This window comes from Acinonyx jubatus, chromosome E1, assembly GCF_027475565.1.
Source record: "Acinonyx jubatus isolate Ajub_Pintada_27869175 chromosome E1, VMU_Ajub_asm_v1.0, whole genome shotgun sequence".
Classification (NCBI taxonomy): Eukaryota; Metazoa; Chordata; class Mammalia; order Carnivora; family Felidae; genus Acinonyx; species Acinonyx jubatus.
The window spans coordinates 51793124-52063297 of NC_069397.1; the positions used below are offsets into that span (position 1 = coordinate 51793124).

The 270174-nt window shown below is 51.0% G+C and overlaps 1 protein-coding gene and 2 long non-coding RNA genes across 13 annotated transcripts in view; 1 reads left to right on the forward strand and 2 right to left on the reverse strand.

Annotated features, from left to right (window-relative positions):
• Positions 1–70793: 70793 nt before the first annotated feature.
• Positions 70794–226380, reverse strand: LOC113596093 (uncharacterized). The gene is made up of 3 exons (XR_003416803.2): positions 224694–226380; positions 89461–89529; positions 70794–71936 (listed from the first exon to the last, which is right to left on the reverse strand). It is a non-coding gene; the product is annotated as an uncharacterized LOC113596093 (long non-coding RNA).
• LOC128313453 (uncharacterized) lies at positions 155460–160822 on the forward strand. Of its 3 annotated transcripts, none has more exons than XR_008294192.1 (4): positions 155460–155634; positions 156168–156402; positions 157177–157246; positions 159176–160820. It is a non-coding gene; the product is annotated as an uncharacterized LOC128313453 (long non-coding RNA). The 3 variants fall into 3 exon arrangements; XR_008294193.1 differs by having other exon boundaries at positions 156175–156402; positions 159176–160819; XR_008294191.1 differs by lacking the exon at positions 155460–155634 and having other exon boundaries at positions 155818–156402; positions 159037–160822.
• A 38138-nt stretch (positions 226381–264518) lies between the features above and the next one.
• The window catches only part of SLC39A11 (solute carrier family 39 member 11), a 422497-nt gene continuing 416841 nt past the window's right edge, over positions 264519–270174 (reverse strand). For 8 of the 9 annotated variants that reach the window (XM_053212146.1, XM_027047966.2, XM_015076301.3 and 5 more), the window contains 2 exons: positions 267291–267449; positions 264519–266246 (listed from right to left, as the gene is read on the reverse strand). In XM_053212146.1, the coding sequence (XP_053068121.1) occupies positions 266168–266246; positions 267291–267449 (238 nt within the window). In that variant the 3' untranslated portion in view covers positions 264519–266167. Of the gene's footprint in view, positions 266247–267290; positions 267450–270174 lie in introns of those variants that run through there. The other variant, XR_008294188.1, reaches the window with a different exon arrangement.

Below are 270174 nucleotides of genomic sequence, written 5' to 3' on the forward strand. Positions count from 1 at the left end.
GGCAGCCTTACTTCCTGCTTCTCCCCAGGTGAGTTCTCTCTGGCTACTTTCTGCCTCACGCATTCCTGCTACATCCTCTGGGCAGCACAGTCTTTCTCCCTACTTCCTTCCCATTCCTCCAGCCCTAGCACAAACTCAGCTTTCCCCAAAGCCTTGTTGAACTTCTCCAATCCTGATGACTTTTCCCTTCATTAAGTTCTAGTACATGTATGGTCATTTCTGTATAGCAGAACGCTTAACTCATTGTTTAAATCCAGTCTTGCCATTTTTACCCTGGCGTCATTAGATGAAAAAAAAATGTATCTCCATGCTATTAAGCTCAGTACCCGCCCCCCCCACCATGCTGCCCCACCAAAAATACCTGGCTTATTCTGTCCTCCAGATTTTCACTAAATGTCACCTTCTTTTTTTTTTAATTAAAAAAAATTTATGTATTTATTTTGAGAGAGAGAGAGAGAGAGTATAAGCAAGGAAGGAGCAGAGAGAGAGGAAGAGAGAGAATCCCAAGCAGGCTCCACACTGTCAGTGCAGAGCCTGCCGCGGGACTCGATCTCACAACCGTGAGACCATGACCTGAGCCAAAATCAAGAGTTGGATGCTTAACCGATGGAGCCACCCAGGCAGGCGCCCTTTGAATGTCACATTCTTAGTGCAGCCTTCTCGGACCACCATATTTAAAATTGCAACTTTCCCAGCACTCCCAAGCCATCCATCCCCTTACCTGCTGGGAACATGGCAGCTAAGGAGATAAAATGACTTGTTGCTTTCATGGAGCTTATATAAGCTTGACATATTTACTCAGGCACAAAATATATTCATTTCATTCACTTATTTCTTTCGTAGTTCAATATCAAATCTGCTCTCTGTATGACTTCATATCCGTGTCTGTGTTCTTGACTTTAATCTCAAAGGCGAGAATCTCCCCTGGTCTTTCTTTAGTAAATCTTTAATTCCAAAATAGTTTCCAATGCACAGAAAAGTTAGGAGGTTGATACAGCAAGGTCCTATACACCCCAGATTCCCCTATTATTAACATCTTACATTACTGTGGTAGATTTGTCACAATTAATGAGCCCCTGTTGATGCGTTGTTATTAAATGAAGCCTATACATTTTTCAGATGTTCTTAGTCTTTCCTAATGTCTTTTTTCTGTTCCAGTTTCTCAGCCAGAACACATTACATTTAGTTATCATTGTCCCCTCCCATGTTTCTTGGCTGTGATGGTTTTCAAGCTTCCCTTGCTTTTCATGACCTTAGCAGTTTTGAGGAGTACTGGTCAGATATTTCAGACAATCTCCCTCTGGTTTTATTCATCTGAAGTTTTCTCATGGTAAGACAGGAGTTACAAGTTTGGGGAAAGAAGGACACGGAGGTAAAGTGCCATCGTTATCATATCATCTCAAGACTACATGCTCTCAACATGTTTTATTACTGTTGACACTGACCTTGACCTCCTGGGTGAGGTAGTATTCATCAGGCTTCTCCACTGGGAAGTCCCCTCTCTCTCCTCCTTTCCTGACTGTGTTCTTCAGAGGGAAATCACTAGGTCCCATGTCCTTGATGGTTGAGTGTCTACGTAAGTTCTTTGAAATTCTTCTGCACAGAGAATGGTCTTTCCCATTTATTTATTTATGAAATATTTATTTACATCAGTATGGACTCTCATGGATATTTGTTTTATACTTTGGTTTATAATCCAATACTACATTATTTATTTTCTTGCTCAAGTTGATTCAGATTTGGCCATTGAGAACTCTTTCACTTTGGCTCCTGTGTTCCTTTGACATATCCTCATCATCGTGTGTATGTGTGTTTTGGTTTTTGTTTTGTTTTATCTGTTTGGAGTTTAGGCATTCCCTTCCTTTCTGGCAAGACAGATGCTCCAGGCTCATCTTGGATATTTCCTGCCTCAGCCCGGAAATCAGCCATTTCTCTAAAGAGCCCTGGTTCTCGTTACTGGAGAACAGGACCAGAAACAAAGGGCATTCAGTGCGCTCATTGAGAGTGTGGTGATGTTAATTCTAAGTCCTTTCAATGGACAGAGCAAGGAAATACATGTGTATACTAATCCATGCTTACACACACACACACACGCGCGCATTTATAAATGTTTCTGTATGTAATCATCTGTATGTATATTAAGCTCATATTAGTACGAGTTCATACTAATATTTCCAACTCTAATCCATGACCACATGGATCATTCTAGCCTCCTCCCTTTCTTTATCTGAAAAGTCCATTCCAACAGTGAGAAGCTGGGCTCCCACCATTTGCTGTCTATTTACTTACTTGTTCAGTTCCAGGAAGTGTGTACAAGTATGAGAACTGCCAACCCATGCTCCCATGGGAACCAACTTAATGAACCACAGTACAATTACGTGCAGTTCCTTTTGCCTTTAGTCTTATAGATACATTTGCAAAGTCGCTTAGATTCACACCTTTCCCTCCCTAAACCTCCCATGAGATTGTTGCGTATATTTCCAATACAGTTAGATCCTACTATCACAGTTTCCTTCCATCCTAGGATCCCCCAACCTCCTAAATATATATATTTTTATTGCATACATTAAGGTTCGCTCTCCAGGCTGTAAAGTTCTATGGGTTTGACAAATGCATAGTGTCATGTATATGCCATTACTGTATCCAACACAATTGTTCCTTCCATTGCCCAGAAAATCCCCTGTGCTTTGCCTGTTCAACTTTCCTTCCCTCCTGAACCTCTGGCAATCACTGATTTTTTTTCCTCTGTTTTTGCCACCTGTATTTTTGCCTTTTCCAGAATATCATAAAAATGGAATCACACAGTATGTAGCTTTTCAGGCTGCTTCCTTACACTTCGCGAGGTGTAGTTTGTGTGGTTTGGTAATCCATTCCTGTTTCGCCACTGAATAGCATTCCATTGATCATTGGGGGTACCCACCAAAGTGTCTCAATCAATTTCATCTGCTGGAGGGCATCATAGTTGCTTCCAGTTTTTCGTGATTGTGAGTAAAGCTGTTATAAGCATTTGTGTGTAGGGCATAAGTTCTCAACTCAGGTAGGTAAATATCCAGGAACACGATTGCTGGATTGCATGGTAAGAGTATCTTTAGCTTTGTAAGACCTTCTTTGTTTATTTGGGGGTTTGGTTCATTTGTTTGGTTGGTTGTTTTAAGCAATGCTCAGTACTGAGACACCCATGACCAAACAGTTGATAAATAACATTTTATGTATTAAGGATCTAACAGATAGCTGCTTATAGACTCAGTTCCTATGAAAGCAGCTTAATTGCGGGTGAAGGAAAGGACGTCCCTGGCATAACCCCCTTCATCACCAGCATAAGGAGTCAGGAGGCCTTAACATTAAACCTGCCCATGGGGTCATGTGCCGTGCCTTCTTCTGCACCTTAGTTCCTTTCAACTGAGGCATGCCTTGTGGTTTCTGAGATCATACATGTGAAAGGAATATTAATCACTACTAACTACTAAACCATCAGTTAGTGTTAAACTGTGTGGCCCAACTGAAAACCATATTGTCTCCATTTGATTATTTACTGTATCCTCACTCCCTAGGCACCCGTTTTCCCAATTCCAAACAATCTTGTGGCCACACCCCAGAGTGAGGAGAAGCCCATTTTTCCGGGGCGGGGGTGGGGGGGAGGGAAGTAGTGTTAAAGAGCCTGAGCTCATTTAGAAAATATCAGATCTCTCCAGCAGGATCTGGCTCTCCTCCCATGCATGGGAGGACAAAGGATCCTGCCCCTCTTCTTTTCTTTTCCAGAGTGTGGTGGGACCGAGGGGACCTGGGATGTTTTGGATTCTCCTCTGCAGATTCAGCCCAGAGCAGTGGGTGTGGGATTTGGGCACACATTCCAATTCCCTAGATGTTAAAACTCAGACTTCTAGGACCCATCCCCACAGCGTCTTATTCAGTAGGTGTGGGCTGGGATGCAGAATTTGCATTTCTAACAAGCTTCCAGGTGATGAGATGCTGTTGGTCCTGGATAAGTCTTGGAGAAACACTCCCCTAGATGATTACCTTTCATGCATCCAATGCAGCCAAGACATCACTAGGACTTGCCTTCTCTACTCAGATGGAAGACAAAGCTGGATGGGAGAGCTGGGGAAGGTTGAGCTTAGGTTTGGGGGAGGAGGGCCAAGGAGGCTGACACTTTGACACTGGGCACACAAGTCACCTGCCACTCTGGAAATGGCTCCCCATTGTGGAAATACAGGTTTAGGGAGATGAAATGGACTATGGTGGCCAAAACCACTTCGTTGTAAAACGGAAGGAAGCGAACCCAGTGGGAGGAGGCAGCTCACACAGCAAACCAGGGCAGAGCCACAGTCACCTAACCTTTCTGGCTCTTCCTACAATAGCAGAGGGTGCTTCCTACAATAGTAGAGTGATGCTTCCTTGCTCAAGGCAGCACAGGTGCCTTCTATGCTCAGAGGTGAGGAGGGCAGAAGCAAGCCCATTACTGAAATGATGATGCTTGAATTGTCATCTCAACCATAAGTGAGCAAAACATAGCTCCTCTCTCCATCCATCCCCCCCCCAGACACACACACACACACACACACACACACGCACGCACACACATGGGTTCATGAGGGCCAGCACTCCAAGGAGACAGAGGGTGGGAAATGAACAAGTGGGTAAGATGTAGGATCATTGTTTATATAGCAACACTAGTCAGAGCAATAACTTGTGTTGGGCCACACAGGATAAAGAACTCCAAGCTTCCAAGGGCGCCTGGGAGGCTCAGTGGGTTAAGTGCCCGACTTCGGCTCAGGTCATGATCTCAGTTTGTGAGTTTGAGCCCCACATCAGGCTCTCCACCCTCAACACAGAGCCCTGTTCGGATCCTCTATCCCTCCCCCTCCTCTCTTCTTCTCCCTTGCTTGTGCGCACTCTCTCTCTCTCTCTCTCTCTCAAAAAATAAACATTAAAAAAAATAACAATAATAGATTTTTTTAAAAAAAGAAGAACTCCAAGCTTCTGGAAGATGAGAGCACTAAAATTCTCAGTTGAAAAACCAAACAGACAGAAGAACCAGAGTCGATGCCCTCAATTCCTCCCCCCAGAATAAAAGAACTCTGGCCATCCTGTCCTTGTGACCCTGGAAATTGCTCACCTGAGCAATTCACTGTATTTGTTGAAGATGAATAAATGCCCATCACTGTGTCTGGAACCCGGATCTCAGAGCACCTCTAGAAGGAGAAGTGAGGGATGGACAGAGGGAGGGGGCTGGGGGAGGAGAGGCTTTGCCTGCTTTTCCTTAGATTTTCAATACTATTAGATGATTTCCTTGAATTTCTAATAAGCAGGTTGAAGTTTACATTACAAGATCTCTAACAGAGTCAGAATCCAAATGGTGCGGGAGTCGGCAGACAACAATTGCCACAGCCGGATGGGTTTCAGGTTTGTTCTTTTCAGAGACAAAGCTCCCATTGAGTGGTGGAGAGGAGGAGAGCCCGTGGAGGGTTTTCGTTACCCTCGTCACCGTCCGCATGGCCAGGGGAGGACGCAGAAGGAAGAAAGCATCGCCCGGCTGGCCAATGTGCTGCTGAGGATTACAGTGTGTAGGGAGGCACACACCTGCTATGGAGCAGGGTGGGGATAGAAGACAAAGATGAGAAAAGAAAGAACCAAGCCCAGCTATGCAAGCTCACGCATTCAACAAAAACGAAGAGTGCAAACATCAGAGCAGAGAGTGGGCTCTTGGTAGCAAAGGACTATGCGCTGATTCGTTTGAGAGAGGTGAGGTCTCCCTGAGGTCTTCTGGGAGATTTGGTTCACACTCCCTTTTGTTTACGAAAACTTTGCAAAACGCTTCAGCCAGAAATGTTCATTTAATTCATTCTCTCAGAGGTAGTGTAGTCGTGTGGTTATGAAACCAGGATTTGGGGGTGAGGATGTCAAGAGTGCTTGGGATAATTAATAATAAATTATGCCTAAGCTCCCCTCCCCACACACCCCGTTTCTCCTAGGGTTTTTGTGAGCATTTAAATGCAAACATATGTAAATGTTAGCAGCCTTCCTATCACTTGCAAAGCACAGTTTGTAGCTACTTGTCATCAGTTCCCTTGTACCTTGAGGAAAGAGGCTCTGAGGAGCACAGAGACTTCCATTTGACTTTGACCACGCTCGGGATCATCCTCCACTGAAGGACCTTCCGCAGATTGCTTTCTTGCTCAAGTTTCAACATTTCCAGTTTCTTCTCCAGAACAGCTGGTCCCAATCTACGAAATAACCCCTTTGCACACTTGAAGACCATTATTAAGATTCCCTTTGGCCATAAACATATGAAGAAGTGTTTAACATATGAAAAAAATGTTTAACCTCACCGGTAATCAAAGAAATCCAAATCAAAACAACAAAATGCAATCTTTGCCTATCAATTTGGTAACTTTTTTTAATGATAGTACTCCATGCTGGTGAGAGTAGGCTAAGGTGGCAATTTCGTACATTGCTGGTGGGAACATAAATTGGTACAGTCTTTCTGGAAAGCAATTTGGCAATATGTTATCAAGACCCTGAAAATTGTCCTTACCCTTTAACCCAGTAATTTCACTTCTGGGAATCTATCTCAAGGAAATAATCAAAGAATCGGACAAAGATTTCTGCTCCGTGGGATTTGTGATAGCACACACTATTTTGATTTGTGAATAAGTAAAACCACCCAGAAGTTCAGTGATGCTGTGACACATATTAACAAGTTATCAGCAGTCATGTTAACAAGGAATATTCAAGGACATGCAGAGTGGCCACCATAAAATGTGAAACACAAGGACACACAACAGGATACAAAACTAAACACAGTAGGATTTTAATTATGTAATTACATATATTTATACTTTTATATGTGCATAGGGAAAGACTAAATGCAAACACAGCAAAATATTAACAGTTCTTATTAGAAGGTGATAGAATTATGGGTGCTTTTTAATTTTCTTTATAATTTTATAACTAAAACAATTATTTAAGAGCTCGCGTGGCCTCATGTATGTTTCTAAGTAGCTCGGCATGGTCCCAGTCCTGCCATAGCACATTGTCCAGAACCTAAACAATGGACGATCAAAGGTTGTGGAGTTTTCCTGGAAAGGGCCAGATAGCAAATGCATTTTAAGCTTTGCCGATCATACAGTCTCTGTTGCACCTACTCGACTCTGCTGTTGTATGGCAAAAGCATCCACAGACGATACGTCAACAAGTGGGCATGGCTGTGTTCTAATAAAACTTTATTTGCAAAATTAGGCAGCAGGTTCATTTTAGCCCATAACCTTGGTTCACTGACTCCTGGTCTGGATGATTTGAATTTCTCCCAGCCTAAAAAAAAAAACAACAACAACAACTATAGTTTCAGACTTCTAGAAGAATCAGATGAGGCAAAGTTCTTCCCCATTCTCCCGACGAGTCAGTCTGAAGCTTTTATTCAGAAGCAGTCAGCGAAGGGCTCTCGTTACGGGTCCTGTTTACTCACCACTGCAAGGTGCTTCCTCTTCCCACCATGGACACCACCTTCCAAGTGGGTTGTTCTGCACCACCCACTTGGGTCCTGATGGTGGGGTGGGGTGGGGTGTGAAGAAAGCCAGAAGTCCAAGTGATGACAGCTGAGACTGCAGACTTGGAACAGCTGATAGCTGGTTAGAGATTCCCACTCTCTGCCATCCATGTGGCTGTAGAGGCTCCCGGGGTCCTAGGTCTATCGTTCTGTTTTCTTCCGGCCACTGTGTTCCATAGGGAGGAGAGGAGAGAGTTGGAAGGCTGACTGTGCCCTAGCTGCATCCTCAGCCATTTTCAAAGGGGTGCAAAGAGATGTTTTGCAGGGTGCTCGGTTTTGTAGACAGACAAACTGAACCCTCAGTGAGAGCACATGATGCACTTGTATATACACTTATGTACGATATGAAGCTTTGAAATCCCCCTTCCTGGGATTGGAATCCGTCACACTCACCTTGGCATAGACACAGGTCATCACGATGTAGGTAGTCCTTCTCTCCTCTCCCACCTCTTTTTCCCTGCCCCAACTCCTGGTGTGTGTTTCCAGTGGCGACACCTTATCTAAACCATTTTAGACATGGGACGCTTGTCCAGGATGCAGGAACGGCATCTCAGAGCAGCCTGCCTATCAGACCTAGTGATGTGGTAGGAGGTTATGAAATGGAGGTGACCAATTCCAGGGGTCTTTATTTCCTTGTCACTTTGCCCTACAACCAAATCAAACAACAAGTTGAGAACCACCAAGGGAAGAAGGCCCAAGTGGAAAGAAAAAGCAGTAATCGGGAACTTTTCCAGAACCCCTCTTCTGGCTCTTGGTTTTGATTCCCTGACGTGGTTCAGTTTTATAGTCCTATTTTCTCTTAACCCTAAATCCCAACTCACAGGTTGTGAGTCCAGGATATAGGCACTGGCGTAGGCCAGCTTTCCATACAGACTCCACCATCCTGGCAGTTAAATAGTGATAAGAGAAGAGAACAAGGAGATTTTGCATTTAAAAAGAAAAAATTAGAGGGCGCCCGGGTGGCTCAGTCCGTTAAGCATCCGACTCTTGGTTTTGGCTTAGGTCATGATCTTGTGGTTCGTGGGTTCGAGCCCCGAGTCGGGCTCTGCACTGACGGTGTGGAACCTGCTTGGGATTCTCTGTCTCCCTCTCTCTCTGCCCCTCCCCTGCGCAAGCTCTCTCTCAAAATAAATAAATAAGGCTTAAAAAAAAATTAGAAGCCCCAATGGCTTCTTTTGCTCATAAAAACACCTCTCACACCATTACTAAGACAGAAAATATTTACCCCAAACCCTCTCCTCTACCTACACTCTCCACTCGGCTGCCTGCCTATGACATGTCTTCCTGTTCAAGACCGTAATGCACACCCTTCTCTGATTCCCCAGAGATAGAGGCATTTGCTTACTGTTTCGTTGGAGCAAGGGCGTGTTGAGGGTCCCTGTTGCTGTATACTGTGCCCTCTTCTTTTTTTTTTTTTTTTTTTAAATCCCATTCCATAAATAAATATTAGGAGTAGTGTGGTGTATTGAAAGCCCACAGGATTAGAAGTAATTCATGCAGCCTGCTTCTTAGGCATTTTCGCTATAGAAGACGGGCCTCAGTTTGAAATGCAGTTCCATTACTTCCCAGCTGTGTGAATTACTTAATCTCCCCAGCCTTATCTTTCCTCTATTTAAAGAAAAAAAGAACTGTGTGGGGGCGGGAGGCACAATGATATCTGTCGTGCAGAGCTGTCACGTTGGAACAAGAGACGGCATGAGAACACCCGGCACTGTGTAGGACGGAGCATTTTATTCCCTCTTCCCTTCTTTAAGCAGGGAATGGTGCTAATAACTCCGAGATGTGCAGGGAAGAATGGTACCTGGCCCTGCACTCCAAGCGCTGGGTCTTTAGGGGGCAAGATTTATATGCCCAGGTCGCTTGCAATGTTGGGTACCAGGCATGGCCGTGCAATGTGCTATTGGAACAGAGAAGAGGGAGCGATTCATTCTAGCCAGTAGTAGTGGTGAAGGCTTCAGGGAGCCTGTGACATTTGAGCTGAGCCTTGAAGGACCGGGATGGAGGTGCAGGAGAGGCTTCGGGGCCCGGGAACTGTCAGAGCACAGGCTAGAGACAGAAAGGGACAAAGCATGTCAGGAAATGATGACGCACTTGGGTGAACTGAACGGTCAGGTGCACAAGGGCCCAGAAAGAAGGCGAGGCTAGAATCACCGAGGAGGCCAGATCAGGAGGGATCCATGAGCCCTGCGCGGAGATTACATGTCATCGGTGGGGGCCATGAGATTTCGAAACCAGGAAGTGGCATCGTCCGAATGTCATGTTAACAGCATGAACCCGCATGTCTATCTGCCCGGGACAGTCCCGCTGTGTAATTATTAATAGAACTCCCTTTCACGCACAGAGTGTTTCTGTTTGGACAGTTAACGATGTGGCCACAGCAGTTTTTACCCGTGCTATCAATGGGAGAAGCCAGGGCAAAAAGAAGCTAGCCCCGGAGAGATCTGTGCAAAAGCCATTTCAAGTGTCTGGGTAGGAAATAAGAATCTCCAAAGGGAAAAAAAACCCAGTGGGCACGGAAAGAACATTAACAGATCAACGACCCGCTCCGAAGGTAAGTGCAACAAGACGGGTGCATTGGTAAAGGAGACAAGGAGGGAGCTTGTGAGCTGGCTGGTATTTCGGTGTTAGGTGAGTCGAACCAAGGGGGTGAACAACATACTCTGTGGAGAAGCATAGCAAGGAGCCGGAAATGGGAATCTGGAGCACAGGAGAGGTCAGAGCTGGAGATGTGGATTTGGCAGACTCTTGGGTGAAATCGTGGCTGGAGAGGGAGTGTGTAAGACCACCCAGGAAGAGGACAGACGAGATGACACTCCAGGGGCTCACTGACAGATGATAATGAGTCATGTGCAGAAGAAATGAGAAGCCAGGGAGAAACAGAATCGTGGATGCCCAGGGAGAAGAGAGTTTGGGCTGACTGTTTAGATCCGCAGAGCTAGACGCTCCCGACGGACTGAGTCGGCTGGAGGAGGGCCATTAGAAAGACCTTTGAAAGTTCCATTTCGCCAGAGCAGCGGGGGCAGGAGGCAAATTGCAGTGGGCAGGGAGGGAGTGGGAGGCCAGGAAGTGGTGTCAACAAAGCACAGACGATTCTTTGGAGAGACGTGTTAGTGAAAGGAAGGAAAGAGATGGGACTGTGGTTTAAGGGAATAATCAAGAGAAGGCCAGTATTGGCGGGGTTGGGAGGGCGCGTTACATGGAACCCCAGCACATCTGAACACCAGGGAAGGAAGGAGATGCTTGCGAGGAGAAGGCAGTTCCAAGAGGCCAGAGATGCTCGCTAGGAATGAGAGAGGGGCAGATGGCATCTGCCTCGGCGGAGAGGCTGGCCACGGACCAGAGACGGGACTCCCCAACATCGAGAAGGGCTGGAAGGAAGTGCGGCTGTCACACTGGGGCATGTGACATGAGTGGCAGCGGCGGTGGTGGTAACAGTCGAGACGGTCTTCATGTGTCACACGTCCCAACGGTTAACAGCCACCATCACTTTTTGTTTACGTGCAAGCTCCGCGCATTAATTTAAACCTCACCGCAACCCATTTTACAGGTGAGGACACTGAGGCTGAGGGAGGCGAAGGAAACTGCCCACGAGTGGCAGAGTGGAGGTGGCAGAGCCCTGACTGAAACCCAGGTCCTCCTGACAGCACAAACAGCCAGGCTCGCAGGCTGCCTGGAGTCCGTATAGACAAGTGGCTTCGTCCTGTCGGTAGAGCCGGAGGTGAAGTCATCTGCTGTGAATGATGGGGGTGGATTTAGAGGCCTGAGGAGGGAGTAGAAGAGTTGAAACAGCTGCTGGGAAGAATGTGGTCGGGCTGGGCCTGGGGAGAGAGAGGAGAGAGGGCACGGACAGCTTCCCAGAGGTGCTGATAGCTTCCAGGAGATTCCATCTCGTTCTTATCACCCTTCCTCCCAACCCCATTTCCTGCCGAGAACTTGCCCCACACTCTCCTCATATCTCCTCTCATCCCTCCCTCAAGGGACATAAGAGTCACGTGGCCCAAGTAGAGCGGGTCAAAGATTCTTCCCACCGCTGGAAGGCTTGCTGGTCATGAGCAGCGAAGGGAGCCTGAATCCTGAGACTCTCTGCCCTAGCGAAGAAACCTACAGCCGGAAAGACTTAAGGAAGCCGTGCATTCAGTGGGCAATAATGATGGCAGATGGAATGTCTGGGGGCCCCGGTCCACTTGCTTGGACCCAAGCCCGTAGAGAGAGAGAGAGAGAGAGAGAGAGAGAGAGAGAGAGAGCGGAGTCAAAGAGCTTCTGCCAGGTGAACCGCCACCACCCTATTCCAGCAACTGGCCCGTCCATCCTATGAGACCTCTTTCTACTGAAGATGTATTGATTTTAGTCAGCAAGCCCCGAAGAAGTCTCCTGCATTTGGGCCCAAAGCTTTTGCACTGGCTTGCCTGCTTTGAGACTAGTAGCAGACTTAGGCTGGCTCTTCCTCTTTGGGAGGACTCCACCGAATTATTCACTGAAGGTGTTGGCCCTAGGGACAGGACCAAAGACACAGGCTCATTGCTCGCTGGAGCGGCCCACCAGCTCGAACACGACTCTTAAAGCCATTGGTCGAATTAATAAAATCCATACGGGACCAGAGTCTCGAAGGAGCTGGGCTCCATTCAAATTTCCATAAAAGTGTCTAACAGGGACCAGGGAACTGTCATTGGATTCTAGAAGTGTGCTGGCTTCCTGCCTCCCAAACGTCATTTTCAGCACACTGGGACTCGGATAGAAAATCTGTGGGCTGGATGATTCCAGAAGCTTTTATTAGAATCTTCTCAGGGCCGTCTTTCCATAGGGCTAGAAACTTACTTGAGGGAGGGTAATCGTAGTTGATTCTTTAGGGAAAAAAAAAAAACCACAGGGAAAATGACCACGGCTTCTGTTCAGGAGAACATGGAGTCTTTTGAGGGGATACAACCAAGTGGGGCTCCCATTTACATTCCAGGGCCGCTAGCTGTGGGATCGGGGCAAGGGAGAGGGGCAATGGGACTCTTCCTAGAGAACTGGGCTAAATGTTTGTGTATTCAGAGTGCGTGGGCAAATGATGGACAAGCAGTGATACGTGTGCGTGTGTGTGTGTGTGTGTGTGTGCACGCACCCAGACACTCCAGGCTCAGGAAGAGGTATGTACCATCATTCTGCCCAAGGCAAAATAAAGCTCATGCCTCCCCTTAGCCCCGGTTTAAACTGGATTCCCCTCAAACCCCTCCCTCTCCCACCCGGTCCAACATTTCTCTAATTAATGCAGGAGAAAATTAATTACAGAGGGATTTTCAAGACCTCGGCATCTAATGGCCAGCCGGCTCCCCCCCCCCCCCCCCCCCCGCCTCCTTGGGCCAACTGCCGGCCCCATTGGTCCTGCTGCACCCCCCTCTTCCCCAGAACCGCGCACAATACCGCAGGCTAATTAGGCCGGGAAGGAGTTTCTTGGCAAAGGGGGCTGAGCGCTAGGTCAGTACCTTGAACAACCCAGAAGAAAAACAAAACAGCATTAAAAGAAAAAAAAGAAAGAAAGAAAAAACCCTGCTAATCCCAAGCGCATTTCCGCCAAATATTCTCCTTTTCAAGTGTTTTCTTCCTGGTAAACAAAATGCTGTCGCTGGCTCTGCAGATTTTAGGACACGGTTGCTTAGTAATATTGGGGAAAACACCAAGTCCTCACCTTAGCTCCATTTGTTTCCCTTCTGTCTTGCTCACTTCACTGAGAGGCCCTGACATTCCCACATCACGAGGGACCCCCTGGTTTGCAAAGAAGAGCTGCGGGTTTTTTTTCTTCTTTTTCTTTCTTTTCTTTTCTTTTTTCTTTATTTCTTTTTCTTTTCTTTCTTTGCTGGTTTCTTTCTTCCTTTTCTTTCTTTGCTTTCTTTTTTCTTTCTTCCTTTCTTTCTCTCTTCCTTTTCATTCTTTCTTTTCTTTCTTCCTTTTCTTTCTTTTCTTTTCTTTCTTTCCTTCTCTTTCTCTCTCCCTTTTTCTCAAAAAAATTTTTTTAATGTTTATTTATTTTTGAAGGACAGAGAGACAGAGTGTGAGTGGGGGAGGGGCAGAGAGAGAGAGAGAGAGACGCAGAATCCGAAGCAGGCTCCAGGCTCCGAGCTGTCAGCACAAAGCCAAACAAGGGGCTTGAACTCACAAACCACGAGATCATGACCTGAGCCGAAGTCAGACGCTCAACCGACTGAGCAACCCAGGCGCCCCATCTCTCTCCCTTTTTCTTTCTCTTTTCTTTCCTTTCCTTCTTTCTTTATTTCTTTAAAAGATTTCTTTCTTTCTTATGTAACTGCTCCCCAAAGCCAAGCTACAAACACAATTCAGGTCCTGTAGGCCAGTAGAACCTTCTGCAATCATGGGAATGTACTATGTCTGCACCATCCAATATGGTAGCCGTTAGCCACTTACGCCAGGGCTCCTGACAAAAGCCCTGTGGGCTGAGCTGGAAGAGCCAAGGAGGGGTCAGCCATAGAGTCTGGGGGCCCTGTGATGACAGTGAGGAACCAGAGGATGGTTTAGAACTCTTCTGTACCATTCTAGATGATCACACAAGTACACTCCAGGGTTGTGTCTGAGGCCCTGATAACGGACGCCAAGTCATTATCAGCACATATGTGAGGTCCCCAGTGACCTCTTCCACCAGAGAATAAGGACTATAGCTGGCATGGCCCACTCCTGTGCTTCTTGGCTTGCATTTCTGCTCCCAGAATGCTGTGCAGTTTCCCCCCTCCATGCTTTCCCCTCCATTCCTGAAACTCCCTGCTTCCCTGCTCCTCTGCCTTGGCTTCAGTGATTCCAATTTAATCTACGAGGTCCTAAAGCCTCAGCCTGAGAATCCCCTGAATTGGGGGAGCTGGCCCTTCTGCAACCTTGTCTCTGTGAACATGTGCTCCTAGGCATTGGTCTTGTAATGATCTTTTTATAAACCTATCATCCCCATTACAAAGTGAACCCTGAGGACACAGCCTGTTGTTGACTTTGTTTCGCTTTTCAGTGGTGTCCCCAATACCCAGGATGGCATCTAGCACATAGTAACTTCTCAATTAATATTCGCCATCCATGAAACAGCAATGATGCATCACGGCTTACCCCCTGCATCAGGGGTCAGCAAACTATATAGCCCATAGGCCAAATCCAGGCCACCATCCACTTTCGGATAGCCCTCAAGCTAAGAAGGTTGTTGTTTATTTATTTAGTTTTTTAATGTTGAAAGGGTTAGATTTTAAATGGTTATATAAGTACCTACATAATGTAATTGACCTTGCCTCTTGATCTGCAACGCCTAGAAGAGTCACTCCCTGGCCTTTTAAGAAAAAGTTTGCCAACCTCAGGTCTAGATCCCCAGGACAGCTGTTGATGGGGCTTCGTGTAGCTGGAAGTCAGAGAAAGGGAGGAGAGGGCGCTTGGGGACGGGTGCTGAGAGAGGCACCCCAAAGCTCACATCTGGGCTGAATGCATGTTGCTGGGCAAATAGGCATGAGCTAGTCCCTGGGGATGCAGCCGGTAGGGCAGGACAGGCCATGCTTTGTCTTTCTCAAACCACCTGCCTCGTCCCCCCTGCATACACCTCAGGGAGTGAGGGTTGGAGGGACACATGATGTGAATTTCTGACAAAGTTCTGCCATGCCCACACCCAACCATGGCAAATGGAAGAGGGGCTTTTCTGGAGTCCACATTGTGGTTTGGCTGTGTTAAGTAGCAGTTTCTATTTAAAGTCAAGCCCCCAAACATGTTTTTAATAGCAATGGAAAGGTCTTCCAGAGCAACACGCACAGAGGCTCAGAAGCAATCATCCAGCAGGCAGGAAGCAATCTGTTCTCCTCTGTCCTGCTAAGACACAAACTGAGGTTTCTAGGAGCCAAAGCAAAGATTGATATTGCTCGACACCACATCAAGGTGAGCAATAAGGAGCCTGAAAGTCACCCCATCTGTGTCCCATGTCCCCTCCTACCCTCCCCTACACCCTCGATGGCTTCCTGACATCCAGCTCGGAAACAATTTGCCAAATACCACGGGCATCTGGGATTACCTGGAGGCTCCCTCGTTTCCCTGTTTGGTTCCATCTTCCGACAGGGAGAGGCCGAGCGCACCCAACGTGCTAAATATTTCCCTGCTGGAGAGTCTATTTTGCCTCTGCTGCTGCTTGGCGGCAGAGAGACAGGAAGCTATTTAGATATATTATCTCCCTTTTCAGGAAGTTTAGAGGAACTTTTCTATTGCAGTTCACACAAACATCCAGCTAATGGTCATTCAGTCATGCCGGCTCATTAAGTCACCAGTGAAGAATGCTCGGCCTGATGCAATGTCACCCGAGCTTCTCCACTCGCTGCCCTAGATCCAAGGGAGAACTGGGTGGGTTGTAACTAAGACTGGGAGCCCAGCCTAACGGCCATCAGGGTCCAACAGAAAGTGATTCTCACTTCCCAGGGTTGCCTACGGCTTTATAGCGTAATTGATATGTGAGTGAGAAAGAAGGTGGTCTCCATGAATAGTTTCTAGCCGGATAAAGCTGTATTTTAAGGGCGATCAAAGAGAACTCTTGGAAGGAGATTGTAAGAACGCTGTTAGGAAAAATGTGATATGGATCCACGGGCTATAAAGTTCAGGTCATGTAGGCGAGTCAATAGCTAGGAAAGGAGACTGGTGCGGACCATCATGGCTAACTATGTTGATCTGTTATTATGCTCTGGACATAAGTGTTTTACATGCATTAACTCCTATGAGGTTTAAACAACCCAACGAGGTAGGCACTATGAGGAAATTGGCCCAGAAAGCCAAATATTTTGTGTAAGCTCACATAACTGGTGAGCGGCAGGGCTGGGATATGGATCTGGCCTGAGCTATCCAATAGGACTTTCTCTAAGGGCAGATATGTCCCATATCAGTGCTTTCCAAAACAGAAGCCCCTAGCTGCGTGTGGCTATTGAGCCCCTGAGGCTAGTGTGGCTAAGGAACCGAACTCTTAATGTTATTTAATTTTAATGTATTTAAATTCGGGCAGCCACATGTGGCCAGTGGCGAGCATACTGGACTCCCAGATCTAGGCAGTCTGGCTCCAGAATCCACACTCTTAAACATTAGACTATCCTGCTTTTTAAATCAATTGAGAGAATTTGGAACTACTTATTAGGAGAACAATTAAAATCTAGAGGTAGAGTTTAATTAATATCTTCAAGGATAAGAACATATAAGACATTAGATCCCGTGGAAATGCAAGAGAGAAGAGTTTGCTTAAGTTAAAAAGCAGGCATTCATAGGATCAGGTGTTTGGCAAAATACCTATAAACAGAAGAAGGTGAAACACCAGCGTGGTTTGTCAAGAGAGAAGGTAGTTTCCTCTTGTTTAATCAATAACTTGTATTGAGCTCCTCCCATGTGACCTTACTCAGCCCCTGCTCTCTAGAGCTACGTGGTCTAGGTAGAAACCAAGTCAAATCCCTCAAACAAATCAAGACTACATGATCCAGGGTGGATGGTACTACTAAGTCTGTTCATCTTGTTGGAATTCAGGTTAGACGTTTATCAGTGAAAGCAGGAATGATCAAGGAAGCCTTCATGGAGGAGATGGCATTTTAGCTGGAAGTTGAAGGATGGATTGGATTAGGAGAGTGGGATGTTGGGAAGGAAGAATGTAACAGCAGACTTGGAAGGAAAAACAAACTGTTCTTGACAGATCGTTTGGAGACTGACATTTAGGGATAAATCAAAAGTGACTCCAAATTTTCTAGCTTGTTCAAAAATAGTGGTTCTGGGGGCAGACGTGGGGAAAGTTAAGGGGTGGTAGGAGACGGTTTGGGGAAATTATGACTTTGCCTTCGGCCATGTGGATTCTGAGGCAACAGCTTGTGTCAAACCTCGGATTAATATCCCCTTTTTCAAGAGCCATTAAATGTCCAATTTAGATGTGAACGGGGTGGATCAAAAGGCCATCCAAGATCACCTCCATCCTGGTACTCGGTGATTTTTGCTTCCCCTCTGAGGTTCGGAAATTAGGCCATGGCAAAACGGGAGAGAAGCCACAGGACTCCAGAGATGTGCACGTCACCACCCCGCTAGGGACAAACGCATACCTTGTTTTCTCTGCTACGCCGAGTTGACAGACATCCGGTTACTTCATTTGGGAGTTATATTCATCTGGCCTTTGGAACATCCTGCCCAATGACTGATTTCTTTAAATAGCTTTTTTCCCCCCTGATTATATTTGCAATACCAACCCACTGCAAAATATTTGGAAACTTCAGAAACAGAAATAAGGAAATGCAGTCATACATACACACACACACACAGACCTACGTATGGATGTGCACGTGTGTGTATGTGTACGTGTATATATATATTTATACATACGGTTAACATATTTATACAGTTAGAGTTTTCATCCATCTCTAGCTACTATTTCAAAATATATTTTTAGCTGTATGAATACACACATACGTATGGATACATAAGAAGCTAACGATACCCAACTTTTATTGAGCTCTTAGTATGTTCTAGGTGTAAAACAGTCATCAATCTCTACACACGAGCACATCTAGAAGAGTCTATTCTTAAAACAAACCTATAGACTTTTCCTCTATTGCCCAGCAACTATGTCTGTAACGCCTCCTTTGGTCATTCGCTATTTTCCTTTCTACCACTGTAGATTCAGAATTCCCTGTCAGGGACTGAGAAGACCAAGGAGGGCCAGCAGTTGGGGGTCAGGAGTAAGGAGCTGGGACCAAAAGAGGCAGGTGCCCCGCCAATGTTCTAAACCACACATCTGGAATTCCTGACTCTGAAGAATGTCCAGACAAGAGAAAAAAAAAAACAAACAAAAAAAAACCACTGAACATGCATAGGGGAAACCACAAATAGACACACACTAGCAGCACGTGGAGCGACACGGAGACAAGAGAGTGGAGAAGACACAGTTGAGATTGGGTAGGACCAAGGTGAATTTATATGGTACCTTTAAACCACCCCTGGGGACTGAACCCAAGGCATTGGTGCTCCTGTTCTTGGAGACACCCACAAACACCAAGGGTATGGGTGGATCCTTATCTGGTCCTTTTTTTTTTTTTTTTTTTTTTTTTTTTGCAAGAAACAGCTTGCTCCCTGAGCAAAGCTTGTGGGAGAAGAGAGTTGTCTCAGTGTCTACACCTAGGGACAGGGTAACGAGGGGATGGCCTTTCCTCCAAAGGTAACACAACAGCCCCAGACAGCCTGTGATTCTCTCTCCAAAACCTTCCTAATGAGCTGTCTGGGGGTGGGTGGAGGGGTGGGGCATTTTCAACCATATTTCGGCCACTGCTTGTTTTTTAGAATTCTGTCTCCATTTTTCGATTTCACAAACGCCGTTTGCAATGACCTTTCCCTCTCCACCATCTTTGACAGTTTCTCATGCGTGAAACATATTTTTGTTCATTATTTTTTTTTCTTTTTTTTTTTTTGTCCACAACCTCCCCTCACAACCGTCCAGCCTGGGTCTCCCTCCCTGTACCCTTCACCCCCATGTCAGACATATAATGAATTACCATTGCTTCAGACAACAGGGTTGGAAACTCGTGGTCTCCAAGGCAACGGGGTATCCTGGGGTGGGGTGCTGGGGAGGGGGGCTTGCCCGGCCAGGAAAGGACTGGAAGCCAAGGGGGGTGGGGAGGCAGAAGCAGAGATGATATCATTCCTGAAGCCTGAAAGCAGCCAATCAGCTGGTGAGGATATGATGTCATCTCCCCCACCCCCACCCCTTTAGGCCTAGGTAGCCCCACTGAGAATTCTAGACAAGTATTGAGCCGAAGCTGTATTGCTGTGAGAGAAAGGGGGCGGGCGGTGGCAAAGGGGGGAGGAGAGAGGGATCTACCGGCTCTCTGGATGGCCCTAACAGACACCACAGTCTTCACTAGAGGCAGCCCCATAAAAATGTCATCAGCTTGGGCTCTCCCTGCATTACAACACAATGATTTCTTTGGGGAGAAGAAAAAACCCTGAGATTTATTTTGCAGCCACACCCCCGCCTCCCTTGGAAGAGAAAAACCAACCAACAACAAGTTGTGAATGAAGTGTCTGCAGATCGGCCCCCACCAGCCCGGCCTGAGAACTTGCTGAACGGAAAGACGCATGCACTCACACAGAACCAGCTGAACCCATCTGTGCCGCTCCCTGCGGCCACGGGGACGGAGGAAATGCTCTGGGTGCTCCAGGGTGGGAGGCTGCTTTGGGGTGAAGCCACCCAACCTGGCAGGGGGGGCCACTTAAGGTGCCGGGGGAGGGGCGTCTGTCCCCAAGACAATGACAGTATCTAGGGCTCTGTGCCAGGTTCCTAGGAGAAGAAAACAAGCATGGCTTTAGGGAGGGGAGCTGGCGAGTTATAGCGCCTACTGAAGTGTTACCCCCACGCAGAGGGGAGGGTGAGCGCGCAGGGCTCTCTTCTGCCAGATTTTTCTCTTGGGACTGGGAAGCAGTGTTGTTTCGCAAAAATGTTCCCAGGAGCCCAGGCCATAGGACGGTGTGTCCAAGGGCTCAGACCGGGCCAGGGCTGCCCTCCCACTGCCCTTGAACTGTGCAAAACGTGTAGGTTCCCCCCACTGGTCTTTCTGAAGTCTTTCCAGAGTTGTCCCACGTGGCCCCACTTAGACCTAAGTCTTTGAGGAAACAAAGAGGCAAAGAAAGATCCATGTCTCCTCCCCATTTTGCAGATGTGGCCATCAAGGCCAGAGAAGGAAGAGACCAGCCAAACGACTAACACAGTCACCAGTAGATCTGGGACTAGACCCGGAACTCTGTCTCCTGCCCACTTGTTCATTCTTCGAGACAATCCCATGACACAGTAGTAGCCCTGGAAGATGGAAAGCCTTCAATGTCGGCGTCACCTGTTTACCATTTTCTGCATAGGTAATTACGTCATTGGAACCGCATGATGATCTCCAGACCCGTTCCTATGAGGTGTGAGCAAGAATCACTCTGCAGACATCTACCGCACATCCAGCCCCCACCCCTTGATCGGCAGTCCCGACACACAGAGACCCACAAGGCACAGCCAGGCTCCCAAGAGGGCCACATCCAGGAAGGAAGACAAAACAGGGGTCACGAAAATATGTGCAAATTGTACACACGGGCGTTATGAATCAGGGCTGAAGACGCACGAGGGAAGGGGTGAACGTGCATATTTTAGCAAACGCTTACTGACTTCCTACTCTGTGGCAGGTGTTGAAATGGAAATGGCCAAGTCTGAGTCTACCCTCACGGTACTTATATCGCGAAAAGGACACTGAGGCTGTGTGCAAAACATCCCCCTCCGAAAGCCCCAGGAAGACAGAGACTCGATTGTATTCATGGCGTATAATCCCAGCACCTCGAGTAGTACCTGGTATACGGCAGGCACTCAACAAATTCTGGCCATATGGCCACAGAGGAGCAGTGCCTAGAATGAATGATGTTTCTATCTTTGGAGGACATTAGCAAGGAGGTGATACCTGAACAGGGCATTGGAAGGCAAAAAAATATTTCCAGGTGGAAGGCGGGGGAATATTCTAAGCAGAGGTAGCCACATTTGCAAAGATGTAGCGTGTAAAGTTGGGACAGGATGGGTCACGCTAAGATAACAAAAAGCCCCCAAGTCTCCGTGGCTAAAAATGGTATTGGGAGGGGGGGCCTTTGGGAAGCGATTAGGTCATGAGGGTGGGATTGGTGTCTTTATAAAAAAGACCCCAGAGGACCCCTCCATTTCTTTGCCCATGTGAGGACACAGCAAGGAGAGGGCCACCTCTGAACCAGGATGTGGGTCCTCACCAGACATTGAATCCACTGGTGCCTGGATCTTGGCCTTCCCGGCCCCCAAAACTATAAGAAATCAATGTTTGTTATTTAAGCACCCCTGTCTCTGGTGTTTTTGTTATAGCAGCTGGAGCTAAGATAATAATTCATTCCCGTACTAAATCATTGCGGTGTTCAAATTTGTGCCAGACTTAGCCAAGGGGAGCGCTCCTTCAAGCTGATTTCTGTGTCCCTGTGACACACCCCCTCCCCCATCCCTTTTTAAATTTATATCATTTTCTAAATTGGTGCCAAGAGGACCTTATTCACTTGGATACTCCAATGGGATCACCAGCTGAAGACTCCAGGAAGGCAGGAGAGTTTCGAGGCAGCAGGAAGAAGCCCCCGCTTGGCCTTTCCAACATCCTGGGGAGAGGAAGGAATCTGTTTTGTTGAGGAGCTGACGTGCCCCTCTTAACACAAACCTTAACAAGAACATAAGAAACACAGTCAAAGAAATGGCTATAGAAGTGCTCACTTGCCATTCCCTTTCTGAGATACTTCTTGGAGCCGTAGAGTAACAGATTTAGAGGCACAGGCAGAGGCAGGACTAGTTATTCCTCTGCACTAGTTACGGCTCTAAATGCCACATTCTTCAAATTTTTGTGGCGCTCTGTGCAGTTTTTAGCAGCCTGGATACAAGAGTCCCTCTGACTGCCCTCATTTTGGGCACCAGAGCTGTCTAATTCTTTGTGCTATTGCCTTTTCCCTCCCACATGATCTCTTAATAAGAAAGAAAGAGAAGAAAGAAGAAAGAAAGAAAGAAAGAAAGAAAGAAAGAAAGAAAGAAAGAAAGAAAGAAAGAAAGGTAAGGTTTTCCTACTCCCATTTTACAGATGGTGGCACTGAGGTCCCCAAACATCAGGAGACTTGCCTAGTCGCACGGCAGGGCATTTGGTCACTAGCAGCCTGGCCTCTCCTTGACTTGGGTCAGTTCATGTCAACAGAGAGCAACCCCAAACAAGCAGGAACTTCTGGGCTCTTTTTCACCCCCACCCACTTCACATGCACAAGAGTGTACCCGGCTGAGGACCTCACACTGAAACAGGCCCCCCAGCCGGCTCTCCTGTGCCACTCACACACAGCATGAATCGGGGCTACAGTTACGTCCAGAAGCAAACAGTGGGATGTGGCCCAGGACCCGCCCTGTTGGAGCACACTTAAGACGCTGATGAGACCAGGGCAGCTGTCCAGGAACCGCGCCCAAAGCAGGGTGAATGAGGGCTCCAGATGTCCCAGCAGAAGGGGGTCCATTCAGGGGCCACCATGCATCCCTCTCTCCGGGGTCAGAGTGAGGACAAGGCCTACAGATTAGGAGAGTAACACGGGTCAGCCGGTGCTGGCTGGAGGATGGTCCAGAGAGAAAAATGCAGTCACCTGGTCCCCCATCCTAGAACTGCAGGGAACAGCGACTGATCCTGACCTCAGAGTCCCTCCCTAAGTAAAACAGGGCACCAGAGGCCCACGGAGAGTCTGCAGGAGTGCTTCTGATGCTGGCCTCATGTAAACCTTATTTTTATATTCTTTTCCTCCTGTGCCCTTCTACTTGTCTTTTGCTTAAAAGGTGGAGCTTTGGAAATCAGGCAACCAGAATAACCTACTTTGACCTGAGGTTCCACGAGCCTGTTTCCTCTGTTAATGGGAAGAGGGATCCCTCCACCTCAGGGCTGTGTTGTGGTTAAATTAGACAATGTATTTTCCCACTGCTGCTCTGCTCAGTCTAGCCCAGAGAACACAGAAACCAGAGCTGTATTTGGAGACAGGGCCTCTAAAGATGTAATAAAGGTAAACTGAGGACATATGGGTGGGTCCCAATCTCATCTTGACCAGTGTCCTTGTAAAAAGGAGATCGGGACATGGACATGTGTGCGCTGAGTGGACGCGGCGAGAGGACGGCCATTTGCAACCCAAAGAGAGAAGCCTCAGGAGAAACCGACCGTGCTGATGCCTTGACCTTGGAGTTCCAGCTTCCAGAGTGGCGATTAAGCCGCTCGGGCTGTGGTGATTTGTTAGGGCAACCTGAGCAGATGAAGACAGACATGTGCCATAACTCTGCCTTTCCCCTTAGCTCCTGCCCTGCCTTTTCTCCCTTCTCCCTTCTCCCCTCTCTCTTCGTCTGTGCTCTGCCTGCCGTGCTCCCAGCTCCCCTGGGCCTTTCTGGACAGTCTCGTGGCTGACGTGTTACTGGTAGCATTCCTCAACGGACAAGGTGAGACGGCTCACCCGGTCCAGGCCTCCAGTTTCTGAGCCTTTGACTCAAAAGAAGATGGAGGAAAAACCCAAAAGACAGGACTTTGCGTTTTGCTCGGATTCTATTTTGCGCTTAAAAAAAAAAATCCAAGACTACCGCTGGCCACACTTGTGACGTGATACGTGCACCAACCACAACCCACGGAACACAGTGCGGGGCATTCGCAGCTGGGAGGTCAGGGCAACATTGGAATAAAATCGCTCTTTACTGGCGTCTGACTTCTGACAGAACGGGTTCTCTGCCCGCCCACCCACCCACCAGGCCCGCAGGTAAGGCTGCACACCAAGGACACCGGTGTGGTGAGTCACTCTCGGCTCAACCAAGGACCATGGCTGCTTAGGGAGGGTGGGCCTGAACCCCCACTAGGCTGGCGGCCACAGTCGGGTCGGGCTCCCCGGAACCCCCCGGGCTGACTGATCAGACGAGACCAAGAAGAATGCCCTTCCTTACTGTTCTGACAAGGCGGACCTCCTGTGCTCTGTCATGTGGCCCTGGCCGCAGCCTCCTCCTTGTCTTCTGGAAGAGGCATGGGGGAAGGGGAGGGCTGCAGGGCAGCATGAGAGGCAGGGGATCCTTCCTAACAGTTCAGCTCAGCTCTGTTCCATGGGGCAGGTGGCCTGTACTCAGGTTCCATCTGTGGCCTGTTCCCATGCAACCCCGGCCTTCCCCTCCATGGCAAATCAGGGCATTTCCAGAAATGATTGCAATCAGCCACACTACCCGCAGAGCTGCCCGAGGGCCCTGCCAGGGCAAAGGAAAAAAAACACGCCGTTCTTCTATTTTATGAATGAACAAACCTGTATGCTTTCTATATAAATGTCTGCATAAATCACTGGTGGGCATTCCCATCTTGGCACAAGGAAAAACCCATCCCAGCCTGCAAAGGTGGCTTCTTCTCCAAGAGAGAGGCCCAGGGGCGGCTCCCTTCCTTTCTTCTGGATCCTGGGGAGCTGTCTCTGGCTCTGTAGAGAAAGCTCTTGCTCAGACAGTGACTCAGCCCCAAAGGGGCGGAAGCTCACCTTTCCAGGGGCCTCCTGGGCCGAGCTCCAGGTGAGGCCCGGCCAGGCCTGCTGGGCTTTAGGGGATCCTTCGTAAGCTGTCCTCCTGGGAGCTCCCGCTTTCCCAGACCCGTGGCGGCACCCTGCCTACCACAGCTCGCCGGAGAGGAGCGCCTGCCCGAAACAGCCACCGTCAAGGTCTCTGTGCCGCTGGCATTTTGTGTAAGAGCTCCGTGTCCATTTAACTAACAAGTAATCATTAATATTACCCCTGGCCCATGTATCCAACTGTTAAACTGACACTAATGAGTCTCGGGCACCATGACCAATATGAAAACCAAGTCTACACTGTTAACTTAAGTGACCCAGGCTGATTTATACATCGTGCCTTGCATTTAACCAGAATGGAGGGTATTTTATATCAAAATGCACGGACACTTCTTCCACCCTGGCTTTATTCTTTCTTATTACATCCCAGCCCCAACTGGATCAGACCAGACCACACCAGACAGTCCCGGCCTTAATTGCTGGGATCATAGTTCTGCTTCCTTGGTGAAAAGGGATTCCCAACAGAGGGGAAATTTCTTGGAAAATCTAGGGTTGAAAATGATGTACTACATGTGACTTTGGAATCCGGTGGGATAAGCATGCTATAGAATTGACTAATTCAAATGGTTTGAGTCTTCACTATGGTTAAAAAAAAAAAAAAAGGTAGGGGTACCCAGTTTTAGGAGGGCTCCTCCAGCGGGGAGGATCCAATTCAGCAGGGGTCACTTATCATTCTCACCTCCTTGAGGCTGGCTTCCAGGAGGCAAGAGAAGGTCAGGATCCAGGAGGGCTGAGTTGCAGAAACCCTGCCAAGGAAGAGAAGCCTGCCCCACTGCTGCCTTTACCACTTCCCAAGCATGCTGGGCTTGGTGGTCTCCCTTAATTTAGAAGTAAGTGATGCATTCATCCCACAGAACACCACACTCACACCAGGCAGCCTGCCTTCCTCCTGGTCCCACCCTTGGCCCTAGGGACATGGCCCAAAACAGCCACTCAGCCTGCATCATCTGCCTGTGAATCACAGACTCTGTGCAAGGGGGGGGGGGGGGGGGGGTGGGGGGGGGTGGGGAGGGGAGGGTAGCATCAGGGAGAAACAGAGCTACAGGCGGCCTTCATTCTCAGGCAGCCCTGAGGTGGGCAAGCGTGGGCCGGACCAGGAGGCCAGGCGGTCATGGAGTCCTGAGGCTCCTCTGTGACAGGAGAGCATGGGTATTCGGGGTTAGGCAGCTACTGGGGCATTTCACCCAAAGCCCTTCAAAGCTGGTGCTCCCACGAGCCAGTATTGAGGGTTTGGGGGTATTTCCGGTTGGCAGATAGCACCTACTCCCCGAGGAAGAATGGAGAGACCAGTGGGGAAAGACAGGTAAGGAGCCCTGCTAAGAAATGAGTCAGTGCATCTGAGGACAAAAGATAGAGCTCACCCTCCAGTCTTGGTAGACCTACCTGTCCCTCCCCTGCCATGTGGCACCGGGGACTGGCTGGGGGCACGCTAATTTAGAATAGAGTCTGCAGGGTCTTACTTGCTTTTTTCTTCACTACTTGGTTTTGATTCCCAGATGTAGCTGTGTGCCTTGAGCAAGCTACCACCCTCTCTGAGCTTCATTTTCCAGTACAATACAATGGACAGCAGTGCACTGGATATAACAACCACACCACTCATATCAAAGGATTAAGCGAGGGGAGCCTGGGTGGCTCAGGGGTGAAGCGTCTGACTCTTGATTTTGGCTCAGGTCATGATCTCACAGTTGGTGAGTTCAAGCCCTGTGTCCCTCTCTGTGCTGGCAGTGTGGAGTCTGCTTGGGATTCTCTGTCTCTCTCTCTCTCTCTCTCTCTGCCTTTCCCTTGCTCACTCTCTTTCTCTCCAAAGTAAACTTTTTAAAAAAAGGATTAAGTGAGATATTTCATATAAAGCCCACTGCTGCGCAGTGCCCGGCAGGTGGCAAATGCTCAAACCCCATGGTTATTTTCGTCTTCCTGCTCCTGTCCCCTGGGGAAAGTCTAACCTCTTCACCTTTGGTTGGGAGGTGCTCTTTCCTAGCCTCTCACCCCTTCCTTACTCATGGGCTCCACATTCTCCTGTCCAGCCCGCACAGGCTCTCCTGGGAACCTGGGACACAGGTGGCAGGTCTGGACGTTGTCGGGGCCGCCAGGTGACACAGGCCAACACAGCCGTCTCCCCAGCGCTCAGGGAGCGTACTTCCACCTGACCCGCCGGGGGTGTGCCCGCCGGAGGCCACGCCCACACGCTGTCACTTTCAGGCCCCGCCCCCTTCCTCCGGCCGGGCCTCACCTGTCCCTTCCAGCTTTCAGGCACCCCCTCTGCGGGTGCCTCATCAGGCCCTAACTCGTCTGGCCGGCTTGCCTTGGTACTGCGGCTTATCCAAACATCATCGCTTTTCATAAATTCAATCCCTCCTTATCAGCCGCACCATCAGGAGGAAGGCAGGGGGCTGTGACTGAAGAACGGAGAAGAGAAGCTTTAATTAGCCTCCCTGCTCCGCAGGGTCACCCGCAGTTCACTCGCCCTGCCCTCACATGTTCCCAATCACGTAGTGGGAGCGCCAGCCTGGCACCCACTGGCGACGTCTGTCCCCTGCTCCCCACTCACAGGGCTGGGCAGGAGGCAAGTTGTGCACGGAAATCGGCTGGCCGGACCACCCCTCCTCACCCCCCCCCCCCCGCCCCTAGATCTGTCGGGTCACTGTCTGAACTGCTAGAACGAAACCCCAACCTTGGTCCCACTAGCAAACTCACTCTGCAGAGAGCGTCAAAACACCCTTGGGAAGCCAAAGCCACCTCCATGATAATGAGTGGAAAGAGCACTGGGCTCGGAGGAGACTCTGGATTCCGCCACAGATCAGCCGTGCAGTTGCAAAAGGTTCCTTGTCTTAAAAATAAGGGGGGGGGGGTGGTTCTGGATGGCTCAGTCGGTTAAGCGTCCCCGACTTTGGCTGAGGTCGTGATCTCACGGTTCGTGGGTCCGAGCCCCGCGTCGGGCTCTGTGCTGACAGCTCAGAGCCTGGAGCCTGCTTCGGATTCTGTGTCTCCCTCTCTCTCTGTCCCTCCCCTGCTCATGTTGTCTCTCTCTTTCTCAGGAATAAACATTAAAAAAAATATATCTTTTTTTAAAGTGGGGATGAGAATACTGATCCTTCCTACCTCCCAGTGCTGTCAACCCAGAGCAGAACCATATTCAAATACGCTTCCTCACTTGCCAAATTCTAAACAAATGACACATATTCCTAGCTGTCCAGCTCACTGGACGTGAGGCAGTCATTGTAGGGGCCCAGACACTGTTCTGTTCACGCTTGTATTTTAACTCAACTCTGCCATTTTCCTAAGGCCCAATTTCTTCCACGAAGACCTTGACTTGATTCAGGCACCTCACTGATGGGATTTAGAAGTTAGGGGCTAATTTCTCAGAGTATAAGGATATCGCACAAATGGCCATCCACTCTTCCTGAACATTGAACCACTCGAGGGCTGTCCTGGCAATGCAACAGAATCACTCCCAGACCCCCTGCCTTGTGCTTTCCACAGGCGTCGAATCTCCAAGATAATCCAACAGCCAAATCAGCTGGATAATTGCCATTTCTGAGATCCCTCCTTGGTGCCAAGCCCTGTTCTAGCTCCTAGGGAAGGTCCTTGACTTTGTTATGGCTGTTCAGAGGGGTTACAGCTAGTGAGCCCACAGACCTGTTCACCCAAATCGGAACACGCTTGAGAGCAGAAACGCGCTCTTAATAACTACACGGGGAACACCCATGTAAACTGGGACTGTCTCGAGCCAATGGGGAGGTGTGGTTTTGCATTTTCTAGATCTTTGGGGGGGATAAGGGAGGAGGCAGGTGCACTTTCTCAAACAGCATTTGAAAAGTGGATGCCCAAAGGGGCTGAATGAATGGATCCCTCGGTCGCTGTGCTGCCTGGGAGAAATGGCAACGCTCATCTTCCAACGGGGCTCACCAAGGGTCCCACTGGAGAGGGAGTCCCCCAGCGCTCAGCTTGGTGCATGGCACGTTAACACGCAGCCAGTGTCGGCCGGCCCGAGCTTGAGGGAGGAGACCGATCTCAGGGCCAGACACAGTCCTAGATTCCCCCAAGAGGTCCCAGCCCAAGCATTTATGATTATGATTATAACTGGCATGTGTGTGGTAACCAGGCCTTCCGAGCGCATTCTCATGCATTTTCTCTTTTGATCTGAGGCAGATAACGCAGAAGGGAGCATGCGTCTGAAAGGCCACCCTGTTGAACAGCACACTGGCTGAGCAAGAACAAAGCCCATAAATGAAGAAGGATGTTTGCACTATGCTTCCCGCTTGCCTGAAAACAGGAAGCTTCGGAGGCCTACTCTGGCGAGATCTCCACCTCTTCCATACCCCAAAGCTACATGGCCCAAGAGGTTTTCTTTTTATTACTTTTTTTTTTTTTTAATGGGGCAAATCTCTTCTGAGACACACTTTTTTCTTTTCTTTCTTTTTTTTTTTTTTTTTGGTGTCGTTTTGCTGCAGCGAGAGCGAGCCATGTCTGCCCTGAGGTTCAGTGTGGAGACTAGTCCTGGTGGCAGCTGGCCCCTTTACCTGTCACCCATTGGGCAGCCTCTGCAGAGCTCACGTCGCACAAGCACCTGTGGGGAAAAGCCGTCACTGGCTGGGGGACTGCCAGCAGTTAGCCCGTTTGAGACGGCTGGGCACACTCCTGGGGCTGGCAACTTGGAAGAAGTCTGGGGACGTATGCTTCCCTGCAGATGTCCAGGATTACAGAACGACAGAACGGACTTGTCCCAGGGATGTATTCACTGACACCAGAAAGACTGGAGAAGAGCTCTCTTGCTGATAAGAGGACCAGGGGCCAGCCAGCGAGGAAACCCAGGGGAGAGTATGGCTGAGCATCGACGGGAACAGGACTGGGGTGGTGTGTTTGGAGACAACAGGCAGGACACGGTCCAGACTGGCCTCGGGAGTTTTTATTCTGCCGTCTGGGCAGCCGCCCGCTTTTCCCGTCCCCCCATTCTTAAAATATAAACGCGGGCAAGAGAGTAACGCTCTGAATCAGAGCTCTCCAGAGAACTAGACCCAATAATAAGATACACATGTATGTACATACGCTTGTGTGTGTGTATCTTTACGTAGATGATGATATGGATGGGTAGACAGATGATAGATATACATACCGTTTTTTAATGTTTATTTATTTATTTTGAGAGAAAGAGAGACAGCGTGAGATGCTTTCATGAGCTGCTACTGTGAGTAGGTACCCAGTAATGCCCGCTGAACTGAATTCTATTGAGACAATTAACTTGGTGTCATGGAAAGGGCATGGCTCTTATAATCAGAAGAGCCAGATTCAAGTTCTAGCTTTACCATTAGTTGGTGGTGGACCTCAGGCAGGTGGTTTTCTTCTCCGGGCCTCGGTAGGATATGTAGAAGTTAAGTGGAATCTTCTCCAACCTCATCAATAATTGTTGTCCCACAAGTCCTTGAGGAAACATGCCTTAATGTTTTCAGGGGACAGTTGTACCCCAAGAACATGACAGAGAACATCAGAGCAAATCTAAGAAGTAGGTAGGTAGGCAGATAGATAGATAGATAAAATCTGTAATTAAGTATATCAAATAGAATATAAAATTATATAAGCTGATAGGGAATATGTGATTCATGTGTTCTAAGATCTGGATTTTTCTCTTTCATTGCTAAGAACCCCCGGCAAAACCATGTGCTTTGAATTTGGGTATAGCTTCAGTAAACAGTCTGGAGACGACGTATCCTTGTCTCCATACCTAAAGATAATGAAGTCAAAGAGCCACCCTGGAGAAAGACAATACTGCAGAAAATGGAACAGGAGATTTGTGGAAGGAATCCAAATGGCAAAAGGCAGGGAAAGATGCTCAGTCTCCTGGGAATCATAGAAATTAACACTTCAGGGGCGTCTGGGTAGTTCAGTAGGTTGAGTATCCAACTCTTGATTTTGGCTCAGGTCATGATCCCAGGGTTGTGGGATCGAGCCCCGTGTCAGGCTCTGGCTAAGTGTGCAGCCTGCTTGGGATTTTCTCTCTCTCCCTCTGCCCTTCTCCCCTTCGCGTTCTCTCTCTCTCTCTCTCTCTCTCTCTCTCTCAAATAAAAATTTTATTTTATTTTTTTTTTTTTTAATTTTATTTTTTTTCCCAACGTTTTTATTTATTTTTGGGGCAGAGAGAGACAGAGCATGAACGGGGGAGGGGCAGAGAGAGAGGGAGACACAGAATCGGAAACAGGCTCCAGGCTCCGAGCCATCAGCCCAGAGCCTGACGCGGGGCTCGAACTCACCGACCGCGAGATCGTGACCTGGCTGAAGTCGGACGCTTAACCGACTGCGCCACCCAGGCGCCCCAAATAAAAATTTTAAAAAAATGAAATCAACACTTTAAAAAGTACTGTGAGGAAAAGATCCTCTTGCACTGTCAGTGGGATCTTTTTGGAGGTCACCTGGGCAGATCTATCAAGTTTAAATTATACTCTTCAACCTAATTCTTTTTTTTTAAATGTTTATTTCTTTATTTTGAGGGGGGAGGGCAGAGAGAGAGAGGAAGGCACTAAATCCCAAGCAGGTTCCTCGCTGTCAGCACAGAGCCCCGCGAGGGGCTCAATCTCACAAACCTATGCAGTCGTGACCCATGAGCCTATATCAAGAGTCAGACGCTTAATGACTGAGCCACCCAGGCCCCCCCCTTCTTCAACCTAATTCTATGTATAGGTATCTGTCCCTAGGAAATACCCACCTTTGGGTGCATATGTGTTAGAATGCTTACTGCAATCTTTTGGGTAGCAGAGAAAAACCACAAAAAGCCCATACATCTACAAAATGGTTATATAACTTATTATATATTAGGTGATGGAATTTCACACAGCAGTTAAAAAACGAGGGGTCCATATGTTTTGATAGGGAGAATGGCAGAACAATGCATATATTATAAGCCAAATTTCTCTTTTACAAGCTCTATAGCTGTGTGTGTGTGTGTGTGTGTGTGTGTGTGTGTGTGTGTGTGTATACAAAAATATCGAGAAAGAAAGACTAGTACAAAGTGCACTGGGATGAAGGAAGGAGGTGATGGCAGAAAGGGACACTGAATTATTCAACCTACACCCTCTCGTATTGTTTTATTTGTTTACAACTGGAATGTCACCTGCATAATTTGAATAACAACGAAAGTAGCAAGGACAGTATTGATAAAAGGCAAAACAAAGGAGAGTCACTAGCCTTTTGCTAGTTCCTGTGATTACCTGTGAGTTGTCCACCCTCCCGGCTCCCCAGGTTCTCCTGGGTGAGGCTCCCAGAAGCTTAGCTTACTCGTAAGGAATGTGAAAGCAAAGGGTTGGTAAATGCCATTGCAATTTCTAAATTCTTCCATCAAACTTCCAGTTCCGGTGTCAGTCAGGGTCTTGGCAGGAAGTGCATGACACATTCAAATTAGGTAATCTGAGGTGAGTTAGTAAAAGGATTATTTTACAAGGTGTGGGCAGGTGTAGGGAAATCATGAGGGGTAGCACCATCCATAGGGGCTCAGCTGCTGCCCTTGAGAGAACAGTTACCAGTGAACACACACAGAGGGCGACAGAATGGGGCGGTGAACACCCCGGCTTCACTGTCCTCCCTCCTCTGCCACCTTCCTCCAAACTCGCCATTGTCCAGAGCCAATGTCTGGAAGCCAGAGGGGCAGGGAAACTTTTTTTTCCCTTAAGTTTATTTATTTTGAGAGAGACAGAGTGTGAGTGGGGGAAGGGCTGAGACAGAGAGGAGAGAGAGAGAATCCCAAGCAGTCTCCATGCTGTCAGAGCAGAGCCCGACGTAGGGCTGGAACTCACGAATGAGATCGTGACCTGAGCTGAAACCAAGAGTGGGACTCGTAACCAGCTGAGCCACCCAGGAGCCCCGGGGCAGGGAAACTTTTGATGCAGCTCATGGAGGTTCGTCTCCTGGGGCACAGAGCAGGTGGGGCAGGGTGGAGAGGGGCAAACAGGGGAAATCCACAGGCACAGCTGTCCCTTCGAATGCAGGAAGACAGGCATGACCACAATCAGATGTTTAGCTGCAGTATCACACATCTACTTGGGTATGCACGAATCTCTGCCACTAACTGGTTCTGTGGCCTTAGGCACCCTCCTACTCCAGTGCCCATGCTCAGAGCGAGCCCGACACAAAACTCAATCCCACGGCCCTGAGATCCCGACCAGAGCCAAAAATCAAGATAGACGCTCAACCGACAGACCCACCCAGGTGCAGATCTATAACACGAGGGTGTTGAGTGGATCAAATTATTTTCTAGATGCCTTCCAGCTCTAACTCCCATGACTGTGAGTCCAGACCTCTGCCTGGGCCTTGAGCCCTTTCCACTGGTTGGGAAACTCTGGTGACACCTATCACCTCACCGGCAGCAGGGAAAGAGCCAACTCTGAAGGACTGTGACGGGCCACGCGTGAGTCTGCGGGGCTTTTGTGCAGCTCCTGCCCCCTCTACTCGGCACAAAGAAGGTAAAAAATGGGCCGGTCCTTAGCGCCTCCTGTGCCCGTGCTCAAGGTCAGTAAGTGAAATCCACACCACTGACCCACAGGCAGTGTTCCTGATTCACCACTTTCAGACAAGGGGCAGGTGACTGGGTAAAGGTGAAAACAGGTAACAGACTTTCACTGAGTCCGGCGCCCCTTTCCTCCTCTGTGCCCTGCTCAGCCCCAACCTTCTGAGTCAGAAGAAAGACAGTTCCATTCCTGAGGAATGTTGCCAAGAACCCTCCTTCCTCAACCAAAGACTCACATCTAAGGAATGTAATGTGCGGTACACCTTTTATTTGGCCCCCTTACATCCTAAACAGGAGGATGGTCTAGTACCCAAGTGACCCCCTTGTGGTCTGGCCCAGCCCCTCTGAGGCCTTAGACTCTGAGCTCTCCTCCTCTCACAAAACTAGCCATTCCCTTGACATCCCAGGACTCCTTTTTTACCTCCAGAGCATTAGGGCTCTTCGCAGTGCCCTTGAACCAAGAGTGCACAAAAGCTGAGAAGTCATCTGACGTCAGAAGGGCACAGAACCCAGCTTTGTGCCTAGAAGGAGCTGTAGTGGTGATCCCAGATGTTTCTTCCATGACTTAAAGAAAAAAATCTCTCCCACCATCCTTCCTGCAGACTTTTGGCTTTAGTATATGGTGAGTTCACTTAAAGGCAAGAATGTTATTGTGCATTTCCTTCTACAATGTTATAGCTGTACTTCTGTTAGCTGGGCACCCATGACAAGGACAGATGGCATGGTGCCAGTCAGCTGAAGAAATTGATACTGAATAAGGAAACGTGTCTTACCAGCGAGAGACTCTCGGCTATGAAATAAGTCCCCAGTAACGCAGGGCATTGCAAGAGACTGAGTCACCCCATGCTAGGATCTGTGCCCAGATGAGATACTCAGTTACCCATCTTCTCAGGTATTAGAGCTACAAAATAAAAGATAGAAAGGTCTGAGTAATTCTTCCTTCCTCCGCGTTTCGTTGATTTTCATTTTGGGGGGGTTTAGTGTCCCGTGGCTTCTCAGCACTAAATACTGAGGATCACAGAGACGGGGGCTGTCTCCCCATCTGTGGACGTCCTAGGAGAAAGCGAAGCGAATGAACAGTATTGGTCATGAATAGACAGGCCAAGGGGCTTTCTAAACATCACCGTATTTTATCTTTACGATTATTATGCCCATTTAAAGATGTGGAAATGGAGACATTCCCTGGGAAACGAAGTAGGTTTCCCAGGCCCGCGGCTCACCTGCAAGGCTACTATTTAAACCTGAGTCACTCTCCTTTTGGAGCTCTTGCCCCCATCCACACCAGCACACTACTACCTAGATGTGGGTTCAGGGGACGTCAATCTGGATCTAACAGCATCTGAGACCCCCAAGTGGTGTCCCGAGGTACGTTTCTATTCCGTGGGCTGTGCCACTTTCCCCACCCTCCCCGGGACAAGGGGGTCTGGTCGTTGCAAAGGAAGGACTCGCCAATGGAAGGAATGGAGGGACCCACCCCCGACCGGTAACTGACTGCATCTTGGCCACCAATGAGGATGGAAAATGGCACCAACTGCTTAGTTCTCCAAGCTGGGCCGGCCTGACCCGCCCCCAAAAGGGAAAGGAGCTTTAGGTGAGGCAGGAAAGGAGCCGGGCTCTAAGCAGGACAAGCTCTCCCAAAGCAGGTGTGGAGGGATAATGTTTTGCAAGTCTTAACCAATGCTCACATGGCTTCCCTGCTACAGTGTCGCCTTGCGCCCCTTGGCCTTTCTTCAACTAGTCGGGGAGGCTCCATGGAATCCACTGCACTAGAGAATGGACAGCACAGTGAAAATCAAAGAGATGATAAATTCCAGTTGGAGTTTCAAAGAAGGCTTTGGAAATGTACAGCAAATACATCACACATGGGAGGACGCAGGATGAAGATGAGCAGAGAAGCCCTTGGATAAAGACTAAGAGAGAGTCCCTGTGTTTGGGGAGGGCAAAGGGAGCCCGACACCAAGGAAGGAGTAGGAACCAGGTAAGGGGTGCTTCCAAGGCTTCTGGAAGCGTGTGGCCCTTGAGGGTCTCTGGTTGGGAACAAAAGATGACTGAGCAGTGGCTGGTGTGGATTAATGGCTCTTGACTAGTTATTGGAGACGTCAAAGGAGGCCAGTGGGGACGATGACACAGACACAGCAGGCTGCCACCCCCCCCAGTGCTACTGTCCCCCACTAACCTTCCCCCTCCCCAGAAATTCAACGCAGCCCCAACGAAAAGTGTAGGAAGGACCCTGAAATGCCCTGGTAGAATGGAGTTGTAAGAAAATCAAGTTGTAGCTGTTGCATTCCTGAGGGGTTTGTCTTTAATCATATATTTTTAAGTTTATTTCTTTATTTTAAGAGAGACAGAGAGAGCGCTCGAGCAGGGGAGGAGCAGAGACAGAGGGAGAGAGAGAGGGAATCCCAAGCAGGCTCCATGCTGTCAGTGCAGAGCCCGATGTGGGCCTCGAACTCACGAACCATGAGATCAGGACTTGAGCCGAAATCAAGATGCGTAACAGACTGAGCCACTCAGGCACCCCATTTCTGAGTTTGTAAACAGAGGCTCACACCTGCCCTCCGGTCCAGGCATCTCTGCCCCCCAATCTCCTCAAAGAGTGCAGAGTTTACACCCTCTACTCCTTACCCCAAAGCCCCAAAAACCCACCCACAGGCGTCTCTACCACCCAGGAAGACCCTTGCACATCACTGCGTGCTGCACACACATAGGATACTGCACCCTGGAGCCTGTTCTCTTGGATTCTGGGGCTTCAAGCCTCCCCCTTACAAGGGCAGCCGGTCTGGTGACAAGTCCATCCCAGCCCGATCCATTGGCAGAGGAAAACGCTGGGGAGGCAGAGAGGCTGAACCAGAAAAGGACAATCTCCCCCGCCCGCCGTCTCTGGGAACACCGTATCTGAGGTTTGTTTGGCCACCCAAGGTGCCGGGGCTCTGCCAGACCAGATAACCATTCCGGTTTGACAGGCACCCACAGCCCCCTGGTATGTGCCTTTGGCCCACCTGACAGTTCTGTTTTCCTTTTCCTCTGGGATGCCTGGGCTGCTGCTCCCCTCCCCTCCCCACCCTTCCTCCTCCTGACTTACAAAGCAGGCTCAGGAGATGTCACCCCACCAGCGTCCTCCAACCCCCCAAGAGGCAGCAGGATGCCTCAACATCATGATTTTTTTTAAGCTTTTAAAACCTTGGTAAAAAATGGCTTGACATTGGCTCAGAGCACTGGTTCTCTGCCCACCCCCAAAACATGCATGTGTCTTTCCACAGTATCGTTGGAGCACCTGTTATGCACCAGCCTCTGTTCTAGCGAGTGGGGATCAGCCACAAGAACGACGTCCAAGATCCCCGCTCTTGGAGAATGTACGTTCTAGCCTGGTAGGGCAGGCACGGAGATGTGGCACTCAGATCCCCCTTCAAGAAAGGACTCGCTGCCTGACCGAGGAGCTTGACTGGCCCCCGGCCCCTAAGCACTGGTGTCACCAAGTTCCTCTTCGGCTTTCCAGCTGAGGTCATGCTCTTCTTGGGGAAGCCCCTGGCCAATGCCTGAGCAAGGTGGTGGGCCAAGAGCCAAGCCATTTCCACCCACAGGGGATTTCTCCAACAGGCCGTCTCTGCCCTAGAGCTCCTCGGGGGCTGGCAGAGACTTTTCAGGTCTTCACATTCCCACATGGGGGGCATTCTCCTGCCCAAGGCTGCTCTCCCCCCTGCTTCTTTTATAGAATCAAATATAACCTTAACCCCATCTCAGCATTTGCTTCCTGGGGAACCCACCCCGTGTACAAACCATGGGGACTGGCAGCTACTATGGAAAGAGATGAAGGCAAGATGGCAGCAGTTGACTTGGCCAAAGAGGTCGATATTAGCTAGACGCCAAGTATACCCACTTTCTCTGAGAAGGTGACGTTGGACCGGAGACAGGAAGGAGGAGGGGCAGTCAGCCATGCCCTGAGGACCGGGGAGAGGGTTCCAGGTGGCATGGGGACGGAGAGGTGCGTTAGAGGTAGAGAGGGGGGACTGTTGCCAAAGCACAGGAGACGAGTGATGGGAGATCACAGGACATGAGCCAGGGGGGTTCGCGGCACCTTGTATCCCACCAAGGGGCCAGGGTCTCTTCTATGTGGAGTGAGAGGGTGGCCACCCTGTGTGCAGCACGGTCCCGTGGACAAACCCAGATGTGAGGCAACAGTGAAACACGGCAGCAATTTGTAATTCTGACACCATTCAGGACAATATTAGCAAAAGTTCCTCTCCCTTCCTGTCAGTCCGGGCTGTGACCTAAATGAGACAGGCCTGGAAGAGTGGCCAATTCTGGCCACTCGGAAAACCCTGCTGGAATCCGGGAGACTGCAAGCCATGTTGCTATGTTAGTACCTGCTCGAATTTGTTTTCAAGAGTGAATCACTCACAAACCTCAGGACGTTATTCATGGCAAGTCACTTGTTCCCCTCCTCACGAGTGACGGTGACACACACACATGTCACTTCTCCCTGGAGGGGGGTGATCAAGGGGCAGGGTTTTCTGAAATAAGGAACAGCCTCTCTCCCCACCTGGACACCTGGGTTCTCAGCAACAATTCCAGGGAGGCTGCCCTAAATCAGTGGTTCTCAGGTAGAGGCGACTGTGTGCCCCGGGGGGATATTTGGCAGTGTCTGGGGACATTTTGGGTTTGTACAGTTTGGGAGGAATGTGAGTGGCATCTGATGGGCAGAGGCCAGGAATGCTGGCAAACATGCTTAGCGCACCCAGTATAATCGGCCCCGAATGTCAGCAGTGCGGAGGCTGGGGAAGCCCGCCTGGGGTCAAGGGTCTCCAGGTTTGGTTCCCAGACCGGCAATCTCAGCTTTTCCCAGGAACACGTTAGAGAAGCAAACCCCCGGGCCCCACCCCAGAGCTCCTGAATTTTCTTCCTCAGCCATTTCCTTATCTCAGGGATCCCAGTGGGCACCTCTGAACCACGGGCTGATTTCAGGCAGGTGCCTTCTGGTGACAGCTTGCAGCAGAGTTTGAGAAGCACAACCAGTGGGGCCTCCTGGCTGTGAGATTACACCTCACAGGTGTAATCCTACAACTGTGAGCACATCTGAATGTCTGTACTGTCTTCGTGTAGTGAAGATACCAAGAAAGATTTCCTTAAAAGAGACAATTCTCACGTTCAAGATGGCAGACTGTCCCATTGGCCATCTTCCAGGCTGGCTGATAGGGCCAAATGGGGTAGAGACCCAGCCAGAGAGAGCGGGGTGGGCAAGATGCCCCCCACCCTGGCTCCCCCCCGCCGACTCCTCTGCTCCTCCCATCCCCCCCCCCCCCCACCAAGGGAGGTCCTTCCCAGGCGAGCATTCCTATGATAATAATGTAGAATATGGCAGAATGCTGCATTTTAATTAATTTTAGTCCCTTTCAAGACCACAGTTATTATTATAAAAACACTGATAATACCAAACACATGTTGAAAGTACACAGCAGGCTGCAGCCCTGGAGACCTGGGGACGTGCTAAGTCATATGTCATCTGGGGCGGCGAGGAATCAGCAGGCCCCTCCCTTGTGCCCTCTGACACCCCACGCCCTTCTCCGCGGGCCTGCTCTCTCTTTGTCACCAGCAGGCCCCTTCCCAGCCCAGCCTCTACCCTTCCACCCGAAGCTCAGTGCTCCCCTCTCCCTCCCCTGCAGAAACTGCCAGAAACTGCTAGGGCGGTGAGGTGTCAGGCCTCCAGAAATCCCTGTTTAATTATTTTATTGGGAAAAGGGGCAGGGGAGGCAAAGAAAAGGCACAGTCTCTTATTTTGGAAGAATGCTTCATTATCTGCCTCTGCCGAGTGTGAAACACCTCCCTGGGCTGTAGGCAGTCCTGAATTATGACGTGAGACGCTCAGGCGCCTGGGCTCTCCCCTTCCCCGCAGCCCCCCTCCCTGCACCGCCCGCCCACCCTGCCGGTTGAAGGACTTTCAGGTGAGGACGGAGATGGGCCAAGAAGGGCAGTGCAGCGCATGCTGTCGCAACAGGGCTGGGATCCGGCCCCAAGGCAGCAGCCCCTTCGAGGGCTCCCGCCCTGAAAACACCCCCAAGAAGAGGACAAGAAGGAGTATGCCTGGTTCCACGATCATTCTTGCCAGAACCCCTGCGTCCTTGACCTCTGCTGGCTCCCGGTTTCTGGTGGTGGCGTGGGGGGGGGGGGGGGGGTTGCTCCCTGCCTGGTAAAATATCTCGAGTCCCCTGAAGAGGTTGGGAAGTTCCTTCGAGGCTAAAACAGAAGACAGGGGCACCTGGGGGGAGCGCTCTGTGCCTGGCAGGTGAGTTTGCAAATGTTCCCTAGACACAGCCTTCCTTAACATCACCTCCTCTGGCAGTGACAGAGCAGTATTGTTAGCCCCATTTTACAGAGGTTAAGTGGCTTTTCCGAGAGCACACAGCAATTATAAGGCAAGGTCATGGGGGCCAGGGGCAGGGAAGGCACGAGGCTCCTGCCCTCAGCAATAAACACACTGTGGCCCCATATCAGCATACTGATCTGCCCAGGGCTGGATAACCCCCACTTTCGGCTAGCAGCGCCCTTCGAAGACATTCTCTCCAAACCCCGAGGGCTCATGTGGCTCCCTGAACACAGGGGAGTCCTTGTGTTCCAGAAAGCGGCCTCCATCACTCAGGTTCACGGCACTGGATTCACAGGTGGCTCTTCCCCCCCCCCCCCCCCCCCCCGTCAGATGCTGCTTCTCCCCTGGAACAAGGGTTCCGCCACTGTTTGTGCATCTAACCCTCCCCGCTCCCCACCGCCACCCCTCTCCTGCAGAAATACTCTCCTCTGTCCAAGGCTAAAAAGGGCCAGACAGGCCTTGACTCCATCACCTATAGAAAAGCCAAAACCTGTCTCTTTCTCATTGGTGAAGAACCTGATCTGCCCAACTTTCCAAAAGACTTGAGTGAGGAGTTTCTTGAGGACAGCCCCCTAAAAAAAGGTTTAAAAAAAAAACAACACAGCCAGGCACTCTTGAATGTTATATGATTAGCACATTGAACCTTCATAACAACTTCACGAAGTAGGTGCTACTTTGTGCCCATTTTATGGATTAAGAAACGGAGGCACAAAGTATTCAAGTAACTGGCCAGAGGTCACACAGCTGCCAAGTGGGGGCAAAAGGATTAGACCATTAAAAAAGAATGTTCAGGGCTCCTGGGTGGCTCAGTTGGTTAAGCCTCCGACTCTCGATTTCAGCTCAGGTCATGATCTCACGACCTCATGAGTGTGAGCCCCGCATGGGGCTCTGTGCGGACAGCCAGGGGAGCCTGCTTGGGAGTCTCTCTCCCTCTCTCTCTGCCCCTCCCCCACGTGCACTCTCTCTGTCTCTTTCAAAATAAATAAACTAAAAAGAAAAAAAGAAAAGAAATTGTCAGGCAGAGGGCGTTCAGGGAGAGGGAGGGTTATAATTGCTCCTCCGGGAGCTGTTTTCCAGGAATATTTCCAGGAGGATAAAATCACCTTTTCATTCTGTTAAGTGTCCTGTAGTTGGGAGAGCAAGGCAGTATCTCAATAGATTGTGCTGCCCCCCAAGTTGTCAGTACATAACCGTCATATCTCCCCGGGGTTCTCTCTCCCACAAGTGTATTAATCAGGACGACTCACGCGAGCTGCCGTAACAAACACTCCCCAGGCCTCAGCGGTTTCACACTGGAAAGCTTTATTTTTCATTCTTGTCACAGACCAAATGGCTGCGTCTGATGGGGAGCCTCCCAGGTGGGATTTCAAACGATTCAGGGGTGCCCGGCTCTTCGATCTTGTTCTGCTACGCTCTTAGGACCAGTGAAAGGGAAGAGTGTCGTGGGGACATTTGGCAGGGCAGTACAGATGGAGTGCGTCAGAGCTACCCGTATTCCGTCATCCAGAAGCTCGTCAGCCATAGCCCAAACTAACTGTGCTGGGGGGAGGCCGGGAAATATCAACTTCCAGCGTGCCTCCGAAGAGAACGTGGGATGAGGAGCATCTAGGGGTCTCTACCGCACCGCTCACTCCACTTCGACATCTTCGGCAATTCCTCCGTTGCACGCCTCCAACGGTCACTCTGGTTCCCTTCAAAGTGACGCTCAGGATTAAACACACTTCCCTAGACGTGGCCTGGCCTGGTCCAGGAGACCCTGAAGCATCACCTCTCTGGATCTGGATACCATATGTCCATTAGAGCAGCCTACAAGGATTCTAGCATTTTCAGCAACAGTCACACGGTTGGATCGTATTAGACTTGTGGTCAACGAAAACCTCCACATCTCTTTCATGTGAACTATTGCCAACAGAGGACTCTCTAATCTACTTCTTGTGCTTCTGAATTTGAAACCACACAAGACTGAGCAGCAGGAGTTGAAAGCCTTCTATCTTGTTGGGTTTGGCTGAGCATTTGGGTCCACGGAGATTATCAGGGATGTGAATGCGTGCACGCATCATCCCAGCTCCCCTTCTAGCCTAGGGTCATCTTCAGACTTTCTTGATGTTTAGTTGGGTCACTCATAAAAATTCAGATGCCCACGGAGGCCTAAAGCACAATGCAACTATGTTTGAAATGAGGCTTTGATTGATACGTTGGGTAGAGTTGTTTAACTATCTGGGGATCTGCCGAACAAAACTGTTCACCAGCTCACATGTACTCTTTTAACCAGACGATAGAGTCAAAGGAAACCTCGTTCATTTAGAGCTCACTCTTTGAAAGTATCTAATCTACCCCAATATATCATTCCTGTTGAATTCAATATGCTATAAACCCTAACTAATTCACAGTCAGTTTGTCATTGTTGTTTATCTATGGTTTATTGTTAACAGAAACCCAGGGGAATTTAAGTGTCCTGAATCTCAGTGCTTCCCGTACCATCAAGAATACTTTGAGACAACCCAGGCACATGGTCTTGAAGCAGAAACCGACCCAACTGAAGTGGGGCCACGTGGCTGTTAGTTCCTCCCCCGAAATGCCCACATATTTTCCAGCTTGCAGCTTCCCATCCATCAACCCACCGTTCTGCCCTTCCAATTAGAAAGACAAGAATTCTGACTGCCAAATATCATGTTGGGAAAACTACCTGGACTCAGGTGTGACTCATGTCACGTGTGTGTGCGTCATGTGCTTAGGGAAGGCCTCCCAGGGGACGCCCATGACACCGGCTATCAAAGTCCACCCCCCTACAGCCCCCAAGGTCAAATTCAGGGAGGAAGACTGGTCTGGATTAGTGAAAACCCCCAGGTACAAAAAAGCTGCCAAGCACAGGGATGCTTGTATGATTTCCAACTGCACAGTACTTCACCTAAGAGGGCATAGCCAAGAAGAGGTTCTGCGAGATCTGATAAGAATCCTTCCTAATTAACACACTAATTGTTTCCAAGCAGATGTTTCTAAGGGCCTGAAAAGCTTGTTCCCTCAAGTAGACCAAAACCCTCCCTCTCTCCACCAAATATTGTTTCTGTCGTTAACTCCCTGGGCTACACTTTTTATCACAGAAAATCTAGAGGTAAACCTAAAACATAGTGAAATAATTCTGAATTCTTTTTTTTTTAAGTTTATTTCTCTACTTTTAGAGAGAGCAAGCAGAGAAGGGGCAGAGAGAGAAGGAGAGAGAGAATCCTAAGCAGGCTCTGCACCGTCAGCACAGAGCCCGACGCAGGGCTCGAACCCACGAACCGTGACATCATGACCTGAGCCGATACCAAGAGGTGGGTGTTTAACTGACTGAGCCACCCAGGTGCTCTGAAATTATTCTGAATTCTTAATGAATGAAATCCCTGATGATTACTATATGTATAATATATATATTATATATATACACATACATATACATATAAATCATATATATATAATATATGTATATGATTTATTTTTTAATCTGAGCTTTCAAGACCTTACTTGAGAATGGGAGAAAATCATTCAAATTAATTTTTTTTCGAACTCTAGAATCATGCATCTTTTGTTTATAGGTTTTTTGTTTCGTTTTGTTTTTAATTTAAGGAATCTCTGCACCCAATGTGGGGCTTGAACTCACAAGCTTAAGATCAAGGGTTGCATGCTTTTCCGACTAAGCCAGCCAAAGCATCCGCCTACATATATGACTTTTAGTGCTAACATATTGAACTGGATAGCTTTCTGTGTAGGAGTCAGGCACTGGGCTGTGTGCTTTCATTTATTATCTCTATTAATTGTCAGAGCAAGAGCAAATCAGCCCCATTTACAGATGGAGACAGTGAGGCTGAAATGGATCACACAGTGAATAACAGTTTCTACCAGGGCAGGAATCAAAACCAGCCCTCCAGCTTCAGCAAGACTTTACTTTTTTCTAGGAGATATAAGTGCAGGGACTTAAGCCAACAGGCTTTTTGTGGACCCATGAGAAAACATTTGAACCCTTCGAGAAAAGAAAAACGCATTGGCTCCAAAATATAAAGAAAAGAACTTTTACAAAATCCATTCTTACCAAATGTTTAGCTACATATCCTCAAAATAACCTTGTTAACTGGCCAATGGTAATTTAACTCAATTCTCAAGTAGTTATTAATGAATATAATAAAGTTTAAATCATGAGAATAGACCTTTATTCCGAAATCTCAAAAAAAATAATAAAACTCTTGTTCCTTCCCCCCTCCCCCACACATAAAATTATATTAAATGTGGGATGTGGGGACATTTTAAGACTTTTGATAAGATGAGGGGTGGGGCCTCCAAAAATAAGAAGCTTATTAGGGGTTGCTGAGATCTGAAAACGTCCACGGATTTGAGTCTCGCCTCGTAATCCCTCTGCCATACCACATTTTGTGTCCAAATTCGTATTTCTCAGTCCCTGAGATGAAACAAAGCCTGTTGTTCTCTGTACTTTTTGCATTAATTGACTCATCAACTTCCTCTATAGGTTGGCTTGTAGTGTCCACTCAAGTTGAATGTATAAAATGCTATTTCTTTATAAATAGTTGCCAATGCACTAAAATTGAGGGTTTGGGCTAAGTCAGAAGGCCCTGAGGAGAGAGTGGTGTTGGCTTAAGTGGTATTTCTGGACAACAGGCTAAGGACAGGACAACCTAGGAACAGGTTCAACAATAACTTGGCCCAGCTCAAAGGGACCATTGCGTCCCTGGGGGCCTGGACCAGGCTTTTTCCAGGAGGAGCTGGAAGGATCGATGGCACAGCAAGCTTGCCAAACTCCCCGCCCACCTACTTTCTACAGAGAAATCAGGTGCAGCGGCACCGGTCACAAGGGCCTTAATTTCCCGGAGGCGGCATCCAGGCCAGGCGTCCTGAGCATCGGCCTGGCTGTCAAGAGGCTTTCCACCTCTCATGAGGCTTTTGTCTCCCTCAGAAGCCAAAACAAACAGGCAAGACCAACTTCTTGGTTTAGAGAAAGTTCCAGAGAACCCAGTTAATGGTGATAGTCGGGGGTGGGGTGGGTGCAGGTGGGGATCAGGGCTGAGCTCTCCTGAGCCCTGCTAACCACCGCCGCTTAAATACCAAAAGCACCTGACAGGTTCAGTATATTGTTCTGGAAGCTACTTTTGAACATGGATCATCTGACATAACTCTCATGCCAAGTCTGGAACCTACGTGAGGCAGAATACTCCAACAGCAGTAAGGAGGTGTGGTGCACAACAGTTAAGGGACTACCCCAAAGTCATCCAGTGATGCAAGGGTAAAGCCCTCACTAGGCCAAGGCCTCTGGACCCAAGGATAGCCCTTTTCTGACTATTGCCAGTGTCTCTGTGGTCTGAGCCTCCCAAGAGTCACCTCCCAAACCCTCTACTTTGGGATACAACAACAACAACAAGAACAAGAACAACAACAACAACAAAAACCCCAGAGACCCAGACCTGCCGGCAGAGGACCTCGAAATACCCAAACTCTTGACTCCAAAATAGTGTTTGGGTGTCTAAGACCTGGGACCTTGAGCTACACTTCTAATCTTTGCCCTTTAAAGTAGCCCAAGAGCCTGACTCGAGCTAGCTGTGTTGGAAGGTGTGGCCATACCACGTGGCCATCTTTCCCTCCCACCAGGGCACTGTTGCTCTCCTGAGCTGGTGGGCTGAGTGGCTTTCTGGCCAAATGCAGCCCATTTCATACTTTAGAAACTGGGCGTTTGTCCTGCCACATGGCATCTAACCACACATCTAACCCTACGTCCAACCCTACATCCAACCCCACATCTAACCCCACGTATAACCCTACATCCAACCCCATGTCTAACCCTACATCTAACCCTACATCCAACCCCACGTCTAACCCCACATCCAACCCTACATCTAACCCTACATCCAACCCCACGTCAAACCCTACATCTAACCTTACATCCAACCCTATGTCTAACTCTACATCTAACTCTCTAACTCTATGTCTAACCCTACATCAGCCCCAGCAGCAGTGCTTGACTGCTGTGTCCTCTGCCCACCTTATGTTCCCAGCACAGCTAAGTCCCCAGATACCTGAGACCCACGCAGCCAAGCCCAAGGCTCTGCCTGCGAGTCTTAAGCACATTCGGGGTAGCTGGCTCATCTTTAAAAACCTTGTCATGTCCACCGTGATGACCTCTCCCTGCAAGCCAAGGACTGGTCGACCCCTAGGATATAGTCTGTGTCTTCAAGGAGTTCATGGCCTAGGGAGCTAAATGGACAAGGAGATAATTACCATTCAAATGGATTCATGTGATGGAGGAAGCACAGGGCAGACTATAAACCCAGGGAAAGAATTTTAAACATTCTTAAAACTCGGGGAAGGCTCCCTGGAGGAGGTGATGCTGGACTGGAATCATAACCCCTAGATCAGACAGATGCTGTTTCCAATCAGGGCTCTGCTGGCTCCGTCTGGGCCAGCCCAACCCACCAGACACTCCAGGTCATGTCAGTAGATGCAGTCTCCTGGGAATAGCACCAGGGTCTCCAGGGACCCCGCCCCCAAGTCAGTAGCTGGTCTTTTATCCAAGGTTGGCATCAGTTTCCCGAGACCCAGAGAGCTGAGGCGGCAGGGAGGGTTCTGATGGCAGCTGTCGTCATGAAAACAGCATGCTGGCTGGGGGAAGAACCCCAAAACTGAGCTCCTCAGGACTGTGTCTCCGCGTAGTGAGAGCTTGGGGACCAGCAGATAAACCACCAGAGTCTGGCTCTGCAGGCCCCTGGAGAGCAAGATGCCGATTTGGCTTGGCTACCTTCCCAGATGAGGAGACACAGCAAAAACCCCAAGGCCGGTGGTGTTATTCCAGACGCCAAACTTCTCTCCACAGTTACGGTGAGGCTCGGCCCTGCCCAGAGACTGTGTCTGCACACGAGAAAGAGGGCCACCTCCCAGGTGGCCACCAGGAGCGTGTGACAGGCAGCTCTGAGTTTGCTGTCGACCCTATCCTGTGACTGACTACGGGCCGGGGAGCGTGTTGACGCAGCCTGGCTCTTCCCAAAGGAGGGGCAGACCCAGCTCGGCCACTGGGCTCCGACAGGGTCCTGTGGAATGGGGTCTGACAGAGGAAAGTCTGTGACAACCACATGGGGGTGAGTGGGTGCAAAGCATAGGGTTTTTTGCGGAGAGGAGACAGGACAGAGAACAATTCACTCCTTGCCTGTTAACCTGTGCCAGGCACGGTGCCAGGGGCTTTGCATACATCGTTTTAGATCATCTGAATCATACCGAGAGGTGTGATTTGTCCTCGGCTAACAGACGAAGGAAGGGAGGCTCATAGAGGCTAAATGGCTTGCCCAAGGTCAACCAGCCCCGAGTGACAGCACTGAGGTCGGAACCTGCTTCATGTGACACCAGAGCCCCTGCTTTCCTCATGCACGATGTTACCCGAACAGAAGCCCCCCTTCCACCCTCACTCACACCTCTGTTGATCAGAAAAGCTTTTCAGCTCGTCCTGACATCAGGGAACAGGAGGACAGGGAGTGGGTGGCCAGAACAAGGCTCAACCATGTGGTCATCTGGGCTCAGCCTGGGGACTGCCATGTGCCACCCTCGGGGGGAAGATGATGATGGTGAGCCCGGGACGGGAAGGAAGCGGCACGTGCAGAGTGGGCTCCCCCAGCTCACCCGTCCTGTGTTCACCGGGCACTCTTTCGCACGGGCAGCTCACACCCTCCTTCACATGGCCCGGACAGGACCTCCCGGGGGTCCTGGCACCTCTGTGCATCCAACTGAAGCCTCTGGCCCCTGGATCCTTCTCCCACATCCTGCCAGCTCCCTGGAGCCAGGCAGCAACCTCTCCACCACCCTCGGAGATGGCTGGGAACACTGGTGCCTGGCTCGGGGAGGCTCCTAGAAGCCCCAGGCACGGATCACTGCACTCAGCCATCGGATTAAAGGGGCTCAGAGTGAGGGCAGTCTGCGTGGCTGGGCCTGCTGGGCTGTTCTGGAACCAGGCCAGGCGGCCCTGCCCTCCTCTGCCCAGCCCATGGGATGCCAGGCAGCCTTGAGAAGCTGTGGACAGGGAACAGGGGTTGAACGGGCCTCACTCTTTCCTTCCAGCTGTCCCAAAGGGCAGAGCCCTTGGGTTCCGGAGGTGGCCTTTCCTGGGGAAAGGAAAGCTTCTCGTGGCCAGAGTCCTCGGAGGGGTGTGGACCTGCTCCCACCCAGGTCTTGTTTAGAGAGAATCACTTGGAAAGAGACCTGAAACTGTATCCTACAGGAAATCACAGGCCAAGAGCCAGAAAGAAACCAGGTCAAGCTTCATGGAATCAGGCCACCAGGAAGGAAGGCAAAGAGCCCACTGTTTGTGGAGTGTCTTCTCCACGCTGGGCACACTCAGCACATGTGAAATATCACCCTTCGGAGGAGGTCAGGCTTTGCCCCATTTCACACACGGGCCGAGACAGTAAGTGACGACCGAAGCAGTTACCGACGTAGCGGGGGGTACGGCTAGGATTCGAACGTAGGTGTGCCTGACTCCAAAGTCAGAACTCTACCCATCATCCCCAAGACCACCGCTGGTCCCTGACACCCTCCTCCCGGGAGCACAGCAGCAGACAGCACGGACACCCTCAGAGCCTCACTGACTCTAAGAGGTCGTGTCGTGTCGAAGTCAAGGGCACAGAGCAGAGTTCAAACCCTGGCTCTGGGCTTCCAAGCTGTGTGACTTCGGGCCAATGTTGTAACTTCTCTGTGGCATAGCTTCCTCTTAACGAAGAATAGAGCTACGGACGGTCTATCGTCAGAGCTCGACGGTGAGGCTGATCATGAGGGATTTGGGGTGAAACGTTTAGGCCAGTGCTTGAACACTGTAAATGTTCAATCAGTGTTACAGTTATTAGCATTACAGTTAACGTCAACGTCAGCCTGGATGTCAAAGACCTAGCTCCTGTCACTAGACCTTCCGTTACCAAATCCCCCTCCGAAACCCCAAACAAGTTGCAGGTTTGCAGGCAGGTTGCTGATTGCTCAGGGCAGTCTGCAGAGGGAGCTGGGACCAGCGGGGGAGGAGGCTGGGTGACTAAAAATAAACACTCGTCAGCAGACCACACACTTCATCTGTCGCCCCTCCCACTGCGGACGGGAGGAGAGAATACAAGTTCCTCCAACCAAGCTGAGTTAAGGCAAACGCATTTCTTCCTCCGGGGAGAGGAGGCCACAGGATATCGGACACGAGTGCCGCAAACTGCCACCAGGAGCATCGCCTCGTCAGTCAGGTGCAGCCGCACCTGGCAAACCCGAGCGCTGGGACGGAGCCAGGGGCTGGGAAGGTTCGGGACCATCACAGGCTGGGAAGCCAGAGGTGGGCGCGTGAGCACACAGAGGGGTCCCACGTGCAAAGATACACAAACACTCCCGTCCCGCTGCTCCTAAACTCAACAGCCCTGGCCTCTGGGGGAGCCACAGCCCACCAGGACACAGGACGCAGAGCCGCATGGCCTGTGGGTCTCTAAAAGGAAAGTGGAGTCGGACACAGGTACCCCCCAGGAAGTCCCTGGAGACGGGGCCCCCCAGGACACCCCGGTGTTAGAAGTCCACTCTGTTTTGAAAGACAACAGCATCTTCCCCTCCCTCCCTGCTCCGTGTTTCCACAAGCCACCTGGTCCTGGACTTCGGCCCCCTGTCCCTCCAAGGAAGCCTCTGTCTGTGAACCCCTGGGGCCCCCGGTCACAGCCATTGTTCCCGACCCCGGAGTCCCCCACGCCGTGTCTTCTAGGCAGCACACTCAGCTCACGAGAATTAATTTGCTCCCAATTCTCAAGGCTCACCTCCTTCACGGTGTTTTCCCCCTTCACTGCTCCCCGCAGCACAGCAAATAATACCCCATTTTATATGGAAAACACTAAAATAGGATCACACCTTTTAAAAGATATTTCCACCTCGCAGCCTGAAATCAGACTTCACCTTTCTCCCGCCCTCCACAACCACCCCCCTCCCGGCCCCCCTCCACACACGCACACACACGCACACATGCGCTCGCGCACGCACACACACACACGCATGCACACACACATGCCCGTATCGCTACCAGACTTCCCTAAGCCCGTTTAATTGAAAAGGCATGATTTAGGCTAATTGAGAGCAGATGGGTTCGGCTGCAAAACGCAGAGAAGCATTTGTTGAACATGATTTACAGCAACGAGGCAAAACTTTCTCCTTTTTATATCGTCCTTCGAGCTCCACGGCCAAAACAGCTCAGCAGAAATGCGAGGAGAAAAAAAAGTAATTAGTGTTTAATTTTTTAACAATTTTTAACTCCCTTTTTAATTGCTTTACATAAACCTGTCCTAGAATTTTACAGCCTTCAAATCTCTGTCTAAGTCTGGTCCTTGTTTCTGGTTTTAATTACAGGGAGGCTTGTCTGGCACATTAAATTAGAAGAAAAACACACACACACAATTTCAGAAATATTTTGCTGTTGGACTCCCAACCGAACATCTAATATTTCAGCGTGCGAATGGGAAGGCTATGGTGGAAGCAAATGTGGGCCGAGAGCACCCGCAGCATTACTGCATCAATCCCAAACTGTCCCTTAAGTTATTAGCAGTGAAAGAGCAGTCGCAAGACAGTATCTGATAGCCCGTAGCGGCCCGGGGAACCTCAGCGCCGCTTCGAAAAGAACGGGCTTCCCAGAAGAGCTGGGCGCCTTGCAGACCTTTGCAGGCTTTGGTCAGACTTCAGGTTCTTACTTCCAAGCAAGGCCACCAGATCTCATGCTCATTTCTCTGCGGTCCATTTTCAGCAGGACAGAAGCCAGAGAGGAGCATGTGTGGAGCAGAGGAGCTGGGTCCCCGCAGCGCAGGGTTAATGGAAGGGTCCAGGGAGCAGATGCAGGCGCTGGCCAGGTGACTGCATCCGAGGGACACCTTTTGCAGAGACGGTTCAAGCAGAGTCGGGGACTCACCGAGCACTGCCACTTCTCCAACATGGTAGCCACCAGCCTCTGTGTGGCTATTTAAATTTAAATGCGTGACCATTAAATACAATTGACAGTCCCCTTCCTCAGTGGAGCTATAGCAACTCTTCAAGGGCTTAATAGGCTCCTAGCGAATACGTCGTGCAGTGTAAATATGGGGCATTTCCGTCTCTGCAGAAAGATCTGTTGGACAAGGGTGCTCCAGACTCTTCCTACTGAAAACGTGGTCTGGAGCGAGGCAGCTTGGGCGTCCCCCCGAGAGGTGGTGAGAAATGCAGGATCTTGGGCCTCATGGAGACTTGGAAACTGCATCGTAACAGGACCCCGGGGGATATGAGCACACATTCAGGGTCACATCCCTGAAGCAGCGTGGCTGGCTGGGGCCCGGAGCAGAGTAATGGCCCGTGGATTCCCTTCAAGGTGTGCACAGAGGTGGGGGAAAGTGTGCAGATGGGGGTAAGGGGCGGTGTGCCATAAAATGTCCTCGGGACACGAAGCCCGCAGGGCTGAGGCTCCCCCGGCTTGCGTTCATTAGCACTGCCGAGGCCGCAGACCCCCTTGGCAGATCCTGCCTGAGCCTGCCCTGGGCTCCTCCAGGACTCCCGCTGGGAGGCGGAGGGGCCGCCTGGCGCCGCTGGGCGGGCCACGCTGGGGATGGGGCCAGGCCAACGCCGGCTCCCCACACACGGTCATTACCTCCCGAAAACCCAGGGGTTATTACAATTAAAACACGTTGCAGGGGGGAGTGGGGGTTGGAGGAGGTCCCTTTAGGAAGGAACACTGGGATTAAAAGAAATTAGACAGTTGTCATGACAACGCTACCAGGCCGGGCCTACCCTGTGATTATTTCAATGGGAACGGGATCGGGGCAGAGGGGGCTGGGACAGGGGGTTCCGGGAGCCATACCCAGCTGCACGGACAGGACCTATGCTTTTCCCCCTTAGGATGCGGCACAGCAGCCCGGGAAGCTCTCCCCAGGCTGATTCCTGCTGGCCTTTGCGTCCTCTGTGACTCTTGCTTACCCGCTTACCCCAGACCACTGTCCTCCAGGATATTGACGCCTCCGTCCTCCGCCATACCTTTCTTTTTAAACGAGGAAACTCCCAAGAGGGCCCCTGCTCCTCGGGCCACGTCGGTGGAATGACCTGGCCTGGTTTCCTGTCAGCTCCACTCTGGGGATCAGGAGACCCCCGGAAAACCGAGCACCCCTTCCTCCAGGTAGCAGGCGACAGGAAGTACAGGTGTGCGCGGCAGGCGGAGTCCCGGAAGCCAGGACCGGACGCGTTCTGGAAAAGGGCCCACGATAATGAGCAAGATGGAAATCTGCGTGCGGCACCTCCGGGCACCCGCAGAGGATTAGGGTCCCTACAGAATGGGGATCCTCATTTGGCAGAGCTACGGGCACTGAAAAGAGAAAACAGTAATTAGCTCTCCCTCTCTCTGCTCACCAGGCCCAGCAGGTCTGGCCGACAGGCAAGGAGAACCTATTTGGAAGCCCCTGGGGCAGCAGAAGGGGATGGGTTGGGATGGGGCTGGGGGTGGAGGGGGAGAGGGATGCGGGCTGCTCCTGTGAGGGGGGCTCCCAGCAAATTCTTCCGTCTCCAATCGCGGCTCCTCTCGTGCCAAATAAGGAGGCTCACGGGCTGGGCTGCAGGACAAGGGCTTCACACTGGTCAAGAGGGAGGAGTTTTCATGCGTCCTTCCTTGTAGAAGGCCCCGGCAAGCGTCCTCGAGGCAAGTCCTCCATCCTTCTTAAGAATGCCAAGCTGGAGATCCTGGAGGTCTGGCTCCTCCTCCTCCTCCTGGCTTTGCCCTCCCTTTTCCAACCCCAGGAGCCACAGCCCATCATTCTGGATCTTCAGCAGGGCTTTCCCCACTTGTATTTGCAAGATCTGAGGTGTCCCCATAAAAAATGCACGCTTGTAGAATGAGGCCTAAGTGTAGGCCTTGCCCTAGCCACTGACTTGGCGCGTGACCTTGAGAAACTCACTCGACATGTCTGTCTCCGGTTCCTTCTCTGTGCAGACCCATCTAATGCACAGTGTCCTCATAAGGATGTGTGAGGTAATGGACTTCAAATGCCCGGCTCTATGGCAACCAGAGTTCCCAATTTGCCACAGTCTGGGGGCGTTCTCTGGATGTAGGACTTCCCGGCTTAAAATAGGAACATTCCCCAGCAAGCCGGGACAAGTTGGTCACCCTTCCAGGCACAGCATGTGCATCTTGGGGGGCCAGCTGTTACTGCACATAGGGGGCTTCAGTCCTTGGTAAAACTCTTTATACGTTATGTATGTTCACAAAAGGTGTATGTTTACAGACCATGTATATACATATATGTATATGAATTCTCCAAAGAGATCAATTGGGGGGTAATTATTCACCTTTCAACAAGAATCCTCACTTGGCAAAATGATCAAATGTGACATTCCTGTCTACAAGGTTGGGGCTTGGGCATGGGACTCTGTGTGAAAGGAAATTTCAGAGACACTGAGCTGATAGATGGGAAAGCAACCCGAAATCCATTTGCTTCTGAGATCCTTTCATTTCTGGGGAAAGCCCAGAACTTCTAGAAGATTCTGGCACCCAGCTGTGCCACACTCTTTCTCACGGGAAGCAAAGCACACCTGCACCTCATCCCCACCATGCATCTGCATCTGCGGCAGGGGGAGGGGGCGGTGGGGGGGGGGGGTGTCCCTGAAAGCCGCTTGCCTGAGGACGTGCTGTCAGGATGGGGGTAACAAAGGCTCCAGGGCGCGCTCCAGCCGGATGGGCTGGGCCTTCTGAGTTGCACACGGAGGCAAGCATTCTATTTGTTTTTCTGCCCTCCCTCAGTTCAGAGTTCACGGACTGCTCGGGTTTGCCCGATTCTGAAACAAGTTCAGGTGGCGAATTCACACACAAACCGGAAACACTAACATCAGAGCATCCTGCCCAAGATTTCTTTTTTTCTTTTTTTTTTTTTTTTCCTTTTTAACCATTTAGTATTTAGAACAACTGGTGAGAGGAGACAGGAGGTCAAGAGGGGAGATGACAACCCCACCAGCTTGAAAACCCAGAGGCATGGCTGAATGACACAGGCAGATTGGCCTTGTACGGGCTTTTCAGAAGCAATGGACTCCTGCCTGACCCTCTGAGTTGCAGTCCTGCGTACTGAGCTACCCCAGCCCCACATCTCCCAGCCCCCAGCCTCTGGGCAAACCTGAGCAGAGCAAGGGAGAACCCTGTGTCCCCACCCCCCCCCCCCCCACCTGCTCCTTTCAGGGCAACATAAGCCACGCGGCCACAGCCACAATCAGTATCATAAGCTTCACTCACTCCAAGTCTAAATCCTGAGGAGAAAGGGCCCAGCTGGAAACACATCCTGTCTCCCTGTAGGTGAGGTGACAGTGGGGCCAGGCATAGCAAGGGCGGAAAATATTGGAAGGTGTTGAAAAGGAGAGCTCTCTTTTTCTCCCCAGTTGGAGAGATCAAAGTCCTCACTTCATGAAAAGGAGGCCAATCGCCTCCGTGCCCCCAAGGAAGTGCAGGCTCCTTCCCCCAGGAGCGCCAGGCTCCCTGAGGCTAAGCAGCCCAGGGACCCAGCCTCCTGGCCCTGCAGAGGCTGAGGCTTGGATCCCAGAGAACAAATGGTGGCTGCTGAGGCTGTCCGCCTGCTCTGGGCATCACTGGGACAGGCTTAGCAGTGAGCCTGGGTCTTACGACTTCTTGGAGGGTTGTTTGGTGAGAGGTGCCCTCACTGCCTTCAACACTAAGGCTCAGTCCTGCTTGGAAGAGAAGGATCCTGACATCCCCCCGCCCCCTGCCAAGCCCCATCTTGATCCCTGCCTATTTCTGCCATTCCACTTATTATACTACTTGGAAGTCTGTCTGTCTCTCTCTCTCTCTCTCTCTCTCTCTCTCTCTCTCTCTCACCTTTGATCTCTTAAAAGCAAGATTGGGCTTTCTGCCTGTGCCTTTGTATCCCATACACACAGTAGGCACTCAGTGTGTGTTTACCTAAACAGACTCTTTACAGCTTTACTACGATGTGTGTCCGAGGGGCACAGGATACCCCAAGCCTATCTGACACCCAAGCCTAATCCCCAGGCACCCTGGCCAGAGATCCTAGCCTCTCCTTACCTCTCATCTCTCCTTTTCCACAAATTTTCCCCAAAGGAGGCTGGGAACTGGCCCAGTGTTCTGCCCCCAAACCATTTAACAATAATAAAAAAGAAACAAAAATGCAAACAAGCCCTAGAAGAGGAAAACTAGCAAAAAAAAAAAAAAGGCAGGGAGAAGAAGAACAAAACACGCATGTATACACACATAATACAAGTTAGCATATCCCAAAGCCCCCTGGGCAGAAACCAAACAGGAAATCTAGAATCATTACCAAATGCACTTCCCCTGTTTGCCCTGCCCTCGGCCCCTGGGGGTGGGCCAAGGGTCCTCAGGTCCCGCTCACCAAGCTAGAAGCCATGGGAGGGTGGGGCTTTGATGGACTGATTGGCATTTCCTCCCCTCCCCCTGCCCTCCTGACCTCTTGGTAGGGTTTCTCCTTGGATGGATGATGGGATGGGACTGGGACAGAAGCCGCTTAGCTGCTGTCACCTCCCAGGAGCAGCAGGGCTCAGAGCTTTTCCACGAAGGCCCCCCACAGTGTGGGAGGGGGAGGTGGCCAGCAGCTGGCCTCCCTCACCCCACTCCACAGAGACCTGTGTGATGGCCCGGGCTTTGGGATCAAGACCTCTTGCTCTTAAGAAAACAGATCAGAAATGTTGGCATCAAAATAAAATATGTCGAGAGGAAGCAAGTAACCCTCGGAGCGAAACGCAGGCCACAAGGTTGAAGTGAAAAGTCTGAGCAGAAACAGAGCTGCAGTGATCATGAGTTCAAGTTCATCCTCCACAGGCTATTCCTTTTGCTTGGAGCCCAGCCAAAGATTGCACCCTGGCTCTGCATCAGCTGCCTCATCAATCCATTAAAGTCAGCCAACTTCTAATGTGAAAAGCCAGATAGTAAATATTTTTGGTTTTGGGGCCATAGGGTCTCTGTCACAAATGCTTAATTCTGCCACTGTAGCATGATAACAGATACAATACATAAATGAAGGGGCATGGCTTCGTTCAAGGAGAACTTTATTTACAGGGGCGCCTGACCGGCTCAGTCGGTAGAGTGTGCCATTCTTGATATTGGGGTTGTGAGTTCAAGCCCCATACTGGGTATAGAGATGGCTTAAAAATAAAATCTAGAGGGGCGCCTGGGTGGCTCAGTCGGTTAAGCGTCCGACTTCGGCTCAGGTCATGATCTCATGCGCCGTGAGTTCGAGCCCAGTGTCAGGCTCTGTGCTGACAGCTCAGAGCCTGGAGCCTGCTTCGGATTCTGCGTCTCCCTCTCTCTGACCCTCCCCCGTTCATGCTCTGTCTCTCTCTGTCTCAAAAATACACATTAAAAAAATTTAAAAAAATAAAATCTAGAAATAAAGGGGGGAGATCTATTTATAAAAACAGGCAGCTGGCCAGATTTGACCCACAGGCTATAATTTTCCAACACCTTGGCACAGTTCAAGACAATGGAATGATATGATGGCTGAAGAATATGGGCTTTGAAGTCAGGCAGACCCTCGTTCAAATCTTTGTCCAAGACTTATTAACTGGGTCACCTTGGACCAGCCACCTAGTCAAGCTCATCCCCACCTTTAATGAATGGCATTACCTGCTCACCAGGTTACAGCAATGATGGAACCAAGTAGAGCACCTGACATTTAATAAATGCCAGCTTCTAAGAATTCTCATTATGATGGGAATGAAGTAGACTCCAGGGTGGGTAGTGGCTTTGAGTCTCTCGCTGTTGTTGAAAGAGACTCTGCATACCTGGGTGATGAGGGTCCTTGGTGTTTTCCTGTGCAAAACCTCATTTCCTAAAATTCAATATTCCATGGATTCACTTCATGACATTAAGTCAGTGGTTGCACATTAGAATCATGTGAGGAGCTTTTTAACCTCTTAAACCAGAATCTCTGAGGGTGAGACCCTCATGCATCAGTTTATTTTGAGGCTCCCCAGATGATTCCACTGCAAAGCCCAAGTTGAGACCCACCGGACTACACAGATGGGGAGAACAAGGGAGGACCCTCTCATTTCTTTCTTCTACTCAAGGTGGAGTCTATGCACTCATAGCATCAGCATCACCTGGGAGCTTACGAGAAGTGAAGACTCCCAGGCCCACCCCCCACACCCCACCCCCCGACCTGCTGGGTCAGCCTCTGCATTTCGACAGAACCTCCCAGGGATTCCTGTGTACATCCGAGTTGGAGGTACACCAATGTATTCCACAGATGCCTGACCCAACTTGGCTCATTATCAGAATTCCCTGCAATGCTTGAAAAATTCCTAGATCTCGTCACCATCTCACTGGATCGAAATCACCATGGGTGGCCCAGGCATTGGCGTTCTGTTCCAATATTTTATTTGAAAATGTTCAAACACGTAGAAATATCGTGCCCACATACGTGCCACCTAGATTCTATGATCGTCGAGACTTCGCTATGGTCGTTTCGTCACGGATCTATGCATGGATCTATCCATCAACCCATCTCGTTTTTTAAATGCACGTCAAAGTAAATTGCAGACATCCAGACCCTTCATCCCTAAACACTTCGGTATTCACATCATCAATTTTTAACAAGGTTTCCAATTGGTACAGCTATTCATCTAGCGATAGTCTTTTTTTTTTCTGTCCAGAGGGAACAGTGGAGATGAATGCTGGTGTTTGACCTCATTCCACATTCCTCTGTCAGCCCCACCTCCTCTTTCCCTCGGTAGGACATGAGCCAATGGCCACACGCTACTATCTTCCTGCGTCTCTTGTATTTAACAATGTCATTCACTGGATACCGCCATGTCCCCCCCACCTGCCCTGGTGTGTACCCTCCTGGCAGACCCTCCAGGGCACTAGGATCCCATCTGTGGAGACTAATGGTGAGCCTGCCACTGCCCCTGCCAATCCTGTACTCGAGGACACTGGAATGGCCTTAGGGACAACACGCAACGTTGCCGTTACTCACGGCTGCCGGGTTTCAGGATATCATGGACCGGACAGCTGCCATGTCACCTCCACTTCTGGTCTTCCTTCACCTTGTCTTTGTTTTTGACAGTGACCTGCCAAAAGTCAAACTCCAAGCTCTGTCAGTCTAGCCTGATGTGAACCACAAAAAAAAACTAATCAGAGAGATTTTTCTGGTTACTTTAAGCCAGAAAAGAGGCGAGCCCTGGGACACAAGGCAGGAACATCCATTCTGGTCAACACTGGCATGCTGTTCCACTCCTGCACCCAGCTTTTTAGGAATCTTCCAGAATCGCGGAGTTGGGTCTGCAGTCCAGCCTGCACACTTCCGCTCCTTCCCAAGGTGATCTGAGAACCACCAGAACCCTCAGGATAAATTAGTTAAGAGGTATTGCCCCTAAATACCCCATGATTTCCAAATACTCTTCAACAGTCTCTGAAAAGCCTGCTCCGAGAGTCTGGACACACGCCCCCCCACCTTCGAAGTTGCTCTTATAGACAGAGATAACTGGGTCACAAGTCAGGTCACGCTTCATTCAGCATTTCCACCTACAAACATAAAAGGGCGAATGGGTTCTCTGGCCCCCTGCCCCTTGCCCACTTCTTTTTCCAGACCACCCACTCTCTGTTTGCCTTGGTCCTCCAACCTTGAAACCTGACACCCTCCTCTGTAGGAACCACCCATGCTTAAACAAATAAATACCCCAAAGTGACCCACTCCCCTGTGGTATTCAAATAAATGTCCCAGGAAGGAGTGTGGGGGAAGGAGGAAGGGTACTCTGGGCCTTCCCTGCTGGGAGCAAACTTGGGCCAGTGTTTCTTTGCAAATATCCGGCCAGGACTTCTGTGCAACACTAAGGAGACCCACCAGAATGGAGAGGGACCCCATGGGTAAGAGGTTCTAAAAGTCGGGGCGCCTGGGTGGCTCAGTCAGTCAAGCATCTGACTCTTGTTTTCGGCTCAGGTCAGGATCTCATGGTTCAGTTAGTGAGATCAAGCCCGAGTAGAGCTCTGCGCTGACTCACACAGCCTGCTTGGGATTCTCTGTATCCCTCTCTCTCTGCTTCTCCTTATCTTGCTCTCTCTCTCTCGAAATAAATAAACATTAAAAAAAAAAACTTTCCTAAAACAAAAAAGAGGTCTATAAGTCATCTCTGGGGAGCTTCTGGCTGCTGGAGCTCAGGGAAGCAGAGGCAGGGGGCCATGCTCAGGCAAAGAACAAGACGTCCAAAGCCGGAATGGAGTTCTCTGTGAGCTCCTCGTTACTCAGCCATAAGCCTTGAAATCCCTCCAGCTGAGGACGGAGTGCTAGGTGCCGTTCAGAGAGCGGATGGGTGGGTGAGTGGCGAGGAACAGGCCCCAGTGTTCTCTATGACTCAGAAACACTTAAATATAGTCCAGAGACTAGCCTGCAGTGAGGAGAGGAGGGGTGCAGGGAAACAGGAGGGACCCGGCAAAGCAAAAACCTCCTTGCCTCTGACTCAATGCAGAAAACCACCAAGAGTCTTTGGTTTCACGGAATGTGGATGGCTGGGAATAAAGTCTCAGCTTTGTCACAGGTCAGCTGGCCAACGGACTCACTAATGAAGAGGATTTTCAAGCGCATCTGAGAAATTGGGGGTTGGGGGAAGACAATTGCCGCTTTAAGAGAACCGCAGATAGTTAGTTGCAGGCTTCCCCGCCCCCACGACCCCCTTGGAGGAAGGGAGGGGGAGAGATGTCCTCAGAAGTTGGCCGGAGGGGTTTATGGATGGCCGACGAACGTGTGGACAAGACGGTGCCAGAAAGCTGGCTGCACACCACTGGTGCGTAAGGAAGAAGGCGGGGAGAAGGAGACTACATCTCAAAAATAAACACAAACCCCAAAGTAAACGCTGTTAATGGAAGTGACTAATCAAGGGTGTGCTGAACTTGGTCGTTCTTGATAAGATACAGGTGGAAATGCACTCGGAAAAAACAACAGATATTTTCCCCCTTTGGTAAATAAAGTGATGGGGAGGGGGGTGGGGGGGCGGGGGCCCAGAGTTGGCACATGGTTCAACCCTGCAGCGGAGATTTAAAGCGCAGTTTCTCAAGTCCAACACTATTGACATTCGGGGCTGGGTAACGCTGTGCAGTGTGGGGTGTTGTCCAGTTCATTGTAAGATTTTTGGCAGCCTCCTCGGGCCTCTACCCACTAAATGCCAACAGCACCCTCCGTTCTAGCGATGACAACCAAAAATGTCTCCAGACAGCGTAAATGGACCCTGGGTTGGGGACAGAGGGCAACACCACCATTGGTCAAGAACCACTTGGTTAAACTCAGGAGCACGGCCGAGTTTGAAAGTCACATACGAGCTCGTGGTGGAGGCTCAGAGGGCCAGACAGCCGGCCATCTGGAAAGGAATGTAGCATCTCAGGCATGTGAACCTTTGCTGGCTGTTAATAGCTGTGTGCTACCAGGACCTCAGCAGAAAGCCACCTGTCAGCACCGAGATCGACACAACCGGGATCTTGTCGGTTCGGAGGTCCTAGCAGCGAACTAGCAAGCACACAGCTAGGCTACTTCCAAAGTTCCGCAAACGGTCACCAGTGGTCTCAAAGTCACCTTCGCTGGGAAGCTAGGATCCATTTCAAGGAAGAAGTCTCTGGAGAAGGGACATCCAGATGCCAACTGGAGTCCAGTGGGTAGAGCCACCAGTCTCACTGGCCTCCAAAGTGAGCCGCGTATGGGGCCAATGAGAGTCACTCCTCAGACACCAGGCTTCTCTTGCAAGGCAAAGACGAAGGAGAAGGTAGGGGATCGGGGAATGGTTTTTAAAGACATTGTTTTCAGAGACCCCTTGGCCACCCCCAACTCGGCCTACGGAATCTGCAAGGACCTAATCTGTATTTGACACAGCTGTCCCTTTGCAGGGTGGGGGTCCGGGGGAGGATCAACTGAGCCCTGAAGTCAAAATGTCAATCGCCTCACATCCCATCTTCGCCGGCGAGCACGTCCATGATGTGCCGGGATCGCCTTTAACTCAGGCCGCCCACGTTTCCAGAAGAAGATCACGTCATAATGCCATCCTGCAGCCAGGCAGGCGTGCTAAGTCCCACTCAACAGTGCACACCACAGAGGGCATGTTTACTGCAATGGGGCTTTCTGTTCCAGGGATGCATGGAATTCAAAGCATTGCTTGCCTGCCTCACCTGTCGAAGTAGAAATAATTTCGGACGCTTCTACTCTGCCTCCATAAACCCTGCCTGGAGATGGGCTGCTGGGCTGGAGGAGGGTGATGGGCACAGAGACGGAGGAAGGGGAGAATCCTATGGGGCCAGTCCGCCGGCTCCAAGTCCTGGCCTTTCTCTCGGCCTTCCCCCAACCCCCTACTCTGGAAGCACTGCAGAATCCTCTTCCGCTGGCCTGCTGCTTCCCTCCTCAGCAATCTGCTTTCCACAAAAAAAGTGTTCTAAATAGAGCGGAACTGAGAATGGGGCCACAGCCCGGACGAAGTCTTCCCCTCCCTGGAGAGCCCGGCGTCCCCCATGGAGGGCTGGTCTCCCCCCAGCGCCTCTTATTCAAAGCATTCTTGACCCCGGAGCGCCCAAGCCTGACGGCAGGCGCGAAGCCACCACCAATGGATTTTGCCTCTGCAGCACTTTGCCTGGGCTGGACCCCTCCTCCCTCTCGGGCATCTCGGATGCCTCCTCTGGTCTCCTGTCCCTGCATTTACCCTCGGAGGTACCCAGGGGATCCTATTCCAGGCAGGGATTCAGAGGCCTGCTCCCATCACTGCTCACCATTAGTTTGCTGAGTGAGCTTGGGGGGCTCCACTGACCCACCTGCACCTCAGCGTTCCCGAAACCAACATCTGAGAACGAGGACCACTGTGGTCTCTGTCTTACATTAGATTGTTGCGTGCTAATTTTTATTTAGGGTCTCCTGTTGCTCTCAAGGAGGACTGGGCACCAGACTGGGGGTCGGCAGACATTCCTCCTGCATTCTGGAAGAGTCTACCCAAAGCTCCTACCTACGCAGCACGACAACAGTGGCACATTTGGGGATCTGGGTAAAGCACGTGGTTCTGTGTATTTCACTCTTCAGCACGCAAACCAGGAAATCATTCCAGTGTCAACCAGGTTTCACTAGTGAGGCCCTCAGACCTTCTGGAATAAGAATCCTCAGGCCTCAGGAGACGGGGCTGTGAAGAAGGCCCGCATACTTCAAAGGGGGGTGTCCAGCTTTCCCCTTTATCATGCCACCAACTCCCAACCCCGGTACCAAGCCTAGGTCAGGGGACCCTGGGACAGCTCTATGATGTTGTCAGAGGTCCGGTGTGGGGGTGGGCAGTCAGGAAGAACAGAGGAGGCCGGTGGGAGCCCATCGGGAAGTTGTGCGGGTGCAGCAGACCCTGCCCTCCACCCCAGGCCACTTCCTGGAGCCTCCACTGAGTTCAATCTTAAGGAATCTGGAGTCAAACTGATGCCATGACCTGTCCGTGAGCCACGCCACTCTGTTCTCCATGGCCTCTCTGCATTCAGCACCTCTAAGAATATCGATTCGTCCAACCGGGCAAAGGCAAGGGATTTAGAAAGTGAAGCGAACTTTAATAGAAAGTGGGGACCACCCACACATATCGCCGACAGCGTGGGGTGTTCCTCCTTCACGCCAACCCAGGACAGCAGAGGGCAGAGGGTAGGTCTAGAATACGCAAATAGGGGCCCTTACTAATGCAGTGCATCTATAAACAAGAATAATCGTCGTTCAAAACTGGTTCGGGGGGATTTGGTTTTTGGTGTCCCCACCCCGCCCCCGCAGCTTCATGTATCTCAGAGCCAGAAAGAAAAAAAAAAAAAAAAAAAAAGGTTTTCCTCTCTCCTTTCATTCAGAACAGCAACAACAACAATAACGAAATTTAAGTGCTGAAACAAGGTATTGGAACCAGGTATTTCTTCCCCCTCTGGATGAACTGTTTTACGATAAGCTACCTGCCGGGGTCAGGAAACCTGAGCTCAATGGCTTTCCGCTCACATAAAAACTCACGAGGGGGATTCGAAGAGCTTTGTGTAGAGAGGTGGTCAGCCCACACACAACCCCTTTGTATCTGTTCTAGCTTTCCTGGAAACCATTTCTCTCCTCTGCTTCACCTCCGTCCCTCCTTCCTGATTCTCACTTAACTAATGCTACCAGCTCTCCTGGAGGAGAGCAGCGTCTGGCCAGCGCGGACCGTCCCCCGTGTCTATACCCTGAAGTGAGTGAAATCCGAAGGTGAGGGTGCAGTGGGAAGGAAGGGGGAAACTCGGGAGGACGAAGGAAGGGTAGGGTAGAGCTGCTCCCTCTGTCCTGATAGGGAGCGTATTTTCTTCACTATTAGGTGTGTGATGCTCAAAAAGCAGAGGAATGGTCAAAATCAAAATAAATAGCCAACGGAAATAGGCGGCCCCTCCCTGGGAATGGTAATTGCACAGGATGAAAGTTTATCCAAACACAGGAGGAAAATGGTTCGTGTTGGAGGGATGGGGGAAAGGAGTGATCCTTACTGGAAAGGAAATTTGTTTACCGCATTTTATTTGCCCCTTAGTTTTTAATGCTGCTCTGGCCCCGTGTCCTGTAAACAGACCAGCTTTTCCATTCTCCAGTGGTGCCAGGAGAGTCGTCAAAGACGGAACAGACCGAGCTGTGGCCAGAATCCTGGACGACTGAGGTCTCCCAGCTACAGGCAGCCACGCCCAGCCAGGGGTCTGAGACGGAAGAGGGGTATGATTTGAAGTCTAGGTGTGGAGACAGGGAGAAGGCGGTCTGGCTCGTGAAATCACCTCTTCTCTGCCCCGGTGCAAGAGGCAACAGAAAGGGGCTTGGGTACCCAACATGCACGTCCATTCGGGCATTTGGTAGGGGCCCCTTAGTCGGCAGAGGCCACGGACAGATGCTGGAGAGAACTTGGCCTCTGGGGAAGAAAGCGCGACTGGTAGTAGGGTGGGATGACGGGAACGTGGTGGTGAGTGTGCCCGGAAAGGAGAATCAGTGTTCCTAGAGTCAGGGTCCAGACATCACCCACATCAATACCCCCGGCCAGCAGCTCAGCTCTATCCCCAGTATCAAACCAAACAGGCCAAAGAGCCTGCTCACAGCCAGAGAGAAGCAGCGATGCCATGGCACATCAGGAAAACACAGACTCCATGGCAGAGTTCACACTTGACGTTTCTCTTCCCATCCAGGCACAGAGATCATCTGGGCGAAGAGTCATGGCAGGCGGACCACTGGCTCCGTGTATGTAGAGCCTACGCTGACTGAACTGGCGAGCAGATCCCCCGGGTCATCTGAGTGCTGAGTCTCTGGCACCGTTCTCAGTGCTCTGCCTGCAATAACTCACTTACACCTTGCTGCCACCCCACGAAGCAGTTTAAAGATTGGGAAATTGAGGCCCACGGAGGCAACCGACTAGAGGTCTTCCTACACTTCCGAGAGGTCTCATGACTAGGGTGGTTGGGATGGTTCGGTGCAGACGGTCTGAAGCCAGAGGCTGTGCCATTCAGCCTCTCTTTAAGGTTGCTGTGTCCTAAAATAGGAGTCAGAGTCCCTAAATTTCTGCAGGAAAAGGAGCCTTCTGCCCCCACCACTGCTGCCTCACATACCATGGAGGTGTGAATGGAAAAACTCACGGACACAACAAAGATCTGGGGTGTTTTGTTACAGCAGCCACCTGGGGCTGATACGGCTTGCGTTTTCAGTCCCTCCTTGAGGTGGCCGTAGAGAAACCGGAACATGGCATGGAGGGCAGGGTCCTCATGGGGTACGCTCTATGGCAAGTCACCGACCCCTTCAGCGTGGTCCCTTCACCTGTAACAATGAAGTCTCAAAACCTTCTCCCGCTGTGGCCGTGAGATTCAAACGAGCAGCTTTAAAATTGTAAAGCACGGTAGAACACTGAACATGTTATTTCCTGAACTGCCTGATTTTTCTCCGCTGAACGTCCTATCATCTCTCAAATATCTAACATGGGTGCTGGTGACTGCAGCCCACAGATGGCATCCACTGTGCCCCAAACTCTAATTTCACTTGTTTGTTCGAAGTGAGAAGAGGGGGTGGGCTTTGAGTTCTTCCCCTCTTCCCAAAGAAAGTGAACCTCCGACATAGATCTCTGCCCCTCTCTTTTCCTTCCTATGCTCTTGCCCTTGAAAGGGGGTAGGTAGTCAGAGAGCAAATGGGAACACAGCCTCTCTCCCTGGGGCCTGCTTGCTTTTGAGTGACAATTCTTCCATCTTTGCCTTCTGTCCCCAGGTGATAAGCCCTTGAACCCAGGCCCATCCCCTGTAGCAGGGGATCTAATCACCATTAGCCAACTTTTCTGCCCATGACTTGGTGGAAATGTTTGCATTAGGGTAAAGGACAGGCAGCATTATCCATCCATTCAGGAACCCTAACGAAGAGTTCATCTGGCAAATGAGATTAAGACTGTAAGATCCTGAAGGCAGGGAGCATCTCATGTGTATGTGTGTGTGTGTGTGTGTGTGTGTGTGTGTGTGTGTGTGTGTTTCCTTTAGTGTGTGTGTTTCTCCTATTAGACGCTGTGAAATTCTTCAGAAATTTTGACCTAAACTTTGAGTTTCTTTTTTTTTTCCTTTTTATATTATTTTTTTTAATGTTTATTCATTTTGGGAGACAGAGAGACAGAGCATGAGAGGGGGAGGGGCAGAGAGCGAGGGAGACAGAGAGCGAGGGAGGCAGAGAGCATCTGAAGCAGGCTCCAGGCTCTGAGCTGTTAGCACAGAGCCCGACACAGGGCTCGAACTCATCCACTGTGAGATCATGACCTGAGCCAAAGTCGGATGCTTAACCCATTGAGCCACCCAGGTGCCCCAGACCTTTGAGTTTCAATTTCTCTGTCCTACTTTAAAAATGAACCTACCTCTCAAATAATCAGCAAAAAACAGACACATTCTATTTCAAGAAAAGTTTCTACAGGGAAAACAACCCATCACGCAACAAGCACATTTCCTCCACTGTTCAGAAAAAGAAAACACTTTATTGATGAATAATGGGCAAACAAGAAACTGGCAGTTTGGTGGGCAACACAGTGACGGGTCATTAGTAGGAAAACTCAACTCGACATCCTTCTTGTACATCTGCCATGTTCAAGCCATCATGCAGCAACTGAAGAGCTCTGAACTCAAGGCCCCTTAATGACCTCAATTTTGATCTGAACCCTCACCTGTAAGAATTGGTCCAAGCGATTGATCCATGTGATTCTGTTTTCTGAGGATTAAATGTCAACCACAGTGCCTGCCATGTGATCATTAACATGAGGGGGCATCTCAGGGATAAATTTCAATGTATAAGGAGTGACCCAGGTCCTGCTCTTATAAGGGTCGGGACGGGGGAGAGAAGGAGATAGTTAAAAGGAAGAAGGAATAGTTAAATAAGTTCAGTGTAAGCGCAGTAAAAGACACATGAAAAGTGCCGGGGTCCAGGAAGGAGAGATCAGCATCTCTCGAGTACCCGTCCAATGCCAGCTGCTTTAAAAGGACATGTGCCTGGTTGACAGGGAAGAAGGAATTCAGGGAGGCTTCCCAGAGAAGGGAGCCTTTGAGTTGAGCCTTGAAGGATCAGTAGGACTTCAGGAGCCTGGGTACCCAACATCGACCTTTTTAAAAATAGACTCATCCAGGAAGAATTGTCAGAGGATTAAAAATCGTGCCGAGTTCAATCAAAAATCACCACTGGAATGTGAAAGGAACTTTCTTAATTAAGCCATTCCAGAACGTTCCCAACTCTTGGCTACAGGAGTAGTGGCAGTGAACCATTATATCCTGAACTGGCCCTTAAGGTGCATCCTCTGTGGACAGTTGCCAGAGTGGCCAGGGCCCTGAGGGTCTGACATGCAGCCCTGTGCCCTGGGGGACTGTACCCACCGTGGTAGGTATCAGCGAGCAGCACCCATGAGGCCCGAGAAGCCACAGACTGCAGTGATTTACAACAGACTGGCTCGCCCTGAGGACGCTTGAGGCAAAGGGTAAAGAATCTTTCATGTTGTTGAGCTTCATTGCAGCTCATACTTGGAAACTGGAGAGATCAGGTGTCTGTCCAGCCCCTCTGGTCTGGACGTTTCACTCCACGGATCGTGAGAAACCCTGGTCAGACCCCAATTAGCACTCACAGTGCTACCTTCGGTGGTTCGTCTTTCAGTGCATCTGGCTGAAATCACTGTTCAGCATGAACAGTCACATATGAATGCATAGCTTTTCCTATTGCCCATAATTATGCTCAGGGCCGAGGACGGAGGGGCCCCACGAGGACCACCTGGTGGGCTCACAACCCCTTCCCCCCTGAGCCTCCGTTCCGGGAACTGGGCAGTCCCTAGGCCGGTGGGAGCCCTGAATATAGACAGCTTCATGACCAGGACGATGCATCTTCCACACCCTGCTATCCCCATGCCTTTAAAACCCAGACCTGAGGTTACAGTAACAGGGAGGAAGGACGGAGGCAAAGGACGGAGAAAAGGACGGGGATGGAAAACAATAAAAAAAAAAAAAAACAAAAAAAAACAAAACCCACCCTTTGACAGAACTCGATAACCCAAAGTACATGGTGATCGGTGCCGGACGGCATACAAAAGCCAAAAGGCAGGTCCCAGGACGGGTCAACTTAAGACTTAATATTTGCTTTTCACTAAGCAAACTAATAAATCCCCTCCAGTTGTAGCCACACAGAGCGCCCAGTTTTTATTTATTGGTCAAAACTGCAGGCAGGTCTCCCCCCTGCTCCTTGTCACCCGGGCAAATAGTAGTTCCCCCTTCCCCGTGCCTGCCATCAGTCTGTATGTCTATTTATCTTCTGCCTCAACAAACTCAAGTTTAGTGCAACTGACAACCAGTGCAAACAGCTTTGAAGTATTCTTTGGTAATGGACTTCCCAGGACAGCCCTGGTTTTTGGCTTGTGCAGCCGAGGATCAAGGGAGAGGAGCTACTTGGCAGAGGAAAGGCAGGCATCAGCTGGGTCAGAGGAGGCTTCGAACTTGACACATGGGAGGGACCCGAGACGATCACCAACTTCCTTCTCCCATTTGGTGGAGGAGAAAACTGAGACCCACAGAAACGGATCTAACGCTGAAGGACGAGGGTACAGATGTAGGCTGGGCAAAGGTCTCACTCTGAAGCAGAGGTAGGGGGAACCAGCCCTGCTTTCCACCAGCCTGGCATGAAGGGTCTTGTCCAAGGTCAAGGGCCATTCCCAAGGTCAATGTGATGCCCTTTAAAGCGTATTCCCGAGCAGAGGGCCTTACTTCACGATTAGAAGCTCCTATCTCTCCATCACCACCAGGGTTTCCCTTTGTAGATGATCAAAAGTCCCTGTGGGTCAAGATTCAGTGCCACGGGAAAAATTTCACAGGGAAGCCTGAACAAAATCTTGGGGCTGGGGTGCTAATTTGAGGTTCTGTTCATAATGAGTTGCAGCAAGATGAATTGGTTCAGGATGTGGATGAAATGGCTTTACACTGTACCTTGGGCAACATCTGATTTACTCTTCTCATACTGAGCCAAAAAGCCCCAGCAAATCTTCAAGTCATGGACTCTATTAAATAGGACGGCCTGTGGATGTCAGAGACAGAAGAGGCTTTGGGGATCACATGGCCCGACCCCTCCATTTTACAGGGAAGGATTGAAGGTGAGGGGCCCTCTGAGATGAAAACTCAGGTTTCCTGGTCTCCCCACTCTGTGGTTTTCATCAGCAGAAGACACGTGAGATCCAGAAGTGAGAGACTGATGTGCGTCAGGGAGAGGGCAAGAAGCATCTGCCTCGAAATCTCATTAAGAACTTGACATTCAGGGTCTTTTGACAGTCTATGAATTGCTCTTCAAAAGCCTACTACTTCTCCACCAAGCTGAATACCACCCACCCCTCTCTCACCATTCTCTCCCACTCTGCCAAAATGGCTGCCTCCCCCAGGCCTGGACGGTCCCTCGTCTGATGTTGGAAAGGGGATTCCTGCATCAGTCAGAGGTAAATCTAGATAAAGGTGATGCTACAGACCACTTTGAGCTCTGGGGTTCTGTGTTTCTATGTGAATGAGAAGATAAGGAGAGAGAGAAAGAGGAGATTGTTGCCTTTGGCACAACAGCGAGACTTCTGGAACCAAAGACTGTACGTGGGACATAAACGAAGGAAATGTCTGAAATGAGTTCGTCTTTTTAAAAAGAAAAACAGTGCCCAAGGAGCTGGGCTAGTGTTCCTTCAAGGGCGGTGAAGGCGGAGAGAGTCTGAACAAGGGCAAAGACTCAGGTGCACGGGGGAATCTCAATTTTTACACAGGAGTAATGAGAGACTGGTTCCTAGACTTTTGCGTGCTCATTCTACCTCAGTAGGCGAAGACCTCCCTGTGGCCACAGCGTGCAAGAGGCGCGGGATTAGCCGAAGGCTCGTGTTCCAGTACCGCAGACACTCGTGCCCATCTTTCAACAGCAAAGATGGAGGCCTGATCCCTTGACAAGAAGCAACAACTTCAGAATGGCATGCCATCCCGAAAGCCTGGATCTGCCTAGCCTGAAAAGAACCTGTAATTTGCCTTCAGATTGTTCTTACTTGTCATGAACACCGAAAACTGGGCAGACACAACCTTCCCGTCCTCTACCGCCCACGACCACCACCAAGTTCCGCTCCTTTATCCCAGATAAAGTCAGTGTCTGGAACGGTAAGAGTGAGCTGGGAGGTCCCATTCAACATGATCGGAGTTGAACTCAAAGGTTATCTGGGAGACTCTGGGGAGAAAGTACACACTTGGGTCCAACTCACATACCCTTGAGATTTCAAAGAATCCTAGAGTTCAAAGGAATTTCAGGAAGTCCTCCAGCCAACTCCTTTGCTCTCCAGACAATGCCATCCCGATCATTAAAAAAAAAATTTTTAACGTTTATGTATTTTGAGAGAGAGAGAGAGAGACAGAGTGTGAGTAAAGGAGGGGCAGAGAGAGAGGGAGACAGAATCGGAAGCAGGCTCCAGGCTCTGAGCCATCAGCACAGAGCCTGATGCAAGGCTTGAACCCACGAGCGAGATCAGGACTGGAACCGAAGTCGGACGTTCAACCGACTGAGCCACCCAGGTGCCCCATCCATCCCAATGATTATTAGCTCTTAGCCTCCATCTTGCAAAGATGCATAATTTTCTTCTTGGCTTATTCTATGTGGTATGTGCGTGTATCTCACACGCATGTGCATGCACACGTCGTAGTCTGTTTTCTCCTGTTCCCGGTAGCTGCTTTTGTTTCCTAGTGATTTGCTTTGTTCTTAATATGAAAGGTTAGGTTCATCTTTTTAAGTAGGACTGTATTGGAGAGGAATCCCTGATACTTTGAATGACTGCCATATCCACTATCCACAGCACTTCTGAAGCACGTGGTCTCGACTGGTTCATGACACCCAGGTTTTTGTTCAGTATCATGGAACCCTACCACCCTGGAAACACCAGATTTGGTCGAGACTGGTGCTTGATCCAATGGCATCCATCTGTAGCCTACCCGGTGGTCAATGACGTGGTCAGACACAAGGGTTCCGAATGGCAGCTGGCCAGACTAATCGAGAGCATGGGCTCGCTACAGCAGGTAAAGCAGCAGCAAAGGCAGTGTCATCAAGTCACCCACTAGGGTGACGGTTATTCTGGTTTGCCCAGGGCTGTCCCAGGTTTATTGCTGAAAGTCGTGTGTCCCGGAAAACTGCTCAGCCCTGGGCAAACTGGAACAGCTCCGAATGCGAGAAGCAGGAGCAGTGATTCCTGCTGCTGAACAGGTCAAAATGACCATGGTGTCAGAGTTCCTGCTCTTCCTGGAAACTCTGTAGCGAATGGATATCTTGAATGACTTTGGGCTTCTAGACAGGTCTTGCCGGGCAGCTGCTGGGTAGACTGTTTCCTGTCTACCTTACTTCCATTCCAATGCAACTTGGAATAAACCCTCATTCACGGAAGTGATGTAAGTGGATCTCTGTTCCTTGAAACCTGAAGGAATCTAACCAGGACGAGGAGTCTGTGTGCATGTCAAGGAAGGAAGGCAAAGCCCACAGACAAGCCTCACATTTCAACAGCATGAAATTTCCTCAAGAGGGTCCCCTCCCTTATTTTGTGGTGAATCTGAGATGCCAAGAAGGTCCCCGTTGTTCCCCTTAGAAGACACCAAAGTCACTAAACGGTCACAGAAACCCATCACCTACAACATAGAGAAGGTGGATATGTACAGCTTTAATTCTTTCTACAAAAACGAGCCATCCATTTTTTGGGGAAGCAGGACGTGCAGACATCGTTGGCTCTGCTTTCAGCCATGCGCACGGTGGTGACAGAATATTTGACTCGTGTTTCACGGGGCCCAACCTGCCGTCAGGAGTGTCATCGGCATTCTGGGGGACGAGGATCCTCAATAAACACACCAGCTCTGGCAGCCAGATTGTCTGTAAGGAAGCACCATGTTCTGGCATGGGTCCCAACTGCCACCTGCGAGGTGGGGGGGGGGGGGAGAGGGTCTTCATAGCAGGCGGTGCATCTGCCTCAACAGAAGACAGGTGGGAAACGAGTATAACGGTATGTCAGTTATATGTCAAAAATACAGTTTAAAAAAGGTAGAAGGTAGCTGGGATGAACAAATCGTCTTTTTCACTCTTCCAGACATACACCTGCGTGTGATCCGAACGAAAGAAGCTGGACACAGAGGACGCCAGCCGTCCTGAGCCAGCTCCCCTGCAGGAGCCCCTCCGGTGTCCCTGACACTGGAGAGCCCTGAAGAACTTCAGCACTCACCTGCCTCGCTCTGGAATCCCAGGGGGCCAGATCCCAAATAAGGGAGAGGACGTACTATTCCAATGTTGCTCACAGAGCAACGCAAACACCGGCCGCTTTAGAAGGAACAGGAACGAAAATTAAAATCCCATTTGACCTAAGTGTAGTTAACTATTCACTCTGTATCCGGCTGGAAGATAATGGAGCAAACAAGAATGACTGCGTCCAAAGGCACAGCAGACGGGGGAGCTGGGGGGCAAGACAAATGGTGCGGTAGAAAGCCCTGTGGTTCCCGGGGATTGGGGCGCGGAGCGGGGGGCGGAGTCTTAAGATCAGGCGACGGTACAGGGAATGTCTCCCACAAGAAGGAAGGACGAGGTCTGTGACGATGGTGTCTCGCCAGCTATATGCAGGTCACGTCCGGCTCACGCAGGTCCAGACACAGACTACTCCTCAGTGCACGAGTCTTTACTTTCTCCTCCAATGTCCTCTCCAATCTAGAACGTTCTTCACTCTCCAGAAGAGGAAGTCTTAATCAGATCCAGAGCTCTTGCCTCTTAGGAGATGGTCCCATCTTAGCCGGGTCCTTCCCGGGGATCCTGGCGGCACATGCCAGCCCTGCCCGGCTTCCTGGCGGGACATGTGGGCAAGGAATAGCAGCCCTTAGCCGCCCCTCCTTTCCAGGCCTGTGGACCGAAACACAGCATCAGAGTTAGAGTCTGGCTTCTGCTCTTTCAGCAGTGAGCTTGACTTTCCTGTCTTTAGTCCACAATGTTCTAGCCGGTGAACAGAACCTCCAGTGCTAACCGCGCTATTTGAGCTAAGACAGAAAAAAAAGAAAGGCGTATTTATACCACTCAAGGAACTCCTACGCGGAATTATCACGGGGAACCCTCCACACAGACCTCACCGCGATACCCACAGCTGACTTAAAAAAACAAACCAAAACACACCGAATACAGCCAGCCCAGAGCAAGTAGAAAATTCTCTTTTCAGCATTTCACTATGAAGTCTGTGAGACATGGTGCAAGAAGCATGGGGGTGTTAGGTCACCCACTTTATAGCTGGGAAAACGGAGGCGCAGAGGGTGCCGGTGTTCTCAGTACAGGATGACAAGGGCCTGGTCCCTATCCCAATGTTCACCTTAGCTGAGACTTCTGTCTATTCTCACAAATCCCTTGACAACTAATGAGGAAATGATCCAGGGCAGACGGGGCTCCTTAGAGGAAAAGGAAAGACACAGCTTAACACATTCTCTTTCCTAATGCTGACTGCAGATGAACGAAGACGGGTTTGGGCTCTGCATACCTCTGTCACTTCCCGCCACCCCCTGTGGCTCCCTTTTCGGAGAAATATAGCTAGTGCCACCAAATGCCCCCGGGGGACTTCCCCATTTTAAAATTGACGAGGCCCAGCAAGGCAAGCCAGGGGCCTACTCACAGGCACAGATAGCCCAGGCCTCCCTCACGACAGCAGCAATCACCGTCAACTCACACGGAACAACTTGGACAACTGCAAATCCATGCAAATCCGTACAGGGAACCCAAGTCCCAGACCGGGCCAGCTGAAGCACACAGGCAAACCGGCCCTCGCAGGCCTCGGGAGAGAGGGGACACGGATCAAGCTCGAGGGACGCACGCTGGGGATTCCGGGGGCCAACAGGCCCCCTTCCGCCCCTCTGAGGACCTACGGACGTCACAGCTTAGCCCCGTGCACCTCACGAAGGCGTGTTCTCCTTCTTGCGGGCTTTGGCAACACCCCAGGCAGTGATGTGCGCAGCTGCCGTGATCCCCAGAGACAAGGTGCTAACTGTCAGAGATGGGAGGAGGTCCCCGCGGGCTGGGAGGCACTGAGCAGAGAACTCAGAGGACGTTGCTCTGCAGGGGAGCCGCAAAGGGCGAGTGTGCGTGTGAGAGCCACCTACCCGCAGAAAGCCAGCCAATGTGCCTACGCAGAGGCGCTCTGGCACTCCAGGAGGCTCTCTGATTGGCGGCCAAGAGGAAACCGTAAGTCTCACCCAGGTGTGGCCTGGGCTCTCCAGACACTCTTTCATTTGGACCCGAAAACACCCCCGAACGGCCCCAAGGTTGTGCTAACTTTTCTCTGGTCTCCTTCCCCCTCCCGGGCAGCGGCCCTCTGCACAGGCTCACGGAGGGCCAGGAGGAGCCTTTTCCCCAGGGAGACGCACACAGCTAGCAAATTAATTGGCAACAGCGGGTGAATCACACTGGGACTTCCTTCTTGTTGCCGGGCAACCTCATGCACTTGGCAGAGGGACATTAAACACAGAGGGGAATGTTGGGAGGCATTTGCAAAATAAAATAAAGAGTAAAACATACAACACCCCAGACTCATCCCAGCAGGCGGACCCAGCCAAGGCGGGCGGGGGCGGGGGTGGCAGTTGGGATGGGGGGGGGCGATGAGGGGATCACTGCAGGGAAGGAAAGTAAGGTTAGGGAAGAACCAGCCCCACAGAGAAGCACACCCCCGTCCTCCCTCCCCACATAACTCTGCTCTGGGTAGTAGCATTTGTATTTGGCCAAAGACACGCCTCCGTTAGCCTAGAGAAAGGCAACAAACAGGGGGCTCAGGGATTAGCAGGCAGCTAGAGATTTGAGAGATTACCCACAAACCAGACAGTTTTGCGAAGCTTGCTATGCGACAACTGTATCTCCTGTTTATGCTTCTTCAGCGTGCATCACGCCCAGGTGAAGTCGCACTGCCACGTCCAGGGCAGGATCCCCTTCCCCCAATCCTTTCTCCACGTGAATGTTTTCGTGCCCGTTGCCAAGGCCGCTGGGAGCTGATCAGACAAACTTCCGACACACCGTGTTGCCCTTCAGAACCAGTCTCTGGCCTTTTTGAAAACTCCCGGGACAGAAGTTAAATGTATGGAGAGTCTGTGTGGGGAACAGCTGATGGAGGAAAAACTGGGGCCAAGGAAGGAAGAATGGGAGGATGGGGGCAAGAGCAAGATAGCCCCTGTGGTTGGCGGAATATCAGCCCCCAAAGACACCCATGTCCCAATCTGGGCAACCTGTGAATGTTCCCCTCTGTGGCAGAAGAGATCTGACATACAGAGGTGATTCTGGAAGACCCGGGTAGGCCCCACGTGTCACCACAGGTGTCCTTATAAGAGGGAGGCAGGGGGAATGAGATATGAAAATGAAAGCAGGAGCCTGCAGTGATTCAGGAAGGACTCAGAACACAGAGGCCTTCAGAAGCTAGAAAAGGCTAGGAAATGGATTCTTCCCTAGCCCTTCCAGAACAAACCAGACCTGTGGGTACTTTGAGGTTAGCCCGGTGAAGTGGGCCTCCAGAATGTACGAGAATACATTTGTGTTGTTTCAAGCCACTGCGCTTGTGGTAACTTTACAGCAGCCGCAGGAAACTAATGTTGTCAATTGGGCCTACCATGCCTCTGTCTCCCAGTGGATCCAGAGAAGAGGGTATTGCGTTAGGGACACAGGTGACAACGGAATGCAGCTGGTCAGAAGGGATGGGGTCCCAAATTTGGCTCAGAATCGTCTACCAGACACCCTGCAGGCTCAGAAGGGAAAGGTCAGGTCTCTGAGAGCAACTGAGGCAAGAAGCAGTCTGGGATTTAAGCAGGCTCTCAAATTATACCGTTTGTGACTGTCACTCGGGCTGGTGGCTTAATCTCTGAAAGCCTCAGTTCCGTCAACTGAAAAATAGCTGTAGCCTTTCTCTAGATTTCTGTTATGTGGGAGAAAATGCTCTTCTATCTTAGTCACTGCCAATTTAGAGTTTTCTAGTAACCACGATGGAGGCGATATTGTCACAGATCTAGAAAAACAGGATTCAGAGTCAGTCAAGAGTAGTGACTCTACAAGTGTAACCTTGGACCGGCAGCTTCAGCAAGCACCCGGGTAACTTGTTACAAATGCAAATTCTCAGGCCCTGCCCCAGACTTACTGAATCAAAACCACAGGGGGCTGTTCTGTAGCTTGTAAGATGGTTAGCAGCACCCTTGGCCTCTACCCACTAGATGCCAACAGCACCCTCCTCTCTGTGTGGCCATCAAAACTGTCTTGGGCATGGTAAGAAAGGGAAGGGGGGGGGGTCATCAAAATCTCTCCCAGTTGAGAAAGGCTGCCTCTCAGGGGTGGTTCATTCTTGACCTTGGCTGCACATTAGAATCACCTGGGATGCTTTTCAGTATTCCAGTGGCTGGACCTTGGCCCCAACCTGGAGAAATCAGAATCTACTAGGGCAGGATCAGGCGGTAGTTAAAGCTCTCTGGGTGATCCCAGTGTGCGGCCAATGCCGAGAAGCACTGCACGTTGCAGAAGGCCAGTGGGCCCGGAGGAGACACCTCTCCGAGCTGGGGAAGGGGACACACCTGAATCCTGACTATGGGAAGCACACAAGAAGCTACAATAAGCACGGCTTGCTGTGGACCTGGGAACCGGCATCCTAGTCGCCAGATGGGGGTGACTAGATGGGGTGGAATAGAAATTCCTATTCCCTGTGTCACCTCATTTCCCATCAGAACTGGGTGGACACCTTTCAGTGTCTCCCATGAATAACCACACAAAGCCTCAGTTTCCTCCCCTAATAAACAGCACACAATGAACCAGCTCCCACGAGCTAGAAACATGAGCTCATTCAACAAAAAGAACTGTCTTAATAAAGACAGTGGGATGGCAGTGGGGCCTATTTAGAAACGGGGAGCATTAATTCTCCTTCCAATTGGGTAAACTCCCCAGCACTGAAACCACAATCCTCCCACAAGGATGCCCCCGGAGCAAGGAGAGATTTCCCATCTATTTAACGGAGCCCTGAAAATCAGCTTGGCCGGGGCTCCACACTGGGTTGGAGCAGAAAGGAAGGAAAGAATTCAATGAGAAACCAGCAATGAAGAAAGGGAGGGCCGAACAGGTTGATGCTCTGGCTCCTCGGAAAGAAAGATGAAGTCATGTGTAAATTGTCTGTCCTGCTGGGACTGTCTTTTTCCTCCATTATTTCACTCCCTGCCTACCCTGCTGAAATGCTGAGCCAAGCTCTTCCTTGTTTCCCTTGGCCCAAACCATTAAGTCCAGGATGTCACTAGGGGAAGTGGGGGGGGGGGGGAGAAAAAAGGAGGAAGAAGAGGAAGAGGAGGAGGTGAAGAGCAGAGGAGACAGAGAGAGGGGGGGGGGTGGGGCAAAAGAGGAGTGCAGGGCGAGAGAGCAGCTCACAGGGCTCTGACCTTAGGCATCCCTTCACAGAGGCACCAGGATGAGTGGGCCTTTCTGTCCCCCTGCCTACGTCAGCCCCCCAGTGGCTAGCCTAGATGGAAAGATGAAGAGGTCACAGAAAAAGCCCCCCTCCCCACCTAGCGAGGCTCTCAGAAGCTAAGGTTCAACGGGATGGAGGCTACCAGCACGTTCCCATTCTTTCTCAGAGGACCTGATTTCTGTCCTGACCACGTAATGCAGCTGATCGGAACAAAGTAGAAGAAATCCAGCCGCTCTCTACCAGTGGTGCCGAAGAGGCGAAGGACTCGGGTCCCTTTTCTGCTCCGAGGGCCTCTTAACAAGTTCCTGTGCTACCAATTAGCCCAAAGCATATAGGACTTTGCTGCTGACACCGGCCATTCCCAGGGCTTCCCCATTCCTTTCCCTACACTACTGGCCTTCTCCAGAGTCAAAATGTGTCTCCCGCTTGACGAAACTCCTGGTTCCCTCCAGCCTGTAAACCTCATGTGCAAATGTCCTGACTCTTGCAAATGTGTTAAAAAATAAACTTTAAAAAGCTTCCAGATGTTCTGTTTGTATGGGGGTGTTTCTCTGCTCCTGTCTCTGGAGGCCAGTGCACAACGCCCAGGGGCACCACCGCCTGGGGGTAGCAGGGGAAATGCCCCTCCCCCAGGGCCACACTCGACCAATTCATGCACCAACCCTCCCCCTGCAGAGATGCGACCCGTGCGCTTCCTCTTTGTTCTTCCACCCTTATGGGTGAGACATATACCCCTGAGGTTTGCTCCCTGTAGTGCAGAGACCTCCAAAAGATTCCAAAAGAGCGAGCCTGAGATCCCAAATAACATGCCTTCGGGCTCTGTCTCCTCAGAGCACCCTCAAAATCCTTACACCAACTGCCTCCGAGGCAGACTCAAGTACAAAATGACACAGAGCGTCCCTTACACATGTAAGATGTGAAATCCCCACCTGCAGGGACATCCGAGGAGCTGGACCAGCTGGAATAAGGGGACGGTGCTCACGGCTGGCCAAGGCCCCTTGGGGCTGGTAGCCTCTGATCTATACAAAGGTAATTGCCAACGGGCAGCCTTGTGCACACACAGCCCCACACGCACTCTTCCCAGCACACACACCTGAGGGCTCGGGATTCTTTGCACAAGGTGACGCCTGCTCCCTTTGATGTTCGCCGGATGTGTTCCCATTGGGTGAAAACCAGACCTCAATAAAACTGGGCATTATCGAGAGACTGGTGGTTTGTGATTGCACCAGCCTGTTATCTCGGCTGCCCTGGGTGGGGCTGCTTTGTGGTTCTCCGTGGAAAAGCATTAACTTCTAGGTGGATCAAAGACCCTTCTGAACCAGCCGACTTGGATCCCTTGTGTATCCGAGGGAGACTGTTCCTGAAGATGGACTTTAAAGATAATACGGACCCCAGTCCCACACTCCCTCTGCCCTCTCCTTATCATGCAGCACGTCCCTCAGGGGCCACCCAATGGCCAATCACAAGGCCCTTCTCTTCTCTTTCTTCAGATGGCCCATTAACAGTAGCTAATAGGGGACTGGGCCAGAGAGGGTCCGGCTTTGCTGCAATCATGAGGACCAAGGGGACAGAGGGACACCTATGTGGAGATCTTGCAGGAGCTCCTCTGTCCTCTGTGAATCATGCCAGGGATGGGGTTCCACAGGAGGGCGCGTGCTACCCTCTCTCCTCAGGAGGGATAAATGGATAGGTCCCCTCACTTGGTCCCAAAGTCTCTTATTGGACTCTACTGTCTACCCAAATGTTTGAGGGCCCATAGCCAGCCTGCAGTGAGGACACTGTGGGACCTGTGGCTTGTCTGGATCTAGAACACCAAGGACTGTCAACCACATGGGAGAGAAAAGAGCCCGTGCACTCAAGGACCCATGCTGGCGGGCTTCGAGGGCCCTGAATGTTCCTCAGCACCTCACAGGTCGGTCACCGGTCAGCTGGAGGCATCCGTCAGCAACCACGTTTTCCTTCTCGGTGCTCAGAGGACCCTTAGTGTCTGACCCTGAAGAGGCACATGAACGAGTGAATGAATGTATGAATGACCGAACAAGTGAATCACCAGAAACAGAGGCTAGTTACCCGACAAGTGCGGGAGGGACGTGAGGCATGGACAGTCACTCCTACCGACAGGAAAAGACGTCAGGCAGCACATGTCACTGAGGACACCTCAGCTTGTTGAAATGGAGTCAAGGCGAGGTTCGAGTCCCGGATCTTGGGCCAGTTACCTCAGTTCTCTCCGACCCAGGTGTTAAACGGGAATAAGAGAAGGATCCATGTTGTGAGGACGGAGTGAAAGACTAACGGCTCAACAAGTGAATCTGTCCCTGTAATTGTATCTATCTCGATCTCTACTAAAAAATTCAGAAGGAGGGACTGTAAGTCACTGCCTCGATTATCTTCCCGGTGTAGACCAGACCTAAGAGGTGTATAAAAACTCCAGACCCACCCTTGGTACTCTTTTTGTTAAACCAATAAAGCTGTCTGTAGCATTTAGATTAACCGTTACCTCAACGCCTTCCATGCTCCCTCCAGCACCCCTAAAGCGTGTGGCAACATGTGCCCCCGTACAGGGAGCAGGTGACAAGGGCCCCTCCTCCTGGAGCCGTCCCCCCACGCCCCCCCCGCCCCAAGAAGAGGATGGCCCAGCCACTGACAGGACAGGACAGGACAGGACAGGGCTGCGACCTGGATTCCAACCCAGTTGACGTAAATCAGGCCTCTAGGTTTGACGCTGTTTAACCTGGAAGCACATGGACAAAAGGAAGGATAGACAGACGGACGTCCTCTGCCCACCTCCAGCTCCTGGGTCCTGCTCTTGCTTCTCTCCTCCTCCTAACTTGGAGTCCCTGACTCCTCCTCAAACCCTTGGCCGCGTGTTCTACCCCCCCCACCCCTCCACCCCCCCATTAGAGACACTACAGCCCGAAGAGCCAGCTTAGGCCAACCCAACAGAAAGGGGCCTCTGGGGACTCTGAATGGTCTGCCTGGCCCAGCCCCAGCCCCGCCTGCACGGCATGTGGCACAGATGCCAAGGTGACAGGGTGGTGGGGGGTGGGGGAGCAGGGCCTCGGCACCCTCCCGTCACTGCGGGGCCAGGCTGTTAACCAAGGCTGCAGCTGGGCTCTCAGAGGCCGGGGGAGGTCAGGCAGCAAGTTCACAGGACAGGCCACCCACACGGCACATCAGGACCGCTGGACTGTCCCTGGGGCCAGCGCGGCTCTGGCCCTTGGCCCTGACTCGGAACACTCCACCATATGGCCTCCCTCAGGGAGGATGAGAGGGAGGAAAAGAATAAACGGGGGATGGGCAAGAAGGAGCCACACCTCCCCCTGGGCGCCAGGGACCCTTCCCCGGCTTGGGGGAGGGGAGGCTGGAACTGTCCCCAGCAGCAGGTCCCAGAAAAGCAAGGGAGTGTCACAAAATGAACTCTGACAGCAGCAACGATGCCCGCGATGAGATGGGGTCTTCCTCTCTGTGCTCTGCAGCCCCCAGATGGGTTCCCAGGGTTGGATCTGAACCTCAAACACCCTGGACCTTGGGCTACTTCACACTTTGCCTATTAAAGACTCAAACTGGATTTTCATGTTTACAGAGACAACTTTGACCAAAAGTGTAGGCAGTGGAACAAAACAGGAAGAGATCTCTCTCTCTCTCTCTCTCTCTCTCTCTCTCTCGTTCTCCCTCCCTTCTAAAACTCTAAAAGTATGGGGTGGGGGGAGGGGGACAGGAGGGGGAGGCAAACAAAATTTTGGCCGCTTTGGTACCTCTGGGCACCCTGGGGCCCGCCTGTGCTCTGTTGAAAGCTCTTCTCCCTTTCTTGGGTCCTGCAAACACCGGTCGGTGGGTCACCAGTTGGGCAGGGATGGGGGGAGAGGGGAACTGGGTGAGGCTCTGGGAAAAGGGAAGAAAGAGGTGAAGAACAGATTCTCTGGCAGAGCTGCGGAGGAAAGAGCCTGAATGCCTCATCTGGGCGGAAGGCAACCTTCCCAAGGTTCCTCGGCATGCTGGGACTTGCTGGAGACCAGAGCCCCGGCTGGCAGAATGAGGGTGGACAGCGGAACCAGAATTCAAAGGGGCAGCCGGAGGAGGGGGGCCCCACGGGGGAAGAGGGGGAGGTTTCAGTGAATCATATAAATTAGAGACAGAAAGGATGTCAGGCCACCTTCACTTCCTTCCTCTCCTAATGGGAATTATCTCATTAGCCCCGAGCTTCCCAGAGGCTGACTCTAAATGATTCCTGTAATGGGGATTTCAGTCCACAGCCTCCCTATCGGATTGGACTCCGAGGAGGGCTAAGAAGGGCTCTTAAAGGGACAGCAGCAAACCACGCCAGTCAATCTACTCGACACGGAGTGCCTTCTCCAAACACTTCAGGCAGCATCAGTATGACCCTTGTGCCCTGTATTCCCACTTACAGGAATTTACTATGAGGAAGCAGTCATGGACATAGGGATAGGCTCTATAACAACATCCCCTTCCCCCAGAAGAATGAGAGTCACGTTCTAATCCCTGGAACCCATAAATGTTACCTTCTATGGCAAAAGGGACTTGGCAGGTGGGATTACGTCAAGGGTCTTGAAATGGAGAGATGATCCTGGATTATCCAGATGGGCCCTAAATGCTTTCACAAAGGTCCTTATCAGAGGGAGGCAGATGGAGATCTGACTACAGAGAGGAGAATGGACATTGACCATAGAGGTAGAGATTGGTGTGATGTGGCCACAAGCCAAGGAATGTGCCAGCCTCTTGCAGCCAGAAGCTGCAAGAGACCAGGCAGGACTCTTCCTTGGAGCCTCCAGAAGGAAGAGACCCTGTCCACAACCTGCTTTGAGCCCCATGAGACTCATAAGATTTCAGACTTCTGGCCGCCGAAACATAAGACAATACATTCGTGTTTTAAACCACCAAGTTCCTTCCTGGTGATTTGTTACAGCAGCCCCCGGAAAGTAGAATGGACATGAATCAAGTTCTTACCAGGATGTTCTTCAGAGCCTTTTGGCACAAAAGAAAACACCGCTGGAAACATCAAAGAAGGGTTCCAAAATAGCTATGCCACAGTCCTATGGCATACTATATGACCATAAAAACACCGTGATGCTATTCCTTAAAAAGAGAGCATTGATATAATCGAGTATGGATCCTGAATATTTTCCTTGCCTTTTATAAAATTTTCTTTTTTTAAACCTTTTTAAAAGTTTATTTATTTATGTTGAGAGAGTGAGAGACAGAGAGAGCAGGGGAGGGGCAGAGAGAGAGGGAGAGAGAGAGAATCCCAAGCAAGCTCCGTGCCATCAGCACAGAGCCCGACGCGGGGTCGATCTCATGAACCACGAGATCACGACCTGAGCCGAAACCAAGAGTCGTATGCTTAACTGACTGAGCCACTCAGGCGCCCCCTTTTGTAACATTTTCTAATGGTAAGCATCTTATAACTACCTCTGGCATCACGTAAGTCACAATTTGGCAGAGAGAGTCAGAATCCAAGGTCGGTACCTTTCTGGGCTCTGAAGACCGTCTCCCGGCAGAATGGCTCTGCTCCACACACACCTCAGCCTGGCATCACGGCCCTCCAGCTACGGACCCACGGGCCTGCAGACCCTCCTGACAGGTAGCCTGGTCCCCTGCACTCCTCACCTCAAGCCTGTTCCCCTAACCCATCACAGAGCGTGTTTATGTCTGCCTCACGTGCCATGCGGGGGGTGCCGTAACAAATGATCACGATCTGGTGGCATGAAACGACAGACACTTCTCTTCTCACAGTTGAGGAGGACAGAAGTCCGAAATTAAGGTGTCGGCAAGGCTGGTTCCTTCCAGAGGCCAGGAGGCGGAACCCGTTCCAGGCTGGTCTCCCAGTTGCTGCTGGCTGTCGGCCGTCGGCGACCTGTGGATGCTTCACTCCAGTCTCTGTTTCCGTCTTGAGATCCCCTTCTTCTCTGCGTCTCTCTGTTCCCTCTCTCTCCTCTGAGGACTTGTCACTGGGTCCTTAACTAATCACATCTGCAGAGACCCTATTTACAAACACAGTCACAATGTGAGGTTGTGGGTGGCCGTGGCTTCTGCAGGACGCTCATGGATGCGCTGCAGACAGCCTTTTCTTTGGGTCTCGGCAACTCCGCAAGGCCTTCTTGGAGTCCTCCAGGTCCCAGACGTCAATCCCGCCTGGAAGGACCCAGAGGCAGACAGAGTCTCCTTAAATGAACGAACTTCCTGGCAGCTGGAGTTGCCGATGGCGGGCAGGGCAGCCTCGAGAGAGAGGTTCTGCACCACGCCAGTGTTCCCAGCAGAGAACACCCACCTGGAAAGACTCAGAGGAGATCCTGGTCTGCAGAGGAGATCGATTTGGGTGGCCAGGGAGAGTACGGCTTTACAAGAGCCGAGGAGTTGTACCCAATCCACTTAGCACAGTGCTGGGCAAGGAAAAGGCACTCGATAGATGTTTACTGCCTCACCAGACAGGCCCCCTTACATCTCAACACTCCTCCTTTCAATGAAAGTGTGGGACATTCTGGAGCAAATTAAACTAAGAATTAGATGATCTGTATATTCAACGACTATCTGTCGAGCACCTCCTTGATGAACCGCCCTATGAGATGCCGATCGGACACTCCCGTGTGCCTGTCTCTTCCCTCATGGCAAGCCAGTGACATACCAGGGCAAATCACGTGGCCAGAGACACCTCAATCTGAACCTCAGTGATTATGTGGACTGAGAAAGAGACTTGGGACAACCAGAGTCGGTATAGGGGCAGGTGGTGGGTTCCTGGGGAAAGCCTAAGAGATAAGGTCCTGGGATCTGTATTTGCTCCTCCTTGGCCCACTGAGGAAGGGAGAGAAGGCAGAGAAGCATTTTCTGCAGCAGCAGCCCAGACTAAAAACACCTACCGGTGTGATTTATCAGCTGTGGGAGGCCCAAAAAGCTCTTAAGCCGCAGGTGGGTGCCCGTAAAGCCACCCTCCCAGGGGAGCCCAGACCTCAGGCCCTGCTTGACTGCTAATCACCATAAGAACCACAGTGCCTCGGCCCCGATCTGGGTGGCCCTTAACCACTCCCAAAGCCTGTCACGTGCTCGGTGATCTCAGCTGGCCTCACACAAACCCTGTCAAGTAAGCAGGACAGGTGTTGTTATTATTCCCACTTTACAGATGGGGAAACCGCCTGAGCGCTTCGAGGACTTGCTCAGGGCCACCCAGGGAGTACATGTCCCGGTCACCAGCCCAGTGCTCCTTCTGCAGCCCAGGCTCGCAAATGGCATCCCCACCACCTATGTTCTGCCCACGAGTACTTTGGGGTTTTACACAGGAGACCACAAAGATCAGATGATGGCACCTCCTTCTCTCGGTGCTGGGCTTCTTTTCTGGACCCTGGGGAGCATGACTCCCTAAAACTCCCACCTCTTCCTGTTCAATCAACTTTCCTCCTCCTGCTTCACAGCAGGAGGTGGACTGGCAGAGGCAGGCATGACTCCTGTCCAGGCCGGGCCACCCTTGCGAGAGCGGCGAAGCACGCCTTTTGGGATCTGGGAGGAGAAGCAGCCCGTGTGTACCTCTCCGGGCACGGGGAAAGACCGAGGGCACGCAGAGCTGACCCGAGTGCCGGGCTCAGCTCTCGAGCTACAGCCTTGCCAACCTGCTCTGTAGAGGTCATCAGAGCCGGGCCCTCGAGTTCACCAAGCTGTCTCAAGCGGCCCCAGGAAGTGGCTGGGTGACTTCAGAGAAGAACAGAGCAAGAACAACACTACCCTCTTCTGGGGCCACAGGTCAGTAGGGCAGGAGTTAATGATCCTCTGGTCGGCCCCCTCCGTGGGAGGAGGCAGGGTTCCTTTCCCAGGGCCGCTGGAAGGACCAGCCCATACCGCCCCAAGGCATTCACGGCAGAGCTGATCGAGGTCCCAGAACCAGAACCCTTTGGGCAGCACCTGTAGGGCGGGGAGGGCAGGGCAGGGCAGGGCCAGCCCTATCCACAGCCCACTCCTTCTGGAATTCCCGGGTTCAGGCTGGCTCCGTGGACTTAACCTTCCAGCCAAGGTTGCCCCTTACCAAACCACTGCTTTGTCCCCTTCCTCATCCCGTGTGGGACTTTGTGTCCTCCTCAAGGCCCCTTGGGAGACCCTGTGCAACAAAGAGCTCCATGGGCTCTTCTGCCTTTGGGTTCAAGCTGGAGGGGAGCCGTAAGAAGGGAGTAGAAGGTGTGCAGGCTGTGAAAAAGCCCAGCCACCTCCAGCAATCTAGGCCAGCGTCCGGTTCCCATGACACTCTTACTGGCAGCGTTAATAACTAACCACGTCCCAGACAGGTGCTGGCGGCCTGGCCTTAGGAGTTCTTGCTCAGGGTTGACAGTGAGTCACTTCCCTTTTATAGTTTGCTAGCAGACTGAGTCACCCGGAGGCCGACCCTTTCACACAAGTTCTCACACCTGGGCCAAGTGGCATCCGTGCCTATACCTTCGACCACCTTTTCTCCGCATCAGCTGGGCCCTGTGAAGTGGACCCTCAAGGTCTAGGCCAAACAGTGTCCCCGTGCCCCAGCCTCTGCCCCTCCCCATCCCTCCCCACTCCCTCAGTAGGGACAGTAACCCCGGACCCAAGGAGTCTGGAGAGATGTCTGAGAGAGGGGTACTTGACAGGTGGTCACCCAGGCCTGACAGTGGGTCAGGTGTCTGTCACCTTTGACCTTTACCCTAAAGAGCGCTCGCCTACCTGCCCATCCTTCCATTTGCACACAAGCATGACCAGAAGTGGAAAGTTCTAGATGATGAGCCAAAGGACAAAACTGTGAGGCCATAAGTTAGCTCCATCACCCTCAGGAAGGACAGAGGCTGTGGGTGGTAAACTGAGTCCCATGACTGTCAACATACTCTCTATGCCCTGCGTCAGGTGGGAGGCAGGACTGGCCTGGCAGGGCCACCTTTCTGTGTTTTCTGGAGATACACCAAATCAACCTCACCTGGGGGAAGGTGGACCCCTCTTCAGGTGCCCCTTCCTTCCCCACCCTTGCATGGTATTTCCTATAATTTTTTTTAATTAAAAAGAGAAAGAGGGGAAAAAATGAAAATTATGAAAATGAAAAAAACAGGAGGCAAACAAACAAACAAACAAACAAACCAAACACCTCACTGAAATAGTCTGGGGATTTACTTTTTTTTTTTTAATCCTCAGAAAGTCCCTCCCGCTACCTGGTTTCTAAAACAGACGATAAACACAGATGACATCAGATTGGACAGCACTGGGCGCCTCACCGCCAGGGGCTCCCGGCAGGTGTGAGACTGACAGGTTGAGAAAAGATGACACTCTTTCTATCATTAGAAGATGAAAACCAAGGGGGGAAGATGAGAGGAGAGGCTGAGTGCCGGGTGTGGTGGGAAATCTGACACCCCGCCAGCCGCTGGCCTTTTGGGTGAACTCCGCTCGTCTAGATGGGGCGACAGGGTGCTCCCTTGGGGCGGGCGGGCGTGTGTCCCCCACCTCTCAGGTGTCGGAGTGCAACTCACTCCGGGGCTCAGAGAGCGAGGCTGCCGTGCTCTTTGCGGCCCGGAGCCCCCCGGACTTTCCAGACTGAATTCTGAAATCGGCTTTGGCAGCTGTGGCTCAACCCCGTGCGGCGTGAGGGGCTCTGTCTGCCACACACGTCTCGCACATACTGTCCGAGGACGTGGCCGGCCAAGCTGCGTCCACAGCACGGAGGGTGCAGATGCCAGGAGAGAGAGGCTCCACCCCGCCGTGGCTGGCTCAGGGACACCAAGTGAGTCATCAGGCCTGAGCAGTGACCATGATGTCCCAGGGTGAAAAGTGGGAGGCCCGGGGACGGAGCCCGCTGCACAGACGCGAGCCACAGTGACTCACATTTGGACCCCGAGGGGAAGTTCCATCCGCGAGTCCTCTGGACGGCTCCCGTCCCCCGGCTGAGGTCATCCCCACTGGCGCTCGGAACTGGGGCTTGTTTCGTTCTTTCTCCCAGAGCCCCGTTTTCACTCTCAATTACGGTTACGGCAGAAGCCCACGTCCTAGCCACCTCTCTGTCCCCACCACACACGCATGATGGTTGGACCCGAGGAAAGAGCAGTTCCTCCCTGGGTGTCAGGTTTTCAGGTCCCCACGGGAGCATTCTAAGAGACACGCTGTTTGAGGGGTGAGCTCTGGGGCACAACGAGCCTGCCCCAGCCGGGCGGTCACTCTGACCGCAGGACAGGAAAGACACACGGGGAGTGAGGACAGCCCCGTCACCGTCAGGCTCCCTCTGATGGCAGGAGGAAGAGGTGAGGAAGACACAGGTGCTGCAGGGCACCAGGCAGAGCCCCCTGAAGGGTGGCAGGGAGACCACAGGGATGGCCGGGATCAGCCTCTCGGGTGTCCCCTGAGGGCAGCCTGCTCCCTCTCCTGTCCTTCCACTACCGGACGGGAAAAACGGGGGCATCTGGCCTCTCTCCTCCCAGAATTCTTCCCCCACTCCTTCTGTTTCCTCTTTCCCTCTGAGCCGAGCCCGCAGCCTACCGGTCTGATGCCCGATGGCTTCAAAGGCAGGGAGGAGACGAGACTGACCCTCACAGGGAGCCACCACCCCAGGGCAAGAGGCTAGCCTAAACGGGGCAATCACAGCTCCTGAGAAATGGCCTCGGAGCTTCTCAGCTCATCCCCACCTTAAATGTCATCCCGTTGTCACACGTATGTGATTGGGCGGGACAGGGATAGGCACCCCGATAGCCCGACCGATCATGCCGTCACCCCTCAGCCGCTCTGCTCCTCTCCGTTTCCACACATGTGGCTCCCAGTTTCCTCAGTGGGAAAGGCTGATGCCCCCCAGGCTCTCGCTGGCCAGGGCCTCCTTCAAACCCCACCGGTGCCCCTGTCCTCAAAGACACCAGGTGGGCGGGGGCCTCGGTCTCAACGCCCCTCTTCCCTCTGTAGAAGCTCTTCCCAAAGTGTTCACGTGGCCAGCGCCTTCGAGCCTGTGCTCAGAGGTCCCCTCCTCAGTGAGGAGCCCTGCCTTATTCAACACTGCAACCCGCCCTCCCCTCCCCTGCCTGCACACTCGGCCTGCCTTTCCTGCCTACATCTCTGTTGTTTTGCAGAGCCCAGCACCTTCCCAGGTACTAGGTGATTAACATATTTACTATTTTGCTGTTTAGCATCCACCCTCCCCACACTCTCGGCCAGTTCTGTGGCAGCAGGATGGTGTCCTCTGCCTCGAGCGCCCTGGCACGGCCCGGGCACGAGCGAATGAAGGAAAGAATGAGGAACTCGCTGCCGTTCCCAAGGGCATGGAGGGCTGTGTATCTCAGGGAACGAACTGCTATTCAGGCTGAGGTCACCTGGGGAGGGAGGGGAGAGGGCGGGCTAAGGCAGAGGGAGCTGTTTTCACAAAGGCAGTGCCCACAGTTGGCCTGGAAATCCCCTCCGAGTCACTCATTAACACCCCGCCCCCCACTCACGCTCCCCTGCCAGTCACCCGAACTGTAGACGGCGGCCACACTGACTTCCCCGACTGACTCCTTCTCAGGCCCAGCCTCCCACCCTTCGTCCCCACTGCCATCTGAGCACCCAGTGTGTTGGGTCATGTATTAAGACATGCAGAAGACATGCAGGGAACGAGGGATGAGATGGAAGAAACACCCACACCCAACAGAAAATAAGCTCCCACTCCGTCTCCCCCTCCCCCAGCTGTGAAGGCACCAGTGGGGGAGGGAGGCAAAGGTGAGATGAGGTTCCAGTGCCCTGGGCCCCCATGGTTACGGGGTTTTGAGGAGGTGAGCACATAGATGGCAACATGGCGGGCGGGGCAGGGGGGTGCGCTGGGGGGTGGCGTGGAAACATTCCAGTCTTGGAGGTAGGATATGAAGCACATAAGTTTGGCTAAAAGGATCCAGATTTGAGTGGGGAGTCGTAGCAATAAGATTAAGTATCCAGTGAGGTCTGGTTGCTCAGATAACAAATAGAGAAGCATGACAGGGTTGCTTTTCTGTTTTGTTTTATCTTTTTTTTTTTTTTTTTCAATCAGAAAGTAGCCATGATGAATACTGGGTTTAAGAAAGCAGGTTAGAGAAAGCACAGGTAGGATTATGTGCGGAAAGAAAGACTGGAAATCTAAAGGTTGGCGCCCCCAGTGAGTATCCCGGTGTGTGCAACCAAAGTCAAGATCAGCAGGGTGGCCGGGAGAAGAGAGGGGAAGGATCAATTCCGAAAATCACTGGGGAGCAATGGTCAGGATTCAGGGTTCTAGGGGATGGGGGAGTTAACGCGGTTGGATATCTTCCTTCTACATGATCCATGAGGAATAAGATAAATAAGGAAGGGAACAGACAGGGCATCTATTATGATCTGGACTTTCATTTGTATTTTTGTACTGTCTCATTTAGTTCGTGACCTCCCCTGACGACAAGGTATTAGCATCGCCATCTTATAGGTGAGAGGCTTACCAATTCACCCCAGATCATATCCGGAGCTAAAGAGGGAAAAAACCCCACTGACATTAAGTGTGTGCCTTAATACAGCCCAGGCACTATGCCAAGCACTTAACTCTGTATCCTCTCATTTCATGACCCAACATAGCAGGGATTTCCTTGCATCGTCCCCATTTAACAGCGGCGAAAACTGAGGTCTAGGGAAGTGAAGGCCATCGGCCTATAGTCACAAAGGGAGGAAGTGATGGAAGGCAGCCCTGGGCGACTGACCATTCCTCTGTCTCCTCACCTGCAGGCTGGGTAGAACACGCTGACCTGCTAGGGTTGTGACAGGTGGGAACGAGTTCGCCCAGGTAGAAGCTGTGAGAACACAGCCTGCCTGGAATTAATTGCAATGACCGTTAGTATTTATTAACCTGTGTCCCTGGACCTTCTCCGACAGCTAACTGCAAGGCTCCTGCCTGCCAATCACCCCTGTGGGCTGGCGTGCAGGTACAGGTGCATTCGGGATGTCTGGGAAGAGGAACTTGGCTGTAGAAGGAACAAAACCCCCAAAGCAAGAAGGGATTACCTTCTTGCAGCTCACCTTTGTGTCTTGCCCTTCTTTCTTGGTTCGGAGCACCTACACAGGCCAGCCTCAAACCTCTGGTTTCACCTAGAAAAAGAAGGGAGAGTTACACCAGGAAATAAGACAATAAAACTCATCCTCAAGCTTAAAATGTAGAGGGAGTGGTCTCTGAATGCCAGACAGCCTGCCAAGGACATAGGAGTTTAATAGTTGTTTATTCTTTTTTTCCCACTTACTTTAGAGGGAGAGCGAATGGGAGGGAGGGAAGGACACACAGAGAGAGAGAGACAGACAGACAGAGAGAATCTTAAGCAGGCTCCACGCTCTGCACAGAGCCCAACCCAGGGCTCAACTGAACCCAGGGATGATGACTTGAGCCAAAATCCAGAGTCTGACCCTCAACTGACTGAGCCAGCCAGGTGCCCCTGATTATTCTTTAATATAAAATAAAATTACATTCATTCTGAATAAAGGCAAAAATCCATTTCCTATGTCCATCACAGACATGGCAAATGGAAGAATACTGTCAAAGAAATACAGGCTATCATCTTAATAAACAACACCTACAATAAAATGAAACAAATATTACATTGGATAGCAATTTTTTTTTCAAGTTAAATCTTACATTCACAGTGAATCTTTAGTAAAAAAAAAAAAATAATAATAATCTCTTGCCACAGGCCTGAGTTGTTCTGGTTTTCAGGGTCCTTTTATTCAAAGACTCCTATGACACTACTGAATTGTGTATGTTCTGACTTTATGGTATGTCTGAATTCATCAGATGGGATAAATCAGGAGGACCATCTAGCTCTGTGCCCGCCCCCTACCATTGTTATTAGCTTCACTTTCATTTATTCCTTTACGTGCTTCTAGAGAGCAAGGCTATTCCATGCCATCCATATAACTCCTGAGCATAGTTGCTGCTGCTGCTAAAATAGATATTTAATCTTTAAATCCAACCTCTGTTCAACCTGATTCAGACACCAGGAATAGTATTTCAAAAGGTGTTTAAGATAATAGCCCTATTCTAAGCTTCCCCATCATTAGGCTCAAAGAAATCACTCTAGACCCCCAGGTTGGCAAATGAAAACAGGGAGAAGAAAGAAAAGGGGGAAAAATAATACCATCAGATTTGAAACAGAAAACTTGTAACCTTCACTCACAAGGGGAAGGATTGTTTGGGTGGTGTTTTGTTCTTTCGCTGGATGCACACATACATCATCTTGGGGCTCGGATCACTCCCGCGGTTTCTAGAGTTATGGAAGACAGGGTCCATGCTGGTACTCTGTGGCCAACCCCATCCACCAATGCCCGCCGGCAGATCAGCATCCTCTGAGCCCCACAACTCCCTCCCCCAGTCCTGGGGACACGCATCTGCCGAGCCAGCTTCTTCCACCATGCCCAAGAACTTATCCCAAGAGCAACCTCAAATGCAATGTAGGGCTCTTGAGTACAGGGCAAGGAACTCAACAATTTTGGCTCCGCTGAGCCATGCAATACTTGAGACATAACTAGATGACTCACCCATGCTAGAAAGTTCATCAAAAAGAAGCAAAGCAAACCACAACGTATCCTCCAATTTCAACTTGGGCACCAGAATGGATTCCCACTCCTGTTACTACTTTATGTAAGGGCACCCCCACGCCCAACCTGTGTTCAGTTCATTAGGTGGAAAGCATCCGATAACCCCATTCGAGTCAAAGGGCAGATGAGTGGAAATGCTCACCCTTCCAGGGGACACCCTTCCAGTCGACATAGGACATTTAACACAAGGAGGTCTAAGCTCACCCTGCCCCCATGACATTTCGATTTAGCCAATGTAGTAGCAGACTTTGGGGAGTGGGGGCCTTAAACCCTACAGAGGGGGAGGAATGGTTCTCCCAAACTAGGCTCCCAGACCAGGCTACTCACTGAAATCACTCCCCTTGGCAGCTGGAAAATCCTACTGCAGCCTGGGTCCCACTCCCAGCAGCTCTGGTCGGTATAAAGTAAGGTCTGAGCATTGGGTTAAGGAAAATGTTAAGTTCCCCCAGGAAAGTTTAACATGCATCAAAATGTAAGGATCAACTGGAGAATCCGTTAAAATTCAAATCAACAAGTCTGAGGTGGCAGCCTGAGATTCTGCCTTTCTAATACGCTCCTGGGCCGGCCCAATGCTGGTGGTCCCACAGAACGTGCTCAGTAGTCAGGGCTCAGCAGGGATGCCCTCAAACACCTTACGTCCCCTTCCGCAGAAACCTCGGGCAAACTGACCCCACCCTGCCCCACTCTCCCCGCCGCCTCTCCAGCAGGCCCCAAGACCTACCCAGCTGACTTGTGGAGTGCCAGATGGGCCACATCCCAAGAGACAGCTGTCCCTCTCCCCCTCCCCGCTTAATCCAGTTCTCAGCAATCCAAACGCTAGCCTGAAACACACTCTAAGAAACACTGCGTTCAATGGAACAGTTTGTTTCTGCTCTGGGGGTTTTCCCCTTTGCTTTCTGTGTCAAGGTGCCTATCCAGGGCAGGCGGGAAGCCTGGGGGACCATGGATACAGCCTCTCCCTGCCCACGGCATACTGGCTCAGCACCTGCCACACGGAGCCCTTCTGTGGCCACACACCCACCTCCCAGCTGCCTATTCATCCTCGGTGCAGACTAGGGCAGGACAGGGAGTGGATGGTGTTCCCTCGAAGGTGGCCAATGGCAGCCGGCCACGCCCGGCACCAAACCTCTGAGCTTGCATCGGGTTACCTACAGCCTGCCTCAAAGGTCCCTCCCTTCCATCTGTACCCCCCACCCTGACCAGTTCCTTCCAGACATCTCCAGGGATACCTGAGCCAAACACCATCTAGTGGCTCTTGGCCCAACCACCTCGGCCCAAGATGGAAGGGGCGGATCCTCCCGGATACCTGCGACTGAGCCACTGAAGGCTCAGCAGGTGAGGCCACAAGAAGACAGGAGTCTGGAACATGTCCAGGCCACGCCAGCCCACGCTGGTCTCTCCTCTCCACCCACGCTGTCAGTCTTGCAGACAACAGAAGGCCACACGGTGCAGAAGACTAGGGGAGGGCAAGATCAAACACCAGCTTTTAACATTTTGTAAGCAACGGGACCCTCTTCGGCCAAAACAAGGGTTGCAGTTTAGGAGAATTCTTGGACCTTCTGAATGGGTCCAGTATCAGAGGGGAGTGACTTCTACAAAACAGGCCAGGGAGTTGTCAGATGGCCAACCCCCCGGGCCCCATTTCTAAGAAGGTACCTGAGGCCGATACTCACTGAGCACAGGATGCAGTGCCCAGGACCCCGATCCACGAAAATGTTCTAATTTCTTATAAAATTAGAAGCAATAAAATGAGTATAATTTTCATGCCTATATAACAGTGAATCCAGCCTGGATGATATTCACCCTTAAAATCACTGCAATCATAACATGTCATGTTTAGGGGTGCCTGGGTGGCTCAGTTGGTTGAGCGTCTGACTTCGGCTCAGGTCATGATCTTGCAATTTGTGGGTTCGAGCCCCGCATCTGGTTTTGCGCTGACAGCTGGAGCCTGGAGTCTGCTTTAGAATCTGTGTCTCCCTCTCTCTCCTGCCCCTCCACCGCTCGTGTGCTCGCTTTCTCTCTCTCTCTCAAAAATAAATAAGGGGCGCCTGGGTGGCTCGGTCGGTTAAGCATTCAACTTCGGCTCAGGTCATGACCTCACGGTTCGGAGGTTCGAGCCCTGCCTCAGGCTTGTGTGCTGACAAGCTCAGAGCCTGGAGCCTGCGTCGGATTCTGTCTCCCTCTCTCTCTGTCCCTCTCCTACTCATGCTTGCGATCTCTCTCTGTCTCTTAAAAATAAACATTAACAAATAAATAAATAATAAATAAATAAACTTAAACAATTGTTTTTAAGTAATAAAATGTCGTTTTGAACTTTTTGGGGGGAGGGGTGGGGAAGGGGCTCACGAAGGCAAAAGGGCCTAAGGTCACGAGCAGCTCATCCAGCTCGGAGTCTGACTTCCTTCCAAACTCCAACCTTGCCACCCTTTACGCAGATCCTTTGTTGAATGCCCTTTCTCGGAGACCCCCACCCCAGCCCGGAGGCCTTCCCCCAAGTGCCTCCCAACGACCCTCCGCTGACTCTGTCCCAAGTCCTTCTGTTCCATGCAGGTGTGCTGGGCTTGCTTTGGACCAGGCAGACAAGCTCCCACCCCCGCTCTGTGGAAGCAGCTCAGCCTGGCAGACACAGAGGCATCTCTGAAATCCAAACACGCACTCAGCCCCCTGCAGCATAAACACTGAGCACACCTCACACCCAGGCCTATAAAAGATAATTACACAATCTGATCTGGCAAATTAGGGCCACAGAACATCTAATTCGTACAATGAATTCAAGGGCTGTATCGGCAGGAAAAATTAACCTGGATCTTTATTGGGATTCGCCCCCAGGTCAGGATTAGGGTTTATTGGTCTTCTTTAATTTTCTTGCTGAGGATGGGTAGAAAGGCGACCTCTGCTGCCCACCCCCACGCCCCCGCCCTCACCTCCCCACCCCATCCAGGTTTGGCTTTTAGACAAGCAAGCTGACCAGTGATCTTTCCCACAAACGAAGTCACTCTAGCTAATATCAAACAAAGCACAACTACAAAGGACAGACAGACAGAATCAGAGATCGATCAATAGATCGATCGATCGATCGATCGGTAGGTAGGTAGGTAGACAGGCAGCCAGTTAATTTTTCACAAAAGGAAAGTTGGGACATCCCAAACCCAAATCAAGGGCTTTATTTTATTAGTTGGCACTAACTCAGTACAAGTAAACAAAAGAACTGACATGCCCAGCTGGCAATTTACCTCCTAATTATTCTGGCTCAACTGTGAAATGTGTACTTGGAGAACAATCATATATACACATTTCCCTAAATACACTGTTTCTCTCTCCCTCTCTCCCTCTGTCCATCTCCTTCCCACCTCCCTTCCAAGGAGCCGTCCAAGAGGGGAGGCCTCTTAAGAGTCGGTTCCTACCTCCCTAGCTCATACACAGCCAGATCACCAAAGACCTGTTACCGGAAGGTCAGGGCAAGCCAACACCACGTGAGGATTATCCTTCACCGAACCAAAAAAAGCACTGTGGCAGGACAGTGAGGTTTTCCCTCTCTTTCCCGGTGTACCTTTCTGGGGGTCTCCTCTGGGGCAATAAATTCCCTACCTGGACTCCTAAGTCAGCCCTACAGATGAAAGATGAAACACTGGTCAACAGACCGGGATTTAGTGCTCACGCTTTAGTGGCTACTGCAGAGGGAAGTCTGTCTGCGAAACGAGGAGGTGATGAGCACAGAGGCAGAGGACCACTCGATGCCAGCATAATCTACCCCAGAAATTATTTCGGTGTGCCTCTCTAGGAGGCTGCCCGACTCAGAGAAAAAGCGCGTGCTTCCGTAGGCTTTCATGTGGAGCCCACAGAACGTTTGCTCTTATGGGAATTTATTGTATATGGACAACCTCAGCTCAAAAATATACATATGGGTGAGTGAGTGACTGTGTCTTTGTGTGTGGCTATGTATATATGTGTATACACCCAGGACAATAAGTTTATGGGAAAACAAACCCGTTCTAAACAACAGCCTCTGACTTAAAGCAACAGACATGCGGTTTTCTTGTACCAAATCCATAAGGATTCTAGGTGACCCAGTTAAGAGCGGAGGAAAGGGGCGTCAGACCATGCAAATTTACTGTCAGCTGGATTACAATCTCTGTAAAGAGCTCCAGCCAAATCTCAGATTCCGACTCCAAAAAGGTTGAGACGAGGGTATACTTTTAAGAAGGAGACAAACATCCATTCCATGCCGACTGCTTTAAGGGGTCGTGGAAGGAGGAGGGAAGCAGCCAAGAAAAGCGTCTCTCTTTCCGAACAGTGACTCTGCTGACGCGGGCTTTATTTTGAAGCACTGACCATACTAAGCCCAGAAAGACGGGCAAGAGGATGTCGAGTATCCGTCAAATCCGTCGCAGACGGACGACACAGAGTCTTGGCAAATGATCAAACGTATGTCACACACTTCTGGGTTCTAGGGTCAGAGAGTCTAAGATTAAAATCCTAGCTTGACCACCAGCTAGCTGTATCACCGTGGACCCCTTCCTGGGTGTCCATTTTCTCACCTGAAAAGCAGAGACAGCAGTAGTGACCATTCTTTGTCACTAGTAAGCCTTCCACAATGGTTAGCCATGATCATTCTTGTTATTTCTATTTGAGGATGTAAAACAGGGCTGCGCTGGTCTGTATTTCACAAATGGGTTCTTGCTACTAAATTAAACCATTTGTTCAACTGCGTAGCATATTACCTGGTCAATGGAAAGTAACTGATAAATATAACTGCTATCTGTGTAAAAATAAATAGGTTACGGAATTGCACAGTTAGAAAAACAAACTTAGGGGCGCCTGGGTGGCTCAGTTGGTTAAGCATCCAACTTTCAGCTCAGGTCACGATCTCGCAGTTTGTGGGTTCGAGCCCTGCGTGCTGACAGCTCAGAGCCTGGAGCCTGCTTCGGATTCTGTGTCTCCTTCTCTCTCTGCCCCTGCCCTGCTCACACTCTGTGTCTCTCTCCAAAATAAATAAACATTTAAAAAAATTAAAAAAAAAAAAAAGAAAAACAAACTTGGAAGGAGAAAGCAAAAGGTTAACCATTGCCATTTCTGGAGGGTAAGTTTATGGACAATTTGTTTCATTTCTGCATGTCGAAAGTGAATAGGCATCGTTTGGTAAAGAAAAAAAAGTCTTGGTATTTAAAAAAAAAAATCCAAAAAAAAGGGGGGGGGGCATTCATCGTCTTCAAGTAGAAATAAAGCTATAAATGCAGTTTTTAAAAACCAGCCAAGGGACGCCTGGGTGGCTCAGTCGGTTGAGCGTCCGACTCTCGATTTCCGCTCAGGTCATGATCCCCGGGTGGTGGGATCGAGCCCCACGTCTGGCTCCACGCAGAGCGCGAAGCTCGCTTAAGATTCTTTCTCCCTCTCCCTCTGCCCCTCCCCCGCTCACACTCTCTAAACAAAACAAAAAACAACAGTCAAAACAGAAGTTGCAGGATTGCTTGTGAAATCAGAAAGATATTACAAGCTCGCCCCAAAGTTGGGGTTTGAGACCAGATCTGGCAAGGGTGCCCCCTGGGACCTCCCGTGTGATCCACAGACCAGGGGTCAGACACACCCAGGCGGCGAGGGGAACAGCCCGCAGACTTCACTGACAGGAGAGCGGCACTTTCCACTGAAGGATACAGTCAACATTGGCTTGAACGGTAAACTTGACCAAGAATCCGAACTCAGCTGACAGGCTGCAGGCCAGAGGGTTAACAGACCTGCTCCGTGGCATTTTCCAAATACCTGTGCCATTATAGACAGAGGGCTCTGATGACACTAGCCGTTTTGGTTCAGGACCCACGGCCCCGTGCACTTCCCGGAGCCTGTTACATAAGCCCAGGCTGGAAACAGAGGCCAAGCTCCATGGAGACGCGGAGGCCACGCCAGCAGTTAAGGGCCCGCTGCATGAGAGCGTGGAACAGGGAGGGTGGATTTGAGCCTGAGAACCAGGACCCTCATGGGCCTCACTCGGGGTGCCCAGGTTCAGGAGCGTCCCCCTAACCTCCTCTTCCTGCTGGGTCCAGCATACAGGGGGATCCCTCGGCTCAGGCCTCAGCCCAGCTGAACGGCCGTCCTTTCCTCCCGTTCTTGAAGACTTCCCAAATCCCTGCCCCTGTCCTTTTTCCCAAGCCCCAGCGTGCAAGCCGCAGGGCAGGCTGATCACCGATTCCCAAAGAACTTCAAATTCTCCACCTCCAAAGGGAACTCCTGATCCCCTCAACCAGGCTCCCCTCGGAACCTCTCCATTTTCTGTGAAATGAATTTCACTTCACTCCCTCTGTTATCCACATGGGCAATATTCCCCCAAATCACGTGAATCACCCTACCTCTGCTCAGTTCTTCTGCAGGTGGTGTTCATGATCCGTCTTCTCTTTTGTCCCCATGGCCTTGACCATAGCTTAGGCTCTCTCTAACCTCAGGTCCAGAACATCCCCATAATAAAAATGTCATTTGTTGAGCGTTTACTGTGTCCCAGCCTTTTACATGTGTTCCTTTACTTAATTCCCTCATCTTGTGCCGCGTCTCACCCTGTTCTCTCTCCCTCTATACACGAGCTCTATGTCTGGGCTGAAAAGCTCTGCAAAGTTCTTTGGTGCCTCGGGGCCCTTGCACGTACGGTGTCCTCAGCCTGAAACACTCTGTTTAACTTCCAAAGTCTCAGCTTAGACTGCCACTTTCTTGCAGAGGCCGTCCATGATGACTCTATTACACGGGCCACCCAAGCAGTAAAACCCACTGTGTTCTTCACGGCACTTAACCTAATCTGAAATGATCAGATGTATTTATTTCATTTTAGTCTGTGTGTCTGCCTACAATCTTACTTCCAGGCTATGAGATTCCTGCGTGCAGAGATGATATCTGTTTGGTTCTCCACTGTACGATCAGCATACATTGTAGGAGGCAGCCCTCTTTTGGCTAAATGAACGACTATTAGTACCCCTGCGTGAAAGGTAAGGCAATTGACATTCAGAAAGATTTACAACTCGCTCCCGGTCACGAGGCTACTAGGCAGTGGAGTCCACACTTGCACCAAAGCTCTTCTGGCTCCAAGGGGAAAGCTGACGGCCACCTTGCTATTCTGCCTTCCACGCTGCAGTAACCGCCCGTGTGGGCTTTCCACCTGCCTGATCCAGACCCTTCTGTATCGCTCTCCTCGTTTATCATTCTAAAATACCAACTACGTCTACCAAACTCTGCTCAACCGTTAATCAGCGGCTCCCTACTGCCTTCCACGCAGACTGCACGCGCCCGCCTGAAATCAGAGGCCATCTACGCTCTGTCCTTCCTCTTCTCTCCCCAGCCTCGTCTGCAGGATTTCTCTGCTTCTTATCTAATCTTCGTTCCCCACACCTGCAACGCCTCCCTCCCTCTGCCTCTCCCTAACACCTTCCCTTGAGGCCCAGCCCTGGTCCCACCTCCCACGAGAATTCCTTCAGGGCGGGCAACATGCCTCCTGCGTTGGGATCCCTGGAGCCCAGTATAAACCCTAAATGAGAGAAGCTTTGTTGCTGCTATGTGCCATACTCTGGCCTGCAGTCCTCCAAAGATGGGGGTGCCTGGGGAGCCTGGGGGGCTTAGTCAGTTGAGCGTATGACTTTGGCTCAGGTCATGATCTCATGGTTCGTGAGTTCCAGCCCCGCGTCGGGCTCCATGCTGACAGCTCGGAGCCTGGAGCCTGTTTCGGATTCTGCGTCTCCCTCTCTCTCGGCCCCTCCCCTGCTCGTGCTCTGTCTCTTTTTGTCTCTCAAACCTGAATAAACATTGGGGCGCCTGGGTGGCTCAGTCAGTTAAGCGGCCAACTTCAGTTCAGGTCACGATCTCGCGGTCCGTGAGTTCGAGCCCCGCGTCGGGCTCCGTGCTGACCGCTCGGAGCCTGGAGCCTGCTTCCGATTCTGCGTCTCCCTCTCTCTGCCCCTCCCCTGCTCATGCTCTGTCCCTCTCTGTCGCTCAAAAAATGAATAAAAATTTTGAAAAAAAGCTAAATAAGCATTGAAAAAAATTAAAGACAAAGATGGGGCACAACGGCAAAACTCTGTCACTTAGTGCCCTTGGAGGCTGGCTTCTCAAGCCTTTCCCACCCCACCTCCACCCGGGACTGCTAACATTAGGGCTACTCTGAACTCTCTCCTGGGTCCTCCCTGAGCAGTCTCTGACATGAACCTAAAGACAGAGCCTAACCCACTGGGCTTAAGGGGGAGTGGGGGGGGCGGGAAAGAAAGTTTACAAGCCCATCCAGTTTTCTCTTTTAAAACCACCTCTTTGCCCCCAGGGACACCTTCCGCATATGGTGTCAGAAAGGACCCCCCCAAGTACCCCTCGGGAGGGGAGCATCAAGGCGGAGCATCCCTGGCAGGGATCAGCACGGCCTTGGGGCCAAGTGTTTGCTGAGGGCTGCTGGGCAGAGGTGTGCAAGGCTCCCGGTCCCCCGCCCTCCCGCCAAGTCTTGGCCTCCACGTGCGTCGGTTTCACCGTGGTTAATGGAAAATAAAATGCTCAACTCAAAAACACTTTTCCGATGATATTTTAAGGGAATATGAGATCACAGAAAATCAGGGAGGTAAGTTGAAATGGTGTAACCCCAAGCCACATTTTTTTTTCAAAGAATGCCCTGAGGGTGGGGTATGTATCTGGGGAGACCTTACCCTAGAGGCTACCTGGGCAGCAGCGACCCTGATAGTCGCCACGAAAAGTCATGATGCTACCTGAACCCACACCCTCCCTGCAAATAGCCTCCTCCCCTCTGAGGCCCAAAGGGACCCCGAGGTCCCTTTAGCTTTACAAGAGCTGCCAACAGCCCCCACCCCGCTCTTGCCAGCCAGGTCAACACTCTGCCTCTGCCAGAGATACCAAATGTTTCCTAAACCCACCCCAAGTCCAGTTCCCTGAGCTATGAATAGTTATTAACATTAACTCGGGGCATTAATTAAAAACCGTTCAGCCAGGCAAATTCTCATACTTTTAAAAAGTCATTTGGGTAATCGCCTTTCCATGCCACAAACTTTCCAAACGACTGACAGGTTGACATTTCATAAGGTTGTTTGTGTTAATCAAGAAGAGGGAAAGAGCCGGTGTGGTTCCCCAGTTCATTTTTCAGGTGCCTTGATTTATTGATTGGCCAATCCCCACTTAATAGCTATACAGCAAGGCTCGGGGAGAAAGAGGCCCCCACGTCCCCGGGGCTGGGGTCGGGGCTGGAGAAGAGGGAAGTGCCCCAGGGCACTGCCACGGCTGTCTCCAACTTCCTCCCCTCTCCCAACACCCAGCAACCAGCTTCCCCTGGGACGCACCGCAGAACCTCCCAAACTTTACTCTGGGCTGCACACCCCCTGTCCACCAATGAAGGGCTACTTCCTGCACAAATATCCAATGGGGGGGGGGTGCTATTTCGGCAAACTTAGGAGTCCGAGGGCAGTGGGGACTAGGCTCTTAAACTCTCAAACTTCTTTCTTAAAGCGGGAGAACCCAGAGCCAGGCTGGAGTGTGTGAGTGTGAATCCCACCTTCACTATTTACCAGAAGTCTTGGACTTCTCTGTGCCTCAGTTTCCTCATCCGTCAACAATTTGTGCAGTAAGTATAATATCTACCTATACAGTTCTTTGGAAGGTTCCTTCCTTCCTTCCTCCCTCCCTCCCTCCCTCCCTCTCTCTCTCTCTTTCTTTCTTTCACATTGATTCATTTTTGAGAGACAAAGAGACACAGAGGGTGAGCAGGGGAGAGGCAGAGAGAGAGGGAGACACAGAATCGGAAGCAGGCTCCAAGCTCTGAGCCGTCAGTACAGAGCCCAACATGGGGCCTGAACCCAAGAACTGCGAGATCGTGACCTGAGCTGAAGTCGGACGCTTAGCCAACTGAGCCACCCACGTGCCCCAAGGTGGGGTTTTCTTAAGGAAAAACCACCACAAAGCCTTCCAGCAATCCTATGACAACAAAATACGACCCACACAGGCACAGACCTTATCTAAACTCACTGCACACCACAGACACCACGGACGCATGTCAATGTCAACGTAGCACCTACTGTGTGCCAGATGTTAGTACAGGCACCAGAAATACAAAGCACATGGGACACCCGGGTAGCTCAGTCGGTTAAGCCTCTGACTCTTGGTTTCAGCTCAGGTCGTGATGTCACAGTTTTGCGAGTTCAAGTCCTGCATCGGGCTCTGTGTTGGCAGCATGGCGCCTGCTAGGGATTCTCTGTCTCCCTCTTCCTCTCTGCCCCTCCCCCCGCCTCAAAATACGTAAATAAACTCAATACAAAAACTTTTTTGAAAGAAATACAAAGCACAGAAAGGAAGGTCCCAGGCTCCCCAGAGCAGAAAACCTGGTAGGAGAGAAGAGGTCCAAAACAACTGACACTTTTATTTTGTGATATATATTATGTGTGCATATTATATATTATAATACATATGTCATACATATGTACACATGCACGGATACCTACAAGAGCTGGGGGAGAAGGAGGCTCCCACCTCCGTGGGTTGGCAGGGTGGGGGGCACCTCGGCAGGAGAGGAGGAAACGGTCGCAGGGTCATTAGCCAGAAGGCTCACTTGGTTTCGGTGGAAAGGAGGATGGCAGGCATTTCTGCGCGGGAATCACGCTGGCACTTTCTCGCTGTACCATCTTGGGTTTTTAACACCTTTTCGAGCATCAGTAAAAAGCGCATGATGCACGGACACCCCCACGCAGCAGGCAGGCAGTAGGTGATCAATTAATTGCCAAGGAGAGAAAAGCGAGAAAGCTTGGCCGAGGCGGTGCCCGAATGAGGCCGTCGGGAGGTGCTTGGCTGGGCTCAAAGTCAGACAAGCGAGCAAGAGGCCCTCATGGGAGCCCGGTGGCAGCATGGCCCCGGCCGTGCTTTTATGCCATTTTACCAGCCCCATCGGCAAAATCTGGGCCATCATTCCTCCTCCTTCCTGTCTCCCGGGGATGTCTGGGGACACATGAGAACCAAGCTGGGGCAGAGAGTGGGGTAAGAGATATGTGATTTCAGAAGAAAGGCAAGCCGTGAGCTGGAAGATTATTTAACTCGTGGACAACGGTTGTGATTTTTTCAGGCTTATCAGGAAATCCTCACAGAAAAGAGGTTACCTAACGGAGACTGGGAAAGAATGTGCAGATATTTAAAAATATTAAACGGAATTACTAAAGCCCCATAATATGATGCCTCCTTTTCTGAGCTCGGCTGATTTTAAAGCCTTGAGTAGTAATCAGAAGCCGGATAGATCACAAGCTTGTTTAACTTGGCTCCCTGATCCCACGGCAACCAACCCCCATCTCAGGACCGGGCATCACCGACTTCTGTTTGGAGTATGATCTTCAGAAAGAGTGACTTAAACTGAGAGTCAGAGGTCATTCCAGGCTTCCAGTGAGACCCAGGACCTTCCGGGACACAGCTGAGTCTGCCAGTCGATAGGCAGGAAGGCTCGTGGGGAGGGGTTGGGAGAGACAGAGGGCAAACTGGGAGAGGTCCGACCTCCTGCCAAGACTCAGAAACCCCCAAACACGTAACCAACCGGCCTGCTGGGGAGCGGTGATTTGCACATGAGGGCGTGCGTATAGAGGAGCATGGAGTAAACACACCTTGCCACCAAGGGCTCAGAGTCTAATGCAGAAACTCCACAAAACCCAACTGTACTGGGCTCACAATGCACAGACACAGGCTGCAGAACCATGCCTCACAGCGAGACTCGCACAAGCAAAGTCTTATCAACTTACGGAGGTGAAGGGTCGAGTTTGTAACTGGGGAGAGACTGGGTATGCCCGTCGCCTTAGATGTTTCAGAAAGAACTGGATAGAACAGCGTCTGCACAGGCATCAGTACAAGCTTTGGCACAGGTGGTTTCCCGTATGACTTGGTGGACGTTCGCGTCCTTCTACGTAGCTGCTCTGGGCCCAGCCACACCCCCCCGCCGCCCGCCACCATTCTCTCATGGTTCCTGCGAATTTCTAGCTGGATCTGTGTTATAGGAACTTAGTGGAGCTGTCTTACTGTCCTCACAAGGACGCCCCTTGAAGGCATAAGCCATAAGCCAACTTACCTTTTTGTGCCGTTGGTTGTAAGTAAAATCCTTCAGAGTCCCACCCTAAGAAACCCCACTTCCCAAAACTTCCTCTATTTAGGATGGGGATGGAGAGATCATTCTGGTGTTTTGTGTGTAGGAGGACGTAGGGGAGTCCAATTCTTCCACCATCCGATTTCACGCTATTTCCAACGAATGACAGGCAAACTTTAACGATACATGGTCAAGAGATTGCTGGGAGGACCGGACGTGGTAACTTATGCCACTAAATGGCTTAGAAGCCTCATAAATTAGAGAAGATGATGTTTTCCACTCCTTCTTTGGTACAGCAAAAGCTACTGGTTAGCTTTGCAAACAGACAGCACTTGCAGTCAAGTGCAAGAGGCAGCAGGGAGCAAGGGGGCAAAAAGAAGACAAGAGCCAAGAAGCCCGCCCCTAGAGAAGGGTTCTCGACCTCAGCAGTAGACACATTTGGGGCTGGATCATTCTTTGTGGTGGGGTCTGTCCTGTGCCCTGCAGGGTACAGGATGTTGAGCAGCCTCCCTGATCTCACCCACCAAATGCCAGTAGCAACCCCCAGCTGGGAAGATAGAAAATGTCTCCAGATCACTGTCCAATGTGCCCCGGGGGAAGACGCAGATGTTCCCCCTGGGGGAAGACGCATAATGGCCCCTGGTTAAGAACCACTAGACTAGAGTCAGGTTGGCCACAGATTAGCAATGGGATCTGAAGGCTGTCAGGGGTCTCTGTTTCCCACAGGCCTTAAAGTTCTAGACCGCGAGATGAGGACCCTGACTGTACCGGTGTTTCCCACACTAGGGGTGATGCACCCCCTAGGGGTATCTGAGATAAATGTTGGCCATGCTCTAATATGGCATTAAATAATGCCATATTATATCACGCAGAAGTGCTTTTCCCTTTTCTGCTCTCTTTCCATACTGATCCAAGCAGGAAAAGCATCCCCATTTGGTGTTTTCAGTAATACCTCTGCAAGTCCAACTATAAGAAGAGAGAGCAATTCTTAGGCACAGAGACTTGGGAAGAGTCACAAAATCTCAATCTTTTATGATTCCACTGTATTTTCCACTTATGTCCTCTGATTCCATTTCTGACAATGATGTGGATTTTTCTCTTAATGTATGTTTACTTTAAAATATGAAACCACGTAGAAAACTATTAAGAAAACAATAGTATGGGGTGCCTGAGTGGCTCAGCTGGTTGAGCATCCAGACAGCTCTCGACTTTGGCTCAGGTCATGATCCCAGGGTAATGGGATCAAGCCCCATGTTGAGTTCCGTGGGGAGTGAGAGTGGAGCCTGGTTGGGATTGTCTCTCCCTCTGCCCCTCACCCACTCATGTGCTCCCTCCCTCTCTCTCAAAAAATTTTTTGAAAAATTTATAATAAAAAATAAAAAGAAAATAATAGTGTGTGTGGCGACACGGCAAAAATCACAAAAGTCTTAGGAAGTGTTTGGAAGGGTTAACTCTGCCCTTCTTCCCCCATCAATTTCTAACTCCCCACTGGACATTTTCTTGGGTGCCTAACATTAACCTCAAGACAAGAGGCAAGATTAGTAATTTGAAAATTCTTGAATCCGAGTTCCCTTTATAGCTCGGTTGTAAAGGTTGGTCATTTGTCATCTGTCATAGGTTGAATCGTGCCCCTCACTGAACAAATTCATATGTCCAAGCCCTAATCCTCAGTACTTCAGAATGTGATCTTATTTGGAAATCAGGTTGTGGCAGATGTAATCGGTTAAGATGAGGTCCTACTGAAGGTGGCCCCTGCCATGATGTGCCCGGTGTCTTAATAAAAAGGAGAAATCTGCATACAGACAACACAGTGGAAGTGGAGGCAGAGACAGGGTGATATCTCAACACACCAAGGGACACCAAAGATTGCCAGCAAACCCCCGGAAGCCAAGAGAGAGGCATGGAACACATCTCCTTCAAACCCCTCAGAAGGAACCAGCCCTTTGACCTTCTAGTTTCCAAAGCTGTGAGACCATACATTTCCATTGTGTAAGCCAGTTTATTTGTGGTACTTTTTGTAATATTAGCCCCAGCAAACTAACACATCATCTTAAATTGATTTGCTAGTTTGGTGACTGTATTTTGCACTCCTGAATCTCCCTGCAGGGCAGGAAATGCAGATATACCTGCTCAAGAACAGAGACAGAGAGAGCACGAGTGGGGGGGGGGGGGGTGTGTGCAGAGAGAGAGGGAGACACAGAATCTGAAGCAGGCTTCAGGCTCTGAGCTGTCAGCACAGAGCCCGATGCGGGGCTTGAACCCACGAACCGTGAGATCATGACCTGAGCCGAAGTCGGATGTTTTACCGACTGAGGCACCCAGGCGTCCCGTCACCATCAGTGTTTACATACATCTTAATATGCCTGCCAAATGTACATCTTCACAAACTATATAAGTTAGCTCTTTGCTTGTTGCATTCTCTTCTCTGCTTGTCTACACTATTTCAGCCGCTAGCTGTGAAATATGGGTGCCCAGCTTCAGCATCGAGGGAGGCCCCAGGGTGGAGGCAGCAGAACAGGGCCTAGAACGCAGGTAGCTGAGCACAGGTGTTATCACCTAGAACTCAGAGTCTGTAGGATGCGTGCTGTTCCCCCTAAAAAACGTTCATACCAACTGGGCCTTTCAACCGGAAGGTTCCAGCTACTTGCGGATGCTTAGAGCTGACTCCAAAGTGCCAATAAGGAGGCACCTGACAATTCGTGACCAAAACCAAACTCTTAATTTAAAAGGATGCCCTGGTGAGTAATTCAAAGCACACAAAGCCTTTTGAGCCCTTCTGCAGAAAGCACCACGTGATGTGGTCACGTCATGGGCGGCCTTGGAGGTGACCGGGGTCACCTCTCACTAGCCAACAGCGACAGGAACTAACGGCTCACCTTGTACTAACACCACGTCAGAACTCAGGACTTTTAGATACTTGCCACGTGGCCAGGAGACTGCAGCCCTGTCTTTTTGGATCAGAAAAATGCCCCTTTAAGCACCCACCTCTACAATATACAACAACAACAACAACAACAACAAATAAACAGAACCCATGATCGTGCTGCATTGTGTCTCCATCTAACATAAACATACCATAACCCCACACCTCTGATCACAACCATCCATTTGAGAGATCAAGAATCAGGCTAGAATGTTAAATAGCATTCCTTTTTTCTCCCGTTTCTGGGAGTGGCCTAGCACACACCAGAGCCAACGGAAGCATTAGGAGCCAGAATGCACAAATGTCCCACTGTACCCACGTACATCGTTCCCCCAGCACCCGTCCTGGAGGCATTAACCCAAATAGTGACTGGGCGTCCACGGTGTGTCAGACGCTGTGCTGGGAGCTGGGGCTCCGTCAGTCATACAGCGGACACAGTCCCAGGCGGGGACACCGGTCGTGAATAAGTACACACAGGCATTCAATTATCAATCAAGAAGCTTCTGGGAAGAAGCACAGAAGAACGATGTGGGGGCGGGAAGCGAGTTACAGTGACAGCAGAGGGCCCCTCTCAGGGAATGCCACGAATCGTGTGAGCTAACATAGGGGAGCTCCCGCCTTTGGCTGGACCCCAGGCATAACTGGGGTGGACCCCACTCCAAGGCCACACTGCAGAGTGGAAATTCTGAAACAGTTAAAGCAAAATATAACTAGGCTTGAGAGAACACAAGACCCATGAGGATACAAGCCAGGGGAACGCAAACTGCAGACATGACCTCAAGGTAAGGTAGGAAACTCAGAGCGTCCTTGAGACCAATGCCTCATTCTAGCACCTACCGCTGAACTGAGGCATACAGCAACAGGTCTTAAAGGGACCACGCAGAACCGTGAGATTTTACCCCTCCGGTCCACTGGGTTCTGGGAAGGCATTGATGAGGGCCTCGAGCATGACCACTCAACATTTTATCACCGTGAGTGAAGCTTAGTTAAAATAAAATTAAATAAGTAAGATAAAGGCTTCCGGATTCCTTGTCCCTCATTGGGATAACCCCCCAAGGCAAGCCTGGAAAATCCCTAGGCTGCTAGGTCACTGGGGCTCAAAGTTCTCCTCTTCCCAGCCCCACCCGCCAGTGGAAAAGTACTGGCATATGGGGTGGCTGGGTTTCTTCCAGGGGTCCCTGCTGGAGACACGTCCATGCCCCCCTGCCCATACCCTACAGGGAAATCCCACCGCACGGGGTTGAGCCCCAGCCTCCCCCTCCGGCCCGACTGGTTTCACAGCCTTGAACAACCCTGCCCAAACAACCAAGCAGTCAAGTGTGGCCAGCGGCCAGGAAAAATGCCTTGAAAAGCAGTGAGCTCTTCAGACGGCTCACAGCTTGGCTGGGACACCGCCCCGTGTGGAAAAGTGGAAAACGAACACGAAGGTCTGGTGGAGCGAGGAGGGGAAGGAGGCCTCGGCACCCTGCAGCCGGCCTCGGACCGGAGGGCCCAGCGCCGCGGGACACGCGGTGATCACGAATTGGGCGCTTCCCGCGTGAACAGAAAGTTCTGGAATGGGAAGGCAGAGGTGGGCGACGGTGGGGCACAAGGGGTGGGGGTGGGGGGCACCAGGACCTTCGTGCCTCTTTTCGTGAGATGACATACCTGACCGGCCAGGGCACACCTGGACGCTGGGGCAGGCCAAGCTCTCCAACAGTCGCCCACTGTTCCCTGAGCGGAGAGGCCTGGCAGCCGCACTCCTCCCAGACAGGGGGGTTTTTCTCCTCCTCAGTGGGGCCACGCCTTCCCCCAGGCACATATTCCCTCCGTCCAAGGGTTTCGTCCAAGCCCCAGGCTCTGACCACAAAAAGCGCCCTTTTCTTTGGCGGGCTCACCTCAGACGTGAGGTCCCGGAGAGCCAAACCGCCTGCTAAAAGGACACCCCCAGCACATTTCTTTCTAGTCAGAGGGTCCGTGGCTGGCGGCCACAAACAGCAGTCCTCCCCCGCCCCCCCAAGCCCGGGGCCCTCCCGAGTGGCTCCCTTGGTTCCTGCTTTATTTGTGGCAGAAAAAGCAGTTGCCTGAAAGGGCTCTTGGCTTCTTTAAGGTCCTCCAGGTTGACCCAAAGCAAGTTGGGCAAATCTCTGGTGCGACGAGCCAAGCTGTTGATCCCAGAGCTTCAGGTCTCGGTTCCGTGGGTGCCGCGGCACCCACCCCAGCGTTTCTGGCAACCGCCTTCCCCCTGTGAGCCTCCCACCCAGATACTCCAACGTGCTCCTGGCAGTGGTGGTCGAGGGGAGCGGGGGTGGTTCACCCTAACAGTGGGATCTGGAGGGACCCCCCCCCCTTCACAGGAGCCTAGTGGATTTCTTCTTTTAAAAAATCGTTTTCTTTTTTTTTTTTTTTTTTTGGTCACACAAAACCTGGTTGTGAAAGGAAAAGAAAATGCCAGCCCTGTTTGACAGACATCAGATTTATGACCATTTTTTAAAGCCTCAAGTACGTCACGAGAATTGGCCCACCCACTGTACTGCCCAATTGTAAACACGGCCGGGCGCCCACTGCCTCTCTCCCCCTATCGAATCTGTGGTCCTCCACCTCTGAACAGCCCTTGTTTCCCTCCCTCAGTCTCTGGAGGGTTAAAGAGATGCCTGGCTGTGTATGTATATACGGGGGGTGCACCATGGAGCTCTCTGGGCTAAACCCCCAAGACAAACACGGCCGACTCACACCTCCACTGGCTGCAGGCAGGCCTCAGATGCTAACAAGCACAGTTGGGGCTCATGGTCTGCCCTGCCCGTCGTCGACTTCTCCATCCATCTTACACGCCACAAGTCAGGAGACCATTTCTCCCCCCCTTCTCTCAACGTACGAAGTCAGTAAACTGTTGTCAGGCTTGGCGATAAATTTATGAATTTTGGCCTCCGGATGGGGCTGGAAATAAAAGTAAACACAGGGCACGAACCACTGTATTTCAGGTTTGTGCCCCGTGAGGCTGACTCTGCAAAACCATAGCCGAGGGAGACTCATTTGCCCTTTTCAATGAGACACCAGGAGACAGTTTTCCTCAAGGTAGGGATGCTATTCTGAGCAGGAAAGAGAGGCCAATGTCCTGTGGAAATTTTAGGGTAAGGACTGGAATGCAGTGATGTGGCCCCTTATTCAGAGCCGTGCGCAGTCCGGCCCCCCGCTCTGGCCCAGGGGGTCCGAGTGGTATTCTCTGAGAGTTCTGGCTAGGACCCAAGCCTGGTGGGGGGAGGTCTTCAGATCAGAAAGAATTTTAAAAATCTCTATCATGAGATCCACTTTCCTGGTATCATTTATCCAGAAAGAGGAGACGGGGAGGTGTTCAGAAAAGAGGCAAAGGGGTCAAGTGTAAACAGATAGGTCTGTCCGGTCCAAACACGGATCAATAGGTTTCATGTGATTCTGTGGGTCAAAAAACTAGCGGGGCTTGAGGGCCTTTGAAATCTGAAGTCTCACTGATCTGTCCATAGTGAGGAGCAGGGGAGAAAACAACACGGACCTCTGAAAAACGCAATGTGTTAGCAGCTGGCATTTCTTTTGCTTTTTCTTTAGAGGGAGATTGAGAGAGAGAGAGAGAGAGAGAGAGAGAGAGAAAGAGAGAGAGGGATGGAGCAGTAGACATAGCGTTTGACTGACGTGCATTTACCGCATGTCTTTCTGGAGCGTATTTGCTTAAGCAAAGTAATAAAACAAAAATTCATAAGGCAAAGGTTTTCTTGGTAACAATTCAGTGGAAATATTTGTGAAGTCGCGACCAACTGCACACACTGAAGATGTTCCCCCTGGAAATGGCTTGGCAAGGTGACGGGCTGGGCGTGTGGCTCAACAAGGGGGCAGCGGTCACTACAATCCACCTTTGTTCGGTCCCAGGGAAGAGGCTAATAATTCATCTCCAAACACCGAGTAACAAACCCACATCTGCATGAAAACTGGATCCAGTAAGCCAGTGAGCATTGCCGCTCTGGGGGAAGGTCATTAGCTAGACGCTTGGGATTTGCACAGTTTGGGTTGTACATATATGGATTTTATACCTCGTTTTGTTTTTGAAATGGGACTTTAAGACGAACCTTAAAGCTTTCCTCCTCTGGATAAGAAGCCACAGAATCGCTGAACTACATCCTCAGGAAGATGCGTGAAAGGCCAACAACGATTAATTCTCCACCTCTGTACTTGGATGTGAGGGGGGGCCCCGCGAGGCGTGCCGCTAGCTGGCTCGGCATACAGACCCGAAGTATGCTTCGACATTCTCTTGGAATCGGGTGGTGAGATGCAAAGACGGGAGATTTTTAGATCGCACACAAAAATCCGGATTCCGGGATGGTCTTGAAAAACGAGACGATCTGGCAACCCCATCCTTGAATTCCTACACGGGAGCAGGCATCGAGTTGAGAAGCAGCGGTCTCTTTAAGGCAGGGCGTGTGCTCTCCAGTGTGCGGTAATCTATGCTATGCCAAAGCACCAGCCTTATTCATTCACTTGGGTTACCTCTGTGGCCCCTGAACGCATTTAAATTTATAATTCTGGTCAAAAATCATCTCCACTAGATGCTTCTCATTTGGTCTCTTTCATGGCAATGTCAAAGAAGATGCTGACCCACCCGGCCCTCCTGCCTACGGAGAAACAACATGGCTTGGTAAAAAGGGGACCAAAGGGAAGAGAAGAGGTAACCATCAGTGACTGGCCCTCTTAAGTTCCCTGGTGCAAGGCAGTAGAACTTTCAGTGCTATGACACTTCAAAGTCTCTAACCATGAAATCATTTGAGCAGGTATGTCTCAGATCCGTGCACCATAGATGTTACTTAACAGCAGCACGAAGGGACCCAAAAAAGTATCCAACAGACACAGGTCACCTCTCTCTCTCTCTCTCTCCCTCTCTCTTTCTGCCACATCTGAGTTACTATCATATGTGGCTCACAATATTAATGTGTTCTCAAGAGGCTTACATCTTTTTAAGGGGCTACAATATAGTGAAAGTGTGTTTGTGTAAGGACCCAAGAACCAGTTTGAAGGAGCTCCCGTTGGCCAAATCTGGGATATTTTGAGCACCAAAATAATTAAGTAAAGTAGTGAATTATAAACCAATGAATACTTAGGTATTCATGAGTGCCTGCCAAGAGTGAACAGACTCATTTATTTATTATACAAATAAACAGGGAGGCGGATAGACTCTTGATAATAGTAGAATGCCAAGAACCGAATGACAAATGCTGAGGGAACAGTGGAGGCAGAAAATCATTTGCAGCCATCACAGTGATTGGATCAGGCAAAGAATTATCACTGGATGCCAATTCTAGGAGGAAATTTCGATGAGAATTTTTGCCTGACCTTAAAGTATTTCCCCAACAGACCATTTATTAGTTGCAAGAGAGAAAAAAAAAAACAACAACACAGTAATTACATATTGGAGACACCAGATGATACCTTCCTTACACGGGTGGGCAAAATTAACATCACCAATCCTGGACAGATGGACACTGGGTACCTGTAGATGTGTCATGCTGAGAAAGACACCACACTACCTATTGAGTAGTCCAAGAACACATAACCTCAGTTGAACCACAAGAAAACCGCGTGCACAAAATGAGGAATTTTCCATTAGCAAAATGGAGGACGGGGGCAGGGGGAACTGTACTCTTCAAAAATGTCCACGTCATAAAAAAACAAAGGCTATGGAAATATTCCAGATTAAAGGGGCCCAAGGAGGGGCGCCTGGGTGGCGCAGTCGGTTAAGCATCCGACTTCAGCCAGGTCACGATCTTGCGGTCCGTGAGTTCGAGCCCTGCGTCAGGCTCTGGGCTGATGGCTCGGAGCCTGGAGCCTGTTTCTGATTCTGTGTCTCCCTCTCTCTCTGCCCCTCCCCCATTCATGCTCTGTCTCTCTCTGTCCCAAAAATAAAATAAAACATTGAAAAACATAAAAATAAAAATAAAGAGGCCCAAGGAGACACGACAACCCATCGCAGTCGCTTTCTCTAGCCTGCATTCACTTCCGGAGGGAAATGGTATCATAAAGGACATTATTAGAACAACTGATAAAACCAGACCATGGACGAAGAGTCGACGGGGGTATCACGTTAGTATAAATTTATGAAGGCGGTCGCTCTTCAAACAAGGATATCCCTCTTAGGAAATGCACATCGATGTATTGAGAGGTAAAGGCCCATGATGAATGTAACTTACCTTCAAGCGGTTAAGGAAGGAAAAAATAGAGTAAATGATATAGCAAATAGGATAAAGTGTTAAAAACAGGTGAATCTGGGTAAAGGATGTAGGAGTATCTGGTACTATTGTTAGAATGCTTGAATTATTTCCACATTAAAAGTTTAAAAACGTGTGGGCACAGGCACGCGTGCATGTTTACAAAAGCAAGAGACCTCACGAACACACTTTGAGCACGAATCGGTGGGACGAGACCCTCGGAGCAGAGGATTGGACACCACGGACTGGTGGGGCTTTCCACACACAGGTAACAGCAGGTGCCAAGATCAAGCAACTGGGGCCCAAGTGTCTGCTGAGGGGGTGGGGGGAAAATTTCCCCAAATGGACTATGTATGTTCAAGGGGAGTGGACTCTGAGGCTGGAGAGACTGAAAGCCAGTGGTGGACCCAGATGGCAGGTTAGGGAGCTTACTGTCAAGATAAAGTCTAGGGCAGGAACAGGAAGTAGCATATGCAAAAAGGTGTACAACCCACTAGTGAGTGGGACAGACTGGAGAGATGGGCACGTGGCCAGGAAAACCAGCTGGGGACCACTGCCCAAGTCGAGGCTGGCAGTCACCTGATGGCCACAAAATTAACGCCAGTGTCCCACAAGATGAAGGCATGCTAAGCATTGTTAGAAGACTGACAACATAATGCCTTACACAAACATGTTGAGTTTTTCAAATATTTAGTGGATAAAATATTAAGTCATTACTCAGTCAAGAGGAGCCTGTGAAAATACATAATATTAATGTGGGTCTTCACATTCAAAAGGATGAGAGGCTCTGGGGATAAGGTGTCAAGTTCCTGTCCAGGGCAGGGCTGTGGAGAACCAGGCGGGGGGGGGGGGGGGGGGGGCGAGGCAGGGAGGGGGGAATAAGAGGAAGAGAGGATCGTAAGTGCTGTACAAGTTTAGGGAACAATACTTTTAGTTTAATTATCATACATTTATTAAGACAGCAGAGTGTAACGAACTCCCAGGAAGTCCAGAGAGGAACAAGACAGACATAATGACCTTGTTTTTAAAGAGCCAACCTTGCAGGTATAGATTAAATTACAGTGGCCAGCTGAATGCCAGCCAAGAGGTAAATAGGTAACAAAACTTCATACTGATGTCCAGACAAATTATTGTAGCCCAACAGGAAAGAAACCTAGGGCAGAGCCCAGCGTGGGGGCAAAGGTAATGAACTTGAGGAGATGGGTGTAAAAAGGGATACACAGAGCTGACATCCGAAGAAATTCCAAGACCAAAGATGCAAATTTCAGAGCTGTTTTTTTTTTTTTTTTAATGAGGGGTGTGGCCAAAACCCTGGCAGCAGATTGGACTGTAGAATAGAAATGCAGGGCTGAAGCTCATCCCCAGTGGGCAGAGGTGGGATGGGGAGTCTGTGGGTGGTCAGTGTTGAACAGGCCAGTGTGAACACAGAAGGACTAAGAAAAGGCAACTAGATCTGAAGCGGTTTGGAGGGAACCACACAGAAGAGTGGGAAAAGCCAGAGTGAGATTTCCAACAGGGAAGGATGGGTGAGCTGTTAAAATCAGAGAGGATTCACAGAAATCTTTACCTCTCTGTAGAAGGAAGGAAAAACAAAAATAAAGAAAGTAAGTGGCCAGGTCCAAGAACATTTTTAAGTTCAGAAAGGCCCTCGGACATGTTCGCGGAGCTGGTGAGAGAGAGAATGAATGGGCTGAACAGGGTCAAAGTGAAGGATGAGGCAGGAACACGCCTGAGAGGCAGTGCTTCTGGGCTCTCTGGTTCGTATTTGTGATTTGGGGAAGGAAGGGGTTAAGTGGGACAAGGGAAAAGCAGCAGAGAAGCCACTGGGAGAGAAAAACAGGAAGAGCCTGCATATAATGGAGAGGACAGGAGGAGACCAGGCCATGTGCCTTGATAGGGGTATATTTACCCCAGCGGGAGCCCCCTCCCCTTGTCTTCCTCCCCATCTACCTGCATATCATTTACCTGGTTTAGTTAGAAACCATGGAAACAGGAAGCATGAAGAAGTACTGAAATGCTAGGAGGCCACGGTGCCTCGTGGGGCCATACTTCTGTTTTCTGGGGAACTGGATCCTTTGGCAACAAAGAGTGAGATGTCACACGGGCTGCTGCCCACTGTCCCACAGCCGGATTTGACCTTTATGGGACAAACAAGCTGGCGGCAGCTGTGGACCAGGCGCAACCGAAGCCCAGGTTCCCAATGTCACCCCAGCTCTGGGGACCCTGTGCTAGAAGCATCCTTTCCCTCCTTGCCGGCTCACTTCCAGCTTCCCAGCCCTGCTCCCCTGCGTGGTCCTTCTTCACATCCTACAAGTAACAGGTGATCTACGTCATCAAAGGATGCAGGAGAAACCTGGTCTAGACTCTGCTGCTGCTCTGGGGTCTGAGTAGTCATTTGCTCTGTATCCTTTTCTCCATCCATACTCAGTGCTGTGAAACCCCCAAGTCACGTAGAAAGGTGCTACGGATCGAATACTGTATCCCCCCAAGAGCCCTATGTTGAAACCCTAAGCTTCAGTGTCATGGTGTTGGGAGATAGGGCCTCTGGGAGGTAGTTAGATCACGAGGGTGGGGGGCCCATGAGAGCACTCGTGCCCTTGCAAGAGGAGACGGGAGAGAGAGCTTGCTTTCTTCACCCCCCCAGCCCCCGTGATGAGAGAAGGTGGCCTTGAGGAGAGTCTTCACCCACAACCTGACCATGCTAGCACTCGGATCTTGGACTTCCGGCCTCCAGAACCCCACGAAATCAATGTCGTTTAAGCCACCCGGTCTACGGAGACTTTGTTACAGCAGCCGAAGCTGACTAATACAAAAGGTATTAGCGTCCATCCACAAGATTTAAAGCAACCTATAAGGTCGGAAGCCTTATGCCAGCCACACGAGGGTGTCTGGGCCACAAAAAGTTCACTCAGCCCAAAACCGGTAACTTGACCAACGTCCACAAAGTCACTCCCACCCTCCGGCTCTGTCTGACTCACTGTACATTTTCTAGATTTATTCGGTCCTGTGCACGGGACCCTGTGCACCTCCGACTGGATTGTCTCCCCAGGAGACTCAGAGACCCTGGGTAATCCACAGGCAGGCTCACACGTGTCTCGAACACTCAGGATTTTTCTTTTTTTTTTTTAACCCTTGGGAAATCGTACGAAATGGCTGCCATTGCCTGTAGCTTCTGCCTTTCAAGCTGGCCCTGGTTCTCCCTGACACCTCGCCTTGGCTCCCCTCCCGGCCAGGTCGAGGAGTGTCTGGGATGAGCGCAGAGGAAATACCCCAGTGGCCACAGGCACCGAGGGCCTGCGTGCGCCATGGTGGTCCTTGTTGAAGCGGTCACGGCCCGCGGCCAGACACCCTCGGTCCTTACGGCTCCGCTCGGGCCCTGCCAACCACAGACGTCTTCAAACAGAGGCTGTGAAAAGAAGCATTGCTTCGGATCGGCCCCTACCACCATCCTGGGAAACAGGGTCTACAAGGAAAATATTTTCTTAAAGTAACTCCCTGGTTTGGGGGGTTTACCTGCCATAGGGGAATTATTATTACTATTAGTTTTTTTTTGTAAGAAAAGCATTTAGCGGCCCCTGTGAGAGCAGCTGACGGAGAGGAGGGGAAAAGAAATCTCTCTCTCTCTCTCTCTCTCTCTCTCTCTCTCTAGACCCGCCTGAATTTGAGGTTTGGCTCAAACACCAGGACAGGGCTGGCCAAGAGAAAGGTGTGGCTCTCGCTGAAGGACATGTCCAGGAGGCCAGCAACAGTAAAGTTGAATCCCGGCTCTAACCTCGCCTAACTCCCAGCCCGGACTGCCGGTGACTCACTTCATCTCTCTCGCCCTGGTGGCAGCATCCAGTAAAACGTGGGACTCCTGACCTCACTGGGGAGCAGGGAGATTAGCTCATGTTTATAAAGTGCTTTGAAGATGAAAAAGCCCGTGCCTAAAGGGGGCTATTATTATTATAACTGCCTGTGAAAAAAGAGAGAAAAGAATGGGAATCCATGTGTAATGATCAGCTCTTAGCACCCATGGAGTCAGAGGGGCAGGGAGCAGATCCTTGTGGGCAATTACTCTGGGCAGCTGTACTTATGTCCACGGCACTGAGGCAGTAGTCCCCAAAGTCTGGGATGGGGACCATCACGGGGGGCCCAGCAGATGGCACAATGTAGCATCGAAGCAACCCCCTTCCCTTTCTCTTTGAATCCTGGTTGCGTTTAAGGAGAGAGGCTCAGCTCCATGCAGGCAGGTCTGTGACATGGCTTCACGTGCTGATTTCTCTTTGTGGTAAAGAGAAAGATAATCTCGAGGCCAGAGGCTTGGCAGACAAGCGCCATCTCCCTTGAATTTACAAACATGGTTGAGATTTCATTGTGCTCATTATTTTTAGATTTACTTTGTATGGGAAGTGGTAATGGGTTCAGTAAATTCTATTTTAAGGTCATGTTTCTTTCTTTAAATCAGAGTTTGTCAACCTTAGCCATGGGCACTGGGGGGCTGGTTATAATTCTTTGCCGGTGGCGGGGGGGGGGGCTGTCCTGCGCATTGTGGGATATTTAGCAGCATCTTTGACCTTGTCTACCCATCAGATGTCAGTAACACTGCTGTACCCAAGTGGCAACAACCAAAAATATCTCCAGACATTGTCTAATGTCTCCAGGGGTGGGGTGAGGGGAGGCACCCACCCCCCCATTTGAGAATCACTGTTTTTCATTCAATTCACTTTAAACAAAAACAACAACAACAACAACAGATTTAAATAGTAAAGACTGAACTAAAATGGCCCCAGTAAAAGAAAACCTGTAACATACAAACAGCTGACTGACGGACAAGAGATTCAACCATTTCTGGAAGTCGCAAACAAGAATGTTTAGAAATCATTTTCATTCCGGGCCGTTCCCAGGGGTCATGCCCCACTTATCAGATCTCCAGAACTCAGTGGACACCTGCTTGTCATGACTGGCCTGCCTAGAAGCTAGAAAAAGGATGGGACCAGGGCAGTCATTGGGAAACATGGGTGGAGCCCATTCAGAAATGTTTCAAGGTCCCAGAAGGGCCTTCCAAGGAGAAACTGTGGCCCAGGACGAAAGGCTCTGGGCCCCGGGACAGATTCAGTCTGTAGCAAAACAGGCCTAGTATAAGGCTTCCTAACGCTATTCACTTTCTTCAACACGGTGCCATGCATGGCAATACACAGGAAAAAGAAAGCATCACAATCCAAGGCAAAGAAAGGGCTTACAAGGGGGCTGCTTCCAATCGCTACAAATCGGTGGCAGCAAAGCTATATAAATGAAATAATTAAACCCCACACTGGCAGCTGCCCAGCAGGCATGAGGAAAGCCTATTCCGTCACCACCTATGGCCCCAGCACCCACCGGGTGCAGGCCGTGAACAGTTGCTACACGGGCTCCTCGGCGTGGCCATCTCTGGGCTTTCCACGGGATGTTTTCCTTCCATGCCTCTCTCTCCTATGTGGCATTGCATTCCTCATGCCTCACCTGCTTGTCCCCAGATCACCAGGAAGTTAAATGGCCAAACTTCCTGGTTCATGCAAAGTTAAGACTGTCAATTACACAGACACCGGGAAAAAAAAACAGTCTAATTGTGAAAATTGTGCCTCCAATACTTCTCTGTGTCAGGGACCAACATCAGACATCTACAGCAAACACAAAGACAACTCACAAGAGGAGGTTCTTTGAACCATCAGCAGAAAGGATCCGAGGGAAACACGGGACAGCACATCCTCACAGCAAGCGAGCCCTGTCTGCCTGGGAGTCTTCACCTTCAGTCCCTGTAGCACGATGCTCCCGTGCATTCCTGAGGACAGCCTGGGGAAGCAGCTTTTCCTGCCCCCGTTGTGCAGATAAGAAACCTGAAGGCCATGCACCCAGGGGATCTACTTTGTGATTTGGAGAATCAAAGCAATGTAGGCTAGTGACAGATATTAATGCGGCAACCTACAATGGTTATAATGTCAGTGGGCTGCCCTATCAATCATTAAATCGATATTCACTTAGCCTGCCACATGGAAGCCCAGTGCTAGCCCTGCAAGGACCAGCCAGACACAAAGCCACGATCTGATCCCTGAGAATCCTGCATGTTAGCAACCACGGAGAGAGATACTACAGGGTGATATGTGACTCTTTGCCAAAGGAATGACACAGTTATTAAATGTTGTGAAGTCAAGAGGAACATCTCTGAGGGATGAGGAAGAGCTTCTTTATGGAAGGGCTGGGTCTGGGAATGTAAGAAAAACTCAGGCCTGGGGCCCCTGGGTGGCTCAGTCGGTTAAGTATCCGACTTCAGCCCAGGTCATGGTCTGGCAGTTTGTGAGCTCGAGTCCCGCATCAGGCTCTGCGATGACAGTGCGGAGGCTACTTGGGATTCTCTCTCTCTCTCTCTCTCTCTCTCTCTCTCTCTCTCACTCTCTCTCTCTCTGCCCCTCCCCCACTTGTCCTTTTTCTCTCTCAAAATAAATAAACTTATAAAAAATTATAAAAGAAAAAAAAGAAAAAGAAAAAGAAAAAGCACAGGCCTACATATAGGACCCAGGCGGGGCATTCCTAGCTGATGAATGGGTGTGGGCAAAGACCAAGCACAGGGGAAGAATAGATCATTCTGTGCCCTCATCCGTGTTCTCTGCAACCAAGAAACAAAGCTGCTCAGCTTTATACCAACTGTCTGTTAAGCAGGATACACTCCCTCCAAACACAAAAACGGAAGGAAAAAAACCAGTACCTGGACTCACTTCCCTTCAGTTTTAGAATGTAATGGATTTAAAGGATTTTTTTTAAAGCAATAACATTCCTACTTAAGGTAGCTATTACGATAGCTTAAGAGGAAATGGCACGTCTTCCTATAAAAAGCATCTGTTATGACCCTATTACGCTCCAGTGCTTTGCTAGGATGTGGGAAGAGAAAGTAGAGATCCCACTGCTTCTAGGAAGCTCTCAGTCCAGATTGGAAGGTGTTGAGGGAAGGCGGGAAATAGATTTATTTTTTGATTATTTATTTATTTATTTTTTAAAGTAAGCTCCGTGCCCACGGTGGGGTTTAAACTCGCCACCCTGAGATCAAGAGTCACATGCTCTATTGCCGGAGTCAGCCGGGCGTCCTGAGAAAGAGATTTTTAAAACCTGTGCTATGGATAAGTTACCAACCTCAAGTCTGAGGTTAAGAACACCCCTCTCTCTCACCCTCAACATTTATTAGCCGTTCCTCATTTTCCAGGTGTCTGCACAGACACGGTCCCTTTTGATAATGTATACAAATCCCTGAGAATGAACCAGGGGTTTATTACCGTCCCTAAACAAAGTCCAAAGGAGCCACATTTGCCCCTGAGAGAATCCACAGCTCTGGTGGCAGGATGCATGGCAGGATGAGGCAGGTTTTATAATGTGATTAAAACCTCCTGCCCACAGCTTTATGTTCCCTTGCTCATCCTAATATAAAAAACACCACCACTCCTGGAATCTCACACAGGTAAACCCAGTGACACGGGAAGGATGCTTATTGAAGAGCTGTGTCTTGTGCCAAAGAGTTGGGGACAACTTAGGCGTCTGTCACCAAGACAGTAGATACAAAGAGTAGTGCGTGCACTTTGCACTTTGCTCCTGCCTAGATTAGAAGTCCGAGAACTCTGTCAAAGGCCAGATACTACTTAATCCGGCAGCAACAGTGAGGAAGCAGCTACAGACAATACGTACATGAGTGGGTGTGGCTGAGTCCCAATAAAACCCTATTTACAAAAACAAGTGGCTGTGGGTTTTGGCCTGAGGGCCATCATCTACTGACCACTGGCCTAGAACATTCTTTCCCCAGATACCTGCCTGATCTCTGTTCAAAGGTTATCTCCTGAAGAAACCTTTCCTGGCCACACGCAACAATACCTGCCGTCACTCTATCCCTTTATCCCTAATTTTTTTCATAACACTTATTACTTCTGGTTCTATTTGTTTATCCGTTAAGTCTGTTTTCCCTCCAGTGATGCCAAGACTCGTTTTTCTGTTTTGTTTGTGATTAGCACCTGGCACTTAGTGACTATCTGTTGGGTGAAGGAAAAAGTGACTGCCCCATCCATCAGCCCACGTCAGGCAACAATGCATGTGTCTCATACTTTAGGACCAGGGAACACTTAAAGGTCAGCCAGGTTAGCAGACCACCTCCCTGCCCCGAGGGAGACTACATGAGAAATCACCCTGCGCAGATCTTTTTTTTTTTTTTCTTTCCCTCTTTTGAGAATCTCAGAGAAATCAGACAGTCAAACACTCCTTGGTAGCAACCCCAGGTCACTGCTCTGTGCCACCAATGAGAAGATCCCATAAGCCAACAGCATTTTCTCTTAGAACCTGCCAATCCCTTCGGAACATTCCACGCAGGGCTCTAAGACAGAGAAGAGGGGGAGAAAAGCAACTCCCGATGGATGGCTCACCCTTGCATCCACCAGAAGCCAGCTTCACTGCTCTCCAGGAGACTGAGCAAATACATTTTTTTCAGCAGAGAATAAAACCCACCTCTCTTCATCTACCTACTGTGGGTCCTTGCTTCCTAAACTCCAAACTGGTTTCTCAGTGCTGACACAGTGAAACCTGCCTTCCTAAACCTTCTCAAGGAGCCAAACCTCTACCATGGTACAGCCCGGAAGCCTCTGCAGAACAGATCAGAATCCCCGGTCTCCCTCCCCACCTTATGACTCACAGCCCAGCTAAGCTCCATTGACAGATTACGGATCTACTGTTCTGTTTCTCCCAAGGGCAGAGGGAGACCAGACAGGACAGCCCGCTGCAGAAAGCAATCCCACCTAATCCGTGAAGGAACCCAACTGAAGCCTTCCCCTAAAAACGCAACCCGATGGGACTCCAATCTGTGGCTGTTCCCTGCTGCCGGGCTTCTCACCTTTCCTACCATCCTGTCCTCTGGACATGACCTGGAGGAGCCCCGGGCAGCCCCCAGGTCCCTCACCACTTGGTCTCAATGGAAGAGTCTGCGGTCACACTTTCTGTCCAACCGGTTCTGTTCCTTATTTTTGTTTCAGGGAGGATTATCGCCATGGTGATGTCCAGGTGACAGAGACAGGAGGGGAAGAAACCCACCTGTATTCAACCCTAAGTGCTTTGAGCGTGTCAGAAAGCAGCAGCCTTGGGAAATGAAAAACCTGACCAGTGTTTCGTACCTGTCTCAAGACACAATACGCTAGAAAGTTGCTGAGCTGCGGCCGCCAGGCAGCTCTCCACGAAGGAGGCAGGGTCAGTCCGGCACCCCTAAAGGCTCTGCAAATCGCCCTGTACGAGGAGGTTCACAGGGTAGAAGTTTTCGCGTTTAGGAGGAGTGTAGCAGGAAGGAAAGAGAAAGTCGTCTGCGATTGGCGGGGGTTAAAAAAAAGGAAAGTGGTTTTCAAATGTGATGCAGATACCGCTCCGGGATCCAAGGATCACCACGGCCCTCGGGCCTCCTATCCCCACAGCACTGGTCATTTCTGTGTTTGCTGTGCCCACGGCATGGCCACTCTCTATCTGTACCTCTACTGGGAGTGGGTGGGGCAAACAAAACCAAACCCAGTTCCTGGGTATTAGCTTAGCACCCGCAAAGGTCCTCTCCGCTTCTGAGGAACTGGAAGGTCACCGGAGCTACACCCACTCACAAAGAACACAAAGAAATGAGGAACTCACTGGAAATTTTCCCCATCTATGCTAGGATGAACCTCCACAGGTACCCACAGGGGCTGTCACACAGACAGGCTCATGAAATAATGAGTTTATAAATATGAGTCTGTAACTGCTGCTTATTATTTTGGGGGAACTTTGTTTTGTTTTCTATTTATTTTTGAGAGAGAGAGAGAGAGAGAGAGAGAGAGAGACAGCACAAACAGGGGAGGGGCAGAGAGAGAGGGAGACACAGAATCGGAAGCAGGCTCCAGGCTCCGAGCTGTCAGTGCAGAGCCCGATGCGGGGCTTGAACCCAAGAATCGTGAGATCGTGACCTGAGCCGAAGTCGGATGCTCCATCGACTGAGCCACCCAAGCGCCCCCTTGGTTTTGTTTTAAATAAGTATTGTGTGCTAGCGTGGGCTGCAAACATTACAGATGGGTGGGCTTCCCCCACAAAATCACGTCCCCAGTTCATATGCCACGCCATTGACCGTCACTGGAGCCCCATCTCAGCTCCTTGGTTTTTTTCAGTTAATTGTTAAGAAGGCATATACTAGATTTGTCCCCTTTGTGGTTCTGTTATCTGTCTTTTATAGGTTTTCCTATTCTTGCTACCCAAGAAGGCAGGGACAGTCCGAGGGCTTTTCAATAGGAGAGCGAAACAGGTGAGGAGAACGAAGATTTTACAAAAATATCAAAGAACGCCTTAATTAATCAACGAAGGGTAAGAGTGCAAAGGGAAAGCCTCCGTGGTATCTGTGGGTTTGGTTGGCTCGGCGTGTTTATCAGGTTTGTAAGAAAAAGTGCAGCGGCACGAGGCTACTGTGAGCTCCCCCCTGCCTCTATCGACTATCCTTGCGGTAAGAAGGTCTGACGGGCCAATTTATATGGGAAAAGTCGTCAGAGGCTGGGAGACAGTAAGCAGGCTGACTGCACACGGCTGGCCTTGCCCTTCTGAAATCAATTAAAGGTGGCCAGCCCCTCTAACCACACGATTCGAGTGTGCATGCCAAATGGGGAGACATCGCGGTCGAAGAGGCAATGTTTCGTGCAAATCGTGGGTTTGGAGCAGGGTTTTGTGGAGGGAGCGTCTTTGGGAAAAATGCTAGGATGGCTACGGGCGGGCGGGCAGGCAGGCGGTCCATCAGAGCCACCTCCTCCCCCACGATCGTGCAGACGAGACTTCTCACCACCCTCGACGGACACACAGTCAGAAGCTAATAATGCGGTCCCAGAACGGACAAGACGCGTCCTTTAAAACACGCATGCACATGCATATATACTCCAGGAGGTTCAGAGCCCCATCTCTTTCGCCTGGGACTTTTCATGCTGAGGATCTGGGCGTAACCCATGGGAACAAGTTCCTCCGAGGCCACACGTGGCTGAAACTCTCCTCCCGGTCTCCCAGACGCTGGCTCCCCTGGGAATATGCGAGCAGAGAGCCGCTGTGGGGTGATTCATAAACTGAGCTCCCAGCCGGGACACCCATGAACCTGCAGCTTCCATTACTCAGCCTTCCCTGAGCCCTTCCCACGGCCAGAGTCAGGGCCACTGGCTGCTGCTCCAGACCGGCCCTCGTGCAGGGACTGACACCTGCCTAGGGCAGCCTCTGCTCCTTCCTGCCTTCTCTCCTCCATCAGACCGGGGACCCTGGGAACCTGGGTAAAACTTCTCGACACGAGAGACTCTGTTTTGGGACTAACACTTCATTCTGGTTTGTATTTTTGAAACAGAAACTACACTTAGCTATTGAACTGGGCAAAGGTACAGGACGGAACGAAGGGCTGCGGCATGCACGTTCTTGGTAAAAGTCGGACACTGTGCAAAACACATTCTTCTAGTGACCGTCACGATGCACTCAGAAAACCAATGAACCGTGAAATGTCACTATATCTTCCAATCATAATTTTTGGAAAACAACTTGTGTGAGTTTCCTGATACTTGGGTAATTTGCCAATGAAGCCCTCCTGGCCCCCATGTCCTCCTCAAGGGGTTGCTACCTGAATCTGTGCTCCCCAAAGTGCAATTCTAAGATCCCAAACAAATGCTTCAGGTTTATTTCAGTTCTGCCTCTTCTCTTGGTCGATAGGACCCAAGCACACACAGCGGGTCCTAGGAGGAGAAGGGGAACGGTGTCACTGTGGGCTCAGAGAAAAAGGCAGGAAAGTAACGTTCCGTTCCCTCGGTTGAAAAATCTGAAGCTCAGGTCCAAGGTCACTATTTTGTTTTTATTTTTTTAAGTTTTTTTTTTCCAAATGTTTGTTTATTTCGAGAGAGAAAGAGAGTGAGAGGGGAAGGGGCACAGAGAGAAGGAGAGAAAGAATCCCAAGCAGGCTCCATGCTGTCAGTGCAGAGGCCGATGAGGGACTCAAACTCACAAACCTCAAGATCATGACCTGAGCCGAGTTGGACGCTTAGCCAACTGAGCCATCCAGATGCTCCAAGGGTCACCATTTTAAAATCAGCAATGAGGGGCTCCTAGGTGGCTGAGTTGGTTAAGCAGGTGACTTTGGCTCAGCTCATGATCTCATGGTTCATGAGTTCGAGCCTCGCATCGGGTTCTGTGCTGACCGCTCATTGCCTGGAGCCTGCTTTGGATTCTAGGTCTCCCTCACTCTCTGCCCCTCCCCCACTCACACTCTGCCTCTCTCAAAAATAAATAAATATTAAAACAATAAATTAATCAAAATCACCAATAACACTCTATCTACTCAGCTTACTCTTCTCAGCCAGTCTCTAAGCTTTGTTTCTTCTGTGATTTGTGATTTTCAACATTCGAGGGTCCCAGCTGCCATAAATTCTTCCTAGGGCAAGGTGGAATGAGTGGACCCCGCTTGCAAAAGGAGGAGGGGTGGGGGGGACGAATATGTTGTACCTCCCCCCTGCTCTCTGTCCCATCCCACTCCCACTGCAGCTCTGCCCCCACTAGAACTCATTCAGCAACCAGGGGCTTCCCCTCCTTAAGGGGACTTCAGAACATACAACTTTGCTAATACTCGCAGCCTACTATCCCGAAACTCCGAGCTTATTTCAGAGAACGTGTCATAAATACCACCGTAGGAGTTCCAAAACTCTGACCCTCTTCTCTCTTCTCTTACCTTAACACAGCAAAGCTTTATCTCCTTTTCCTGATTGTTAGTGAGCTTTACTCCAATGTGCACGAAGCCCTATAATTGTTGTTCTGAGTGCCCACACGTACCCTGCCTGTTTAAATAATCAGGGATCTAGAACCAGGATTGGCAAACTTTGTGCAAAGGGCCAGACAGTAAATACTTCCAACTTTGTGGGCTGTGTGCTCTCCATGACAACTACTCAACTCTGCCTTGGTAATGGCACAGCGTGCAAACGAATGGGCATGGCGGAGATCCAATAAAATTTTATTTACAGACACTGAAACTTGTATGTCGTATCATTTTCACGTGGCAGAAAACATTACTTTTTAAAAAAACTTTTAATGTGAAAATGATTCTTAGCTCATGAGGTGCACAAAAACAGGTAGCAGGTGGGTTTGGGCCCGTGGAAAAGGAAACCCTCTGCGAATTCTTCCTTTTGAAAAAAAAAAAATAACAGTAACAATAGTAATAGCTAACATTTATTGAACACTGATTACACAGAAGGACTCGACAAAGAAAACTGCTTTCTGTTCTCACTGGTCTTAACACCCGAGGTAGGTAAATATCATTCCTGTTTAGTAGATGGGGAAACTGAGGCTGAGGAAAAGACAATGTGCCAAGCTCACGTAGTAAGGGTATTCATCTAAGAAATCTGACTCAAGGGGCGCCTGGGTGGTTCAGTCGGCTAAGCCTCTGACTCCTGATTTCGGCTCAGGTCATGATCTCACAGTTTCATGGGTTCAAGCCCCACGTTGGGCTCTGCGCTGGCAATGCAGATCCTGCTTTGGGATTCTCCTTCTCTCTCTCTCTCTGCCTATCCCCTCTTGCACTCTGTCTTCATTAAAATAAATAATAAATTTAAAAAAAAAACTTAAAAAGAAATCTGACTCCAGATAGAGACAAGGAGGCACGGGTTTGGCATCCTTAAACAACAGAATATATTAAGAAGGACGTGAGGAGAGGAGGTCCGGGAAGCCATCTGCCTGGAGCTTTGTAGGATGAGTTCAGAAAAGCCTCCCATCAGAGCCGCCATGGAGTGGGGAGGGACACCCATCTCCTTCCTGTACCAATTCCTTCTCAAACATTCTCCCAAGTGAAACAGGGCTTGAAGGGACCTCTAAGAATCATCTAGCACTGGGGTGAGGGAGGAGGGGGGGTACATTTTAAAAGCTAAGTGCCACCTTGGGCCATAGAGAAGTGCAGTGAAGGGACAGACTGCAGGGACATGAGCCTATCTCTGGTCATCACTCTCAGCGCTGGTGCAGGAATTGGCTCACTGGGATCCCCAAAGTAGCATCTGCCCTGCAAGCAACTCCCCACAAGAAGCCTCGGCCATTTCCAGACACTCTGGTCTCCCAAGTATTCCTTGTTTCTGCCTTCCTCCCGGCCCCAGCCTTCCTGCTGCCAGCCTCCACCTTCTCAGCGAGATGCAAAATTAGCGGAGCCCCCGTCTGCTGCTCCCCCCAGAGAGAATTCCATTCAAAAGGGGCCGGAGCCGGGAAGAGAGCTGGGTGGCTGCTCACAGTTCCTTTCAGAGCCGCTGCCCGATTTGTTCTCCATCCCGGGCACACCAAGGCACATGTGGGTGCAAGAGAACTCCTTGGCTGCCCATGAGGCCACCACACCCGGTGGAAAGCCATGGATCCTGGATAGAAACTGACCAAAGCGAGAGAGAGCCGGCTGCTGGAGCAGAGCTCTGCCCTGCAGACACGCACGCGGGTTTCCTAATCCTTAGGAGGCCCGACCCGCCGGGGCGCTCCAACAGGCCTATGCGGAGGGAGGAAAGCTTCTCATTATGTAAAGCACTTGGCTCCTTCCTCTTTCTCTGCATCCTGCTAGCAATTTTGTATCCGGTTTGGGAATTCCAGGAACATCTGCGATTGTCTTTTGCCCAACCACACATGTGCGAGCCGAAGGGCTCAATCATGTTCCTACCTGCCGGTGCCCTGTCATTAGCCGTGAACTTCAGCGAAACATACCAAACCCTGGCCAGCAACCACACCTGCGGGATCCTACCTCCCTGCCTCATCCCGCTCAGACCCAAGGCACAAAGACCAAGTCCCCTTTCCTGCAGTGAGAAACTCAGAGGTCCCAGAGGGCTTGTTTGAACAGCCAAAAAGTCCTCTAACCAACCAGACGGCACATTTGTAACACAGCATTCCCTGTTGGCCTCTGCTGGCATGTTGGCGTTTGTGTGGCAGGGTCAGGGCAGGCCAGGTGGAAACGGGTGAGGTGCGACTGAGTTCAAGAATCTCAGAAGAGGCATTGGCTTGGGTGAGTTCTATTTCAGGCAACACCGATGGCTGCTGTTCACATCAGAAAGTGAGTCTTTGGGATATTAGCACCCCCCCCCCCACATGCAAGATACCGTCATCTCGGGGGTCAGCTACCCCTTCTTGCTCTTTGGGCCTCAATCTGTAAAATGGGGTAGAAACAGTGCTGACCGTTGTTTAATAAGTAAGCGGTACATGTAATGCGTTTAGAAGACCATGTGACCCATAGTGCACACGCAACCAGCAATTATGAGTATTTATTATTCTTACCAGTCTTTGTCCCCACCATGGAGCTGCTCTCCACCACCCTGCACACCTGGGGCTTCCTCCTGTGTCCCCAGTGGCTTATCAGCCTCCATCCACCTTACTGTCACTGCGTCCTCCAGGATTCCGTCCTCAGGCCTCCTTTCCTTCATCTACCAGCCCTCCCACAATAGGCCTGTCCCAAGTAACATCTTTCCTGGGTGCAGATGTACACTCCCAGTCTCCCCAGTCTCCCGGGGCCCCACTCCACCCTGTGCTCCACCCCTGCATAATTTCAGTGTTCGCGTGCTTATCTGCCACCATCGGTCATTGGCTGGGCCAAAAGGAATGAAAATGGATGCATGAGTTTATCCCTGGTATAATCTGATGCAAAGAAGGAACCCAGCAAATGTGGAGACAAAGCACTACCTTGGGCCTCTCATCCTACCTCTGAATTCCCATCTCCAAGTGGCCAGGTAGACATCTTCCCACGAACATCATGGAAGTTCCAGAAACCCATGGTAATCCCTCCTGTGTTCTCTGTCTCAGCTTCCTCATTACATCCAGATCTTAGCACATCGGTGATACCCAGTAAATGCAAATTAAACCACCCACCCATTAGTTTAGGGTCAGGCTGACATTTTAGACATCATCTTGGATGTATCCCTCTCCCCCACAAGCCTTCAGTCCCCACATTGTCAATTTCACCTCCTCCCCCAATGTCACCTGCTTCCTCGCCCACTTTTCCACCATTGCTGATGCTCTGTTACTGCTCCACAGTCCAGTGACCAGCTCCTTGCTCACCAGCCATTTCTCCCCCTATCCTAATGTCAGGGGTGGTGGGGGGGGGGCACAGATTAAATCCTGCCCAGCTCAAAAGCCCTCCAAGTTCTGCAAACTCCCAGGCCCTGGCTGTCGAGATCCTCCCACTTTTTGACCCCACCCACCATTTATTTTTAATGTTTACTTATTTATTTTGAGACAGAAAGAGAGAGAGGGGGGCGCCTGGGTGGCGCAGTCGGTTAAGCGTCCGACTTCAGCTCAGGTCACGATCTCGCAGTCCATGAGTTCGAGCCCCGCGTCAGGCTCTGGGCTGATGGCTCAGAGCCTGGAGCCTGTTTCCGATTCTGTGTCTCCCTCTCTCTCTGCCCCTCCCCCGTTCATGCTCTGTCTCTCTCTGTCCCAAAAATAAATAAAAAACGTTGAAAAAAAAATTTTTAAAAAAAAGAAAGAGAGAGAGAGAACACGAGTGCATGAATGGGGGAGGGAGAGAAAGAATCCCAAGCAGGCTCTGCATTCACAGCACTGGGCCACTCAGGGCTCGAACTCATGAACAACGAGAGCATGACCAGAGCCTAAATCAAGAGTCAGAGGACCAACCAACAGAGCCACCCAGGCGCCCTGACCTCACCCACCATTTTAACCCCATCTCCTCCACTCCGCTCCTCCAGCCCCAGCCAACTCCTGGGAACGCATGCCCTGACCCACCTCGGGCCCTCTGCTCAAAGCAAGCTTCCACCTGACATGGCCATCTTTCCCGCCCACCTCAGCTCTGCTACAAAAGTCAGTGGTCCTCTGCAGCCTCTATTCCTCTCTGACAACTTTCTAGACCTCTCCCAGACACTTCTGCCTGCCTGGGTCTTCCAACAAAGTGCTCTGAATCACTAACCTGGTGTGCACATGTTCCGCCATGTGTTACACCAGTGTGCCACCCCCCGTGGGGACAGGGACCAGATCTCACACCTCTGGGCCGAGCAGAAACACTGTGCACGTAGCAGCCACTCGTATACTGTGAGCATATACGTGCTACGAGGATACATAAGTACACTTTTCTTTTTCTCACGCGGCAACCCCTGGAAGAGGCTCTGAGCACTTTACTGGTGACTACCCGGCAGGCAGCAGGGTTCACGTTGGCTCACATCAAGTAGGTCTCACCCCTGTGAAGGATGGGCTGTGGGAGCCTAGGGAAGGGTGGAAAACCCACGCATGCCTTTCCCGACCCGCCGGTCCCCTCCAGCGGCCACAATCAACCATTCCCCATACCTTTGACGTTCGTGCAAGATTTTGTTGGCATAAAGGCATAAGTGGCTACATTTTTTAAAAAAACTACTAATATACTCCGGCCAGTTCACCTTCAACAAGAGAAGGGTGAGGCCTACAGAGGGGAGATGATGTACCCAAGGACACACAGCTACCGGTGAGGGGAGATTACACCCTCACCCATATACCCCCAGATTGGTCAACACACCTGCACCTGACAAGTAAGTCCACAATTGAGAGGGTCCCCGCAGCGCACCCCGCAGCCACCCCAATTGCATCCATGGGTTCCATCATCTACCTCGTTTCTTGAAGTAGGTGATTCAAGGCTTCTCCTAAGACAGAGGGGTCTCAAATTCGGGAGCAGGGGTAACACAGAAATGAGTCAAGCTGGCTGAGCATAAGAATGAATGAGGAGGGGGGCGCCTGGGTGGCTGAGTCGGTTAAGCGTCTGACTTCGGCTCAGGTCATGATCTCACGGTCCGTGAGTTCGAGCCCCGCATTGGGCTCTGTGCAGACAGCTCAGAGCCTGGAGCCTGCTTCGGATTCTGTGTCTCCCTCTCTCTCTCTGCCCCTCCCCTGCTCACGCTCTCTCTCTGTCCCCAAAAAAAAAATTAAAAAAAAATTTTTTAATAAAAATTTTAAAAATTAAAAAACGAATGAATTAGGAGGGTGGGAGAGCTGTGACGGCCCCAAGGAGGTGGCACTTTGCAGCTCTCAGGGTTTGCAGCCAACGGGGAATACTGGCTCTTCCTCAAGTAAAGCTGGAGATCCAAAATTTCCTATGAAATACCCACAACTTCAGTATTGGCAACACACTCAAACCTTTGTAGCAACAATGTGTAAGTAAAACAAAGCACAACAAAACAATCACACCCATACCCAGGTCCCTGGGGCCATAGATTGGTACGTTCTGACCCTTAAGAATGCCTTTCCGGTTGAAAGACCAGTTAACAAGAAGAAGGAAAGCAAGGGCTGAGACCTGAGGTCATAATGAACTTTGAGTCTAAAAGTATACAATTTAGTACAAAATGTAACATCTAAAAGTGAGGCGCTTTCAAACAACCTACAAAAATCCCATTCTTGGGGCGCCTGGGCGGCTCAGTCGGTTAAGCATCTGACTCTTGATTTCAGCTCAAGTCAGGATCTCACAGTTTGTGAGTTCGAGCCCTGCGTGGGACTCTGCTGTCAGCACAGAGCCTGGTTGGGATTCTCCGCCTCCCTCTCTCTCTGCCTCTCCCCTGCTTGCTTGCTCTCTCTCTCTCTCTCTCTCAAAAAAAAAAAAAAAATTACACACACACACACACACACACACACGTGTCCATAATAGCTAGGCAGAAGCTCAGGATTTAGGGCGTCTTGGGGAAAACAGACAGTAGAAACAAACCAGCTATGTTTTTCTAAAAAAGCTTTTAAAATGCTCTCCTTAAGTAACTGCGGTTCTGATTCTGGAGTAACAATGGTGACAGTAAATTAGGGAGAGGAGCCCCAGCGGTTGGCAGCTCAAGGTGGCTCTCAGATGGAACATCCTTAAATTCAGACAGACATCAGTAGGAGAAATGACACTGGTTATCAGAGTCAGGGCATCCCCATTTTCCTCTGCATCCTGTCCATAAAACAAGGTGATTTACGGAGACACAGGGAGGGACCTTCGCTTCCCTTGTGCAGAATTTATTTCTCTTTAATGGGCTGCCATGCCTCCCCTTCCTTCTAATCTCTTCCTCTCTGGGTTTGCTCACCCTCTCCTGCTTCTGCTCTCTCCTCTCCGAGGGACAGCCGGTGAGTCCGGGCGGCAAAATGCTACGGGCTGAACCAAACGGTAAAAGAACAAAAGGGATGGGCTGAGTGGGCAGTAGAGGAAAGTGGCCACAGCCTGAAGAGGGCTGGCCTGGCAGATGTGGGTTTTCCTAGGCTCCCATCTGGCTTTTATTGGGGGAAAGAATGTATTAATGTGAATAATCCCACCTTTAGCGAAAAAAAAACTGGAATGTTGCAGACAATGGTGGGTGGGGGGCACAGGGGATGGGAGAATCCTCTCCTTAAGGGAGACACAAATGATTTACATCCTTGGACACAGCTTGGGGACTAATGGGGACCGGGATCTGTAATTAGACCACCACTACAATTACTCCAAATTCCTCCCCTTTCTTGCTCCCACCCAGTTCTGGTCTTTTCCAAGAAGTGACTGCTCTGAACCCGGGAGGCCAGGGGTTACAAAGTGAAGGAAGGTCTTAGAAGTTACAGGCCTGCTGGTGAAGGCTCCTGCCTGAGACTACGAGGTCTCCTGGGTGTGGGGGGGAGAACAGAACATCCCTCAGTGCAGGTAATTAGACATCTGCTGTCATTCTTCACAAAGCTCCTTCGCTGACATTAGTTCATTTGATCCTTGCAATACCCCTGCTAGGGCAGTGGGACTCCGCTTTATGAAGGAGAAACTGAGGCCCAGAGAGGTTAGATGACTTGCCAGAGATCACACAGCTAGCTAGTGACAGATCTCTCAGCCCCAAGTCTGGAACTATTCCCCCCGTAAGTACAGCCACCACAGTTGTTTGGAGTCTGGCAAAAAACAGAACAAAACCAAAAACAAAAAACAGAAAACAAAAACAAAACTCCTAACCAAGGACAAGTGCAAATATGCACAATTAAAATGGAACAGTTTGCATTGACTGATTTTAGAAACTGATTTTTAGAAAGGCCATCTCAGATGACACAGGGACAGAAACTGCCGAGCATGTATCTTGAAAGCCACAGATTTTTCTTTTCAACAACGGGAGGTTTAGTATCCAAGACTTACGTTCTCTCCCTTCCCTTCAGGCCCTACATGCCTTTTCATCCTCCCAACAGCGATACAAGAAGGGGAGATGTGGGCAGGAGATCGTCAGGCGTGACGGACTCCAGATTTCCCGTGACGAGGTCGGAAACCCTTTGCAGAAACTCCCCAGCGGCCAAGTCACCCAGATGGCTCCTCTGGGAGGAGTTTTCTCTGGGTGGGGCCAATGCAGAGTCAAGGTGGTGCCAGGGTCTTCAGGCTCCAGACACCCCCGGATGCTCAGAAAGTAGCTCAGTACCTGGACCCAGGACATACCCACCCTGGTGCCAGACACCAGAGGTCACCTGACTGAATGGCCTGGAACTGAAACGTCTGTTTCCGCAGAATCTATGCCTCTGTCAGCGGTGAGAATCTCGTGGAATCAGATGAAATCCAGACCAGGCGGCCTGGCACAAAGGCTCCACCCACCCTGAGTACATGTCACGGTCAACCCACACTCAGGCTTGGTAGACCAGGAGGCCGACCTCTTTTCTTTTGGATTTTCCTCTTTCCCCATTGGGACCTCCTAACAAATGTTGCTGGTTGGCTCTGACCCTACTAAGAGCAGTGGCAAGTGCTGAGTGCTCGCCTTGGCTCATCTACGCAAGCACCTTCCCGGCGACCTCCGGGAAGGCTGGCTCATTATCCTAACGGTAGAGACACAAGTAATGGATCCTGAACTGGATTTTTACAGGCTTTGCTCTCACGCGGAAGAAGGCCTGGGGCAGAATGAAAGAGACCCTTACTGAGAAAGCATACGCCCTCCCTTAAAAAATTCGGAAGTTGTGACATTTAGTTCAGGTGGCCACTCAGCTCCCATTCCCTCCCTCTCTCCATCAGGGCCACCCACCCCTCCCGCAAGCACCCAGCCTGGACGAAGGTCTTATTCTCAGCTGGCTGCCCATGAAGTCCTAGAGGGTGCTAACTGATAAGCAAGGTAGTGATTTAGTCATTTATATCCCTAAGTGTAGCCAGCCCCTCCCAGGGGCTTTTGTAGATTAAAAGGTTATTTTTGAGAGAGAGGTCTTTGAAAATTCAGAGGAAAGCTGACATAGCGTCTCTCAACTTTGGTACTACTGACAGTTTAGGCTGGATAATTCTTTTATGTTTATTTATTATTTGAGATCGATTGAGAGAGAGAGATAGAGATAGAGAGAGAGAGAGAGAGAGAGAGAGAGAGAGAGAGAATCCCAAGCAGGCTCTGTGCTATCGGCATAGAGTCTGATGCAGGGCTCAATCCCGAGAACCATGAGATCGTGACGCGAGCCGAAATCAAGAGTCAGACACTTCACTGAGCTCCTAGGATGGATAATTCTTTATTGAGGGGACAGGCTTGTGATGTCTGGGGTAGCCCTCTCCCTGCTAAGCGGTGGCAATCAGAAGATATCTCCAAACATTGCGTATGATGCCCTGAGGTGCAAGATCGGCCCTGGTTTGAGAACACTGAGGTAATGGCGTGGGCGGGGAGACTGGGGAACACGGCCCCATCAAATCATACCACCCGGGCAGCTGCCTAATGAGGCTTACCTGGAAAACTCTGACCACGAGGCATTTTGGAAACGTCATGGGGATATCAGCAGAGAGAATGAAATGGCCTTCTGGGCCAGAGGAAAAAGCCAAGGCAAAATCAAGGTAGCCGGAGGTCTCCATCTTTGTGGACGGGACAATGGATGAGGCAATGGAAATGGGAGCCGAACGCAGACATTTCCAAGAAGCCAAGGGCCCCTTCTGAAATCCGCTTCTCATAAGGGAGACAACTTGTCCACCATCATCCCTCCCCCGTCCCCAACATGGCCCTTCATCCCTTCTGAGGCCAAGTCTTCTGGAGGTTTCTGATTAGTATAGGAGGAGAGACCCCGAAAGGCCTGCACTGGTTTTTATTTACCTGGGCAGGTGTCGGTTTGGCCCCCGAAATGATCCTGGAAGCTAGAGTCAAGCTAGGCTCCTGATTAAAGATGCTGAGAAAACAGTAGGAGAAAGGCAGGCTCCTGATTAATTGAGAAAACGCAGCCATGCCATGCGTGAATTAGCCGGCCCAGTGGAATGCAAGGCCCTTTTTTGTGTGCTCATTCGTTTGAAACAAAAGCGAATAGAGGGGGCTACAAAGGGGTCAGGGGGAGGGGAGAGCGACAACCAATGGATTCCTGTGAACAGACCCTCTTTGCGGGAGACGGGAGACCGAGGTGCTACAGAGAAAGGCAGTAATGAGCCCTTGTGGATAAAATCTGTCCACCTATGTCCTTAAATTCATTTTTTATTCCTGTTTACAGAGAACAGTTTATTCCCCAAATTTAACCACTTCAACTTCCTCTCCAGACCTGCGCTGTCCAGTACAGGAGCCACTCGTCGATGAGCACTGGAAACGTGACAAGTCCAGACTGAAACTGATGTCGTGTAAAATACACACCAAATTTCCCAGACTTTGTATCAAAAAATAAAGTAGAATATCTCACTACTAGATTTCTATCAATTGCATGCTGAGATGATATGATTGGGGATACAGCAGGTTATATAAAATATACTATTAAAACTGACTGCATCTGTGTCCTTGTCCTCTTTTAATTTTTTTATAACAAAGCAATGCTCTTTTTATTTTATTTCATTTATTTACTTATTTTTAGAGAGAGCGAAAGAGCAGGGGAGGGGCAGAGAGAGAGAGGGAGAGAGAGAATCCCAAGCAGGCTCCACACTGTCAGCACAGAGCCCAATACGGGGCTCGAACTCACAAACCGTGAGATCATGACCTGAGCCGAAATCAAGAGTAGGACGCTTAACCAACTGAGCCACCCAGGCACCTCTGTCCTTGTCCTCTTTTAAATGTGGTTACTAGAAGGTTTAAGATTACACATGTGGCTTGAGTTTTACTTCTATAGGACAACGCTGCTCTATGCTAATGGTTCTCAGTTTCTGCTCTCTCCTTCCTCCCCCTACCTTGCCTCCTCCCTTCCTTGCAAAGCTGCCTCAGATTATCTGGATCCTTTTAAAGAGTGTATCAATCTTAATTCACTTGCCAAAGACATCCAACATGTCTTCTGCACATAAAGCACTAAGTTGGCATCAGTGGGGGACCCCAAAATGAATCAGACTCTTGGACAGGAGGCCTTTAAGGACCTGTAGGACCTGGCTTACCCCTTTAAGAAGTGAAGTTGAGAGAGCCAGCTCTGGGGAACCCACCAACACAGAAACTGCAAACGCCCTCCCCTTTTGGCTTGGCCGCCATGTTGGATCAGTTCCATGTGGGCAGCTGGTGAAGCTTAGTTTTTTACCTTCAACACGCAAGTGGCTTTTCTGGTTCTTTTTTCTCCCTGGTGACACTAACCCTGCGACCAGTGGTCCCTCTCTCTGCCACAGATTTCTTTTTTCCTTCCTCATCTGGCATAGGGATTGTACATCTTGGAGAAAAGAACCTGTGTTTAAGGACACTGCGTTTAGCTTCTTGTCCCCTAAGCCAACCCCTTCCCTGGCTGAGGGCTTCAGTTTGTCAAGTCAGGGAAGGCCCAGAAAAAGCAACGGGAGATGGTTGAGAAAGGGCATTCATCATCTCAACCTACAGCATGGACTTTGAAGGCTAATTTTCATCCAGAGAGCCCAAGTGAAATACATCAGTGATCAGTACCATCACTAAAACAGGGCTTCTCAACTGGGAGCAATTGTGGCCCCTCCAGGGGGCACGTGGCAACGTCTGGAGTCATTTTTGATGGTCATAACCAGAGAGGGGGGCACTGCTGGCACCTAGCAGGTATAGGCCAAAGGATGCTGCTCAACATGGTACAACACAAATTATTTGGCCCCAAATGTCAACGGTGTCAGGGCTGGGAAACTCTGACCTAGAACATGGAGGAGACGAGCATCCCCCACCACCAACGCCAAGCCAGAGCTTGCTCTGATCTCTGGCATCAACGAGCATCCACCTCTCTCAACACCACCTTCCAGCAAACACACCTGGGAGGGGATCCAGGAAAACCTGAAGGGTCAGGGCAAGAAGAACAACTGGAAGAAGAAAAACAGTACAAACATGATTAAATAAATTAGCCCCGCTAATTACCAAGGTTCTAACTTAGCACCTGGAGCAGCAGCTGGGGTTGAGCAAACATCACCCCCAATCCAGGCAGACTCCGGGCACCCTGACTTGCTCCTCGCTGCCTTCCTCTGGCAAAAGACTTGACTGAGGAAAGACTAAGCAATCACGTCTTCAAGCAGAGTGGCCGCCCTCTGGAGGTGGGTTCAATGCCACAGTCGCTTCTGGAACACCTGCAATGCCCCCAGCCAGGACATTCCCGGAAGAGACGGTTGCTCAATGCAGTGAAAACTCATCCTAGGCTGAGGTCCTAGCTTCCCAAGCTGCTGACTTCTGCAGATCACCCAGTCTCCTGCCTTCATGAGCGCTGTTGGCCTGGTGCTGGTGAAATGTCCAGACAGAACACTACTGCCCCTCCCCCGCCTCCGCTCTAACTACTTCTCTGCTCTATTCCTCTGAGAGTATGTTTCTCCATCTTGGAAGAACTGTTATTTGTTCTCTAAGGTACTCCCACGAAGACCCACCGCCCTGTGTCTTACTGGCGCGATCACTCCCCCTGGGTAGCAAGGTCTAACCAGATGCCCACTGAGCTTGGTAGACTCATAGCCCACCCAGCGGCTCCACACCACAGCAGACACTGCAGTGTCACGTGTCTCCAGTGCCCGTAGTTGCTTCTCCCATCACCACTGCAACTCAGCGGCATCACAACCCCACCCGGCTTGGAGGTAAGAAGCACCAGGGCTCTGGTCTGGGGCTCTGTTTAATTTTGATTTAAGACCTCCTGTCAAAACAGATGCTGGCAAGGATGTGGAGAAATGGGAACCCTCCTGCGCTGTTGGCGGGAATGCAATCTGGTGCATTCGTTCTGGAAAACAGTGTGGAGGTTCCTCGAAACATTAAAAATAGAATTACCCTACGACTCAGCAAGAGCACCACCGGGAATGTATCCAAAGGTTACACGAGTGCTGCTGCCTAGGGGCACATGTACCCCAATGTTTACAGCAGTGCTTTCAACAACAGCCAAATTATGGAAAGAGCCTCAATGTCCACCAACTGATGAATGGATAAAGATGAGGTTTATATATACAATGGAATACTACTTGGCAATGAGAAAGAATGAAATCCTGCCATATGCAGCAACGTGGATGGAGCTGGAAGGTATTATGATGAGTGAAATAAATCAGTCAGAGAAAGACAGATATCATACGTTTTCACTCACATATGGAACTTGAGAAACTTAATGGAAGACCATGGGGGAAAGGAAGGGGAAAAAATGGTTACAAACAGAGAAGGAGGGAGGCAAACCATAAGAGACTCTTAAATACAGAGAACAAACTGAGGGTTGATGGTGGGGGGTGGGGAGGGAAAATGGGTGATAGGCATCAAGGAGGGCACTTGTTGGGATGAGCACTGGCTGTTGTACATAAGCAATGAATCATCGGAATCTACCCCCAAAACCAAGAGCACACTGTAGACACTGTATGTTAGCCAATGTGACAATAAATTATATTTAAATAAAATAAAATAAAATAAAATAAAATAAAACCTCCTGTTGAAGTGGTTTTCCCAGATTGCACACTTTCCTGAGTTGAATGGTGGCCCCCAAAAGACAAGTCCACATCCTAACCCTCGGAATCTATGTATATGTCCTTATTTGGAAAAAGGGTCTTTGCAGATGGAATTAGGTTAAGGATCTCAAGACCAAGGCCTCCTGGATTACCCAGGTAGGCACTAACTCCAATGACAGGTGTCCTTACAAGAGACAAGAAGAGACAAAGATAGACACATCAAGGAGAACATGTGAAGATATGGCGGCAAAGACTAGAGCAGGGCTGTCCCAAGCCAAGAAAGCCCGTAGCCACCTCCAGCTGGAAGAGGCCATGGAAGATGTTTCCCTAGGACCTTCAGAAGGAGTATGGCCTTGCTGACACCTTGATTTTGGACTTCTGGCCTCAGAACCATGAAAGAACAAGTTCCTGCTATTTTGCCCAGTTAGTGGCAATTGGGGCCAGTGGCCCTAGGACACAAATATGCTCACATCCAACCCCACCTCTCGTCAGCCATGTTGCCCATGCATATGGCTTATTTAGCACAAGATGTGGCACTCTGGGCTTGAGCTGTGTGTTCATTCATTCACACTTTTATTTAAAAAAAATTTTTTTAAAATATCTATCTTTGAGAGAGCACACATTCATGCACACGCAAGAGCAGGAGAGGGGCAGAGAGGGGCGTGGGGGGACAGAGGATCCGAAGCAGGCTCCATGCTGACAGCAGACAGCCGGATGCGGGGCTCCAGCTCACGAACTGTGACATCATGACCTGAGCCGAAGTTGGACGCTTAGCCGACTGAGCCACCCAGGCACCCCTCCACACTTTTATTATGACTCTATCTAAATATCACCTCCTCAGGGGTTTCCGGAACAACTCCATCAAAATGGTCCTTCCTGAATCCTCCACATATCCCTCTCTCACCTCTTGTCCTGCTTTCTTTTTCTTCACACCCCTTACTGCTCGGCGGGATTATATGTTTGTGTCCTTGGATATCACCTATTTCCCCAATCTGAATGTATGCTTCCTAAGGGCAGAGTCGCATTCTATTTATTTCCTGCTAAGACTGCAGCAAAGAGAATGCCTAGCACCTAGAAGGTTCTTAAAATATTTTGATGAGATGAATAAAGTCACAGTCCTTATCTTCAAAAGCAGAGAAAGTCTAGAATGTTCTACTGTATTTTAATTCCAGAGCATTTTTTTTTGCAAATAAAAAAGTCTTCTTACACTCTCCCTTCAGGCCGCCATGGACTTTTATACATATCACGCTTGCTCCACGAGCCAGGAGTACATCATGATTTGTCTTTGGAAAAAATGGGATTTTTCTCCGAAGGGAGATTCCCGTGCTCCTGTCGGCTACAGCATATTGCCTAAAATGCCCCTAAATTTTTAATGAGTGACCAGTTTTTTTGCTCCTCCCACTGCTAGCACTTTCTTCAAGCCACACAGGTTGAGATGCATGGTGAGTGATGATGTGGGTAACAGATGATGCTTCCGCACACAGAGGTCATGCTGACTGGCAGGCCAGTGCTCCCCTGGGCAGCCAGTGGTTCCAAGTCCATGGTCGCCACCAAGCCTTGCAGTGTTCCTGGCACACCTGAGGCCGTTCATGACCCCGAGGTCACACAGAAAAGATCCAACTGGACCGCTTCTTTAGGAACACAAAGATCCAAGGACGCTCTGTGAAAACGAGTGACACCATTTGGTCAACAGGTAGTTGTAGTTCTAGCTCAGCCCAGATAAGCGCGAGGGGACCTTTAATAACCGGCAAGCTCTGGTCTCTCTGTAAGGTGTAAGTGAGGCCCTCCATTATTCACGCTTTTTCCAGACGTTAGTTCTGTAACATGGTAGAGCTTTTTCCGGGCAGGATAATAAGTAAAGAGAAGTCTTTAGGCTTTTGATGCAGGAAGGCATTCATAGGAAGAAAAAAAAAAATTGGGAGTAACAGGGATATGTGAACATTTTAAAGAGACTCTGTCCTTCCAAACAAAGCCAAAAATATTATTCGTACCTCAGTCTACATTCATTTGGGACGCTTGGGTGGCTCTTTGCCCTAAGCTTTCCATCAAATATCACCCATCCCCATTTTGTTACTCTGGCCCAAGGACCATGTTGGGAAAGAAGTCTACCCTCACGAGGCAGGGAAAAGAACAAAATGACCTCAAGGTGACGGAATAAGAAAGCTCATGAAGATGGTTTCAAATTTATACTGAAACTAAGCTTAAAAAAAAAAAAAATACCACCTGTAGAGTTTGGGTGAAATATCAAAGAAGAATACCCACAATTATCTAAAAAGGCTATGAACATATTTCTCCCTTTGTGTAAAAACCTAGGTGGATGCGACTGGATTTTCTGCACATACGTCACAGCAACATGTACATCTACAGGCTGAACACAGAAGCAAATATGTCCATCCGGCCAGACAACAGAGAGCCCAGCAAACACAGGGAAAAAATGCCACTCTTCCCAATTTTTGGCTTTGGTAAATAACAGTATTATAAGGTCAAAAATGCAACGCATGCATTATTCTGATTTTTCAATGAGTAAGCAACTTTTAAAATTTTCTCAGCTTTCATTTCGAATACAGTAAATTTCAAAAACTACAAGCCAACATAGAAAAGCTCTTGGGGGTGGGGGGCGCCCTTGGGTGGCTCAGTCGGTTAAGCGTCTGACTTCGGCCCAGGTCAGGATCTCACGGTCCGTGAGTTCGAGCCCCGCGTCGGGCTCTGTGCTGCCCGCTCGGAGCCTGGAGCCCGCTTCGGATTCTGCGTCTCCCTCTCTCTCTGCCCCTCTCCCACTCCCGCTCTGTCTCTCTCGCAGAAATAAACATTAAAAAATTTCTTAAGAAAAGAAAAAGGAAAGCTCTTTGGGCTCTCAAAAATCTAAGTATGTAAGAGAGTCCCGAGACTAAAATGGCAGGAGCTTTGCTGTAGAAGGGTATTTAATGATTTTGCTGAGTAAGGAGGGAAAAAACAGATTATCAAAGCCTATGGCAAACCCCAGCAATTTTATTTCCTTCTCTGGGTTCTTCCTCTATTTCTAATCTTCTGTGAACACACAGTGCATATTACATGGATATATAAAGATACACAAACACAGCATTTCACCAGCTCCTATGTGTAATACCGTCTCCGTAATGCAAAGCACAATATTTGGGACATACCTTTGGCTTACATCCGGAATAACGATTCCTAAAATGAAATTTATTTTCTTCTGGGGAGCGGGAGAGCTATTAAATGCTCAAAAACCAGCAACAGCAATACATGATCATTTCAATTAAAACCTTTTTTTTTTTTTTTTTTTTTAAAGCCAGGGGAAAAAGTAGCAAAGTCATAAAATTAAACCCAGGCTGGGTATCGAGGTTTTCTACTTCGAAAAGAAGGTGGAGAATGGCAGCCTGAATCTGTTTACCCTCTGCGAACGGGGAAAACAATCCTAAATAGCAATGCTCCCGTGGCATTAGAAGATGCTAAGAGAAGAATGACTTTAAAAGAAACCTGCCTGGTCTTTGGTTACCTGGCTCTTTCTGGGTGGCCTTCTGAGTAACCAACTCGGGAGATTTCTGTTTCTGTGGCTGTGGAAAGAACCTAATGAGCACTCCCAGGGGAGCAGTGAGGACCAGAATGCTGAAGACCAAGGTGGTTGGTTCCGAAGAATTTCTGGAATGGGCATCCTGGAATTCAGAAGCTCCCGGGGACCTCTCCAACTGCCTACTGTCCTGCACGGAGAACCTGCAGAGGGCTAGTTTTGAAAACCCTTCCTGTTGACATGTAAGCAAGCGGCCAGAGCATCCAGTCCCGTCCGGTCCCACCCTCCCCCCCCACCCCCCACTTCCCACCCAGGCTCAGCAGCCCAGCCCCTGAGGCTATTTCCTGGTCAGACCCAAGGCACACAGACCCCTTCTGAGGTTTTCCATGCCACCTCTCCGGGCGGCTCGGGCAGGTCCACATTGCTCCCTCGGGCTGCATAATTAGCGGGCTTCAGGCCGCCCTTGCCCGGTATGCTGTGGTTCCCGACTCCCAAACACAGCCCCCCGAGCCCCCTCCTCACCGGCGCCACCCCTGCCGCCACGCCACACACATCCCCGCCCTTCCTCCCCCCACGCCTCCCCGGCCCCACCTCGCCAACCTTGGGTCCCCCACACGGCAGCCCCAGGGCCGCCGCCACCCTCACACTGACACGTTCCCTAATCCTCTGGCAAACGCAGACCAAGTCTACAAAGCCCTGCTGTCACCACTCAGAGCCAAGCTTAGTCTCAACCCATTTAGAGACTTCCAAAGCTATGGTGGGAATAAGGAAAACGCAGGAACTCAAACTAATACTTATCTCTCATATGGATTCTGTCCTCTCCGTCTCCTTCCCTCTTTCTCCCCCTGCCCCCTCCCAACCCCAAAATCATAATCCCCCTACTGGAAGGCAAGGTCTTAAGAGGTCACTTAGTCTATCCTCCTGCCTTTGGGCAGGGCTATCCTCAAAATAAATGTGAGAAATAGTCATCTGTCTCTAAAAGGCTGATGCCACACCACCCTCTTATATATGTACCTGGACTTCGAATACAGAGCCAAGCTCATACCCTCGTGCTTGGCAAGGAACACGAAACGCACAACAAAACAGTGTAACTGTCCGGGCACCAGGGTGGCTCAGTCGGTTAAATCGACCTACTCTTGGTTTCGGCTCAGATCATGATCTTGTGGTTTTGCGAGTTCAAGCCCTGCGTCGGGCTCCGTGCCGTGTGGAGCCTGCCTGGGATTCTCTCTCTCTCTCTCTCTCTCTCTCTCTCTCTCTCTCTGCTCCCCTCCCCACTCATGCTGTCCCTGTCTCTCTCAAAAACACATAAACCTAAAAAACTAAAACATGTAAGTGTCTCCATGGCAACTGGGGACACTCCTCTAGGCTGCAGGGACACCCCACTCTCACCGGAGCCATGAGGATACCCTCCTTCCAGGGAGCCTGGAAAAGGCAAGAGGGAACACACCAGTGGATGAGTATTCCATCCTCAAGAATAGGGACCAGGGAAGCACACCCTTTGTGTTCTAAAGTTTACTTTCAGCTTCAGTAAGCGAAGGGCTTTTTTTTTTAATATAATAAAAAAAGTTATATGACTTTAATTAAATGCACTTATTAAAAGGGTGAAATATTTGGAGAGGCTGTTTTTGTGCTGGAGGCACATTTTCCAGCGTGCTGTAGAGCGTCTGCATCCGTCTGCTCTAGGCAATTTTTAATGCACAAATAAATCCGCACCTGACGTGCTGACAGATTATTATGCACTGTTGCAGCCAACAAAAGTAAACACAGGGGCAAGTTTTAACCTCTTGCAGTCACGGAGCTTCCCCCGCTGGGCCCGGCTCAGGTGTCCAGAACCGCGCAGGCAAAGGTTTTGCTTCCAGCGAGGCATCTTCCCGTCCTGGAGCCCGTCCTGTCCCTGGAAACAGGCCGCTCTCCCCGTCAGGCTGTCTGGAAGGTGGCACGAGCAAAGGCACAAGAGATGACCCAGGGAGGGGACGGAGAGGAAGGCTGGGAACACGCGGTGCTCCCCCCTGGCACCCCGCCTTCTTCCTTCCAGCCTGTTTACGCTGCAGCGGCCCTCAATCCACAGGCTTCAGCACAGTAGGCTCCTCAGCGGTCCGCCAGCGCGCTCCTGGGTCCCTCCAGCCCCGGCAGACCAGGCTCTGCAGATGGAGGGCCCCCCACGTGTTTCTCCCAGCTCGGCCCCGGGCGCACGCGTCAGGACAGTCGCGAGAGAGCTACAGGGCACCTGGGTAGTGTCCACACTCTGGACCTTACACGATGGGAGTACAGATTAGCATACGGTGAAGAGACCTGCTCGTCTCCTGGTGCTCCGGTTCGACGGGATGCGCAAAGTACAGCTCCCGGAAATGCCCGCTTTGCAACAACCAAAGAGGTCTGGGTTACACCTGCCTGGTTGGCTCCACGGGGCTCTGGGGGCTCATGTGTCCTGCCTCCCACCTTTGAGCTGCTTTGCTCCGACCAGATTTTTTAGGACTTGGGTTTCCTCATCTGTTTGATGTATCTTCAGCTGAAGGGGTGGGCAGAGGGAGGGAGGTCCTTAGGAGGGAGGGGACCCTTCTCCCACAGTCTGTCAGGCCTGTCTGTCAGTCCCACCCTATTATCTGGTGGCTGAGATCACAGTGTCCCTCTGCGTCTGTAAATAATTGCTTTGTCATGATAATTTGTTGGGTGTTGACTACAAACCATACCCAGTGCTAAGTGCTTTCGTACATTATCTCATTTTATTTCCAGGTTCTCTAGGGCATGGATCCCTTAGCTCCTTCATTGTTGCCACTAATTTGAACAGCTTCCTCTCTGTTCTTTCTCTCAACAATCTTACTATCCTCATGCTTAGTAAGACTAGGTTATTTCTCCCAGGGAATCCATGACAAAGAGCATAAGTACAAAGAAGCAACCGCATCAACCGACAACCCATCCAGAGCACACATATTTTCAGTGTAGAGACCAGGGCGCCTGGGTGGCTCAGTCAACTGAGCATCCAACTCTTGATTTCAGCTCAGGCCATGATCTCACGGTTGGTGAGTTCAAGTCCCGCATCGGGCTCTGTGCTGACAGTACAGAGACTGCTTGGGAGTCTCGTTCTCTGCCCTCCCCCTCCCCTGCTCTCTCTCCCTCAAAATAAAACATAAAACTTAAACAATGTTTTTTAAACATAGAGAGCAGTTATGACCACGGAAAAGATAAGTTTAGGGATACATAAATTTATTTTTAAAACAATAGGAAGGCTTGGGCACCATGAAATGTGATCAGATAAACACAGAAAATTCCTGCAGTGGGTACAAGTGCCCTTCCCATGGCATCAGCGGGCAGGTGTCACACTGGGGACATCTGTCAATCTCCCGGGACTGGGGGCTGTCCCGCTTGGTGAAGCAGAGCTCCCTGTGGCCAGGAAGCTCCGGATGCAGGTTCCTTTTCCACTCCCCCCCCCCCCCCCCAGCTCCCTTGCCTCCAGGGCAAAGAGCAACAAGGCTTAGTTAGGTTCACGCCCATGCCTGACCTTGAGCGTTAAGGAGTGCTACAAAGCCCTGGAAGTCCTGAGAGACCCAGTCCGGCGAGGTGGGGCACAGCTGACACAGGACCACTCACCTGCTCTGGAAGGCAGCCATTCTAGCACAGTCTCCTGTGCCCAGCGTCAGTGGCATAGCCTCTGACAGACGTGCCCAACGGTACAAGTGACACTGTCATCATCAGACCAGCATTTGAGACCTGTTGTTGGATGCAGAGCCTCGAGCTTGGTTTCCTTCCCTTCATAGAGATGCTGAGCTAGTGCAATGTGCTTGTAATAAATCCTTTTTTTTTTTTTTTTAGCTTAAATGAGCCAGAGGTCATTTCTGTTGCTTGCAAACAAGAACCTGATGGAAACAGCATTCTGTGCAAAAATCCTAGCATTGGTACTTGGACGTTACAGCGCGGTGTCTCTTAGGTTGGGTTTTCTTTTTTTGCGTTTTTAGCCTTTTTTAGCTTTAATTTTTTACTGCAATAAAATATGCAAAGGAAAGTGCCGCCTGGGTGGCTCAGCCAGTTAAGCATCTGACTCTCAATATCGGCTCATATCTTTTGGCAAAATGTGAACGTATGTTTGCTGGGTTATAGAGAGATGTTCATAAGTGTGTGTGTATACACATACACACACACACACATATATATGCACATATATACACACATATGTATACACACACACAACACACACACACACACATATGTTCAACTTTGCTAAATGCTGCCAAGCAGTTTTCTAAAGTGATCATATCCATTAGAATGATTAAAAAAAATTTTATTAAAAAAATGTTTTTAATGTTCATTCATTTTTTGAGAGAGAGAGAGGCAGAGAGAGAGGGGCAGAGCATGAGCAGGGGAGGGGCAGAGAGAGGGGGAGACACAGAATCGGAAGCAGGCTCCAGGCTCTGAGCCATCAGCACAGAGCCTGACACGGGGCTCGAACCCACGAGCCGTGAGATCGTGACCTGAGCCGAAGTCGGACACTCAGCAGACTGAGCCACCCAGGTGCCCCTCCATTAGAATGACTTGTAATTGACCTTCCAGAACACTTGTTGCCCCCAAAATGTAAGACACTGGAGAAGGACGAGATGGGCAGGGAGAAGGATGTCAGTAAAAATTCACACAGTGACATTTTGCCCTTCTTAAATGATTCCACTGCAGATGAAGGAGTAAGTCTTGGTATTCAGCACAGCGCCACCCGGCTTGACCTCGGTTAAATGACTGCTGACAGGTCATCGTGAAAGTCAAGGGCACAGCTGGAAGGAGACTTCTGAACTCCTGGCCTTTTGACCCAGCAGCACAGACTCGCATTCCTGCCAGCCACTTCCAGCCCCAGGAAACCGGCAGCCGTGCGGCATCTCGACTTTCCCCAGCATCCGAGCGGGGGTGGCGTGCATTTGGACTGGGATCACGGGCCTGAATGCCTACGGGGCCAGCAGGAATTTAAATCAGGCCACGAGGGCCAGGCATGGTGGGGATCAGGTCAGGAGTGGTGGGGATTGGAATAAATTGAGAGCGAATGTCCGGTCTTAAAGGGACATTTATTACTCAGCCCGCTGATTTTTGCCATATGGGAAAGAGGAGCCCGCTGCCGCCAGATTCTCCGACTTTTCCAGGGAAGCTGGAAAACTGGATTGTTTTTTATGAGATGCTGCAATTTGCAATGCTGGTAGCGAACCTTTAAAAAAAAAACAAACAAAACCCAAACGCTGTCAGCCCAGCAAGACGCATTGATAGATCAGATGTGCTACAAGAGCCACCTCTGGGTAGGACCACCTCTGACTTACACGGACTCAGCATATACCGTTCACAAGAAGAGGCCGCACAGAGCAGACCTGAAGGAAACAATGGACCACGACAGCCCCAGCAAGGCACAGGCAAGAACCCATCCATCCCTTCTCTCTTCCGTGGATGGGCTCCCTCCTTCCCGACGACCCTTTTTGTCACCCTGGTGAAGTCAGCATTGAACCTAAAACCCTGAACGTCACGAACACCTCGGACAAGGTGCCTCGCACCTGAAGGGGGGGAGCAGGTCTTTTTGTTCTTCCCTCTACATCTGGCGATGAGGTGTCGTGTCATTACCGTAGGTCGCCGTCTCTGGCCCCGAGCCTCACTGCACTTGGGCAGGATCCATTGGGATGCAGTACGTGTGGTGACGTGAAGCACAACCTGGAAACCGATTTACCCGCGCAAGACGTCATCGGCGAGAAGACACTCCTGTTTTTAGCAAATCAGATCTACCTCATCGCTCGTGCAACCTCCACACGTGTTTCCCGAGCTGCCTACAATGGCGTTTGTGAAGCAGGCCGCTTACCTCTTCTATTCTACCCCTTCCCCAACCGAGGCGCCCTGACATCATCTCCCTGCATTTGCCCTCATTAAACACATCGCTCTCACACACACACACACACACACACACACACACACACACACAGACGCACGCACGCGCACATCCGTTCGCCGATTCCAGGACTGAGCAGGTGGAAACAATCTAGCCACCAACGTGCATGGGAATCCGTTTGCCCTTACCTTCCCCTGGCCTCAACACCCACTTTCTAAGTTCTTAAGCTAAGCAGACGCACAGTGGGTGCTCCATAAACATCTGTCAAATGTCCTGTAGGTCCCGAGACAAAATTGCCAAGTCCCACGTGTGCCAACAGCTGCTCTGGAGTTCCTACCACGGATGTGTAATGTCACCACACCCCACAGGCAGGTTGAGACAGGTGTCCCCAGAGGAGGAAACAGGCACAAAGAGGTGCTGAAGCCACCTGGGCAGAGGGCTGATGGAGAGGCGAAAGGCAAGGCCTGCTCCAGGTCGTAAGCCTCCCAAACCTGACTTCCCGAGGGGCCAAGATGATTATTCAATAAATTAATAACCTAAGTGCTCAACAAACACCAGCTACATACCAGTCACTTTATATCATGAACGCAGGTAATTCTTCCAACAGCCCTACAAGGCTCAACTGCAGAGTCTCGGGATACAGAGCTCACCCAAGGAAATAAGTCAGGTTCAGCTCAGCGCTTTTTAAAGTGGGGGGACTTGGGGACACATGGCGCGGGACACTCTGGGTTGTCACAATTCATGGGGCACTGCTGCCATCCGGTAGGTAGGTGGCAGGGACGCCGAATACCTGCATCGCACAGGACCTCCCCACCTGAACGCCCACAGCACTTCCCGGCCGAGAAACACTGTTTTTTGGTTTTGTTTTTTCGGAAGAGGCAAAGCCAGTATCTGAACTGGGGCAAGTTGGCCTCTAGAGCCTCTGTTGTTCTTACTACTCCATTCTTCGGCCTCAAAGACGTTTTTCACACCACATGGACTGCTGCCCGGCGGAATGATTGGCGGCCTCGTGGGCAACATCTTGGGTAACTTCAGCATGCAGAGAACAGAGCTTGATCTAGAATGAAAAGTGCATCCCTCCAACAGAGAAAAGACGTTTAAGAAGCATTCCCTACAGGGGCTATGGCTCTGAACGTAGTGAGGAAGCTGTTGAGGAAGCGCTTTGTTTTACGATTATTTTGGTTAAGACAGAGGCATGGCTTCAACGGCTGCAATGTCACAGAAGAGAGAGATCAAGAGAATAAATCAGACTGTGAGTGGCACCAAATGACCAGGAGAGACCATACACGTTCCAAGATCGGAAGCCACCGGAGACCATTTGTGGCTCAAGTGTTCAGAGAAGGCGTCATGAAGAAAGCAGGACTTGACTGGACTTCCGAAGACGGAAGTGATTCCAGTCAGCAAGAGAGGAGGAAAGGGGAAGTGGGCAACCAAGTCAAGCGTGCAGAAGCGAGACTCAGCTAGCCAAGGTGAGGGGCGCTGGGGAGGCCACCCTGGATGAATCACAGGCTCCATCTGTTCAGAGCAGAAAGGGGTGAACCTTTGGGGTTGAGGAAGGGTTTCATCTATACCCAAGGAATTCCAACTGATCTGTAGGACATTGGAACCCACCATAGACGACAGTGGTCATTTCAGGAGCGAACAGACCCAACAAGAGCTAGTGGGGTGAGGGGTCAGTTAGAAGTGCTCTCAATAAACCCACCATGAGTAAGAGCTTCCGTGAGGTAGTAACAACAGAAATCAGCCACCGAGCCCTGCCAGTTCCTTCTTCATACGCTGCTCTGTGGTCAGTTGGATAGGAAACTGTGTCGGGAGCCTGACAGAAGAGAAAGGGTTGAATCCCACTTCTTAATACAGACTCTGATAACCAGAGGGACGATGGCACCTGTCGCTAATAAAAAACATTTAGCAAGGGTTTTTAGCCACCCCAATTATTTAGGTAGAAAGGTCAAGGGAATAGTAAAATCTAATCAGAGAGTCGGCCCTCTGGTTCAGAGACAACCTTGTCATTCTTAGATACAAAATGAGACCTTTCCCATCAGCCGGCTTGCGGGAGACCAGCGGCAGCAGCTTCCGTGCTAACCATGAGGTCGGTGGCTCGCGGTGAACCTTGCCTCCTAACACTGTACCCTTGTTTGGTTTCCCACCCTTGAATGGAGGCTGGCCCTGTGATCTGCTTTAACCAACATAATGTGGCAGGAGTAATGCTGTGCTGGTTCCAGGCCTAGGTCTTAAGGAGATCTGAGAGCCACGCCACCCTACTCAAGGGGCCATGTGGAGACACCATGTGGAGAAAGAGAAGTCCCGAAATGATGAGGAAACAGAGAAGGGCCCAGTGTCCCCGGGACCCAGCTCAGCCCAGCCCCATCCAATCTCCAGCCGAATGACGCTTCCTGAGTAACCACTGACTAGACTAGTAGAAGAACTGCCCAGTCAAGCCCAGCTCCAAATCCAGAATCATGACCAAATAGTTACTATTTGAAGCCACTAAGTTTTGGGGTGGTTTGTTACGCAGCAGTAGATAGCTGATACACCTCCGTAAGGCCATCAGCTATGCCAGAGTGCTGGTCCATGCAAAGCTCTGAGCACAGAGATACGTGCTTATCCTGAGTATGAACACAAACAGCAATACAGAATCCCTGCCATCCACTGGTACCCAAGCTTAGCACACAGCTGGCACCTGGATAAACATTTGTAAAATGGACACACAGCCCTCAATCTAATATTAATCGATGCTAGAGAAGCCGGCCCAAAGCTTACTTATTCCTGCAAACCTTCTTAGGAACTTGCAACCTTCAACATCAGGAAAGGTTCTCACCAATCTGATTGTAGTCCCCGGGGCTCCTGAAGCCTGTTTCCTCTTCCCCAGCTGGATGGATAACAGCTGGTCACTGTCCCAATGTCCCCCAACACGGTACCGTCCTCAGCTTAACCGAGTTCTCCTCATTAAGAAAAAAGGCTACTGCATTTTGACTTCTGCAAACTGATTTTTTCAACTGTTTCTGGAGAGGCATTGCTTCTGTTTAACGTGATCTTTACGGGGTTCTCGTTAAAATGCAGATTCCGCTTCGGTAGGTCTGGGCTGGGGCTTGAGAGTGCAGTTTTAGCAAGTCCCAAATGCTTCTGCTGCTGGTGATCCAAGGGCCACACTTTGCACCGCCTTCTCATTGGATAGATGAGCAGAATGAAGTACAGGGAGAAAGTTCTACTGCTGACTTCAGGCCCCCAGACCAGACTGCACCTTCCCTGGGGAAGTGTTAGCTTTAAAGCAGCGTGAGCAATCGGGGCAGGCCTTCCTCGGCTACGGAAGACTGGTTCTGGAGCAGCTGTACCTCAGCCACCTAAGGAAAAGCCCACTGCACTGGAATCAGTCCCGGGGCTTACAAAATGCAGATTCCCAGGCCTCCCTGCTAGAGACCGACTCAGTGGCTCTGCCATGGGGCTCCAGAAACTCCATGGGGGATTCTGATGCACAGCTGGGTTTGGGATGGCTCATCTAGACTACTTGTGGGGCAGGGACCCCAAGAAAGTAAGACACAAAATGATGCACAAGCCGATGCTTACTAAGGGGTTTCTGCATTCCAGGTGCCGTTCTCATTTAAGTCACCATTCAATGGTCTAAGCGTCACCAGAACTCTATCTAGTTAGGTATTGTCATCCCTCCCATTTCACAGAGGACAAAACCAAGGCACGGAGCAGCTGTGTGACATGGCAAAAGCCACTCCCTTAGTAAAGGAGCTGAGCCGGGATTAGAACCCAGGTCCTTAAGCAGAGTCTACGTCGTAACCACTAGGCTCTCTTCCTCCCTCTACAGCGAAGGCACGTAAGCTCCTTGGGATGAACTGCCTTATCAACTAGAGCCGTGCTTCTCCAAGGAGAAGCCACACACCATCAGTTCCAAGGGACATCAACACATGCTCCTCGGGAGAGAAATGGTGGGAGATGATCTAAATCAAATTTGGTAAATCCTGAGTTCAAGCAAACTAAACAGACTTCTTCTTGCAGACATACATAAATTAATTTCCAAGGGTGGAAGGTGCATTTTACAACTCTCTCCAATGGCACTGACTGCAGAATCCTTCTGTCCAAGAGCATCTCGAGGTAGGAGGAGGAGGTCAGGAACCCCCCTTTGGGGAATTGCAGGTCCAGAACTGTGCTTTTCAAACTGTAACACACACGTGAACCACCTGTGGATCGTGGTAAAAGCAGGTTCTAATTCACTAGGTCTGGGTGGGGCCTGACAGCCTGGCTTTCTAGCAAGTTCCGGCTGCTACGGCTTGCTGCTGGATCCCACTCAGCCTAGCAAAGACCTGGAGCACAGCGTGGGCTGGCTCTGCTCTGCACTATCTCCCCAGACAAGCCTTATCCCAGCTCCTCATCCCCGAGAGAAAACCCCTTACGCAGACTTCCAGAGGCCCAGGCCACGGCTTAGCTCCCCAAATGTGAAACTGTTCCACACACTGCCAAGTTTGCTCATGGACCCCGGTTTGGCGGGGGCGGGGGGGGGGGGGGCTGTGAATCCAGACCTTCTAGAGAAGCATCTACCCCAGGGTCTGCACCCCAGCCCTCCTCTCTGTCTTTCCACACCTCCCACACCCCTGCCCGGGACTCAGAAAGCCCTCATTCTGAAGGTGAAGTCCCCTTAGTGGACAGCCTCCCTAAGGCTGCTACGTGCCCAGGGTTGCTACGGAGTGAGAGCCACTGCAAGGAAGGGAGAGCGGGGAAAAGGAGGAAAGCAGAGAGCGAGGAGGCCCTGTGAGGTCTTGTGACCGACTGGGCCTCCTGGTGCCACCGGGCAGGGCTGAAACACTTGGCCTGTCTCCGAAGCAAACACCCAATCCAAACAGGCCCTGGTGTGCCTCCGAACAGACTGTGTAAATAAGGGGGGAAGGGGGGGAGGGAAAAAAAAAACCCAACTGGCCACAGATCTCGCTTTCAAACACGTTGAAACAAAATAATCCCTCTCACTCACTCCCCTCCTGCTCCCTCTTTTTTTAAAATTTCCACTGGTGCCGAGGCCTCAGTGGAGCCTGGCTGGCGGCGTGTTAGAGCCTGCAGCCTACCTGTCCTGCATAGGAATGAAGCCTAGAGGAGTTACATGATATGCCCGCGCTGCAGGCCCGGGGACCACAGCTACCGCATTCAGAGTCCAGGAAACAGAGAAAAAGCTGTTCTCAGAGCTCCACTGAGAAGGGACTTGGGGGGGGGGGGGGAAGGGCAAGTCAGCAGGGGGAGCGAGCTGCATGAGAGACGGTCCAATTAACCTGGCTTTGACCAGGGGTGGCCCTGCCTCCAAAGCGCACACCCCAAAAATCAGGGTCCTGACCCCACAAAACAGAGCTGGAAATACACAGCCCGTGAGAAGGAGCTCATCCCGGACAGCCTCTCTCCAAGGGCGTCTCTGAATGCCAAGTGTGTACCCAGACAAGGGGGCAATTCGCTTGTGGTTTGTTGCTGGTTTTGTATTTGGTTTTGAACTTTCTAATGGCAGGGCGGGGTCGGAGGGGGCCGGTTGGGGGGGGGAGGGGGGCATGAGTCATCTTGCAGATGAGAACCCATCTCCCCCTTCTCTGCAAGTTGAAACAATTGAGTTGTCTCTCTCGGTCCTTGCCAACGTCTCTTACTCAATCTTGGATCAAAAGGGCGGTGGGGAGGGAGGCTGGGACAGGAATCCAGACAGTTCTCTGCCTCTGACATCAGGCCCAGCTGCTGGAAGTGCGCTGAGGATATCTGACCCAGAAGGGAAGCCGGCCCAGTTTGGCGAGGTGGGTGAAGAAAAGAGCAGAGGGTGACCCTATCTGGGGAGCCCGGGGAGGCGCACGTTGTAGGGAGAAGGGGCCAGCTTCGTGGTGACCCTTCCCGGGTCACATCCACTCACCACTTCCCTCCTCACTCATATTCTTAGAAGCAGGACTGGGACTTTATCCTGTGCACAGGCTGGTCCCCTGTAGGCATTTCACAGCGATTATTTACAATCGCAACTACTCAGAAGAGACGAGACTCAGCCGGGTGAGCCCAATAGCCTGCGGCTCAGCAGGAAGAGAAGTCTAGGTCCCACGTCCAAGAATATCAGCAAATCCTCATGAAGCATCCGTTGTTGTAACGCAATTTAAAAGCGCTGGTTTGAAGGGCCTGTCTGACACTATCCAGGTCTGTGGGCAGAGCCGATGATGCCACACCCATTGTGGGATTTCGGCTTCCTTTTCAAAATTAAAGAAAAAAAAAAATCCCTTGCACATTAATCTCCATTTAGCGTGGCATGTCTATTTGGTCTGCAGGCACAGACTCAGCACCATATACAAGAGGAGAGCCCAGAAAAATCAGACAGATCGATCCCAGGTTTTTTTTTTAATTTTTTTAATGTTTATTTATTTTTGAGAGACAGAGAGAGATAGCATGAGTAGGAGAGAGCAGAGAGAGAGAGGGGGAGACCCAGAATATGAAGCAGGCTCCAGGCTCCGAGCTGTCAGCACAGAGCCCGACACGGGGCTCGAACTCACGAGCCATGAGATCGTGACCTAAGCCGAAGTTGGACGCTCAACAGACTGAGCCACCCAGGCGCCCCTCGATCCCAGGTTTTAAGGAATGTACGCCTTTGCTGGGAGACATAACTAACCTACTAGGGTTCAATAGCTTTTGTCTCTTCTGAGACATAACTGTAAACGTAACACGAGTATGAGCCGCCCCCTCTTGAGTGTCATTCTGTACCAGGCAGTATGCTAAGGACCTTCGAGGCGGGGGTTCTGATCCCCACAATCATCCTGTGAGGTAGAAACCATTGCACGGGGGAGCACATGGGGGCTCTGAGGACAAGCCAACAGGCTGGGTCACAGAGCTGACAAATGACAGTGTGCCGGCTGAGGGCCCTTCCTTCCCATGACTCTGTCACGGCACCAACTCACTTTCTGCCTGGAAGTCAAGGGGCTCCCAGACAGAGCTCCGCAAGGCCAGGCAACCAGGTCTATGTACTTCCAAACCGTCCTCAGCCTTGGGTTAGCACCGGAGACGGTAAGTAGATCCTTAGACAACGTTTGTTGAATAAATGGATCACGACTTGCAAGAAGGAAAAGGCCAGTCGGTCCCTTTATTCAGATATGTACTGAACATCTACTGTGGGTCTCTCGCTCTGCTAGACATGGGGGCCCAGCTGAGCTGAGGGAGCCCAGGTTTCAGGGGGCTCAGTCTGGTGACAAGGGTGAGTCTGGAGCCTCAGGGAACAAGCTGCACCTGCACAAATCCCCGAGGGCACTGCTGGAAAGCTGACTTGAGACACAGCCCCTGCCATGGGGGTGCTTGTCCCCTAAGGAGGGAGCACAGATCTACAAGACAGAGAAAGGCAAGTGGAATCAGAAAGTTCTAGTTTGCCAAGAGAAAGGAAGGCTCCGGAGGTCCCCAGAGGTAAGCTGGTTCATAAGCACTTCTTCATGTAAGAATCCCTCTTCCCTCCAGGGGCTCCTGGGTGGCTCAGTTGGTTAAGGGTCCGACTTCAGCTCAGGTCCTGATCTCACGGTTCGTGAGTTGGAGCCCACATTGCGCTCTGGGCTGACAGCCTGGGGCCTGCTTTGGATTATGTGTCTTCCTCTCTCTCCGTCCTTCCCCCATGCACACTGCCTCTGTCTCTCAAAAACTGAGTAAATGTTTTAAAAAAAATTTTTTTAAAAGAATCCCTCCTTCCCCCATTACATTCTGCTCTGTGTCTATGCAGAGGAGACACACAATATACAGTGAGAACGCAAGATCTACCCACACACTTACCAAAATGGCTAAACTTCTCAAAAGTGACTGCCCCTAAATGCGTGACAAGGAGGGCACCTGTTATGACGATCACTGGGTGTTGCATGCTAAGCGATGAATCACTAAATTCTACTCCTGAAACCAATATGGCACTATAGGTTAACCAGAATCTAAACAGAAGTTTGAAAAGAAAAAAAAAAATCCAAAATAAAAAAAATAAATAAAAAGTGACAGCCCCAAATGCTAATGACGAGAAGAGCCACTGGAAGGTTTGTTTGTACATGGTCACCGGAAGTGCATAAGGGTATAGGCACGCTGGGAAAGGGTCTGATGGTTTCTTATGGCACTAAATGGATAGCTACTCCCTGAGCCCACGATTCCACTCCTAATAATCATTTAACCCGAGAGAGATGAAAATGTGTGTCCACAAAGTTCTGTTCAAGAATGTCCAGTCAACTTAGTTCAACACAGCCCCAAACTGGAAACAAGACAGGTGCCCATCACTGGGAGAATGGAAGAATGAACCGTCATTCAATGGGGCAGCCCTCAAGGGCACAAAAGCCCTGGACGTCCAAGAATGGGATGGATCTCTAAAACATTACCCTGAGTCAAAGAGGAGTCACACGATGGAATAGGTAAGGAATGACTTCATTTATGTGGCGTTCCTCCTAGAATGGGCACAGTCATCTAGGGACAAACAAAAAACAAAAAACAGAAGAGTAGTTGCCACTGGGGGCCTCGGGGTGGGGAGGGGCTGGCAAAGTCACATGGGGGAACCTGCTGGGTGCTGGGAGCATCCCTACCTAGGGACACTTGAGATTTGCGTAAAGGTTGCCTGAAAGGAAGCAAAAGATCTCTAAGCAGATATTGAAGTCCAGCTGATGTTTGTGCTGTGGTATTTGGGGGGGATTAGCAACTTACTCTGAATGGATCGAAGAACATGGGGCAGAGAGATGCGTGGAAATCAGGCTGGCCGTGAGATACGGAGTCTGGCAAAAGTCGAGCACAGCATGGAGGTGGAGGGTCTATGGGCGCTTGCTGTAAAATGCTTTCTTCCAACTTTTACGTATATTTATACACTTCCATAATAAAATATTGGTGGGGGGGGGAGAGAAACGAAAGGGCACCCCAAAACAGCCTCATGTGAAAGGCACCTCGTTGTGGTGAGTTTTCAGAGCTGCTGAGGCTTTCAGAGGCTGCAGAGAGGAGCGAACGGGAAAGACTCGGAGGGCTCAGAACTGACCCAGAGCCTCCCAAGGCAGAGATTCCCTCTGTGGTCTGGGTTAAGACCGGTCGCGGCGGCCTGGGTCTGCGTTCGATCACTGTGCCCAAGGCGCAATTTCCTGTTCCTTGGGATGAAGCACATCTTGGACTTGGACTACCTCTCTCTACACGGCGTTTGGGTGAGTTAAGTGTCAATGAATCAGAAACAAATGGATTAAGTTTCTCCGCACACATGCGGGCCTGAAGAGAAACAAAATACAAATAAAGGAAAGGGAGAAGGGGACATTATGAGAAGGGGAAGGGGTCTCTGTTTCAAACTGTGCACAAAACGGGTGTTCCGAGAAATACTTGATTGACTTGCTGATCTCAGTCCCCTACATGAAGGGCTTCTGGGGCCCAGCTCTTTAATATGCAAATGACTTTGAAAAATATTTCTCCTCCTGGAAAGCAGAGGGGAAAGGAAATGCTTTGAAGCCCTCCTGGTTATTTAATTATTTTTTTCAAAGGTAAAGCAGTATATTTTTATCCAATATTAAATAAACATTATTGAAATGGTATGTTCAAAGCTTTGAAGCCTGTGATGTTGGTTTGGGAGGTTTTTTGCTTTGTGTTTTGGGTGGGGAGGCGGTGGAGGGGGGGTGCGGGAAGGATGGTGCTTCTTCTTGCCAAATGTTCTAGAATCGCAGAACATTAGACCCAGGAAGCCCAAGTGGCCAGGATGGTATTGTGGAGCGGAGGGAGGCTCAGACAGACTGTGGTGACCTTGCTTGAGAAGTAAGCAGTTACCAGGCTGGGATCAGGATGCAGGTGGCCTGGCTCCCAGGGCCACGTGCAGAGTGCTCCAGTCTCCGCAGGGGATCTCCGGGTCAGCTCTGAGATGACGATCCGGGGGGGGGGGGGGGGGGGGGGCACCCTTCCTGGACATGCGAGTTTACAGAAATGTCTTTTCTCAGTCACCACCAGTAAAGATGACAATGGCCATCTCCCCAGGGACACTGGGAGACTCCTCGAGTGTGTTTGCAGGTAAGGTAGGGTGAGGACATGTGAAGTCAATGCACCTTTATGAGAGAATCTGGGCTCAGAAAAAAAAAGTCACACCTCTGAAGGATTTTTCTCAACTGGCCTAATTTAGACACAACATATACAAACACAACCCACAAAGATTATTTGGGCATGGAGCATGGGACAGTGGAATAGGAAGGGAACAGCATAATCATGATCCTCAAATACTTAATGTTTGAGTAACAGCCCACAAATCCTTATTAAGTGAATTAACAAATAAATATAACACGCACACTCATCCATCACAGAAGTAACGATTAGCGTAGAAGATTTCAGAAAAGATATATCGGGGTAAGATACACCCAATGCGAGCAGCTGCCAGGCACAGAGTCCCCTAGGTGACCATGGCACCCATTATGAGTAACACCGTGCCGACTTGATTAGCTTTCGCCATGGCCTTAAGAGAAAAGAGTCATTAACCCCATTTTATAGATTTAAAAAAAATTTTTTTTTTTTAAGAGCAAAGCTCTTGATCGTGACATATCTTGCCTGCCTGGCTGTGCCCAGAAGAACGAACTAAAACTTTACCCTAAAGGATCCATGAAGTCTAATGAAGAAAGTCATAGGCAATAATACCAAAAAACAAAACAAACAAACAAAAAAGACAAAATTTTATCGGGTGCTACTTTCTTTCCCCAGAGGGAATAAACTTCCCTGACTTTTTTTTTAACATAAAATAATTCTCATTGCAAACTAGAAAATTAAGATCATCTATAATCACAGCAACCCTCAGAGGTAATCTGTTCTTTGGTTATAAATCCTTCCAAAGTGTTAAGCATGCTCAGATGCTTTTTCTTAACAGACATTTTTTTGGGGGAAGAATTTTAGATTTATAGAAAAGCTGCAAAGACAGTACAGAGTTCCCATACGTCCCTCACCCAGGAAAGATAAAAAATGTCATGGATATTTTACATAACTACGGTATATTTGTCAAAACTAAGAAATTAACATGGACACGCTACCGTGAACTACAGATTTTTTTGGATCACTCCAGTTTTCAGCCAACATCTCTTGTTCCTGTTGCGGGATCCAGTCTGGGGTACCACACTAGAGGGCTCCTAGCGTTTGTAAACACACTGCTTTCACTGAACAGTGCACATCATGAACATATTTCTAAGTCAACGAACAGACGCCAACAGCGTTATGTTCAATAGCTTCCTAGCACATGTCCCACTCAATGGATGGGCGATCCCCTCCCCTTGAAGGGCACACCCATTGCTTTTGGGTTTTCACTGTTCCCTAAATGCACGAATTCACCCAGGCTGTGCGTGTCTAACAACGTCCTCAGAACCCATTTCTAAAAGTGTGCTGAGAGTGTGTCAAGAGTATGTCCTTCAAGACTTTTCTTGTATATTGCCACCCTCACCTCCAGAGAGCCTGAGTCCATTTGCCTTATGACCAATAGATGAGTCCCTTTAAATTCATATGGACAATAAAAGACCCTTCACCCTAGAGAAAAAAAACCCATCAGACTGGAAAGAGTTAAGAGACATTCAGGACAGGCATTTCCACACACACACACACACACACACACACACACACACACACATCCCTTGCAAACCAGACTCATTTCAAAGAGCCACCTAGAAATTAAACCTTCATTCCCTTCAGCACATACTACTCCCACCGTCCTCTCTCCGGGTCTGACAGAGAGAGGTATCTTCGGATCTTCGGCATTTCAATCATGGAATTACTTTCGAGGTGCAGGGGCGACCCCCACCGAGTTTAATTTCCTTCTCATCTCTCTGTAGTGTCTACTGGAGGTCCCTGAAGGAAAACTTGAGCAGGGTTGTGCACTAATGCATGCAAGAGGAAGGACAAAAGGACGTGATGGTCAGCAGAGTTGTATGCTTTGTATTTATTTATTTTTTTATTTTTTTATGGTGAAAGAAATAGGGGAAGGAGTAGAGACACAAAGCGGCTTCGTATCTAGAAATGGCTCGCAGAGAACCCAAACCAGGAACCTACCCAGCATGCTAACTGGAACCATCACCTTGCTTTTCCAAACAAGCCCGTATTTTATTTTGAGACTCCTGTTCGTCAATGCAAAACACTCTGTCCCCATGCTTAGCCCTGTAAAGCATTATATATCTGAGAAGCCAGGAAAAGAGGGTGGCAGGAGAGGTTTTGGAAACGGAGCCAGACCCCATGCTGGGGAATTCTTAAGTGCCATCCTGGCCTGCAAAAAGAGAAAGAAAAGAAAGAAAGAAAGAAAAAGAAAAAACAAGCTACTGGTCAGAGGGAATGCTCCTCCATGCCAAGCTCAGCTTGAATTCATACACAACACAACCTCTTAAAGGGGAGAAACACTGCTTTAAACCCAGAGTCTCTCCTCTCGATGCAACTGATGAAAAACGACAGGAAGTTCAGAATATTCTGGGAGGAAAGGGGCTGCAACCTGAGATACTTTCTTCGCTCCCAATGTTTGCAATCTTGTCACTCTGGTCAAGGCCACACCTTCAGGTCAGGAGGGATCAAGTCTTTGCGGCAAAGGATGCCAGGTTCCATTTCCCCCAAGAAGAACAATGCCCAGGGTCTGAGGCTCGTCATCTCCCTGGGGCCTGTGCGGTCTGGTTGCGTAGCTGGTAAAACCCACTTCACTTTTGAACTCTTCCCAGAAACGATAAGAGGATCTTCCCAGGGAAGAGAAAAATGGAATTGGTTACAGGGGTAGGGTCTGCCCGGAATGCACTGCTACCCCCGTTTCCCACACAGTCCACTGGCTGTTGGGAAGGAGGGGACTAGAACATACAGAATCTGGCTGTGAGGAAGAATACAAAACCTGCCTTTCACACAAAGGGGACATTTCCCCTCGTTAGCTGAGCAGGTACTAGAGTAACTTAACAGGAGCAAGTAACCGCACAGAGAAGAAACTAAAGCCTTAAAAACCAAGGCACCTTTCCTCCAGCGTGTGTCTTCCAGGGTGAGGCGAGCACACATCACTAACGGAGCTGTGTTAGGCCGAGCGGGAGATCTTTGACATTTGGGTCATTCAACCTATCAACCTTAAATTATTATTTTTTATGGTTTTTATTTAAAAAATGTTTGTCTAATGTTTGCTTATTTTTGAGAGAGAGAGAGAGAGAGAGAGAGAGAGAGAGAGACAAAGAGAGGCAGAGTGTGAGGGACAGGGACAGAGTGAGAAGGAGACACAGAATCCAAAGCAGGCTCCAGGCTCCGAGCTGTCGGCACAGAGCCTGACGCGGGGCTCGAACCCACGAACCTCCAGATCGTAACCTGAGCTGAAGTCGGATGCTTACACGGAGCGGTCCAGGTGCCCTCAAGCTTAAATTAAAACCCAAGCGATGAGAAGATCAGACAGACCTCACGATTCTAACTGTGTGAGCGTATACACGTGTATGCCTTATCTTGGAGCGGGCTTTGTCAAGTGACCACACTTTAACCCAAGCCCCGAGCTGTAAGCAATACTCCCTCGGTGCTGCGTGTGTTTGTTTGCTTTTAATTGTGAAGAGTTACGCACGCCCTGTAAGCACAAACTGTAAGAGGGCACATACATGGACAGACCCTTGTACTATAAATAAAACACGCTGTTCGCATCAAATAAAACTTGCAGCAAATCAGGCCTGACATTTAGGAATAACCTAGTGTCACTGAGCTACACACACAACTCCAGCAAGCGAGACAGACCTCCTGCAGCGGTGACTCCGAGTCAGCTGGGGGTGGGGGTGGGGGCGGGGCAGAAGGTGGAAGGGAGGAGGGAACAGGGGAAGGTGGGGCGGGGGCAGAGAACCCCCTGTAAGTCCCTCCAGAGGCTGGATTACAGAGGCTTTAGCCAGGACTCCCAACTCGGGCATCCTGGACGAGAATGCCACCCCGGTGCTATGTCACAGGATAAACAAAACCACATGAGTCCTTGTCTCCTCCTTCAAAGATGCCTAGTTGCCTTCCTAGCACCTGTAATCCCTCCAAGGATGTATGCACTCGCATTTAAAGCAAAGGTCTGCAGGGCGGGGCACCTGGGTGGCTCAGCGGGCTAAGCGTCCGCTCAGGTCATGATTTCCCGGTTCGTGAGTTCGGCTCTACGCTGGCAGTGTGGAGCCTGCTTGGGATTCTCCCTATCTCCCTCCCTCCCTCCCGCTCTCTCCCCCTCCCCAGCTCACACTCTATCAAATAAGAACAAAAAATTCAAAGCAAACATCTATAGGAACTTGATGGCTCTTCATACCTCAGAACGTGCTTTGGTTCTCTCATCCAGAGTACGGTTTACTTTCGTAGCCAGGATCAATCAGAGAAGTGTGTGGGGTTATATGTATGAACACAGGTGTCCAGAAAACTCATCCCCCTCTCCCTTCACCTGCTGCCAGCCTCCCCCTAACCCTCTCCCTGGACCTGAGGCAGGTATCACATCTCCTGGGCAGCCAGGACCCACCAAGTGACTTGAGTGCCCAGTGCACCCTGAAGCCAGGCAGAGAGGAAATGGGCGGGCATCTCATCCCAAGGCTGACTCCCAGTCTGTCCCTGCCTCTCTGCCCTTCCAGGCATCAAGGGCACTGATGGAACTCTGGGGCTCTTCTCATCTGCCCTCCTTACTGGGCTACTCAGAGGTGGGCAGTGAGAGGAGGCAGAAGGGAAAGCCACGGCACCCCTGGACCGGCCTCCCAGGCCTCCGGGCTGCAGCGAAGAGACGGTGTGATGTGCAGGGCCAAGTCCCCTGTGCCCATCTCTCAAGAGGGAGGTGAACTTGGCCACCTGTGTTCAGAGGGCCTGACTCCACGTGTGCGCAGCCCAGGCCGGGGCCGGGGTCTACCAGGTGGTGGAAAGGTTGACTGCAGGAGCCCTGGGATCACTCCTTATGCCAGCAGATTCTGATAGATTCTGACCCTTTGCCTTCCCTCATCCAGCCCGATTCCAGAGAAACCCCAGAGCGCTCCTGTTCTTCCAGGCGGGGTCTCTTTAAGCAGCCTCTGCCAACGCTGTGGGGGATTTGTGGTGACTCAGCCCTGGCCCCAGAGAAGCTGGATGCACCATGGCTCAGCCAGGATATGGCCGCAAGCCCACGAGCTGCTGCAAGGAGACAAAGCCGCTCTCTGGAGCCTTCTGAAGCACCCTCCCTTGGGTTTGACAGGCATATCGCAGTCCCAGCCATACTCCCCGAGTGGACATTCAGAGGCTGGCTGCAGTCTCTTGATGGCTTGAAGGCAAGACAATTGCCTGCCTCAGCCCCAGAAGAGAAGGCAGGCAGCCGGCGGGGGGGGGGGGGGGGCGGCGCAGGCAGAGTGGGTCTCTGCTTCTGTTCCCTCCCTTGTTTAAGGCAGCTCATCTGAGTGTAGACGGAGTTCTGTTTGTTTTCTCCTCAGGAGGCAGGCAGGGCCAGCGAACGAACCAGCAACGTAAGAGGACAGAGCCCAGTTCAAACCTAGTGGCCCCAGAAAGTTCAGGAGCCCCACTTAAATCGTGATTGGCCTCGTTCCACCCGTCTCCAAGCAACGCAACACAAAACCCACTGGAACGTTATCAGCGAACCAGTGAACTGGAAGGCACTGGGGGTCACTAGGGCTCACACCCCCACAGTACAGTGCCGGTCGGGGGGAGCGGGGGTTCGGACACGGGGAGAAGACGACAAAACCTCTGCCTAGACTTTTAAGCCCCAGGAAGCTCCTTTTATAGCCAAAGAAGAAAATGAGGTCCAGTCTCTTGAAGGCAAGATGAGATCACCCAGCAAGGGGCTGAACCAGGCCCGCCCTCCCATTTCATGGATCCCTGGTGCAGATGGTTCAGGGGCCTTCCAGGTAAGCACTCAGAGCCCAGGTCAGCCTCCGGAAGCTTCCGGCTGAGTCCACCCGAATTCATCTGCTCACATACAACGCAGCTCTCTGCTTAGTATCTTCCTTAAAATGCCGCGACAAACGCCCAGAAATTGTTCCTCAGTACCCAGCCCCCACCCCCCCGTCAAGGCAAAAAATGTCCTTCATCTGTTTTTACCTGTCTCCCTAGGACCACTTTCTAATCATGCCGGAAACAATTTCATCTCCAGGGCTGGGTACCAAGCATTGTCTTCCCAGTTACTCGAAATCTGCAGGTAAATGTGAATCCAAACCAGATTTAAGGGAATATCACAGGAAGGGCACATAGCATCAAAAATGAAAATCTGGGGCACCTGGGTGCTCAGGCGATTGAGCGTCCGACTTTTGGCTCAGGTCACGATCTCATGGTTTGTGGGTTCAAGCTCTGCATCAGGCTCTCTGCTGTCAGCGTGGAGCCCACTTTGGATCCTCTGTCCCCCTTTCTCTCTGCCCCTCCCCTGCTCACGCTCTCTCTGGAAAATAAAGAAGTATTTAAAAATGAAAATTCACTGAACACCAAAAAAGGGTGTTACTGTATGTCAGTTATATGTCAATAAACATGACTTTAGAAAAAAAATCTACAGGTTCGTCCTTCCTGAAGAAATAAACACACACACACACATATGCACACAAAGTTAGGGAGAAAATAAGGGAATCGGCATCTTTTTGCTTGACCGAGGTGTTAATAAAAAACAAAAAGTTCCCAAGAAAGTTCTGAGGAGACCGCTCAGAGGCTATTCTGAGAAGCTCCGACTTGTTTGTGCCCAGCTCTCCTGGAAAACCCACGGAGCGCCCGCCAGACAAGAGTGGGAACCAGGTACCGTGAAAGGCTCAGCCACAGTCTCCCTTTGTGTCACGAGACACACACAGGCCGAGGGCGAAGGATTCACAGACGGGAGGCCAGAGAGGTTTCACAAAGCACCGATCCCTCACAATAGCCAAAAAACAGAACCACCGACGTGCCCACCAACATTCCTGCAGCCTGCTTCACACACTCACCTAGTAGGCGTTCAACAAACCTCACAAAGATTATACTGCCCCCATGTCAGGCTGCAAATGAAACGGAGCCCCTCGTCCCCAGCCGAGTAAGGGACCGGGCACTCAGGGCACGTAGTGATTCTACCACACTTTCTACAGCCCCTCTGTGTCACACGTGATTAATGAATGCCGTGTCACCAACGTCCCAGGGGTCAGGCTACTGGAATGGAAAACATGAATGAGTCAGGAATGGCCTCAGAATGGGAGAGATTCCAAACATGGCGAAGCAAACGAAAAAAAAAAAATGGTGACACCATTTGCTGACTTGAATAGAAGCAAGGTTTCCTCCTTGTCGAAAACCAAAAGTTGAGAGCTTTTCAGAAACCTGAAAACCAGCAAATGCATCTAATTAAATGATACCCTAAAGCCCTGTGCATTTTCTAGAGGTTGCCAGAACTCTAGATTGGCAAAGGTTGATGGGGGGAGGGGAGGGCGGGGAGATGTACTGATTCGTTTATCCTACATTTTATGAACAATAACCAATTACTGTACACGTCCTAAACCTCACGCACTGCACTCAATGTGAAGCGATTTATGGTCAGTAATGCACGCAATCACCGTGTAATCATCACAGCCCTAAAGGAAAAGGCATTGTCATCCCGATTTTACAGGTGGAAAAACTGAGGTCATGCAGCTAAGAGATGACAGAGGAGATTCAAACGCCCAGCGGACTCCAAAGCCCACGCCCCTAACGCCGCTGACTCTCCGATGAAAAGTTAGATCTTCTCCACGCCATGTGCTGAGCTCGCTGTCCAGAAAGGAAACGGTTCCAGGACTTATCAGATTTCTGACCCCAAGGAGGAAAGAATGGTAGCCTTGGACAGATCACAAGCATGGAGGGCTGCTCAGGAGAGGAGCCTCTTCGTGAAGTCCTCCCCCAGGCCCTGGCAGCCTCCAGACTTGCCTCTGCCCAGCCTGGCAGATGGGGAAGGCCTGGTGGCTTTACTGAAAGTCAAAACGTCCTCCCCAAGAAGACACTGGAAAGTCTCCGGTGGAAAAGTCAAGGGATGGAGAGATCAGAGGCTCACGCCTGCCAGGCACAAGACCCAGAGGTTCCCCAGCAACTGTCCCACTGTCCCTTGGAGGAGTCCCCACCCTGAGCAGAAGACAAAAGTCAGTCTCCGGCACCTTGAGAACCATAGGGAAGAAGCCAGACACAAAAGGCCACAACTTGTGTAACTCTGTTTACGTGAAATATCCAGAAATACCCAGAACAGGCAAATCCATAGAGACACAAAGTGGATTAGTGGTAGCCAGGGGCTCACGGCGGGAGGGAGGAGTGGATAATGACTACCTGAAGGGTACGGGGTACGGGGTTTCCTTTTGGGGTGGGGGCGGGGTCAAAGAGTTCTGGAACTAGATGGTGGTGAGGGTTGCATAACACCGTGGATGCACTTAATGTCACTGAGCTGCACACTTTAAAATGATTACAATGCAGGTGCGCCTTGGTGGCTCAGTCAGTTAAGCATCTGATTTCGGCTCAGATCACGATCTCACGGTTCATGAGTTCAAGTCCCGCATCGGGCGAGCAGGAGCCCTGCTTCGGGTAAGCCCCACTTCTCTCTCTTTCTCTCTCTCTCTGCCCCTCGCTCAGTTGTACCCTCTCTCTCTCAAAAAAATAATAAAAATAAAATGAAACGATTACAATGGTACATTTCACGTTATGTGTATTTTACCATAACTTGGGGAAAGAAGTGAATCTCCAAGGAATCCTTGAACATATTCAATGGAGCATGAGACAAATCACGGAGCCAGGGCTTAGCCTCTACGAGACTTAGAACTGGATGTTCCCCTAAGACCCTCAGATTCATAAACCCCATGTTTAGAGAGAGGGCGAAGTGGACGGAGAGGGAAGGAAGAAGGCATGCCAGGAGCAGAGTGCCGGCTGGCCTGGAGGCAAACTGGGTAACCGGAAGGCAGGGCTCCCTCCCCAGGCAGCGTCCCCCAGGCTGGGGCAGCTCCAGACCCCAGCCCCCCACCCCCAGCCTGGTTACTTTCTTGGGGCTAGGAGCCTGGTGTCCTTGGTCTGCATCACAGAGTCAACAGCAATTTATCTGCACTGGGCAAACAGGGCAGCGGTAAGTGGCGGAACTCTGACAATATTTAATGACTCAGGGGGTGGGGAGGCCTTGCAGGATGGAGGGCAGGGAGGAAAGGAACCAGAGAGCAGGCAGAACACTCCAGGGGAAATTCCGTGGGGGGGAGATAAAAGGGGGCTGTAAAGCAATTTTGACAGGTTAACAGACAGGTAATATTCCAGCGGTGTTTACTTAACCAGGCTAGCGCTCCATGAGGCAGCGATTAAGCCGACGCACGAGAGCCTCAGCAGCTAAGGGTTTCACAGAAACAAAGATCTAGTCAGAGAAAACCAAATAACGGCCAGTCGGATGCTGGCAGCCCCGCCTGCCTCTCCCCCAGCTCGGAAGCCGCGGGAGAGGCTTCCTGGAGATCAATCTGGAGAGATAGCATCCAGCGGGATGTGCTGCGGGGGCTGCCCACCTGGGACAGGGGGCGTGGCTTCTGGCAGCTCCTTGGAAGGGGCGGGGCCCAGACCTTTCCTCCCTCCCCCTTCAGGCCAGACCAGTTCTGCCCGTTTCCTAGTCCTAGAAAGACAGCTCGCTGGTCCCACCCACCGTCCCAGGGCTGCTGGCCCAGGACAGTTAGCCAGCAATGAGACTCATGCCAACTCCAAAACCCCAAGTACCCACCTGGAGTCAAACTCCTGTTCTTCTGTCTCCTAGCTGTGATCCACGGGGTTTAAGTTCCCTGACCTCTCTGGGCCTCAGTTTCCTCATCTGCAGAACGGGACAGTAATTCCCACAAGACTTTATGATGAACGCGTTACTGACAATTCATCCTGTGTTAATGTAGTTAATATACATATTAATAATATTTAATATACACTTAAATCACTATGAGGAATACATAAACAACATGAGGGGTACATGAAGCACCCTGCCTGGATTCATCGTAGGCACTCAACACATATTCGTTTCCTGTTGTAAGTGTCTCTATGAGTCACCTGCCCGAGATTCCGAGTAAAACAGAACCACCTACAGACTGAAAGGTGCTTAATTTTTTAAGTGTGTTAACGTTGCTCTCTATCCACCCCTGCTCTCATAGGATGGGGAGAAAGCTCTTCATGGGGACCAGAAGAGGTGTCACCTTGGCTTAGGTACCAGAGTGAGACACCCAAGGCGCTCTCCGTCCTCTGAGAGCTTGGCAGCCACAGTGAGCAACTTGATATGGTTTCACGTGCCTGTGTTCCCGGGAGGACGTGAAAGTCTTCAAAGCAATTGAACAAGCACATCAGGGGTGCCAAGATTCTGACTTCATTTCCTACAGGGTTCCCTGGCCTGTGTTACAGGACACTATTTTGAGGTTGGATTATACATTTTTAGGTTATTTGGAAAATCATTGTGGCTTTCAATAATAAAATTCTGAGTGACATCTGTCAGCCCCGATTACCGTGAGCCTGCTAAGCGGCGTGTTCTTTCTGTTTCGTGTTTAAAAGCGCAATGAAGTAAGTGTTACCTAGAAAGGTTTGCACGAGTCTTCAGGGTTGTGTATTCAACACTCTCTTGAAACGGGTCCCAAAGGCATGTACCAGAGGCCGTGCTATGCCCAAGAGCTGAGCTGGCAAACTCTGCCAGAAACAGGGTGTAGGAATCAGAAACCAACGAGCCACAGGGGCATCTGGTCAACCTCCTTCATTTCATCAGTGGGGAAGCAGACGCCCCAGGAGGTAGTGGTGGGTCTCCCCGAGGTACATCCAGCACTTTCCAAGTTATCAACAGTTTGTTTCTTCTCATTCTATGACTTAGAGCAGCACACGAATGAGATCTGTCTCCTACCGTACCGGCCAAGATATCACCTCACAAAAGGGTTCCTTCACATGAATCTCTGCCCCTAATCTTCATTTTCAGGGTGCAATTATTATCCCTACTCAGAAGAGTGCATCTTTATGACTACCTCTTGGCTCTTCATCATGTGAGTCTTACCTAGCATGGGACCGGTAATCTGGGAAACACTTGTGGCTACCACCGTTTCAGTCCCAAGGGGAAGGTGTCATTTGCAAAATGAACTTGGAATGTCTGGGTTGAGACAGTCTCCTTCTCAGACAGCAAGGACCCCTGCACCAAATATCTACCAAAACCCATCTGCCCCACACCCCCTGCCCCACCCCCCTGCAGTCACCACCGAGCCCTGAGGATCCACACCTGTTGATATTCCCCTTTGATAGAGAAAACTATGGAGACACAGAAAAACTGTTTGCATCCAAGACCTTGAAGGATTATCTGTGAGCACGAGGAACACACTGGACACTCATCCAAAAGGGACAAAGAGCTACTAGAGTCCAACTCAGCTTTTTTTCATTTTTTTTTTCTTTGTCTCTTGGAGGGACAGGGAAAGGACAGGCTGCGAAGTATGAATTAGCCTCCGAGCATTATAATCATCTGGTAATCATCCTTTTTTCCTCAAAACAGTTTGATCCTTAATGTCTGGAGTTTTGTTCACCCCTCTCTCCATTGGGACACTCATTCAGTGCCTAGCACAGGGAATCGGTCCGTGAATGTTCGATGAACAGGTGAACGCGTTTGGCAAATAAGCCTTTCAAGGCAAACCATGAGACAGATAATGCATGTGACCTGAGCACGCATTTTGTTGTACAGATCCAGAGACTGGAGATGGGCTGGGAGTTCCATTTCAACTGACGGACGACCCTGTTTAAAAGGTTTCTGGGCTTTGAACCACCCTTCCCCATGAAGACCTCTGTGACACGGAGAGGGTAGGATTATTCTTCACGTGTGACCAAGCAGAAAACCAGGGAATGCAATGAAAAGCCTCCCTAGAGTCTCAAAATGAATTAACAGAAGAGCTGGGTCTAACTTTCGGCTTGTTCACCCTCTTATTTCCAATTCCCTTAGCGTGGTGTTTTAGAGTCTCTCCAAAAAAAAAAAACCCCTGTATCTACCTACCTACCTACACATCACATTAAAAGCCTTCAGGCAACACTGACTTAGGGGGATAATGAAATGATCCCACATTTCATCAGCCTTGCCAATAGCCTATGCCTAAAACCACATCACTGTTTGTGGCTCTGAAGCCCAGGAAAACAATCCTAATCATATTTCTGGAAATCTAGGAAAGATGGCTTGCCAAAAGAGAACTATTAGACCATACCTCAAAGCCTTCTGTGCAGCAAACACTGGAAAGGAGGAGCTCTAGGCGGTATTTCCCCCAAAGAGCTCACCTTCACCCATGCGTACTTCTGTTTCCCCATGAAGAACACTGATGCTACACCTGGGAGTCCCCCCCCCACCCCCACCCCCGGCCACAAGATAATGGGTGTGTGGTCAGGAACACAGTAGGTACTCCATATACGTGAAATTAAGAAGACTCAGTCCATGATGCACTCGCGTTAAAAACTATGCTCCAGGGGTGCCTGGGTGGCTCAATCGGTTAAGCGTCTGACTTTGGCTCAGGTCATGGTCTCACGGTTCATGAGTTCAAGCCCCGCGTCGGGCTCTGTGCTGACAGCTCGGAGCCTGGAACCTGCTTCAGATTCGATGTCTCCTTCTCTCTCTCTCTCTGCCCCTCCCCCAGTAACACTCTGTCTCCCTCTCTCTGAAAAATAAATAAAAATAAAAAAAATATATAAAAACAATGCTCTAAATGGGGTGTGTCCATCGTGGAATATTATTCGGCCCTGAAAAGGAAGGAACCTCTGAGACAAGCTACAGTATGGATGAACCTTGAGGACATTATGCTGAGTGAAATGAGCCAGTCACAAAAGGGCAAGTTGTGTATAATTCCACTTCAACGAAGCCCCTGGAACAGTCCAATCACAGAAAAACAGAGTAGAATCGTGGCTGTCAGGGGACTCTGTGGGGGGATGGTGATGATGTCTGCACAACGATGTGAATGTGCTTAACGGCACTGAATGTTACACATAAGAAGGGTTAAAATGGTTAATTTTATATTATGTATGAGTGTGACCACAATTATAGGTAAATAAATAATGAAAAAAGAAACTCCTGTGCTCAAAGAGAAACTTATGTTTTCAACCACCATGTTCCCAACAGGGCAAGAGGTAGGAGATTCCTTCAACAGACATCATCAAAGTCTTGGTGCCTATGCCTTGGTCTCTGACGTCCCAAACACAAGACAAGGAGACAACACCACGGGCGTTAAAGCCTTCCCCAGCATTCTGAGGCTACTTCCTTCATTTCATCAACCAATCGCCAGCCAGTTCACCGGGAAGCGGGCTGCTGTTCTGGAAACAAACAGACTCCCGAAAATCAACATGATTTCCGGCATTATAAGTTGTCCAAAGTCCAAAACTCTGCCACTCTTTAAAGGAGGCAGAGGAAAAGAAACTAGAAACCAAGAAGCGCTAAGTGACCAAGGTTAGGTAGAGAAGGATTCCCGTGCACCAGGAGTAAGACTTTCAGCAGGACAGACACAGCTACCAGAGCAGAATGAGGTGGAACCTGGCTTTCTCTTCTCCTGCGGGGCAGGCGGGAGCTCCTTCTGGAGGAATACATATCGTCAGCCCCTCTGTGCGAAGTCTGCTCCAAGAAAAAGAAAATGTGTTTAACCAGAGACCCAGGATAGAAAGGGAGCTGACTCTTAAAACGTGGGCCATGAATGCACTCGAAGGTTGGTTTTGCCCTTAAAGGAAATAAAATTTATGGTTTGTCAGATAAGTAGAAAGAAAAACCCTCAGGATGGAAATCTGGCCGGATAAAAGTCTACACATGAGCAAAACAGTTTTCTTAAAATGCAGTGCCTCAATGTCTCAGCCTAAAAGAAAGGTTCTAGGACCCACCAAACTTCATTCCAACTCAGAATCGAGCTCCATTTCACTTTCATTTCAGACACCTCTCTACCAGAAGCCCTTCTTTCTTTCTTTGCTGGATGGGCTCATCGGTCGACCGCCTAGCTGTGAGCACGCAACCCTTCCTTTCTGCAACAAAACACCACGATGAACCATGAAATATCTGGGGTAAGTGGGGAAGAACTGGCACGACAGTACCTTCCAGGCTGCTGGAAACAGTCTAGATCTTGATTATGGATGGTAGTTATACAGATGTATACATATGTAAAAATTCATCAAGCTCTACATTCAGTCTTTATTTTCGATGCATTATTTAGTAAAAAGTAATACATATACACACATAGACACACACACAAATTTTAAGTCTCCACAGGCTTATTTCATGCCCAACAAGAGCCAGGTCGTTTGTCAAAAAAGGTCCCAATCAACAATTAATTCCTTTTTCCAAGCTCCTACCTCTCCTCCCCTGAGCCCCACACTCGTGTTACCCAAGCTGGCTCTACCAGGTCATCCGGAGGAAGGAGAGTCCCCAAACTCCCCGCAAATCATGCTGAAATCTGTCACTCAAGAACTTTAACGAACGTGTCCTCTTCCTGAATTATAGGACGCCATGAACGCCTTATGAACATTCTCTTCTCAACATGGCACCCTTTCAAACAGCAAAATCCGTTGGTATTGTTCATTCAGGCAATTCGCTCATTCGACATATTTAGTGGACGACAGTGATATGACAACTATTTCTTACACAGAATGATTTTTCAGACCCCCTCACTATCCTGGAGACCCTCCTCCAAATACACTCGAATTACTGGACCCCAAAATAACCAGCTACCCCTAGGGCTCTGTATGGACCAGAATCACTTGACTATTCCTTTCCTTACCTCAGACATTGTGACTGTCTTGATGCAGCTTCCTATTTTAATCATACAATCCACTTCCAAAGTATCACCCCTTTTCCTCCCTTATACAATTGTGTAGGACCCAACACTGCTGAGTTTCATCCCGTTGATTTCAGCCCATAGTCCCTGCCTCTTTTGGCCACGTGGAACCTCAACGTCTTGGTGTGCCAGCCAGCCTCCCAGCTGGGGCCATCTCTGAATTCCATAGCTCCAGTCTATCCTGATTGCGGGATGCAATCAACATGCATGATGCAACATGCATGATGCAAGCAACATGCCAGCAGCCTCTGGGATGCCCACAGGGTTCGAAACAAGTCCACCCGTCTGCACACCTGGGGATGCAAATACACTGAAGGTTCCTAGTTTCTACCATTCACCCTGCAATTCTTTATCTCATCCAGAAGCACACCAAAAAGAACCATCGTATTTCCCGCAATCAGGATGCTTGCTGCCTGCAACAGGTCTGGGACTGGCCAGCCCTCCACAACTATCAGAAGTCGGAGCAAGGTTCCAGACTCCGTTTCTCCACGTCCATCACCCCCGCTCATCTCCCGGCTACGCAATCAGGAAACTGCTCTCTTGGTTTCGTGTACGATCCTCTTCTGTCATCCCTCACGTCCCCACTGGCCTTGCTGCTGTTTCCTCGGGGAAACGTAATGCTTTAATGTTATGTAGTCCCTGGGATGGTGGGTGGGTCACGCTCCACCCTTGGGTCAGTAAAAATGTGTGTCGGATTCAGCCTCAGAGCCCAACGCTGAGTCGATGCTATTAATCAGCCGAGCCGAAAGTGATGTGCACTGGCAACACGAACTAAGGCTGGCTCTGGGGCGCAGCCACAGAGGTCTCCCTAAGACCTCCCCGGCCCACGCGCAGCTCCCTTCATCTTGCCTGAGCCCACAAACCCTCAGTCTCCTGTCTGGCACTCTACCAACCAGCTTTGCCCACTCTCCCGACGTCGTCTTGCCTCTAAACAGCCCTGGTAGCCGATCTACCTAAACTGCGAAGTATCCTCACGTTCCCGTTGTCCCCCACCCTATACCCACCCCCACGGAGTGCACCGAGGCTCACCTGCCTGTGCCTGCGGAGCGCACCCACGCTCCCGTGCTCACCTCCACGGAGGGCGCCCTGGTTCCCCTGCCCATCCCCGCGGAACGCACACATGCTCACGTGACCACCCCCCACACGCACACAGCTCACACGCAGGCTCACGCGCCCACCCCCACGCTCACGTGACCATCCCCCCCAGCGCCCACCCATGCTCACGTGACCATCCCCCCCAGCGCCCACCCATGCTCACGTGACCAAATCCCCCCCCCCCCCCCCCCGCACAGCGCACACCCAGGCTCACGCGCCCGCCTCCACGTACCCGGGCTCACGCAAAGGAACCACGGTGTTGCGCTGCACAGGGGGCCTGGACCCGGTGCCCGCAGAGCCCATCTCACCTTCCCCTCCTCCATCTCAATACCCAGGCTGCCCCCTCGCACACCCAATACCATCATTCATTCAATGCTTCTTCAGCTCAGAGCCACTGACCGGGCTCTTTTGCCTCCTGGCCCAGCAGGGTTTTCACGTGCTCTCCTCGGCTGGCACTTTCACCGACAATGGACCTTTCGGGCAAGGCCCGGCTCCTTCCTGTCACCCCCACATGCTGTCCCTGCACCCTTGGGGTATCGGTCTTGTCATCCATGCCATCCTTGGGAACCTGTTCCAGTGCACACCAGACACCCCGTCGGCTGGTGCCCCCTCCCTGGGTGCCATCGGCCTCCTCTGTGCCACCCTCTACCCGTGAAGCATGCTGTCTCTGCCTGCACTCGCCCACGTGCTCCTGCCGCACCCGACGGTAACTGCAGCCATGGCCGTAGTAAGGGCAAGTGCGGTAGGCACTAGGCACCTCTGTTCCAAGAGCCGTGCGACCCTTACCCCGTTGAATCCTCGTGAATGTGTGTGCTGACTTTCCCTGTGTGTACAAGTGAAGAAATGGAGAGCAAGTTCTAGACCTTGCTTCCAGGTGCACAGCTAACGTCTACTACATGGTAAACACAAAGAGAGCGTGTATGTGTTTTAACTTCTCAAACTGCTAGAACATTTCATCCACTCAGGAAGCATTTATTCAGCTTCTTTAGTATATATCCCTTAAGGTTTTTTGTTTTGTTTTACTTATTTTGAGAGAGAGAGTGCACATACACACGTGGGTGCACGTGAGGGGCAAAGAGAGAGAGAATCCCAAGCAGGCTCCACGCTGTCAGCACAGAGCCCCCCTCGGGGCTAGAACTCACGAATCGGGAGGTCATGACCGGAGCTGGAAGCAAGAGTTCAACACTTAACCCACTGAGCCACCCGGTCACCCCATCCTCTCTTTTGAGGGAAGGATAAATGCAGGCTTTACACTCTGCCATCCTGAGTTATTATCCCAGCTCTACGTCAATCTGGGGGACACTGGTGATGTGTGGGCCCTCCTAGCAGTTGTCTCTTTATGTGTATAAACTGATGACAATATGACCCACCTCCCAGGGTCCTCCGAGTGCTGAGATAACACTCTTAGCCCAGGGCTCGGTACACCTTTGGTGCTCAAACAATGCTAACTGTGGGTACTACACCTGCTCACAAGGGTCACTCCTCAGCACAGCCGGTCTGACAGGCCTTCTAGTGGCCTCAGAAACCCACAAATGTCACCCATAGGAAGATACGTGGGAGAATGACCAGTCTGTCTTTGAGGTTCACACTGTGTCACCTTGGAGCATCAAACAGGGATCCCTCCTTAAATTCCATATAAGGAAAATATGCCTCCTGGGTATATGCCTCCTGGGTAAACAGAGCCCCAGGAGCCCCAGCACCCCCTGTCCGTCCCTTTCCAGAGCTGCTGTTCAGACTTGGTCTCTGAATGAGACGCGCATGCCTCGTTTCCTGCACAAAATAGAAAGCGTAGCCCTCATGTTTCATTCAAAGGCATTCGTCTGTGGTTTTTATTTATAGTTCTGCACATATTTATGCACAAACAGATATGCCAGCCAGGAAGCATGGACCCAGGTGTATGTAAACACACACACACACACACAATCAGGAGCAGCAAGATTTATTTGTGCACAGGCACAGTTAAAGGTAAGTCCATTCCCTGATTCTGTAAGACAAGATGCTACCAACTTTCCCATTTTTGCTTCCAGAAACACCCCTAAAAGAAACATCTAGTCAACCTAACCCTCAAAGCCACAGCCAGTAGTGCGCACACAGTACAAACTCCACGATTTTTCTCACTTTGCTCTTACTTAACCTGAGAATTTGGAAAATGGAGGGAGAGCCAAACAGGAGAATACCTGGCCTCCAAAACTGATCCCCCCCAAGCAGCCCGTCCCCACCAGGACAAAACTCCCTCCCCTTGTCTCTACTCTGCTATTTGGGAACCACTGCATCTGCTCCATCCACTCGGTGTTCAGATCATCTCACAGGGGTGGGGACCGGGGACGGGGAAAACATTCCTAATGAGATTTCTCACTGGTTGCTGTGGACCCAGAGGCTACAGGAGAGATACGCCAAGCGAGCACCCAAGTTCGGTTACCCTTTGCGCTTGAAAACACAACCCCCTTCTGGCCCAAATCCTGCAGCTCATGTGACGCTTAAAGTAACTCCCTCTCAACACATTTGTTTCTTTTTTCATTTTCATTATCTTGCAGGAGGTCGGCTCCCTGGCCAACCGTTCTTTCTCATCACCGTCTCCCTCCCTCCTTTCCAACCACGTAGGCACTTTATGAACAAACAAACAGACAAACTCCCTTGCTGGCGCTATCTGGAGCACAAGATGTTAAGAACAAAGCCTGAAATAATGTTGCAGGTTGCAGCCCGGTAAAGTCACCCAAGTGGTGGGAAGATTTTTGTTGAGTGCACGGAAGTCAACTGAAAGAAACGGAGAATGTTCTCGGGCTGCAAGCGTTTGTGCCTTTTAATTAATTAATTTAATAGAGAGGGGAGGGTCAGGAAGGAAGTGCCCTTTGTAACTTCTCAGGCGGTGCTGGGGTTTGGGACAAGAGGGCACTGGAAACACACAATGGGCACACTGTGAAATGCGACATTTCACGGGGGAATAGGTTGCAGAATTCCCAGGAATTTTGAGAATCGATAAAGGTGACTTCCAAGAAAACTCCAGGCTACAAAGAAATACCCAGGCCAAATCGCTAGACCTTATGAGAATTTCCGTTCTTTTCTGTGTCTATAATCTCCCGAGAGTGTTGCGACGTTAAAACTTGAAAATTATTTAGGGGCGCCTGCGGGGCTCAGGCGGTTGAGCACCTGACTTCAGCTCAGGTCATGATCTCGTGGTCCGTGAGTTCAAGCTCCACATCGGGCTCGTTGCCGTCAGCCTTTCAGCGCAGAAGCCCACTTCAGATCCTCCGTCCCCCTCTCTCAATCCCTCCCCAACTTGTGCTCTCCTAAAAATAAGTATTTTTTTTAAAGCTTTGGAAATTATTTAAAGGAAGAGAATGTCTTCTCCTTCTTCTAAGCTCCCCTTGGATCCACCCACTATGGCCTCTCCCTTGACCTCAGCATCCTCCCAATAAAGCCCCCCTCCAGGGGCACCTGGGTGGCTCCAGTCGGTCAAACATCCAACTTTGGCTCAGGTCATGATCTCACAGTTCCAGGGGTTCTAGCCCCACATCGGGCTCTGCACTGACAGCTCAGAGCCTGCTTGGGATTCTCTTCCTCCCCAACCTCTCTGCTCCCTTCCCCTGCATGTGCTCTCTCTTGAAAATAAATAAATAAACATTTTAAAAAAGTTTTTTTTAAAAGCCCCCCTGCAAAAAATAAAAGAAAATAAATTAAATAAAAGCCCCCCTGCAAACTCCGAGATACATAGGAACGCTTTCTGAGGGGTCACTGCCTAAAGTCAGCTTGCATAAGAACACAGAACGTGTGAAAAGCGATTTAAAAACAAATTTCCTTCTACTGTCCAAACACATTGGTCACCCACAGTAATACCAAGTCTCCAGAACTCAAATTCCAGCTATCCAATTCAACCCACACTTAGTTATGATCACTCTTGAAAGGGAACGGATCACATCTGTCCGAAGCAACACATGATATGACTATGTTCGAAAGAACATCCAGTGTTTCATGAAGATAGTATTTATGTCAAGATTTTCTTTCACAACTGCCATCACAGAGCCTCTCATTATCTCATGAAGAAATACACCAAGAATACAAAATGAAGGAAGATAAACTCTGACGGGTGGAGAAAAGGGAGGTAATGATGTCATTTTAGTACCAGAAAGATAGTAAGAGCTAGCCTTTCCTTGGAGCCTTCCTGCCTGGCACTGAGCTATGCATTTCACATGTACCATCTCACGTTCTCCTCCCCCAAACCTCTACCTCCAGCGTATGCCCAACCTCTGGTGTTACTGTTTCTTTTTTAAAAAAGTCTTTTTTAATGATTATTCATTTTTTGAGAGAGACAGACAGAGCATTAGCAGGGGAGGGGCAGAGAGAGAGACAGAGACACAGAACCCGAAGCAGGCTCCGGGCTCCGAGCTGTCAGCACAGAGCCCGACGCGGGGCTTGAACCCACAGACCGTGAGATCAGGACCCGAGCCGAAGTTGGACGCTCAACCGACTGAGCCTCCCAGGCGCCCCCAGTGTTACTGTTTCTTAGACATTGCCTTCCAAGCCTCTGTGCATCTGTACGTACTATTCCTTAAACACTCCCTTCCAAGCCTCTGTGCGTCCGCACATGCTGTTCCCTCTGCCTGAAATGCCCTTCCTCTCACTTCCTCCATGCGACACTCTTTGAATACCTCTTCAACTTTCAAGGCTCACCGAATGAATGTCCCTGACGAAGTCTTCCCGCGGACCACAGATGGAGTCATATATCGCTCAGTGGATCCCTAGAAGCCCAGACTTCTCTCTCCAGCCACTTAGCACAAACTTTGTGCCATTATGCTTACTGGTTCAAGCTTCTCCGTCTCCACCATCTGAGGACTGTCCTCGAGGGCACGTATCTGCACGCACCTCCGTATCTCCGGCAAGCAGCACCGCGCCAGGCCACCAATACACGCCGAACAAATATTTGTTGAATTAATTAACAAATGAATCGATTTCTTTCCATGAAGATCTCTAGATAAGAGGCTTCATTTTTTGGAACACAAAACACATACCACAACTCATCGCAGGCACAGACGTCGACAAGTGTCATTCCCACACCTCAACCCGAGGGCAGTCTACGGGGATGGTGTGCCGCCTACAATTTGCTCAAGCAAATTTCCCCACCGTCTGTCTCGCCCAAGCAAACAACCGCCCTGCTTTTCACTCCTGCTCACTTACAATCTTCAGAAAGCGGCCTCTAACTGCACGAAGGAACGCGGGAAGGGGTAGGGGTGCCGGCCTGACTGTATTCGAAGGCTCAAGTCCTAAGCCCCCACAGGGGGATCCTGGCTTCTCGACCCCTCAATACAAGGAGGAGATCCCTCACTCAGAATAACCCCGGCAGATGAAGCCGACCCCGGACCCGAGTCGACAGGCGGGAGAAGGGCTACCAATGTACAAACCCCAGACGGCACATGCTTCCCGCTTGCGACATCGACATCCAGAGCTGATCTGACTCAGGGATGTGCACATGGCTGTCACCACGAGGTCAGCGGGTCGCGTCTTAGACACTTTCCTGCTTGCAGATCCCATGGGGAAGCAGAAACCCCAGAGGGGTCCAACCACAGCACGTAGCTGTCCGGCTGGTTTCTGAAAAACTGCCAGACAACAAAGATCAAATCTCAGGAGACAACCACATGCTCCTCTGTCATCTTTGCCCAGGGGGCTATGTGACACTTCCCCCTTCCTCCTCATCCTCCAGAAGGGCGGTGGGCTGCAGTGTCAGTCCAATGGGGCGTTTCTAGCTGCAGCAGCCTCATTTGAGGGTAAAGGTTTTTGGTTTTGGTTTTGGTTTAATGTTTGTTTATTTTTGAAGGGGAGAGGGGCAGAGAGCGAGAGAGGGAGACACAGACTCTGAAGCAGCTCCAGGCTCTGAGCCGTCAGCACAGAGCCCAACGTGGGGCTCGAACCCACGCACCGTGAGATCGGGACCTGAGCCAAAGTCAGATGCTTAACCCACCGAGCCACCCAGGCGCCTCCAGAGGGTCAGGTTAAGCAAGTCAGTCATTTACTTGCTTTGAGCCCTCCCTGTGCGTCATAGCCCGGCCTCTAGACCTCAGTGTCACCTGGAGCTAAGCAGGAAGGGCACTCTCTATCTGGAGAGGCAGACAGATGACAGTCGGGTGCTCAGCTCTGCCCCTAAAGCTGTGTGGCCTCAGGCAAGTTGCTTAACTTCTCTGAATACGCTTCTTCATTCATAAAATGTAAATAATACCTACCGTCCAGAATTGTGAAATTTGGGCATAGCGTGTAGTCAATAAGCAGAAGCTGTTACTTACGGTACCGACATGGAGTATTTGACGATAAGCCCAGGAGGGCAGCCTTTCATAGCTTTGGTGAAGTACTGGTCTCAGCATAGGCCTGTCACCCTACCCTAGCTGCACAAACGATGACACACACCTCCTAACGCAGAGGGGTCTCTGGGACAGGCACACGAGAGGCTCCCGCCAGCGATAATCAAGCTAACACAGCAGAAGCCTCAGCCGCACCACCTGAGACAGACGAGAAATGCCACCATTCACCCAGGACCATTTTCCCCACACTTTCCCAAAACCGCCGCTGGGGGGTTATTTTTAGAGCTACAAGAAAAGGCCGCGTCTCTACCCCGGCCCTCAATCCTCGGGCCAACCACCAGCTTCCTAAAGTGGAAATAAGTGCCGTCACCTGTGGGAGCATCAGGGGAACGTGGGACCCATACAAGTGGGTTTTCAGGGTGGAACATGGGAAGGGGAGTCAAGGGGCCATCGCCTTCTGCCCGGGGCCACTTCGGTCTTTCACAGACGATGACAGCCTCTCATCACAGCTGGAGATGTACTCCGTTTACAACTGTGTGTGTGTGTGTGTGTGTGTGTGTGTGTTTTCTAAAACCCTACTGTGCTCTCTCTCACGCCTTGTCACACACGGTGGAAAGATTCCTCAGATAGCAAATCCTAGGGAGAGAATCTTGCATCAAGCTGGCCAGCTCTGAGAAGGAAACGCACTGGCCGACACCTGGCTATCAGAAGGCCCCTCACTACAGACACCTGGCCGGCCAGACAGTAAGCAATGTCACCCTGGCTGAGTCGGGTCCCCGCGTTTGCTGTGTGTCTTCTTTCCTCTCGCTGATCCACCAGGTGACAATCCCTCACCACCATCGTCATCCTCGCCAATGGGTGGGCCTGAAGGCGCTCGTGCTCCCTGCATGATTGATTTTGCTTTAATGGCAACTCACACCGGAGCGTCACCTCAGGCACTGCCCTGTTAAGTCTCCCCCGCCCCGCCCCCACCCCAGAGTCGAATGAAAGGACTTTTTCTTCTTTAAAGGATGTGAAGAAGCACAGCAGCCAGGAGACAGAAGGCACTTGGGCGGGGGAGCCCCAGAAGGCACCCCAGCCTTTCATCCTGCTCTAGAAGGCTTTCTCTTCCTGTCCTCCTCCCCACGCGCCCCTGCCCCTGCCTTCCTTCCGGAGAGATGCTTCATCTCATGGCATCGCCCCTACCTGATGCCCTGGGTCACGTCTTCCAAGTTGCTCTGTTCTTTCCACCTGCAGGGGTGAGGAGTCTCCGTACGCACAAGCGCATGTTCACACACACACACACACACCCTTGGAAGGCGTGTTCTTCCTCAGTGGAGACTTTTCACGTCTTATTGACCACAGTTGTGCATATTCATTATTGAACATGCTGCTCCTTTATTCAAAGCTCCACGGTTGTATCTGGTGTAGTTTCGGAAACAGGAAGTGGATCCCATGACTTCTAGAAGAAGAAAGCCACAAGGCTCCAAACCGGAGGTCCTTGGCATGGGGTGGGATGAGCTGCCATCTGACTGGATGCCTCCCACACAGGAGCACACGGGGTGGGGGGCAGAAGGGGAAAGTGATGTGGGGGAGGTGGGGTGAGAGTGTCCCCAAAAGTGTCCCAGTCGAGCTCGGAGGCTCCAGTCTCGCCATCTGGGTGACTCTGGGCACGGTAACAACGACCTGTCTGGGTGTCTGTTGCCCACCACAGGGACCATAATACCACGTACGTCGTCGGGGTCTTGTGAGGATTAACTAGAAGAATCTAAGCAAAATCCTTACACGATGTGTGGCCTGTGGGAGCATTTAATAACTAGCAGCTTTAAAGAAATTACCCTCCTTTACCCCAGCTTTCTTCACATCAACCCTATGGACTGGCCAAAGCTTCTCGATTTTCTGTATAAGAAAACCAAAGCTGAGAGAGTTGTGTGACTCCCCCAAGAACACAAGGCCAAAGGCAGGCAAAGCCAGGGTGTGAGCTCTGGTCAGTGTGGCTGCGGGACGCTGTTCCTGCCCCAGGGCCACCGCAGGCACAGGGGACCTGAAGGGCACCTGGGCCATCAAGGCTCTGATGACCGGAGTGCTGTCTCCTTTGTCCCCATCCCCTGCGGTTTCTTCCCAGAGTCCTGAGAGAGCCCGGGACCCCTTGTGCCTCCAGGGGGCAGCCAGGCAGGGCAGAAGGAGAGTAACAGCAGCAGGGGAAAGAGAGAGAGAGAGAAGACAAATAAAAAACCTTTTTCTGTCTCCTGGGGCTAGGTGTCCCGCTGCCCTGGGAACAGGGGACCCTGGGGAAAAAGCAATGCCAGCTCCAGCCTTCTTTCTGCCCCTGCCCTTTGCTGCTCTCGGGCGGAGCACAAGCGTGCAGAGTCCTGGGTTTGGACAGGCCAGTCGGCTCAGGCAGGCTTGCTGCTGTGTCTGCCCCCAGGGAGGGAAGGCAGAGCCGGAAGCAGCAACCTGACACGCACATGCACACACACACACACACACACACACGCATGCACACGCACGTGTGCACATAAGCACACACATGCATGCACACACACCCGGGCCTTCTGCATCTGTCTGGGGATCCTCCAGAGGAACGAGGGCCTGACTCGGTGAGCCCTGAGCTTGCCTCTCAGCCTGCAGAGCCCGCCCCCCCCCCCACCGCCTGCATACAGATGCCCAGAGGTTCTGTGAGGCAAAGCTCAAAGCTCAGGAGCCCAAGCACCCTGCTCTGGGTGTCCTCAGACCTGCTGAGTTAAATGGGGCAGCTCGCTTTGCAAATCGAAACAGGGCAACTCTGGCCTTGAGGAAAGCCACATCTACAGAGTTCTGCCCTCCCTGGAAGCTACCGTTCAATCACTCTCTTCCGAACGTCTGAATCACGGCTCCACGGAGACCTTTTCACACAAAAACCGAGCCGAGCACCGTCTGTGTGCAAAACTTCAAACACAGACCTGCTTCAGTGAGCGTTCAAAAGCCAGCTTGCCAAGGAGAACCGTGCTCCGTGTATTAAATTAAAAATTGGGCAAGCAAACCGATGAATCAACGGATCCAGTCGGGGCAGTGGGGGGCTGGATTACAGAAGACAGATCCGTGCAGTGACAATATATCTTGGAATAAGATACTGAAATAGAAGTCACTTCCGGGTGAAAAAGTACGAATGCTTTCTATTTCTCTCTCTGCGTTTTGCACGATTTTATACATGTGTACTTCAGAATGTTTGGAGTCAGATAAAAAGCCCATTTTTAAAGAGCTTCTTTTCTTCTTCTTAATTTTCTTTGCATTCCATGCTAGCGGCTTGCTTGAACTTTGTGTTCAAACACCGTTCTCTCCCAAGCACCAGACCTAAGAAGGATTTTTTTTTTTTTTGGAGTGAAGTTAGAGCCACAGAAAAGCTTGAAAAGAGGAAACAGGCCAGCCCGGCCATGGCTCCGTTCAATTCCTCCCCAAAATCAGAGCAGAGATTAAATTAAATTGTAGTTCTTCGGCAGGCCCGGGGCTTGGGGCCCCGGACCTGGTAAATAGCTATTAGTAAGACCGCGGAAACGTGGTGCAGGCAAGTAAACAAATCAAAACAGGAAAAAAAAAAAAAAGTTTTAGGAAGAATAAAGTCAGTGGCGAGGGTCCTGGGCATTGCCAGGACAAGGGCAGGGGAAACAACGCCAAAGCCCCAAGCTTCTTCCATGCGGGGTGTTGGGGAGCCGCTGGGACCCGGCAGGGGCTTTGTGCTTGCTGAGGCAGCAGCGGCCCGCGGCCACCGGCGAAGGCGCTCAGTGGAGCCACAGCGCCATCAAGCGGCCACTCTGGGGACGGCCGCGCAGGGACCGGGAAAGAGGTCCAGGGCTCCCAGCCCTGACTGGCTCCGGTGGAGGGTCTGGAGCAGGGCCTGGGCCTGCCAAGCTGTCACTCCAGGCCTGCAGGCAGGAGCCTGCAGACGGACACCAGCTGTCCGGGCGCACTACGCAACCCGGGGCTGGCCAGGAACCGGCTGCCCTAGAGGATGCTCTGGGGCTGTTTTTGCAATCCCAGACCCACCCTCTCCTCCAGCCACTTGCTCCAAGCTTAAAAAGGGTTGTTTCCCAAGAAGAGCGGGGGGCCAGAGCAAAGGGGAGCTCTGATGGGCAGAGGAGTACCGGTCACACCCTTCGGGGCTGCAGACAGGCACACAGCAGCCACGCATCAGGTGTGTGGTCCCAGGGCTGTGAGACAGGCCACTTGGCGTGTTCCCAGAGAATCCGGGTTTGGGTCCTGGCCCTGCCAGGACCACAAACTAGGACACGTCTCCCCTGGGACGTGGTGCGTGATTCCATCCGTGTGCCTCCGGGACTGAATCTGGTCCTCTGAAACAAATTACGGGGCAACGCAAGAGAAAAACACATGCTCTCCATGCACAGACCACGGGAGGAACCCAACACAAGAAAAGTTACAAATCCTCAGAACACCAACCAGGAAAATAGTATCTAACAGGAAATCGCTGCAAAGGCATTGACTGGTTGGCTATGTGTGAATGACTGCGAATTCCTTTATACACATTATCTCATTTAATCTTCAAACCACCTTAGGAGATGAGCACTTTTATGGTTTTTGTTGTACAGAAAAGGAAAGGGAAGGACCCAGATAACTTGCCCGAGGTCTGCAGCTGGTAAGTCACAAGGCCACACCTGGATCTCCGAGCCCCGAACCCACTCCCTTGCTTATTGGTTCCTGAACCCACTCTTTGCATCCAGCCCCTGTCTCCCAGGGGTCGACTTGGGTTTTATGGGACCTGAAGCTTATATGTTTTTCTGGAGGGAGGGGCATCTTCTTTCAGAAAAATAATGAGGTTAAAGGCACATGTGAGGTTAGACATACATAGTTTGATGCAGAGCAGAGGGCCCATGCAGGTGAGGGGCTGTTGCTTCATTACCTCCAGGGAAGATCCGCCTCTGCTCTCCCCCACCCTCCCCTGCCGCTGGCTTCCCTGCAACACTCTACATTCACCCCTCCCGGCCACTGCTCTGGCCTCTGCAATTGACAGCCATGCCCTGCTTGTCCCCGAAACTGCTCTGAGTCAAGGTCACCAATGACACCCCAGCTGCCAAGTACAATGAGTGCTCTGTAGCCCTTCCCCCTGGAAGAATTACACCACTTACATTTCCGCTCCAGAAAACTCTCTTCTGGCATCCCTGTGTTCCTCTCAACGCTGGCCACTGTTTCTCCGTGTTCCTCGCTGATGGAGTTCCCGTCACCTGCTCCTTAAACGTCCAGCTGAGCGTGGCAGAGGAAAGCGCATACCCTCTGAGACAGCCAGACCCGGGGTTTAACCCCTCCTCACCCCTACCCCCCGCAACCCTGTTCCTGGTAAGAGCTATGTGGCCGACAGCAAATCAGTCACTCTCTCTGAGCCCGTCTTCTCTTCTATACAATTGGGATGAAACACCGTTAAGTTATTTAAAAACTTGAATACATGAGGAGTGCTCAGTAGGATGTCCAGCACGTAGTAGGGCTCCGCAATCCCGATGGCCAGTGTCAGCCCCAAGTGCCAGTTCGTCACTCTGTCCGGGGCACTAGATGACTAGTTCCAGCACCTAGTGCAGATCAGCTCACCCGTGGCCCCTCTGAGGACCTCATCTTGTCTACAAGTGCTCTTGGCATCATCACCCTCAAGCCTGTGCCCTCCCTCTGCTTATTTCTGCATGGCACAGGTGATGATGCATGGAGACAAGAAATCTAGGACTCGTCCTGAATCCACCTTCCACCACACCAACAGTCTCCCTGGAATCCATCAACCACACCAAGAATCTCCCTCCCTCAGCCCGTGCCCTCCTCTCCGGCTTGTGCCCAGGTTCTCCAGATCTTGCTCCCGATCTCTGAAGAGCCTCCTACAGGATGCACACCCCTGTTGCCCCGTCCCCCTCATCAGAAGAGTGAGCTTCCTCAAACGCATTTCAAATTACGCTGTTTCTCTACATAAGAGGCAAGGTCTTTCCTTTGCCATCAGTGTGAGGTTCGACCGCATTACAAAGCCCAGGATTATCAGACTCCTGTCACCCCTGTGCCTGCCGCATCTCCCCATAGGGCCCCCCGCACAATTACGTTCCATTCAGACATCCCAGACTGTGCATTTCCCAAGCGTGGCACCTGGTGCCTGTCCCCTCTGTGCCTGGGCACGCGCTATTCCAGCACTTGGAACGCTCACCCCTTTCTCTGCCGACTACCGTCAGAACCTAGTTCAAATGTCACCTCCTCTTGGAATCCCTCCAGGATGACTCCTCAATGATACACCAATTCCCTCTGTATCCTGGGCATGCCCTATGCATGCCCATCACAGCACTATGCAAACCCTACGACATTAGTGTTGATTTACGGTTTCCCAGGCTATATGGCAAGCTTTCCGAGAACAGTGACATCTTGAAAGGCAAGAGAGTCCAGTGCAGAGGGCGAGTTCTGGAACCAGACACCCTGGGACAAGTCCCGGCTCTATCTAGCCTTTCCCAGACAGCTGGCAGAAGTTCCATCACTTCTCGGAGCCTTCCTCCTCTGTATCATGGGATGTGGGCGGGGTCTCCCTCAGAGCAGGTGGCGGTGGGTGGAGGGGAGGGACTGGCTTAGAGAGTACTTGACATAGGCCAACATGGGCCAAAAGCAGCAGACCGTGAGTCCCACAAGTCATCCAGAATGTTCTAGCAGCCACTTGCAAGAGCTCCAAAGAAACAGCCATCGCTAATTTTAATAATGTTTATTGAACCCAATACATCTCAAGTCTTCTCATTTCAACACGAACCAAATTTGTAAAAATTATTCATGAGCGATGGTGCTACTTTTCCATAGCAAGTGTCTGAAATCCAGCGCCCACTTTTGGCACTGACCACAGCGCCTCTCAATTCATGCACGCGAAGCGGCACCGGGTGACTCCCCAGGGGAGGGACGCTGGGCAGCTTGTACCTCGTCTCCCCCTGACTTCGACTGACTTTGCATTTTATCCTTTCGCTGAAATCAGTCAGAGCTGTGAGTATAGCTGTATGTGGAGTCCTGTGAGTTCCAGTGAGCCACTGAAACCAGGGGTGGTCTAGGGGGTCCCCGACTCGGCCCCCCTGCAATGTTCCGGTTCCCGTGATCACCGGGCAGCCACCCAGCTCATCATGTGGCCTCCCAGGGCCCTTGAGCTTGGGGCGTAATCTGTGCAAGGGAGTCTCTGCCATTTTGAGCCAATAGACAAGAATTCTTGTGTCTTCCTCTGTCATTGTGGATTTCGGTTAGTTTTTATTGTGTATCCACAGTCTGGGCAGGCTACCAGTGTGTGCAAAGTAAAAACGAGCACAATTAAATGGTCTCGGGAAAGACATTTTCAACATGCGTTCACTCAGTATCTCTTATGTGCCAAGCACCCAGTCATTTCCCTCATCAAAACAAGCACGGGGCGCCTGGGTGGCTCAGTTGGTTAAGCGTCTGACTTCAGCTCAGGTCATGACCTCAAGGTTCATGGGTTCAAGCCCCGCATCAGACTCTGTGCTGACAGCTCAGAGCCTAGAGCCTGCTTCAGATTCTGTGTCTCCCTCTCTCTCTGCCCCTCCCCTGCTCAGGCTCTGTCTCTCTCTTTCTCTCTCTCTGCCCTTCCCCTGCTTGTGCTCTCTCTCTCTCTCAAAAATAAATAAACATTTTAAAAAACTGGAAAAAAAAAAAAAGAAATTAAAATTGAAACATTTCTGTGGGCTCCGAAAAGTATCGTGGGCCCTGAGCCCTGGGCCTCCTGCCCAGGCAGGTAAGGCTATTCCTGGGTGGAGGACGCTGAGGTGGTCACCTGTAAGGCAGGTTTTTACAGATGGGAAATGAATGTGTCTCAACCTGTGTCCTCTTGCTTCCCTGCAAAGCAGGAAGCCACAATCCTACAAAAGTCCTGTAAGTCATACGGAGGCCACGACCCGATTCTTCAGGCCAAAACTCTCAGGTGAGGGAGGGTCCACCCGTCCCTGAAGCTTGTAGGTGGATGCCTTGCCTTCGGGTTTTTCACGAGGGTAGTGTTTGCATTCTGGTCTGCAAGGCCAGATGGTGGCTCCCACCTCTTGTGCACTCCCCACTGCTAATGCAGACCTGAGCAGTGGCCCGCACCCATCCGATGTAATAATCCGTTTAGGTATCTGCCTCCCCCACCGGCACGAGCTGAGCGTGAGACACAATTCCATCTTTATTCATTTCTGCTTCCCATGGCCCAGCACATCACCCTGGAGGGGAATGACATACTTAACCGTGTATTAATTATATGTGCTCTCTACTCTAATTACCTTTCTATACGAGGATATGATAAGCGAATGGAAAGGATTTTAGCACTACTATGCCATAAGCCAGAATTTCTATTACTTCTCTCCAAGACGCAGGTGTTATTCTTTCCATTTCACGGATGACTCACATAATTTGCCCAAGGTCTCGCAGTTAGTACATCCTGCCCAAAACACGTTTATTACCTGGCAAATACTAATTACTCTTATTTTAAAACAAACAAAGGGGCAGGACAGCACTCCACGTCCAGGCCGGCTGTGCAGCGCTCCAAGAGCACAGGCGTCGAGGATACCAAAGGCTGTGACTTCCGACGTGCTGGACCCTCTCTCATTCATCCTCTCTCCTGGTCTCTCTCAGCCAGCTGCCACAATGTGGCCTGTCTTATTGAGAGATCCACGTGACAAGGAGGCAAGGCCTTCAACCAACAGCCCATAAGGAACTCGATCTGGCCGACAACCCTCGAGTGAACGTGGAGTAGACCCTGCCCCGCTCGAACCTTCAGATGGCAGCAGCCCCAGTCACCACCCTGACTGCAGCCTCCAGAGACACCCTGACACCCTGGAGTCACACCCACATCCCTGCCCCCACAGAAACCTCAGATGACACACGTTTCTGGAGAAAAAAAATAAAATAAAGGGGAGGGGGGCGCCTGGGGGGGGCTCAGTCAGTTAAGTGACCAACTCTGGATTTCTGCTCAGGTCACGATCTCACGATTCGTGGGATTGAGCCCCGAGCTGGGCGCTGCGTGCACAGAGCAAAGCCTGCTTGGGATTCTCTCTCTCTGCCCCGCCTCCACTCATGCTCTCTCCCTCCCTCTCTCAGAAAATAAACATGAACAAAACTTTAAGAATACATGTTGTTTCAAGCTGCTAAGCTTGGGGTGGTTTGTTACACAGCGTTAGATCACGAATACAGCAAGGAAGTGCCGGGAACGGTGCCTGGCACGTAGGAGGTACTTGCATATTTGCTGAATGAGTGAAGAGAAAGAAAACTAGATTCTAAGGTGATGACTTACCACCTCGACTCTCTTTTCAATGAAGGCAGGGTATAAATGAACAACCGTAGAAATATCGACCTCTCTGCCAGGTCGGCACAACCCCCCAGCATGAGGGCCAGCCTGCGCCTTGCCAGCGTCCTGGTCACAGTTTCACACCGCGGCGTGGTGACAGCAGCCTCTGACCAGTGTCCTCCCCTGCCCACAACCCCCCCCCCCCAGACGGGGTGCAGGTTTACCTTCCCCAAAGCCCCCTGTCCGAAGCCTTTCAGGCACTACCCAACACCTGTAACATCACAGTCAAAACCGTGACTCAGGGCGGAAGGCCCTCCCGAGCTGCCCTCACCCCCACGTCCCCCGCCCGGCAGCATGTAAAGCATTAAGAATCTACTTTGTGCACCAAAGTAGTTCTGTTCTAGTGTACAGAAACGGGTAAATTATAAGTCTACTGTAGACGCACAGAGCTCACTCACCACGGAAGTCTGACTCTTCTCCTCAGCCTGGCAAGCTCTCGCCGGCCCCTGCGACCACCCCCTTGCCGACCCTGCCACTGACCCCGCCCTTCGGTCTAGAAAGTTCAGCAGGGCACCCCCTAGGCCGTGTCTGACACTCCCCCCCACCCCCGCAGCTAGTGCTCATGTCTCTGCTCTCTGCAGTCCAGCTCCTTCTTGCTCAGAAGGTCCTAGATGAATGTAATTTAGGGGCACTTAACCAGGACACCCTCTAAATTGCTCTCCATCTCCTGATTTGATTAAAGTCTTTCCCACTGTAGTAAGAACAATTTCCTTGGTGAGGCCTGAGCAGCAAGGCCACGTCACTTAGGTCAGCACTGGTCCTTCCGCTGCTAGCCAAACCCTCGGCAGGACTCTCCCTCACATTGCTCGTCCCGAACACCTTCCTGGTCATCTCGCTCCCAGACCTCCAGTGTTACCCCTAGATAAGCGGTCTTGGGGGGGCGGCTATAGGACTGTCCCCAACATCCACATCCCTAACCCCAGTGCACGTGCAAATGTCCCCTTTGAAATAAACCACGGGGCTGGACTTGAGTTCCCCTCCCAACAATCCCACAGAAACTCCACGGCTGCTGGCTCCTCCCCTGTCCCCCCCACTGAGAGAGGTGAGGCTCCTCTCCGGGGAATTCCTGGTGTATCTTATGTTACATGCCTGGAACTATGCTGGCTTTAGCCCGACCATCCCATAAACTCCTGGGGGAGGGTGGTGTCGGAATCCCGTTGGAAAAGAGAATCTCCTTCCGACTCCTAAAGCCTCTGCCCCACTCAGTTCTTCCCTCACCTCCTCAGATCCACCCCATTAGCATTTCCTCCTTTTACACTCACCTCCTCACACACACACACACACACACACACACACACACACACGCACACACATGCACATTTAGGCGCACTGGCCCCATACTGTGCTCTGTCCCACAGCTTTGAGCTGATCATGAAGGACATTAACATCATGCCCGTTTGTGTTTAATAGAAGTGAAAGCCACAGGAAAACACGAAATGGATCATGGGAGGAACCCTATGTAAGTGACTCGTGGGATGGTCACAGGAAACTCGAAAAAAAATTCAAGAAAAAAATGTTTTATTATGAAGTCAAACTAATTAAAGCAGCAGATAAAGAGAACAGACAGTCCCCGGACGAGTGAGACTGTGACGCTTGGCAGGTCACACGGATGCATCGAAAGGCGGCATCACGTGGAAGCAGTGGCCTTCAGGCACACGAGTCGCACACGTGCAATCACACACGCGTGCACATACCCCACACATGTACACGTCCACACGCTTGTAAGCACGCACACACTCGTGCATCATACACACTCACACCTGCACGCACACACCCCCACACATTTGTACAAACCCCACATGCACGCACGTACCCACGTGCACATGCACGCATTCATACTCGATGCCCACGCCCACACGTTCACACGTGTGCATGCACACCCATACACCTGAACTCATTTACCATATACACGGACACATGCGTGTGCACACTCCCACGCACAGGCGTGCACATCCCACATACACGTGCACTCACAAAACCACACCCATGTACACACGCCCTCATTCTCTATGGACACACGCACATGTACACACACAAACAGCTCCCGTGTGCACATGCCCCCTCAGTCATGCACACTCATCCCAGGTTCGAAGGGCGGACCGAGGCAGTGCATGGCCACCTCCACCCAGGGAGAATGAGGCGGACTCTGGAGGCTGAGGGCACCCTCCCTGCCAACCGCTAACCCCGTGTTCACCAGGCAACAGCCTGAACAATAAGGGGGCCTCTTAGATGCCCTGAAACCGGGATGCAGGTTGCCATGGCAGAAGCTCTGAGAATTCCAACACCTGGAAAAGGATGGCTCCTACCTTCACAGATGCACCAGCACCTGATGTGCACATCCGCCCTGTTTCCCTCCAGAGTCGGGCTGTCCCCAGGCACCTGGTCATCCAATCCCGATGGAGCCAGGACCTCGGAGACTGATTCCCAGACCCTGGACGATCGCAAGGCCTCTGACGCCCTCTGAATTTCCCTCTCCCCCTGGTGTCAGCCTTGCCTCACAGCCCAGACCACCACTTAACGCTGGGGCACTGGGAGGTCAGGAGGAAGGACAAGGGAAGCAGGGATGGGTGGCCCCATACATATCCGAGGTCAGCCCTCCCCCCTCCAAGATGTGCTACTGTGGATACCACGGAAACCATTCAGGCTGGAATGTGATATGTGAGTGATGGTCTAGATCTAGTCCTACTGAGGTTTGGCCATGACCCTGCAGAGGGCCCTGAGCAGTGTGGCCCATGGGCTTCCTCATCAGGAACACAGACTGATGCGTGATGCCAGAGCCCTGCTCACAGCACGTTTTCAGGGGTAGTAACAACAAAGACCTATGTGCCCAGCGGTATACAGACTTGAAGTCCAGTCCCGGCCTCTGCCTTTGCAGATGGAAAGCTGGAGGCAGGGACCAGGGCAGGCCCCCCTGCAGAGGCACACTCAGTGTGAGCAGCACCGGGATTTCCCCGCGGGAGTGGAGCCCACACCCTGCTGCCTCCCACAAATGAGACGTCCGCAGTCCTCAATCACCACAGGGGTATCGGCTCGACTGCCACCAACAGACTCGCACGTGAAACCCAGTTCTCTTACCCAAAGGCCCCGCGAGGTCCAAATGCAAGTGGTAATTAGACATACACGTTATTACGGGCTTTTTATAAACATAGCACTAAAAGAAATGATCAAGAAGTATTCACCCAAAACCAGAACTTAGGGATTATCCCTCTAAGCTTGGAAAGAATTATTCCACAATCAAGACAAGGAGAAATGTGTTTTAACAGGCATCCATGAGCCCATCCTGATATAAATAAACAATCAAACAGATACGTTAATGGGGTGGAGAGGGACAAAATTCCCTTACAGAAGAATTCCCAGCAACACACACAGGTACTGCCCCATCCGGGAGATAGGCTGGCTTCCCCTCCTGCTGGGTGTGGGCTGAACTCGGGGACTCTCTTCTAATGAACGGAGTATGGAAGGGGAAAAACAGCAAGTCTGAAATGGAGACACCTGGCTGAGCCACCTTCTGAGTAATGACGGTCACATCATGGCCAGGGAGAAGTCACGTGGATATCACATACCCATGATGTGATGCAATGAGGATACTTCGCCCCTCTGTGGTATTCTTCCCCACATGCCAGTCTATTATGAGAAAACATCAGGCAAACCAAAATTGAAGAGCCTTCTGCAAAACACACGACCGGTCCTCTCCAGAACGGTCAAGGTCATTAAAAACTGCACCGACTCAGAGAGAGCTAAATGCATTGCGGGAATCCAAACTGGATCCCCGAACAGAAGAAGGTTATTGGCGAAAAGACTAGTGAAATACACATCAGGTCTGTACTTTAGGTAACAGCATTGCACCCACGTTAACTTTGTAGTTTTGACAACTATACCAGGGTTACGGAAGACGTTAGAGCAACTCTCTGTGCTACTGATGCGACTTTTTGGTAAATTCAGAATTATTCCAGAATAAGAAGAAATTGTACTGGATACAACAGGTGGATAACTGGTCAGAACCATTACCATCCTGCCCACCACCCGTCCAGGAATTACACAACAGGATGATGTCTGAAAGCTGTATACACAAGGTTTACTGGCCACAGACCCACGGTCCAACATGAAAGACAGTTGAACAGCTAGTACATGCCGGCTGCCTCATTATCTCTAATTCCCAAACCACCTCGAGCATCAGCCTCCCTATAAATGGGAAACAGACAGTGGGGGAAGTTAAGTAACCCGACAAAGTCACCTGGCATTCAGGTGTGCCTCTGATTCAGGGCTGGCCCTGAAGCACATGTGGGTGCTTCACGAGCACCCCCTACTGTCTTCCCACGAGCACCCCCCTGTGCCTTTCAAGACCAGAGCCATGGAAGAGACGGGCCCAACTGGAAGGAGTGGAAGGGGCCCTCTGTCAGACGTTCACATTCCCAGGCCCTGGAGAGTTCTACTAAGAGCTGATACAGCAAAGAACCACTAGGTGGCGACAGACCCTACCAATGTCAAGGAGAGGCGTCCAGGCACGGAGTGGCCATCCCTAGCTCAGACACTGTTCTTTGCCTCAGACTTCCGAACAGCAAAGCTTTTTATAGGCTAGGCAGTGTTTCCTTGGCCATTTGCATGCGCGCACGCGCACACACACACACACACACGCGCGCACACGCACACACACCTGAGACGGATCTTTATATTCGGTCTTCAGAGTCAGGGTTCGCAGAACTCATCTTGACTCACCACTGTGGAAAACAGGGGTTCTAGCCCCCATTTTGAAACCTCAGGAGCTCCAGATTGAAAACCCGACTGCCTGGGTTTGAATCCCAGCTCTGTCACTTGCTATAGGAGTGACCTCAGGCACCTGGCCCAGTCAAGGACCTCACTTCCTCATCCGGCTCCTGGAGATGGCGAGGAGGGCCGAGCTCTCTAGATGCCCTGTGTGATTAAATACGTTCACAGGGGAAATGTCACTTCAATCAGTGCTTCATAAATGTTTGCCATTTTTTTTTTTTGGTGGTCGTTCCCCCCTCTTGAGGGGGTATATTTACCCCACACCTCAACCCCCCACCTGTCACATGGACAGGATATGGTCTTACTGGGGGAGCTCTAGAAGGAGCCCTAATGAATACCTGCCCTATGTATCCAGTTCCAAGAACTGAAGGTTCAGTTGGTGGGAGAGTGTCTCAACCTCTAGCCAGTTTCGAAGAACCCACCACAGCGGACCACCCCCTTATGCGGGAAGAACATGAGGCAACCCGTACCTTGAGGGAGACACCAGGAATTTGCATGGCAACAAGGCAAGGTTTTATCCTGGTGGTACTGAGACGTTTTTGTTTTTGTTTTAAGGTCAAGGTGAATGTTTAGGAACAACTGCTTTAAAATTTTTTTCTAGGCTAGGGGGCACCTGGGCGACTCAGTCGGTTAAGCATCCGACTCTGGATTTCAGCTTAGGTCATGATCTCATGGTTTGTGTGTTTGAGCCCTCCGTTGGGCTCTGTGCTGACAGCATGGAGACTGCTTGGGATTCTCTCTTCCTCGCTCTCCGCTCCTCCCCTGCTTGCGCACACCCTCACGTTCTCTCTCTCTCTCAAAATAAATAAACTTAAAAAAAGAAAAAAATATTTTTTTCTAGGCTAAAATACCACAGCCTGTATCCAAACCTTGGAACTGGAGTCTGTCATTCTTGTTATTCATGTGTGTAACAGACACGCAAATGTTTTCTAGAGACAGTCGAGCTAGAGCAGAGACAAGGTCTCCCATTCTTGAGAGAGCCCCTTAATTTTAAGGTGAAATGTCCGCCCTGTCTCGGCAGGGGGTTTCGGCTATAACACCTGCATCAAAGAGAGACCCTCCCTGGTCTGGCAGAGCAAAGCTTCCAAGGTTGTGCCAGTGAATAGACACCATAAAACTCCGTTGCCAGCAAGCATACACCTACTCTCTCTAGACCAGTGGGGTCCCTCGACTGGCAGTAGGAGCATCATGGGAGCTTATTAGAAATGCAGACTCCCGTCCCCCCCCCCCCCCCCAAGAACTACTGCATCAGAAACTCTGGGGGTGGAAGCAGGGATCCGTGTTCTAACAGCACTCCATGCAGCTCAAATGCACTTAGCCTGGAGAACCACCACTCTGGATATTCAAAAGAGTATCCATTTTTCATCACACCGGCTGTCACTGCCCTGTTCTGGCCTTCCTCTGAGTCACAGACTTGCTCTTTGCTGTTTACACCGCAGGCCTCCTTGAAAGGAAATGACACGGAATGAACCCAGAAGTTCCTTGAGGTTCAGAATTCCTGTAAGAATACGATGCCTCAGCCACATGGCATTTTGCAGGGAGTCCAGAGGCCCTGAGCATCTCTACCAATCAAAGCATATGGGCAATGAAATCTACTGAGAAATGATAGAACTGATCTAGAAAGCTCTAGACTACTCTAGATCGTACCCATGACGCATTTAGGGATTACAGCAGACCACTTGATCCTAGCTTTGTTCGTGGCTTCATCTTATTTTTTCCACCTTTATTTTCCCTACTTTTATTTTCTTTATGTATAAAAATAAGGTTGTAAATAAACTGCCTTAAATTCACTTGGCCTTGTCAGGCCAGGCATAAGTATGTTTGACGTCTTGCAAAGTTGCGACACAACTTCCTTAAAGCGATGTCCACCTGGGGAGAGAAAAGGCAGCTTGGATTTTCAGCTTTTCAGCCCCAGCCTGAAGTTGGTACGATTTGGAAAAGCGCCTGCAACAACCTAACGTATACACTAGAGGGCACCATAGCCCAAGAGTCTGGCCGGCCCCGACCAGGCCCTGGGCAGGCTCCAGGGACAAGAAACACGATAAGAGAAAGGCCCACTGCAGACCCCATAACCATCTGAGCTACATGATGCTGCAAGAGGCAGGCCCCTCTCGGCCCGGCACCTGTGCATCCCCCTCCTGTTCGTGTTCACGCACGGGCCCGGTCAGTGAGTGGGCACCCGGGGACACCCAGAGCTGCAAACCGCGGGCCGCTCAGTCTGCATTTGTAGAAGTTCCCACACTCGCCGAGTGCTCTGAGGATAAAAGGAGGTGGTGCCACGGAGCACCTGTGATCACATCACTTTGCAGGACATTTTCTCCCACGCACCGACAGGCACAGGCACAGGCACATTCCACCTCAGTTAGACCAGCAGCAGCAGCTGGGGGGGCTGGTTCCATCACCCCGCTTGCAGATGAGGAGCACGAATCCCCAGAGTGCAAAGTCACCTCCATGGCCAGAGATCTGGGCCAGCTGTGGGCCGAGCTTGGGGAAGTGTCACCCGGACGGGGTGCTTTTCACGGTAGCCCAGCACCTCCCAAAAGGCAAACGGGAGCCCGTTCTCAGGAGTGCTGGCCTCGGTGACCCGGAGCTGGGATAAACTTGGGGTGAATGTTGCTGGTGGAGCCCAGGGACAGGTCCCCAGGAGGCTTGGCTCATTGCCAGCAAACGGGGAGGGGGGGCGAGGGGGGGAGTTAAGCCACCATTCGGAGGTCTGGAGTCCCTTTATCTGCCCTGAGACTTCCTCCCCCAGTTCTTACAACATTGGCAATTTATGCTCCTGCTTAGGCTACATACACTGCTGTATCTCACTCTATAAAAAGTAAGATGGGGGCGGGGGGCACCTGAGTGGCTCAGTCAGTTGAGCGTCTGACTTCGGCTCAGGTCATGATCTCACGGTTCATGAAGTCGAGCCCCACGTCAGGCTCTGTGCTGACAGCTTGGAGCCTGGAACCTGCTTCAGATTCTGCGTCTCCCTCGCTCTCTGCCCTTCCCCCACTCATGCTCTGTCTCTCTCTGTCTCTCAAAAATAAATATTATAAATAAATAAATACAAATAAAACTTCTCCCTCGTGTCTGCCCAATGTTGGGCTATCAGTTAGGACTATGAAAAGGTTACTAATCCCAAGACTAGCTCTACTCAAAACACATTTTCGGGGCGCCTGGGTGGCTCAGTCAGTTAAGCGTCTGACTTTGGCTCAGGTCATGATCTCACGGTTTGTGAGTTCGAGCCCCATGTCGGGCTCTGTGCTGACAGCTCGGAGCCTGGAGCCTGCTTCGGATTCTGCGTCTCCCTCTCTGTCCCCCTCCCCTCCTCATGCTCTGTCTCTCTCAGAAATAATAAATGAATAAACTTCAAAGGAATTATTTTTAAAAAGTAAGATAGGAATGGGTGTGGGTGTTGGCTCAAGTGTCTGTTCCCCACCCCCAGAGGCACCGGGAGCCCTGAAAGTCAGGGTCCCTCCCGGCACCGTGGTCCAGCCACCACGGCCAGTGTCCTATTCTCATTCTCAGCAGGTTCCGCCCCACAGAAATTTGGAAGATACACGAAAGGAACCAAGCCCCTGCCCCAAATTTCACAGAGGTGTGCAAGCCCAGAGGACAAGCAGACACTTTGCAGGCGGGGTTCCTGCCCCCAAGGCCAACGGCGTAGCATGACCTCCTGGTCACCCAGCCTGACTCCCCGGGCACCGGGGACATCAAAGCCCGAACTGGCCTGCAAAACTAACACAGCAGGAAGCAGCCACCAATTTTTACTCCACGTTGGTTACACACCCTGGTTCCAATTTTCTGTCCTTACTCCACTTCTGTCTTGTACTGATAAAGATCGTACGTCAAGAACAATCCCCCCAACATGGTTTCTGGGCAGAGAAGGACAACGTCGACCTTTCCCGCACCCACAAGAAAGAGGAGTCTGTTGAACCTACGTAGGTCCCAAAGACACGTCACCCCTCGATCAGGAGAGCCGCCTTCATTCCAGCCCCAGGTGCCTGTGAACTCCCGCCTGGACCCCATCAGCGGCCTGCATCGCACGCTGCCTTGAAATTCTGGGCTACGCACGAGCTGAGCCGGTGGGTACACACCATCATTCCTGGGAGGTAGCAGCACCTGCTTCTCCCTGTGTCCCCCATGATGCATGAACCCAAATGCGGGGAGAAAACGATCTGGAGATGAGCTTTGCTCTGGGTCCATAACCATAGTCTTTGTCCAAGAACAACATCCACCTAACGCGTAAACCATGGCTCAGCAGGGCCTGTGCGTGGAGATACGGGAGTCCTTTTCCAGCTACTCCCCTCACTTCCACCTTGTCGAGGTACACGGAGGACGGCGGGGGGCAGGCTGGGTGCTGAGCTCCTGCGGGGCGCTGAGGCCGCTCTCCGGGGACCTTCATCTCAGAGTAAGAGGGGTTGGTCACGGAAACCTAGGCCTGGAGGCACAGTGGTAGAACCTATGGTATTTTTAAGGGCCATGAAAATGTTTTCCTTTGAAATCAGAGGAACAAAAGAACACACACGTTTAGGCTGAAGAAAATGTCTTAATGTATACTAATATGTTCACAGTGATAAAAGTTACTTTTTTTTTTTTAAAGGAAGAGGGGGCCCGTGAAGGCAGAAGTGCCTGGCAAAGTCTGCATGAGGCCGGGAGCAGCCTGGAAGGGAGGATCCGCGTCTCTTAGCAGGACGATCTGCGTCTCGTAGCGGGACGGCTCACGCACACTTCCAAGTAGACCCCAGAAAGCTCCACAGGAGCCCCTCCTCCTCTGCCCTGAGGGTAGAGTTTCTGCGCTCACCACACCAGGGCACGGTTCCACCTTGCTCACATAGTTTCCTGCTGCCAAGAGACTTCCAGAATCGGGTCCACCTTGCAAAGGGCCTCATCCAGTCCTGGGGCCGGGACTCCTAAGAAGCAGAGAGGACTGGATGGGGGCAGAAAACCAAGCGGATGGAACTCTGAGCCTTCTCCTGAGACAAATCCTATCACAAAGTCCCGGGTGTGCCCCTGCCATCCGATTGGTATAACATTCACCTAACAAAACTCACCATTTTAACGTGTACGTTTCAGAGGCAACCGAGCATGTCCACAGTGTGGGGCAGCCATCCCCACTCTCTGTCCCAGAACATCGTCAACCCGCCAAAAGGAAACCCAAATGTCCATTAAGCAGTCACAACCCTCTCCCAGGACCCGGCAATCATTAACCTGCTTTCTGTCTCTTTCATGTAAGTGGAATCAGACAACGCGCGTTCCTTTTGTTTTTCTGTTTCTTTCACTGAGCACAATGTTTTCAAGGTTCCTCTATACTGTAGGAAGGGTCAGCACTTAATTCTTTCTATGGCTGAGGATCATTCTGTTGTACGCTACCTTGTATTTCTTCTCTCCCCTTGGTAGGCATGAGGGCACTCAGAGCGGAACGGATAAGCATAAACCTCTATGATTGACATCATCAAACTTCAGTTAAAAGCGCTCAGCTCGGTCAGAGATAGAGGGACACTGAACTTTCAGCACGCACAAAATCAGACGTGCATACAGACAGACATTTTCTTTGGCTGCCGCCCTGACATCCTTCCCTCTGGTCCATCATCCAGGGCCCAGAAGTCAAGTGCTGATCAAGCACTTAGATTAGGGGATTCTAGAAGCAAGGTGGGGGGGGGTCTCCACAGTCCTGGCCATAGCCCATCTCCCCTGGCCCTCTGGACAACGCTGGCTGCTGGGCTTCCCTCCACCCTCCCTCCTCCATGAGGAAGGGGAGAACCAGCCTTGTGTCCTGGGAAAAGCAGACTCGGGAGGGGGTGGGTGGGAGGGAACAGAGGTAAGCTTGAGGAACACAGGCAGGAATGAGGCTCCAAGCTTTGAAAAATGAGAAAGCTTTTTACCTGAAGTGAAGGAGGATGAGGAGAGGAAGAGTGTAGGGCCCCCGAGAAAGACAGAGAGTGAGACCCCCCCCCCCAGCCACAGTGACGGCCACTTCCCACAGCCTTGGCTTCTGACACAGCCCCACCTGCAGTCAGTGAGAGAACAGGGGCACAGCTTTGCTCCTTTCCCCAGCCTCGTTCGAGTTTTAAGGAACTGGATAAGGGTTATGATTGTCAAGTCAGAGACCCAAGTCACTTCAGATGCTCTTATTATTTAAAAAAAAAAAAAAAAAAAAAAAGTACAAAAATGTTTATGACAGCCTCGGGGTGAAAAATGGAAATCCAAAGGCCCAGCACTGGGGACTTGTTAAGAAAACAATGGCCCATTGACTCAGGGGCCCTCATGCCAGGAAGGATCATGAACCAGGTAGGCCGGGACACAGGAAAATCTCCCCTGTTATAGAAATGACAGCAGGGGCGCCTGGGTGGCTCAGTCGGTTGAGCGTCTGACTTCGGCTCAGGTCGTGATCTCGCGGTCCGTGAGTTCGAGCCCCGCGTCGGGCTCTGGACTGACGGCTCAGAGCCTGGAGCCTGCTTCCGATTCTGTGTCTCCCTCTTTCTCTGCCCCTCCCCAGCTTATGCTCTGTCTGTCTCTCTCTCTCTCTCTGAAAAATAAATGAAAATATTAAAAAATAAATAAATAAATGACAGAAGAATAGAATCCATACTATGGATGTCTGGTCAAGCACGTCAAGGGATCGTCCAACATACTTCATCTTTAGGCCACCATCAAGGGTTCATTTTCTGACAGTGTTCTAAAATGTCCACGGCCGTCAGAATAAACAGGAACAGTGTCTGCATCGCTCACGGTCACATTGACCTCCGGAACACTTCCCATCACCTTCCCTCTTCCCACAGGACTTGCGAGAGCTCTCCTGGAATAAAAGCTCAGCGCCCCCCTCCCCAAACGTGTTCGTGTACATCTTCATGCATGCACACACACGCACACACATGCACGCACACATGCATTCTGCACTGCCCCTTAGTGATTCTCAAGTCAGGGCCACTGGTGACACTTGAGACCGGGCCATCGGCACTGGGAGCACAAAGCAGCTTTTCTTGTTCAAGGGGTGTTTGCTCAACGCTCAGAGCCCCTGAGCCCGGGCAGGGCTATAAAAAGAGGAAGACTTTTCAACGCCTGGAAGGAATCGCAGAGCAAGGCGCTCCCTTCTCCCCGTCCCTCCTGTGCCCAGTGGTCCTTCCAGGATGGGAAGGCAGGGAGAGAGAGGGGCTCAGCCAACGTGGAAACATGGACACGGAGAGGGGACACAGAGCAAGCCTGAGACTCAACTTTCTCCTTTAAAGGTTAAGAATTCTGCACCCCACCTGGAGCCTGGAAATCCACGCAAGGGTTAGAAACATCTCTTCAGCTGCAGCCGAGCGCCAGGCAGGTCCAAGAGCAAAACTGAAGACTCTCCTAATGCCTCCCAGATGTGTGTCTTGAGAGCAGAAAGACCCGAGACCCCAGAGACCAGGAATACGCCAGCAGCGTGCATCCTGCCACCGAAATACCCAGTTTGACCAAAAGAAGCACAATATAAGAAGTTTCGTAGCCCCATTTACGTGAGCCTAAACTAAAGCTGGTGGCCTTCTGCTGAAGAGTTAGTTAGTTACACATGAAGCAAACTGTGGCGTTGGTTTGGCAGAATACCACACAGGCAATGAAAGCAAACACAGAGACGAGGAACGCAAGAACATGGAAAGACGAGAACCAAAGGAGGGGTTGAGAAGGAGAATCAAACCGCCGGCTCGGAGATCAGGACTCCGCGAAACCCAGATGCAGACCGGGAGTGGGCTGGACGGACGGGAAAATACAAGCGAGCGGCAGGGAGGCGGGACGCTGCGGACAGCTTAAGGACACAGTGGTTGGGAAGAAAACGTATGGTTTGGATGAATAGTGGTGTAAAATAGGAGGAAAGTCACCAGCGCACAACTCACAGGGACGGCAGCCGAGGACAGCTCTGACTGCGGGTCTGGGGGCGCGGCAGGCTTCCTCAAGACCCCACCCCATCTAGAGCATGGGACCAGGCCGCTCCCACCCGCTTTCTCCTCCTGGCTCTGCAACTTAGCAGCGGTCACAGCCGTCTGATGGCACATCTGCGGATGTGGGATCCTGGGAGCGGAGCATCCCCACCTTCTCTGGCCACGGCCCCGGCACAGCCCTGCAGGGGCCACGCGCCTCCTCTCCACCTGCAGCCAGCCCACACCGTGGTCCTCTCTTCCAGAGCTCCCCTCCCCGCTTCCCACAGCCCAGCCATCGGGTTTCTATGTCCTTTTCTTCCCGACCATCCCAGGCGGCACTGTGGTCGCCCCCATCTGGGAATAGGTGCTTTTGTTCTCTCGGCCTCAGTTTGTCCACTTCACGCCTCCTCTCCCCCTCCCGGCTGGAAGCCTCCAGAGGTCTGGGGCTAGATCTCCTCCCCTGCCTGTGCTAGGCACCCAAGACCAGTTCGCTGAATGAATAAACGGCTCCTCTCTCTGTCTCCTTGGATCGGGGCTGGGGAGATGGGGAGGGAAAAAGCCTAAAAATACATGAAATGGGGCCTTTTAACCCTAGCAGACAACAGTCTAGAGAATCAGCAAGGGAAGAGAAAAATCAGTTGCAGCAAAGGGGAGCCCTGGAGAGAGGAGGGACTTTGCCAACATCCTCCCAGACCCCCTCTGGGGAGCGGGAACAAGGCCACGGGAGGGTCAAGTCCTTCCTGGCTGAGAGGAGGGCTGGCCCAGGTTCCAATCTTCCACTTACTTTAATTGCCAGGAAACAGCTTCTCTGTCTGTCATTATGACTTAATTAAGCTGAAACCGCCCGGAAGGAGGAAGCCAGGTCCTTTAAAGCTGGCTGGCAAGGTGGGGCGTGTGCAATCAGGAGCCCAGGCAGGAAGGAAGCACTGAAGACAAGACACTCCTCAAATCCCCAGGTACAGCCCCCACCCTCCTACCATAACATAAACGTGTTGCACGTTTCCGGTTAACCCATTTGCTGCCACACACACACACACACACACACACACGCACCTCAATGAAAACTCAGTGGCAGCCACTTTCTCAGAATCATCCTAAGCGAAGGAAGCCAGATGTTGTCTAATCGCATGGATACAAAATGCCCACATAGGGCAAAGTGACAGAGCATATCAGCGGTTGCCTAGGGCTGCCCAGGGGAGTGGGGACTGGCAGCCCGAGGAAATCTGCAGGGGGTAGGTGGGGGAGAGGTAGTTGACGGATATTTCAAAACTGAATTGTGGGACAAAACCCCTGCATTGCGGTGATGGTCACTCAAGCTTCCAAATTTACTGAAATTCACTCAGTTGAACGTTTACAATAGATGAGTTTTGTATGATGTTAAGTTATTTCTTGATAAAGCCGGTTTTGGGGCACCTGGGTGGCTCTGTCAGTTAAGCGTCCGAATTCAGCTCAGGTCATGGTCTCGAGGTTCGTGGATTCGAGCCCCACACCAGGCTCTCTGCTGTCAGCACAGAGCCCACTTTGGATCCTGGTCTCTCTCTCGCTCTCGCTCACCCACTAGCGCATGCACACGTGATCACAAGCGTGTGCTCTCTCTCAAAACTAAACAAACATTTAAAAATACAAAGCTGTTAAAAAAAAAAAAAGAGTTGGTGTGCAGGTAGGCAGCTCAAGGTAAAAGAATGAGGCATCATGCTCAGAGCCAAACCCCACACCCCACCCCCAGGGCCAGCAAGCCTTACCACGAATGTTGCTCTCCTGCCCCCCAGGGGCCAAAAGCCCCAGCCGACAGTGCTGGGCTGCAGCCCGTGGGCTCCCGGCTCAGACCAGCCGAGCCCCTCACCAGCAGTTTGATCCTGCACATGCTTTCCTGTCTTCTCATCTGTGATGATGCTAACAATATTCACCAGCATGCGTCATGCCACCAGAAGGTGACACGTCTTACACACTCAACACCACATTAGTGCTTTTCCTTTCCATTTAACAAGACTTAAAGAGATCTCTACAGTGTGCCTGGCCCTGTACTGGATGCTCTGAGGGACACAAAAGTGATAGAAAAAAGTGCCTTGTATTTTCAGGCTTACAACCTGTGGACACATTTAAAAAGCAACTCACAGTGGCTGAGGATAAAACCTCATCATCAGGGTCAAAAACTCGCAGTGGCGAAAAATCCAAAGGTGGAGCCATTGCCTGGGAGGAAGGGGTCCCCAGGAGGGCCTCTCAGGGGAGCTAGGGGCTGAGCCAGCTTCGAACAGAGGCAGGAGGGTCAGGAAGAACACGGCTTTCCAGACCCCAAGCCTGATTTAAAATCCCTGCTCGGCCCCTCACCAGCTGGGATGCTGGGCAGGATATTGCACATCTCGACCACATCAGCAGAACCAGCTGCAAAATGGAATCACTTCCAACGTCTGTGTCAGGAGGAGTGATGTGGCACGTGGAGAGAATGTCACAGAACCCAACACACAGTACGTGCTCAGTTATCATCAGGTGCCTTTAAAGAGAGGTAGCCATGCAAGGGCGAGGAGGAGGAGGGAGGGCGAGGGGGGCGAGGAGGGGGGCGAGGAGGGGGATGAGGGGGGCAAGGAGCGGGGCGAGGAGGCTGAGGAGGAGGATGAGGAGGAAGAAGAGGGCGAGGAGGAGGGAGGGTGAACAGGGGGAGGGAGGACAAGGAGGAGGAAGGCAAGGAGGAGGAGGATAAAGAGGGAGGGAGGGTGGGCAAGGAGGAGAGTGAAGGAAAGGAGGGTGGTGGAGGAGGTAGGTGGAGGAGGGAGGATGAGAGAAGGGAGGGTGAGCAGGGAGAGGGAGGAGGAGGGCGAGGAGGAGGGCGAGGAGGAGCGGAAGGAGGAGGAAGACAAGGGGGGTGAGGGGGATGAGGAGGGGGACGAGGAGGAGGGGGGACGAGGAGGAGGAGGGGATGAGGTGGAGGAGGGGGGACATGGTGGAGGAGGGGGGACTGGTAGAGGAGGGGGGACTGGTAGAGGAGGGGGGACGAGGTGGAGGAGGGGGGACGAGGTGGAGGAGGGGGGACGAGGTGGAGGAGGGGGGACGAGGTGGAGGAGGGGGGACGAGGTGGAGGAGGGGGGGACGAGGTGGAGGGGGGATGAGGTGGAGGAGGGGGGATGCGGTGGGGGGACAAGGTGGAGGGGGGATGAGGTAGAGTTGGAGGAGGATGAGGGGGGAGGAGGATGAGGGGGGAGGGGGGATGAGGGGGATGAGGAGGACGGGGATGAGGGAACAGGAGGGAGGAAGAGGAGGGGGAGGAGGGGGGAGGAAGGGGGGACGAAGAGGGGGGCACAATGAGGGGGGATGAGGGGGGATGAAGGGGGGAACAAGGGGGGATGGGGGAACAAGGGGGTGATGGGGGGATGAGGAGGGGGACGAGTGGGGACAAAGGGGGGATGATGGGGGTCGGGGGAATGAGGGGGGGATGAGGGGGGACGAGGAGGGGGATGAGAGGGGATGAAGGGGGGACGAAGGGGGCATAAGGGGGGGGACGGGGGAACGAGCGGGTGACAAGGGGGGGATGAGGGGGGACAAGGGAGGGGGATGAGGGGGGGATGGGGGGGACAAGGAGGGGACGAGGAGGGGGGACGAGGAGGGGGGACGGGGGGATGAGGGGGGACAAGGTGGGACGAGGGGGGGATGAGGGGGGATGAAGGGGAGATGAAGGGGGGATGGGACGGGAACAAGGGGGGGGACAAGGGGGGGACGAGGGGGGACGAGGGGGGACAGGGGGGACGAGGGAGGGGGCAAGGAGGGGGATGAGGAGGAGGATGAGGAGGGGGAGGGGATGAGGAGGGGGACAAGGCGGGGACGAAGTGAGGGGGAGGAGGAGGGGGAGGGAGGGGGCAGGGGGAGCACACCCCAAATCAATAAAGATGAAGACTCACAGGGGAGGCCCGGAAGGGAGCAGCCTCACAGAACGCTGCATCCTTGATCCCCCCCTTCCTCCCTCAGAAAACCCACCGGACCCGCTGCTCAAGGCCAGGAACCCAGCCCAGGGCCGCCTCTGCTCCCCTTCCTCCCACCCTAGCTCCTGCAATGAAGGAAGCCCCGCTAAGCCAGGCGGACCCCAAACACTTAATAGGGAAGATGCATTTCCTTCAAGGAACAAACAGGTCCCACTTGGCACTCATGGGCCGAAGGGGGCCGCCTCTTGAGGCTGACGCGTCATCTGAAGTGGGGGAAAAAAAGGGGGGGGATTCGCATCGACAGTGTGCAAGGCCCAGGGGCTGGGACTGTGGGGGGCTGAGCCAGGAAAACAGCAGGACAGGGCACCCCGCAGGCAGGGGGCAGAGCCAACCCCTCTTCCTCCCACCACCGCCCCCCTCAGTGAGCCGGGGATGATGCCGGCTTCTCCAGACCCTCCCTCAAACAAAATACAGGGATCAGATGATCCAAAACCTCCTGCAAGACAACCCGCATACGGGTAGTGGGAACCACAGCATTTGTCTCTGCGCGGGGGCGCCGGCTTTTCCAGCTGGCTGAGCTAAGGACACAAGAGGGGGACCCTGAGCAGTGTCATTTGACTTCCGTGAGCCTCAGGCTCTGCCACTGGAGAAGGAGGCTACACAAAGCCCTTCCAAGGCTACAGGGCGGGTGGACATGACCACGGAGCTGGCACACAGCCGTCCTCCGGCTCCCTGGGAACACAGCCTGGTGCTCGATCGCAAACCCCGGAGCCTGAGAGCTTGGCTTTGGGGCCAGCTCGCACCGCGTGATGGCTGTGTGATCTTTGAGGTTACTTGCCCTCTCTGTGCCTGACTTTCCTCATCTGTAAAATACGGATAATAATGACGGCTTCCTCACAGGGCCGTTGTGATGGATACAGGAGTGTGTGTGTGCACGCGTGTGTCTGAGCAAACTTACACGTATGCTGTATGTGTGTGTCCTAGAATGACGGATGCTCAGAACACAGAATGTGCTGGAGTGTCAGCAACTATTATCGGCTAATAGTATTAGCTTTTCTTGTTAACCCTCAACCACCGAACTTCAACAATGCAGAACCCCTCTCTCAGAACGGGGCTGTATCGGCCCCAGTGTGATCCGGACCGCCCATACCCTGCGAGGAGCGTGTCAGAGCTGAGTGTCCACACCCACCACCGGGATTTTCCATCGCGGTTCCCTCTGGCAGGTGGCTGGCGCCTCAAGTTCACCCAGCTCGGGGCTCCTTATGGGCAGTGAGGGCTGCTGTTCTGGGAACAAGATCCCTCAGCAGAGAGCAGGGGGTCGGGGTTGAAGAGGGGGGGCAGGGACTGCTGAGCCTGCTGAAGTCACGGATCACGTGAGCAAGGGCAAAGTCACCAAGAGCTGCAGGGTCATACCAGACAGGGGAGTGCTTCTGCCAATGAGAGAAGGGACCGTCTACAAGCCCCTCTGCTTTAAAAGATAAGAAGTTGTTAGCTAGAAACAGAAGTGAGTCACTGGGTTTGGGGAGACACGTCTACAGGAGGGGGCAGGGTGTCTGCAGGAAAGATACAGCTGGGGGAAGTGCACAGGCGTGGTCACGGAGGGTCCGAGGCAGAAAACACTGCAGCAGGGAGGTCTCTGTGCTTCCTCTTGCAGCCCCCAGACCCCTAAGGTCTTAGCCCCACAGTGAGGCCAGGTGAGGGGCGCCCGGGGAGATTCCCACAGGGCCTGTCCCCGGGTTCGGAGGGCTTCTCTGCCCGGAGTCAGATCATGCAATCGGGCTGAGTGGGAAGCAAGACGGGAGCCCACCGGGGGCCCCCACAGGAAGGCAGACCCCTCTAGCCATCCTCCCTCCCAATGGGGGACCTTCTTTAGGTCACCCTCAAGGAGCAGAGCCGGTAAGGAGACGGTTCCCCCAAACCCACCCCAGAATGCAAGGCCTTGGGGGCCAGCCACCCCACAAATCCCACCCAGCTTGCGGTCCTTTTAGGGGGCCAGGTTCCCGAGACATATGGTCCCTGCCTGGGAATGCTCCTCATCCGCCTCCTCCCTGCCTCCCCGTCCCTCACTTGCCCTGACCTCCCTAAACAAGGTGCTATTCTCCCTGCTCCCTGGGGTCAGATTTTCTTTTTGCTTGGGACCAATATGACTCGCCTCCCCAGGCACCACCGTACCCTGGAGACAAACCCTGTATTGTTTTCACTAATAAATGACAACACTCCCTCACCCCCTGCTGCTTATCCCACTAGCCCGCCCAGCTCCCCCTTTCCCGCCAAAGTCTTCCTTGTGCTAAGTGTCACCCTCCACCAACGCAAGAATGGGAGGCTCGAGTCCAGGGCAGGGAGAGCCCTGCCCTGTGCTCAAGGTGCCATCCACGTGTTACCAGGTGAAGCTTCAGTCCAAAGAGAGGCTTGCGCCTGTGGGCAACTCCCAAACCCAGCCTCCTCCCTTCTGATCGGGCCTGGAACCAAAGGGAACACACAAAGGTGGCAGTTAAGAGTGCCGATGATAAGGATGTTCCGTCCGTTTTCCAAAACACACGCCTCATCAAGAAAGCTCCCTCGCCCACTGAAAAAGTCAGTGACAGGAGGAATTAAGCCAAGCAGACTTTTTTCCTAGTCAGATCAGTAAGGCCGACCTGCCACGCTGGGGGAGGGCGGGTTGGTGCCCAAGGAAGGTCGGATACCAGTAAAAAGGGCTTCTTCTGGGCTGCCTGAATGTGGGCTGTGCCAGTGTGTGTGAACAACAAGCCAAAGGACGAGGCACACGTCACCCTGCCCAGACACAGACTCACACAAGCATCGTCCCAGGCCCACCGGACAATCCCCAGAGCCTCCAGCTTTCCTCGGGTGTGAAAGAAGCCATAAAGGGACAGCAGCCACCCTACCTCCTCGACCGCCTGCTCCGAGCCTCCGGACCTCATGCTCGGTGCTGCCCGTTCACCAACCACCCATCGGGGCGGACGCAATGGAGGTGAGTCCCCCCAGGAGACCAGCAGCCTGACTTCTGATCCCAAGCTGACTCTCCTGTCCCTCCCTGCCCTCTGCCAGGCTGTATACGGGCCAATGGGTTCTCACATCCTCACCGTCGCCAAGGCAAGGGTCCCCTTCTCCTTGGGACAGGGTGGAGAGGTGGCATGACACCCTTCCGGGGCAGAAGTGACTTGAGCCACAGGGAAAGGTGCACAAGAACCGAGGGACAAGGGAGCCCGTGCACATGCCCAGCCACACTCCCAGCCCCCCATGGACGCACATCATAAAACATGGGATCGCGTGATGTCTAGAGCTGGACGGAACTTGGGAACACATCCTCGGTATTTTACCTATAAAATGCGCAGAGGCACAGAGAGGCAGGGTGAGCGATCCAAGATCTCTCGCTCGCCTGGGAGAGAAGCAAGCAAACATGGAGACCCCGGCCGGACCTAAGGCAAATCTCACCCTCCCTCAGATGGCCAATCGATAGATCCCGTGGCGCCACCGCCTCCATCTACGGCAATAAGTGGTTCAGAAACACCGGCCTGTACGAAACGAGGGCTCACACCGTGGCAAAGGTACAGAAACAACCTGGGCACCCCCACAAAGGCAGATATCCTGCCAGGAGTGACCCTGATCTGCCCATCCGGCCCTGGTCCCCTCTGGTGCACGCTGCCATTGTGCAAATGTCCCTGGGGATTATTCTGGATCCCGTGGTTGGCGGGGACTTCAAGCCAGTAGTACTCATTTTCCTGGTCCTGTCCTGGGAGTCCAGGAACGCCCCCAGGATGCAGAGACCCACTCTCTGATGTCCGGGATGGCGATGCTGCTGCTTCCCCAGCAGGGCTGACGTTGGCCGCTGTTCCGCGTCCTCGCCCCCGAGGTCACCACCCTTCCTACCCTCAATCCCCAAGACAAGAACTTGGGCTCCCCTCTTTTGCTCCATGCCGTCCCCCCCAAACCCTGCCACCGGCCAACCTTCCCTCCTGCCGTCATCGGTCCCGGTGGGTCCGCACAGCCATGCAAAGGAGCGCGGTTTGTTTCTCGCCCAACGCCCTCTTGGCTCCATCCTGAATTCTGCAAACCCCTCTTCCCCACCCCCATGGGTGCCTAGCGCCTGCTTCTGAGACCGCCTCCCCCTCGCAGGAAGTCCATGTGCAGTGATTCAGGGTGACTCTCACCCTCCTGGTTCACGAGGCAGGCAGGCCCAGGGTGCAGCCAGCCCTCCGCGGCCAAGACAGGCTCCGCCAGACAAGGGTAAGGCCCAGGAGCCTCCTGCCCTGGGATGCGAGACCCCGACTGCCCTGGCAGCTGTGATATGTGAACAGGGACTCTGCCCTTGGCCATAAAGCCCTGCAGAGAAGAAGGCCTCTCTCATTGCCCCTGCACCCCCACCCTGCCTCCTCTAGGCACTCACTCCTGGCATCGCAGGAGGATCATGCACGGAGACAGAACACAGGTGACTTGGGAATTTCAGGAGCCATCCCTCCTGTCCCCACCCCCCAACTCCCGCACACAGGTCGGCCCCCGGGGTCCCCCACCCTGAGAAAAGAAAATGGGAAGACCAAGTTACAGATTTGGGGCCGGGGGCTGGGTCAGAGTTCCTCTCTAAGACATCAGTGGGGAAGGCGCTTTCCTCCAGCTCCAGCAAGGCGCCTCGACCCAGCCTGTGTGCACAAGCAGCCAGGCATCTCCCTCCCAGCTGCAACTGGGCCCCGCAGGCTCCAGCATCTCTGCCGTCTCCCCACCACAGCGGGCACGCGTGGGAGCTGAGCACTGCAAGGGCACAGGCCTACATGGGTGCGAGATAGGCCAGGACCCAGAGCCGTGAGTAGATTTCCAACCCTGGGGGAAGGCAGCAGGAACGGCAGGAGGCAGAGGACAAAACCAAAGCCAGGCGGGAAGGCTAGGGCCTGGCAGCACCCTCATTCTGCTGTGACCCTGGCACCCTCAGCTCTTCCCCGCTGGCCCTCTCGCTGTGCTGGACCCTCGTGAGTGGCCTCCAGCTCAGCAGCAGGCAGAAGCTCCAGGCTCAGCCATAGCAGGGCCGGAACCTCAGGCGCCCCACTGCCTGGTGACGCCAGGCCAGGCACCTGCAGTGTTCGACTCAGACTCCAATTCGAATAGCAAATCAGACATTTGTGGTTTACCTCTCGCCACATATAACAAAGGCTATGCCAGAGTTATGGCAATGGCCACATGTGGGGGCCGGGGGCGCCCACGTACCTTCAGATGAGGCGCATGAGTGCACACACACACACACACACACACACACACACGTTCCCAGGCAGCCAAATTTACCAATGATGCTTGCCACCCGAAGACCTTTAGACCAAGAATCTTTTTTTTTTTAAGTTCATTTATTTATTTTGAGAGAGACAGCATAAGTTGGGGAGGGGCAGAGAGAGAGAGGGAGGGAGAGAGAATCCCAAGCAGGCTCCGTGCTGTCAGCACAAAGCCTGATGCAGGGCTTGAACCCATGAACCGTGAGATTGTGACCCGACCCGAAAGCAAGACTGGGAAGCTTAACCACCTGAGCCACCCTGGCACCCCTAGACCAAGAATCTTTATACACACACACACACACACACACACACACACACACACACAGTTGGGGCCTGGCCCACCAAGCGGGTGAGTTTTGCCCTACCCAATAGATTGAAGAAACAACAAAAAACAAAAAACGGATCCCTCCAGGCAAACCAAGACAGACTTGCCCAAGAGAGTCTTGTGGACCTGGAGGGGAGTGGAGGGGAGAGCCAGAGCTGAGGCAGTGGTTCTGGGAGAATTACAGTCCACTGCCCCCTGTGGAGATTTCCCCCTGAAAGATAAACTGATAAGATAATAACCCAGGAGGCTCTCCCCCACCAGCCCCACCACAGACCCCTCCTCTGTTTGCTCAGACCCCTGCTCTCCAGCACAAAGTCTCTATTGGTCTCCCCGCAGGGGTGAAAAGAAAGGGGGTTTTGTCCTCCTCCCCGCGGGTCTGAGTGAGTTTATCTGAAGCTGCAACAGTCTTTGTAAGCTGAGTGTCCCAGGATAAACGCTCCCTTAAGAGTTGCTTGGCTTGGGACAGAGGGACCCTCTCCAGAGGAGAATGGGGAGCTTGTTCCGATGGTCTTTTAATACGGGGGGCGGGGTGTCACAGAGGACAGGCCTCCAACAGACTTTCACAGAAGGGTCTCTGTCCCAGGGCTACAATGGAGGGAATTCTTAAAGACACAGATGCAGAAAAGGGGAAGGATTTTTTTTTTCCCCCTAAGAGGAGGGGAGGGAGGGAAGGGCGGGAAGGAAAAGGGGGCGTGGCGAGGACGGCTCCCTCCCAGAACAATTCAGGTTATAACCAGGCATCTCAGCCTCAAAAGCAACAGAAATGCTAGCAAAGAGGCAACCCCACGGAGCAGAACTCTGGTGACACGGCTGTGTGCCCGGCAGCTGGGTCTGCTTCCCGAATCCAGCTCGGGAACCGCCCGCAAGCAGAAAAGAATCTCATTTTTACCTAAGTGAAGGGCCTCTGTTACACTGTACTAAAGGATCGATCCTTTGAAGGCAGTTTGGGTCCAAATGTTCACTGTGGAAAGGGGGAGGCAAGCAGCCACAGGCCCTTAAATAAATAAAATTCTCTCCAGCCACAGGGCAAAGAGGGTAATTTACTCTTCTAGATGTTTATTTTGGTACAAGGTCACCCTCACTTATTTCTGAAGGCATCCCAAACTATCACAAATGATGTTTTATAAAAACTGCCCCCACGAGACCGTTGTATGTTTTGATTTCATTTATGTTTAATTGAGTACTTCTCCAAGAAGCTGAGCGGTACAGCACAAAGAGCTGGGAATGATGTGTCCACCAAGAACAATTGGGTGTTTCTTCTCGCCTACCTGGCTCACGGAAATCTGCCAACAACAGCGAGGGAGACAAGGAGGCACCCTCTCTGCTGAAATTAATCAAGGAACCATCGAGTACACAGTAAGGTACAAAGGGGGGGGGAAACTGAGGCCCCAAGATGTGGCAGAACCTGCCCAAAGCCACAAGGCAAGTTAGGAGACTGAAAACAGGCAAAACCAGCGCTCCTGGCTGAGCCACCATTTGTAGGCACAAGGGACAGAGGTGCGCAATGCCCAGGACTACTTGGAGCAAAGACCAGCAACGCCTTCCAAAAGCAAGATGTGAAAAGCCATTTTTCCAGCGCAATGTGTCTGGGTAAACCAGCCCGAGTCCACGGACCCAGCATCCACAGCCACACACAGCAGCAAAATGGCAGGGTGGCATGGGCCCCTGACCTGTCACCTCACCAAGCACACACTGTTTTCACTGGAGTCGGCATCAGGCCAGGTGCTGGGAAAGCACGCTTCTGATTTTACTGAAGAAGAAAAATCCACGTACGTGAACCAGTCATGGCGGTATATATTAGATCATTAGTAATACAAATTCAGGGACGGGAAAGACTGGATAAAAGAGAAATTTGAAAAAAGAAAGGGTGAGTACCCATCGGTGAGTTTAAGTACAACCTGAGCCACCACTGTAACAGCAATATTGGACCCTAGGTCCCCTCCACCTGGGAGTGTCACCGACTAAGCACAGGGACAGCCAGGGAAAGAGACAAGAAGGACCCAAACCCTAAGGAAAGGAGTGGCTAACGGGTCACAGGGAAGAGTGGGTTGAGTCAAGCCCAATGCAGACCCCAGGAAGAACCATCGAGGGCACCTCACCGCCTCCTCCCCCACACCCTGCTGCTGTCTGCCTCCTCAGGCCAACAGAGCTCCTGAGACTCGTGAGTCACACTCATAAACCACCTTCACACAGGTCACTGCACTTAAGCCTGGACTCCCCAAATTCTACCCTCTGTAGCCCAAATTCTTCACTTCTGAGAAGAAAACCCAAAGAGAACTGGACTCCTCGACTAGAAAGTGGAAATTTCCTTCCCCAGTTAAATCCAGCGACATCACAGTAGAGAGACAACGGCAGCCCAAGCAGATATAGCCATGGAGCTCGTCCATTTCTGTAACATTTACACAGGTTTCCAGCCAAGAAGGGGCAAGAAAAGAAGTGGGAGGAGGAATCCAAGATGCAGTCCACCTGGTCCAGTGAACTAGACACACCTTGACTGCCACCCCTCCCCAGCCCCAAGGCCACCCAGGCTCTATTTCTACCCTCCAACGTCAATCAGAAGGACAGGCCAGGTGTGGTCTGAAAGCCCAGCTCAGCTTTGAGCTCGAGGAGTAAAGTGCACACGACACTGCCCTGTTATAGGACAGTTACAATCCCTCAACACAAACACTTCCATTAAACACCTTGATCGTGGGCCAATCTACCTCCCTGTCCCCCTCAAACGTGTGCACCCAACCTCGTGAGGCTCCTTGAGCGAGGACGCTAGGCCTCCCCAGAATCATCACCCTAAATGCCAGCGGTCGCAGGAGACGGAAAAAAGTCACAGGAACCCAGCTCAGTACAATGTGGCCCGAGCATCCCTGGTGGGATTTCAGCAACAAGGGGGTTGAGGACGTTGATGCGGGTCTGGGACGTGACCATCTCCCACGTGAACAGAGTCAGGACAATACTATAGGGAAAGGTAGTGGTTTACCTGCATGAGGATCCTGACGCCATGCCTGCCGGTTGGGAAATGGCACGCAATGGTTTCTAGCTCTCCCAGCCAGGTCCTACATCCGCAGGGAATAATGGGAAGATGGCAAAACAGAAGAGGTAGACCTCAGGGAAAGGCCTGGAACCTGGGGAGAAGTTGACGATAGCTCCTCATCAGCGAAACTCTGGCAGAAGAATCTTTCGATTAGTTTGGTGTAAATTTTTTAACCTTGACTTCACTGAGAAGGGACAAGGAAGCACTGTTTTAAACTTGTCTGCGGTTGCTCGGGAGGAAGGGGTGAAAGATGAATCACAGCTACGGAGACCTTATCAAATCCATCTGATCCGTGACTTTGAGCACTTTCCAAAAGAAGCAGGGATCCACGCTTGCAGCTTGAGGCGAGATAGATGCAGTCAAGTGCCAACTTGGAGCAGATGGAGGTCTGGCTCTGCCACTGGCCGGCAGGGTGACTCTGGACAAGTGACGGAAGCCCTGGGAGCCTCAGCTTCCTCGTCTATTCAACGGGGCAGGACTAAACGCGGAAGTGAGCACACGTCTGAGGACCTCCATCACTTTAATCATGATAATCACCCCCTCTCCTCCACCGCACCACCCTTGCGAAAAAGCCAAATCACACTCATGCTTGGGGGTAGAAATGATCTCTCATCATGACCATGAACTTTCCTCCTCACAACGGCAAACGAGGGCAGCTGAGAGCACCTGCCAGGGCAGCGTGGCGGCCGTTAGAGCTCACAGGACCCACGAGCATAAATCAGTGCTCCTCAAAGCCTACCTGTCTGACATGCAGACAAAGCAAGCACATACGGCCCCCCACCTGGAGTTCAACGGCCTGGAGAGCGAAGCCATCTCTTTAACACGGAGCCCCCGGAAGCTGGGACACCAGTTGGCATGTGAATGTGTGGACGCAAAGGAGCCATCTAGAGAAGTCCACATATGTGCTTGCGCCAGGACAAGTCCTCTGTCTGGTCTAACGGGGCGCTCAGGCTCCTCCCCAGGCTGCCACATGCAGGAGCTTCGCAAGAAGTCTGCACACATCCATTAGCCCCATCTCTCATCACTGGGCTTTTCATATCAGGAATAGGACAAAATGTGTCCTTTCAGCTGACAGCTGCCACGCCAAGCGTCAAGTTGCTATTCCAGTAACAACCCTTTCCTGCAGGTAAATGAGAACCCAGACATGGGCAATCCCCTGCAAGGCCAGATCTGGAGGTCCAAGAGCCAAATCCCATTTCTTGATGGAGCAAGAGGATGTCCTGTGAAAAAAAAAATAGAATCTCGGGTCCAGAAGCTCAGAGGAGGAAAGAACTGGCGAGGTCCATCCATTTGCCTCCTGTCACTGAGCATTACAACACCCCGCCACCCCCCTTGGTCCTAGCTATACAACGGGAAACACAAGTAACCCCCTGCCCACCATTCATTCTGGTGGATTATCCAGTAGTCCAGTTTACTCATAAAGAACTTCCGATGTTTCTCTGCGTCCTTCCCTGTTCCTACGGCCCTCACTCCCATTTGCACATCCCAATGGCTTTGGGTGGAGGGAAGCCGCCTCCACCTGCAGAGGCGCTGTGAGGCATGTGACCACAGGACAGCCAATCAGTGTATCCCACTGGGCCACAGGGATGGGTCCAGGGGTGAGCCCTGCTGCCGGGCCAGCTCTCCAGAAAGCTGAAATGCAGGCATTCTCTTGCTCTGGATCTGTAGAGACAGGGGTGTGCCAATACCCCTGCCCTTTCTGCTTCCATCAGGGACTTAAAACCTAAGAATAAAAAGAACTGGAGAAAAACAGAGAGCCAAATCACCCCAAGGCACAACTCCTAGACTTTCCAGGTAGATGAACAACCCCAAACTTGATTGTTTAAGCCAGTTAGAATTGGTTTCTCTAACTCGCAACCAAAAGCACCCAATCTAAAAACAGACTCTTCTTTTACGGATGAGGAAGTGAGCCCAGAGAGGCCCAGTGACTTGTCCAATGTCACACAGACAGTGGTGACTAGGTCAGGATGGGACCCCAGTGTCAGGCATGACACGGAACCATGGTTCCATCCTTCCAGGCTCTTGGGCATTAAGGGTGTTCCTTCAAGTCTCTAAACGTCTGACATCAGAGGTAATAATGCCCACATCCACCCTACAAGGATTAAGAAAGAGATGCTGGGAACACCTGCTACGAGCCTGTGGAAGGTTGGCTTCTCGCTCTTTCCCAACAGAACACTCCCGTTCTGGTGGCCGGCACTGGTTGGTGGATCCCATCTGTTGAACCCTTACGCAGGGGTGCGGAAGGAATAGGACAAGGTCCTAGTTTAGGGGACAGGGATATCAAATGGCCATTTCGACTGTGAGCCATGAATGCAGCCACACAAGCATCTTCTCCAAGTCAGAGCCCGGTGGACCGATGCCAGGGTGATAAGGGCAGAGAGAAAGAACACGGAGGAGAGGAAAGACATTAGTTCAGATGCAGCATGAGGGGCTCGGGTGGGGAAGGGAGGGGAACAGGATAAAACCAGGTCAGCGGAAAGTGACCAAGAGAGCAATTCCAGGAAAGGCGGAAAAGCACAGTGGTCAGGGTGGAATTAGAAACCGGGACCATCTCAGCTCTCTGGTTAACCACATTCCTGGTCTCTACTGAAGAAATTTAATTAAAAACCCAAACATCTCAATTTCCCAACTGGCTTGCCAGTGGCCACAGATTCCTTAGGTTCAGAGAAGCCTCCCTCAGGGTGACTCTGGGGCCACTAGACAAGTCTTGTGTGAAGTCAGAGGAGGAAGGGTCACATGCAGGGCCATGGGGACATGTCAGGGGCAGGTTCCTCCTCCCCTCCCCTCCCAGAGAGAAGACAGCCTCCTCGGGGTTGGGACCATCCTGTTCTGTCACCCCATCCAGAGGAATAAGAGCTTTGTTTCTTGCTGCTTAATTTAAAAAATAAAAAGAAACAGGGGCGCCTGGGTGGCTTCCTTGGCTGAGCATCCGACTCTTAATTTCAGCTCAAGTCATGATCCCAGGGTTGTGGGATCGAGCCCTGCATCAGTCTCCACGTTGAGCACGGAACCTGCTTAAGCTTCTCTTTCTCAGGGTGCTTTGGTGGCTGAGTTTGAGCCCCACATGAGGCTCTGTGCTGACAGCTCAGAGCCTGGAGCCTGCTTTGGATTCTGTGTCTCCCTCTCTCTCTCTCTCTGCCCCTCCCCTACTCATGCTCTCGCTCTCTCTCTCTCTCTCTCTCTCAAAAATAAATAAAGATTTAAAAAAAAAATTTTTTAAGATTCTCTTTCTCTCCCCCTCTGCCCCACTCCTTAACTCATGCTTTCTCTCTCTCTAAAATAATAAGAAAAAGAATATCAGAATGAAAAAAATTAAATGAAATAGAACTACATTCTATAGAACTTCATTATGGCTCCAGGGACACAAAGTCACCTTCCTTCTGCCGCATGGGGGAAGGTGCAGAGGCTGGGAGAGACAAACTTGGGGAACAGTCGGTCCCCAGTCCACTAACATCACTTACTGCAAACGCCTAACCCCCTCGAGGCTGGACACACACCTGGGATGTCCAATGACCAACCAGAACAGACTGAGCTCTCGGGACTCACACACAGCTTCAGGAAGCAAACCCTAAGAGGGAGCTGGTCACCCTGACCCAGCTACTAACCAGCGCTCTCCGCGGGAGCTGCGACAGGAATCTGACATGGCACCCATGTGCTCAGAAAGGCATTTCTTCAGCCATGTGACCGTGCAGAAAAGAGTTCCACAGAAGAATTAAATTTTTCTTTCAAAAAAAAAAAAAAAATCCCACAGCCAGCAAACTTCACATACAAAATCCCACAGCCACACAAACTTGACCATGGAGGATAGAGTTCCCCCTAGAGTGCTCTCCAGTGGCAATGCCAATCTCCATTTTCTTCCGGAAAAATGGGGATGACACCTGACCATTTCACCAGGTTGGGGCTGGTACCAGATGGGATATGGACACAGAATCGCTTGAACAACTCCAGTGCAAATAATCAGGACCTAAGAACTCACTAGATCACCAGACCTTTTAATTTACCAAGAACAGATGCAGCTGGCTGGGAGCTGACGGCTGCCTGCCCACGGCTGCTCTTTATTCCCATCACTTCGCTCCCAGTGAAGATTCTTCCTCCGAGATAAAAAGGAGATCCACGGGCACGCTGAGTGTAAACCGGGGTGGGGGGGGAATATCTAACCATCCCGGTCAATCTGCCTTTAAAATTAAAGTGCCGCTTCACACCCAATGGGATGGCTATTACCAAAAAACAAAAACATTTTGGCTAGGATGTGGAAAAACTGGAACCCTTCTGCCTTGCCGGTGGGAATGTAAATTCTGCAGCTGCTGTGGAAAACAGTCTGGTGGTTCCTCAAATAAATAAATAAATAAATAAATAAATAAATATCACACACGAAATGACCCTGGGATCCAACAGTCCTACTCCTGGGCATACCCACAAAAGAGCTGAGAGCAGGACCTCGAACAGCTTTCCGCACACTCAGGTTCAAAAGCAGCATTAGCCACCATAGCCAAGAGGCAGCCACAACCCAAGTGGCCATCGACAGACGGACGAATAAACAAAACGTGGCCTCCACGTACAGCGGAAAATTATTCAGCCTTAAAATGGAAAAGAATTCTGGCACCTGTTACGACACGGGGGCGCCTCGAGGACATTATGCTCAGTGACGGAAGGCAGACACAGAAGGACAAACATTCTATGATTATACTTACATGAAGTCCCTATTGATAGAGACAGAAAGCAGAACGGTGGTTGCCAGGGGCCGAGCAAGGGGGAGGACAGGGAGTTCGTGTTTAAAAGGCACAGAGTTTCAGTTGGGGACACTGACAAAGTTCTGGAGACGGATGGTGGGAAGATGGAAAGGCAGTGTGAATGAGGCGCATGCCCATACTAAAAGGGTAAAACTTGTTTAGTTGGCCACAGGAGAGGAACCCGTGGGGTTGTAGCAGTGTCTGAGGAAGCATCCAGCAGGCACTTACTACCTGCAGAAGTTAAGAGAGAGGGAGCCTTACTGGCAAATGATTGGCAACATGTCCACAACGAGGGAAAGGGAACAGTCCATTGGAGGCTCAAAAAGCATGCACCGGGGCACCTGCGTGTCTCAGTCAGTTAAGTGTCGGACTTCAGCTCAGGCTGTGGCCTCGTGGTCTGCGAGGTCAAGCCCCACATTGGAATCCACACAGACGATGCTGCGCCTGCTTGGGATTCTCTCTCTGCCTCTCCCCTGCTTGTGCGCGCTCTCTCTCTCAAAATAAATAAACTTAAAAAAAAAAAAAAAAAAAGCCCGCACCGACATGGCTAACGCATTACCAGATGGACGGCGGGGCAGCAGAGATGGTCTGCCCTGTCCTGTCCCCCTCAGGCTTCTCCGTCCAGTCAAAGGAAAGCAATGGCAATTCTGAAGTGAGACCACATCACTTTTTAGGAAAGGAAATGGGTCAGAAAACCACTAAAATCAGACCCTTGTAAGGGGCATTTTCCAAAGGATGGTGGGATGGTGGGGGAGGGGGTGTTGTGCTCACAGAGCTGAGGGGAGAGACTGAAGGTCTGACTCATTTCTGGAAACCCAGAACTTTATCCTTCGCCCCGGCGCAGCCACTTCTGCCTTAACCAACGACAGAAAGCACCTGGTTTCAAGGCTTCTATGTGAAAACCTGTACCAACAAATCAAATGCGGGAGTAGGCGATGATTCACATCACAGAAAGAATGCTTTGACAGAAACTAGCCTTTTCAGCATTCCACCGCTTGGATGTTCCCTCCAGGCCTTTCGTGGGTCATGTGATCAACCGAGATTGGTTTTGTATAGACATTTTTTCGGGCACAAACATGGTCTGCAGAGTGAGCGATTTTGAACAGGGTGTCTTTTTGGCCGACGGCATAGTTCGAAGCGAGGGCCTTCGTCCAGGACCATTGTCTTCCTCGCATAAAGGGAGCCGGGTGCACGTACCACGTGACGAAGGGGGTGCTCCCTTGCCATGGAGGACACCGACCAGCTCCACGGCGATCGTGGACATAGCCTAGGATGACGCTGTCCAGAAACAGAAGTGGCAGTGGTCTGTGTAGGCAGACCGGGAAACTGCCTATCACCAGGCACCTTCTTCCAAGCTCCCGGGGAACTCACAGACCCGGGCGGGTGGCGGGGGGAGAACCTGCAGATCTAATTTATTCCCAAAGCCCAGAACTGAAGATCCTCTGTCGTTCACCCAAAGGCAGCCGTTTCTGTCCTAACCACGCATAAAGGATACCTGATTTCAAGACTTCACGTTTCGAAACCAACAAACTAAGTTAAGTGCACGTGGAGGCCCAGACCGGGTGGAGGGAGGTAAGCCTGGAAGGCTTCCTAGAGGAGGAAAAAAAAAAGAGAGACAGAGAGAGAGAGAGAGAGCGTGCAGCTTTGTGCCTGGTAAGTTTCAGAGGGGAAAAAACTCAGCTCGGGCTTTTGCTGGCCAGGACGTCAGTCAACTCTCTGATTCTTAAAGGTATCCACCTGTCCTGGAATGGCGGGACCTCAGAGCCCGCCCCTGCCCCCACCTGTACAGAAACCGAACTGTTAAGGTCGGGGAGGGCGGGATGGCTGCTATCAGTACTTATTTTTAACAAGGTCTTCGGGCGATCTGTTCGCAGGCAAACCACACCCTGAGGGACCGCGGTGGAGTAGCACTAAGTGAACGGTCTTAACTGGGAAGAGCAGAGGCTCTGGAGGGAGGGCCCGTGAGGAGTCACTGAGGAGACAGAGAAGGCAGGTGTAGACGGAAGGGCTGTTCCAGAGCTGGTTAGTCACAACATCCCCAACCCCTCTCCCACCAAGACTTCCTGTTATGCTCCTCGCTGGAGCTGCCCGGTTATGGAAAACGTGTGGGCCGGTGCAGGATGGGAGACGGGGAGAGGGAGAGGAGGGGCCTCTTCCAGCTTGCGAGATAGAAAAGGAAGGCCAGAAGCGCTTCCAAGAGGAAAAGAAAAACCCACTCTAGGCGACCATACCCTAAGGGCAACACAGAAACTCCACCTGGACAACTGAAGTCTGCTGTGTCGAGATCCAAGCAACTCAAAACGTCCTTCTCCCAATAAACAGCACCTACGCTCTGTGCGGGCAGCCACCCCAAGCTGGAAGGGACAGCCCCAATTTGAGCACACACTGTTGGCAGAAGATTCAGGCTAACGTGGTCTCTGCTGGAGGGGCAGGAGCAGGGCCTGTTTCTTGGGCTTCCTCAGCTGTGAACTCAGATGTTCTCTTCTGCAAAGACACACGAGGGCCAGCCAGCCCGCATCCGCTGCTTCCCAAACCCCTTCGGGCTGGCTCTCCTCACCCCTGGCAGGAGAAGGAAGTCCCCGAAAGAAAAGGGGATCACTTCGTAAGCCCCAGACCGGTTGACAATTCCCTACCTCCAGTCTGAGGCAAGAGCAACCTTTACGTGTGCCCGGATAACCAGAAAACACGGTCTCTGCCGGGGTTGCATGCTTAGCAGCCCCAGCACACCTGCTGCTGGGCCCGCGTGAGTCACCCACACAGGCACTGCACGCTGGACTTGCCAGCCGCCGATTCGGTGCTCGGCAGCTCATTCTCACGCACACCGGATGTCATCTATCCACCTACCCCTTGGAAGACGTGTCGGGACAGATCAGGCTATAACCCAATTTTTACTAAACGACTCACTCCCAGTGGAGGGGTGGGGGGGAGGGGGAGGAAGGAGGGGTGCGCAGAGGAGTTTCGGCCATTCACAGTCAGGTCTCCGGTCTCCTCTAGGCTCTGAAGGGTCTCAGCTGTTGTGCTGTAAAGGAGGGGGGGGGGACGGGGCAAGTTAACCTGGGGAAGAAGACGAAAGCAGTCCCCATTTAAAACCTTCTCCAGAATAAAGATGGTCTGCAGAAATGAGCAAGGCCTAGTGTTCCCTCTCAGCGTCCACAGTTAACAATACTGCATTGTATACTTAAACATTTGCTAAGAGGGAAGATCTTTCGTTGAGTGTTCTTATCAACAAAATAATAATGATAATAAAGAGGGCGGGAGGAAACTTCTGTAGACAATGGATGTTTGTGGCCTAGGTTGTGGTAAGGGTCTCAAGGTGTATACTTATTACCAAGCTCATCAAGTGATATCCATTAAATATGTACAGCTTTGTGTCTGTCAATCACACCTCGATAAAGTGGTTGAAAAGAAAGAAGAGGGTCTGCTGAATCCCTCTCCACTCCCACTTTTTTTACAAGACAGAATTTTCTGCAATGCAAGATCCTGAATGGGATCCTGGACCAGAAAAAGGACATTAGTGGGACAAGTGGAGAAACTTGAATAAGGCCTGAAGGTGAGTTCAAAGTATCCTGTCAGTGTCAGTCCAATGGCTTTGACCATAGCACTGTGGATACGTAAGATGTTAACATTTAGGGGAGCTGGGTAAAGGGTATAGGGGACCTCCATGTACTATTTTTGTGACTTTCCTATAAATATAGATTTCCATCCAAATCAAAAGTTAATTCTTTTTATTTTTATTTTTTTAACGTTTATTTATTTTTGAGACAGAGAGAGACAGAGCATGAACAGGGGAGGGGCAGAGAGAGAGGGAGACACAGAATCGGAAACAGGCTCCAGGCTCTGAGCAGTCAGCACAGAGCCCGACGCGGGGCTCAAACTCAAAGTGTGAGATCATGACCTGAGCCGAAGTCGGACGCTTAACCGACCAAGCCACCCAGGCGCCCCAAAAGTTAATTCTTTTTAAAAAGGACAGCATTTTTAATCCAGCTGCCTACTAAATCTTAGCTTGGGGCCTTGCTAAAATAATTTACATCATAATCCTGGACACAAATTTTTAAGTTACTCTCATACCAGTGCTGGTCAACCCTGGGCTTCAGGAAACTCGAAATGAAACACTGCATTTACTCAGCAAGTGTCTTCCCAGCTCCTGTACTCTGGCTCCCAGTTGTGATATTATCTGATGGGGACATGGGGCTCTCTTCAATCCCACCATGGGAATGTCCACTGCAGCCATGACTCTGACTAAAAGCAGACAGAGTGATTTCTGGGAATTCTCCAGAGGAGATCATCCAAAAAGTGGACACATCTTTATGTACAAATGATGCTCAATGATGCCTTAGTTCTTTTTTTTCTTCATTTTTTAAATGTGTATTTATTTCTGAGAGAGAGAGAGCGCGAGCGGGGGAAGAGCAGAGAGAGGGAGACACAATCCGAAACAGGCTCCAGGCTCTGAGCTGTCAGCACAGAGCCCGACGTGGGGCTCGAACCCACGGACCACGAGATCATGACCTGAGCCGAAGCTGGACGCTCAACCGGCTGAGCCACCCAGGCGCCCCACTGATGCCTTAGTTCTAAGGGTAAAAATCTACGAGTACCTTAGCGCCCAACAGTTAAGGGAACTGTCAAGCAGATCGGGAGTTGACGCGGGCAGTGGAACCCAGTCATCACGTGGGGACTGTTAAGTAAAACTGAGAGGAAAAAAGCAGTGAACAAAGTTGTCTCTAGCGCAAGATTTCAGCAGTGAGCAAATACGTCAAGCTGCCAGCACTACTTGGAACTGGGTATTTTTTTTCCTGCTCTTTACACTTTTTTTGTAGTTTCCTAAAGAGAGAGAGTGCGCGGATTGCTTCTAAGGTCAGAGTGAGCTGCCGTGGTGAAGCTACGAGTCAATCGTGGAGCAGTTTAACAGTCTCCCAGGGGCTGGCAGGGGGCGAGGGTGGGGAAGGGCCAAAAGAAAAGGTGCCACACCAACGTGGGCAGGTCCAGGGACCTGGGCACGGCCACAGGCACAGGCTCCTGGGGGGAGGGGGCAGTATTAATACATATTACCTCTTTCCCTCCGGCAACGCCTGGCCCTCCCTTCTTCCCCAAGCAGGTGCTCACTGGAGGCATGGCGCCCTGAGAACATACCAAGGGAGACCCCTGACAGCTCCCAGAAATTATCTGCGCAGGAGGGACTTCTGGGTGGGAAATGGACCATCGCCAACAGGCTGCCAACAGGGTTGGGAGGAAGGAAGGGAGTCCCACATCTGGGAAAGCATCTCCAGGAAGCCATCTTGGGAGTGGGGGGGCGGCGGAGGTTGTCCTGGAGTTGAGGACAAGTGGCAAGGAGGGAGAAGGTAAAGGAGGGACCCGGCTTTATCTGTACATCAAGGCGGAGTCGCTCAGTCATTCATTCAACAAACACGTATTCCGCGCCTACTCAGTGCAGTGACAGGCACGGAGTTGCCCCAAACAGCACCGACACAAAAGGACAGGGAGAGGAAGGAGCTGTGGATTCAGAGCGGTTAGCTCAGGACTCAAGACTAAGTGCCCCCGCCCCCGCCACGCTGGCCCTGAAACCCCTTCCAGAAACAGTTTGCGCTGGGGTGGGGGCGTACGGGGTAGGGGCGCGGGTGGACGCAGTGGACCGAAATCCTGCCGTCTCCCACCTCTCCAGAAAGCCCTGCCCACACCACCCTGGCGTCCGCCTGACCCGGAGTTGGGGGGGGGGGGGGGGTGGCTTGCAGCAAAGCCGCTCACCAAGGCACCGGCGACAGGGACATCCAGACACGCCCCAGCCCCCACCCCGCACGGCGAGAGGGGCTCGGCCCGGGCGCCACCGCCAGGCGCTGCGCCCCAGCCGCATTCTGGGTCGCCCGTGGGCAGAGGTCGGGAGCTCCCCGAGGCGGCACCGCTTCCGAAGTAACGGGCCCCGGAGGGCGACAAGGGAAAAGGTAAGGGCGAGGGGCCTTTTCCCCCGCGGAGGGTCTGTCCCGCGGGGCAGCCAGAGGCTTGGCGGCGCTGGGGGGCGGACGGCGATGACCCCGCACGCCCGGCATGAACGTTGACCACCGCGACCCGGCCAGTCGGCTCCGCCTGGAGGCAGAAGGACGGCCAAACGACCTCTGCGAAGATGTCAGTACAACGACAAAAATTTAGTCCAAGACCTTCAGAAAGCGTCGCGGGGTAGGGGGCCAGGGGGGAGACGAGTCCACTCAAACCCCCTCCCTCGAATCGCAGGGAAACTTACCTCCAGGTAAAGCGACCCGACTGCCAGGTGGAATGAATCAATCCGAGGATGGAGACGAGGTCGTGGGTCTTCTGAGCCCGGCTGACACGCACCAAGTAATCCACGTTAGGGGGTCCGCAGCCTCGCGCCCCATTTCCCACTTTCCATCCAAGGCCAAAGGGCCTGCAGCCCCGACCTCTGTGCTGGAGCCCCGCGGAGATGGAGGGACTTCGCCGCGGGGGTTCCCAAGAGGCAGCATCCCCCGGCCCGGCGGCGGGCGCTCCCCGCCTCCCGGCGCTCCGAGGGCACCCAGCCCGCACGCAGCTCCTCGCCTTTCCTCGCTGCGCATCGCCATCGCGAGCGCCGAGCTCCCCGCCGGGATCCCCTCCGCCAAGCCCGGGAAAGCGGCAGGGCAATTCCACTCTTGGCCTCGGGTTGGCAGGTCCGCGGGGCCCTGGCGGCGCAGGCTGGACGCCGCGGGGCAAGAGAGGCCGGGGGAGAGGCGCGGAGCCGCGGAGGCCAGCCCTGGTGGCCGCTTTCCCCCAAGCCCAGGACCGCGCCGCACGCCCTCGCTGCCCCTGCGCTCTGCCGGAGGCCGGGCCATTCCGCCCTTATATATGAGCCTCCCCGGGGCGGGGCGTAGGGAGGGGGCAGCCAGGGCGCCGCGCTGCTTCCTGGGAGGTGTAGTTCTCTTCACCCAGTCACAGCAAATGCAGAACAGCTGTGGGAACGGTTGGGGTCCACACGGAACAGCTGTGCTCCCTTGCACCCTTCTGTCTTAGGTAAGGCTGGGATTCCGGCCTCGCTCTCACCTCCGTTAGGTCTAGGCTGGTCTTTGTGCACAAGGTGGGTGACCTCAAGCACCTAAATGCCGCCCAGGATGACAAACCTCGGTAGCCCTGGAGTCAGACAAACCCAGCTAGGCTGCAGTCCCAGCCTGCGCGAACTAGCTGTGTGTGACCTTCACGGAGGAGTTCCCATGTACACCTTGGATACTTCATCTGACACAGAGGATACTGGTGACTGCTTCCATGGGGTTGTAGAGGGAGGCGACCACACTCAGTGCTGACCCGCCTGCACAGGGTGGCCTGATCTCCCCATCTCTAATTTCAACAACTATAATTTCCTTACACTTGTTAAGTGCTAAGCAAATTCAGTTTCAAGGCTCAACTTCTGCAAACCAAATGCCATCCGAGACGCTCCCAGATCACATTCTGGAGCTGCCAGGCACTTAATCGCAGGCTTCCGTTTCTGCAGCTGCCTCCTCATTTATCCAACACCTGAGCACCTGCACACACCGGAAGCACAAAGGTAGGAGTCCTCCCTCAAGAAGCTGACAGTCAGGTAAGAGGAGGATACAACACGGCAGTAACTGTGGAGACGTGCAAAGGGCTGTATGCAACAGGGGACCTAACTCCGCTCAGGGGCATGAGCCAAGGCATCTAGAGGGCTGGTCTCTGAGTGGAGTTTGGAAGGAATGGGTAGGAAGGAGCCAAAGAGGCACACAAAACACAAAACGACAAAGGCAGGCAGAGAGCTGGCCATGTGGAGGACACCATGAGGGTCAAGAAGAAAGAAGGCAGGGGCACCTGCGTGGCTCTGTCGGTTAAGCGCCTGAATTCAGCTCAGGTCATGTTCTCACAGTTTGTGACTTTGAGCCCTGCGTCGGGCTCTGTGTTGACAGCTCGGAGCCTGGAGCCTGCTTCAGATTCTGTGCCTCCCTCTCTCTCTGCTCCTCCCCCACTTGTGTTCTCTCTCTCTCTCTCTCTCTCTCTCTCTCAAACATTAAAATTTTTTTGAAAGAAAAAAAGGAAAGGGGAACTCACTGAAGAGGAGGGGAAGGGACTTGTACTAATTTCCTAGAGCTGCTGTACAAACTGGCTGGCTTGGAGCAACAGGCACTTATCATTTCACAGTCCTGGAGAATATTTACAGACATGTGTATGTAGACAGGTTCGTATACACACAGAGATCTCCCGGCTCCCTCTGCTGTATGTGGATGTAGAAACAATGACACCCAGGTGGCAATGAGCATTGGATCCATGGTTTGTTTCTATCACGATTGCCCCATAAAAGGAACCAGGTTTCCTCAGAGAAATGGCCGATTTTAGGATTGGGGCAAGAAATATACAAGATGAGCCTGGAGCATCCTGTAGTGCCAGGAAGTAAGAAAGCATGTGCACGCACATGCACACGCGTGTGTGCGCGCGCACACACACACACACACACACACACACCACAATGATGGGAGAACATCAAAGGGACACAGAAACCAACTGAACGTTGGTCCGAAGTTGAGAACAATCTGAATAACAAAATAAGTCCAGTACTATTGGATTATAACCCAAAGTAAACCATAAGTATTCATGAGTCCATACTGATACAATTAGATAATTGAATAAATAAATATATGAAGAAAAAGAAACAAATCTGTGCAGAATTCCAAAAATTTACGTAGGTATTCTGCCCTCAAGGACATAGAACCCTTAAGTGTAGGCTGCCTAGAGTGACTTCCTTTCAAGAGTAAAGGATAAAAGGCGGAGGGGTGGTTGTAACCCCCTCATCATCTAGTTAAGAGAAAAATTCCAATGGTGGGACAGTCTACAAAATACCTGACCGGTCCCCCTCAAAAATGTGAAGGTCAACAAAAACAGGGAAAATCTGAAAAGCTGTCACAGCCCAGAGGACGCTAAAGGGACACTCTGGCCCAGAAAAAGGATGTTAGGTCAAAACTAAGGAAATCTGGGGGTGCCTGGGTGGCTCAGTTGGTGAAGCGTCTGACTCTTGATCTCAGGTCAGGTCATGATCTCACGGTTCGTGAGTTACCTCATCAGGCTCTGTGCTGACAGCATGGAGCCTGCTGGGGATTCCCTCTCTCCTTCTCTCTTTCTCTGCCCCTCCCCAGCTCACGCTCTGTTCTGTCTCTCAAAATAAATAAACATCAAAAAAATTTTACAAAAAAAAAAGTTTCTTGGCTACTCTTGGACCTCTGACTTTCCATATTAAATGTAGAATGGGTGTGAAATTTCAAGTAAATAAAGGTGAAAACTGGGGACGAAAAGTACCTCCAGAAGCCCCTCACTGCCCACAAAATGACATATAAACTCGACGGCCTGGCATCAGAGCCTTCCGCAGTCTGACTTTAACCCTGTTCTTCATCTGTATCTCCCACACTCACCAACAAATCCCCTTGAACTCCGAAAAAACTGGAATACTTGCTATCTGCAAGCACCCCAGACTTCTCCAGCCCTCCCTGTGGCTGCTTGTGCCTCTTCTGCCCAGAATGCCCCCAGCCCTAGCTACAGAATGTCGGACTCGTCTTCTACCTAGCCTTCAAGGCCAACTCACATGCCACCTCTTCCGGGAAGTCCTCTTAAAAGCCCATGACCTGAGAGACCTCCATCCAGCCTCCAAGCGCTTTGAGTCTTCTCTAGACCAAGTTTCTGCAGGCCATGCATTTATCTCCTGTTTATCAGGATCCTCCTGTCTGCTTTGCTGGGGGAAGGGCACATGGTAGACTCTTACTGGGGTTCTTAGAGCCAGTTGCACACCTGCTTTTAGGGGTAGCACCTGTACCAATGCCATGGATGCAGACGTTTCCTGAGAGCTTGCTACATGCCAGGCACTGCCCCGAATGTTTGTGACATATTGTGTCATATGACTTCCCAAGGTGTCAGCAGCAGGTGTTGTATTAACCACTTGTCAGAGGCAAAATCAAAGCTGGGAGCAGTTAGGCGACTCGGTTCATGTCACAGAGCAAACAAATAGCAGAGTCAGGGCTCAGAAACATCCCCAGCTCCTCCACAGTTCCAGATGGTGTGTCTGTCTATACATTTCCCTGCAGCATGGGCTGATCCTCTCACTCTGGTACCCACCGCCCTGGGGTTCATTCCAGGAACAGCAGGTGCTCTGCACAAGCTGCTGTGAGAGTGGCTGAATAGGTAGGAAGCACCCAGCGCGACCTTGACAATTACAGGCGCTCCATAAATGTTAGCCATTCGGGAGGCCACCTGTCCTCCTGTCCTTCCTTCTGCCCCTTCCCTGCCTTGCCCACACTCTTCCATCACCCATTCTACTCTTCCTTGTTGAAAGGAGGCACTGCCTAAGGGCCTGGGGCTGATGGCGACCAGCCAGGTGGTGGATGTAAAACGGCCTGAGTGCAGGACACAGGGCCAGCGTGACGGTGGGACCTGGCTTGGGACAGAAGTGCTCAGAACCAGTCACCTTGTCTCCATCAATCAACATACATAAAACGTGGTAGCTGGGCACTGGTCTGCCGGTCATGCCTTTGGGAAAGTCTAAGCAGCACTGTTGCACCTGTTAAAAAGGAAACACCTATGGAAGAGAACGTATGTTCTAAGGCAATAAAGCATCAAGCTAAATGCGGGCGGTCTGAGCCAGACTAGATCCTAGGCTCAAAGCCCAGCTTTGACATCACTGCCTAGTGCAGTGACTTGAGCAGGGTTCTGATGGATCTGTGCCTCAATGTCCTCATCTGTAGAATGGGGCTCATTCATTGGGTTGTTTCAAGGCACAAATGACTTAGTGCCTGGAAAACATCTGGGACGGTGACTGGGACAAAGCGATCGCTCAGTACCCACATGGGCAATACTAGGACCATTGGGAAGCTTCAATAAGATCCTATACATGAAAGGAGTCCCGAAAACACAACCTGAGTGTAACATAAGGAAACATTAGTGTCATCATGCTTGTTCCTACAACATGCAAATCCCGAAGAGGCACACAGATAAACAAGACATAATCCCAGAAAGTTAACAGTTGAGAACTGCACTGTCTCCTACAGTAAGCCACCAGCCCACGTGTGGCTCTTTAAATCGAAAAAGGAATTAGAAGTAAATAGTTTAAAATTCAGTTCCTTACTTTCGCTAGTCACCTTTTTAAGTGCTTAGTAGCAACAGGTGGCTAGAGGCTAACGTACTGGGCAGCGCAGATATGGAACATTTCCGTCGCTGCCCAAGTTCTACTGCACAGAGCTACATCAGCATCAGGAGGCCGCGCAGGAGGGCATCTCGAAACGCACACTCTCAGGCTGCACCCCCGGCCCCAGAAACTGCACCATCTGATGTACATTTAAACATTTTTTTTATTCTGCAAGTGGGCACAATCCTACATACATACACAATCCTACTTTAAAAATTAAAAGGCTTATGGGGTGCCTGGGTGGCTCAGTCGGTTGGGCGGCCGACTTCGGCTCAGGTCATGATCTCATGGTCCGTGAGTTCGAGCCCCGCGTTGGACTCTGTGCCCTCAGCTCGGAGCCTGGAGCCTGTTTTGGATTCTGTGTCTCCGTCTCTCTCTGCCCCTCCCCTGTTCATGCTATGTCTCTCTCTGTCTCAAAAATAAATAAACGTTAAAAAAATTAAAAAAAAAATTAAAAGGCTTGGACGGAGTGTTGATTTAAAATTTTTTTTAATGTTCATTTATTTTTGAGAGAGAGACAGAGTACCAGTGTGGGGCATGCAGAGAGAGGCAGAGAGAGAGAGAGAGAGAGACAGAATCCCAGCAGGCTCCAGGCTCTGAGCTGTTAGCACAGAGCCTGATGCAGGGCTCGAACTCATGAACCGCGAGATCATGACTGGAACCAAAGTCAGGAGATTCAACCGACTGAGCCACCCAGGCGTCCCATGACAGGGTGTTGATTTTAAACAAATGGAATGCCCCACCTCTCGTTCTACAATATCCTTTCTCTTATTAGCAATATGATTTAGAGAGCCTTCATAAGTTGAGCAGTGCAAGAGAGACGGAGCATTTGGAAATAGTTTGACATGAAAGAAATTCAACAAAGTCCAAGACTGACCCAACGGCCCCCATCTTGTGCACTGAGATCCCAGGACACTCACGGTGGCGGGTTAAAACACGCAGATGAACTTGATGCCGACACCTGAAGATATCAAAGCAGGGACTGCACAAGGGAAGAGCCAAAGGTACTGGGGTATGTTTGAGAAGTAGACAGGGCATATCTGTGGGCTCTAATTATGAAACACAGCTTGCCGGTTTTTCTCTGCTTGGTTGCAGAGATTAAAATAACTAAGAGACGCAAACTCAGACAGATTTCAGAAAAAAAAAAAATGCTATCATTAAATGGAAGGGAGTGCTCTAGAACCACCAGGAAGTTTCAGAAGGGATCAGCCAAGCCATTAGATTTCTGGAAAATTCCAAGTTTGTGTGCGGTCACATGTGCAGCCACGCGAGGAGTCATCAGAGCCCACACCTCTCTCTCCAGGTCACAAGACTATCATTCTTTCCCTTTCTGCTTGGTAACATGCTCAGTTCTCAATAATAAATGATTCTGAAAAATTTCATCAGGCACTAATTAAATGGCAGGCTCTGTGCCAAGCACTTAAACATTTCAGACAGACAGTGACCTTAAAAAAAATAGGAAAGAGGATCACTGCTGTCTTACAGATGAGACGCAGGGTGACCTGCCTGGGGCCAAACAGCCTGGCCTGCCACCTGCTTACTTCCGTCCACCTGCCTTTATCACACAGACTCAGCCCCTCCTCTGCCTCCAGGGAGCTTGTCCGGGCCTTCTTAGTTTCCCCAAATCCTTCCTTCCCTAGGCTTCTGCAGTAACGTGCCAGGTGCTGGGGTCTGCACGGGTCCACCCGCCCCACACTACGGGGGGCACATGCCAGGCTCCAGGGCCGAGCTGCCCACTCGTCTCCCTCCTTGGGTGCCTTTTCCTCTTGCACCCAGTCCTGCCCACCAGGGAGTGTGGCTCGACTCCAGCTCTGTCTCCCACCTGCCTGCCGGATGTCTCCACCCCGGGCTGCCTAAGAACAAGCACCTTGACCCACGTACTGTCGCTGCCGCGCCCAACAGAGCCACGCCACCGATGGGTGGTTCTAGCAAGTGACCGCCTCTGCCCCAGCCAGCTGTGGTCCTGTTTTCTGTCTCCTGATGCTCCTGGGGACTGTTTCGCTCTCGGTAAGAGCATCTCCAAGGACGGCCCTCAAGCAATGAGGGAAGGAACGAAGTCATTGGATAAACACTTCATCTTTACCCTGTCACTTGGCAGTTCTGAAGTTCACCCAGTTGCCCAGAGGGTCTCCAGTGAGATTCAGCCCTGGACGCCCTCGGCGTAACTTCTCGTTAACCCACCATTTATATGATTGCCTGTTCTCCCTCCTAGTCACTCTCCCCTCGTCCTCCGCTGGTGCTGCTGAACGCAAACGCTCTGATCAATGACTTACGGTACCCACGTTATGCGTCTGCTTTGAGAAGAATCCAAAGTCAGACCCCATCCACAAACTGGTTTGCATTTCTGGATTCTTTATTTATGCCCGTGATTTTCTAGGTCTCTCGGGCATCAGGGCTGAACTCGCAAATACTTTTTTTTTTTTTTTTTTAAGCTTATTTATTTTGAGAGAGAGACACAGAGAAAGTGAGTGGGGCAGGGGCAGAGAGAGAGAGAATTCAAAGCAGGCTCCGTGCTGCCCATGTAAAGCCTGATGTGGGGCTCAAACTCACACACCGTGAGATCATGGCCTGAGTGGAAATCAAGAGTCATATGCTTAACCGGCTGAGCCACCCAGACGCCCCGATTCCTTTTTTATTCCTTTGCTCTCCGCCTTCCACCTCCCTGAGTCGTCCTGATTCATGCTTTGACATATCTTATGTCCATTTTTCCATTGTTCCCACCCTAGATCAAATCCTTATAACCTCCCACCTTGAGGAACCGCCCCCCCCCACCTCCACCTTACTCAGCCCATTCAATCTGCCAGGAATGCTCCTCAGGTTTGCCCTTGAGTGGCTCCTCTCTGCCATGCCTTGTGCGAGGTGTGTCCTTCAAGCTCCTCTGGGATGGTCTTCCCTGCCCCTCATCCCAAAGACGGTTCCTCTCTGTACTTCCTTTCACAACGTTATCCACTCCATTCACTTGATGTTGGCAGGCTGTGGTCTTTCAGCATCGGTTACTTACACGTGTGTGTGTCTCACTCCTCCAATTAATTTTAAGGACATTAGGGTCGAGAACTGCATCATATGCTTTTTTAAAAAAAATTTTATGTTCATTTATTTTCGGGGGGGGCGGAGAGAGAGAGAGACAGAGACAGAGACAGAGACAGAGTGAGCACCAGAGGGGGAGGGGCAGGGAGAGAGGGGGAGGGGCAGGGAGAGAGGGGACAGAGGACCCAAAGCGGGCTCCGTGCTAACAGCACAGAGCCCGATGTGGGGCTTGAACCCACGGATGGTGAGATCATGACCTGAGCCAAAGTCGAAGTCTTAATTGACTGGGCCACCCAGGCGCCCCTGTATCATATGCTTTTTTTAAAAAAAAAAAAATCCCCTTAATTGGGGCTCAGTCAACATTAGGCTGGTTTCATGTGACTGACAAGCTTACATCATTAACAAGGTAAATGCAGGTAAATCGTGCCCTGGCAGGTGGACGAACACTTATCCCCCACACATACTGAATAACCCCCAGAAGTCTCACCCACAAAGCTCTGCCCAAAAGTCTGACGTTACAGCAAGCTGACCAAGAGGGTAGAATTAATTAGGCTACACCGACATGCCAGCATCCGACTACAGTCAGTATTTTTGCTGGTTCATGGCCTCATGAGAGAAAGGATGGTGTTTGCCCTTGAAATACCATGAAGAATGAGAGTTGATGGCTTGGTGACCATTCATTCATTCACCCAACAAACATATATTGGGCACCAACCGAGCACCAGGTGTTAATGCAAACCGCTGGGGGAATAATTACAAAGCCTTTCCTTGCGGGCGAGACAGACAATAAATGAGTAAACAACCCAATTAAATTAAATAATTGCAGAATAATACAAAATAAATAAGGAAAGAAATACACAAGGATGGAAAGGCTGTAACAGAGGAAAAAGTGGGTCTGACTTGAAAAGGCTTCTCTAAGGACAGGTGATAAAATTGATCAAAACTAGAATTACATGTGCACAGAGACACCTACATCTCAGGCGGCAGTGTGAGCGACTAGGGTGGTCAGAGAAGGCTTCCTGGAGGAGGCGGCCTCAACTTTGGCTTTAAAAGCAGCCAGAGAAGTTTGCTGCATGGACGATGGGGAGGCAGAGGCTAGGAGGTGCTGGGGGCCGGGGAAGGGAGGCATGGCTACGCTCTCACACTAGCACGCTCTGTCAGAACCAGTGCCGTAGGGTCTCACGTCCGGGTGAAATGTGGCAGGCGGCTCTCCCCCGCGTCTCCCACTGATGGCAAAAAGCTGCTCAGCCAGAAACCCACATTCCTCCCCCCCCCCCCCCGGGGAGTAGAGTGGCTGCAGAAAGCCCCAGACACCCAGGCATGCCAGTACAAGGCGACAGAAGGCATGGGACGCAGTTAGACTACACCTTTTCCCTTTCATGGAACTAGCAAAACCAAACAGGCCCCTGAAAAGGGGGTATGGTTATGGGCAGGGGACACGCAGAGCTTGGGACTTGCACAGGGCTCCTCCTTGGGGTGAGCAGGAAGCCCAACCCAGATTTTGCAAGAAGCTTTGTAATGCAAATACTAAGACAGGGGTCCAGGCATTCACCTGAGATGCCCTCTCTTCTCTCTCTCTCTCTCTCTCTCTCTCTCTCTCTCTCTCTCTCGGGTCATTTCTTCCATTCCAGGGAGCAGGTCAGATGGGTGGGAGACTTGAGTGAGCAGTTCTGGGAAAATACCTCTGCCCCACCCCACTCCTCCTACCCCCCAGCAAGGAGGAGCCACACGGGCGCTCCCCTTGGAACACTGAGGCTTTGTTTGCTAGAGGTTCTGAAATCAGCCTCCTCACTTACCTCATCCCACACTGAAAGTTCTGTCCCCTCCTTCTGCTTCGCTGAGGAGGGGGGAAGAGAGAGGCAGGAAGGAGGGGTAGCTAATAATGGCTGGCACGCGTCTCTAAGCCTGCTGCCCCACTGCAACCTTTACCGTCCTTCCTCCCCACGGAGATGAGCAAAGCGGCTTCGAGAGGGCCGAAGAACGTGACCAAGGTCATGGGGTGGGTAGGTGCCCGAGCAGGCTTTGAACACCAGTTATTCTGTACAACCTGTTGATTTTCCCTGCCCCCGCCTCTGCATGCCAGAAATCAGACCACCTGCAGGGATGGCTGTCCAGTGAAGAAATATCAGGTGGAAGGAAGGAAGAGGCTCGATTCAAGTTCTGGCTCAGCCCTTAATTAACAGAGTCTGGGTGTCCTGCGGGAAAATGAGGGGTCGGCTTTCTGTACAAGTGGCCGAAGAGGCCATAAGCCATCAGGCTTTCTCACAGGCTTCATAGAAAAGGCCCAGGCGAGGAGACAGAATAACAAACCGTCACGTTTTCATTCATTTACTCAATGAAGTATTTATGGAGAGGCTCCCAAGTCAATCCGGACGTGGAAGGCACATTCCTAACAAATGTGTTCGCTGCTTCATTTTACATACGTAGAAAATGAGGCCCAGAGAAGGTAAGCAACTGATCAAGCTCACACAGCAAGACAGCTGCAGATGAGGAAACGGGCACTCAGAGACAGAGTGACCTTCCCACCGTCACATGGATCATGAGAGTCAGAGCCAGGCCCTGAAGAGCGGGGAGGGGCTCATTCTATGGTTTCACCACCTTAAGCCAAGTTAGAAGCTCAACACTGTCAACGGCAGTATTTTCACACGGAGAGTATAACTCTTTAATAATTACTTTATCTGGCAAATTGACCTTTAACCTACCTGTTTTCAAAAATCATCTGAAAAATAGGCTATCTAAGTAGACCTACAAGAAGAGATTGAATTAGTAATTAAAAGAAAAAACCTCACACAAAGTAAAGCCCGGGGCCAGATGGCTTCATGGATGAAAGCTACCACACTTTAAAATCTTCACAAACATTTAATCCTTCACGAGCTCTTCCAAAAAACAGAACAGAAAGGATCACTTCCCAATTTATTCTATGAAGCTAGTATTACCCTGATTCCCGGTAACACCCAGTATTACCTTGTTACTAAGACAAAACAATAAAGAGAAATTACAGACCAATATCCCTTGTGAATATACCTGCAAAGATCCTTAACAACATACTAGCAAACCATATTTAGCAACATATAAAAAAGATCATACACCATGACCAAGTGGGATTTTACCCCAGGAATGCAAAGTTGATTTAACACAAGGAAATCCATCAATGCAATTCACTATATGAATTGAAAAAAAAAGAAAAGAGAAGAAAAGCTACCTGATCATCTCAGTTGACACAGAAAAAGCATCTGACAGAATCCAAAACCTTTTCCCAATAAAACACTCAGACTAGGAACAAAAGGGACTTCCTCAGCCTAATCAAGGCCATCTATGAAAAACCCACAGCGAACCGTGGTGGTGAAAGATGGGATGTGTTCTGGTCAGGAACAAGCCAAGGATGTCTACTCTCATTACTTCTCCTCAACATGGTACTGGGGTTTGTAGCCCACAGCAACTAGGGAAGAAAATAAAGGTATCGAGACTGGAAAGGAAGTGGTAAAACTTTGTCTAGTTAAAGCTGACATGATAATAACAAGTGTTGGTGAGGATATGGAGAAACTGGAACGCTTAGACACTGCTGGTGGGAAGGTAAAATGGAGCCGTCACTTTGGAAACCAGTCCAGCAATCTTCAAATGATTACAATATTGTTACTATATGACCCTGCGAATCCACTGCTAGGTCTCTGCCCAAGAGAAGTGAAAACATATGTCCACACACAAAAAAACTTGTACACAAACACTCATAGCAACATTAGTCATAATGGCAAAAAGTGGCAACGATCCAAACATCCATCAGCGGATGAATGGATGAATGTGATACATTTATACAATGGAATATTATTCAGCAATGAAAAGGGATGAAGGGTTGATACATGCTACAACATAAAGGAACATTGAAAATATGCTAAGAGGGGCACCTGGGTGGCTCAGTCAGCTGAGCGTCCAACTTTGGCTCAGGTCATGATCGCACACTCCATGGGTTCAAAGCCCCGCATCGGGCTCTGTGCTGACAGCTCACAGCCTGGAGCCTGCTTCAGATTCTGCGTCTCCCTCTCTCTCTGTCTCTCCCCCACTTGCGCTCTGTCTCTCAAAACAAATTAACATTAAACATTTTTTTAATAAAAAAAGAGAAACAGAAAAGAAAAAAGGAAAATATGCTAAGAAATCAGATGCAAAGGCTACTCATTGCATGACCCCATTTGTATGAAATGTCCAGAACAGGCAAATTCATAGAGATGGAAAGTAGGCTGGTGATGGCCAGGGGCTGGGGGAGACTCGGAACCAAGGGGAGAAGGGAAATACAAGCCCTCCCTGTGGAACGAGACACCTGCCTGAGTGAGGGCCCGACTGCATGCTGGCATTCTATGTGAACCTTGCAAATGAAGGCACACTTGGAAAACACTGCAATTTCAGTGTCACCTAAAGTGGCAATGGAATAAAGCCAGTATCACTGCAAATATTCGAAACAGTTGGAAAACATATTTAATGGCAAATTGGGAGACCTAGAAATTTCTAACACAAGCCAGGAACTGAGAAGTCACAGTCTGCCCTCCATCCCTAGCCATCTGGGTCCCTGTTGCGGTGCACTTCCAAATATGCACTTGATTTCCCATTAATCACATATTACAGTTCTAGTCTACCATGTGACATTTGGCCAGGTGTTCAAAGCTCACCTGTACAATGAGGGGGTGGGGCAACATTCTTTCCTGATCTAAAATGACCAGCATGTAGCCTCAATTTCCAGGAACACCTTGCAACCCTTCAGTGACCAACCTCAGGATGAAGGTGATGCTGGGGCTGGGAGAACCTGGGTCCCTGATGACATCACTGAACCACCGGATTGACTAGTCCTGGAGCCCATCCTACCTCTGGACTTGCTGCTATGTGATGTCGAACATGTCCTCACTGTCTACACTTATAGGTTACATCAGGATTTGTGTCACAGAAGGCATCCTTGACTGATGACCAGTCACGTTGATGGCACCAGGCTGAAGTCTTGAACACATAGCCCCCTCTGGTAGTGACTCTGCTGTGTTATCTTCAAGAAGCCACTCAGCCTTTCTGGACCTGTTTGTACCATCTCAAACGCGGGGGCCATTTTCCCCACCCCTCCTTATTTTGCAAGATGACTCTGAGAACCAGTGAGATATAAAGGGTGTGTAGAAACCTGAGCGGTGCTGGGATTTATGGATCACGGTTTCTTCTGTCTTCCAACTTGAACTCTCAAGAGGCTTTGCAACATCATTTTACAAACATGACATCATTCAAGCGTCGTGTCAACACTCTGAGGTGACAGTACCGTTATTCCCATTTTTCTTGATGAGCGAACAAGGTCAGGAATGTTGAGTGACCTGCCCAAGGTCACATACACCGAGGCTTGTACCTGTGTGATCTCATTTATGATCCATTATCACACAACCTCAGTCACCGCCCTATCAAATAACTAAGGTGCATCCATCGGCAACCAGAAAATAACGAGTTGTTCCTATGTTGACATTGCCAATTACCTGATTGATTTATTCGCTTAACTGATAGCTTCTGTCTATTAAATTGTGAATACGTCAAATGGTGTGTGTGGAGCCTCGTAAATGAAGTTGATTACTTGGCTTCTGGAAATAATTGCTGTTCGACCATGTGTACGGTGAACACTAATTTGCCTGGTAGTCCTCCCTTCCTTGAGAGAACGACCGCTCTCCCTACCATATGAAGAAAGCAGATCTGCAAAGAGAAGGAAGACAGCTAACGTGCAGAGAAAAGCAGTTGCACGCATGTTCTGAAGACAGACTGTATTCCTTCCAACCTGTCTTTGGATATTCCATTCTTTCATTTGGGTTTATTTATTTATTTTTTTTTTTTTGCCCCAAACCCTTCCAAGAAATTCCTCTTTGGGCCCATGCTAGTTCCATCTGGGTGTCTATCGCTTGCAATGAAAAAGTCTATGAACTCCCGAACCATGTGCAAAGAGATTGTGACAAGAGAGCCGCCACCGAGGCAGGAAAGCAAACACCGCGTGAAGGGCACACATGCGTTTTCAAACAGACTGATACTTAGAGGCTATCTTCTACTGGAAATTCGCCAAGTTTTGGAAGAAGTTTTGATAAACTTGAGCAAAAAGCAAATGTTCCTGCTCAGAATTCCTTTCTGCTTAGGAAATGCTGGCTCCATTATAGGTGGCTCACGGCTTTGACTTCAAATAGCAACTCATCTTAGCGTCAAGAAGGAGCTTTGAAGCTTCCTGGGGAAGTCGGTGGCAGACAGTATGACAGAGAAGAATCTGGAAATGTTAAAAAGCAGGTGATCAAGAGCTGATCCCATGATGGACGGATCCTAGAAAATTTGCCAATCATTTCAGCTGACAGAGCTTTCCTCAGTTGTAATGATTATTTGTCCATTTCTTAGAAGGTCTCTCTTGATTAGGAGTATCATCCACAAGAAAGAGATAGGATATGTTCTGTGTGTCCCTGACTCCAGTTTTTGTATTATTCAGGGTCCTCGTAGGATACAGATGGCCCTTCCCAATTGCAGGGCTGAAGAGAGTTGAAGGCAGGGACTATGCACAAGGGGACGGATAAGGTTCGGGGAAACCAACGAGGGAGAGTGCAGGGCCTCAGCCCCTGCCAGCAATGAGGCTTGACCCCCTCCCTCTCCCCACTAAGCCAGAGGGGACAAGGGGAGCAATTGTTTCCAGAATCTAGAGAAGGCAGCAACACAGGGAGACCCACGTGCCAAGAACTATGGCTACTTTCCATCCCTCGCCGTTGTTCCACTGGCTGAACCCAGCTGGAATCCAGAGGCCAAGAGAGCCTGCCGATGCAATCCAGATAGGGTAGCTCCTGGGGCAGGGTGGGGAGAGGACCGGGACAGGCCAAGGGAAGAGATCCAGTCCTGTGTTCCAAGAATGCTCCCCCCGTCACGGAAGCATTAACTGGCCAGCTAGCGAGAGATCGCAGTCGTGACTTTCCGTTCAAGCCCCAGAACTCTCTTTCCAACTGGTTATCAGGCGCCTGCTCCTTGGTGCCCTGCTGGCCTCTCACACCCAACACACACGAACCACACTGTTCATCTCACTGCTCAGTTCTGATCCTTCGCCGGGCCTCCCGATTGGTTACGTTTCTCCAGCTCGGCCCTCCCGGCCACCCAGGCAAAAAGCTCAGTGCCCCTCCACGCTGCTGTCTCCATAGTTCCTAACCCCCACCATCTTATGGTTCGCTGTCTTGCCCATTCTTTCTTTTCTCATTTGCTTCTATCTCAGAGGAGCCCCTTCTAACTGGTTTCCACATTGCTAATGTCTTCCCTTTTGTATGTATTTCACACACCGTAGCCTCATTCATTAAAACCCAACGCAGATCTGGATTTATCTGCCCATGACTTAACCAGCCCAGCCCCTCCTTGTCCCCCAAATAAGCTCCAAGTCCCACCTGCCTCAATATCTCTGGTAAAACTTTTCTTTTTCCTGGAGGAGGGGCCACCCTCCATTTTTACCTCCTAGAGTCTAGCCTCCCTTCATGCTACTGAAGATTTTGATCTTTCCCTCCTCTAGTCTCCTGGGATAGTTTGTTTGTACCCCTCGTAGGGAACATATCCCATCCAACTCTATATAACCCTAATCCACAGACATGCGTTCTTTCCTCTTTTTCTTACCACTTTGTAAACTTGAGGCAAGAATCATGCCCCACTCATTTCTACAGTTGCTCCTAGTACCTAGCCAAGTGGCTGGTTTATTATACATATTTAATACCCGCACATGGAATGAATGGATATGACTACCACTTGGGAGATTTTCCAAGGGCCACAGAGGCAATATATTTCTTGGTCTGTCTCTCGGTCTCCACAATAATACGAACCTAGTACAGCCCTAATGAGCCCCACGTTGATTGTGGCGCATATGACTAATCCCATAATATACTTGAACTGCTTTATGAAAGCACTTTTCAAACAGCTTTATAGCATAGCCAGGCACACAAGGTTGGGAATAGATATCTAGAGATTTATGGGATCATTAAATGAACTGGAAGACAATGGGCATTGTGTTCATCTACATACTGAGAGGGAGACCCAGGGCGCCTAAACCTTCCCCATGGTAAAAATCAGCCCTCAGGCTCCGCGTCATCTACAACGCGCCAAAAAGTACCCCGCAAGGTTTGGATGAGCCAGTGGGAAGACTCGGGAAGCCTTGGGTCCACGACGGTGGGTGTAGGTGGGAGGAGGATGGGGGGAGGGAGGAGGAGAGAAGAGAGGAATTGTCAAAAGTGCAGTGATTTAGTGTCTGTCTCTTTCTCCCTCCCTCCCTCCCTCCCTCCCTCCCATCCCCTGCCTCCTGCACAAGGAACTATTGAGAAGGGACAGAACAAACGCTCCCTTATGCAGCTCTCACAGCGTCTCTGGGTTTGTCCGAGCCAGCTGCCTGTAGCACGCTATGGTTACTCATTACCCGGGTTCCCAGGCAGGAAAAGGAGCAAACTTAATAGACCCGAACTAACCCTCCGCTCAAATACTCCAGCCGTAAATAAATAAATAAGTCAGGTGTACCAGGACTCGGGGAGGGGGTTGGGGGAACGGGTGGCCGTGCAAGTGGACGGATGGGAAAAACACAGGAGTTTCTAAAAGGGGAGGGGGAAGGGGAGGAGGAGGAGGAGGAGGAGGAGGAGGAGGAAGGCAAACCCCCTTTGGAGAAAAGGACAGAGGGGTGCTTGTGCTGGCGGCTTGTCCTTGCCTGCAGAGCAGCCTCGGGTCTCCGTTGGCCACTCGCAGACCTTGCAGAGAATGAGGACTTTGAGGGAAGAGAAAAGAAAGCCCCATTTCGCCTAGCTGCCATGCCCACTCCCGGCTCGCTTTTGCTGGTGGCAAAAGGCCGTGCGAGGTAGGGCACGAGTTTTGCTTTCCTCCCGACTCGCGATTCAAAGGCTTCGTCCTCTGCCTTCACGACGCCCACTGGACGGATGGGGAGGGCAGGGATGGATAGAGAGGGAGAAGGGACAAGAGGCAGGGCGACTGTTGGCCTGAAGACAGTCATACCCCCTAATTCAAAGGTACCAATAGCACCGGCTCTCGATGGAGACATTCTCTCCCTCCTTGCCCTGGGAGCACTGGGCACGTCTAAGACATTTTTCGTTCTCACCCTTCCACATAGAACAGCCTCCCACGAGACAGAACGATCCAGCCTCAGACCTCACGACACTGAGAAAGCCTACTGCAAATCGACATCTCAGAACCCAGGCCCCAGCCGAGGCCACCTCCAACTCTGTGGATGGCGTCAGTCAGTCAGCCCAGCAGCCCATCACAGCTCCATCAATCCACGGCGAATGAGGGAGCAAACTCCTAGAACTCTCCTTTGGACTAACTCTGGGAACGGAACTACAGAGCAAACACGACCCCCGCCAAGGAGGAGAGGAGGTGCATCCATCACACCAGCATCCCTCAGTCACTGCCTGATCGGTTAACAGAGCGGTCAAGTCATTTCAGGACCAATGGGCTGTGGCCACCTGTCCCCTTGTCTCAGTCTCTGCCAACCATGGCACGCTGGGGGCTTGTGAGGCTGCGTTTAGGTCCCCACCGAATTTGTCCTCACCGAATTTGTTGCTCCCGAGCCAAATAATCTCACACGTGACCCTCACCCTCACTGGGCCTCAATTTAATAAAGTCAGCGTGGGCAGGGATGGTCCCCAGTTCCCACCTCAAGACCAATGCAAAGTTTAATGAGCTCTTTCTGGAGTTTGAAGGGCTCCCAGCAGACCTCCTACAAAGATGAAGCGCGACCCGATTACTGTGGCCAAGTGTGCAGTAAGTGTGGACAACTTCAAGGGCCAGTATGAGATCTGTTTTCCAGTGTGGCTGTGGCAACCATGTGCTGGTGGTCTAGCACAGCCCTCAGCACGTTCCAGGGACACCATCCGCCCCAGCTGCCCCGGGGGCTGACAACCGGCTGCTGTGGGTCCAACGATTCTGTTGCCCTCACACCAGCTCCTCGAAGGTGTGTGTGGGTGGGCGGGGGGGGGGGGGGCAGGTGATGTGTCTATGTGATGTGGGTGCACGCATGTGCTATGCACGAGCATGTGTGTGTCGTATATGTGCGTGTGGCCTATGCAGGTATGTGATGACCGTATGTATGGCCACAGGTGATAAATGTCAGAACAAGAGGACCAAGGAAGACTCCAGAGATAAGACTGTCCTGAAACATCTCTGATGGGCACCTTTGGGGATGCAGGATACCTGGAGCCTAGAAGCTGCAAGAAAAGGCTCGTCAGTACCTGTCGGTTCCTTCCATTCGTGTCTCTGCTGCTTTGGAGCTACAAGAACTCCAAGGTGTTTTAACATCAGCCAGACTCCACTTCCTCATCTCTATAAAGGGACAGTAAAATTACGTACCCTGTGGGTTACAGGAATTAGTGACTATGTGTCAACTACCTAGTGCTGGGCTCGAAGCAAGCACTCAAGAGAGGCCAAGTGTTCTGATTATCACTGCTTCCGGAGGAAAGTTCTTCCTGGAGTCTAACCTGTTGCTGCCTACTCCCGTCCCTGCTTCTTAGGGAAAGCCAGTCCCCCTGGGCTGATCGCCATGTCTGCCTGACAGAGTCCTCTCTCGACTCTAGCTGCCTCTTGGTGGAGACGCCCGACGTCCACGTAGCAGCTGGCGCATCTGGTCCACCTAGCCCAGACACGAAGGACCAAGGTAAACTGATAACCAACCTCCACCTCGAGGGCCCCCAAACCTTCCCTAACGGTCCATCAGACTGCCAAGAAAGCCTCGCCAGGGGCTTACCCCCTTATCCCCACAGCTGGGGCCTAGATCCCTCAGATGCCTGAGGATGACTTATTACCACCATAAAGCAATGACCGGCCACTGTCACCAGTCAATCAGCCCCGCCTTCCCTTCACAACCGGTTTGTCAAAGCCGCCCCTCCCTTCCCGCTGTTAGCTCTCCGCTTGCTTATCTGCTGCTGGAGACAGAAGTCTCTGGTTTAATTGTGGCAAATTAATTATTGAACTCCACGGCCTGCTTCTCCCCAGGCACAAGACAATCACTCCCATTCAAGGCCAAAGTGGAATCCACAGCCATCCCAGACCGGCTGGGGGAGCACATTCAGCCCCAGCCCCAGAGGGGGCTCGAAGCAGCTGCGCGAAACCCTTCCTCCTCCATGAAACCCCTCCCAACCCTTCTGCTGACACACCTCCGTGCAAGGCTTTGCAACAAGGGCATCAGGCTCTTGCTTTGCAAATCAATAAATGACGTTCCCCTGTAACTCACCAGTTTATTTCCGCAGATCCGTATAAGCCCGAGTCTGGTTCAGAGCAGACGCTTAATCCGCGCTAATGAATGAACACAGACGAGTACCCTCTCCAACTCCATCTCATTTCCCGTAGGAGAGTTGATATATACAAACTAACACACATAACTCATGGCGTGTACCTGACAGGCACTTTCTATGGCACTTCTTCCTCATAATTCTGGGGTATTTACTGTGGCCACCAATGTCCATTCACCGATGAGGAGACTAGTGCATAAAGAGGTTGTCTGTCACTTGCCCAAGACCCCGGTGCGTGGCAAACTGAGGTTCAAACCCAGAGTCTACACATCATATCCTGCCGCTTCCTGTGTGGGTGTTGTTACTCTTTTGCAATAGTCACAGGAACACCTGGAATCCACCACCCAGCTTAATGAAGATCTAAGACCACCGACATTCTTTGGGTAGACCTTCCTCCTCTTCCCGGACAAATACCCCAAATTCCGTTTATCATTCCCTTTATTTCCATTGTGGTTTTCACACACATGCTGCTTAGTTGTGTGGTTGAACCTCATTAAAATGTTTTTTTTTTATAATGTTGTTCATTTATTTTTCAGAGAGAGAGAGACAGACAGAGCACGAGTGGGTGAGGGGCAGAGAGAGAGGGAGACACAGAATCTAAAGCCGGCTCCAGGCTCTGAGCCATCAGCACAGAGCCTGACGCGGGGCTAGATCGTGACCTGAGGTCGGACGCTTAACCGACTGAGCCACCCAGGTACCCCAAAATGGTTATTATGTGACATGCAGTCTGCTGCTTCCCTACCCTGAAGTCCAGATTTTCTGCGATGTTCTTCTCCGCTCCTCAACTTTTTATGCCTCTCTCTGCTGTAGCACTCCTGGGTATAATCTATGCTGTCTTGATGTATATTTAAGTCTATATTGATTGTTTGCAAAGCTTTACAGAGTTTGTAAAAAGAGTTCCTCAACCATCATTTCTTTTTGGCATGTGACCCTCACCCCCTTCTCTTTCTAACAATGTGGAAGGCCCTCTACAATGAGGACCATAAGATAAAAGGGGACCCGGGCTGCACACAGGGTTCCTGGGTGCTTCGGGCAGGCTGGGGATGTCCCTGGGCACCCAGGGCAATATTTCTGGGACGTAAGATGACAGCACAGGATTGTAATGTGTTAAAGACTGGGCTTTGGAGCCAGCCTCACTTCGGTTGAATCTCCCCATGTTAACATAAGTTCAATACCAATAGCATGACAAATGATGGAACACTACTGTCTTACAATGAGACGCATTGAATACAACATTCACAGGCCTGCTGGTTGACTGGGGTTCTGCCAGCGTGGGATGGACCCAACGGGGCAACGTGACTTGAGGTTGCCTGCTGGCTGAGCTTGGATCCCAGGCTGTGGGTGGACAGTCATCTATTCCAACTCGGTGGCTTAAAACAAAGATTTCTTTCTTTCTGATGGTTCTTTAAGCTGGCCGGGCAGATCTGCTGATCTTGCCTGGGCTCATTCGTGTGGCTAGGGTCCGAGGTGGTCTCACTTCTGTGTCCAGCAATTGGTGCTGGCGATCCTTTGGGGATCACTGGTTCTCTTTCATGTGGCCTCTCGCTCCTCAGGAATCTAGAAGGATGTCTTCACAACATGGTGGGCTCGGGGGTCCAGGAGAGTGACAGTCCAGTATGCAAGGTCTCTTAAGGGCTCTGGAAGCCCCACATATCACTTTGGCCACCTTCTGGTCAAAGCAAGTCACAAGGTGCCCAGCCCAGGTTCAAGGCAGTGGAGGGCAACAGAAATAGGTCCCCCTCCTGAAGACATAAACAGCAACCTCCTAGTACAAAGGCGCACGGATTCAGGTTGGCATGATTTGTCTGATGGGGCAAGGCAGAGAGTTAATTATCGACACGATCTACCACAGTTGGGTTCAGATCCACTCCACTTGTGCTCCTCTAGATCCAAGACTCAAGGGCTAGTAGAGATCTGGGACATGCTCTTCTTGAGATAGACCACAGGAAACCAAACTAAGCCAAACCCTAAAGCCTCTGCTCCTGGTGGGACCACTAACATTCCATCGGCCAAAGAAGTGATATGGCCAAGGCCAACAGCCATGATGCAGGATCAGTGGGAAGGGGTGGGGGAGTATATACAAACAAAACAATAATCCAAGCTATGACAGGCCCTCTGCAACCCACCATATTTAGTTCTTGCCTGAAAAACAGGGGGTAACTTCCCCTTAGAGCATTGTTTCAGGCAGAGTGACTAACTCATCCTGGTTTGCCTGGGACTTTCCTGGTTTGAACACAGACAGTCCCACATCCCAGGACATCGCTCAGTCCTGTAGGATGTGTTTGGGGGACTAACAACCTCAACAACCCTCTTGATCCTCCCAACAACCCCCAACTAGGTACTAGGATGATGGTGACTATGCACACTCCTCCAAAGCGAAAAGCAACTTTTCAGCAGCTACACGCACAGCCAGTGTGAGAAACTCTCCCCAGCAACAGTCTCCAACTGCCCCACTTCTCCCACACCCACTATCTCCTAAGCCCATCTCTCCTGAGGTCCTCGCTCCCTGGGGTCTTTATAAAAGGCCCTCTGGAAGAGCATGGGTGCTTTGTAAAGAGAGGAACAGAGGTCCAGAGAGGTTAAAGGGGGCACCTGCTGGTGACGAACGTGGGGTGGGGTTCTCAGGCCAGGGGGGAGCAGAGAGTGGACACAGGAAAGAGTGGGGAGCTAACCTATGGAAACAGAGAAGCTAGCCTCTAACTAGGCAGAGTCCCCAAGAGGCAGGAAAGAGGATACCCAGCACAGCTTGGCATGGCCAGCTCATTGGCCAGGCTTGGCTGGGAATGGCTGAACCTTGGTGCTGAGCCTCCCTCGCTTCCATAACTTCAGACGTTCAGTAAAGGGCTCTGTGCTGACCCACTAGAGCCAGATTCCAGTCCTGCCCTCTCTCTGGCTGACCTGCTGTGTGGCCTGCAGCAAGCTGTCCTAACCTCTCTGGGCCTCGACTTCTGTTTATGAATCAGCTTCCTGACTTGGGGAATCAGGGGAAAGGTGAACGAGGCAGGTGCCTAGAGCCAGGAGGCACCATAACAGATTATCCAATCGCCACCTTGCAGGTTGAGCCTCCAAAAGAGATGATATTTCCTGTTTTTTTTTCTTCCAGAAACAATACAAAGGAGGCATATTGTAATGGGAGAGCACGGAGTTTGGAATCACAACACCAAGTCCTGGTTGTGTGTGCCATTTAAAAGGCCCCCGTCTGCTTGAAGCTGTCAATCACAATTCTTGCCCTGGGTCTTAGTCAGCTCAGGCTGCTGTAACAAAACACCACGGACAGAATGGCTTGAACAACAGACATTTTTTTCTCAGGGTTCTGGAGGCTGGAGGTCCGAGATCAGGGGGCCAGTGTGGTCGGGTTCTGGTGAGAGCAGATGGCCGCCTTCTCCCTGGGTCATCACATGGCAGAGAGAGGGCGAGTTCCCTCTTTCCTCTTCTTATAAGGCCACCAATCTTACTGGATTAAGACAGTGCCTTAGTTACCTCCCTGAAAGCCCTATCTCCGGATACAGTCACATTGGGGGTTAGGGCTTCAACACATGACTTTTAGGGACACAATTCAGTCACAGCTCCTTGTGCTTCTCTCCTTTGCTGGGTCCAATAAGACAGGCACGCGACCCACTCGCTGGAAGTCAACTGGCAGGCGGGGTGCGGGGCCTTGCTGGCACATCACATAAGTGGGGAGGAAATCGACTGGGACCAAACTGAAAGGGTTACGGGAAATGACACCAAAAAAGCACTCGTGACTCGCCGCGTTTTCTCAGGGAGTCCCAGCTCCCGAGGCCTGGGATCGCCACCCCTGAACCCCTGTCCCGGACCCTTCCGAGGGCATCCAGAGGACAAACACCTTCTGATTGGAATGTTTTCCAAATACTCAACATCTGCAAGGGCCTGTAACAAAGGCCCCCTTTGTGTAGCCGGGAAATGGGCTGGCAATAAAACCGGGCCAGACCCCACAGCGCTGGGAACGGCAGGGGCGCAGAGTGGGCGAGGAAGGTGGACGGTTGGGGGCAGGGCCCCGGGGCTGCGAGGAAGCCCTGGGTGAGCATGAGGTCAGCAAGGAGGGGCGCGGGGGGCATCAGACAACACATAAGAGGCGGTGTTTGCCTAGTGCGTCCCATGCTGGGTGCTGTTCTGAGAGCTTTGCCTTTGGTGCCTTATGCTGATAAAAGAAGCTTTTTAAATTTTTTTTAACGTTTATTTATTATTTTTGAGAGACAGAGAGACAGAGCATGAGTGAGGGAGGGGCAGAGAGAGAGGGAGACACAGAATCCGAAGCAGGCCCCAGGCTCTGAGCTGTCAGCACAGAGCCCGATGCGGGGCTCGAACTCACGAACCGTGAGATCGTGACCTGAGCCAGTTGGATGTTCAACTGACTGAGTCACCCAGGCGCCCCTAAAGGAAAGTTTAACAGCGGGTCACAGAGAGGGAACTGGATGTATCTGAGAGGAGGTGTGCTATGGGATGGAGAGATTAGATAGAGTAGAAGGGCAGCGGAGAGATGTAGGAATTCACACGGCATCACGGGAACGCTCTTCAGGTCCGGGGAACGCCAAGGCAGAGGAAGAATCACCGTTGGAATGCTAAAAGGTGACAGTGGCCAACTCCGTTTCTAACCAGCTTTCTCCCCCCACTTCCTTGGAGGCGTGTGCTCGGAAAGCAGGAAGCTCCTATCCCTCTGTTCCAGCAGGTGGCTGTGCAGACGTGTCTGTAGGCCCACAGGGGCTGACAGGATCCTGTGATAACAGAACCCTGCGGCTCATCCCTCCCATCGCGCGGCCACCCTGCGCGCTCTGTCCCCGGTCCCCGTGTGCCTGCGGCTCCGAGGAGGTCCAAACAAACTCCCGGAGCCCCCTCTGCGGAAAGTTCCTCAAAGACTGAAGGCCAGTTAGGCCCAAATCCCTGTCCAAAAGCCAGGAACACAGAGCTGCCTCCCGCTTCTTGCAAAAAGCGTCTGAAAATCAATTCAGGCCGTGCTTCCAGAAGCTCACAATCATGGGACTAGAATGAAGCTCATGGGAAGTGGATGGACCACCCTGGGTGGGGGAGCGTAGTAGACATATAGATTCCCAGGCCCTGTTCCAGACAATCCCATGAGCAAGGAGAGGGGAGGGAGAGGGTGGTGGCACACAAGAATCTGGGAATCTGCATTTGGTAAATTCTGTGCATGATTTTTGTTTTTTGAGTTTTTTTTAAAGTTTATTTTTATTTATTTTGAGAGAGAGAGAAAGAGAGAGAAGAGCTGGGGAGGGGCGGAGAGAGAGGGAGAGAGAATCCCAAGCAGGCTCCATGTTGTCAGCATAGAGCCCAATGTGGGGCTCGAACTCACAAGCCATGAGATCGTGACCTGAACTGAAACCAGGAGTCGGACGCTTAACCGACGGAGCCACCCAGGCGCCCTTCTGTGGGTGATTTTTAAATGTACATTCGAGTGTGAGAAGTGTTGGTCCAAATCGTGACCCAGCTTCCAGGAGAGCAGCAGGTACTAACCAAAGGCACACGGCCCCTCATTCGATTCTTAGACACATCTAGGGCGGCACATTTCTCAGCATTCACAAAGTCCTTTCCAACTTTCACACTTTATATCTACCCTTACCTTTGTAAGCCTCCTTCCTGTGCACTTGTGTTGAGCACCAACGACACAGAGGGCAAGTTCACTGCATGTTATCTTAGTTAACATTCAAGGCACTGCTTTGAGCTACATACAGGATGGAGGCTGTTAGAGAAAGAGGAGAAAACAAGAGGGAAGGAAGTCGTAGGAAAGGGGGACCACAGGGAGGAGAGGAGATGGTCCATAGGCACCTGGCTCTGGGGAAGCAATAAGGTGACTCCTTGGCATGTCCTGGTCATTTCTTTACAGCCAGAGCATAGGCAGTCACCAAAACTCAGAACTTTCCAAATACGGAAAAACAAAACCCTACTCTTGTTTTACTAGACTTCCTTGCAGCTAGGATTGGCCATTTTACCTATTTCTGACAAGGAGATGTTACAGGAAGCCTGTTTCTAGGGAATCTTTGGCTTTCCTAACAAAAGGGAAGGAGGCTGCAGGTGCAGACCTCCCTTCTCCTTCCAGCCTTGGATTGGTGTATCTGATTCCATGTGCAGCCGCAGCAAATGACCACCAACTCGGCAGCTTAATACAACAGACACTTATTCTCTCATGGTCTGGAGGCCAGAAGCTCAAATTCAGGGTGTCAGCTTCTCTTCTAAAAGCTCCAGGGCAGAACCCTTCCCTACCAATTCCAGTTTCTGGTGGCTCCTGACATTCCCCTGGCTTGTGGCCATATCACTCCAATTTCTGCCTCTGGCTTCATGCAGCCTGATTCTGTCTTCATGTGCTCCTTTCTGCCACTCATTGGATTTGGGTCCCACTCTCATCCAATATAATCTCATCCTGATCCTTGCCTTAGCTATAACTGCAAAAGACCCCAAACGGTCACATTCTAGGGTTCTGGGTAGACATGAATTTTGGGCGAATGCTGTTCAACCTACAGATGGGGATGTGATTCATGGAGCTGCAGCAGCCATTTTGTGACACTGATGGGCAGACATGAGGACAAGAACAAAAACTAGCTGAGAAGGGCAGTGCAGAAAACCTGAAGGCTACATGTTAAGATGCGATTCTGAGAGCAGAGCCATGAGCTGTCAGGTCTAGAAAGAGTCAAAACAATAAAGGCAGAGTGGGTCAGAGTGGGGAACATTTGCTGTGGAGTCACACAGACCTGAGCTTAAATTCCAGACCCCGGTCACTTTCAGGAGGGACACCCAGGGAGCTTATCTTGTATCTCTAAACTTTACCCAACCTCTCTGAAAGCTTGATTTGAGGACTCCACAAGATAATGCATGAATCCCCAGTAAGGACTCTAATTCTCTCGCGCCCTGTTTTTCCCCTCAGAATGGCAACTCTGTCTTATGTTTATATCTCCAGTGTGTGGCATATCCTACACCATTAATTACTAGCCATGAGCCCCAAACGACCAACCCAACACTGGCTGTGTCGGTGGCTGCTCTTAACATCTCTGGGTTTCAGTTCCTACCAGTGACGTGTAGAGATCTGTCGCACCGGGTTACTGGCGTTTGGTACTGGGATAAGGCCAAAAAAGAGCAGAAAGACTTCCAGTAAAACATGGTAGGCTGAGCATGTGTGATTCCTTCCCCTCCTTCCTGAAACCACTGGAATGATAGCAATGGTATTTACAAGGAAAAAAAAAAAGTCAGAAAAACAAAGAGAACAGGAGAGGAGAGGACATAAGAGAATTCTGAAAGTCAAAAAAGGATTCAATGGCGTGAAGAAAACTGAAGCCCAGCTGTCTGCAGAGGAGGAGGCCACACGAGGCAGCCAACCTGCACCCTGGCACACCAGAACAGCACAGGAGTTGGAAACACTAGTTACCGCCAAAGGCAGGGTGTGGCGTGGGCAGAGAACGGCACGTTCCCTGGACGTCTGTGAATGGGTGTTAGTGCCCCCAGATCCCTGGCATACGCCCACCCTGTGCAGCCGGCCAACTTCCCCCTCTACCCCATGGGAGACTGGCAATTCAGTTTCCGGAGAAACTGACCCAGAGGGTCCAGACGTGGGCACTGCAGAAGCAGGGGCAAAGCAGGAAGCCGAGGGAGGGATAACAAAAGGTGCCTATGTGCCCCTCCACCTAGCACCGTGAACGTTAGTGACCAATTTACGACCCCCTTGACAAGACACGTCCAGATTCCGCTACGGTAACACGGATCACCCCAAGAGAAAAGACAGTGGTAACTCAGGTTCCACAGTGCAAGGTCTAGTCTCTGCCCAAACACCCACCAGTGGAGTCGACCAGCCGTCTGGTCCCAGCCATCTCCACTCCTGCGTACAGAGCTTTCAATGAGGCATCACCAGACATTGGGGGCAAGTCCCAAATAGGACAGAGACCCAAACAACAAAATGGGGTAGGGGAAGAGGAAAGAAACCCAGGGGAAACCAAGGCAGGGACTAGAAGAAAACAAAAACATAGTAAAACCTACTAGCTCCTTTCATTGTAACACTGGGAGAGACAGAAGAAAGCACTACATCCAAGAACTAAGAAAAGCAGGCCACAAGAGGCATTATCAGGGCAATTTGAGCTCTCAGAAAATGAAAAATGTGACAACAAAAATCAAAAAGTGGTGGTGGGGCACCTGGCTGGCTCAGTGGGTAGAGCAGGCAACTCTTCATCTTGGGGCTGTGAGTTTGAGCCCCACGCTGGGTGTCTAGATTACTTAAAAATAAAATCTTTTAAAAAAAGAAAGAGGGGCACCTGCGTGGCTCAGCTGAGCGTTGACGTCCGACCCTTGATTTCAGCTCAGGTCATGATTTCACAGTTTGTGGGTTCAAGCCCTACATTGGGCTCTGGGCTGGCAGCACAGAGCCTACCTGGGATTCTTTCTTTCTCCTCCTCTCTGCACCTCCCTTGCTCGCTCACTCTCTTTCTCTCAAAATAAATAAATAAACATTTTTTAAAAAAGAAAAAAAAGAAAAAGTGGTAAAATTGTAAGATTATGTAGAGAGACAGAGACAGAGACAGAGAAAGGCATAGTAAACACAAGAGGAATGGATACCAAAGAGGATAGAGCCAGGAGTTTCGAGATGCAACAAATAACAATTCCAAGAGAGAAATCCGAGGGGGAGAAACCGTGAAGGCAAATAATATAAGAAAAAAGACACACGTTTTCAGGGTTGAAAGTTTCCTGTCAAGGGCCCAGTGTGATGAACAAAAACAGGTCCACACCAAGATCACAAAGTTCCAGCCCATTAGAAATGAAAGGAAGACCTTCCAAGGAGGGAAGGAGCAGGAGAAGAAAGGAGAGAGCAAGGTCACACAAAACACCAGAAACCTGAATAGTGCCAAACTATGTGACAGCAGCAGGGGACCTAAGAAGGTAACAGAGCATCAGCAGGGCTGACGTCCTTCTGGAGGCTCCAGGAGAGAATCCACCTACCTGTCCCTCCAGCTTCAGGCTGCCACCTGCATTCCTCGGTTCATGGTCCCCTTCCATCCCGAAAGTCTGCAATGGCCAGGAGAGTCATTCTCCACACATCACCTTAGCATCCCTTCCGCATCTTTCATGCATGAGGACCCTTGTGCTGACACTGGTCCCATCCCAATGACCCCGGGTGATCGCCCCATCTCAAGGTCAGCAGACTGGCAAACTTAATTCCACCTGCGACCTTGATTCCCCTCAGGCCTATAACCTAGGATACTCATGGGTTCTGGGGACTAGAACATAGACACGTCCGTCTACTGTACCAGGCAGGTAGAGTTTGTTGTTTCGCAGAAAGGGAAGAGTGGACGGAAGGCAGGCACGCGCTGAGGATTACAGAGCGGAATGGCAAGAGGCAGGCAGGGTCCCCAGTGACCCCTCGGAACCACTGCTCCAATCCCAGACTGAGCCTCGACGGCACTTTAAGTAATTTGAGAGAAATCGGTCCTCATTGGTTAAGACACAGTGGGCTTTTACTGCACGAACCCAAACACAAGGCCAAGTAAGGAAACTTTCACTTTCCAACGTAAGAAGTCAATAGATAGTATCTGAAACCAAAATGGGGAGAAATGCCAGGACAAGCATGGTATTGGGAAATCAGAAGTAAATCTCAAAAGAAACATATAATTGCACTTGAAAAAGGTGTTCAGAGGGAGCAAATTCACACTTGAGGAAGGAGAGGGCAGGGCATGACTGACTCATTAAACATGTTATCGTGCGGCTTGATTTAGGAAGCATTATGTATCCGGTACTTAATAAAATGGCATTAAAAAGATTTTTTTAATGTTTTTATTTATTTTTGAGACAGAGAGAGACAGAGCACGAGCAAGGGAGGGGCAGAGAGAGAGAGGGAGACACGGAATCCGAAACAGGCTCCAGGCTCTGAGCTGTCAGCACAGAGCCCGACGCGGGGCTCGAACCCACAAACTGTGAGATCACGACCTCAGCTGAAGTCAGAAGCTCAACCGACTGAGCCACCCAGGTTGCCCCTAAAATAGCATTTTAATTTTAAAAACGACAAAGATAGTTTTACACATTTATGGCAACAACCCAGAAGGTGCGAGGAAACTACCTATCCATGCACGGCCCCTAGCTGGGGTGGGTCAGGCTGGAAGGGTCCCCCTTCGGGGAGACATGACGTGGCCTCTTCGGGTGCCACCGTGGGGCGGCAGAAGGCGCTCTCTCAGCTTGGTTCAACAACATCCAGATGTGTCTCCCTCATGAAGATGGCCAATGCCCTACTGCTCCCCCTCGAGCCACAAAGGGCAAGAAGTCAGGGCAGGATCCAGAGTTCCCTGTCCCCACACGATGCCATTTGTAGGAGCAGAACTCAGAAGGGCAAGCTAAGAGAAGAAGAGCTTGCAGGGAGGGGCAGCTTCCAGGGAGAGTGACCATGGCGGTCCCTCTCTGCACATCTGCTTCTCTACGCCTGGCCCTGGGGAACAAAGCCAAGATCTTAATCACCCAGCGTCGCTCTGGCACGCTGAGTGCGTGATACACCTGTCTCCACCGTCAGGCAAATGAGTGGGCTCACAGGCAGAGGCCTGCCCTGCCTAACAATGCTCCCCTTTGTCCCCGCCCAGAGCTCGGGCTTTGCAAGGAAGCCAAATCCATCGGCACTTGTCAGGGCCCTCGATGAACACAATGCAAGTTAGGATCCACATTCTCCAGCAAAGCCCCAGGCTTCCAGCACGAGCTCTCACTGACACGCAAAGTGTCAGTCAACCTAAAAGCCCGGGGTGGGGACCCGGGTAGGGGCGGGGGAGGGGGGGGGCATTAGGCTCTCATCCCCAGAAGCCAACCAGGGCCAGAGAAGGTGCGCCTGAAACTCTGGCATGTCCTTTCTTAAAACCAGCCCCGAGAGAGCTACATGAAAAGAAAGTCATTTTTCCGTGTAGGCACAGGGATCTCCCAGCTACTTTATGAGCACTTAGGTGGTGCACACCCCCAGCTCATGTGCCTGGCAGTTTAAAAAGCAGAACCCTGCCGGGGCACCAGGGTGGCTCAGTCACTTGGGTGTCTGACTTCAGCTCAGGTCACGATCTCGCGGTCCGGGAGTTCGAGCCCCGCGTCGGGCTCTGTGCTGCCGGCTCGGAGCCTGGAGCCTGCTTCGGATTCTGCGTCTCCCTCTCTCTCTCTGCCCCTCCCCCATTCGTGCTCTCTCTCTCTCTCTCTCTCTCTCTCTCTCTCTCTCTCAAAAATAAATAAACGTTACAAAAAATCTTAAAAACCCACGAAAAACAGAACCCTACCTGGGAAGAGGGAAAACGGAAGTATGGATTTCCAAATGAGATACCCTACAAATTCAACAGCAACCAGAAAGGTGTGCCACTGCCCTTGGCAGCCAGAGATAGGTGGCAGGCTCTACAGATGTTGGGGGACTTTGTGGTCTGAGAGAGTCTGGAGGCAGCCTGTGCGGATGCCGCCCGGTGAGTATGCTTCTTGACAAGTCCTGGCAGCCATCCTAGGCTGTCTTCTTCTGTCCGGCTATCCCCTCCCTTCCCACTCTCCATCCACATGACGGCCAGCCACCTGGCCAGGAATATACAAGCGTTTTCCTCAGGCAAACAACTTTTCCGCAGCTGCAGACGCCTAGCCGGGGCCTGGCACTCAGCGCAGACGGAGGGGGACAGGTGAGGACGGGGTGTCCAGACCTGCTGTCCCTCTAGGGTGGGGCCATTGGCACGAGCTGCCTAGGCCATGGGTGCAAGGCAAGTTCAGAGTTATGATTAGTGCTGATTGAGGCCCTGCTGCCCAGGTCTCATTCCCCGCGCTTTACCCCACAGGCTTATTTAGGGAAAGGAAATGAGCTAATGAATGAGTTTTGAAAAAAGCACAAATTCCCTTAGAAATATGGGCTATTTGAGTTAAACAGTTAAGATTTTATTGTGTTTGGCCAAAGGCCACTCCTCAACTTAAAGAGAGGGAATAAGGTGTATGTGGGTTTTTAAAGCAAATTACATAATGTCACTTTTTTTTTTTTTTTTTTTTTTTGGTATAGTAATGGTATCAGGGTCATGTAAAAAAAGCAATCCTTTTCCTTTTTGAGACACATACCAACCTGCTTATGAATCAAATGACAAACGTCTGGGATTTTCTTTTTACCTTCTTTCAGAATAATGAGAAAGAGAGAGGTGAGGGGGGGCCAGGCTGGTTAATGGTTGGAATTGGGTGATGGGTCCAAGAGGATCCATGACACCATTCTGTTTACTTGAAGTGGAGGCTCAAAATTCTCCCTAATAAAATGTGAACAAAAACACATGTTAAAGATCCAAACACGGAGGAAAGAATAAATCTGCCCACCTAAGGCTTCTGTATGCGTCGTAAAGCAAATGATCGGATCTGGCCTTGCCCTGAAATTAGAGCCGTTACAATGGACTTGGCTTTGCTTTTTTTTTTTTTTTTTTTAACCAGACAGTAAAAAGTTGAGTGAGCTCCAGTGTTGGACAGTAAACCACTCGTTTTTGGTGGGACTCCAGAGGAACGTCTCATGACACTTACTCCCCAAATACTCCTGCTGTAGCACAGATTACATCACAGCAGAGATCAGATGGACTGAGGCAGTTCCTAAACACAGGACACGTTTGGCCAAAGCTGTAGTCGTGGTTCGGAAGGGGACTGTCACAATACTTCTATCGGCAGGAGGAAGGGCAGCTATAATGGCGGCGAAACCACTGGTAACCATCCCAGGTAAAGCGTCCTGCATAGCCTGACATTTGTAGGATGTTTGCGAGCGTTCCACTTTTAGCTCGTACATTGCCCAAGCTAATGTTATCCACTGAATCTTTTCCCCTTGCTATTTTTGTTCTTAGTGGATGGTGCGAGTGAAGATAAAGATTAGAGAGAGAATATCAGAAGTCACCCGTTCACTCCCTGAATTGTAACAGCCACACCCACATGCATAGGTGCTCTCTCTCCTTCCCACTGTAAGATCCTACCCTCCTTTACTTAGGCAGCCATATCATACCCTGGGCTGGTCCGACTCCCCTTTATACCTGCCAACAAAATCTCAGTGAAGAATGGTGCTGACCGATTCGTGGGACACGGGCAATGCAGAGGGTCAATGACCCAGCAGAAAAAAGCGAGGCACCAGGTGCTGATGGGTAATATTCCCAAGGGCCAAATAGGTGGGACGAGGCTCCGCCATCAACGAAAGTCGGGAGGAAATGAAAGCTGGGCTCTCGGTAAGAGGAGCCTGTGTGTGGGTGGTGATGGCAGCCCTGGGCACAGGAGGTTGGCTTTCTGAGGCCGCCCTGTGCCTTACTTGTTTGCTGCGCTTTTCCAAACCACAAAGCCCTGCTCAGAGCTTCCCTGCCAAGGCTGATCACAATCTGCCACACTATCAGCAATGTCATCTTACACGGACACACCATCAGTGCTATGGATTCTAAAGAAGCTGCCTTGAAGGATCCTACCTTTTCCCACAGCCAAGACCTCTGCCATCCAGTGGTGCAAGTGATGCCAATGGTACCAGTCGGCATCCCCATCAACATCCCTCTCTCCTTCTTCTTTACCCTGCCCCTCCTATCCCAACCCTACCCCCCCAGCCCAAACCTTAAGATGAGGATAAACCACCTCCCCATTTTCACCCTTGTCTTTCACAGCTGGCCAGATAGAGCCCATTGAGGAAAAGCTCTAACCCTGGCCCTCCCTTTAATCTAGAGAGCTGTGTCATCCTCCCAGAGGCTGTCAGTGTGGCTGGTGCCTGGGTCTACCAAGAGCTAAGACAGATGGCACTCTGCCTGGTGGCGCCACGAAGATGATGATGGAAAACTGGCAGCAGAGGTTTGCTGGCTTGGAAAAAGCGTTTCAGCACCTGCCAACCTGACAGGTTTGCCAAGAATTTTACATTTGCCAACAATTCTGCGTTAAACAAATACACACGCCTATATCAGCCCTCCTCCTCAAGCCGCATAACCTAGTGGATAAAGAAACAGCTCTAGGAAGGAGGATGGTATAGGTTCGTGAACCTTTCTAGTTTCCAGGGCGTAGCCTGTTTGTTTTTTAATATGAAATTTATTGTCAAATTGCTTTCCATCCAACACCCAGTGCTCATCCCAACAGGTGCCCTCCTCAGTGCTCATCCCAACAGGTGCCCTCCTCAATGCCCATCACCTACTTCCCCCCACCCCCCGCCCCAGGCATAGCCCGTTTTAATCTCTGCCGGGGACACAAAAGTCTATTCATCTAATATCTCCCTTACATTAAAGTTTTGGTTCCAAACCAAGAAAGTTAACGCTTGATTCTGACCTACAAGGTTTTTGTTGTTGTGTTTTTATTATACAAGTCTATTTATACAAGTTTTGAACATACAGGTATGTGCATATAAATCCTTGGGAGATTTCTAGGTCTATAAGCTCTTATAGGTCTGGTAGGAGACTAGTCTTTGGTTATTGTCGTCCCTGTGTCTCCCTTCCTTCCCTCTTGCCTACAAAGTACAGCCAATGGCTGAGACTTACATGGCCATTGCCATGAAATATGTAATAGGAGCTGGTCTGTAAAAGTTTCTAGACCAAACTGAAGACAGTGTCCAAAATTAAGGCATCACTGCCTCTATCCCATGTCTGCATGGAAATGGTCACCCTGACTCTGAAGCATTTATACTTAGCTCTGCTCTGCTAATGACAGAAGATGGGGTAGGGGGGGAAAGACTTGCAAATGCTCCTCTCCAAGCACTCAGCATCCCAGCACCTGTCGCTGGGTCACGTAAAGAAGCCAAGAGTTGGCCACAACTCTGGATCAGAGTTCTGGGGGATCAGTCCATGGACATCCCTCGAGGAAGGCAGATGGACCAGGATCCACGGGGCTCACGCAGCACAGTCCATCTCTCCAGGTGGGCATCCGTGACTGCAATCTCCCCCCCACTCACCCAACCCTTCCATTTTCTCACTGCACCACTCTGATGCATATGCACAAGAGAGAGAATAAAGTCATATCATACCCGCATGAAGTCGGCTGTGTCACGTACGCCACGATGGACGAAAAAGACGGCGAATGTATGAAGTCAACTCATGTGACCTGGGTTTCTGAGCCCGGAGAATATGGCAAAGGTGACAGGGTCTCGCTTCTGTGATTCTGCTACTTTGATCCCCTCTTGCTAGCAAACTCACCCAGAGGCTGATTCGATGAAGTAAGCAGCCATGTTGGGAAAGCCCGTGTGCCAAGAAACTGTGAGCGGCCCCTACAGGTGGAACCACAGGTGGCCCCTAGGAGCTAAGGAAAGCCCAGAGCCGACAGTCAGCAAGAAGCTGGGCTCCCAGTCCCAACAACCACCGAGAACTGAATTCTGCCAGCCACCTGGGTGCTCTTGGAAGTGAACTCTTCCCCAGTAGAGCCCCCAGAGAATACAGCCAAGAGTAGGCTTTTTTTTTTAACCTATATTATAGACTTGTTAGTGAATGACCAATTTTATATTCCCCCTAATTTCACATAGTAAGTTCTTTCAGCATTGTTCACTGAAAAAGCAGAAATGGAGCAGGTATCCTGTTCAGGAGAAACTTTGATGAAGTTTAGACCCAAGTACTAATCCGAAAACAGCTGACTGTTCTTTTCTATGGGACACCCTCCACGGGGTGGTAGTGACCGATGCGGGCTGCAGACCCAAGTGCACATCCAACCCTAAAGCTAAAAGGCAAGGTCAGAGAAGGGGGTATACTTCCAACACCTTTACTGAGCACTTAGAAAGCAAAGCCAAACCTTCGCTAAAGTTTGGCTCTCTCTGCATGCTCCCTCCAGGCTACCTTTTCATTCTTCTGACACATCCTGGACTTCTTGGAGGCCATGGCTCTTGCCATCAGTGAAGGGAGTTAAGCCTGGCCTCAAACCCCAGGGCTGGGTCCTCACCAACTCCAAACACCAACTCCAAGATCCATACCCCTTACTGCTAGACAACAAGGCCAGCAAAAACACTCGTTAACTTTGTGGCTCATAGTTTGCGAGAGAGTAGAGACTACATCAGAGGAGATCCCACACAATTTCTGGTCTGATCTTTTAATCTGGATAAGAATCAAGGGCTGCTGGGATACAGGTCCCAAGGTCTACCCTGTATGAAAAGAATCCTATGCCTTTCCCTGGGCCAACAAAATCCAGCTGCTCTTTTCGCTCAGCCATCTGCCTATGTCTTCCATGTCTTGGAACAGAGGGCATAGCCAGGTGCCCCAAGGCCGCTTGGGGGTCTTGAGGCTGAGCAGCCCCATCAGAAGCTGCAGGGGTCCAGTGACAGCTCTTGGGGACAGACGGTGGCCATGCAGGGCCCCTTAGCTATCAAGTCGCTGGCGGAGCCCAGACACTGTCAAGAGGAGAACTAGAAGGGAAGAGGGTTGAGTAGGATCCTAAGGCTTAGGCTTTCTGTTTCCCCCAGCGCTCACTGGCAGCCGGAGGCCAGCCTTCTTCCCGCTTCCGGCCGGAAGGAGGAAACACTCGGCCTGGCAGGTGTAGTTCTTCCCGCTCCAGGACAGAGAAGCACAATTTTGAGAGGTATTCCTCCTGCCTGTGAACACACTACCACCCCCTGTCAGAGTTGCAGGGCTGGGCTATACTAGGAAGATGATCACAAAGTGAACTCGCTCAATAAAACCCCTGACGTTCTGGAACCTCAAAATGCCCTAGCACCGTCAGACAGGGTAAATTACGGCTCGGGGACCAGAGGTGAACTTACCTTAAAGCCAGGGAAGCCTCGACTGCAGGGCCGCTGGTCTCAGGTGCCCTTTCCAAAGTCCGGTACCTAATGGTGTGTTTGTCCTTTAATTTCCCCCCAAAGAGTGCTCCTCGAATTGCATAAACTTCGGAAACCCCAAATCCGGGTCCACCCCTGCAAGGGACAAGCCTGCACACAGCAGAGAGCCCCAGGAAGCCAGAGTTCCCTTCGGTGGAGACAGACTGCCCTCCTTGGAACCAAGCGGGTTGATGGCGTTGGCGGGTTCGTGGCAGGCGGGGCTGCCGGGAGGGGCGGGCCCCAGCGCTTCCCGGGAGCACCTTCTGCTGCAGGCCCCGCCCAGCGCTAGCCCCAGGCCCCGCCCCCGCCCGCGGCCGCAGCCCCGCCCCGCGCAGGTAAACAGCCGCCCGCCGACCGCGGATCCAGCCCGGGGACCCGCCCCCGGCGCCGCGTCGGGCCCCGGGTGGCCCGGGGCCGCGCCCCGGGGAACGTGTGCCCGCGCAGGCAGCCCAGCCTCCTCTGGCCGGGAGGGCGGGTGGCACCTGCGGGCCAGGCGGCTGACCAGGGCACGTAGCCAGGGGGAGAGACCTGAGAGCCGGGGAACCCCACGCCGGTGGCTTCCCTAGACCCTGCCGCAGGGCTCGGCCCAGGGGTGCGTAGGTAAAAATTCGTGGAACCGCATACCTACGGTCTGTGCCTTTGTTATATGTAATCATACTTGTTTAAAAGGAAGAGAGGAAAAGAACAGCCCCTGGGCTCCCATTTGCTTCCAACTTTCACAGGTTCAACCAACATTTTATTAGAGGGTGGAGGGGTGCAGAACGTTGGGCCTGGAAAGCTCCAAGGAGGAGGGTCTGGGAAGTCACTTACCGCATTCTTAGTGCAAAGTAGAGCCAACCCCTGCCACTGCCTGTCACCACTTTGGAGAGAGGAAGAGTTTCTGGACCTCACCTTCCTTGTTGGCAAAGTGGGGCAGTAACGTGGAAGTCAAGGAGCTGTAAAGGAGGTGATGCGCATAGCACCCTGCCTGGCCCACAGTTTTCACCCGATGGCCCTTTGGTCCTTCCCTCAGAACAGGGGGGTGAAGGGCGCCTGGGTGGCTCAGTTGGTTAAGTGTCTGACTTTGGCTCAGGTCATGATCTCATGGTTTGTGGGTTTGAGCCCCGCATCAGGCTTTGTTCTGACAGCCTGGAGCCTGTTTCTGATTCTGTGTCTCCCTCTCTCTCTGCCCCTCCCTTACTCATGCTTTCTCTCTCTCTCTCTCTCTCTCTCTCTCAAAAATAAATAAACATTGAAAAAAAAAAACTTTTTTAGAACAGTGGGGTGAGAATGTCTTTGTTAGGTCCCCAGAGAAGAGCCAGATGCTGATACTTACCCCCATCTCTAAATTTCTCATTACAGTCCTCTGGAATGAAGGGTCCATCAAAGGCAAAGCCTTGAGGAAACAAGTTTCTGCCCCAAACGGTCAAGGATATGAAGACAGAGTCAGTCCCATCAGGCAGGGCTAGCAGCTTGAAAACACACTAGCAAACTCCAGTACTGAAATACCAGCTCAAGGAAAAGATTAAAACCTAGAGATATCGAGGCGCCTGGGTGGCTCAGTCAGTTGAGCGTCCGACTTCGGTTCAGGTCATGATCGCACCGTCTGTGAGTTCGGGCCCCGTGTCAGGCTCTGTGCTGACAGCTCAGAGCCTGGAGCCTGCTTTGGATTCTGTGTTCCCCTCTCTCTCTGACCCTCCCCTGTTCATGCTCTGTCTCTGTCTCAAAAATAAATATTAAAAAAATTTTTAAACCTAGAGTTATCTTATGACAGTTCTTAAATATCCTTTTACCTCTTGTATCCATAAGGCTGAGAAAAGTAGAAAAAGCAAATGCAAAATCCGATCCCCAGGATTGGCTGAATGTCCGTGCTGGTAAAGTTATACCCTTTTCATAGAAAGCAATGGTCAGGAAGCAGTAGGACCCAGAAAAGGAAAACAGAGATATATGGGAGGATTCAAAAACCTTGGAATTTTCTCAATTCTAAATCCTCAAAGAGCTTCCTTTGTCAGCTGAAACAACCCCCTTCCTTCAGTCTTCTGAAACACTTCACTGTGTTTTTGCTTTGCCTGAAGGAGTCACCTTGCAAGGGAAAGCAAGTTCTCCTCGCCCACCACCCTGTATCGTCTCCAGAAATGATGAGTTATATCCCAGCATGCCCCCAAAGGAAGGGCAGTGGCAAACTCAACCCTGGGAGAATAAGGATTTGAAGCCAACACTATTTCAGGAGTTTCCTAATTTTATTGACAAATTTGGGGGAAAGATGTGCAGGAATAGATTTTTTAGGATACTCAACCATGGAGGGAAGAACATAATTCTAGTCTGAATTCATTGACGTCTCATTGCTAGAGAGATTCTGGGTTTATTGTGCTAGTGTGAGAAGCATAGGAACATAGAACACCAGGTGATTTTCCCTAAGGTATTGCATGCCATGTGTGAGCCAGACCGTCCGTTATGTATGGGTCGTCTAACACACTCACAAAGTTCCGTTACCAATGGGAAATGGTTTATATGGGACTGGGCCGTGACCCTGGGTACTGCTGATACTCCAGGGACATCCATAGACTACTTAGTTCAAGATTGATTACTTTGGACCTCTTCCATTATGGAAAAGGCAGAGATATCACCCCACTGAAACAGGCTCGTATATGTGGGTTTGGAGTAGCTCCCCTGTCTATCCAATCACTATGGCATTCTATGTGACACTACTTCTGACCAAATAATTCACTTATAGTCAAAGAGGGAAGGCATTGGGTAGATATCCTGGTGATTTGAGCCTATCACTCAGGAGCAGTAATGTGTTTTGAATGGTGACTTGAATTATTGAAGATCTGGTTTCAGGACTAGCTCTGAGACAGTACCTAATGAAGTTGAGGTACTGTCCTTTAAGACAAGTGGTCCTTTAAGGACAAGTGTCCTTTAAGACACTGGTTCAAAAAAAAAAAAAAAAAAAAGACACTGGTTCAGAACCAATGATCGGTATGTGGGGCGGTTTCTCCCCAAAGCCAGACGAATCAGGTCTGGAAGACAGGGGTGTGGGGATGATGCCTGCTCCATTTTACCTAATAACACACTCTCTTCACCTTTGGACCCCACCAGTTTAGAATTTTTGAATCCAAGAAAGGAATGCTCCATACTGGGGCAGCCGGCCCTTAGGGTAACTCCCTTTGGAAAGGGAAAGTATGAAGTTTCATTGCATGATGGAGAGCTCCATTATCTAGCAGAAGTTTTGTTTAAGGGTGAACAGAGAAGTTTGAGTGTATGGAGATGTGGAACAGCAAGACACTGAGGCTGTAATAACTGTAATAAACATATTTTTTTCTTCTTTTGGGTCTCCACTATCTGAACTCATTCCAAAAACTGAAAAGCCATTATTTTGTGAGTCTTGGTAGGGAGGCAGGACCAGCTAGTCCATGGACACAGGATATAAATTCTGCCAGCTTAGATGTTACTGCCCAGAACTTTGAATGTGGAAACCGGGGCGCAAAGGATCAGGGTCAGTTCAGACTGGTTCATTCCCATGGCGGTGGTGGTAGAACCATGGAGGAGTAGTTTGAGTAACAGTTTTCAGTATCCAGGGGTCATAGCACCCAAACCAAGCTGTTTTTGAGATGTGATTGGGTCGTGGTCCCAGACCTCTAGACTTCTTGGATCCAACCCATTTTCGAGATGGTTTCTCCTATAGATCTTGAGAGCTCCCAACAGCCTTCCATTAAATACCCATCTAAATTAGCTGGAGTTGGATTTGTGGCTTGTAACCATGAATCTAACTGGCCCATCTCATCGGAGCTCTTTCCTTTGCTTCTGCTGACGTCAGGTAGGGGAGATGTTAGGACTAACTTTAGTAAGCTCTTACATTATCAACCCTGGAAAGAAGCAACTTGGAGAAGGATTGGACACAGCTCATCCACAACAATATCCCCTTTATTGATATTAATCACAGTTATGAGGTCTTGTCCATCAGAGAGTTTGCGTTATGCAGAACTACATACAAAGACATCAAAAAATACACATACACCAACCACCAAACCAATTAATTTCAACCAATCAAAACCCTCTGAATGTGTCTTCAATTATGATCATCAGTGCTTCAGAAGAACATACATAGACCCAGCATGAGGTTGGCCTTCGGGGTCTCAGAGCATTCACAGAGCAGGCTCTTCACCCTTGGAAGCAATTCAACATGTAAACTCAGAGGGCAGGCATTGACAACACAGTGCCCGAATACCTGGTTCCCGAGCTGCCGGCCACGTTGGCAGAGCCCATTTAAGGTCGCACATGCTCCTTTGACCAACAAGGACGGCAGGCTTTAGCTCTGTGAAGCAGACAGTGTGTGGCCCCTGTTGGAGAAGCTCTTGGCAGGAAGGGGCAGACTGGCCTCTGGTCTACTTTAAGTCATTCTTTAGGGTCATTTCAGAATGGTGACTTGGCCAAGATTTCCTTTACAAGGGGGACGTGAAAATCTCTTTTTTTCTTCCCACCCCTTCTTCCCTTTCCCATCCTGCGCTCTCTGGCCACACTCCAGCAAAGCCTGCGGCAGTTTAAGACTCCTGGGTCAGGTTACAAGTTACGGAATGGTCAACTGGGAAGGGCGTATTGCAGATTACAAATGTCTTTCTCTCACTGAAGTTAGCTTCAGTGGCTCCCTCCATAACTCCAGGAGGGTTTGGGCTCCAGCCACCTGCTGGAGTCCCCGAGTCTCTTAGAAAACTGGAGGCTATAAACATATTGAAAGAAATGTCTAGGGGATCTGGAAACCATGACAAACCACTTTGCTCTTGGAATCCACAGAAAGCAGAGGTCTCTGAGCAAAGCTGCTCTCTGCCTTTACAGGGTTCACTGTGTTCGTGGCTGTCCGAATTCCCTAATTCCCTTAACTTCAATAGTGTCAATCTTTGCCTTGGAAAAGGAAAAAAGAAAGAAAGAAAGAAAAAGACAAACTGATTTTCTTCCCTTTGTCTGTGTCCCTTCCCATCCAGCATGTCCCTCGGGGGGACACAGGAGAAAGTCGTATTCCTCCTTAGGCTGGCCGAACCTTGGAAAGTAGGTTGCTCTGTCCATGATGTTCCAGTTCTGGTCTAACGGGTAGATGATCAATGGTGAGAGGTCAGGAGGGATGGACGAGAGAGGTCCTGACCATTCTGCTCTGAGTCACGAGGCAAAAAATGCTTGGAAGCTTCTCTCTTAGCAGCTTGCTCCTCCAGGTGAACTTGACAAGCTGCCACAGAGTCCAGTGAGAGAGACTGAGGGTGTGAAAGCAGAGATTTCCCTGATCTGTGTGTCCTTGGTAATCCCGCCAAAGAAAGATTCTATTCAGTGGCCAGAAACAAAAATCTGTTGTTCCGTGACACCTTGACATTCTAAATAAAACTATTATCTCCTTCAAGAGAAAAGTAAAAATTGTCATGTTATGATCAGAGTCAATCAGGATAATGAGATGAAAAGGAGAGGAAGGAAAAATGTTTTAATGTAAAGGAAGAGGCATGCGGTCCCGTAGAAGCCAGCCACTGCAGTTTCCTTGTGCTGCTTTTCCTGGGCTCTGAGGCATCTCAGCACTAGCCCAGGCCAACATCGAGTGACATCATCACCACAAATCCCAGGATGGAGGTCCAGGATGCCAGTTTCCCGTTACCACTGGGAGGGAAGGAAAGGAAGACCTTAATGTACTCTGGGACACTGTCCAAGCTGCAAGCATCCTCTGTGATGTCCAATTCCAATAAAAATGTACCACTACGATTAGTAAGGATAATAATATTGACATGTAACATTTACTGGGGCTTACTATACGCCAGGCAAAGTAATTCATGTAATCCCAAAGGATGACCACACAAGATCAGTAGTACTACCGTTATTCTCTTGTTACTGGTGGGGAAACTGAGGCATACAGAAGTAACTTGCCCAAAGACACCTCTTATGGCTCTGGAATAAATGCTCAAATGATAAAGAGTGGCAATTAAATTCTTGATGATATTATTGAATCTGACCTTTAAACTAGCTACAAAAACCAAACGAAACAGGGGTGCCTGGGTGGCTCAGTCGGTTAAGCATCTGACTCTTAATTTCAGCTCAGGTCACGATCTCCCGGTTCGTGAGACTGAGCCCTGCGTCAGGCTCTGTGCTGGTGGCACTGAGCTTGCTTGGGATTCTCTCTCTCTCTTTCTCTCTCTCTCTCTCAATAAATAAATATGTAAAAAAAAAAATTAAAATAAATAAATAAATAAATAAATAAATAAATATAACAAAGAAAGGAAGCACCCCCCCTCCCCCTTCCCGGACACCTGGCCTATAGCTACATAATAAGAACATGGATGGATAGCTTTGGCTCTCAGAGCTCACCTCTCCCGAGATTCTAGCCCTAGAAAAATCAAGAAAGAGAAGGGTGGGGAGAGAAAGGGACAATATGCAAAAGCTAATCGTCTGTGTCATGGGGGTGGGGAGGTAGAGTGTCTGTATGCCATTACCTGGTGTCACCTGGGCCATCCCCACCCACCTGCCCCTTACTCCTCTCTCTAGTTTTAGAAAACACAGTTGAGAAGGGAGTGGGAACGATCTCGGGAAGTGGCAGAAAGGGGTGGGAGCAAAGAAAGGAGCAGCAAGTGAGGAAAGGCAAGATCTGTATGCAGGGCCCCGGGCTTGGGAAACAGACGAGCACCAATGGGAGAGGGGATGCTCTTCAACCTGATTTGAGCCTCGGGGATGATGTCGTCCATGACCACATAGACCATGGCGCCAGCAGCAAAGGCCAGGGCGTAGGGCAGGAGGGGCTCAGCCAGCACCACGGCAAAGGCACCAAAGACCCCTGCCAGGGGCTCCACCATGCCGCTTAGCTGCCCGTACCTAAGGAGAGACCAGAGACAAGTGCCACCATGAGGAAAGTCAAGCAGATACCAGCACGCTCAGGCACTCTGTGCTCAGACTGCTGACTCAGCCCCAGAAAACGGATGCATTTCATTCCACGTCATATCCGCGCACAGCAGTGCAAATCACTGCGTTTTTAGCCACCTCCTTCTTCCCTGACCTCCTCTAACACAGTAGGCTCCCCAACCCCCCGGGTTTCCGGTAGAGTTTTAAGGTTTCCACACTGTCTGTCTTCCATAATAGCATTATTGAGATATAATTCACATACCATATGGCACACCCACTTAATGTGTTCAGTCCAGTGGTTTTAGTATCGTCACAAGGTTGTGCAACCATCACCCCTATCTAGTTCCAGAACATTCTCATCACCACAAAAGGAAACCCCACACCCATCAGCGGCCACTCCCCACCCCTCCCTCCCCCAGCTCCTGGCAACCACTGATCTGCTTTTTGTCTCGATGGATTTGCCTATTCTGGATATTTTGTATAAACGGACTCAAGCAATATGTGACCCTTTTTACTAGCTTATTTCATCTCACATAATGTTTTCAAGGTGCATCCATGTCATAACACGTATCATTCCTTTCTTTTACGACTGAGCAATAACCCATTGGACAGATCCACCACGTGCTTGCTAACCATTGGTCAGCTGATGTCTACCTTGTCTCTTGACCGAGAGGACACTGATTAGGAGTGGTATAGACACTTCCCTAGCATAGTTGTGCCTGGTGTGTTTGGGTCACAACTGTACCCCCTTCTGAAGGAGCTGCACCCATGCGTCTCTACTGAAGATGTGGACCTACCTGCCTAGATGTATACTGATGGCCTCTCCCCACTACCCCCATCCTGAATTAAGCTGAGATTTCTTCTTTAAAAAAAAAAAATCCCTCGGTTGGTGGCGGGGGGGCGGGCCTGGGCAGCTCAGTGGATTAAGCGTCCAACTTCAGCTCAGGTCATGATCTCACGGTCCGTGAGTTCAAGCCCCGCATCAGGCTCTGTGCTGACAGCTCAGAGCCTGGAGCCTGGTTCCGATTCTGTGTCTTCCTCTCTTTCTCTCTGCCCCTGCCCTGCTCGCACTCTGTCTTTGTCTCTGACTCTCTCAAAAATAAATAAACATTAAAAAAAAAAAAATTTTTTTTAAGTCCCTGGGGCACCTGGGTGGCTCAGTCGGTTAAGCGTCCAACTCTTCATTTCAGCTCAGGTCATGACCTTATGGTTCATGGGATCGAGCCCCGTGGTGGGTTCTGCCTGAAATTCTCTCCCTCTCCCTCTCTCTTTGCCCCTCCTCCACTTGTGCACACGCACACTCTCTTTCACAATAAAAAATATAAATAATTCCCTTTATTTGAGCTAGTGAGAGTGGGTCTCTGTTGCTTGAAATCATAAGAGCCCTGAGTAAAACAGTAGCCCAGGTGAGTGCTGAGAATGCAGAGAACAGATGAGCTGGCACCTGCTCCCCATAGCGGAGCAAAAGTCACCACCTGCAAAAGTCACCTGATATGGGTTGGACACCACTAGACAAGGGAGCTGGGATATCTTTCCCACTATCCCTTGCTGTGGGCATTTGGCAAGATATACTGCCTGTGAGCCTCAATCTCTCCATCTGTAAAATGGGGGCAAGAAACCCAGAGGTGCACTGGGGCACTTCCCCGCCCAGTGTGCCTCCCCAGTGACAGGACAGGGCTGTGAACTCCACCCCCGCCCTGCCCCCTGCTTCTCTGCTTCTCCCTGGCCAGGGGCAGGCAGTGGGCATGGGGGAAACATTGTCTGTGCTGCAGAACCCTGTAAGAGGCCACCGCTGCCTGACCTGTGCCCTGTGCACGGGTCGGCCGACTTTGTAGCTCTGTGCTGTGGGTACAATTCCTGGCTTGGCTTTGTCACTTGGGGAAAAAGTGAGTTGGACGTCAGGCCCAGACTGGAGCAAGAAGAAAAAAAGTTTAAGCTCAGGGTCCCTCACCTCCTGTCCGGGGTGCCCCTCCCATATGAAAAAAAGCAGTCACAGCTACTGGGCTCCCAGAACTCACATTTGAATCAAATCTCTAAGGCCATGATGCCCTGCCCGCACCTAGGCCTCTATTCCGTAGACTCCGGCAATGGAGAAAGAGACAGGAGGGGGGAAATAAGATAATTTAAGTATGTGTAAGAACTTGTAAGTCATAAGGCCCCATAAAATGGAAGGCATTTTTAAATTGTTGTTATTAGCAGTCTTTTTAAATGCCCTCACCATACATTCTAGAGCAGTGATTGCTTGAACAGAGAAGTATTCTGAGGCTCAGAGTCCTGAGTTGAGGGACAGAAGATTAAACTTCTGGTCTTGGAGTCACCACCACTGAAACCAGTCACCTGACATTCAAGGCCACAGTTCTCTCCTCTGAAAACTGAGGACTCACCTTATGTGTCACTGAGAAGGTAAAATTAAGGAAGAGACTAGAAAGGCCTCTGGAGCCCATGAAAACACAAAGTCTGAGTACAGTAGGGCATCATCTCCTATGGACACGATCCTGGCCTTCGTAGTGACAAGGATTGTGACAGGGGCTAGTGTGTGACTCTTGGAGACGGGCTGTGGTCAGATGGGCCTCAGCAAAGGCATGTGATATTTAGGGTAGACATTGGTTTACTTCCTACTGGAGGGGAAAGAGCCCTAACACTGAATGGGCATGGCGTGGCTACAATGGAAACATTTTGAAATAGGAAACCTGGTGAT